At 40.0% G+C, this 255,103-nt stretch overlaps 4 protein-coding genes and 1 pseudogene across 6 annotated transcripts; 4 read left to right on the top strand and 1 right to left on the bottom strand.

Annotated features, from left to right (window-relative positions):
* The first annotated feature begins 21,209 nt into the window (after nt 1-21,209).
* EEF1E1 (eukaryotic translation elongation factor 1 epsilon 1) lies at nt 21,210-28,655 on the top strand. Its single transcript, XM_070747228.1, has 4 exons — nt 21,210-21,431; nt 24,585-24,785; nt 27,059-27,154; nt 27,928-28,655. Exons 1-4 carry the CDS (start codon nt 21,324-21,326, stop codon nt 28,063-28,065), a joined length of 543 nt encoding a protein of 180 aa, XP_070603329.1. The 5' UTR covers nt 21,210-21,323; the 3' UTR covers nt 28,066-28,655.
* Nucleotides 28,656-31,054: 2,399 nt separating this feature from the next.
* On the top strand, nt 31,055-31,138 carry LOC139166105 (U2 spliceosomal RNA; annotated as a pseudogene).
* Nucleotides 31,139-33,831: 2,693 nt separating this feature from the next.
* BLOC1S5 (biogenesis of lysosomal organelles complex 1 subunit 5) lies at nt 33,832-52,784 on the top strand. 2 transcript variants are annotated; one of them, XR_011558693.1, is made up of 6 exons: nt 33,834-34,013; nt 38,185-38,267; nt 39,764-39,893; nt 42,259-42,317; nt 50,439-51,357; nt 51,870-52,562. XR_011558693.1 is itself a non-coding variant. In XM_070747227.1 (5 exons), exons 1-5 carry the CDS (start codon nt 33,893-33,895, stop codon nt 50,613-50,615), a joined length of 570 nt encoding a protein of 189 aa, XP_070603328.1. In that variant the 5' UTR covers nt 33,832-33,892; the 3' UTR covers nt 50,616-52,784. The 2 variants fall into 2 exon arrangements, 1 of the variants encoding a protein (XP_070603328.1); XM_070747227.1 differs by having other exon boundaries at nt 33,832-34,013; nt 50,439-52,784.
* Nucleotides 52,785-97,040: 44,256 nt separating this feature from the next.
* Nucleotides 97,041-133,092, top strand: TXNDC5 (thioredoxin domain containing 5). The gene is made up of 10 exons (XM_070747226.1): nt 97,041-97,413; nt 110,536-110,685; nt 112,561-112,666; nt 114,103-114,199; nt 117,313-117,428; nt 122,255-122,341; nt 123,896-124,012; nt 124,710-124,792; nt 129,780-129,909; nt 131,576-133,092. The coding sequence occupies exons 1-10, from the start codon at nt 97,196-97,198 to the stop codon at nt 131,696-131,698; spliced, it is 1,227 nt and encodes a 408-aa protein (XP_070603327.1). The 5' UTR covers nt 97,041-97,195; the 3' UTR covers nt 131,699-133,092.
* On the bottom strand, nt 132,940-234,274 carry BMP6 (bone morphogenetic protein 6). Of its 2 annotated transcripts, XM_070747224.1 has the most exons (7): nt 232,819-234,274; nt 157,010-157,202; nt 147,262-147,410; nt 145,497-145,694; nt 139,717-139,793; nt 136,152-136,262; nt 132,940-134,399 (listed from the first exon to the last, which is right to left on the bottom strand). In XM_070747224.1, exons 1-7 carry the CDS (start codon nt 233,447-233,449, stop codon nt 134,250-134,252), a joined length of 1,509 nt encoding a protein of 502 aa, XP_070603325.1. In that variant the 5' UTR covers nt 233,450-234,274; the 3' UTR covers nt 132,940-134,249. The 2 variants fall into 2 exon arrangements, with proteins under 2 accessions (XP_070603325.1, XP_070603326.1); XM_070747225.1 differs by lacking the exon at nt 145,497-145,694 and having other exon boundaries at nt 232,819-233,511.
* Between the last annotated feature and the right edge of the window lie 20,829 nt (nt 234,275-255,103).

Below are 255,103 nucleotides of genomic sequence, written 5' to 3'. Positions count from 1 at the left end.
ACTCTGCTCTGAATTCAAATAAAGCATGAGTCATCGCTGCATCCACTCACTCCCATCACCAAACACTTGACTCTTCAAACACTAATTGAAAAAATTGCTCTCATGCAATCCTGGCTGAATCAAAGCCAGCAAAGACCAGAGTGGTATCTTCAATGCTGGCGAGAGGATTTTTGTTACTCCAAGAGCTAAAGCAGCTCAGAGAACAGGACTAGGTTAGAGTGCAGTGCTGCAAGCTACTTCTGCTGAGCACCAGCTGCCAGCAGTTGGCAGATCGAATCTCAGTAGGCTCAAGGTTGACTCAGCCTTCCATCCTTCCAAGGCCGGTAAAATGAGGAGCCAGATTGTTGGGGGCAATATGCTAACTCTCTGTAAACCACTTAGAGACGGCTGTGAAGCGGTATGTAAGTTTAAATGCTATTGCTATTGAGATAGATAGGTAGGTAGGTAGGTAGGTAGGTAGGTAGGTAGGTAGGTAGGTAGAGACAGATAGAAATCAATCAAGATTGAGAGATGTAGATAGAGATGATAGAGATAGAGAAATAGAGTGACTCTTTGTAGCGAAAAATGTTATGATGTATTCTCACCAATTTATCCAGATTTCGTCATATCACTTCTCTATCCAGAGACCATGCACTTATTTAGCTGCTTTCTCTTAGTTTTTATTCAGCTTGAATAGGAAAAAGGGACTCAGAGAGCAACCTTGAGATGATGCGTACCTGCAGCAAGGATCACCCCAATGTTGTAGCAATACTATGATTGACAGGTAACTTCCCCAATGGCTCGTGAGGTGCAGAAGAAAGACAGCTAAACTTAAAGAATCAACTAATCATTTTACTTATCACTTATTATTTATATTGGGGCCACAATGTCATATCACGTACAGTACTAAGTCAAAATAGGCAAGACAGGGATCAGCAGTGTAAACAGCAAATTCCACGCCAGTATGGCATTGTCAGCCTCAGGATGGATGGAAAGCACTTACTGTATATTCTACAATGAAGAAAATACTCTGTCTTAATCTCTTAATCTATCACCCCCTTGTGCTCTTTCTCTCCACTGAATTATTGCTTTAGTTTCCATTATATGTCAGGGGGGGTTTTGGATTATACTTTAAGATTCCATTATTTTGCTAGATACTGTGATTACTATGGAGTACATATAGTATGTATACATAATAATTAGAAAGGTATGATGTATAGCAAATGTATTAATGTAGGAAGTGGTTGGTATCTATCACACTGAGGAGGACTCTATGATGGATTGTGTTATGGATAGGACAATTGGTATGAAAGTTAATCAGTAGGTGTCAAATATAAGATTGAGGTTGATATTTATTGTTATATTGATTACAGGTGGTGTTGATAATGTGATTTCATTATCTAACTGAAAGTAGAGTGGAACTAGGCTGATAAGTAAAGTAATCATTAGAGGTTTTTATACTGACTAGACTAAGGGAATGTTGGATACGGTAGCCATAGTTACAGTAGTTGTAGGAATGCAATAAATTTAAATGAAGGAGTTTGCTAGCCACACATTTCAACTGAATAAGATAATATATCATTCCAGAATTTATGTCATTTGCACAATGAGATCATAAAGCAGATGACACACATATGTGTCAAAGGCACAAATCACTACAGAAATATGGTCCGTTGCATGCAAAGTCCATATTATTGAGTGCTAACTGAGACTTTATTGCAGTTCCTTGTCTTAAGTACAAGTTGACTTCAATAACCGACTAAACCTCTCCACTGCCAATTCCTGGTGGGTTTTTTTCTTTCTTTTTTTAAATAGAGCTATATGTGAACAGATTGCCTACTGGCACAACTTCTGTTCAGGGTTGCTTTCTGAGGTAAATTTGACCTAGGGACATTTTTTGTGGAACACAAAACTGACAGAAATAGCCGAGGGCAGAAGGAAAATGCCAATTTCTATTTCTTTCCCAGTTTAGTTTTTGTTTTAAATAAAATCCTCATTTATTCTGCTAATTCAGATTGTTTTTCCAACAAATATATATATATATATATATATGTGGTTTCACCGTCAATTTGCAGCGTGGAACAATTACGTTGCATTCATTAACTCATCAGCTTTCCCTTAACAGTGTGAATTTGATTGTTTCATAGCCAGTAGGTAAATCTCCATCAAAGTTACAACCGACAGTTAGCCCTCATTTTTATAAACTGAAGTAAAGATTACACTGCTGTTACCGTTTCCTCCAAAAAAAAAGGTACATGTTTATCCCAAAACACTAGAAATAAAAATCCCAGACACTTTTCTGAGAGATGGTACCACAGTGACCCCAGCTGGCCAAAGTAAGGAACAAATAGGAGGAGAAAATCCATTTGACAAGAGACATATACTGTACAGTATTGACACAAGTACTAAATTCTACAAAGAAGCAGGAGTGAGATCAGTGATGGGCTCCTATGGGTAGGTTCAGGTACGCAAAACTGGTAGAAAATTTTTGATTTTTTTTCTTTTTTCCCTTCTGGACTCCCTTTTTCCTATTGCAGTAAATGAGGTTGAATGTGTATAATTTTAGAAGAGCTGTGTGTGCGTGTTTGTGTGTGTACATACACATACAGTTTATATAGTAGATAATGTATATTTTTGTGTGCCTGTGTGTAATATGTTTGGCATATATGGCATATATACATAGAATTAAATAATATATATTTTGGATGTTCAGTAATAATAAATAGATAGGGAAATTGTATCTCTTTGAGGTGAGGAGAGGCCAGGCATCCTAACCCTAACCCAAATCCTTGACAAGAGTGACGTCAAGTTGGCCACCTTTAAGCCAGTCACATGACTTTTAAGCCACCACCCCATCACATGATCATCAAGCCACTCCTACCTGGTCACATGGCTGGCAAGCCACACCCACAAAATAAACCATGCCCACAGTGTGGTAGTAAACATTTTGGCAGCCCTTCAGTGAATGAGATGAAAGGGCAGCCTGCCTCGCCGAATGCTCTCTTGATCTGTTAGACTACAAAGCACATTACCCTGGCCAGTGCTATATCAGATTGAGAAGACTGTGACAAAATACTTTTGGGACTGGAGTAGGTCATTTCTCCCAAAAGCCTTAAAAAAAATGAGCAGGAATTGAGAAACTCCCCAGACATTTCATCTTACAAATTCTGTCCTCTCTACAACTCAATTTCTTACTCATGCACATATACACATATATATTTACAACTGCCCTTGTGAATTCGGGGAAGAAGCCCTAAATTCTAATGGAATTTTTTTTCACTTTTTCAATTCCCAAGCTTATCACAGAGGAAGGCAGGAAGATTTCTGGATTGTGCTATCTATGAGAAGCCTCCACATTTATGTCTAGGGATCCTCTTGATCCAGCTTAGAAATCTATGTGATTGTCTCCCATGAAGATAGTCCAAGCTGGGGAGGGGGGGAATCATGAATGCAAATATAAATACGTAGTCTTCAACTGCAACCATAATTGAGTATGGAATTAGGGTCGTAAATCATTGCGATCATAAGGTCATATAACTGCACTTGATTTTGTGATAATCTGTTTACAATAATTGTAAAGCAAACTCTGTGGTCTTTAAGAGCCGGGGTGGCGCAGCAGGTAGAGTGCTATACTGCAGGCCACTGCAGCTGACTGTAGATCTGTAGGTCAGCGGTTCAAATCTCATCACCGGCTCAAGGTTGACTCAGCCTTCCATTCAGGTGGGTAAAATGAGGACCCGGATGGTGGGGGCAATATGCTGGCTTGGTTAAAAAGTGCTATTGCTAACATGTTGTAAGCCACCCTGAGTCTAAGGAGAAGGGCGGCATAAAAATTGAATAAATAAATAAAATAAATAAATTTTGCCACAAGTGTTGCTTTTTGCCAGGAACAGGAAGTCAACAGCAGAAACCAACAAAAAACATTGCAAATAGCGGTCACATGACCACAAGACACTGCAAATGGCCATAAAGAGTGGTAGGTTGCCCTGTGCCCAAAATGTGATCACATGATCTATTGGGGAATGCCCAATGTAACTTCAAAAGGGGGTTGCAAGAGGCTTCTACAGAGATCTGTCCCAATTTTGAATGGTTATTATGCAACCCCTCAAATGTTGAGGATAACTACCTAAAGCAGTATTTCCCAACCTTGGCAACTTGAAGCTATTTGGACTTCAATTCCCAGAATTCCCCAGCCAGCATTTGCTTGCTGGGGAATTCTGGGAGTTGAAGTCCAAATAGCTTCAAGTTGCCAAGGTTGGGAAACACTGACTTAAAGTACTATTATAAAGTTATAGTACCTTGAATCTTGCCAATCTGAATGCACTTATCCCTCTGCCTGCCTTTACGTAAAATAAGGAAGAACCTTTTCTCAAATTACATTCCATCCTTGGACTCAGATTTTTTAAAATCTGACCTTTGTTTTGGTTGTGATTCTTCCTCCAGTTCCTTCAGGTTATTCTTACAGCCCATTATTCTTCTTTAGTTCAGATGAAAGGGAAGGAGGACAGCTGAACCGTGTGCCATTGTGCCACTAATGTGATACAGTGAACCTTGATTTACCAAACTGCAATAATACAAGGGACTCACACCACATTCAGACTGATATCATCACTTCACCATGCAAATGATTTTTAAAATGGTATGATTAGTATAATGACATAAACTTCCTGTGTTGATCTATTTTCCTTTGGAGGAGAGGCTGAGAATAGCAGTTACCCCTTCTCCTTTAAGACCTTTAAAGCAGGCAGCGTACAATCTTTATTTATTTACTTATTTATTTATTTATTTATTTATTCATTTATTCATTTGTTCAATACACAAATACATAGGAAGAAAATTAGACATGTGGTAAAATATATAAGGGTAAAAGTGAACTTAGAGGAGAGGATATATGAAAGGAAGAGAATATATAAGTGAGAGAAAGGAAAGACAATTGGACAGGGGATGAAAGGCACACCAGTGCACTTATGTACGCCCCTTACTGGCCTCTTAGGAACCTGGAGAGGTCAATCTTGGAGAGTCTAAGGGAGAAATGTTGGGGGTTAAGGGTCGACACAATTGAGTCCGGTAATGAGTTCCACGCTTCGATAACTCGATTGTTGAAATCATATTTTTTACAGTCAGGTTTGAAGCGGTTCGTATTAAGTTTGAATCTGTTGCGTACTCTTGTGTTGTTGTGGTTGAAGCTGAAGTAGTCATTGACCGGTAGGACGTTGCAGCATATGATCTTGTGGGCAATACTCAAATCGTGTTTTAGGCGCCGTAGTTCTAGGCTTTCTAGGCCCAGGATTGATAGTCTATTTTCGTAGGATATTCTGTTTCGAGTGGAGTAGTGAAGGGCTCTTCTGGTGAAGTATCTTTGGACATTTTCAAGGGTGTTGATGTCTGAGATGTGGTATGGGTTCCAGACAGATGAGCAGTAGTCTAGGATGGGTCTGGCAAAAGTTTTGTAGGCTCTGGTGAGTAGAGTGAGATTGCCTGAGCAGAAGCTGCGTAGGATCAGGTTAACAACTTTAGAAGCTTTTTTGGCGATATTGTTGCAGTGGGCTTTAGCACTTAGGTCATTCGATATTAGTATTCCAAGGTCTTTTACTGAGTGTGGGCTAGCAGTGAGAGATTGTTTATTCAGTTCGTATGTGCGGTTTGGATTCTTTTTGCCGATGTGGAGGGTAGAGCATTTGTTGGTTGATATTTGAAGTTGCCAGGTGTTAGACCAGTCTGAGACAAAGTCCAGGTCTTTTTGGAGAGTGAGTGTGTTATCAGTGGTGTTGACCTAGACTTTTAAAAACTGTTATAGATTCAGAAAAGTGTGTTCATCCATACACCTTTCCTTACTTATTTTCCCTCCCCCAAAATTCTAGAGTATGGCAAGTAAAAATTCTCCACTAGCTGAAGCTCTGGTTTCAAGCTTTTTTGAGCTCCTTTTGTCTTTGCCCCAACATCTGTGGGATCATTTGAAGAAGAATTTTAGTCCCTAGAAGGTGTCTTGGTCTAGTGATTAAAGCATCACACAAGAAATAAGCCATGACTTAACACTGACTCAAAGGCACATAGATACAGAAGGTTTTCTATCAGGCTCCTTGCTGTGACTTTAACCAATAGTGATTATTTCCAAGCTTGATTCTCACCGAATTCTCCTTTTAAAATCTATAGAGAAGTTTAAGACAGAGTTGTCCCAAAGCTGAAGCTGCTTCTTGGATGAGAAGCGAAACATCCTCAGAGCAAAACCAAAAAGTCCAGTTGCTCTTGAAAAAGCACCTCTGGGGCAACCATGACCGGGATGGCTAAGAATCTCCATAGATATTGTTCTGCCGGCATGTCCCAACCCAAGACAGAGTGACAAGAATTCCAGCCAATTAATTATTTCCAAGTTAGCAGCAGGATCTCTCCATTTACTTTAGGGAAGAAATATCTTCTTCTTTTTTTTCCAGGTTTTTCACCAATAATGGAGAATCTTGCTCATTGGAATTTGCATAACCATCTCATGAATCTTTATTTTGGAACCTGTTAGGACTCTGTCCATAACAGTTAGCTTGGCAATATATAAACCAACAATATGTATTATAACTGAGCTACTGTATGTCTGTTTAGTTGAGGGGTTGCAGACTGCCACAAGAGGGAGCTAGAGTTCACAGTTTATTTCTCTGGAGTGTCTCTTTGTTTCTCTTTGTCTGGCTACTCACTGTTAATTGCTATTCACTGTTAGGTTTGCTCTGCATTTTCTCTGCAATCTCTCTGTATTGTAATTATATATTATAGCTAAAATGTGTTTAGGCTTGATATCTTTGCTGATTATTACAAAGACAACTGGTAAGAAAGACTATGTACTTGGTAATATTTGGATTGTTATTCTGACTTATTATATGTATGAATTTAGACTGTTTATCTGAATATGTTATTTCTCAATGTAAATTTTAATTCAAATTAGTATATCTGTGTGTGGCTGTGTAGTTATTCACAACTGATCTCAATATAAACGTTTCCCTGTGTGTACAATCTTAGTAAACAAGGATTACTCAGCTCATACATTGACAGAACCTAAGACTTCTTTTTTTGAGTACCCGTAATATATTACAATATGTTGCATTTGCAATCTGTGAGGTCAGTCTATTCAATACACACACACGCACATACAACCTGGGAGAAACCCCTCTTAGCAGTAGCGACTGCGAAAGAGACCTCGGAGTCTTGGTGGACAATCAACTAAACATGAGCCAACAATGTGCAGCAGCAGCTAAAAAAGCCAAAACAATCCTAAGCTGCAGCAACAGGGGAATACACTCCAAGACCAGGGAAGTCTTAATACCACTCTACTACGCCCTGGTCCGACCACACCTGGAGTACTGTATTCAGTTCTGGTCACCACATTTCAAAAGAGACATTGAAACTCTGGAGAAGGTGCAAAAAAGAGCAACCAAGATGATTAAGGGATTGGAAACCAAGACTTACGAAGAGAGACTGAGGGAACTGGGCATGGATAGCCTAGAGAAAAGGAGGGCCAGAGAGGACATGATAGCAGTCTACAAGGATACGAGGGGATGTCACAGAGAGGAGGGGATCACTTTATTCTTCAGGGCACCAGAGGGCCAGACGAGGAACAAATCTGACCAAGGAGAGATTCAACCTGGAGATAAGGAGGAACTTCCTGACGGCCAGAGCGATCAACCAATGGAACAACCTACCAGCGGACATTGTGAACTCCAACACTCTGGACATTTTTAACAGAAGATTGAACTGCCACTTGACTGGTGTACTATAGGGTTCCTGCTTGGGCAGGGGGTTGAACTCGATGGCCTTCATGGCCCCTTTCAACTCTAACAAACAAACACACACACACACACACACACACATACATACATAGATATTCCCGAATGGATGAATGTACAAGTCAACTAAATTTGGGGCATGTTCCAATGTGCCACTGCCAGAACAGAAGTGACAATCTGAAGGTGTCTCTCCAGAGACAAATAAAGTGGTTTCTCCCAGCCACCCTTATGTAGTAGACTTCAGCATCAGAACAGTTGTTACCCAAAGGGTTTAGGCTATTTGCTAGATATTTGAAGCATTCCTTTTTTATAAGATCACTCACTTATTCTCGATAGAGCTGGAAGAATGTGGCACTGAGGTGTTCAACACCACCAGTGGCATCACATCTCCTCCAAAACCTTCTGAAGAGAATTTTCCTTAACCAGATCTTTATTTGTGGGTGAAGGTGGATAGATGACAGAGTGCGCCGTTTACGGGAGGTGAGTCTAAATCGTTCGCTCACGCGGGGCTTTTGAAAGTAGGCCAAGTGCCACATGAAATTAGGCCACAGCTTGCCAGTGGCCCTACAGCCACAGGTTCCCAAGCCCTAGAATTAAACAACAGAAACAGCCCTGCTTTTGCTCTCCTTCACAGAGCATTGTCTTGAAGCTCTGTGGCAAGAATGACATCCCGAATCGCAACTTTCATTTTCTTATACCAGCTTTGTAGCATCAGACGCCATGTAGCCATAAATTTTCTGTCTGCCAAACCCGGCTCTGAAGTATTTAATTTCACAGTACGATGAGCAAGTCATATGCATGATTTTATGTGCACACACTTTTAAAAAAATCATTTGGAAGCTGACTTTTGTTTTACCATTCTTGTATTTGCATTGTCTGGAGAACTGGAGACAATTTAGAGGTAAATCCCACCCCTCCGCACTATGCAAAACAGGTATTTTTCATTCTCCTTACAGCCTGCAGTCAATTCAATTCAATGCACCGTAATCTGTTTTTGACTAAGCCAGTGCCATCCACATTATTCTTTCTTTTTGCCATAAAAATATTCATCGGGATTATTAGTTAGGGAGCTGTATGTAACTAACTGCATTGGAATTAAAACAGTAGAAGTAATAGTGCCGTATTTTCATTGCTAAATTATTTTTTCCCCCTTCTACTTTGAGGTACAGAATCTCAGTCACTGGGTAGTATTACTTCAAGCTTGATAAACCTATATCATGAGGATTGTCACAGCTGAAAGCAAAGCTAAACTGTTGTCAGATAGGAGGCTGCCATAAGGAAGCCTGATCTTCAACACCCCAAACAAGTATCAAAAGCTGCTTCAGTTCTTTTTCTTCGCTGCCCAGTCCTGTTATATAGCCACACGCCCATTGAGAATGATCAGGTTGGACTTCTTGTACATTCATATAAAAGCATTCATGTTTCTGCTAGCTAGCTGAAAGAATAGTAGAACAATGAAATATTTTTATTTATTGAAATATATAAACTTTGCTTTTCAATTGAAACACCTTGAGCAGAGAACCATCCTTGGGTTCTGCTATGAAGTCATGGGCAGAATTTCAGATTTAAGAAATATAGAAGAATATTTAAAACACTGCCTAACCATGATGTGACTCACTGGGGAATTTTAGACCAAAAGGATTGGTCTAAAGATCAGACATGACTGATATTTTCCCTTAACCTGATCTCCCATTCAGGATTATTATTGAAATAAAATGATAAAAGTCATTTGTGCATCATGCTTAACTTCTTAAAGGAAAGGTAAAGAGATAAGTGTGTTGTAAATTAATTAAAATATCTGTTTTACATAGCTAAATTCACATAGGTGAATTCTATCAACTTAATTTATATTCAAGTGTACAATGAATGTCCTTTCTAAGAACAGCTAAATTCAAAAGGGCTTGATTCTCAAGGAATACTAGACTGTACAGTTATTCATAGTTAAATCAATTGGTATCAGTGGGAAAACAAAGTACATTCCATTTGAAATTAAAAGTATTAAAAAAGTTACTATTTTTGTTTGGATTTTTCTTCCTCCAACTTAATACTAACATGACTGATATTTAAAGGAACAAATGATGTTTTTCTGATATAATCAGTTACTGTATTTTTGGGGAGAGTAAGACGCACTTTAGTTTTTGGAGAGGAAAATAAAGGGGGGGGGATCTGCCTCTGCCTACCAGCATCCATCAGTATTCATCTGACTAGCGTCCTTAGACCTGGTCAGCTTCAGCACATTAGTCCGATTCACCGCAAGCAGCTGCCTGGTGGGTGGATCGGCCTCCCAGAATACTCCCAGAATACTCCCAATCAGCTACTCCCAGAGGTGAACTTAAGCAACAGGTTTGCTGGTTGTGAGCGCACGCACTTGGAAACTAGCTATGCTTGCATATGCCTCATTGGGACCAGATGTCCAGCCTGGTGCAGCAGTTGCAGCCCTATCTGGACCAGGAGTCACTACTCACAGTCACTCATGCCCTCATCACCTCGAGGTTCAACTACTATAATGCTCTCTACATGGGGCTACCTTTGAAGAGTGTTCGGAAACTTCAGATCGTGCAGAATGCAGCTGCGAGAGCAATCATGGGCTTCCCTAGGAATGCCCATGTTACACCAACACTCCGCAGTCTGCATTGGTTGCCGATCAGTTTCCGGTCACAATTCAAAGTGTTGGTTATGACCTATAAAGCCCTTCATGGCATCGAACCAGAATATCTCAGGGACCGCCTTCTGCCGCACGAATCCCAACGACCAGTTAGGTCCCACAGAGTTGGCCTTCTCCGGGTCCCGTCGACTAAACAATGTCGTCTGGCGGGACCCAGGGGAAGAGCCTTCTCTGTGGCAGCCCCGACTCTCTGGAACCAGCTCCCCCTGGAGATTATGATTGCCCCCACCCTCCTTGCCTTTCATGAACTTCTTAAATACAACCTCTGCCGTCAGGCATGGGGGAACTGAGATATCTTCCCCAGGCCTATATAGTTTTTGTATGGTATGTTGTGTACAGTATATGTTTTTTAAATTATTGGTTTTTAGTTTTTTAAATATTAGATTTGTATTGCACATTGTTGTCTACTATTGTTGTGAGCCGCCCTGAGTCTACGGAGAGGGGCGGCATACACATTTAATAAATAATAATAATAATAATAATAATAATAATAATAATAATACTCTGAAAAATACAGTATTTGTACCAATTTATATTAATGAGCAGACCATCATCCTCAGTGCTGATTTGGGACATTCTTTCTGTTTTCTGGATCATTATACTGCCATTGTCATATTGTAGATATTCTACTTTCTAAGAGACGCTAGAATAAGGACACACACCCCCAACAGAGGTAATCTATTTAGAGACAGCTGACTTAAGACAGAGATAGCAGAGATGAAAATGTCTTGATATTTTTATGACTCATCATTTCTGCCATTTAATATATATATATATAGAGAGAGAGAGAAAATCCTATTTTCCACTGATTGATTATTTTAATGAATAAATGTAATGTACTCTCGGTGATTTGGTGGGTCAAGTGGATTAAAGCCCTATGCTGGCAGAAAATGGATTTGCATGAAAAGGATTTTAAGGCAGATTCATTTTCAAGACAAGATCCGTCCAAATTTCAAATTGCTTGAATTTGATTTCTAAATAATTAATGCTTTCTGAATCTGGCACAACAGATAACATACTTATAATAGAATAGTGGAATAGAATTCTTTATCGGCCAAGTGTGATTGGACACGTAAGGAATTTGTCTTTGGTGCATATGCTCTCAGTGTACATAAAAGAAAATATACATTTGTCAAGAATCATATTTATTTAAATATTTATTAACTCAACGGCCTTTTCTTTCTACAAATGCTACACATAGCCATTCAGACATTAGGATTAGTCTACATACAGTGGTACCTCGACATACGAGTTTAATTCGTTCCAGACCCAAGCTCAATCAACTCGCATCTCAAATGAATGCCTTTAGACTTTGTTTTTCACGCCGAGATAACTGGAAGCAAGGAGATTCTTGCACCACCTAGCGGAAGCTCGGCTCGTATCTCGAATTTGAGCTTGGGTGTTGAACAGAAATTTTTCTTGCGTCGCGGCTCGTAACTTGGAATACTCGCATGTGGAGCAGCTCGTATCTAGAGGTACTACTGTATTACTAAAAGCCTGGTTCCTGTAACTAGGCACAATGGTGCATCATAGGGAAGCAATTTTTGAACCAAGGTACCTCAAATAGGCTAACTTACAAAATGTGTCCTAAATCTGGGACCCACAATTCCAGTGGAATTTAAATTCGGCAAATTTTATAAAACATTTCCTGTTTGACTCTGCTATATATCTTCGGGACCGCCTCCTGCCGCACGAATCCCAGCGACCGGTTAGGTCCCACAGAGTCAGCCTTCTTCGGGTCCCGTCGACTAAACAATGTCGTCTGGCGGGACCCAGGGGAAGAGCCTTCTCTGTGGGGGCCCCGACCCTCTGGAACCAGCTCCCCCCTGAGATTAGGATTGCCTCCACCCTCCCTGCCTTTCGTAAACTCCTTAAGACCCACCTCTGCCATCAGGCATGGGGGAACTAAAACACCTCCCCCTTGCCCATGTTGTTTTGTTGATTGATTGACTGTGTGCCTGTTTTTTATATATATTGGGATTGTTTTAGGAAATTACTAATTTTAAATTGTAATTAGATTGGTGGGCATTGGATTTTTATTATGTACTGTTTCTTATTATTGTTGTGAGCCGCCCCGAGTTTGCGGAGAGGGGCGGCATATAAATCCAATAAATCTAATCTAATCTAATCTATATAGACCTGATATACTGTATGTCTCTGAATGCATTCTAACTTTTCTAGAAGTTAGCGGATTGGAAATTCTGTCAAAGTATTGACAGAGGCGCGATATTACGGAAATATATTTGAAAAGAAGATTCAATAAGTCACAGGTTGTCTAAAGCTGTATTGGAGGCACGTTCCTTCTTAGGCATAGAATTCCAAATCACTATGCTATAATTCAAAGCACACTCACTTCACAATAAATGTAAATTTTCCAGAATGTCAACCTTGACCCCAGGACTATGTCTATATTGTTTTCCTCACAGCAATATGGAAGTTGCTTTATTCTAGGATGTCCATGGAGACCGAATGTATCTGCCCTCATGTGGAAGGGATTGTCACTCTCCGATTGGCCTTTTAACCACACTAGATGCTGTCTTAGGAACTCTTTCTAGAGCACAATACCATAATCTTTTGAGACTGAAGGTTGCCAATGCAATGGAGATATTCAGTCATCCTGGTCATGGTTTCTCAAAGGTGCTTTTTACTCTAGGATGTTCCCCCACCCCCAGTTTCTAGTTTCGTCCCAACCTGAGGTTTTCTGGGTGTCTCTCATCCATGACCTAATCAATTCCAACTCTATTTAGCTTTTCTGAACTCCCTGCTACAGATGATCATACTTATTCTTTGCGATTACGACAGGATTTTTTTTCTTAATCCAGGAGCATGGAAACTAAGGTGGGAATTCAGAGCAAGGTACTGTACCTTTTTTTCTTAAACAAATGAAGAGCAGGAAAGAAAAATAATAAAGATGTTTCCTTTTAATAAGCCAGTACTAGATAATTTGCAAATTAGTTTTAGTTTAAATGGTTTTATTGTGGCCTGAGATTGCTTTAGTTTCATCGCTGAGAAAACTTTTCCAAGTTATTGGAAAGCCCTTCATGGCATCGGACCAGAATACCTCCGGGACCGCCTTCTGCCGCACAAATGTCAGCGACTGGTTAGGTCCCACAGAGTTGGCCTTCTCCGGGTCCCGTCGATGAAACAATGTCATCTGGCGGGACTCAGGGGAAGAGCCTTCTCTGTGGCGGCCCCGACCCTCTGGAATCAACTCCCCCCGGAGATTTGGATTGCCCCCATCCTCCTTGCCTTTCGCAAACTCCTTAAAACCCACCTCGGCCGTCAGGCATGGGGAAATTGATTTCCCTGGGCCGTTTCCGTTTTATGTATGGTTTGTTTGAGATGTATGACTGTTTTTTATATTAAGGGGTTTTAAATTGTTTTTAACTATTGGATTTGTACTGTTTTGTTGTTGTGAGCCGCTCTGAGTCTTCAGAGTGGGGAGGGATACAAATTTAATAAATATATATATAAATATTGCCTATCTGACCTGTGGTGACAGAGAAGCCAGCATTTTGACAAGATGGAGTAAGTCAAGGAGGGATAATAGGACTACCTCCTTTAGATGTTACTGGATTAAAAGTGACACTAACTATGTCCATTGCCAGATTAGCTGTAGATAATAGGAGTTGGATAAAACAACATCTGGAGACTCACAGATCGGTTTCCCAAATCTGGTGCTCCCAGGTTCAAAAATCCCAACAACTGTTATAAAAATAAGGACCAGCACATTGAATTGGACTTAGAAATTTAGGCATTGTTGTTGTAATGCTTCCTGTTAATTATGACATGAACAAGGGGAAAACTAATGCAAGTTGAAAACTTGATCATATGCACTAAAACTGCCTGCTTATATTTCAAAACACAACTCATAAACAACGCCTAGCCATAACACTAGATTACAATGTGGTTTGCTTTTGGTTTAGTATAATCCATTCCTTATGACTCAGCATTGTGTGTAAATCAACCCTACTTATCCAGATAGGTTAGTGGATAGATAGGTAAAACAGCTGACAGAATAAAAATGGTGTCTGCCTTTTGCCCCCTTCTAGACATCTAACTAAATCTTTGAGTTTAAAGGCAGCGTTGAAGTCATATTGCTTTCTGGGGTAAATTCAGAATATCAGGAAAATGTTACAAACATTTCATGACAAGCTGCCATCACTTCACATGGGGCAAATTCAAGAGCTTACTGCTGAAAATGTGCCAATAGAACCAGCCCCAGGTGCTAACAACACTTTCTTAACACATTCACTTGTCTTACAGAAGTCTTATTCACAGCAGCTGCTACCAATCAAGCCACTACTGATCAGATAGATACTTTCTCTCTCTCTCTCTCTCTCTCACACACACACACACACACACAATCACAATAATAAATTCTCCTCACTAAAAGGCAAAAAATGAAGTGTTAGGAAGTGATAAAGCCCCTGGTTTTCTTCATGATTTGCTATGAAATCCAAAAAGACCAAAGTGATATTCATGAGGGGGGGAAATGAAGGATCCATTATAATTTGACAAATCTTTTTTTAAAATAAATTAGATTGGATTGGATTGGATTAGATTAGATTAGATTCTGACTTTGGATAGTGGAGTTCAAATTGAAGGCAACTGACCCTTTATTTTATAAATAATTGCTCTTAATATTCAACGCATATTTTAATAGTATCACAAGTATTTTTCAAAATACAGGGGGTTTTTTAGTAACAGTCAAACTAAAATATTTTTAAATATTGGACTTTTAAACTGTAATTTTAAATTTAATTAGATTTGCCTTTGTGTTGTATTGTTATATTATATGCTGTGAGCCGCCCCGAGTCCTCGGAGAAGGGCGACATACAAAAATAAATAAATGAATGAATGAATGAATGAATGAATGAATGAATGAAAAAATATTATATAAATTTCTAAATAAAATGTCAACAAATACATTTGTGTTCTAGAATAGGCTACTCAACTACCCAGAACATAGTGACAATTAAATTCCTAGCCATTGATATTTCATGTCTTTATTATAACAAGGGTATATTATATGAAAGCAATCTACTATACTATATCATACCCTATTCAAAGACTTTCCAGTGCATTGCAACAGGTTGGAAGTTGAATGGAATAACTTCCAGGAAAAAGAGAAAATCGAGTAAATCCCGGATTTTTAAAATCTTATTTGCATTTTGCCCTTTAAAAATAAAAGTTATACAATTGATTTGTTTATCTTTATTTAAAAATATAAAACTTAATTTTATTTATGTTTTGTAACATAAGGATTTCAAAGGTGGGAAGGGAAGGCTATAGGAACAGAAAATTATGCTATAGAATTGATTTCACTTTTTCTTCACATTATTCTTTTCCAGAAAGGCAATATAAGCTATGGGAGCTCTATTTTTCACATGCCAGGGTTATATAGAGGTAACTATCAGGAATATAGATTGTGGCAGCATGCACTACCAAGCTACATACCAAGGCAGATGGTAGTATTTGAGCATGTCCAAAGCACTTGTATGTAATTTAAAGAAGGGAGATTTCAGGCCTCCTACATTTCATCCAGAAGTTGTAACTTTGCCACTACAATACCTTTAAGTAGAGTTGCTTTACCATATTACATTGAACTTCTTTTCTTATATTTGCCATATACTAAAGGAAATAGTTGCACTGTTCATGTACACCTAAGGATATTGTAATGCAGAGAGGAGTCTAAAATCTTAATTATTAAGTAATTGTAACAAAAAAAGATGAGGGTTTCAGCTTCCTTAAAAAATTAAAGTTCAAACATCTTATTAATGGAGGAGAGGATTTATCCTGATATATTTGTCCTCCAAGACTTTTTTCTGTATGCAAACAACTTGGTATCCTCTGTTTATAATTAAAACTCCATTCCAAACAGAAAGGGCATGCAGACCCTTTCTCATTATATTATTTAGTTTTGGTTTTAACTAGCTAAAGATACTGCCATTTTTAAACTCTGCATTTTTACATTATTTGGTGTTTGATTACTTTTCTGGGGTGTGGGGGAGATGGGATAAGAAGTGGAGAAATATTGGACATTACAAAGGGAAGATGCCATTTCCATCACTTTTCCAAGAAATACCATCAGTAAGACAATAACTGTACAATAAAAATATTGTCTAGAAGCAACCAAAACAGCAAAGAGATAACATTATGGTGCTCCTAAGAGAAATATGATGCATTCAAATTCTTTGGCATGCAAAGCTCATTTTAACTGATCCTAAAATGACATCCATAAAGCTGTCAGGCTTCCTCCAAAGGACAGCCGTTCGCTTCATATTTCAAGCACCAAATTAATTGTTTCTGACATTTAACTTATAACCTAAGGAATTTTCCAGTTAAAACTTGACTATGATAACAGTAGATTAGAACTGGGTGCCTTTTGACAGAATAGATTTTTCAACTTCTTTTCACTGACAGTTCTTGACAAGGACTTCATATGTGTGTGTATCTGTCTCGAGCACGCTTATAGATTACATACCTTTCAGCAAAGTACAACCACACCATCAGCCTTCTCATCCATGCCTTCTTGACTTTGAACAGTTTTATACCATATTTGGAAAGGGGAATAAACTGGATCAAGCATGAAGCGCCATCTATTGGAATATCCCAGAAAACGGACTCTGGAAAACACCTGAACAATAAATAAATGAGAGAACCACCACTAATATTTTACAATGACTTTACTACTATGAATTCACAGATTGGGGAAATTGAGAAAGATGGAAGTTGTATGTAGGGACAAAACCACAGTGTTCTGCTTTGGATTCTTTACAGGCAACCAATTTTGTTTCAGCTTAAGACCCAACCCTGTTTATCTCTTCACAAATTTCCTTATTTCCCTATTTGCCTCCCCCACCCCCATGAAGTCTTTTACAATTTGGGGGCATTTATATGGAAATGTCTCCTTCAAACCCCAACTTAGCCCCCACAGTGATGGACTCTCCCACTGTAACGTGAAGCAATGTTTTATTTATTTATTTATTATTTATTTTGTCCAATACACAATGAGGGTTTTAGTGGGTATATATATCTACATACACATAGTAAAATACATGATGAAGGTTATAGAGGAGATACTCATAGTAAAATATATCTAAGAAAGAATAGAAAAGAAGATATAGTAATAGAACATATCAATGAAAGAATAGAAGAAGAGTTATAGGAATAGAAGAAAGGTGTAGGAGATATAGGAGAGCAATAGGACAGGGGATGGAAGGCACTCTACTGCACTTGTACTCGCCCCTTACTGACCTCTTAGGAATCTGGATAGGTCAACCGTAGATAATCTAAGGGTAAAGTGTTGTGGGTTTGGTCAAACTAATCATAAAGGTTATTGAGAGTCTCAACTTCTTTAAAGTAAGGCAAGTTTTCAGAAACTACAATATTCCTGGGAAATATTTCTTCCAGCTAGTGCTATAAAGTCTGGTGAAAACCATTTCAAATTAAACAGACCACTGGAGAGGACCATCCCCAGGAAGGGGTAGTGCTTGTGATGTGATGGCACAACACCCAACACTGTTAACACTACGTTGATGAAACCTTTGATCCTGGAAATAACTGTGCAGCCATTCCGGCCCAAAGCTTCTGAGCATGTTGGAATGTCCCAAAGATTTTGGAAAGACAAGAAGGTAGTCATACAGTTAAAGGACGAAACTGTCCTATTACAGGGGGGGGGGGGGGAATCTTGTGTCAAATTAATGTTGCAGTTACTTTGGAGATTTTATTACATTGCCCTATTAGTAATAAAGACCTCTCCAGAAAACCAAGTGGTTCCGATTCCCTGAACTTGCCAGCCTCACAGGACTTGATGCCCAGTGCCAACAGTCAGTATCAATAATAAAAGAAAGATGCCATTTATCAGTTTTTGAGTAGCACAAGGCTGGCTGTTCTCATTTAGAATAAGGACGCTGGGAATGGATTAAGGACTAACCCGACATTCATCACACCAATCTCTCTTTGTGAAATAACAAAGATCAGCCAGCGATGCATAGCTTTTTCAACGGAAGCATGTATGTACACATGGGCATTTTATAATAGAGTCCAGTGGAAACTTACTTCCACAATATATCCCTGTTTGTAATATGTTAAATATTTGGGGTAAAAATACCATGCTATGCAAAGATTAAAATGCTTACATAAGGCAATTTTATCAGAATAAAAGCATTTCTTAAATGTATCATATTTTGCAGTCAGATCTCTTTTATTTATTTAACGGCAGTGATTATTTAGCTTAGTTCTGAATACAAATGCATTTGCTCCACCTTTCCAAGACTGGTGGGCCTAGTTCTGCTTCATTCTCATTAAACAAAAAGTGGAAAAGCTTGAAGTGGCAGTCAAGAAAATTAAGCATATATTATATATATTTTATTGATATGTTTACTTTTCTGTATTGATCTTAACTATAATTAGGGTTTTTTTCTGTATTAAGAAGACTTCTATGCTGAGCGGAGCAATTGTAGCTCCTTTTTGTGTTAAATGTTGTACATCTTGTTATGTCTTTTATTCTGAAATATTAATAAAAAATATTTTTTTTAAAAAAGAAAAGAAAATTAGGCATGTTTCTTGTTCTTTGGGGATTTTCGTGGACATTTGATAAAGTACAGGTAGTCCTCCACTTATAACCGTTCATTTAGTTACTATTCAGAATTACAACGGCACTGGAAAATGTAAGTTATAACTATTTTTCAATTGAACAGTTAATTGAAAACTAATTCGGACACTTGGCAACTGACTCATACTGTATTTGTGACAGTTGCAGTGCCCCGGGATCATGCGATCCCCTTTTGCAACTATCTCTCAAGCAAAGTCAATGGAGAAGCCAGGTTCATTTAATTCCCGGGTTACTAACTTATCAACAGCAGTGATTCAATTCACAACTGTGGCCAGCAGTCATAACATGGGGCAAAACTCACTTAATAAACGCCTCACTAACCAACAAAAATTTGGGGCTCAATCATGGTCCTTAAGTTGAGGGCTATTAGCAATGATATGTGAGAATGACCTTGGGTAACCTAACAGGAATCAGCAATGTAAAAGAAACCTACAGAAGAGGGCAGAAGAGGGGAAACCTTTCAGGAGAGACCCTCCCTAGTTTTCCAGAGTTAAAAAAAAAAAAGCATATGAGAAATATGTTCATTGTTAAAAGATTCTGTTAAAAGACAAAAATAGTATTACCAGTAAGAGCTTCTTGTCCAGACCAGCACCCAAAGCTAACTCGGATTTTTAAAAAAACAGAAATTCCTTTGCCCAGATTCCATTTTTGCAGCCAGGTCTAAGGATCATTTACCAATATTAAGCAACTTGTTCAGTTTCTTTTTTCTAAAGATATAATTTTTGCAAGACTTATCGTACTAATTTCAACTTTGATGCTCCCAAGCCAGGCGGGCCAGCCTAACTCACTGGCAACCTCCTCCCCGTCTATGGTTGGAGAAAACTGACAGTTGCACATGTTTATTTTTCCTCCCAAACACCATCACCTTGCTAAACAAATAATTCCCTCCCCACTGTTAAACTATTCACTAGGGCTGCATTACTATTGGTTTTTCTCATAATTCCTATCACCCATCTCCTCCCACTTATGAGTGTATGACTGCAATTTCTTGCTTGTATCCTTATGATTTAGATTAATATTAATCATCTTGGCCTGTGGCCTAGAGGTAGAGCTCTTGCCTCACAATCAGGTTATGAGTTTGATCCTAAGTAGAGGCAGATTTAGGGTCTCCTGCATGGGCAAGGGGTTGGACTAGATGACCTGGAAGGTCCCTTCCAACTCTGTTAATCTGTAATTAATTAATTAATTTTGTTTCCTGATTGCTTATTTGAACCCTATGACAATCATTAAGTATTGTATCTCATGATTCTTGACAAATGTATCTTTTATGTACACTGAGAGCATATGCACCAAAGACAAATTCCTTGCATGTCCAATCACACTTGGCCAATTAAAAATTCTATTTTTATTCTATTTTTTTTCCCATTTTGAACATATTTATTTCTAGATAGCTCCAGAGTGGAACCATAGATGCAAAACTGCATTAGAAACAACAGATTTACAGTAGATTCTATTCTATGTTAAGCGTGGAATTTAGAAAACTGAACATCAACAGGTTGGAATTCTGATTTTAAATATTCCACAATATTCAGTTCCAAATACCTAGTTACCAGGTACTGTGTGATACAGTTGTTTAATTGGGTAACTTCAGAGACTTAACCATAACATTTGCAAAACTAATTTCCCACTGACTCCCTTTTTGTCCACCAGCACAAATTCCTGCCATAAACTACCAAAATATTATTGTTGTTGTTGTTATTATTATTATTATTATTATTATTGTTATTAATTAGATTTGTATGCCGCCCCTCTCCGAGGACTCGGAGCGGCTCACAATTGTTGTTTTGTTATTGTTATTGTTAGTATTATTATTAATACGTGTCAAGCCACGGATAGAATAGAATAGAATTACATATTTAATAATATTTAATATTATATACTACTACTATATAATATTAAATATTATTAAATATGTAATTCTATTCTATTCTTTCCTATCCTATTTCATCCGTCGCTTAGCACGCAGCGAAGTCGGACGGCATTTAACGTCCGAACACCGCTCAGACGAAAAAGCCCGAAACGGGCTAAAAGCCCGACGAAAACGCTTCGTTTCCAAACAACCTCCATACGCTTCCCCTCAACCCAGCACGCGCCAAAACCAACGTGGGGGAAGAAACGCCTCCGATTGGCCAATGCCACTCACCCCGCCCCTTCTTTCCAAGGCAGCCCCGCCTACCAACGGCGAGAGAGAGGGCGGGACTTGAGGCGTGTCGCCCTTCTTCCAATCACCGCGGTATTTGTGGAGTGTTTTCAAACGAGTTTTTTCCTCAGCCTCTTTTCCTCGCCGCCGAAAATGGCGGCCGCGGTAGGCCCCGGCCTGGGCGTGGAGGAGCTGAGCTTGCTGGAGAAGTCGCTGGGCTTGAAGAAGGGTAACAAGTACAGCAGTCACGGCGAGCGGAAGGTAAAAAAAAAAGCCCTGGGGAAAAAGGAGGCGGGAGGCGAGGACTGGAGCCGGCAATGGGTGGCGACGTGGGACTCGCCCCTGGACCACGTTGCTGACAACTCAAGGATGTTAACCCGAAGTCTTTAGGAGCTCTGAACCGCGATTCCTTCGAGGGTTGAACTAAACTGGGTATCGAGAACCTCCTCGTCAGCAGCCGCAACGTGAAGCGCCGCAGCCATAGTTCCCTCTAAGCTGAGCAGTGAGCAATCGCTCACTTAAAAATCATCATCAACTCAGAGTTTTCCAAACCTGCCCAGAAGCCGAGAGGGAAATTTTATTATTATTTCTGTGTCGCCCAGTCCCAAAGGGACTGTCGCTCAGACACTATACTTTTCCGCCCACCCAAAAAAAAATTTAGAGAGAACACTGGCCGCAGCCGTTCAAAAATAAATCTTAAAAGCTTTTTTGCATAACGTGTAAATGCAAAAAAGAAAAAACGTGATGCTTGCATTTTCGGTATATCCTCAAACGGGTGCATACGGGAACGTTTTTAAGTCGCACCAGAGGCTCTTGTCTTGTCCAAGAATCGGATGATTTGAAAAAAGCTTCTCTCTTTCTTCGCTTTAAAAGAAAAAAAGCTTCTCTTTTTTTTTTTTAAAAAAAAGGAGAAATAAAACCTTTAATAAAATTATTTAGAAAGTTGGTGTTATAAATACCAACTGCTACAGCATTATTGTCCCACCCCAAAACCTGGAAATTTTAATAGTCCACTTTATAATATTGAATAGATTATAAATATGTAGTGTTTTTGTTATTATCATCCAAAGCAATGTAATTATGAAATGGGAGGGTGGGGGGAAACTTGTATGAAGTTTGATGGACATGATAAATAGCCTGTCCAGTAGATTAAAAAGTTGAAATTGAAAGTTGAAAAGTTGGATTGTTTTAAACAAAGAAAGAAGCTTCTCGTGGTGGCAAAACCTGGATTCTTGGCCAAGAGCCTCCTATGCAACTTAAAACGCAGATTTAGCCACCACACCCTCTGTAATGCTAGCAGTTGTTAATAGAATTCTTTATTGGTGAAGTGTGATTGGACACACAAGGAATTTGTCTTTGGTGCATATGCTCTCAGTGTACATAAAAGAAAAAGATACATTTATCAAGAATCCTGAAGTACAACACTTAATTATTGTCATAGTTGCTTGTATCCTAACAATACATAAGTTGCTGTAAAACACACCTGCTCCTTTTACTTTTAGTACAAAGCATAAAAGCTCTTTCTTTTTGCTTCAAAAAAAAAGAGAGTATGGTTTAGGGTAACTTAACAGTTGCTAGCATTTAAGAGGATTTGATGGCTAAATCTGCATTCCCACCTGCAAACATGCAGGTTGCAGATGGAGAGCCCCTGGGATATTAAATGTTGCAGCAAGGGAAGCTGTGCAATGCATTTCAAAAAGGCTGCAGCAAGTGTTATTCAAAATCTGCTTTAAGGCTCTGCAGTCTTTGGGAGCTGTCCCTGAAAGTCATGACAATTACAGCAGAAGTACTGCCCTTTTGGATGCTTTCTGTGTCCCTGATATTTTCTTAGTATCTAAGAAAAAAAATGTGTTCTTCTCTCAGGTATGCGGGTTGGGGTTTTTTTCTAGTGGAACATTTCAAACTTGCAGATGGGACAACCTGTTAAAAAACAAACACAAAAAGGCACAGGTTACGGTTAGTCCTTAACTTACAACCACGATTGAGCCCAGGATTTAATGTTGCCAAGTGAGAAATGGGATGAGCTTTGCCCTACTTTTCTTCCTACATTTGTTAAGTGATGGCTGCAGTTGTTAAATGAGTAACATGGTTGTCAAGTAAAATTGGGTTTCCCCGTTGACTTTGTTTGTGAGAAGATTGCAAAAGATGGGATCACACAACCCTAGGACGCTGCAACTGTCATAAATATGAACCAGTTCTCAAGCATTCGAATGTAAATTGTATGACCGTGGGGATGCAGCCATGGTCACAAGGGTGAAAAATAGTCATAAGTCACATTTTTAGTGCCGTTGTAACTTTGAGAGGTCACTAAATGAACTGTTGTAAGTCAAGGACTACCTATATTTTAAAACAATAAGTCACTCTGTTGAAAAAAAAAGATTCTTGCTTGGGAAAGGTATCTGCTCAAATTCTCTTGTGTTCAGAGAAGGGGATGCCATATATCTGACTGTCTATCTGACTGTCAATTTACCTTTATGTAATCTCTGGAAAGTAGGGATAGTACTTAAATACAAAACCTAAATAGAAAACCTCGACTTGTGAGAACCAACAAGGTATACTCGTTAAGGTGCTTGGCTATGAGCAGAAAATATTCCGGTTCTAGTCCAGTGATGGCAAACCTATGGCACGGGTGCTCCAGATGGCACATGGAGCCACATCTGAGGGCACACAAGGCATTCCCCTATGTCAATTCCAGAGTGCATGTGCACACTAGTGAACTGATTTTTGACCTTTTCGGACTTTTTCACACTGCTCAGAGTTCAGAAAAGCCTCCTGAACCCTGGGGATGGTGAAAAACAGTCCAACGGGTCTACTGGAAGTCCGGAGGCTTCAGTGAAGCTTGTGCACATGCATGGAGGGGCAGTGTGGGATCTTTTGCGCATGCACAGGGAGAGGGCATTGCATAATGGATATGGGCACACACACAATCACATATGTGCACAACCTTTTGGCACCTGAGCCAAAAAAAGGTTTACCATCACTATTCTAGTCCTTCCGTAGGCATAAAAGCCAGCTGGATGACCTGGGATAGTCAAAACAAAAATCTGGAATGCATTTGCTATGAGAATTAAGTGACGACAGTGTAGAATAAGCAGACCCTGCAACTAAGAGGGACAAATGCTAGGAACAACTACTGTACTCTGAAAGTTTTTGTTGAAACCTATCAAAGAATTGTGATATACTTGGTAGGAATCAAAATTGAAAGTTAAAATTCCTTGGTGGGGCAACTTGGATTTAATATATTTGAGAAGCAAGGCTGCCATCCTAGCTTTGTGAGCAATTTGAATTCTTTCATTTTTAAAATAGTATTAGATCTTTAAAAACAATAACATATTTAATAAAATAAAATTTGCTAAACTGTTTGTGGTAGAACTTTAAATCTTATTTCATTAAATCATTTTGAATTTATTCTAGACTCCTGTGCTTCAGGAAAACAATGCCCCTAGTCTGACAGGCCTCACCAGTATAGCTATCCATCTAGTCAGGCAAGCAAAGAAGGAACAGCTGCTTGGAATCACAGCCGAAGAAAAAGCCGTAGTACAACAATGGTTAGAATACAGAGTGGCACAAATAGATAAACAATCAACTAAAGAAGAAATCAGAACAAATCTGAAGGTAAGCATAATTAACATGGTTTATTTTGGAATATTATTGCACTAGTTTCCAGGGGTGCGATGGCTCAGGTGTTAAAGACGCTGAGCTTTCAGCTGAAAAGTGACAGCCTGGAGTTTAGATCTAAGCTCCTATTACTTGCTCCTGTTACTTGTCCCAGCTCCTGCTCACCTAGCAGTTCACAACAGGGGTGGGTTCCGGATTCTGCTACCGTCGGTTCACTCGAATGTGCCACATGCATGTGCAGTACTAAAAAAAAGTTTCTGCATAGAAGCAAAAAAGAAGATGGCGCCTAGGGCACTGTCGAGAGAACCAGCTCGGAGGCATGGTAGGCCTGGGTCACTGTTCATTCCAGCGACCCAGGTCACCAAGTTACTAACGGTTCTATATAACTGGTCTGATCTGGTAGGAACCAACTTCTGTAAATGTGAGTAGATAATGCTGGTTCCCTCGACTAAAAAATAGATGAGCACCATCTCCTAGAGTCAGACACAACCGTACAGGGTAAATTTTTACCTTTATTATTGGAACTATTATTAGCAGCCATTATTGACTCCGCAATATGGTTTGGGCTTTTTTTCCTGATGATTTGCATAGCGTTTTTCATCACTATTAGGATTTATAAGAAGTAAATGGATTTCTGGCCTGATTGAAAAAATAACTTATTCTGTTCTTAATGGGTTGTGTTGCTTGGAAAAGTATTTATTTTCAATTTTAGCCAGGGGGCGGGTTACTTTTAAGATTTGTTTTACTTTTAAGATTTGTTCGACCTTTAACTTGTACAGTGGTGTTGGCAGTTATTGGGGCCTTAAGGGTGGCCCATGCAATACCATTGCTTCACTGGGTGCTGGTTTGCTTCCAAGTACCATTCAAGGTGTTGGTAATCATGGCATGGATCCAGATTATTTACAGTATCACTGGGATTGCCCACCACACCCCTGCCGACAGAGGGGCCATACTGGAGATCCCATCAACCAGGGTATTCTGCTGGGCCTTCTCTGCTATTGTGCCTGCTCTCCGGAACATCTTGTCTCCCCAGGATAAGGTCCAGTCCAACCCTCCTGACTTTCTGCAAGAGTCTAAAGACCTGGTTCTGCCAGCTGGTTTGGAGGCTTCATATGGAAGTGGTTGATAGATTAATATCAGATTCTAACACACACATTGCTTCGCTGATCCTATTCCCTCCCTCCCCATCTTTTAGCTATTGTCTTTTATATTATATTGAAGTATTTTATTTACATAGTTTCATGTTTTTATATTGTAAGCAACCCAGAGTTACTCTATGGCAGTGTTTCTCAAATAGTGAAGTTGTCCCCCCTGGGAAGACGTGGAGCGATGCTGGGAGATGGCGCATGATGCTGGGAAGCATGCTTTTTTTGCCACAGAATTAGGGGGGGGGGTTGCACAAACAATAGCACATAGCACAGAATAGGAGATATGAACTGCACATAATATACCCTTAAGAGACACCATGGAAAAATATTTAACAGGGATGAAAAAGGAGGAGAGAGACGGAGATAATGAGACAAACTCATTCATTGTGACTACAGTGGGAGGCAAGGAAAGACCGGTATGTTTACTGTAAAAATGTTGGCAGTGGATAGCATGAAGCCAAATAAATTAAGGTGTCACTTAAACACATTACACCCCAATCACAGTGATAAGCCACTTGAGTTTTTTCAGCAAAAACATGCTGAATATTGCAAAAAATCAACCCAGCAGAGAGTTGTGGGGGAGGGGTGTAACAGAAAATGGTAAGATGGGGAATAAATAAATAAAATTACTATCAGGAATGAAGACAAATCTTCATGTCCCAGGATAATGTGGCAGGATCCAATCTGGGTCAATTTAGTCTTCCAAGCTTTTAGATTCATGCTAGAACCCATGTCCAGGGAATTTCTCTCGAACAGTGTATGTTCCTTGGGCTGTTTTTTGCGTGGTATTCATATGGTGCCTGTGGTGTGTAGTTTCCTTCGGCTTTGCAGCATAGAAATGGGCATTTTGTTTCCCCTAATAGCTTCCTGCACATTGTTGAAGACTTCGTACTGCATAGACTGTGCAGGAAGATACCTGTATTAGGGGAAATAAAATGCCATTTTTACCTCTCTATTACTCACCTGCTAAGTCACTTTCTCACGTGTAAACTTCGGTACTGTCCCACATTGAATAAACAGGCTTGGAAGACCCATACCTCTGGTGGGTTGCCTGTAAGCATTTTGATATGACAGGAAGAAATCTATAAACGGATAATGTTTGCTTTCTTCTGCTTCTTCCAGGACCTCAATTTATACCTTGAAGATAAAGTTTACATTACAGGAAACAATTTTACATTACCTGATATTTTACTATACTATGGACTGCACCAGATCATAGTGAGTACAAACCTATTACAACAGAAATATATACAGTATACATATTTAAAATGTCTTTTCCATGTGTATGTTACTTTAATTTGAAAATCCTTAATGCAGGTGCTCATAGTTTAACTAGGATAATTGGGATTGGCAATTCCGTCACTAAATGACACCGTTGTAAAGGACAATGTCATGTGACCAGACGGATGCACAAGACCAGTTTCAGTGCATGATCCCTCACTCGTGATCCCCATTTACAACCTGCTGGCTTAACAATTGACTGCTTGTCAGAAGTCTTGTCGGATTGCAACTGTTAAAAGTGTGAACTGATTGCAAATCACAAATTGCAATCTTGTGATGCAATGGCTGCAACTCTGAGGAACAGTTGTCAGTTTTCCTTGTTCATCAATGTGATTACTTCAAACAGTTGTTGAATGGTAATTCACTGATGACTACCTATAAAATAGTCATAGCTAGAACAAGATAGGAAAATTGTCACATTCATGATTATTTTTTTCATAATAGAAATTAATTTTTATGTTTCAAACATTTAGCTTAGGACGGGGAGGGGGGCTAAAAACAAGGAATTAGAAGCAGGTAAATGTTCCCCTTTTCGTAAAGGTTTTATTAAGCTTTAAGCAAGCAAAGCAGTGAATATCGTATGGGAAGAGAAATGGATCATGTGAAAAAATGGCATGTAATTTTCTTATTTAAGACGAAATATTTTTGTACTTGAAAATAGTTGTATTATATTGAAATGTTTACACATATCTTTTTCTTCCATTCTTTAGGCTGACCTTACAGTGCAGGAAAAGGAGAAATATCTTAATGTGTCTCGTTGGTTCAATCATATTCAGCACTATCCGGGTATCCGGCAGCATCTGTCTAGCATAGTTTTCATGAAAAACAGGCTCTACAAAACCCATTAAGCACTGTTAGGAAATCCAGAGAAATGAAAATAATTTTTTAAACCTTTAATGTGCAAGCATGGATTTTTGTCATTTCCATATGTGAAGTTGAACAGTTGGTGCCTAAAGTAATAAAGTTGCATCTAGTAGCTATTTAGAAATACAGATAAAATTAAAACAATAGTTTGGTCTATTTCAACCAAACAAAATGTCAAACCTCTTCAATTAGAACATAATATCATACAGATCCATAGCTTAACTTATATGGTGTGAAAGACGAAGACCTTAACTGCCACAATGTCATCTATGCTCATTTCCTTAATTGTATCATGCATAGTATGCTGTTGTATTTTTATTTTATGGATAATCACATTGGTTTTGTAAATATGAAAAATTTATTGTGCCAAGTATTTTGAAAGAGATCAGTGAAAATATATGGAAAGCAAATACTATTTAGTGTACAGATTATGTTAAATCTCATACTTAGATTATGTTTACTTCCTTTGTGGAAAATTTAAATTGTTATAAAATTGCATAACCCAGAAAAGTATTTATTGAAAATAGGATAAAAAACATTGCTTTATTTAAAATAAAATTCTCAGCCTCTCAAATGACCAAATTTGCTGTCTTTTTTTAAACTTTTCTTATATCCATTGTATTCTTTTTTTTTAATTGTCCTTTTTTTTCCAATACATAAGTGAGAGAAATCCGCAATTTAGAAACATTCCTGGATGATATACTTAATGACTTCAATTTATTTTTGTACACACTTCATTAGTTTATCCATCAAGTAAACCTTGTCTGTGTGTGTGTGTGTGTGTGTGTGTGTGTGTTGCCATGTACTCAAAAGCCCAATTGGGCTTATCAGGAGATGTCTTATTTTGTGGGAAACAGTACACACACATATATGCACACACATATTTGCACACACATACAAGCTTTATGGGGATGGTAACTTTAATTTTCCAGCAGGACGTGGCAACTGCCCAAAGCATCAAAACCGCTACAATGACCGTGAGATTACTGTCCTTGATTGGCCTGCAGACTCACCTGACCTGAACCCCATAGAGAATCTATGGGGCATTGCCAAGAGAAAGATGAGAGACATGACACGGAACAATGCAGAAGAGCTGAAGGCCGCTATTAAAGCAATCTAGTCTTCCATAACACATTAGCAGTGCCACAGGTTGAGAGCATCCATGCCACATCATGTTGAGGCAGCAATTGCTGCAAAGGGGCCCCAAATGAACAGCCATCCCTAAGCAAGCCAGTCCTTAAGTGAGCTGTATTATACAAGTCTGACGGCAGAAAAAGACCTCATGGTCCATCTAGTCTGCCCTTATACTATTTTCTGTATTTTATCTTAGGATGGATATATGTTTATCCCAGGCATGTTTAAATTCAGTTACTGTGGATTTACCAACCACGTCTGCTGGAAGTTTGTTCCAAGCATCTACTACTATTTCAGTAAAATAATATTGGGATCATCTGATCACCTTTTATATCCTGAGGGGGAATGTCAATGGAGAAGTCAGATTCACTTCCCAACCAGGTTACTAATTTATCAACTGCAGTGGTTCACTTAACCACCGAGGCCAAGAAAAGTCATAAAATGGGGGAAAACTCACTTAATATTTTACTTAACAACAGAAATTTTGGTCTCAATAAGTCAAGGACTACCTGTACTCGTTATATTTGTGAACCCACCTTCCTGCAAAGGTAATAACGGCAAACATTGCAGCTGCTATTTGGATCATAATCTTCCTTGCCAACGCAAAGAAGGGAAGATGGTATTTTAATAAGCATTACATCTTAAGGATATCCTTTTCCCCCCTTCTGATGTTAGCTTGGCTCCCTTTAAGAAGATTTGGAACCATTAAACTTTTCCTTTTATTGGAAGAACTAAATCACTCCACTTTCTTCAGCCTCCTGATCTAATGTGACAGCTCCTGGGCTACATCTATTCTACTTCAAAGAGGCAGGTAGCCTAAGGCCAGAGCTGGATTGCAGATTCCTCAGATTTGGCTTGCTGTTCCTGCTGGGTGTCATTTGTCTTCTTAGTCTTGCAGTGGGTAATTTCTGTCCTCCCCTAACATCATCTGTCTGAGCAGTTTCTGCCTGCCAGGCCTGTCTGTCCAGGTTGAGCATCAAATACCATAACCATATGATTAATCTGATAAGGCAACTACTCTGAAACCCTTCGGCCCCAGGCTTGCTTTAACCAGGATCAGCAACATAGCCCTGCAAACTTTTAACAATCGTGACCATGATCTTAGTTTTCCACAGATGCTGCCCACGGACGTATTACGCTTTTGCAAAGTATTCTCCTCTGCCCCACAACTCCCCTCTTAAAAGAATGTCATTCTGATTGCTTCTGTTGTCTGAAAAGTCTGCCGCAACAGGTTTGGGTTTCCCTGCCCGCCGTCAGCGTTCAAGTCGCGCACCGCCATTTGAATGAAACAATCTTTTAGTGGAGTATCATCGCTAGACAGCCTGTGGGAAAAACTGCAGGACTTTTCATCTTAATCTGAAACTTCTACAGTACAAAATGCCCCTAGCCCTAATTGCAGATGGCAAGATAATCCCCCAAACAGAACATGGCTTCGATTGCAAGGCAAAAAGTGACACAATTTGTTTAGTAAATCTTCCCCAAGACTCTACATGATGACTACATATGTTGATTTTCAGACTCGGAGCTCACCATTCCCAAGTTTTATGATGTGATTATTTTATCTTACAAAAAAAAAAAAGACTTTGTTTTTAATATTTTTCCTAGCCCATATTTATTTAGGGAAGACATATATTTTTTCTTACAAATGTTCAAGAAAGTAAAGGAGTATAATATTAATACAAATGTAAGTTTATAGAATATAGAAGAACAGATAACAAAGATAATAGTAGTTGAAAAGGCCAACTTAATGGTAAAATAAGGACAGATAGTCACTAATTCTCAGATAAACCATCAGAATACTATGAAAGGTTTCATAATCAATATGTAGTTATAACTTATCTATCTTCTCGGCCTTTTGGCTAAGATCAAGTGTAGTAACTATAACTTATCTATTAAACATTAAAAATATTTGGTTAACTCATTAGAATTAGCAAAAGGAAACTGTAAATGATGAACAATATATTAAGAACATAAAAGAATTAGCATGTAGACCAAATGTCAAATTTAAATATACAATCTCTAAAGTTCGTATTTCAGCTATGGTACAATTCTGTGTTTTAAGCTGTAATCTAAAAAAAATCTTTGCTTGGCTTTCTGTTTCATAAAAAAACCCAGTTCTCTCAGAAGTAAAGAAAAATTAAATATTTTACTAGCTATGTTGTTAAGAACATTTCAAAGGGTAGATTGGTCTGGAGATATTCTTCTATAAATACAGTGGTACCTCAAGATACGAACCCCTCGCCTTACGAACAACTCGTGATACGAACCCGGGGTTCAGAAAAATTTTGCCTCTTCTTACGAACTTTTTTCGAGTTACGAACCGGCGTTCAGAGACTGCTGGGAAGCCGCGCGGCTGTTTTAAAAGGTGACAGCCGGGCGGCGGGGCTTCCCAGCAGCCTCCCGAACGCCGGTTCATAACTCGAAAAAAGTTCATAAGAAGAGGCAAAATTTTTCTGAACCCCGGGTTCGGTTCGGGAGGTTGCTGGGAAGCCCCCCAGCCCGGCTGTCACCTTTTAAAACAGCTGCGCGGCTTCCCAGCAGTCGCCGAAGGCTGAACACGGAAGTTCGGGTTTGGCGTTCGGCTTCGGGAAGCTGCTGGGAAGCCGCGCGGCTGTTTTAAAAGGTGACAGCCGGCCTGGGGGGCTTCCCAGCAACCTCCCGAACCCCGAACTTTTGCCGAACTTCCGGGTTCGGGAGGTTGCTGGGAAGCCCCCCAGCCCGGCTGTCACCTTTTAAAATAGCCGCGCAGCTTCCCAGCAGTCGCCGAACGCCGGTTTTTTGCGGGGGGGTTTTTTGGTTGCACGGATTAATTGACTTTACATTGTTTCCTATGGGAAACAATGTTTCGTCTTACGAACCTTTCGTCTTACGAACCTCCCCCTGGAACCAATTAGGTTCGTAAGACGAGGTATGACTGTACTTCATTTTCTCAACTGTTCAATCTAGGATGGTCTATTGTATTTTTATTCTTTGTCCAAAGCTAGACTTTTTCTCCCCTTGAAAATCAATTAAAGTATCTGGAGGAGCATCTGATAGAACCTCAATTATACACCCACTTTTGAAGGTGGGGTTTTTTTCAGTACCAAAATTGCTTCTTTAATTTGTGAGATATGCAAATTTTACAAATATCGCTTCTCGGCCTTTTGGCTAAGATCAAGCGTAGTAATTTTACAAATACATATTGCAGAAGCTATTTTTCCCATGCTTTCCATCAACTCCCCAAATTTCCAGATTCATCCATTGATGATTAAGGTAGACTTTTAAGTAAAGTGAAATAATTGAAAGAAAATATACTGTAGATCTCTTTGTATGCCTTCCTTAACCTCATTCTTCTGACATGCATCTGAATTTCAGTTTGCTTCTCATCATTCCTATCATCCTTTTCCTCCCATTTAGGAGTGTATGACTTGTTGCTTGTATCCTAAGATTTTTATTAATACTGATTGTTTCTTCATTGCTTATTTGACCTCTATGACAATCATTAAGTGTTGTACCACATGATTCTTGACAAATGTATCTTTTTCTTTTATGTACGCTGAGAGCATCTGCACCAAGACAAAATCCTTGTGTGTCCAATCACACATGGCCAATAAAATTCTATTCTATTCTATTCTAAACATATAGCCAACTATGCAACCGACCATAAATAAACAAAAATTCAATTATTGTTCTTCTTGTTTTATACAGGGTGCGTTCCAAAAGTAATGCAATTTTTTTAAAAAAGTAATGTATTGAACAAGATTTACACTTAAAATTCCTCAAAGTACAGTACTGTCCTTGGGCCTCTACACATCTTTTCCAGTGACTCTGCCATGACCGGCACCCGCCCTGGAAGGTGTCTCGCAAGGTCTTAGTCACAGCTGATTGGATCTCTTCTATGGACAAAAAACGTGTCTTGTCACAAGACACTACGAGTCTGCGAGTTCCTGACCAAACACCAGGTGCCAACACTACCCTGCCCCCCCCCTATAGTCTTGACCTCGCCCCAGGAGACTTCTTTTTGTTCCCAGCCCTGAAAGGAACCTGTTTTTCATCATGCCTATCGTCCCTGTCCTAGTGTCCTATTGTCCAAATTTACCTATACCTACTTGATTTTGTTTATGTTTATACCAAACTTATTATCTTGTACATGTTTTGACAAATGAATGAATGAATGAATAATTAAAGAAAGAAAGAAACAAACAAACAAACAAACAAACAAACAAATAAATCTGTTTTTCTTCGTTTAAAATGTACTGTTCCTGGTGAAATATGTGTTGCACTGTACAGGAACTGCAAGTTAGGAAGGGGGATATATTTTTTAATAGATGGAAATACTCTCCACCAATCTATCAGTAGATCTGTAGACCTCTCTAGATTTCTTCCAATAGCTTGCTGGTCAATTCACATTCACAATGCACGCCGATCAAAAAAATCTTCCCTCTTAGCTCCCGATCTCTTACGTCGATCCTAACTATTTAGAACCATTTCGCGACTCTTTCAATGAGACGTCAATTGTTGACGTCACACAGGGCGATTTCTCCCACCGGTTGTTTTGGAAACCGGCTTCACAAAGCTCATGCGCAGTACTCGCATCTAGCCCCAGCCAGAGCCTTATGACAGTCGCGCATGCGCTTTCGTAAGGAGGAACTCCAAAGTCGTCTCGCCTGCGGTCCTCCTCGGGAGGCTTTGGGTGTAATGAGTAGCGGGGCTGCCGGGACCTTAAACGTCAATAAAACTGCGGAGTCTCCGGTTTCTGGAAGCGGTAATAAAAGGAGGGATTCACTGGGGTCCGCGACCTCGTGTCCTATTTTTAAAGGTAGGAAACACTGGTCTTTCCTTTTGCTTCCCTCCGTTAAAGTTTCTGTTCTCTTGCATGCTCTTGCACGTAATTGCAAACATATTTCGCAGTAGTATCGCTAGAGTAGCCAGCGAGTAAGTTTGCTTTGGAAGTAGAGCGGGCATGGGAAGGGTGGTTGGCGGTGAACCGCCTTCCTCGCGATCTATATTGCCCAATAAATGAGACACATGAGAAGGAAGCAGAAGAAACGAAGGTCCTGAAAACAGCAAAGGACGAAATTCCGCGCAAGCTATTTTAACCCTTTTATGTATAAAACACCAGTGAATTCTGAAAGGAAACAGAAAGGATAAAAATAATAAATTGCCTATATCCTAGAGTCTGGAATGCCCCCCACCCCGGAAGAAAGACCAACTATGCATGATCTGTCAAACAATGGAAATAATAATAATAATAATAATAATAATAATAATAATAATAATAATAATAATAATAATAATAATAACGATGACAACAATAATAATTTTTTATTATTATTATTATTTTATTATTATTATTATTATTTCCATTTGTTTGACAGATCATGCAGTTGGTCTTTATATAAGACCAATATATAATATTATATAATAATAATAATGGTAATAATAATAATAATATAAACAACGATGACAATAATTTATTATTATTATTATTTTATTATTATTATTATTACTATTATTATTTTTATTATTATTATTATTATCAACAATACACCACAGCAAACGAGATCACTATGCTGGATTTCATATTTCATCATCAGTCCGGTGCTTCCCAAGCACCTAGGACTGCATGATGTATTATAATAATCATCATCATCATCATCATAAAAATAATAATAAAAATAAAAAATAAAAATAGAGTTGCAACGACTCTGGCATAAGCCAGTGAAAGTGGTCCCAGTGGTCAGTGTTCCCTCTAATTTTTTGGGGGGGTGGGCAGAAAAGTATAGTGTCTTAGCGGCAGTCCCTTCGGGACTGGGCGGCACAGAAATAATAAACAAACAAACAAACAAACAAACAAACAAATAAAAAACCCACCCTGTTTTGCCTCAGAGAATTTGTGTGTCTATAACAGTGAGCTCATAATAGGGCAACTCTATCAATATCAAAATGCCACTTAAATAGTTGAGCTAGTTTCAAACTAGATTTTGATTTTCTTTCTCTCTTCCTTACTCCCATTCTTTTTTTTTTCTTTCTCTTTTCCTTCCTCTCTTTTTTCTATCTGTTTCTCTCTCTTCCTCTCTTCCTCTCTCTCTCCTTCCCTCTCACTCTTTCCCTCTCGGCTTCTGGGCAGGTTTGAAAAACTCTGAGATGATGATGATTTTTAAGTGAGCCATAGCTCACTGCTCAGCTTAGAGGGAACTATGCCAGTGGTACTTTGGCACGCTGGGCGCAGTACCAGAGGATCTCAGCGGACATTTGAAAACCATCGAATTGACAAAATCTCCATCTGTCAATTGCAAAAGGCCACTTTACTGGGATCGGCAAACATAATTCGCCGCTACATCATGCAGTCCTAGGTGCTTGGGAAGCGCCCGACTGGTGATGAAATACGAAATCCAGCATAGTGATCTCGTTTGCTGTGTTGTACTGACATAATAATAATAATAATAATAATAATAATAATAATAATAATAATAATTTTATTAGATTTGTATGCCGCCCTCTCTAAATAATATTAATAATAAATAATAATAATAATAAATAATAATAATAAACAACAACAACGATGGCAACAACAACAGTGTTGGAATGGATCTTGGAGATCTTCTAGTGTAACCCGCTGCTTAGCCAGGAAACCCTACCCTACAGTTGTCAGTGTTAGGCTCATTCAGTTGAACATGGTTGGAGTTGGCTTATTGGAAGGGTGGCTTAAGAAGGCTTTTATTGTCTTTGTTAAGGAGTGTGCAGAGTTATCTCTGAGTGGTTAAAGATACATGTACATAGAAGAAACTGGATGTCTTGCAGATATCCAGCTGAAAGCCCAGAGATACAAGTAATAATTCATTAATACAATCCAGATGCATTAAATGTATAAAATATTATTTACTTTAGCAAATATCTTAGTCAAGAACAGTCCTAGTCATATAGTTAAATTAGTCAATGCATCTCAATATATATAAAATACTAAGCTTACTTGTCCAGTTTACAAATACATAAACCATCATTTGAACACACAGTTCTTACTACAGCATACTCACAAAGACAAAACAGAAATAGCAGAGAATAGCCAAGATCACGCTTCTGGTTTCCTCTTATGGCAAACCATACACTAGCTCTTAAAGCAATAGTGTTCTAATACATATAAGCATACATTGTAGGTTTATTCTATATATTGCCAAACCCAACTAATTATAGTAAGTACATAGTACTAACAATCTGAAGCATACTTCTTGCCATTTTTTGTCTGTTCTTGCTAGAACCTTTATTTTTGGTGTTGTTCTGCGATTTACATTATTTTGTTTGATTGTCCTGTAGATGTTTTATTTAAAATTACTGATTGCAACCTGCCAAGCCTGTACAGTGGTGAGTTTTAAAAAAAAAAGTTAGGGATAGGCTGTCATGAAGGAAATCAAAGGGGTGGCCTTGAGTCTAAAATGATTTGATGGCACGTAATTAGTCAATCAATGACTTAAACATGTCCAGAGTCAACAAATCTTTTGCATTCCAATGCATCTTTTTTCTTTAAATCCAGAGATTGCACGGCACTGAGAAATATTTTTTATCTAAAGTAGTATATTTCAGAAAATCATTGAGATCTATCTAAAAATGGTACCTCTCTGGATAGTTTTGTTTCTTCTTAATTTTTCTCTACTTGAGCCCATGCATACATAAAAATAAAAGAAAATGTTTTTCCAGTGGGTAGCGAAGATGGCATCTTAATGACCTGGTTGAGCTGTGCAACTCAAGAGGATGTCATGGAATTGGGGTTTTTGGCACACATCAAAACAATTGACAAGAGTAGAATTAGCATTTCTTTTATTTTTAAAATGTTCTATTTACCTGTTTTATCAAACTTCACCCCAAATAGAACCGTAAAATGTATAGGTTTCATATTCATAAAAGTATCTGTTCTCAGTAAATCAGCAAGGAGTTTTGACAAAGGTACTCTATAAAATGGTCTGTCTGTAGACATACAGTAATTCTGTGTACAGTGATACCTTGTCTTAAGAACTTAATTGGTTCCGGGACGAGGTTTGTAAGGTGAAAAGAAACGATGTTTCCCATAGGAATCAATGGAAAAGCTATTAATGCGTGCAAGCCCCAAACTCACCCCTTTCGCCAGCCGAAGCGCCCGTTTTTGCACTGCTGGGATTCCCCTGCAGCATCGCAAAACCACGGAAGTCCAGAGGTGGTGTTTCCCATGGAGGGAAGCCTCAGGGGAATCCCAGCAGCGCAAAAACGGGTGTTTCGCTGGCAACAGAAGTCCGGAGGTGGGGCATCCCATTGGCGGCGGCTTGGGCTTGTAAGATGAAAATAGTTTGGAAGAAGAGGCAAAAAAATCTTAAACCCCTGGTTTGTATCTCGAAAGGTTTGTATGACCAGAGGTATCACTGTATTTGCTTTAAGGTGTAAAGCAATTTTGTTGAATATACTGTAAGTCTTTTTATAGTCAAAAGCTCAACAAATGTTTGAGTGCCTGTTGATAGAAGAGAGGCTACCTTCACATCTCCTAAAACTTATGAAATAAAAATGGCTTTTGTAATGGCAGTATAACCCTGGACACTGATTTGTCTCTAAAAGAACATTTAAAAAACCAATAGGAATAGCACCTAGACTTATATACCACTTAATAGTGCTTTACAACCATCTCTAAGCGGTTTATAGAGTCAGCATATTGCACCAAAAATCTGATCCTCATTTTACTGTCCTTGGAAGGATGAAGGGCTGAGGCAACCTTGAATTGGTGAGAATTGAACTGCTGAACTGCAGGCAGCTGGCAGTCAGCAGAATTAGCCTGTAGTACTGCATTCTAACCACTATACTTTGAAGGAATTTTCCTCCCTGTAGGTGTGGGTAAACCATAAGTAAGAAAAACTACTATAAAAGAGGAAAGTGGACTACAGAGGAAAAGAAAAAAACTCGACCTACCCAGGTTTTTATATATCCCTAGTAATATATAAATAGGTTATAATTCATCATTTTTCTTGTAGATGTTGGTGAAATATATTCCAGACTTTTGGACCACAGACCAGTTATTCAAGGAGAAATTCGTTATTTCATCAAAGAATTTGAAGTATGTTACATATTGTTTTGAAATGAAGTATCATGGATTTGTGGAAAAAGGTGCTTTTGAATTAAAAAGCAAGGATGCACAAACATACGATGTAAATTATAGGAGAGAATGACTTTTCATTTTTTAAAAAAATATGCAAAATATGCAGAAAAATGCTTTTTAAATATTAAACTTTCAAGGTATTTAAATATTGAGTGCCCTTTCAAGGAGGGCATTTAAATATTTAAAGCCCAAATTCAGACATAATATTGAACATAATTGCCACAAGATGGCAGCAAAACTTTAATAAGAATAAGAAGATATGTATGAAATTCTGTTAGCTTTCTATCTGTCATGGTGATTTTCTTTCAAGAGTGGATGATAAAATTAACAACATAAAAATAATTGTAAAAATGTTTATAATTTAAACATGTGGTGTTTAAATAAAGAATAGTGTGGATGTATTAACATATGATTTATTGATTTATGTATTTATTTTGTCCAATACACAATAATACACAATGAAGGTTATAGAGGAAGTAAAATATATCAAAGAAAGAATAGAAGAAAAAATATAGGAATAAAATATATCAATGAGAGAATAGAAGAAAAGATATAGGGATAGATGAGAAGATATATGAGATATAGGAGAGACAATAGGACAGGGGATGGAAGGCACGCTAGTGCACTTATACACACTCCTTGCTGACCTCTTAGGAATCTGGAGAGGTCAACCGTGGATAATCTAAGGGTAAAATGTTGGGGGGTTAGGGGAGGACACTACGGAGTCCAGTAATGAGTTCCACGCTTCGACAACTCGATTACTAAAGTCGTATTTTTTACAGCCAAGTTTGGAAATATTAATTGTGCAGTTCAGTAGTGGGTTCCTCTTACCTTTGCTACCGTCTTGAGAAAGGGAGCATGTGAATGCACATGCGTGTTTTGCACATGCACCCTTTTACGCATGCACAGGGAGTTTTTGATGACGTCCGGGTGGGTGGGTGGGTGGGTGGAGCCTGCTGGCACCGCTATCAGTTCATCTGAACAGTGCGAACTGGTAGCAACCCACCACTGGTGCAGTTACTGCATAAGCATATTTAATCAGTCGTAAGTTCCCCTTAGTACTGCTGAAGTATTTCCAAGTAGTTATGTAGTCTACAGTAATCTAAGAATTTAAAAAACCGAGATATTTTAATCTGTTTCACAATGAAAATGTGTCTGATTAGCTGTAAATATCACTGAGTTTGATGAATTTTACTTTCCAGTAAAGGGGTATAGAATTTCAGTTCAGTTCTTTTTTAAGTAAAACTGGATTTATTTTATTTATTTTATTGTTTTGTCAAATACATATTGGTGGTATACAAAGATATAACAATGTTTATATAAATGATATTAGTAAAATAGAAACATTAGGACAGGCACGGTGGTACACTTATGCACACCCCATGATGTTAATAAAATGTCAGCTTTTTTGTAGAATATGTAGAATTATCCCTTTCTCTCTTTTTTTCAAACAGGAAAAAAGGGGTCTCCGAGAATTGCGGGTTCTTGAAAACCTAAACAACACAATATTTGAGGCAAATGACAAGATGTTGCCAAAATGTGAAGAAGTAATGCATGGAAATCTAAATGAAATATTAAAGAGATGTAAGGGGAAATTTATTTTCTGGTGTATTTAAAGAATACTGCCGTTTGTATTTAAAGAACCCTGTCAAAATGTATAGATTCTCAAAACACCAATGAGCTCACCCATTCTTTTGAAATCGGAAAAAAAATGCATTTCCCTAGAGAGTTTTATTGGCTTGCTGTGTAATGACTAACCTGGGCTTAGGGACTTGAGCTGGGACAAGGCCTCCAATGGGAAATATCATGCTGAATTGCAGCAGAGCTTTGCTGGTAGCACTTCACATCAAAGAAAAATAAGCAGACTTCTTTTCATTTGCAAAATAGAAGAGGGAGCAAGATAAACTGCATCAGATATACAATTTCTTTGGCATTATAAGAACTGCCCGCAAGTAACAAAGCTTCCATATGGTTTTTGGTAGTCCCATAAATTGGGCCTGAGTGCTAACAATATAATTTGGCCTTTGTAAAACTATATTTGGCTACAATCTCCACCTGGAAGATACCAAGTTGGGGACCTGCTCCTCTTTAATAGAAGCAGAACTGTAAAACAGTTCCTCCAAATTCTAAGCTACATTGGTGGCCCAAAAGGTTTGTTTGTTTGTTTGATTGATTGATTGTTTGTTTGATTTGATTTGATTTGTATGCCGCCCCTCTCCGGAGACTCGGGGCGGCTAACAACAGTAATACACAGTAATAGACAGCATGTAACAAATCTAATGTTTAAAATAATTAAATTACCTTTCATTTATCTGTACATGTGTGCAGTAGGGTTACAGACAACAGAAAACATCAGTTTAGTAACTTCTGTACAGAAAGACCTCAGCTTGTGTCTACAATTGATCCCAACGTTTCTGTTACTAAGTGAGAATGTTAAGTGAGTTTTGTCCTGTTTTATGACCATAGTTGTTAAGTGAGCCCAGCAGTTCTTCAGTTATAAATGAATCCGACTTCCCCATTGACTTTGTTGTTCAGAAAATTGTAAGAGTTGACCATAGTGCCAAGCACCCAAATTTTGATTACATGACTCTAGGGAAGCTGCAATGATTGTAAGCATGACAAACAGTCATTTTTTTTAATGCTGACATAACTTTGAATGGTCACTAAATGAACTGTTGTTAGTCGAGAAATAACTGTACTGAAAAGTTAAATCAGAAGATGCTGGTTAAACTCTCCCCTGCTGCGTTATGTTCATCTGTTGCTGTGATTGCTGTCTTTAAATGAATTAAATTTGCCCATAAAATAGAGGATTTGATTTCACCAATCTGTTAGACATCTGCCTCTAAAATTAACTATTTTGTTTTCCCATGATGATAAATTCCCATTTGACAAATCTGACTTTTTTCCACCAGATATTGAAACTGATCAGTAACCTATCAATTAAGGACAATTACACTGCTCAAAAAAAATAAAGGGAACACTCAAAGAACACATCCTAAATCTGAATGAATGTAATATTCTCATTGAATACTTTGTTCTGTACAAAGTCAAATGTGCTGATAACATGTGAAATTGTGTTGCTTCCTAAGTGGACAGTGTGATTTCACAGAAGTTTGATTTAATTGGATTTATATTGTGTTGTCTAAGTGTTCCCTTTATTTTTTTGAGCAACATATAATAAATATGGTCTCCTTTGTTTCAGATTTGACATTGTATTTGGATTTGACAACTGTATGACATATCCATGTAATTATTTTTGGCCATAAGTTATACATGGCTTGTTCTCTCTTTCTTCAAGCAGTGGTGGGGAAGGGTGAAATATTTTTCAATTTTTGGGGTCTGAAATCCCTTGATGGCTCATCTCCAAGGACTAATATAGGCCTTGCCAGCTTAGTTATTTAGTTCAAATCAAGTTAGCCAGCTGCTCTTATTATGTTCCTTTAATTATTTCAAAGGTAAAGGCAAAATGCCTTTCAATAGCAATTTCTGGAATGTAAGTTGAGAGAGTACAATTATCCCTGTTTCTGGATGTCTAATTGCCAATCTCTTAAAACAAAATGCTTGGCGCATAGTTTTTTTAAAAAGTGTTGCTCTATTGTTTTTCAACTTAAGACAAAGGTGATAGATGTGTACTGCTTCGGATAATATATTTTCATATTTTCCAGGTTTCCTTTCATAGAGTAAATTAAATGTTCAATTCAATTAATGTTAAAGCTTATTTTCAATGTAAAGTAGCTAACACTTTCTGCTGGGGCTGTATTGTCCTAAGCTATTTTGAAATTGCATTTCAAACAGGCTTAGCAAATCATGGAGATGTTTTTCTTGGAAAGATCTATAATTATATATCACGTTTTGAGTTAAAGTAACGTGAGCAAAGCCAGTTTAGTTCTCACATTAAAAACCGATCCGTCCATTATGATGAGTTGCACAACTATAAACTTTATTTCAGTACAGGTAGCCAACCAGATGTTCCACGCCTTGCAGCAAACGGAACAGGAAGAAAGTCAGGTAAACACTAATATTTTACATCTATAAATTAGCAACATTAACCTTATTAGGAAAAAGGAGGCAAGTGGCTGGGGGAGGTACAAGGGACTTTAAATGGATTGTTTTAGCCACAAAGGGGTATCTAATATTGAAGCGGGGATAGCCCTTTAAGATAGACCAGATTAGGAAGTTTCAAGTTTAATTGGATTTGTACGCCGCCCCTCTCCGAGGACTCGGGGCGGCTCACAGCATATACAGTGGCACCTCGTCTTATGAACTTAATTTGTTCCGTGATGAGGTTTGTAAGTAGAAAAGTAGAAAAGTTCATAAGATGAAATAATGTTTCCCATAGGAATCAATGTAAAAGCGAATAATGTGTGCAATCCCAAAACTCATCCCTTTTGCCTTGCGCCGCTGGGAAACCCCACCTCCGGACTTCCGTTGCCAGCCAAAGTGCCCGTTCTTGCACTGCTGGGATTCCCTGAGGCTCCCCTCACTGGGAAACCCCACCTCCGGACTTCCATTGCCAGCCGAAGCGCCTGTTGTTGCACTGCTGGGATTTCCCTGAGGCTCCCCTCACTGGGAAACCCCACCTCCGGACTTCCATTGCCAGCCAAAGCGCCCGTTCTTGTGCTGCTGGGATTTCCCTGAGGCTCCCCTGCAGTGCAAGAACGGGCGCTTCGGCTGGCAACGGAAATCTGGAGGCGGGGATTCCCAGCGAAAGGAGACTCAGGGGAATCCCAGCGCTTCAGCTGGCAGTGGAAGTCCAGAGGCGGGGCATACCAGCGGTGGTGGCTTGGCTTCGTAAGGTGAAAATAGTTCGAAAGAAGAGGCAAAAAAATCTTAAACACCAGGTTCATTAGAAGAGGCGTTCATAAGACGTACCACTGTATAAAGAAAAACATAACAATACAGTTTATCCAATTAATATACTAAAAAGATCTTTAAAAATTCTAACTTAAAACATTCATTAACATTCATTCAATAATCACACTAAAAAGAAAGGAAAGGAAAAGAAAGTCATGAATGTGAATACTGTGCACTTTTTATTACACTGTTACAATAAGTCTGAATGTGTCCCCCCCTCCCCCTTTATTGTGTGTGACAAGGAGGTGGGGTCCTATCTGAGATACTTTCGCAAATTACACTTCTTCACCAACCTCAGATTATCTCACTGTACAATATTTCTTCCTCCTGTTTCCTCAGGATTATTCCGTCTAGCCATTACACTAGTTCAGCATTTATAAAAGGGTATATTAAACTTGCCACTTCCATTAGGAGCACAGGGAATCGACACTTAACAATGCTAACTAAAGCTAGAAACTCTGTCAGAAAAACCTTGTTTATTGGCAGCAGCCCAGATGCGATCATAAAAATGGCCATGATTTGCAACTTCCTGTTGGCTTCCTCATTGACTTTGCTTGTCCAAAGCTGGCAGGAAAGATCCTAATTCACCAGTCACATGATCCTAGGGGTGTTGGGCCAGCTGTATGTACAAGGAATAGTTGTTAAGTGAGCACTCCCTTTTTTATCAAAGGATAATTGAAAGAGAATTTCTCCATCTTATCTTGAAATTTGAGCAGTGCAATTTGAATGAGAATAGGAATGTTTTACGTTCACAACTAGTTGTCCATCCAGATTACCCTTTTAATACTATGGTATTTTTATTTCACATCCAAGATTCTCTAGGCTTCATTTTGTTTGATATACCTTGTCTTACAAACTTAATTGGTTCCGGGACGAGCTTCTTAAGGTGAAAAGTTTGTAAGACGAAATAATGTTTCCCATAAGAATCAATGGAAAAGCGATTAATGCGTGCAAGCCCAAAATTCACCCCTTTTGCCAGCCAAAGCGCCTGTTCTTGTGCTGCTGGGATTCCCATGAGGCTCCCCTCCATGGGAAACCCCACCTCCGGACTTCTGTGTTTTTGCGATGCTGCAGGGGAATCCCAGCATCGCAAAAATGAGCGCCTCCTGGCAACAGAAGTCCGGAGGTGGGGTTTCCCAGCGAAGGGAACATCAGTGAAATCGCAGCATCGCAAAAACACCAAAGTCCTTGAAACCCCAACTCCGGACCTCTGTGTTTTTGCGATGCTGCGATTTCAAAGAGGCTCCCCTCGCTGGGAAACCCCACCTCCGGACTTCCGTTGCCAGCGAAGTGTTCATTTTTGTGCTGCTGGATTCTCCTGCTGGGATTTCCCTGCAGCATCACAAAAACACGCAAATCCAGAGGTGGGGTTTCCCATGGAGGGGAGCCTCAGGGGAATCCCAGCAGCACAAAAATGGGTGCTTGGCTGGCAACGGAAGTCCGGAGGTGGGGCATCCCAGTGGCGGCAGTGGGTTTGTAAGGTGAAAATAGTTTGTAAGAAGAGGCAAAAAAAATCTTAAACCCCAGGTTTGTATCTCAAAAAGTTTGTATGACGAGGCGTTTTTAAGATGAAGTATCACTGTATTGTTATATATGGGATTGAGTGTTTTTGTTTTTTAAATCTCTGCTGTTAAATTTTTATGCCCCACCATGTCATCTAAGCACTTAAATCAATCAAAGATACTTCAGGCTATACTTAATGTTCAAAGACTGTGTATCTTCAAACTAATTTCCATTTTCTGTCCAGATACATACTATTAAAGCTTTACACTGAAGCAGTGTGTGATTTGGTCACTTAATCTGGTGTGGCCTTTCAAGGGGATTAGTTAGGAATATATCAGTCAAAAGATATACATGTTTAACTTGTAAAATGGACATTTAATTCACATCAAATTAAAAAATGCATGTAAGAATGTGATTTAAATAACTCTGAGATTCACCAATTGTTCTGAAACAAATCTAGATGTTCTTTTGAAGTTCTCAAGAAGATGAAAAGCAGACCGTCTGGATTAGCTAGACCAGATGTTTTTTTTTTTAAATCATAAGTAAACCTGCCGTTTTAATTAGACTTTCATAGCTGCTTTAAAAAATAGCAAACTTTTTACATCTTCTCAGCTTCTGTATGGGTGGAAAGTTTTTCTAAGAATTTCGTTCACAGAGAAAAGGGAAATCCCTGTTTTGCATGGAACAAAAAACACCCAACAGAATGGAAATGTAAATCTTTCCTGGTCAGCCAAAAACACTGAACATATTATGACTACAGCTTTCTGAAATGAAAGCATTTCATACCTGTGGATCTTATTTCATGAAAGGCCAGATTATAAGAACATGCAGCTTGCTAGAACCTCTCAGATGGCGGCACACTATTGGTTTGTAACACATATTCTTAAACCTCAGCATTAGGAAAAACTGTGCAAGAAGTTAATTCTATATTTTTCCTCTGTGCTTCCCTTAATTAGGAGTAGGCAGCCCTTTTTAAAACTTTTTTTCAGCCTTAATAGAGGAGCATTGTAAGCAGCCTGAAGCAAATTTCATATTTCTTAGTTCTGTATACAGTAATGGATAAGGGCAAAATGCTGTCAAATGCAATATCAATAAAAGTTTAAGTTTAAGTTTAATCAGATTTGTATGCCGCCCCTCTCCGCAGACTCGGGGCGGCTCACAGCAACAGCAACACAATGTACAACAAATCCAATATTTAAATTAATTTTAAAAACCCCACAAGTTAAAACCAATCATACACACTAGCATACCATACATAAATTTTATAAGCCTAGGGAGAAGGAACATGTCAATTCCCCCATGCCTGACAACAGAGGTGGGTTTTAAGGAGCTTACGAAAGGCTAGGAGGGTGGGGGCAACTCTGATATCTGGGGGGAGTTGGTTCCAAAGGGTCGGGGCCGCCACAGAGAAGGCTCTTCCCCTAGGCCCCGCCAACCGACATTGTTTAGTTGACGGGACCCGGAGAAGGCCAACTCTGTGGGACCTAACTGGTCGCTGGGATTCGTGCGGCAGAAGGCGGTCCCGGAGATATTCTGGTCCAGTGCCATGAAGGGCTTTATAGGTCATAACCAACACTTTGAATTGTGACCGGAAACTGATCGGCAACCAGTGCAGACTGCGGAGTGTTGTTGTGACATGGGCGAATTTAGGAACGCCCATGATATCTCTCGCAGCTGCATTCTGCATGATCTGAAGTTTCCGAACACTTTTCAAAGGTAGCCCCATGTAGAGAGCATTACAGTAGTCGAGCCTCGAGGTGATGAGGGCATGAGTGACTGTGAGCAGTGACTCCCGGTCCAAATAGGGCCGCAACTGGTGCACCAGGCGAACCTGGGCAAACGCCCCCCTCGCCACAGCTGAAAGATGTTTCTCTAATGTGAGCTATGGATCAAGGAGGACGCCCAAGTTGCGAACCCTCTCTGAGGGGGTTAGTGATTCCCCCCCCAGGGTGATGGACGGACAGATGGAATTGTCCTTGGGAGGCAAAACCCACAGCCACTCCGTCTTATCCGGGTTGAGCTTGAGTCTGTTGACACCCATCCAGACCCCAACAGCCTCCAGGCACTGGCACATCACTTCCACTGCTTCGCCGACTGGACAAGGGGTGGAGATGTAAAGCTGGGTATCATCTGCATACTGATGATACCTCACCCCATGCCCTTGGATGATCTCACCCAGCGGTTTCATGTAGATATTGAATAGTAGGGGGGAGAGGACCGACCCCTGAAACACCCCACAAGGGAGTAACCTAGAGGTCGACCTCTGATCCCCCACTAACACTAAATTTCCTAAACTTGCTAAGAGAGCAAAAGCACACTACAAATTTGTACATCTATTCTCCCCCACAGTCCACATATTTTCCTTCGCTTCTAATTTTGGAACCGAATATCAAAGCGCAACCTTGATCAGCCTGGTTTCTTATAGCTGCGTTGTATACCAACAGGTAAACATTAAGTTAAAATCTATTTGAGGAAAGAGCAGATGTCATAGGAAAGGCTGCTTTTCTTTAACCAAGGCTGAAGATTGGAATGTATTGGAGATTCTTGGTCTTCTTTATGATCACTCAGAAAGCAATAAGGCCTAGTCCCCAGCCTCCTTTGTTGTAGGATACATTCTGTAGATTAAAAGAGTGTCAAAGAGTCCTATGGTAAGTGTTCTGTCTGGCTCTCTGATAGGAGCCTCCCGAAAATTCAAGGATACAAATTTCAGACACACACATGTTTGAAAATTTCAAAACAATGTTCTTTATCACAAAAGTCAAAATAAACTAAGCACTCTTTTTGTATTGCAAAGAGCACTCTTCCCAAAACAGCCCGGTAGTCTGTACAATGTCCCTTAAGCAGTCATTAAGTACTTAGCTAGCAGCTATGGAGAAATTTCACACCCCTTCTTCTTCCAACGAAGGGAGACTCACACACATGCTGCTCTGCTTTGGTTTCAAAGGCGTGAAAAAGCAACAAAGTCCAGCATACAAGATTCCTGACGAAACTGCAACAGATATTCTTCCACAATGGCCAAACCCACATGCTGCTATTTATAGCAGCAGCCCTAATTACTGGAGCCCCACCCAAACACAGGTGGCCTCCCTTATTTCCTGTAATATGTTCTTACTTGGTCTCTTCTACGCATAATTCTGCGCTTGCGTGGGTCCAAAATGTCATCATCTGAAGCAATAGAAGATAAAGAAGATTGACTGCCTTGACTGTGTGCCAAGCCCTCCTCTGCCGAGTCACTCCCACCTTCTTTTTCATCCGAGGAAACTAAACTCTGATCTGATTCTGTGGGCAATAACACAGGCCTGTGACATGTTGAATTTTCCCATACATCCACCTCCCCATTCCCTGGGGCAGGAGCTGGGCCAGAGCCAACCACAACACCAAGTATCCATCCAGTGCAGGTCTTCTAATGCTTTGAGAACTATTTTGGGGTAGAATAGTGTTCCATACCCTCTGTCCATTATTGATTGCTCTCAGTTGTTTTTTCTTTAAGCCTTGGGCAGTTTTATCTCTTTTTAGCTTACTATTAAACCAGGGCTGTCAAACTCGTGGCTCAGAGACTGGATGGATCACATGCTGGCCACGCCCATGCCCGGTTTAGCACAGAGGGGGAAATCGCGATACGTCGTCACGTGATGTGGGTTATTTTATTTATTTATTTTGTCCAATACACAATACATATTGAAGAGGATAGACATGAGGTATTGTATATAAAGAAAAGATATAAAAGTAGAGGAAAAGATATATGAAAGGAAGAAAAGATATATGATATATGGGATAAGGAGAGACAATTGGACAGGGCATGAAAGGCAGGCTAGTGACCCTTACTGACCTCTTAGGAACCTGGAGTGGTCAATCGTGGATAGTCTAAGGGAGAAATGTTGGGGGTTAGGGGTTGACACTACTGAGTCCGGTAATGAGTTCCACGCTTCGACAACTCGGTTGCTAAAGTCATATTTTTTACAGTCAAGCTTGGAGCGATTAATATTAAGTTTGAATCTGTTGCGTGCTCTTGTGTTGTTGCGGTTGAAGCTGAAGTAGTCATTTACAGGCAGGACATTGCAGCATATGATTTTGTGGGCAGTACTTAGATCGTGTTTTAGGCGTCGTAGTTCTAAGCTTTCAAGACCTAGGATTGATAGTCTGCTTTCGTAGGGCATTCTGTTTCGAGTGGAGGAGTGAAGGGCTCTTCTGGTGAAGTATCTTTGGACATTTTCTAGACCATCAGGAAGTTAGACCATCAGGGTTAGACCATCAGGAAGTTACTCATGCCTTAGTCTTCTCTTGATTGGATTTCTGTCATATGGGGCTGCCCTTGAAAACCATCTGGAAGCTGCAGTTGGCCCAAAATGGGACAGCATAGATAACAATGGATGTACCATATATCACATGTCCCCTTAGCATTCTGAAATGCACCAGTTGATTCCCCAGTGCTGAATCCCATCACTGGTTGTAAGCCATTATTTTTCAGCACCGTCATAACTCCAAATAGTGGCTAAACAAATGGCTGTTAGTCAAGGACTACCTGTAATAATCTGGCTCGTGTAGTTCAAAATGTAATTTCAAACATTGAATGATAGGACAACCATTTGATCCAAACAGGTACAATGAGTGAACATGCATGTAAGGAAATGTTTCAGAGACCACTATTCTGAATCTTGTCAAATGGACATATGCGATCGCTTCTCTCTTCATTTTTAATTATGAAATTTTGTTACGTTTTTACTTTGGCCTGGTTGGCTGCACTACTCTCTTTGGGTTTTGGGGGGAGGGGGGCGAGAGGAATATAAAAACATCCCTTTTCAGCACTGCTGATGCCAGTGTGGTAATGTCTGTGTAAAAATCCCTAAGCTATAAGCTCTTTTGTTGTCTTTCTAAGAACGTAAGAACATAAGAAGAACCATGCTGAATCAGGCCAAAGCCCATCAAGTCCAGCATTCTGTGTCACACACTGGTCCACCAATTGGGGACCTTGAGCAGAAAGAGAAGGCAAACCCTCCCTTTCCCCTGACCCCCAACAAATGGTACTCAAGGGAATCCTGCCTGCCTCAACCTACAAAGAGGCGGCACATGGACATCCGTTTCAATAACCACCTAGCCGAGTGTCCAGCATTAGCAACATAAAGACTTGTGGACTTCAACTCCCAGAATTCCCAAGCCAGTCAGAATTGTGCAAGGTGAAGCCCACAGGTTTTAAAGTTTTATTTTATTTATTTATGTATTTATTTTGTCCAATACATAATACGCATTGAAGAGAATAGATATGTAATAATATAAATAAAGAAAAGAATAGAAGAAAAGATATAAAAGTACAGGTGAACATATTTGAAAGGAAGAAAAGGTTGACCATCCCTGCTCTATAGGAATTCAAGGAAGACACCTCCTTGTAAAGGACTACCCTGATCAATAGCATAATATCTGACACTGCTTCTGTCTAATCAGAATCTTGACACATTTGGTGCTATCATGTGTTGTATCCGTCCAACCTACAGCTGATGCTTAGCACGAAGTTTGGTGATTGGCCCTGTTGTTTGTCATACATTATTCTAAACATGTGTTTTATGTAATTTCATTGCATTTTGAAAGATTTTTATAATTGCTGTTCTTTTTATTATATCATTGTGGTCGAAATAACTTCTTTTAAAACATTGCATTTGTCATTGCAATGTAGAACATTTGTCATTGCAATGTACAACATTTATCATTGCAATGTACAACAAACTCTTTTCTCTTCGTTGCTGGAGTCAGCATTTATTATCTACTTTTTCTCCTCAGCTCCGGACTGAGAAACTAAGGGCTGGTGAAGCCCAACGTATAGCTGACTGGGAGGAATTCATGAAGGAGCAGCACCGCCTGAAAACAATGGTCAATGAAGAGCATATAAAAGCTATGGAGCATCTTAAAGAACAATATGCAGCTTTGGAGAAGGATCTCCCAAAGCAGGCACTCTAAGGAACCCTTCCGGCATTTTCCGGCAGTTTTCAAATTTCAGGATTTTCAGCACAGTATTAGAATTTAGATAAAAAATAACAGGAACCAAAACCAAAAGTGCTAAGTTGCAATTGAAATTGGTTCCTTGCACTGAGTAATTGTTTCAGACACACACAGAGAAGGTTTGGTAGCAGTATTATACTTCAACAAGCCAGGTTAAGTGTGCAGTTAAAAATCTATTTACGAAACGAATGATTACGTATGTTTTGTTTGAGTCCTTTGAATGAGCTCTCCTGTTACTTTGCCTGAAGAATTAGCTTCTGTTGGAGGCAGGGTGGGTCATAATTACGTGAAGACATACAGCAATGGCCTGATGTGTAGAGTAATAACTATAAAAGGCCACATAGCTTGGGAGTATAATAGTCTGAAGTCTATGAATGAATTCTTTATGTTATTAAGGCTACCGGGATAAGTTTTAAAAACCTTGAAAAATAAGTCATTATTGCACTGAATTTGTTCTGATTAGAGAGAAATAGAAGGGTATTAGGTTGGCTGCCTTTGAGATATGTATTTATCCTATTAGTATTCCTGTGTTGTCATACAAAAAAAAATACAGTAATACCTCGTCTTACAAAGTTAATTGGTTCCTGGAGGAGGTTCGTAAGGCGAAAAGTTCGTAAGACGAAACAATGTTTCCCATAGGAAACAATGTAAAGTCAATTAATGCGTGCAAGAAACCCACCCACCCACCCCCGCAAAAATGGCACTCCGCTGGGCACCGCCGCCCGGCTGTCGCCTTTTGAAACAGCTGGAGGGCTTCTTGGTGTCCTCCCGAACCCGAACACCAAACCTGAACTTTTGCCGAACTTCCGGGTTCGGCGTTCGGAAGGCTGGCTAGTAGCCTTGCCGCCCGGCTGTCACCTTTTGAAACAGCCGGGGGGCTTCTCGGCTTTCTCCCAAATGCCGAACCCGGACGTTCGGCAAAAGTTTGGGTTCAGCATTCGGGTTCCGGAGGACACTGAGAAGCCCCGCTGCCCAGCTATCAGCTTTGCAAAAGAACTGCGGAGCTATCGGGCTGGTCGGGAGGCTCAAACGGAGGTAAGGAATTCCAATAGGGAATTCCATGGGCGGAGCTTTGACGTCACGAAGACGTCCTTCCTGGACGGCTGAAACGTGGACTCCAGAAACGACGTCTTCATGATGTCAAAGCTCCCCCCATGGAATTCCCTACTGGGATTCTCCACCTCCATTTGAGCCTCCCGACCGGCCCGACAGCTCCGCGGCTCTTTTGCAAAGCTGACAGATGGGCGGCGGGGCTTCTCAGCGTCCTCCTGAACCACCTAATGCGAAACCCGAACTTTTGCCGAACTTCCAGGTTCGGCATTCGAGCGGTGGGTTTGTAAAATGGAAAAAGTTTGGAAGAAGAGGCAAAAAATTTCCGAACCCCAGGTTCGTATCTCGGAAAGTTTGTATGACGAGGGGTTCGTATCATGAGGTACCACTGTACTGCCATGTGTTTAATGGCCTGAAAAACTCTGGAATAGGGTTGTGTAGATTCAAAGACAAAATGCAATGTGTAGTATTGCAGTGATGTACCTATAATGCCTTCAGGATCCTCTCAGACATTTCCAGGATCATCCTGCAGCTGCAAATGACACATGAGTCTTAAGAAAAATCCTTGCTTCTTTAAGATGTTCTTTACAGATGCTACTTGTGGATTCCACACATACTCTGGAGCCTATGTTAGCTTTGCATGCTCTAAAGCCCTTCACTGACAATATTTTATATTGTAGTGTTTGGTGAACAGTGCAAGTGAACAGATAAAATTATGCTTTACAACTCACTAGTATTCTGGGAGCATAATTTCTGGGTGAACTCCATGATTATAATGTATTAAATACTTGCATACTGTGGGCAAAAGTTCATGATTTAGTTCTTTGTCGTTTCATTTGTAAAAGAAAAATAAAAGCAATGAGATGAAAGTTGAGTTAAGTTAGGCAACAGGCAGGAAAATGGAGTGTTATTTTAACAGGCAGTGTATAAAATAGAGAAATGCAAAACAGAATTACCCATTATCCGTGTTGCAATTGCAAGAAGCCAACAATAGGTTGCTTGTGTGAATGTATGGCCTAGTGTCAAGACTCTATCCTGACAGTCTGTTGATAATGTGATTAAAGTGAGCTGAGGAGATGGAGTAAGTATTTGTGATTTCTTTCAATAACACTGAACTTCTGCCAAGCTGCTCTGTTCATTACCGTATGGCTGACAAGCTTCATCAATCATCATCAGGTAGCTAGACTAAAACTCCCATTTGCCAACATTGAGGTATGCCGGAATGTTGTTAACTCTTTTGTGAGTTGAGGGAGGGGAGGGGGGCAATAGATGACTTTAAAATATTTCTCTACTGGAGAAAGAAGTACTAATGAAATCCCTACTCAGGGAAAACAGTTTCTCATATCTCCGTGGCCCCATCTTGCTAGGTGAAAGGGTAAATTAAACAGAGTTCAAGGTTTATTACAAAAAGGTCTTTAAAAGTTCTGGATGCATTTAATCCACAAAGGACACATTGACACTCTTGTTACAATATTTATTTTATTTATTTATTTATTCCTTCATTCCTTCCTTCATTCCTTCCTTCATTTATTTACAGTAGTCCCTCGCTATACCGCGCTTCACCTACTGCGGCTTCACTTCATCGCGGGTTTTCAAGAAATATTAATAAGAAAAATCATTCGCGGATCTTCGCTGGTTCGTGGGTTTCTGAGGAAGTCGATCGGCAGATTTTTAAAAAAAAATATATATAAAATTGTAAATACTGTATTTAAATACTGTATCTAAAATAAATACTGTGTGGGAAGGGTTTATAAACACTTAAAACAATGAAAACTTACCAAACAATTACAATATAAATACTTAAATAATTACTATCAGTCGATAAATTCCCCATCGCGGATTTCACCTATCGCGGCCGGGTCTGGAACGTAACACCAGCGATAGGTGAGGAACTACTGTATTTATTTATTTATTCGATTTTTATGCCGCCCTTCTCCTTAGACTCAGGGCGGCTTACAACATGTTAGCCATAGCACTTTTTTAACCGAGCCAGCCTATTGCCCCCACAATCCGGGTTCTCAGTTTACCCACCTCGGAAGGATGGAAACCTGAGTCAACCTTGAGCCGGTGATGAGATTTGAACCGCTGACCTACAGATCTACAGTCAGCTTCATTGGCCTGCAGTACTGCACTCTTACCTGCTGCGCCACCCCGGCTCAATCAATTTGCCTTAGATATTGAATTTGGTTTTAATAACAATATATTTCATAACAATATAATGAGGGCCCGGATTGTGGGGGAAATATGCTGGCTCTGTTAAAAAGTGCTGTTGCTAACGTTGTAAGCCGCCCTGAGTCTAAGGACAAGGGCGGCATAAAAATCGAATGAATAAACAAACAAACAAATAAATAAATAAACAAATAAATATTAAAGGCATGGTAGCCCCAGAGCACCACTTCCAATTTAGAGCTCTGGAAAAAAAAGGTGGTGGAGAAATGCCTGGTTGTAGAGTGCCTATCAGAACCAAAAATGACATCTTCATTTATCAGGAGACAATGCCAGCTCTCGCTTGTTTGCCATGGCAGAGTTAAGTCTTGCCTTTCCACTCCACGAGTCTTCATATATTTCCCATCTGTTGTTACCTGTTTAGCAATAGTTCTCCGCTTCACCTGAAAATGTCTTATTGAATCTTCACCTTCTTCATCCCTCACCCGCACACTGTACTCCATTCCATATTCCATTTCGTATTCTGACTTTCTTGCTAGGTTTTTTTCCTATTTGTTGTTCCTGTTAAGATTTTTTTATTCGCCTTCTTCCCAATCTTCATTTTCTTCTCTTCCTTATTTCTCTCTGTCTTCATTGTGCGCTTTCATTTTCTTTTACCTACCTTCCTGTTTTAGTTTTTGAAAATAGGGACCAAAAGAAATACTGTAAACATTTCATCACCATCATTCTCTAATAGCCTATCTTGATTTATTTGTTTTATTATTATTATTATTATTATTTATTAGATTTGTATGCCGCCCCTCTCCGTAGACTCGGGGCGGCTCACAATAATAACAAAGACAATGTAAGAACAAATCTAATAATTTAAAAAACACTAAAAGCCCCATTGTTAAAAGCAAGGATACACACAAACATACCATGTATAAACTGTATAGGCCCGGGAGAGATGTCTCAGTTCCCCCATGCCTGACGGCAGAGATGGGTCTTAAGAACTTTATGAAAGGCAAGGAGGGTGGGGGCAGTTCTGATCTCCAGGGGAAGCTGGTTCCTGAGGGTCGGGGCCGCCACAGAGAAGGCTCTTCTCCTGGGTCCCGCCAAACGACATTTTTTAGTCAACGGGACCCAGAGAAGGCCAACTCTGGGACCTAACCGGTCGCTGGGATTCGTGCGACAGAAGGCGGTCCCGGAGATATTCTGGTCCGATGCCATGAAGGGCTTTATAGGTCATAACCAACCCTTTGAATTGTGACCGGAAATTGATCGGCAACCAATGCAGACTGCGGAATGTAGGTGTAACTTGGGCATACCCGGGGAAGCCCATGATTGCTCTCGCAGCTGCATTCTGCATGATCTGAAGTTTCCGAACACTTTTCAAAGGTAGTCCATATAGAGAGCATTACAATAGTCGAACCTCGAGGTGATGAGGGCATGAGTGACTGTGAGAAGTGATTCCCGGTCCAGATAGGGCCGCAACTGGTGCACCTGGTGAACCTGGGCAAACGCCCCCCTCGCCACAGCTGAAAGATGTTTCTCTAATGTGAGCTGTGGATCGAGGAGGACGCCCAAGTTGCTGACCCTCTCTGAGGGGGTCAATAATTCCCCCCCCCAGGGTTGTGGATGGACAGATAGAATTGTCCCTGGGAGGCAGAACCCACAGCCATTCCGTCTTATCTGGGTTGAGTTTGAGTCTGTTTGTTTTTAATTTACTGTCTTTTCACCCATCTCTTGTGTGAAATTCTTCCTTGTTTGATTTTGTAATTATGTTACCCATCCAGTTGGCATAGCATTTTTTGGACATTCTGCTCCCTCTTGAAGATACAGATCTGCCCATTTTTCAGACAATAAGGAGGGGGGAAATCCCTGCTTTTAATGAGGAATTTCAAAGCCATACATATTGCCTAACTATTAAACAGCACCCAGATTTGAATAATTGTTCACACACAGCAAACAAAACTTCAAAGAAATATTTAAAAGTTTAGGAATGAATGCACCAGAGAAGATCACCTTCATGTAATTGCACACTAATGATCTAGTATGAATCTAATTCCGTTTGTTTGTTTATTTATTTATTTACTTATTTATTTACTTATTTATTTACTTATTTATTTATTTATTAGATTTGTATGCCGCCCCTCTCCGAAGACTCGGGGCGGCTAACAACAATAAAGAAAACAATGTAACAAATCTAATATTAAATTTTTTTTATTACTACTGTGTAGGAAAAATTAGCATATTTTGTTTCTTTTTTTTAAATGCCAGTCTCCTCTTCAGTCCAATCCCTCCATTTCCATTATGTGGGCCTTTCTAATCCTATTAAGGAGGTTAATGGCTCTACATATAATAAACAAGGTCTACATTGCAATGGAATAACCATATTCCCATCAGAATTTATAACAGAAATCTTTCCAATCTCTGTTTAAACGCTGATGGGCAGAAGCTATCCAAGCATAGAATTTGAGATTGTGACAAAACCTAACAGCTTCAGTACTAGAATTAACAACTTACTTTTTTTACAAATATCTCGAAATCATTCCTTGCTACTAAGACCATTTCTGGAAGTTTTCCTTCTAGACTTTGAGATCATCCATTTGACTTTTTCATTGTTTCCTGGAATCTTCAAAGAATCACTTTAATATAATTGAATACCAATAAATGCCCAAACCTAGGTCTTAAAAATGTATTTAACAAATATTCACTCTTTTCTCTCCCATCACCCCCCATTATTTATTTTATTCATTTAAATCTTTCCAATCTCATTTAATTTATATAGCTGCCCATCTTACATATGCAGTATATCTCTGAGTGACTCACAATAAAAAAAACAATAAACAAATGCAAATAACAAACATACAAAATACAGTGATACCTTGTCTTACAAACGCCTCATCATACAAACTTTTCGAGATACAAACCCAGGGTTTAAGATTTTTTTTGCCTCTTTTTACAAACTATTTTCACCTTACAAACCCACCGCCGCCGCTGGGATGCCCCGCCTCCGGACTTCCGTTGCCAACGAAGCATCCGGGTTTTGCGCTGCTGGGATTTCCCTGAGGCTCCCCTCTATGGGAAACCCCACATCCAGACTTCCATGTTTTTGTGATATTGCAGGGGAATTCCAGCAGGGGAATCCCAGCAGTGCAAAAACGGGTGCTTCGCTGGCAACGGAAGTCTGGAGGTGGGGTTTCCCAGCGAGGGGAACCTCAGTGAAATCGGAGCATCGCAAAAACACAGTGGTCTGGAGGTGGGGTTTCGAGGACTTCAGTGTTTTTGCAATGCTGCGATTTCACTGATGCTCCCTTCACTGGGAAACCCCACCTCTGGACTTCCGTTGCCAGCGAAGTGCTTGTTTTTGCGATGCTGGGATTCCCCTGCAGTATCACAAAAACATAGAAGTCCGGAGGTGGGGTTTCCCATGGAGGGGAGCCTCAGGAGCATCCCAGCAGTGCAAAAATGGGCGCTTCGGCTGGCAAAATAGGTGAATTTTGGGCTTGCACACATTAATCGCTTTTCCATTGATTCCTATGGGAATGTTTCGTCTTACAAACTTTTCACCTTAAGAACCTTGTCCCAGAACCAATTAAGTTTGTAAGACAAGGTATCACTGTATACTAAAGCCATTATGAAAAGAGAAAAAAGTTGAAAAATTATATGGCAGCCTAATTTGTGTGTGTGTGTGTGTATATACACACAAACAAACCATTCCTATGATGCTTATGTGGGGAACAGAGAACAACCAAATTTAATTATTTATCCATTTAGCATGTTTCAACCTTGTTTGACTGACTTGGTGTTTTATTTTAATCCACCTCTTGAGCTAATAGGTAGGCAAGCTATAATGATGATATGGCTTTTTGTTTGGAGAATTGTTGTTTTGACTCAGAGTGTCATGGGTTGTTGGGGTGGTTTTAATTTTCATAAACTGTCTGGTCACTGCTGTGAGATAGGCAGCTGTACAGACCATGAATACACAATAAAGCTTTTTTATTATCCTAAAACCCTGGGATTTCCCTGAGCATTCCAACTCTTTTCTCATTTCTCAAAAGAAACAACTTGATCAGATTACCAATTTCCTAGCACTCACCAGCTGAGTTAATTATTAGAGGGAAATGAATGCTTCTACTCAGTTGTCAAAATGGCATTCATTGAATATGTAAAACAATTCCTGGTACATTATGGTTTCTTCCACAACTTACAAGAAATAAGAATAGGCCTTCGCTGATCTCAGACGGTTAAGCTGGTCAGCCCTGATTAATTCTTGGAAAATTACCAGGAAATGCCAGGGCTGTAGGCTAGACTGGACTGGGAAAAGATCCTGAAAATAAGGCAGTGTGAAAACCCACTTCCATATTGTAAGGGGGGAGGACACCTCTACATGGGCAACATATAAGAAATTTCCAGCAATTGTGTTTGATCCAAGACGTCGCTTTTATAAGGAAGCAAACCACTGATGGAACTGCTGCAGTTTGTTTTTCACCAACAGGTGGCAGTAGAATAATTTAACAAACTTTCAAAATGAGAGATTACTGCTAGCTGTTTTTCACATCCCTGTCTTCCCATGCTATTTATATATTAATCTGGTTTCCTGCACCATTTTCTTCAAAAATGTTTTTGCGCCAACACATTTTTGGTTACGATCCATCGCAGGACCAAATTGTTTATCATGCTGAAGAAACTGAAGAGAATGCAGAAACCCAGATAGAGAGATCGTAAGAAGGCAAATAGATTTGTTTATTAATTAATTAATTAATTTTTTATTTATTTTATTTATTGGATTTGTATGCCGCCCCTCTCTGGAGACTCGGGGCGGCTAACAGCAATAATAAAACAGCATATAATAATAATCCAATACTAAAAACAGTTAAAAACCCATTATTATAAAAACCAAACATACATACAGGCATACCATGCATAAAATTGTAAAGGCCTAGGGGGAAAGAGTATCTCAATTCCCCCATGCCTGACGGCAGAGGTGGGTTTTAAGCAGCTTACGAAAGACAAGGAGGGTGGGGGCAATTCTAATCTCTGGGGGGAGTTGGTTCCAGAGGGCCAGGGCCGCCACAGAGAAGGCTCTTCCCCTGGGTCCCACCAAGCAACATTGTTTAGTTGACGGGACCCGGAGAAGGCCCACTCTGTGGGACCTAACTGGTCGCTGGGATTCGTGCAGCAGAAGGCGGTCCCAGAGATAATCTGGTCCGGTGCCATGAACGGCTTTATAGGTCATAACCAACACTGCTTTATAGGTCATAACTAATTACTTCAATCAATTACTTCAGAACCAGAAAACCAGCATAAAATTAATTTTCTCTGAATACACAGGACTGCAGTGAAGGAAGTCACTAAGATTAGTTCCATGCATGGTGCAAAAGTGAAATGGGTACAACTTGCCTAACTTTAACAACCCAACTCACTTTCCAAGGAATTGTCTGGTTTCTGTCCATTGTTGGGGAAAGCAGACCAAGACAACATCATTTAGGCCGGACTTTATCTGGCATGATTATCTAGGGTGAATTTAAGATTTTTGCTCCTGATAAATGGAAACAGTCCTTTGTAATATCAGCTTTACGTCTTTATGGGTTACATCACCACTTGCTTTATGGAGGTTACAGAGGCTGGATGAGAGCAGTGGTAAATGTATCCTGGAGGGAGACCACCAGCTTTAAAAGAAGTGGTGATGTACTCTGTTGTTGTTAGCTCTGGCCCAGCTCCTGCCCCAAGGACTGTGGATGTGGGGGAGACATCCACATGCTGCAGGCCTGTTTTGCTTCCGGTGGAATCTGCTGATGAAGGCTCCTCTGACCAAGAAGACATGAGTGACAGGGAGGAGGAGAGTGTGGCAGGCAGCTCAGAAGGAGCTCAATTATCTAGCTCCTCCTTGGATTCAGAACAAGAGTTAATGATACAGCCACGCATGTGGAAAGCGATGCATAGGCAACAACAACTGAGGGATTATTATCAAAGAAAATGAGGCCACCTGTGGTTGGGTGGGGCTGTTTGGCCATTGTGGAGGATTATCTGATCGTTGTGTTTCGTGCCTGCTTCGCTGACTTTGACCTTTGTGTGCTGATTTTTCCCGCTTTGAAACTAAACCAGAGCAAAGTGTGTTTCACTTTGTGAAAGAAGAAGGACTGTGAATTGCCTCACAGCTGCAAGCTAAGTATCACAGAACTGATAAGGGACTTGTACAAATTACCAGTTTGTTTGGAGACAAGTGCTCTTTGCTATACAAAAAGGGGGCTTAGTTTATTTGCATTTTTGGTATAAAGAACATTGTTTTGAATTCCTCACTCCACATGCATGAGCCCCCTCATGCAATTCTGCTCCTGCGCATGCTCAGTAGCTATAATCAGCCCGAAACACAGGGGAGGAGCTGATCGGACAAAGGAATAAAGGTAAGTATAAACCTGGGTGTTAGGTTGGAATTGGAGAATAATGGAGGACCACTTTCTAGTTTCAACTCCGCTTTAAGCTGGAACGTACCTCAATATATAGAATACAGAATACCTGCGAGACCGCCTTCTGCCGCATGAATCCCAGAGACCAGTTAGGTCCCACAGAATCAGCCTTCTCCAGGTTCCGTCAACTAGGCAATGTCATTTGGCGGGACCTAGAGGGAGAGTCTTCTCTGTGGGGGGCCCAGCCCTCTGGAATCAGCTCCCACCAGAGATTCGTACCACCCCTACCCTCCTTGTCTTCCGTAAGAGTCTTAAGACTCATTTATGCCACCAGGTTTGGGGCCATTAGCTTCTTGCCCCATGGCCAATGAATGTGTTGAGAGAATGCTGAGAGAATGGAATGATTGTTTTTTTTATGGTTTTCTGGGTTTTAAATTTTTTAATTAATTAATTGGATCCAAGATATTGTATATTTTTTATTATATGTTGTGAGCTGCCCCGAGTCCTCAGAGAGGGTCAGCATAGAAATTAAACAAACAAACAAACAAACAAGCAAACAAACAAACAAATAAATACAATAGCTATCGTGTTTCCCCGAAAATAAGACACTGTCTTATATTAATTTTTGCTCCAAAAGTTGTGCTATGTCTTATTTTCGGGGGGTGCCTTATATTTCTCAAATGAGACAAATTCACAGGCAGAAAAGCTGACACCCCCAAAGAAAGTGTACCGTACGGTACACTGATTACGGTACGGTACCTGTCAGTATGGCACACACACACACAAACAACGGCACTTATATTGTACAACAGTATACTCCCGCTATTGCAGCTTCCGGCCACCAGAGGAACTACAGTCTACGCACTGTAGTGGAGACTGTAATGGCGGTGAGACAGCAGCAGACTGTGTCTGCTGTAATGGATGGTACAAAGCGATGGAAGGGGCCAGCAGGGGAGGCCACATTATTACGGTACCACTATGAACAGCTTTGAATGGTACCGTATGTTTTTCCACTGTACCGTATGTAAACTTGATTACGCCTTATTTTCAGGGGGTGCCTTATATTAGCAAATTCTGCAAAACCTCTGACATGCCTTACTTTCAGGGTACGTCTTATTTTCGGGGAAACAGGGTAGCATATGTTACAAAAGTAAAAAGTGTCCGCGCGCGGTTTGCAGTCCTTTTAAAAAGTTTTGCCGGCCACGTCTTAGGCAATCTGCAGCCGGCATGCAAATGGGCAGGTACTAGCATACATAACACCAAGGGTGAGCAAGAGGGCTCTTTTTCAAGCAGCATCAGAGGAAAACACTTCAAAACAGTAAAAGAATTGTGAAAAAAAAGTCTGGAAAAAAAATGGCGGTACCCACAGACCGGCACTGACCAAACCGGATCTGTGACCCCCATCATGACATCACTAGTAGGTCACTACCAGTTTGGACGATCTGATCTGAACTGGCAGGAACCCACCCTGATCAATATATAGATTGATATTTTCAACTTTTTAAACCATTTTAATATGTGTTCCAATGATGAAGTCTTTGCCACTTAAAGGTCAGGAGGTAAGTGGTAATGAACATCTTTTTCTATCCCTGGACTGTCAAAGTCATCCAGCATTTTTTTCTTCTTTCTTTTTCACTTGCTTGCTCATATTACATTACACTGAACTGAATAATATCTTTGTTTTATCTGAGCAGCACAGGAATTTCTAAAAAAAAAACAAAAATGTTTTTAATGCTGTAGATAGAAGTGGTGGCTGAATCTATTCTAGAATCATTTGGGTTTCTGAAATACCTGTGGATCGTCCCCACCCACCCAAATACTCTGGCTGATCTTTAGGGTTAGCTTACTTAGCATAAATGGTTGGTGTGCTAAAAAATTATCTAACAAAAACGAGGCAATTAGACTATAAAAAAATCCAGCAGTACTCTTGCAAGTAAATAGAGTTTCCTTGAACTATGTTGGTCAGGGGTGTCAAATTCGTGACGACACGTTGTCACTTGACATATCGCAACTTTTTCCCCCTTCGGTAAAGCAGAGGTGGGCGTGGTCAGCGCGTGACGCATCCGGTCCACAAGCTGCAAGATTTACACCCCTGATCTAGGTTAACAAGATTACTACAAATTTGAATTCTTATAACTGTCCTTCAAATTATTCTTCAATTTCAGAATCTTTTTGATGGTGTTCACATAGAAACAATGTTTTTCTGATTGTAGATAATCTTCCATTACGTAAATAACTTTTTCAATGGATATCATAATAAGTTTTGTTTGGGAGTCCTTCCCCCCCCCCTTTTTTCTTCTCCTGAAAACAGGAAAAAGAAAAAGAATGCCTTCAATCACGTGATCTATTTGTCTGAGCCAAAATTTTATTTACACAAAGTCTGATTCAGCTTTAGGGATTTAGACAAAATGTCCTCATGGTCCTTGTTTCTTTTGAAATCACATATATGTGCTTTGTTTAAAAACAATTTGGGGAATAAATTGAAATTGTTTAAAAACATTGCTGGCTCTGTCTAGGAACAATCCAACACTCACATCATTTCCTTAAAAAATATATTGTTGGAAAGCAATTATCTATTCCTAAGTAAGCCAAAACAACAGTTCCTGATGTTCTTCAGAAATATTTCAACTTCCCCAAGAATCCGGAAAAAATAGTTTCATGAGATGGCGCTATGAATGAAAGTATGACATTTTGATGTGTTCATCAAAGGCTAATAAATTACTATGGATTTGGCATTGGTACAGAAATGTTCAGTTGGATATGGATAAGAAACAGCTAAGTGCACATTCCTTTTAGTACATGGAACAAACTTTGGCATTTGTTTGTACCTTAAGGGGAGCAAAATGGATTGGCCAGGACAATATAAACTATCTTCCATTTTTATCTTAATAATATAAAAGTATCCATTAAAATAATATTATAATCCAGAGAAAAATAGCTAAGGTAAATTCCAAATTAGGAAACAAATGCTTTTATTGTTCTTTTCTAACAATACAATAATACAATCCTCAGTTAATGTTTTTAAAGAATTTATTCCAAAATCCTCTTTTCTAAAAATTTCACATGAAACCCAAGATATATTAGATTTTGGCTTAGCATGGCTCAGTTTGAACCTGGTCTCTATGGTTTATAACCTGTATCTGAGCATTTAAGCTAATGTTTGAACCATGTCATGCTATTCAAATCATGTCTTTATGTGGTGAGTACCCAGGTAACATTGCATGTTGGCTATTAGATTTTTAGAGTGCATCTTTTATCATTTAAGCAAACATTGTCCTCAGTGGTTAATTAATTGAGTAACTGACTGCATGTGCATTTCCATTTAAAGATAAGTGGCAAATGAAGTTCTGAATGAGTTGCTCTGTTTCCCTATTATCAATTTCTTATATCTATTTATAGGGCATTATGTTTACTGAGCTGATCATTTGTTAACAGTAGTTTGGATGAAAAAAATCTTTTTATTGTATTAGCCAATCATCATTTCCCCAATCAAAAGCAATTACATTTTTATTGATTTGCTGTACACATAATATTGGAACAATTTTTTTAAAAGGACTTTGCTGCTCATCACTTTGTGATTGTGTTGTTTCCCAAATGCTTTCAATGTCCTTCAGTTCTTAAATGACTTTTTTTCAAACTAATGAAATATTTTTGTCGTTGTTGACCCAAATAGTTAGGCAATTCAACATTCTAATCTATGAGTAAACACTGGAAACAATACAAACTGTACTTTAAACTAGCGATTTCAAATAAACTAATGACAATGAGCCCTGTTCTTCTAAGAAGCTATGACAGGCACATCTGTCATAGCTTCTTATTCCATGATCATAATATAAAGAAATTATTACAGGGAGAAGAAGGAATGGCTTTTAAAGAATGGGAGGAAGAAGTGCTATAGATAATAGGGGCCTGAGTTTGAGAAAATATCTTAGACAAGCTTCTCCTCAGTTCATGCAAAGATAAGATCAGGGGAAGGAGAAGCACATCAGATTTACAAGATTCTGTTCCTGTAGCGACTACAAATAAATAATTCTGATTTAAATGGTATTGGTTTCTTAATCTGAGCCTACCTTGTTGGTTAATAATTATATTGTGGCAGAAGATTCTAGGAGTCATAACACAGCTAGTCTCCAAAAAGACTTTGACTTTGTGTCTTAATGGCCAAACATCTGGCAACTCCAAATCTCAACCAAAAAATGCTCTGTCCTACACATTGGCAAAAAGAATCAGAAGACCAAATATAAGATGAATAAACAACCCTCACTCCGTAAAAGACCTTGGAATACTCATATCAAATGACCTAATTGCCAAAGCTCATTGCAACAACATCGCCAAAAAGGCTTCAAGAGTTGTTAACCTAATCCTACGTAGCTTCTTCTCTGGTAATTTCACACTACGAATCAGAGCATACAAAACTTTAGCCAGACCAATCCTTGAATACAGCTCATCTGTCTGGAACCCACACCACATTTTGGACATAAACATTCTAGAAAATGTCCAGAGATACTTTACTAGAAGAGCCCTCCACTCCTCCACTTGCAACAGAAAATCCTACGCAACTAGATTTACAATCCTAGGTTTAAAAATCTTAGAACTATGTCATCTGACACACTACCTAAGCATAGCCCATAAGATCATCTGCTACAACATCATTCCTATCAACAACTACTTCAGCTTCAATCACAACAACACTCGACCGCACAACAGATACAAATTTAAAGTAAACTCAACTGCAGGAAATACTACTAAATATTACTAAACCGAGTAGTTGATGCATGGAACTCACTACCTGACTTTGTAGTATCATCACCTAACCCCCAGAACTTTATCTTTAGACTATCCACTGTTGACCTCTCCCAATCCTAAGAGGTCAGTAAGTGCCGTGCATAAGTGCACAAGAGTGCTTTCCATCTCCTGTCCTAATGCTTCTCTTTTACTAGTATCATGTATATAAATATTGTTATATTTATTTATTTATTCATTTATTTTGTCCAATACACGATAATACACAATGAAGGTAACAGAGGACACCTTCAAAGAAATAGAATTAGAGAAAGAATAGAAGAGAGAATATAGGATAAAATAAATCGATGAGAGAATAGAAGAAAGATATAGGGATAGAAGAGAAGATATATGGGATATGTTGTGGTTGGCTCTGGCCCAGCTCCTGCCCCAGGGAATGGGGAAGTGGATGCAGGAGAAAATTCAACATGTCACAGGCCTGTGTTATTGCCGACAGAATCAGTTCAGAGTTTAGTTTCCTCGGACGAAGAAGAAGGCGGGAGTGACTCAGCAGAGGAGGGCTTGGCACACAGCAAAGACAGTCAATCTTCCTTATCTTCTATTGCTTCAGATGATGACATTTTGGACCGACGCAAGCGCAGAATTATGCGTAGAAGAGACCAAGTAAGAACATATTACAGGAAATAAGGGAGGCCACCTGTGTTTGGGTGGGGCTCCAGTAATTAGGGCTGCTGCTATAAATAGCAGCATGTGGATTTGGCCATTGTGGAAGAATATCTGTTCACAGTTTCGTCAGGAATCTTGTGTGCTGGACTTTGTTGCTTTTTCATGCCTTTGAAACCAAAGCAGAGCAATGTGTGTGTGTGTGTCTCAATTTGTTGGAAGAAGAAGGGTGTGAAGTTTCTCCACAGCTGCTGGCTAACTACTTAATGACTGCTTAAGGGAAATTGTACATACTACCCGGTTGTTTTGGGAAGAGTGCTCTTTGCAATTCAAAAAGAGTGCTTAGTTTATTTTGACTTTTGTGATAAAGAACATTGTTTTGAATTTTCAAATGTGTGTGTGTCTGAAATTTGTACCCTTGAATTTTCGGGAGGCTCCTATCAGAGAGCCCGGCAGAACAGGATATAGAAGAGACAATAGGACAGGGGTCAGAAGGCACTCTAGTGCACTTATGTACGCCCCTTACTGACCTCTTAGGAATCTGGATATCTTTGTATATCACCAATACATACTTGATAAAGCAAACAAATAAATAAATAAAAATAGATGCAATTTGTCAGGATACATTTTTGAAGCGCACCCTATTTTCAATAGGATCAAAATCCCTTCTCTCTCATGATTAGCTATGCCATCTGGGCAGGTTGGAAGCTGTATTCCACATCACACACCTGAAGTGGATAAAACATATACTGCTCAAAAAAATAAAGGGAACACTTAAACAACAGAATATAACTCCAAGTAAATCAAACTTCTGTGAAATCTAACTGTCCACTTAGGAAGCAACACTGATTGACAATCAATTTCACATGCTGTTGTGCACATTCAACTTTGTACAGAACAAAGTATCCAATGAGAATATTTCAATTCATTCAGATCTAGGATGTGTTCTTTGAGTGTTCCCTTTATTTTTTTTGAGCAGTGTATTTTAGAGTGTTGCTTATTCATTTGAGCCAGGGAATTTGATCCCCCCATTGCTCATCTTCTTCTTGATGTTAATCCATGTATTCCACAATCTCAAAGGCAGCTTAAAAACCCTACTACAGACCTTGAAGAAGGCTGGGGGGAGGGGGCTGTTTCTCTGAAATTCAATCTTCTCCATTTCTTTTTTTAAAGAATCCAACCATTCAGTCTCATGATTGAGGACATGTTGAAAGAAACTACAGTTTTAAGACCCGGGTCGGGGTAAATAAGGAATGTCAAAATTCAGAAGGCTACGTTGTTTAACCCAAAGGCAGCAGAGAACAGAAATGAATGGAGCAAGGTGAAGGAATGCTTACAGAGAAATGTCTCCCAGGTAAAGACACAAAAGACGGCTGTAATCCTCTGCCGTTTTCTCCATCGTACTACAACCATACTCTCTGGTGAAAGAGGAGGCCAACCGCAGTTGTGAGCCAATAGAGTCCCTAAAGGAAGGTTCATATTCTCAGGGCAAAGGTGGCAACTTATAACCACTGTCAACAGTTTGTTTCAAGAAAAAGAGGGCTGGGGGCTGAGGTAAGAACCAAATGCTTGAAGAACACCCAAGATACCCAAATATAATTAAGCTGGCTCAATTTTGGAGTTTTCTGTTTCCGAGACTCCTTTGAAGGAATGCGTAGGGCAGTGATGGCGAACCTATGTGTTGTGGTTAGCTCTGGCCGTGCTCCTGCCCCAAGGACTGTGGATGTGAAGGAGACATCCACATGCTGCAGGCCTGTTTTGCCTCCCCGGTGGAATCTGATGATGAAGGCTCCTCTGACCAAGAAGACATGAGTGACAGGGAGGAGGAGAGTGTGGCAGACAGCTCAGGAGGAGATCAATTATCTAGCTCCTCCTTGGATTCAGAACAAGAGTTAATGATACAGCCACGCATGTGGAGAGCGATGCATAGGCAACAACAACTGAGAGATTATTATCAAAGAAAATGAGGCTACCTGTAGTTGGGTGGGGCTGTAGTAATTAGTGAGGCTGCTATAAATAGCAGCCTGTGAGTTTGGCCATTGTGGAGGATTATCTGATCGTTGTGTTTCGTGACTGCTTTGCTGCATTTGACCTTTTGTGTGCTGATTTTTCCCCGCTTTAAAACTAACCCAGAGCAAAGTGTGTTTCACTTTGTGAAAGAAGAAGACTGTGAATTGTCTCACAGCTGCAAGCTAAGTATCACAGAACTGATAAGGGACTTGTACAAATTACCAGTTTGTTTGGAGATGAGTGCTCTTTGCTATACAAAAAGAGGGCTTAATTTAAGTGAATTGTCATTATAAAGAACATTGTTTTGAATTTTCAAACGTGTGTGTGTCTGAAATTTGTACCTGTGTGAATTTTCGGGAGAAGCCTACCAGAGAGCCTGACAGAACACTATGGCACAGGTGCCAAAGGTGGCATAAGGAGCCATATCTGCTCGCACGCAAGCCATTGGCCTAGCTCAGCTCCAATGTGCATGTGTGTGCCGGCCAGCTGATTTTTGGCTTGCACAGAGGCCCTGGGAGGGCGTTTTTGGTTCCCAGAGAGCCTCCAGTGGGATGGGCATTTTTACTCTCTCCTAGCTCCAGGGAAGCCTTTGGAACCTGGGGAGGGTGAAACACAAACCTACTAGGCCCACAAGATGGGAAACAGGCCATTTCTGGCCTCCACAGGGCTTCAGGGAGGAAAGCTGTTTTTGCCCTCCCCAGGCATTGAATTATCAGTGTGGGCACTTATACTTGCGCTATAGCGCACGCACACATTCTTTCGGCACCTGAGGGAAAAAACGTTCGCCCTTACTGGCGTCAGGCATACAAGAGTGAACCAAGCCAACCAGGGCTGCTGTCTGCTAATTGAACCAGGCCTTCCCCCATATCTCGCCACCAAATGGCAGATACTACTTTTCAAAACTGCTACCCTCCAAATGATGAACACATATGCCACCTGGAATCTCCACCAGTTAATTTCCAACAGGTTTCCCCCCCCAAAAAAATTAATCACTATTAGTTTAATTTACCATGATAATTATTCTTCCTCTTGTCTTTTTAATTTTAAGCCATCTTTGCTGCTCCATCTTTCTTTATCTTCTAATTTATCATTTGTGTTTTTTTCCTTCTTGCTTTATCTTAGCCAAATAATAATAATAATAATAATTAATAATAATTTATTAGATTTGTATGCCGCCCCTCTTTGAAGACTCGGGGCGGCTCACAACAATAATAAAAAACAATATTATAGCGAAACAAATCTAATATTAAAAAAGAATCATATAAAACCCTATCATATTTAAAAACCAAACAACACATACATACCAAACATAAAATATAAAGAGCCTGGGGAAAAGGTGTCTCAACTCCCCCATGCCTGGTGTTATAGGTGGGTCTTGAGTAGTTTACGAACGACAAGAAGGGTGGGGGCCGTTCTAATCTCCGGGGGGGAGTTGATTCCAGAGGGCAGGGGCCGCCACAGAGAAGGCTCTTCCCCTGGGGCCCGCCAAATGACATTGTTTAGTCGACAGGACTAGGAGAAGGCCAACTCTGTGGGACCTTATCGGTCGCTGGGATTCGTGCGGTAGCAGGTGGTTCCGGAGGTATTCTGGTCCAATGCCATTTAGGGCTTTAAAGGTCATAACCAACACTTTGAATTGTGACCGGAAACTGATCGGCAGCCAATGCAAGTCACGTAGTGTTGTAGAAACGTGGGTGAATCTGGGAAGCCCCACAATGGTTCTCGCGGCCGCGTTCTGCACGATCTGAAGTTTCCGAACACTTTTCAAAGGTAGCCCCATGTAGAGAGTGTTGCAGTAATCGAACCTAGATGTGATGAGGGCATGAGCGACTGTGAGCAATGACTCCCTGTCCAAATAGGGCCACAACTGGTGCACCAGGCGAACCTCCTCGCCACAGCCGAAAGATAATGTTCCAATGCCAGCTGTGGATCGAGGAGGACTCCCAAGTTGCGAACCCTCCCTGAGGGGGTCAGTAGTTTCCCCCCCCCCGGGTGATGGGCGGACAGATGGAATTGTCCTTGGGAGGCAAGACCCACAGCCACTCCATCTTGTCTGGGTTGAGTTTGAGTTTGTTGACACCCATGCAGTCCCCAACAGCCTCCAGGCACCGGCACATCACTTCCACTGCTTCGTTGACTGGACATGGGGTGGAGGGTATCATCGGCATATTGATGATACCTCACCCCATGCCTTGGATGATCTCACCCAGCGGTTGCCTCATATAAAACAATCCTCACATTATTCTCTTAAACTATCCTTTCAAGTATCACACAGAAGCTAGAACATATAATGTAGACAAGCAGTACCCAATCGTTCCAGCTTTGTGGACCGGTGGGGGTGAGGAGAGGACATGGTTCCAGGTGAGCAACAGGTGAGCATGCAGGTCCATTTATGTGAGCGGTAGGCACATGAACCTGCCCCTCACACCAATAGAAGTCCTTGCACGCTCACCAACTGTTCACACAAGTGGAGATGCATGCACTTGCCCACTACTTCTGCGGCCCAAGTTCTGAACATGCCATGGCCTAGTATTGAGCTACAGTGCAGGATTTGAGGATCCCTGATGTACAGTGGATGATAAAACTAGAGGATATGAAGAATAGGTAATCATATATAATTTTATTGCTTGTTGGTTCAGCCCTAAATGGCTCAGGGCCAGACTATTTACGGGACCGCCTCCTCCCTCATACCTCATTGCAGCCAGTAAGGGCCCACAGAGTCGGCCTTCTCCAAGTCCCATCTGCCAAACAATGTTGGTTGGCGAGACCTCGGGGAAGAGCCTTCTCTGTGACCTCTCCGACCCTATGGAATCAACTCCCCCCAGAGATTTGCATTACCTCCTCCCTACCCGTTTTCCAGAAAGCTGTTAAAACCTGATTGTGGCAAGTATGGTTTTATAATACTTGTGATTTTAGTGATGTTTTAATTGGTTTTTTTTACTTATATTGTATTTATACCTGTTGTTAGCCGCTCAGAGTGCGTTTGGAGTAAGCGGCATATACATGCAATAAATAAATAAATAAAATCTCTAATGATAGTCAAAAGAAGAGTCCAATCAAAGATGAAAAGGGCTTATTCAGTTTGGAATAAGTTCAAGTACATTTCAAACTTCCATTGGAAAATGTCGAGGTATCTCCATGTGCCGTAAAGAATTCTTGAATTTGAAAGAGAACCCAGACTAAGGCTTCTCTTATCTTTGTAATATCAAAACATTCAATTTGTTGGCTTTTTAACCCTTCAGCAAAGGAAGAAGATAAAGAAAAACTTCACATGTTCAAGTAAGAAAATATTTTTCCAATTAATAGTTGTTGTAATCTATGTTCTGAATTACCTCAGGCCCAGAACACCGTCTACTTGCAAAATGTCCAGAAATAAATATACCAATATTTATCTCCGAGACCGCCTTCTGCTGCACGAATCCCAGCAACCGATTAGGTCCCACAGAGTCGGCCTTCTCCGGGTCCCGTCAACTAAACAATATCGGTTGGCGGGGCCCAGGGGAAGAGCCTTCTCTGTGGCGGCCCTGACTCTCTGGAACCAGCTCCCCCCAGAGATTAGAACTGCCCCTACCCTCCTTGCCTTTCGTAAACTCCTCAAAACCCACCTTTGTTGTCAGGCATGGGGGAATTGAGATATCTCCCCTGGGCCTATATAATTTATGTATGGTATGTTTGCAGGTATGTCTGCTTAAAAATGGGGTTTTCTTAACTACTTTAAATTTTAAATTGTAAATTATTAGATTTATTATGAATTGTTTTATTATGTTGTGAGCCGCCCCGAGTCTACGGAAAGGGGCGGCATACAAATCTAATAAATAATTAAATAAATGAATGAATAAATAAATAAATAAATAAATACGAGATACTTTCACTTATGTACTTTCCAAGGATTAATTCTGCATGCCATTGCTATATTAAGTCTTGTGGAAATATAATATTTCATGTGTTTGTATGTTTTTAAGTTCAAAAATAGACTACTCTAGTTTCCAAGTACAGTAAAGGATTGGGAAAATCACAAAATAATCTTGTCTCTTTCACAAGTTTTAGGCTGTCTGAAGAAGATGCCATTATAAGCAGCGATCTTTGCAGAGATTGGGGCAGAGGAGAGAATGAATACATCAAAAGGGAGGTGTAATATTAAATATGTTTCATCATTAAGAGAAAAATGCTGGAAAATGTTAAAATAGTCCTTGATTAAATTTAATAAAGCTGTCATCATAGGAAGTTTTAATCTGATATTCATATACATCCATTATGTATTTGAAATATACATAATAATATTACCTCTCTTTACTCATATCTTCATGGACATTTTTGAATAAAGAATACCCTTCATTTAAGTCCAAAATAAAATAAGCTATTTGCTACAAAAAAAGGAAAAAGTGCACAATGAGAGTTACTTCAATGAAGGAGATATGTTTGAAAGAAACAATAAAATGTAGCACAATGTATATTTTTGTCACTGAAAAGTCTCTCTAAAAAGAGGAAAAGAATAAAACATCATCACTAAGCATGCTTTTTACAGAAAACATAGAAACATAGAAGACTGATGGCAGAAAAAGACCTCATGATCCATCTACTCTGCCCTTATACTATTTTCTGTATTTTATCTTAGGATGGATATATGTTTATCCCAGGCATGTTTAAATTCAGTTACTGTGGATTTACCAACCACGTCTGCTGGAAGTTTGTTCCAAGGATCTACTACTCTTTCAGTAAAATAATATTTTCTCATGTTGCTTTTGATCTTTCCCCCAACTAACTTCAGATTGTGTCCCCTTGTTCTTGTCTTCACTTTCCTATTAAAAACACTTCCCTCCTGGACCTTATTTAACCCTTTGACATATTTAAATGTTTCGATCATGTCCCCCCTTTTCCTTCTGTCCTCCAGACTATACAGATTGAGTTCATTAAGTCTTTCCTGATACGTTTTATGCTTTAGACATTCCACCATTCTTGTAGCCCGTCTTTGGACCCGTTCAATTTTGTCAACATCTTTTTGTAGGTGAGGTCTCCAGAACTGAACACAGTATTCCAAATGTGGTCTCACCAGCACTCTATATAGCGGGATCACAATCTCCCTCTTCCTGCTTGTTATACCTCTAGCTATGCAGCCAAGCATCCTACTTGCTTTCCCTACCGCCTGACTGCACTGTTCACCCATTTTGAGACTGTCAGAAATCACTACCCCTAAATCCTTCTCTTTGGATAACACAAATAACATATTTGTTATTTGTGTTTCCCTACATGTGATGGCTGCCTATTATTATGATTGAGGGTCCATCTTTATGATGGCTTTATTGATAATGATATAAACTTTATTATAAAGGTATTAAGCATATGTTAGGCAGTCTTTGGGGGGTCTTCTATAGCTGTAATCTCCTACCCAACACTGTCAAAGCAAGGACAACATACATAGATAACACTAGACTGGATAAGGCTATTAATTAGACTAGGGTTAGGCTTAGACCAATGACTGTGATTAGGCAACAGTAAAGAATAGAAAATGGTCATTTCTGAGCCCAGCGTCTGTGTCAATGAAAATGCTTAAAATATTTTCTGTGCTTATGTAATACCTCAAAACAGAAGCTGGCTACATTTTGATAACCATTGACCTTCCCATTCCTTCATTAGGAAGACTGTGGAGCAAGATAAAAACCATGTCATAATGCTAAGGACAAACATCACAACATCCAATTGACTCTGCTATGTACATATTTTGTCAAGACTGATTCCTATTTCCTTATTTGTTAATGAGTTGACTTATCCAGTTATTCAAGTCAAGTTTCCAACACCAGTGAGCTAGATCTGAATTTCTGCCAAGTAGGGTTGGAGGCAGAGATAACAGTCAGCTATGACAATACCCCTTCCTTCGCCCATTTGCCAAAAACAACTGGCAGAAAACAGTAAAAATCAAACTTATCACTTGGTATGAGAAGAATTCTGAAAGAATACAGCGAACAGTTGCTTATTGGAGATATACTGCAGGATGTGAGAAAGAGTTATGCTTCTCCTAGAGCAGTGCTGGTGAACCTTTTTTCCCTCGGATAACAAAAGAGCATGTGCGTCGCTATCACACATGCGCAAGTGCCCAAACCCATAATTCAATGCCTGGGGAGGGTGAAAACAGCTTCTCCTGTCCCTGGAGGCCTTCTGAAGGCTGGAAACGGCTGTTCCCAACTCTTGATGAGCCCAGTAGCCTCATGCTTTGCCCTCCCCAGGCTCTAAAGGCTTCTCTGGAGCCAAAGAGGGTAAATAAGTCTTCCCCCACCCTCCTGGAGGCTCTCTGGAAGCCAAAAAAGCCCTCCCAGAGCTTCTGTGTGAGCCAAAAATCAGCTGGCTGGCACATACATTGTCAGGCTGAACTCTCTAACTCTAACGCCACATGAAGATCCTACGCAGCTTCTGCTCAGGCAATCTCACGCTACTCACAAGAGCCTGCAAAACCTTTGCCAGACCCATCCTAGACTACTGCTCATCCGTCTGGAACCCATACCACATCTCAGACATCGACACCCTTGAAAATGTCCAAAGTTATTTCACCAGAAGAGCCCTTCACTCCTCCACTCGAAACAGAATATCCTACGAAAATAGACTAACAATCCTGAGCCTAGAAAGCCTTGAACTACAGCGCCTAGAACACGATTTGAGTATTGCCCACAAGATCATATGCTGCAATGTCCTATCGGTCAATGAGTACTTCAGCTTCAACCACAACAACACAAGAGCACGCAACAGATTCAAACTTAATACGAACCACTCCAAACTTGACTGTAAAAAACATGATTTTCAACAATTGAATTATCGAAGCGTGGAACTCATTACCGGTCAACCCCTAACCCCCAACATTTCTCCCTTAGACTCTCCACGATTGACCTCTCCAGGTTCCTAAGAGGCCAGTAAGGGGCGTACATAAGTGCACTGGTGTGCCTTTCGTCCCCTGTCCAATTGTCTTTCCTTTCTCTCACTTATCATATATATTTTCTTTCTTTCATATATCCTCTCCTCTAAGTTCACTTTTACCCTTATATATATTACTACATGTCTATTTTTCTTCCTAGGTATTTGTGCATTGGATAAATAAATAAATGAATGAATGAATGAATGAATGAATGAAGAAAGAAAGAAAGAAAGAAAGAGAGAAAGAAAGAAAGATTCCGAGCTCTGATTGAGAGAATTGGACTGGGAGTTGGTTTATTTCTCAGATGCTATTTGGAACGCTGACACACATGCACATTGGAGCTAAGCTAGGGCAACGGCTCGTGTGCCAGCAGATATGGCTCCACATTCCACCTGTGGCACCTGTGCCATAGGTTCGCCATCAGTGTCCTAGAGACTTCGACCTGACTTGCCATGTTTGTGTATTTTAAAAATTATAACATCGTTGAATCACAGCAACTCTTTTTCTCCACAGTAGGTTACATGTAAGTGCATGGACTGCATTTGAGTGCACAATGGAATGTGTGAATCTTCTTGGGGAAATGGAGGAAGAGATGCTGCCTAGGAAATAACCAGGCAAGAGAGGCAGGAACTCCCAGAAATTTAATGGTTAGAGCAGTGTTTCCCAACCTTGGCAACTTGAAGATATTTGGACTTCAACTCCCAGAATTCCCCAGCCAGCAAATGCTGGCTGGGGAATTCTGGGAGTTGAAGTCCAAATATCTTCAAGTTGCCAAGGTTGGGAAACACTGGGTTAGAGAAAGAAATTTAGGAAGGATCTACCCTAAAGGATCAAGCAGTTAAAAACGACAGTGGGAAGTTTGGCACTTTCAGCCTTGCAAGATTCTCTTAATGTAGCCTTGCCATAAAGTAGATTTAGCTCTTCTATTCACCTTTCCTGCCTGGTTGACCTGGGAGAGCTTCAATTTTGCAAATCTCAAAGAACAAAGCTTCCCACCACCACATTTAACGGCTTTATCCACTGAGGGGAGTCCTTCCTTCCCCTGATTTTTAAGTCACTGGCGTTTCCTGTCTCGCTTGTCTAATAGTTTCCTAGGCAACAATTCCCACCTCCCCTTCCCCAAGGTCATTTCATTACATCTACCGAAGACCTTCTCGTTGACCTAGGAGTGAACAGCTAGGTGGTGGAACCTCAGCCTCACAAAACCCTGAGCAAGCAGGATGAGGCCTACTGATTGGCTGTTCCTCTTCTTACTACAAACATCTCCCTATTTTTGTTGTCCAGATTATTCCAGTTGATTATCAGTTGCTGTTTTTAGCAACAGTACTTAGGTCAGTGATGGCAAACCTTTTTTTTCTTGGGTGCCAAAAGAGCATAGGTGCCCACACCCATAATTCAATGCAGCTTCCCCTGCCCTCTGGTGGCCAGAAATGGACTGTTTCCCAACTTCTGGTGGGCCCAGTAGGCTCGTATTTCGTCCTCCCAAGGCTCCAAAGACTGCTCTGGAGCCAGGGGAGGGTAAAAACGCTGTCTCCCAACCCTCCCAGAGGCTCTCTAGAAGCCAAAAACGCCCTCCCAGAGCCTCTGTTCAAGCCAAAAATCAGCTGGCCAGCACACACATGCACGTTGGAGCTGAGCTAGGGGAATGGCTTGCATGCCAGCAGATATGGCTCCATGTGCCACTTGTGGCATCTGTATCATAGGTTCACCATCACTGACCTAGGTGGTTCGTAGTGCTTTACTGCTCTCTCTAAATGTTTTTCAGAATCGAATTATTGCCCCCAACAATTTGGGTCATTTTACCCACCTTGGAAGGATGGAAGGCTGAGTCAACCTTGAGTCTGGTGAAATCTGAACTGCCGAATTACAGGCAGCCGGCAGGCAGCAGAAGTAGCCTGCAGTACTGCACTCTAACCACTACATTCTAACCACTGCACCACCGTGGCTCATTTTACCTGCTTTTTTAGATTTGTACACTACCCAGAGTCTGTTGAGTTAATAAATACAGATAAAACATACATTTATAAATACAGTACATATAAATAAATAATACACAGGGGTGAAAGCATTAACAGTGCAGTCAGGTGGTAGGGAAAGCAAGTTGGATGCTTGGCTGCATAGCTAGAGGTATAACAAGCAGGAAGAGGGAGATTATGATCCCACTATATAGAATGCTGGTGAGACCACATTTGGAATACTGTGTTCAGTTCTGGAGACCTCACCTACAAAAAGATATTGACAAAATTGAACGGGTCCAAATACGGGCTACAAGAATGGTGGAAGGTCTTAAGCATAAAAGGTATCAGGAAAGACTTAATGAACTCAATCTGTATAGTCTGGAGGACAGAAGGAAAAGGGGGGACATGATCGAAACATTTAAATATATTAAAGGGTTAAATAAGGTCCAGGAGGGAAGTGTTTTTAATAGGAAAGTGAACACAAGAACAAGGGGACACAATCTGAAGTTAGTTGGGGGAAAGATCAAAAGCAACATGAGAAAATATTATTTTACTGAAAGAGTAGTAGATCCTTGGAACAAATTTCCAGCAGACCTGGTAGATAAACCCACAGTAACTGAATTTAAACATGCCTGGGATAAACGTATATCCATCCTAAGATAAAATACAGAAAATAGTATAAGGGCAGACTAAATGGACCATGAGGTCTTTTTCTGCCATCAGACTTCTATGTTTCTATGTAACTCCTTTCTATGCATAGATTGTTTTTGCTCTGTCCCCACCAACCCTATCTTATCCTTGTCCACTGCTTCTTGTTCTTTAAAGATGCTTTTCTCAATCAGAGCAATTCGGTAGTACAGAGACAATTCCTGGCATACACAGAGGTTTTTCCAATGTCATGGCAAGCTTATACAAACAAAGAGGAAGATGAAAGAGTGGTAATTTTCCAGTTGCTTAGGCTGTGTTTTGTTTTCCTTTACATTTTCCTTTCAATTTATTTTTTTAATTTTTTTTTGCTTTACCATAGCAGAGGAATTAAAGGTTTTGGTCCCCGCCCAAGTTTCCCTAATATTCTTCCAAAGGACTTCTGAAAAACCCATACAAGTGAACCTTCAGTAGCACAGGAGATTTCTGCTTATTTGTATTTTTTATTTATTTTTTGGTATTTTTTAGATTTGTATGCTGCCACTCTCCGAAGACTCGGGGCGGCTAACAACAATAAAAAAGACAATGTAAACAAATCTAATATTAAAAATAATCTTTAAAAACCCAATTTAAAGAACCAATCATACATGCAAGCATACCATATATACATTCTATAAGCCTAGGGGGAAGGGAAAATTTCAATTCCCCCATGCCTGACGACAGAGGTGGGTTTTAAGGAGCTTGCGAAAGGCAAGGAGGGTGGGGGCAACTCTGATATCAGGGGGGAGCTGGTTCCAGAGGGTAGGGGCCACCACAGAGAAGGCTCTTCTCCTGGGTCCCGCCAAACAACTTTGTTTAGTTGACGGGACCCGGAGAAGGCCAACTCTGTGGGACCTAACCGGTCGCTGGGATTCGTGCGGCAGAAGGCAGTCCCAGAAGGCTTCTCTTAGCAACCACATAATTTTGATCTTATTGCGACATTTGCTTCTATCAAGGATGAGGACTATCAGGTCCCTGGTCCATATGTGGACTGCATGATTTTTGAATCCAGAAACCATGCCGCTTTTCTTTCTCAGTATTAGTAATAAATCATGCATGCAAAAATTATCCCTTTTCTCTTAGAAATGATAAAAATGTACAAGAAAAACCCACAGGATGGGCAGGACTTGTTTTCCAAAACTTTAGGACAATGATGGCGAACCTGTGGCACGGGTGCCAATGTGGCACGCAGAGCATATCTGCTGGCACGCAAGCTGTTGCCCTAGCTCAGTTCCAACGTGCATGTGTGTGCTGGCCAGCTGATTTTTGGCTCACATAGAGGCTCTGGGAGGGCGTTTTTACCTTCCCCTGGCTCCAGGGAAGCCTTTGGAGCCTGGGGAGGGAGCAATACAAGATTAGATTTTTTAAATTATTTATTTATTTATTTATTTATTTTATTGAATTTGTATGCCGCCCCTCTCCAGAGACGCAGGGCGGCTAACAGCAACATGAAACAGCATATAACAATAATCCAATACTAAAAACATTTAAAAACCCATTATTATAAAAAACCAATCATACATACAGACATACCATGCATAAAATTGTAAAGGCCTAGGGGGAAAGAGTATCTCAATTCCCCCATGCCTGGCAGCAGAGGTGGGTTTTAAGCAGCTTACAAAAGGCAAGGAGGGTGGGGGCAATTCTGATCTCTGGGGGGAGTTGGTTCCAGAGGGCTGGGGCTGCCACAGAGAAGGCTCTTCCCCTGGGTCCTGCCAAGCGACATTGTTTAGTTGATGGGACCTGGAGAAGATTAGATTAGATTAGATTAGATTAGATTAGATTAGATTAGATTAGCCTAATGGGTCTACCAGAATTTGGGAAACAGGATATTTCTGTCCTCCAGAGGGCCTCCAGGGGGCGAGATAAGCTCTTTTTGTCCTCCCCGGCCATTGAATTATGGGTATGTGCACTCACACATGCACAATAGTGCGTGCCCACACTCTTTTGGCACCCAAGGAAAAAGTGTTCACCATCAATGCTATAGGATTTGTTTTCTAAGTGGGGGGGGGGGTGTTTTTGAAATAACATTCCTTTTGCAAACCATTTTGATTTGCCACTTTATGTTAAAAAAGAGATGGCCTATAATTGGAAATGAATTAATTTAGCACTGGCAAAAATGTTGGCGGAACGAGGGGCTACTTGATTTTTAAAGTCCTGCTATGAGTTTTGAAAGCTTTTGAAAAAAGTTGTTGACTTCAGTATGATGTTTTTTAATCTCAGTCCCTGAGGCCTCTAGCTCTATTATTGTCATTTATTTTTGTCTACCTAGCATCCTTTAAATTACAGATTGAAAACATGTTGTCTCCACCTTTATGAATTATATTATAATTCTAAAAGAAACAGGGATAGAAGAAAAAAGCAGTTATGCCTGACATAGCAAATACGTTTCCTGAAAAAAACCTACTGTATCTGTTCGATCAAGCACTGACCACACCAAAAAACCCAATATAGCAAATAATAATATTTTGGTATATGATCTTTAAATTAGCAATCATCAATGCTTATTTATTTGTTCATTTGCAATTTTTAATTTAAATTTAAGTGAAGTTAAGTGTAATCTTGGATTCCCAATTTAAAACTTAATTTATAACCTAAACAAATTTTAAAGTCCATGTTTTGAACAGGTAGGCCTGAGGCAATCATTATAGATGGCCAGCCTGATGACTTAGATATGCCTAATTCACATTTTCACAAGAGACCATAGTGTTGTGGTTAGCTCTGGCCTTGTTCCTGCTCCAAGGATTGTGGGTGTGGGGGAGACATCCACATGCTGCAGGCCTGTTTTTCCCCCAGTGGAATCTGATGATGAAGGCTCCTCTGACCAAGAAAACATGAGTGACAGGGAGGAGGAGAGCCAGGCAGACAGCTCAGAAGGAGATCAATTATCTAGCTCCTCCTTGGATTCAGAACAAGAGTTAATGATACAGCCACGCATGCGGAGAGCGATGCATAGGCAACAACAACTGAGAGATTATTATCAAAGAAAATGAGGCCACCTGTGGTTGGGTGGGGCTGTGGTAATTAGTGAGGCTGCTATAAATAGCAGCCTGTGAGTTTGGCCATTGTGGAGGATTATCTGATCCTTGTGTTTCGTGACTGCTTTACTGACTTTGACTTTTTGTGTGCTGATTTTTCCCCGCTTTGAAACTAAACCAGAGCAAAGTGTGTTTCACTTTGTGAAAGAAGAAGGACTGTGAATTGCCTCACAGCTGCAAGATAAGTATCACAGAACTGATAAGGGACTTGTACAAATTACCAGTTTGTTTGGAGACGAGTGCTCTTTGCTATACCAAAAGAGGGCTTGGTTTAAGTGAATTTTCATTATAAAGAATATTGTTTTGAATTTTCAAACGTGTGTGTGTCTGAAATTTGTACCTGTGAATTTTTGGGAGGATTCTACCAGAAAGTCCAACAGAACACCCAGCCTCTTCATTGGTTAGAAAAAGATCTGGTCCTTTTAAAATAGGGGTCAATAGGGAGTCTGGAATGTGGGGTTTACCATTTCCCCAAATATCCCCCAATAAATTTCTGGAATGTCCAGGAATCTACAGGAAAGTCCAAATAATTTGAAGTAGATGCAATTGTCTATTTCTGAAAACTATTTTTGAACTAATTCGTAACATTCTAGTAAGGAAACTGCACTAGAATTAATGTGTTTTAAGGGGATTATGGTTGAGTATCTTTGTAGATATTTTTTTTTTGCATAGAATCTTTTTTGAGCTCCAATGTATTTTCAGTATCTGTATTCAATACTAGCGCTAAAGATATTTGCATTAACCACAAGGACCTTGTGGTCAGGCAAAACATTAGTTTCTTTTTTATTTTTAAATCAAGCTTCTATTTTTCAATAATCTGAACAGGTTTAAAATTGAATGCACTTAGGTCCCACTTGTTTTTATACATATAATAAACATGTGGTAGATGTAAAAGGGGGCTGGTTTTGTATTGTGTGCTCACGACTGTGAACGTAATTTGTTTTAATACCCGTTCTCCACACACTACTCTCAAAAATATGATTTATACATTTTTTCTGGCCTACTGTCATGTACGAGGTTAGCTGGCTTGCTGAAATTCATTAAAGCTCAGATTGTATTGAATCGGTGCCAAACATGACTACATTTTTGATAATAGAGCCATTTCATTGGGATTAGCATTCTCTAAACCAATCTCTCTTGAAAGGCTAGTTCCTCTCCCCATAATTATAAGTATCTTCCTTGCATCTATAAGGGTTCACATGCCACCATTTTACTTAGCTTCCAATATCTAAAAAGTGAAATAGGAAATTAGCATGCAGACCAGCTTCAAATATAACATTTATTTCCAACAATACTTTGCATGACATATCACCTTATTGGGGAAATGGGTGGTACTGTATATATATATTATTATATATATATATATACACCACCCATATTATACAGACAGATACACCTATCTCAGAGGTATTCTAAGACAAGAACAGTTGCAAGAACTAGGCATGGCTAGTTTAATGAAAAGAAGGACCAGGGGAGACATGATAGCAGTGTTCCAATATCTCAGAGGTTGCCACAAAGAAGGAATCAACCTATTCTCTAAAGCAGAGTTTTCCAACCTTGGCAACTTGAAGATATCTGGATTTCAACTCCCAGAATACCCCAGCCAGCGAATGCTGGCTGGGGAATTCTGGGAGTTGAAGTCCAGATATCTTCAAGTTGCCAAGGTTGGGAAATACTGCTCTAAAGCACTTGAGGGTAGAATAAGAAGCACTGGGTGGAAGCCAGTGAAAGGCTGCACATTTTTTTACTACCATGCTGTGGCCATGGCTTATTTTGTGGGTGTGGCTTGCCAGCCATATGACCAGACAGGAGTGGCTTGATGACCATGTGACTGGGGAGGGTGGCTTAAAGGTCATGTGACTGGCTTAAAGATGGCCAACTTGACGTCACTCATGTCAAGGGTTTGGGTTAGGGTTAGGATGCCTGCCTAACCCTAATTGTATCAGAGATTTCCCTTACTATTACTGAACATCCAAAATATACTATTTAATTCCATGTATGTATACCATGTGTATATACATATTACACACAGGTACACAAAAATATACATTATCTACTATATAGACTGTATGTGTATGTACACACACACATGCACAGCTCTTCTAAAATTATACACATTCAACCTCATTTATTGCGATAGGAAAACATACCCAGAACCCAGAAGGGGGAAAAAGAAAAAGATTTAAAATTTTTCTACCACTTCTTTGTACCTGACCGTACCTTTAGGAGCCCATCACTGCTAGGAGCTGAACAAGGAGAGAAGCAACTTAGAACCTAAGGAGAAATTTCCTGACAGTTAGAACACTTAATCAGTGGAACAGCTTGTCTCCAAGAGTTGTGAATCTCCAACACTGGAAGTTTTAAAGAAGATGTTGGATAACCATTTGTCTGAAATAGTGTAGGGTTTCCTGGCTAAGCAAGGGGTTGGGCTATAAGACCTCCAAGGTCCCTTCCAACTCTGTTGTTGTTATTATTATTACATTAAAATGGGAAATAGCAATAGCTCTTAAACTTATATACTGCTTCACAGTGCTTTACAGCCCTAAGCAGTTTATTGTCGGTATTGCTGCCAACAATTTGGGTCCTCATTTTACCAACCTGAGAAGGATGTAAGGATGAGTTAACCTTGAGCATGGTGACATTTGAACTGCCAAATTGCAGGTAGCCAACAGTCAGCAGGAAGTAGCCTGCAGTACTGCCTTTTAACCACTCCTGCCACCAAAGCTCATGAGTCTTTCAGAAAAAAAAATGTTTAAAAATGGAGAGCATCAGACACTGTTTAGAACAACTATGTCTGTTTTGGTTTTTAATTGTTTTTAGTATTGGATTATTATTATATACTGTCTTATTATTGCTGTTAGCCGCCCCGAGTCTTCGGAGAGGGGCGGCATACAAATCCAATAAATAAATAAATAAATAAATTAAATAAATTAAATAAATTAAATAAATTAAATAAATTAAATAAATTAAATAAACAAACAAACAAACAAACAAACTTTCTAATTTGCCCTTTAATGATTGTTTTTCATCTCACACTTATCCATCATGGTGGCTGCTCATAAATTTGCTTTTGAGATTTCAGTTGCAGTCATTTACTGTATATTCAAAGATGAAGTTTCTCACTTTAAAGTTATTACTCTCAATCTTTTTTGCCACGTGTGTTAAATGAATCACTCATTGTTAAATGAATCACATATTCATTCACTGAATGCTTCCCCTCTGGGAAGATTGCAAATGGTAACCACATGACCCTGAGCCATTGCAATTGTCACAAATATGTTGCCAAGCACCTGAATTTTGATCACATCACTGTGAATGTTGCAACTATCATAGGTGCAAAGGACTGATCCCAAGTCACCTTTTTCAGTGCTGTTGTAACTGAATGATTACTAAATGAATGGTTATTAAGTTGAGGACTGCCCATATTTTAATTGTCCTTTTACACGACTCCATATTTCATGCTATTTTTAGCCCATTATTTTCAGAAAATTAAGACAGATTTTAGTTTTTAACTTATCGCTTCATAAAATTATTCTGTTAAGTTGATTTATGAGCATTTTTGCCTGTTGCGGTCATTATATTTCAATTCATCACTTTAAGGGAGCTGATCCTGAAACTTGCCTCTCACTGCTTATAAGATTTGTGACTCATTGTTCAGATGCCAATCCCATTAAATCAAAGTATGTATGTTTAGAATGACTGCAATTCACAAATGGGTTAAATGTCATCAATATGCATTTCATGTAGTGAAGTGACACTGCATACCCAAAACTTTTTTATTTATAGCTCAAAGTCTTATTCGAAAGATAAATCTCATCAAATGTCAATGCAGATTTAATTTAGTGTTTGGAAGAGACCATTCCTTCCAGTATAACTCCCATTAATTTCAGTAAGGATGAAATGAAAATGTGGTATTTCTTGGCAAGTGTTGCTGGTTTCAAACATTATAGTAAGTCCTCTAGAGAAACAATCACTTACAAGGATTTGTGGTGCTCGGCTGTCTTCTGATGGGAAAAAAGACTGTTATTTATTCCTACGGAGGGTAAATTAAGTGATCTCTTTGTAGATGTTACTATCTTTACCATTTAATGTCCTATTTTAAAATGTAGAATTTGTTCCAGAAAAACTAAAATACAAGTGGTATGTATTTGATAAATTGTCTGGATAAGCCTTAATTACTACTAAACACTATTAAAATGTGCTGACATCCTTTCAATACTTTGTAGATCTTAAAAAATACTTCTTTCTGGCCCTGTTTCCTCCCAGGAGATTCCTAGAGGCCCCACAGAGGCTTCTCCCTGCCTTTTCCTGTTACAGTTTTGGAGGCTCGGGTTTGTAAGTGGAAAATGGTTCTTGAGAAGAGGCAAAAAGATCTTGGACACCTGGTTCTTATCTAGAAAAGTTCGTAAGTAGAGGCGTTTGTAGGTAGAGGTGCCACTGTATAAGATTTTGACTTAATCAAGGAATGAGTCAAATATTAGTGGACATACAGTAGTTCAACTGATTCAATCTACTTGGCTGCTTCTCTAAACAGGAACAAATGAACATGCACACATATGGTATCCCAATACAGACCTCTATTTTATTATGTCTTATAAACGAGACTTAGAACAGTAATTTAGTTTCTTAGAAAAGCTCTGAGGTAGATGTGTGTGTGTGTGTGAGAGAGAATAACAAAATATTTCCCCAAGGTGATTTGTCATGTGAAGTATTGTTGGGGTCTGTAATATGGTAAATGATTTAGCTTTATTAGATAAATGGTCAAAGCAATGGAAACTGCAGTTTAATGTTTCCAAATGTAAAATAATGCACTTGGGGGAAAGGAATCCTCAATCTAAGTATTGCATTGGCAGTTCTGTGTTAGCAAAAACTTCAGAAGAGAAGGATTTAGGGGTAGTGATTTCTGACAGTCTCAAAATGGGTGAGCAGTGTGGTCGGGCAGTAGGAAAAGCAAGTAGGATGCTTTGCTGCATAGCTAGAGATATAACAAGCAGAAAGAGGGAGATTGTGATCCCGCTATATAGAGCGCTGGTGAGACCACATTTGGAATACTGTGTTCAGTTCTGGAGACCTCACCTACAAAAACATATTGACAAAATTGAATGGGTCCAAAGACGGGCTACAAGAATGGTGGAAGGTCTTAAGCATAAAACGTATCAGGAAAGACTTAATGAACTCAATCTGTATAGTCTGGAGGACAGAAGGAAGAGGGGGGACATGATCAAAACATTTAAATATATTAAAGGGTTAAATAAGGTTCAGGAGGGAAGTGTTTTTAATAGGAAAGTGAACACAAGAACAAGGGGACACAATCTGAAGTTCGTTGGGGGAAAGATCAAAAGCAACATGAGAAAATATTATTTCACTGAAAGAATAGTAGATCCTTGGAACAAACTTCCAGCAGACGTGGTTGGTAAATCCACGGTAACTGAATTTAAACATGCCTGGGATAAACATGTATCCATTGTAAGATGAAATACAGGAAATAGTATAAGGGCAGACTAGATGGATCATGAGGTCTTTTTCTGCCGTCAGTCTTCTATGTTTCTGTTTCTAAATGTTATATTTGAAGCTGGTCTGCATGCTAATTTCCAATTTCACTTGAAGAGTAAGTCTAGCAAACTAAATAGCACTCTTTTTTGTGCATAAATATGGCTGTTCAACAATGAACTATAAATGAATAATCTATGATTTTGAAATCAAATGAACCCCTCAATATTACCAAGGATGTGGAAGACATTCCATGCATGAAACAATAACATACAGAAAAGTTGTTTTTGAGCTGATTACACATTTTAATCCTGATGTAGAACAAACCAAAGCTCACTTCTACACACAAGCAAAAATACTTTGTTCCAGTAAGAGAGGAGAGGGAGAAAGAGCAAAAGGCTGAAAGGTTTTTTTGGCTGGCAGGAGGGTTTGGAGGAAGTGTTTCTTTGAGCCAAACCCTGGAAACCAAAATGTTTCAGGCTTTGTTTCTGCCAAACCACAGTGAATTCAAAATAGTTCAGCAGGTGTCATCCATATTCAAGAGGAAACATGTTTTCTATTTTATGCACCCCCTAATCTTAATTAATATGGCTTATTACAAGCCAAATTCCTAACTCAGATATCACGAGAACAAAGTCATGGAAAGGTTTGCAGAATGCACTAAATCTGAGTTCCTTGAATCCTGGATGAATATGCAAATGCAAATTTAAGTTTGAAGGACCATCCCTTCTTAAATTCTGAAAGCAATCCAATGGCACTTTTAGTTATTCTAAAAAAATTGCAGTAGGATGTGATCTTCCTTTACCTCAAAATTTAAAGCTATGAAACCAACAGAACAAAAGTCTAAAAGTGATTCCTTCCAAGAACCAATGGAAGGAAATAATGAATTTGGTTACCAACACAATCAGCTAAGTCCCTGCCACCCTATTACCGAAAGTAGCATTGTAAAAACTGCAGGTGTAGGGCAATATATATTTTATCTACAATACTTTGTTTACTTACCTGAAAGTAACACATATTGGAAAGTAAATAGGCCAAGCCTCATGATGTAACTCATTAGACGCTTTCAATATACCTTCTATCCGTGGCAAACACGTACAATATCTCGACATGCTCCCTTACCTGTCATCCACTGCTTGTCAGGAACAAAATGCCAGGAAAAGCTCTGGACGTTCCTGAAAGCATTTGTGGAATATATGGTTCTTAAGACCTCTGTACAAATACCCATTTATTTGTAGAGCTCACTGGGTGATTTTAGGTCACTCGCTCTCAGGATTGGTGGAGCAACGAGATAATTAGATGACAATTATTTACAGTGATCCCTCGATTTTCGCGATCTCGTTCTTCGCGAAACGCTATATCGCGATTTTTCCACCTGATGACATCACTCTCTTCCTTCCTTTCTCATCTTTCTTTCTCTCTCTCTTTCTCTATCTTGCTTCTTCCTCTCTCACACTCTCTTCCTCCCTCTCTCATCTCTTTCTTTCCTTCTCTCTCTTTCTCTATCTCTCCCCCTCTTGCTGGTGGGTGGCGGGCGGGCGGGCGGCGGGCGGGCGGGCGAGCGGGGGCATCAGCGTTCGGCCGCCCAGCAGCTGATCTGCTCGGTAGCGCAGCAGCAGCGAGGAGCCGAATCGGGTTTTCCCCTTTGCGTGGGCGGCGGGGAAACCCCGATCTTCGTCTGCTCACTGCTGCTGCACTACCGAGCAGATCAGCTGCTGGGCGGCCGCAGCAGCAGCGAGCAGACGAAGATCGGGGTTTCCCCGCCGCCCACGCAAAGAGGAAACTCCGATCTTCGTCTGCTCGCTACTGCTGCGCTACCGAGCAGATCAGCTGCTGGGCGGCCGAAGGAACCTTCCCTGGGTCTTCCCCACCGCCCATGCAAACTCCACCATCTGCGCATGCGCGGCCATGAAAAAAAGGGCACACATGCACAGATGGCGTTTTTACTTCCGCAACCCTACATCGCGAAAAATCGATTATCGTGAGGGGTCTTGGAACGGAACCCTCGCGATAATCGAGGGATCACTGTATATCTCTTTGAGTCATCAAAGAAAGGGTTGGACAATGATGGGGAACCTATGGAAAGAGTGCCATATCTGAGGGCATGCAAGCGCGCATGTGCACCAGCCAGCTGATTTTTGGCCTTCTTTTCCGCTGTTTTTGCTCTCTGAAACCCTGGGGATGGCAAAAAACGGCCCAACCGGAAGATTGTAAATGAACTTCTTGTTGGCCCATTTTTCACCATCCCCAGGCTTCAGGAGGCTTCAGTGAGGCTTGTGTGCATGCGCAGGAGTGGTGGTGCAGTGGGGGACGATAGTTGTACGCATAAGCAGGAGGGGGAAAAATGGGAGAAGGCATGGGTGTGGGTGCAGGCGCGCTCACTTTTGGCACGCGAGTAGTGTTGGGCAAACCAAACTTGCAAAGTTCAGGCTCGTGCCAAACTTTGCAGTGTTCGGCATGCTGAACCTGAACCTTTTTAAAAGTTCGGGTAAAGTTCGGGTTCGGGGTTCGCTCGAACATCGCAAAACGCCGCCGCCCAGGAGGAGAGTGGGGAATCCCATTGTGGGATTTCCCACCTCCTTTTGCTTGCAGCGCCGCAAGCAAAAGGAGGTGGGGAATCCCACGAAGGGATTCTGAGGGCGGGGCTTTGACATCACGGAGACTCCTTCCTCCCCGTTTTGGCCGGCCAGGAAGTAGTCTCCGTGACGTCAAAGCCCCGCCCCTGGAATCCCTTTGTGGGATTCCCCACCTACTTTTGCTTGCAGCGCCGCTGCAGCATCCTTTTCTGTAAAAATAAAAGGAAGCAAAAGGAGGTGGGGAATTATTTTTACAGAAAAGGATGCCACAGCGGCTTGCTGCTGCTTAGGTGCAGGTTCGGCGAACTCACCCGAACTCCACGGCCAAGTTCAGGTGAGTTCGCCAAACCCAAACTTCGTTGGGTTCACCCAACACTACACGTGAGCCAAAAAAGTTTCGTCATCACTGGGATAGGACATAAACACTATAAGGAAAATATTACCATTGTATTAACATTTGAAATTTGGCTTTGGGGGAAAAAGCAGTAGAGTGATCCCTCGTTTATCGCGGGGGTTACATTCCAGGACCACCCGCGATAAACGAAAATCTGCGTCCACTTACAGGTCTTTCAGCAGCCCAGGATGCACTGAAGCTGTGAAATGTGAACCACGAAGTGGCGAGGGACCACTGTATTCCATGGACAGCCAAGAAAACGAGCAAAAAGGGTGATTCACTAACATGGCAAAATGGTGATAAAATCAGGCTCAACTTACTTAACAGCCTCGCTTAGCAGTGGAATTTTGGCTGTATGTTAAGGAATTGTGGTTATAAATTAAGGAATAACCATACATTCAACTTTCTAGCTCCCATTTTTTGAGAGTGGTTTATAGAATAAAAAAAAGATATTCTGAAGCACCAGTATAAAAATATGCTACAGACAAGGAAAAGATATAAGGTTTTTAAAAGCCTGAAAATCCAGAAAACAGTTCTCAATGTTCTTCGTTTGTGTAATGGTAACAATGATGGATGTTTTAGAGGCCCCAATAACACTATCATCTCTCACAGCCAGTACTCATCCTCACAGGAGAATTGGACCAAAGGAGTTAAAGAAGGGCCCTCAGCTTAAATTTGCAGGGGCCTATGAACAATTATTGCATAAAAACAGAAGGGAAACATGATTTGGACAGAAATACACTATGAAAAAATTAGATAGCAGTCACTAAATATACAAAGCATAGTTCAATTGCAGAAGAGACCTGAGAAATAAGACATACCCCGAGAATAAGCCCAATCGAGCTTTTGAGTACATGGCAATAAGGCCAAGCGCTTATTTCAGGGTTCAAAAAAATATTAAGAAAGTGTCTCATTTTCGGGGAAACACGGTAATATGGACCAAGGTCTATATCAGTGATGGTGAACCTATGGCACGGGTGCCATAGCTGGCACGTGGAGCCGTATCTGCCGGCACACGAGCCGTTGCCCTAGCTTAGCTCCAGCTTAGCTCCAGCACACGTGCATACTGGCCAGTTGATTTTCAGCTCTCAGAGGGCCTCCAGAGGGATGGAGGAGGGCATTTTTGCTCAACCCAGGCTCCAGGGAAGCCTTCTTGGCCTGGGGAGTGTGAAAAATGGGCCTACTGGGCCCACCAGAAGTTGAAAAATGGGCTGATTCTGGCTTCCAGAGGGCCTGGGGGGCGGCGGCAGGGGAGGCAATTTTCACTCTCCCCAGGCATTGGATTATGGGTGTGGGCACTCGCTCAGGCATGGTAGTAACACATGCTTTGGGCACCCAAGGGAAAAAAGGTTCGCCATCACTGGTCTAGATACTTCAAAATGAAATTTAATACAGGGTAAATAAAATTTGTTGTATGTTCTCTTCAGCTCTAGGAACTGACATAAAGCAACACAAAATCCAGAGGGCCAGAATATCCCGGTCCTGCTGGGGAGAGGTAGATATGGCGGGAGTCACGGGGCTAGCCGTTCTGGAGGAAAAAGAGATCGCTGCTTAATAGCGATCCCTTGTTCCGGTCCCGTGAGCTCAGACCGGAGCCCTGGTGACGAGTGTAATCCGGGCCCTGGGCTCAAGCTGCTGCTACTCAATGCCAGATCGGTCGTGAATAAAGCTCTCCTCATCCGGGATCTGATCCTGGATGAGGAGGCCGATCTGGCATGTATTACTGAAACCTGGCTAGGCCCAGAGGGAGGGGTGCCTCTCTCGGAAATATGTCCAGCCGGGTTTCAGATATGGCACCAGCCTCGACCCCAGGGAAGGGGGGGAGGAGTGGCTATTGTAGCCAGGGAGAACCTCCATCTGCGTAGACTCGTTGCTCCTGAGATCTCGGGTTGTGAGTCACTCCTTGTGAAGTTGGACTTAGGGGTTCAGGTGGGCTTGTTACTCACGTACCTGCCTCCCAGCTGCGTGTCAACAGCCCTGCCTGTGCTGCTCAAAGAGGTGGCCGGGCTGGCGGTGGAGTTCCCCGGACTCATTGTCCTGGGGGACTTCAATCTGCCATCGCTCGGCGGTTCCTCAGGATTAGCACAGGAGTTCATGGCCACCATGACAGCCATGGACCTGACTCAAGTAGTTCAGGGTCCGACTCACGAGGGTGGACACACACCCGACATGGTATTCCTCTCGGAGCAATTGAATAGTGGTCTGAGACTAAGGGGCTTAGAAGCATTGCCTTTGTCATGGTCAGACCATTTTCTACTGCGGCTCAACTTCCTGGCTCCAATCCTCCCCCGCAGGAAGGCGGAACCGATTAGGAGGTTCCGCCCCAGACGCCTGATGGACCCTGAGGGCTTTCAGAAGGCGCTTGGGGTTTTACCAGATTCGCTCGTCCACAGCTCGGCAGAGTCTCTTGCTGAGGCCTGGAACAAGGCTGCAGCGGAGACTCTTGACCGAATTGCGCCACTGCGACCTCTCTGTGGCACTAGACCCCGTAGAGCTCCATGGTTCAACGAGGAGCTCCGGGAGTTGAAACGCCAGAAGAGACGTCTAGAGAAGCGATGGAGGAAGAGTAAGTCCGAATCCGACCGAACACTTGTAAGAGCTTTTATTAAGACTTACAAAGTGGCGCTCAAGGCGGCAGGATGCGCGTACCATGCCGCCTTGATTGCATCAGCGGAATCCCGCCCGGCTGCCCTGTTTAGGATGACCCGCTCCCTTCTAAATCAGGGGGGAGTTGGGGAAACCTTGCAGGGCAGTGCTGAGGAATTTAACTCGTTTTTCGCTGATAAAGTCGCTCGGATCCGAGCGGAACTCGACTCCAATTGCATAGCAGTATCGGCTGACAATGAGTCAGTCGAGGTGACTGGGGCTAAACGTCTTTGTCCATCTGTCTGGGAGGAGTTTGACTTGATGACACCTGATGAAGTGGACAAGGCCATTGGAGCTGTGAGTTCTGCCACCTGCTTACTGGATCCGTGTCCCTCTTGGTTGGTTTCGGCCAGTCGAGAGGTGACACGGAGCTGGGTCCAGGAGATTGTCACCGCCTCCTTGGGGAGGGGGTCCTTCCCGGCTCCTTATAAGGAGGCACTTGTGCGCCCCCTCCTCAAGAAGCCTTCCCTGGATCCAGCCGTGCTTAATAACTACCGTCCAGTCTCCAACCTTCCCTTTATGGGAAGGTTGTTGAGAAGGTGGTGGCGCTCCAACTCCAGTGGTCCTTGGAAGAAGCCGATTATCTAGGGCCCCAACAGTCGGGCTTCAGGCCCGGTTACAGCATGGAAACTGCTTTGGTCGCGTTGATGGATGATCTCTGGCGGGCCCGGGCCAGGGGCTTGTCCTCTGTCCTGGTGCTTCTTGACCTCTCAGCGGCTTTCGATACCATCGACCATGGTATCCTTCTGCGCCGACTGGAGGGGTTGGGAGTGGGAGGCACTGTTCTCCAGTGGTTCTCCTCCTACCTCTCCGGTCGGTCGCAGTCGGTGTTAGTGGGGGGTCAGAGGTTGACCTCTAGGTTTCTGCCTTGTGGGGTGCCTCAGGGGTCGGTCCTCTCCCCCCTGCTATTTAATATCTACATGAAACCGCTGTGTGAGATCATCCAAGGGCATGGGGTGAGGTATCATCAATATGCGGATGATACCCAGTTGTACATCTCCACCCCATGTCCAGTCAGCGAAGCAGTGGAAGTGATGTGCCGGTGCCTGGAGGCTGTTGGGGACTGGATGGGTGTCAACAAACTCAAACTCAATCCAGACAAGACGGAGTGGCTGTGGGTGTTGCCTCCCAAGGACAATTCTATCTGTCCGTCCATTACCCTGGGGGGGGGAACTACTGACCCCCTCAGAGAGGGTGCGCAACTTGGGCGTCCTCCTCGACCCACAGCTGACATTGGAACATCATCTTTCGGCTGTGGCGAGGAGGGCGTTTGCCCAGGTTCGCCTGGTGCACCAGTTGCGGCCCTATTTGGACAGGGAGTCATTGCTCACAGTCGCTCATGCCCTCATCACCTCGAGGTTCGATTACTGCAACGCTCTCTACATGGGGCTACCTCTGAAAAGTGTTCAGAAACTTCAGATCGTGCAGAACGCAGCTGCGAGAGCCATCGTGGGGCTTCCCAGATTCGCCCACGTTTCTACAACACTCCGTGGCCTGCATTGGCTGCCGATCAGTTTCCGGTCACAATTCAAAGTGTTGGTCATGACCTTTAAAGCCCTACATGGCATTGGACCAGAATACCCCCGGAACCGCCTACTACCGCACGAATCCCAGCGGCCGATAAGGTCCCACAGAGTTGGCCTTCTCCGGGTCCCATCGACTAAACAATGTCGTCTGGCGGGCCCCAGGGAAAGAGCCTTCTCTGTGGCGGCCCCGGCCCTCTGGAATCAACTCCCTCCGGAGATTAGAACTGCTCCCACCCTCCTTGTCTTTCGTAAACTACTTAAGACCCATTTATACCACCAGGCATGGGGGATTTGAGACACCTTTCCCCCAGGCTTATTATAATTTATGTTTGTTATGTATGTGCTGTTTGGTTTTTTAAATTGATAGGGTTTTTAGTTTTTTCTTAATATTAGATTTGTGCCTGTACAATATTGTTTTATCGCTTGTTGTGAGCCGCCCCGAGTCTTCGGAGAGGGGCGGCATACAAATCTAATAAATTATTATTAATTATTATTATTTTTGGCAACTACTAAATCTGATGTGAACTCATTCTTCAGTTTATACTTCCCAAATTTATATTCTTTTTGCATAGGATCAACTACGCAAGATCTTTGTGGGGGATTTTTTTTAAGCCTCTTGCACCATTCAACTGAAATCCAAAGAATAGCTTAATAAAATTCACTTCAGTTTTATTTATAGTTTTTAAATGTGGTGAAAAGATTAGACTGTTTTTTTAGTGGCACCAGATCAGAACTCAGGGGTATCACTTTTTTAGTCATATGCTTCAAAGGTTCCTAGGCTGAGCTCTTGTTCAAGCACGCCATGTTTGGTTGCTGTCAACCTCCATATTAATATGGATTTAAGGCACCTCCATCCCAAGAGAAATAATTATGAAAAGTCTCTCTTGAAATCTGCAGATGGTTTTAGTCCCAAGTGGCTCCTTATGCATTTGATCAACACTTCACCTGGGAAACAACCTTCTACAACTGGAAAAGAGCAAACACAATGGTTAAGAGACTAGGAAGAGCCACCCAAGAGGGAAAGGCCATAACTGAGCATTTTGAATTTAAATCAAAAGCAAAAGGAGACATAAAGCAAAGATTTCAACTCATAAATCATGTGAACAATGTGAATAGACAGACATTTGTCTTTCTCACAGACATGTTTACATTTAAAAAATCTCACTGAAATTAATTGTAAGATTTAGGATAATTATTTATGCAATGCATAATTAACTTGGGTTAATAAACTTGGGATTTGCTGCCATCAAGATGAAAGGGTGAGCATCAATTTAGATACCGTATTTTTCGGAGTATAAGACGCACCTCCCCCCCCCCCTCTAAAAGAGGGTGGAAATCTCATTGCATCTTATATACCAAAAGCCAAAACACACAGAAATCTTGTGAGACGATGTGCGCGCACATGAGATTTTGGCACTTTTTTGGTTCTGCAAATGCGCAGAAGCAAAAATTTGCCAAAATCATGCACACAGGTCCCCTCACATTTTGCTTCTGTGCATGAAGCAAAAAATATGAAAAATTGAAGAGATGACGGCGCCCTTAGGACTGCCCACAGGAGCGGTCGCGCGCAAGTGGTGCAGTTTGACGGCCTCTACCGGTGTGCAGTCGCCTACCACAATGGTAGCAACTCACTACTGGAAATATCCACAAATTGCCCTAGTCATGTTCAACACATACCAATAGCTCTCAAGTGAGGTCTGGCAAAAATATTTTTCTTGCAACTCTATAGCACTACCGTAAAAACATAAGATTTAACTAGCTTGATCAATTAATTAAATTTGAATGTACTGTATATACCAGTGATGGTGAACCTTTTTTTCATCATGTGCCAAAAGAGCGTGGGCGTGTGTTGTCATGCATGCACAAGTGCCCATACCCATTATTCAATGCCTGGGGAGGGCGAAAACAGCTTCCCCTGGCCCCCGGAGGCTGGAAACGGCCTGTTTCCCAAATTCTGGTGGGCCCTGTAACGCTGTAAAAGTTGGTTTCTGTGAGTTATTGAACTAAGATAGCTGTAGCAAGGTACTAGTAAGACACTAGTTTATTGTATTTATAGTAGACAGCAGTAGTAGTATACAGTATAGAAGTAAATATATTTTTCCACAATTTCCTACTGCTGCTGTGTTTCATTGAAGACTTCAAGTCCATTTCTACTGGTCTGTGGCTGGCTGGCTGGTTGGGTTGGTGGACTGGTTTGCTGCTTGGGCACGAACAGGCTAGCTGCTTGGGCACGAACAGGCTAGCTTCCACAAATGCAAGCTCTGATATATACCATCTCTTCAATCATAGGCAGCATATTTTAAATGCCATAATTAAATGCTGGGCAACAGGAAAAAAGAGTACTCCCCCAGATTTCTTAATGATACCTGCTTGACAACTTCAGGTTTATACACTTTTAATGAGGGGGTGGTCTATTTTGAGCAATTAACCATTGCGTTAATAATTTACTCAAAGCAATTAATGAAACTTCAGCATACTTTGCACAATCCTATGCAAATGTGCTCAAAACTGAATCTGATTATACTATAAGCTTAGGTGACATGCAATCTTATACTCAGGCTCCATGGATTTGTTAATTTATTCATAATATACGTATCTTGAGAACTGCAGGCAGGCAAGATGATAATTCTCTCTACAATTGATTCTCCAAACCAGGGGTGAAATCCAGCAGTTTCTGGAGAACCGGTAGCGGAAACTTTGAGTAGTTCAGTGAACCAGTAGTTGAAAATTTTGAGTAATTTGGAGAACCGGCAAATACCATCTCTGGCTGGCTCCAGAGTGGGGAGGGAATGGAGATTTTCCAATATCCTTCTCCCTGGAGTGGGGTGGGAATGGAGATTTTGCACTATCCTTCCCCTGCCACACCCAGAGAACCAGTAGTAAAAAATAATAATGGATTTCACCATTGCTCCAAACTCTTTTGCGATAGGTTTTGAAGAGTGGAATCAATGGCCCAAGTTCACCCAATGAATTTTTATGGAAAGGAGGATTTTGTAGAATCTCTGTGATTCAACCACCCTGTTAGGATTTCCAGAAGCAGCTGCAAAAATGGATTCTTCTGCTCATCTGGGGATACTAATACATAAATTCATTTGTAAGTTCTTTTCCAGGCCCCAAAATTCAAATAATAATAATAATAATAATAATAATAATAATAATAATAATAATAATAATAATAAACCAAAAACAGTAATAGACAGTAAACAAGATTTATATGCTGGATTTTGTATCACAATATCACAGGTTGAACACTTCCCAGCATCTAATACCTGTTTTTGTGAATAATAATAATAATAATAATAATAATAATAATAATAATAATAATATCATGATACGCATCATACAAAAATACAACTAATAGTTCTAGACGTTTGGGAAATGTTTGACTTGTGATGTTGTGGTCTGAAATCCAGCATATAAATCTCATTTGCTGTATATTACTATTTTTTGCAATAACAACAATATCATATGCATCATACAAAAATACATCACACAGTCCTAGACACTTGGGAAATGTTTGATTTGTGATATTGTGATACAAAATCCAGCATATAAATCTCATTTGCTCCACAAGGATGATGATGATGATGATAATAACAACAACACATCACACAATCCAATATGTTTGGGAAGTGTTCAACTTGTGATACGAAATCTAGCATATCTATCTTGTTTACTGTTTTTGTGAATAAAATCATCATCCTTGTGGATTTGTTCTGTCTCCTTCTGAGACAACGCCACGCAAATAAATACTATGTTCTCTTTCACATGGCACATAACCCAACTCCTTTATTACAAAGCTACAAGTAATGGAATTAGACAGGCACTCTCGCCCAGACTTCTCGGCAATGAATTAAAGCACTTCAAAATCTTGGCTCTCGGAAGAAAGAAACCGGGTTTGTGCAGGCGGAGACTGCGACCCGACCCCGCGTATTTGGGGAGGCTTGTGCCCATTGTGACTTTGTGTGGTAACTTCCTATCCGACCTAAAACTCCGGAGCCCCCTCCCCGGTTCTTGAAAAACATAACGAGGCGCGCTTCGTCTTCCGAGCCCTCTTCGGCCACGGCGGGGAGAAAGAGCAAGCCGAGACTCGCCTCCTCGTCTTGGCCGGCCCTTTCTTTCCAGCCACACCCCTGCTCGCCCTTTGACTCTCCGTCGAGGCGGGCTAAGGGCGGGAGCTGGCGCTGGAGGGGAGGACGGGGCGGGCGGAAGACGGGGCGACGTTGCCCGGGCCGGTGTCTTTTTCTTTCTTTCTTTCTTACTCCCTGACTGAGCCCTTTTGTAAAAGCCAGCGCGCCGTCATGGTGTCGGCTCTCTGCCCCGGCGCCTCCTCTTCCCCCGCCGCCTGCCTCCTGCTGCTGCTCGTCTGCCTCGCCTTGCGCGGGGCTTCCGCGTGGTCGGGGCAGATGGAGGAGGAGGAGGACGAAGAAGATCCCATCAGCCAGCACCTCTACAACGCCCAGATGCTGCGCCATGGCGTCGAGAGCGCACCGCACTTCGTCATGTTCTTCGCCCCGTGGTGAGCAGCGGCGGCGGCGGCGGCGGCCTGTACCAGGGAGGAAAGGGCACGCCGCGCTCCTCTTCCCGGCTATCGCTACAGGGGCAGCTGGAGGAAGAGGAGCCGGTGAGGGCGGGTTTGGGAAAGGAGCCCCCGGGCAAATCCGAGACGGGAGGAAGAGGGGGGCCTCACTTTTCCCTCCGCGCCCCGCCTGGATCAGCTTTCCCCCCAAATCCTGTGCCCGCCCATTCCCCTCCCCCCGCTTCAGACCTTACTAGGATTTGCTGAGAGTTTCTTTCCACGCAAACAAATCCTTTAAATCTCTCCTTGGCACAAGAGCTTAGTGTGCTCAAGTCACTGTCTTTCTCCCAAAAGGCATTAAGCGGATATTTAGTTAGTTAGTCAGTCAGTCAGTCAGTCACTCATTCATTGGTAGTATACAAAGATATAACAATGTTTATATACAGTACTACTATATAAACTAGTAAGTATATACTAATTTATTTATTGATTTATTCACTCACTCACTCACTCACTCACTCACTCACTCACATATTGGTAGTATACAAAGATATAAGAATGTTTATATACTACTATATAAACTAGTAAGTATATACTAATTTATTTATTGATTTATTCACTCACTCACTCACTCACTCACTCACTCACTCACATATTGGTAGTATACAAAGATATAACAATGTTTATATACTACTATATTACCTAGTAAGTACTGTATATACTTATTTATTTATTCACTCACTCACATATTGGTAGTATACAAAGATCTAACATTGTTTATATACTACTATATAAACTAGTAAGTATATACTAATTTATTGATTTATTCACTCACTCACATATTGGTAGTATACAAAGATATAACAATGTTTATATACCACTATCTAAACTAGTAAGTATATACTAATAAGATATATTTGTTTTCGTAGAGATAGTATATACACTGCTCAAAAAAAATAAAGGGAACATTTAAACAACACAATATAACTCTAAGCAAATCAAACTTCTGTGAAATCAAACCATCCACTTAGGAAGCAACACTGATTGACAACCGATTTTACATGCTGTTGTGCACATTCAATTTTGTATGTAACAAAGTATTCATTGAGAATATTTCATTCATTCAGATCTAGGATGTGTTGTTTAAGTGTTCCCTTTATTTTTTTGAGCAGTGTGTATAGATAGTATATAGATATGTATAATAATAGTATATACTAGTAAGAGAGAAACATTAGGATAGAGGACCAGTAGGCACGCAGGTGCACTTATGCACCTTCGTCCAGGGTCGTTTGGCGTGAAGGGTTGAAAACTGGAGAAACATGCACAAAGTATTCCCATTGGGTACATAAACATTTTAAATTTGTATGCCCCGAGTCCTCGGAGAGGGGTGGCATACAAATCTAATAAATTGTTATTATTAAATTATTTTAAAGGGGTTTTAGGGGGTGCTTGTGATGTTTGCAATCGCAGAAGCCCTTTTTTCTGACCTTGCCTTGTTTGCAAGCTTCTCTCCCGTCCCCTTGGGAGAGAAATGTGGATGTGGGTTGCTGTATGGATGGGTGGGGTAGGGGGGCCCAGGAGAAAAGGAAGGATGCAACGAAGGAAATCCATCCGAGAAGCGGTTTGTCAATTTCAGGTGGCATCTATGGCTGCATTTACCTTGTCCCTTGTACGTGTGCAATATTAGCTCTCGCAAAGCTGAACCGAGCGTTGTCAACCCACGCCTTCTGCAGATGGCATAGAAAGCTCAGCAGCTTTTAAACAGGTGAAGCAGAGACAGCCAGGATTGCGAAAGCTACTTTAAAATAGCAACGTCAGTTTCCAAAGGCAAATAGGTGCTGAACTGGCAAAGCTTATTTATTTATTTGTTTGTTTATTTGTAAAAAATTATATGCCTCCCAACTCCAATTGGATTCTGGGCGGTTTACAATAATAGCAACAGTAAAAAAGCAAATGTAGAAATACCGCTTACAATAATAATAGTTAAAAACAATATACAAATACATTTTTAAAAAATCCATGCATATTCTCAGTCATTCGTGGTCGAATCAAGATGATAACTTAATGGCCCCACGCCTGCTGGAAAAACTAGGTCTTAACAGCTTTCCCGAAGACCACTAGGGTGGGGATAATGCAGATCTCCGGGGGCAGTTGGTTCCAGAGCATCGGAGCCACCACAGAGAAGACCATTCTCTGTAACCCTGCCAACCAGCATTGTTTGGTGACGGGACCTGGAGAAGGTCAACTCTGTTGGCCCTTATTGGCCACAAGGAGGTATAAGTTAAGTGTCTAGCGCTGCCGATTGATATTCATAGAACAACACACACACACACAAATACCCCAGGGCAAAGTAATGATGGTAATGGTGTTTGTGTATCCATGTATGCACACTCCTTAAGTCAGTTTTTGGCTCATGGCAACTGCCTGGATTAGGTCCTGCAGTTTTCTTAGCAAGTTTTTTTCCATTGTCTTATTTCTAAGGCTGAAGAGAAAATGATTGGCAAAAGTCACCCACCTGGTTGATTGTATAAGGCAGGACTAGAACTCAAGGTCTCTTCATCCCAAAGTTAAATTATGGCATTCTTAGAGCTGAAATCATGAATGTTGATTTCCATCCTAGACTGTAGTAAAGATGGGACTTATTTCAACTCAATAACTTGGGCTTAACTGTATGCAGATTGATGTTAAACACTCTTGGCAGGACCACACAAATGTCCTACTGATGACCTAAGTGTGGGATAGTCTATATGGGGCAGGTAATGCTGGAGCTTAGACCTAAACAAGTAAGCATACACAAGTGTAAATATGTTTCACCTGAGGTTGATGGTGCCAAATGGCATGATGAAAGCTTTGACTCAGGGTGTGACTGTTGTGAAGTAGGCAGATTTATATTGATGAACGTTATTTGGAAAGTTCTCCAAAGTAAAACTGGAAGAACCTTATTCAGTTCTGCTCACACTCAGAAATGATACAGAGCTGCAAAAATGCAAGAAACATTGGACAAAGTGATTGGCAATAGCTATTCTATGAGAAAAAAAGGCTACAATATTGAGTATAATTTTTGTAGAAATAAAATATGCATAAAGAGTTCCTTTGCACAAAACGTTTTATAGTATCTTGCCATAAAATACAATGATCACCACAAACCTCTTGAAGTGGATTAGACCAAAATCTACTAATAATGATTACTGCGTGTTATGCTGAGTATGAAATGCCTGATGGTACAATTTCTGGAAACCATAACCATATTTGTAGACATTTGCTTGGCCGTTTTGAGAACAGAATACTGAAATGATTAAGTGTTGGTTTATCTTGCAGGCTCTTACTTAATTATAGTAATTGAAACCGCCAGCTCTGTTGCTAAGTGACCCAGTCATAAAGCACAACTTCACATGATTGTGCTGACTTACAAGAGAGTGGTGGTAGTCTCAGTTGCCATGGTCAGGCAACTCTTATGTAAATGCAGCATCTCATGGTCATGTGATTGTCATATGTGGCCTCCTGCCTGTTTCCCCATTGATTTTGCTTGAGGGAAGCTGGCAGTGAATGTCACAAATGATGATAACGTGACTATGGGATATTGAGACTTGTTGTAATTTATTATTTATTTATTTATTTATTTATTTATTTATTTATTTATTTATATTTATTTATTTATTTATATTTATTTATTTATTTGATTTGTATGCCGCCCCTCTCCGTAGACTCGGGGCGGCTAACAACAATAATAAAAACAGCATGTAAATCCAATACTATAACAACTAAAAAACCCTTATTTTAAAACCAATCATACCTACAAACAAACATACCATGCATAAATTGTAAAGGTTTTCCCAAAAAAACCTCCAGAATTGGTTATTTATTTATTTATTCTATTTTTTTTAATGCCTTCCTTCTCCTTAGACTCAGGGCGGCTTACAACATGTTAGCAATAGCACTTTTTAACAGGGCCAGCATAATGCCCCCACAATTCGGGTCCTCATTTTACCCACCTTAGAAGGATGGAAGGCTGATTCATCCTAGAGCCGGTGATGAGATTTGAACCGCTGACTTGCGGATCTAGCAGTTAGCTTTAGTGGCCTGCAGTCCTGCACTCTACCCACTGTGCCACCTCTGCTCATTGCAGGATGGTTGCCAAGTATGTGGATCGCAATTAGATGACCACCAAGATACTGCAATGGCCATAATTATGAGGAATGGTCATAATCTCCCCTATTTTGACATCATCGTAACTTGGACTAATTGCTCAATAAATGATTGCTTTTTCCAGAACTGGAATGGTCATAATCTCCCTTGTTCAGGCATCATCATAACTGGGACTAATTGCTGAATAAATAATTACAAGAATTACCCTTAATATTCTTTTCCATTACTTCGAATAGGGGATAGTGCTCTTTGCTGCAGATAACTTTTTAATAATAATAATAATAATAATAATAATAATAATAATAATAATAATAATAGCAACAATAATAATAATAATAATTATTATTATTATTATTGTAGTGCGGTGTAGGCCATATCTAGAGTACTGCATCCAGTTTTGGTCACCGCACTACAAAAATAATAATAATAATAATAATAATAATAATAATAAGCCGCCCCTCTCCGAAGACTCGGGGCGGCTCACAACAGTAATGGATGTATTCCCTGAAAAGTTAAATCTCTCTCACCCCAGTCCCTAAAATCTAGAACCTGTTTTCATGAGTAATGCCTAAGTTTCAGTACACGTGACTATAAGGCTTTCTGCCCCAAGTCTCTGCCTTAAATCTGAGTTGGTATTCAGTAGAACTTTATTTCTAGATCAATATGCAGAATTACTTATGAGGAATTATAACCAAAATGGATGTTTAGTTGCTTGAGAAGCCCTGAACTATTGTATCTCCATGCAACAGTTAGTTGCTAGTTTCTCTGAAGACAGTTGTAACTTTTCCAATAAGGACAGACAACTAATTATGTACCAATAAAGGAGAACTAAAGTCCTTCAAAACATGCTAAGTAAATCAAAAGACCCAGCAACCCCAGGAGAAAAAAATGAGTCATCTACAACAAACAGTGTAAGAACTGCAACAACCACTATGTAAGACAAACTGGCAGAAGACTTGAAGAATGCATCCATGAACACCAACTGGCAGTCAGAAGACATGACGAAAATTCTTTAATTTCAAAACATAGACAAATTTAACTCTAGTTTCAATTGGGAAAATGACAATCTTAGACTAGGCCAAGTCTAAAAATGCCAGGGAATTTCTAGAAGCCTGGCACTCTGACAAGCCATCAATAGACACATAGATATTAACAACATCTGTAAACTATGCAAAAAAGACAATCAACCAGGCAAAGGAAAACAAAAAGACTCCAGCACTTCTCCATCAGTAATCATCACCGATCAACTCCAAGGTTAATTTCAGACCAAGAATCTTAATTGATAGAGGGATACAATCTAGGCAAAGGAGATACTAATACCACTCTATAAAGCCTTAGTTAGGCCATATCTAGAGTACTGCATCCAGTTTTGGTCACCGCACTACAAAAAAGACATTGGAACTCTAGAGAAAATGCAGAGGAGAGCAACCAGGATGATTAGGGGACTGGAGACTATAACATAAAAAGAGAGATTGCAAGAACTGGGCATGGCCAGTCTGGTGAAGAGAAGGCCCAGGGGAGACATGATAGCAGTGTTCCAATACTTTAGGGGCTCCCACAGTGAGGAGGTGGTCAGTCAGTTTTCTAAGGCAGTGTTTCCCAACCTTGGCAACTTGAAGATATCTGGACTTCAACTCACAGAATTCCCCAGCCAGCATTCACTGGCTGGGGAATTCTGGGAGTTGAAGTCCAAATATCTTCAAGTTGCCAAGGTTGGGAAACACTGTTCCAAGGCACCAGAAGGTCAAACAAGGAACAATGGATGGAAACTGACCAAGGAGAGATTCAATCTGGAAATAAGGAGAAACTTTCTGACAATGAGAGCAATCAACCAGTGGAACAGCTTTCCTGCGGAGGTTGTGAGAGCTCCAAGGCTTGAGACTTTGAAGATGACATTGGACTGCCATTTGTCTAAAATGGTGTGGGGCAGGGATAGGCAAAGTTGGCTCTTCTATGACATATGGACTTCAACTCCCCGAATTCCTGAGCTAGCATGATTGGCTCAGGAATTCTAGGAGTTGAAGTAGAAGAGCCAACTTTGCCTACCCCTGGTGTAGGGGACTCGTGCTTGAGCCGGGGTGGGCGGATTGGACTAGATGACCTACAAGGTGCCTTCCAACTCTAGTAATCTAATCAAATAAAGTAAACAGTACACCAACCAAGAAACTGCCAAAGAGCCATCAGTAAACAGCCCAACCAAAGAATCTCTTAAGACCATCTAGACAGGGCTAGGGTTAGGGTTAGACACCAGAATGTAAACTGTCAGCAAAAAGCACTCCCTACTAGCACTGATGGTTATAGTTATAGTTTATTAGATTTGTATGCCGCCCCTCTCCGAAGACCTACTGTTACCTAGTTAGGGTAACGAAACATCGACAAGAAAAAAAAGCAAGTTTAGCATCAAGGACCCTCAACTAATTGTGTGTTCATATCTCTTCTTAGATTTTGTCTCAGCAAGAATGACAATGCAATATACAGTATACAGAACTGCGATCATAATTTAAATGTTATCTAGGTAGCAGGTTTTCTAGGATCCGATTTCCAGTAGCCATAATTGATTTTTATAACCTGCTTAATGAGAATTGTTTACAAGTTCTGAATTATTTTGTTCACTTAAATGGATTTTATATGATATTATTATTATTTATTTATTGGATTTGTATGCCGCCCCTCTCCGCAGATATTCTCTTATGTTTCCACTTCAAAGTTAATTTAAAGATGCAAAAAACAGGTGGAAAGTCTTACTGACTAATGTGTGCAGCCAGTCCTAAATTCATCAGTTTGACCTTGGCTAACCTTGGCTGCTTTTTCTGACTTCTAAGGGAAACAAAACAGACTACGTGGTCCATAGACAGAATCGACCATATTTTTCAGCTTTGCCTCCTGTTTGTAGGTGGAGTCAACAGACGTGACTCAGAGCACACTGGTCATTTGCTTGTTTTTATTTCCAAGGGCTGCTGGGGAAATAGGTGACATGGAGATGCAGTTTATTAAGGCACCTGGTAAATATTTGTGAATGGGGCTTTGGGGACATTATGGGTAACCATAATGTGAGCTCTGCTTTATCCAAAATTGCTCTGAGGTGAACAAAAGAAACTTGGGAAGGAAAGAGTCAATAGTATATAAATAATGCTATTTGAGTAGCACAGTATTTATTAGTTTGGAAGTGAGTCAGGCCACACTAAAATAAGGGGGGAAACCAACTATGTTGAAATAATATCAGTTTGTCAACTGAAATATTTCTCTAAATGGTGGAAAAATAAGAGTCTAAAAGGATATTTTCTTGATGATTTCCGGGACCTGCAAAATACTGAAGGCATAAATTGAAAAAATGAAAGTAGAACAGACTGAATGAATTGATCGGCTTGTACTGATGATATTACCTAGTTAGGTAACAAAATGCAAGCAAATAACCAGGCCCAGCGAGGACCAAGGGCACTCGCCCCTCCACACAGTTCAACCAGAGCTACAGATATTGCTATTGGCAATCATTACAATTTATAGGGGTGCAAACTTTATAGAAACTCCCTTATAAAAACCCTGGATAAGAGATTGAGATTTGAACCACAGATTTTTGTGGATTTTTTTTTTTTGGCGGGGGTGGGAGTACAACCCTCACAATATTTCCCTCATAATACTGGATTTCAGAAGTGAGAAACACAGAAGGACATAGAAAGTTTGGGATGGAGGGGAAAAAATTGAAACTTTTTGCTTATAGGATTATCCAGTTTACAAATTTATGTTCTATCATCGCTGGTTGCTCTAAGTTAATACAAGCTTATTAACTGGGTGGCTACAATTTTATTTTGAAAAGTATTGATAACACCCACAAGAATCCCTAAAAACACAGTTTTCTAATAATAATAATAATTAATAATAATTTATTAGATTTGTATGCCGCCCCTCTCCGAAGACTCGGGGCGGCTCACAACAACGATAAAAACAATATTATAATGGCACAAATCTAATATTAAAAAACTAAAAACCCTATCATAATTAAAAACCAAACAGCACATACATACCAAACATAAATTATAATAAGCCTGGGGGAAAGATGTCTCAAATCCCCCATGCCTGGCATTCTGTTTGCCATTTTGTTAGGGTTTCATAGCTGAGATAGGAAAATGGATAGAAATGGCTCTAGAAATATTTATTTGTAATGTCATTGATACAGACACAAATGGGAATTCAAATCCTGGTCTAAAGAATTTTGGCATATGCGACATAACATTTCAGTGACAGCCTTTCCCATAACCGTCTAATTGCTACTCTTAAAATAGCATCCTAAGTTTCCTTCTTGAGAAAAGTCATTCTAATGACAAGGGCAGCTCTGTGAGATCTACACTTTGCAATAATAAGTTATAATGGTACAGGAATGGCATGTATACATTTGATTTGTTCGTATTTCTGCTTGGTTCTCAGCGCTGATGACTCTATAGTCATAGTGCAATCTAAAAATCAACAATGTCTTTGGGGAAATGAGAATGGTGACTCAAATAATTCAAAGCTTGGGATGTGTAAATCGAAACCATTTTTAGCTTCTATCAAAGAAATACATCCGGAATACATCCGGAACCGCCTTCTACCGCACAAATTCCAGCGGCCGATAAGGTCCCACAGAGTTGGCCTTCTCTGGGTCCCGTCGTTTGGCGGGCCCCAGTGGAAGAGCCTTCTCTGTGGCAGCCCCGGCCCTCTGGAATCAACTCCCCCCCCAGAGATTAGAATGGCCCCCACCCTCCTTGTCTTTTGCAAATTACTCAAGACCTACCTTTATCGCCAGGCATGGGGGAGTTAAGATATTCCTTCCCCCTAGGCCATTACAAGTTATGCATAGTATGTTTGTGTGTATGTTTGGTTTTTATAATAAGGTTTTTAGTTGTTTTATTAATTGGATTGTTACATGCTGTTTTTATTATTGTTTTTAGCCGCCCCGCGTCTGCGGAGAGGGGCAGCATACAGATCCAATTAATAATAATAATAATAATAATAATAATAATAATAGTCTGTTCAGGACATGATAAAATTTCCATATCAATAAAATGAGGAAATGGGGATAGGGTAAAATAGAATGAGGGATAGGGTAGAATAGAATAGAATAGAATTCTTCATTGGCCAAGTGTGATTGGACATGCAAGGAATTTGTCTTTGGTGCATATGCTTTCAGTGTAAATAAAAGAAAAGGTACATTTGTCAAGAATCATGAGGTATAACACTTTATGATTGTCATGGGGTACAAATCAGCAATCAGTAAAGACCAGGGCAAGTGTGTATGTGTGCATTTAATTGTAATTGCATGATGCGTATTCCTACAAAGGAGAAATTGCTGCCCTAGAGCAGGGGTCCCCAACCGCCGGTCCGCGGACCAGTACCGGGCCGCAAGGCATGTTGCACCAGTCCGCGGAGTCAGCAGCTGCTGTGGAGCCGGCGAGTGCCAAGCTGTTTCCTGTCTCCTTCCCCTCACGTACACTTGGGACCGCCATTTGCCTCGGGCTGAGAAAACCTTTGCTTGCTTGCTTTCTTCCTTTCCTGTCTTTCTTCTCTCGTCAAAAGTGGTCTATTTCCTCCTTGCGAAGCCCTTGCAAAGCCCTCGCTCTGCCTGCAGCTCAAACGAAAAGGCTTTGGCATTGTGCAGCTCTTTTTTTGCTAGGCTCCCCCACCCTATTCCCGGGGTCATGGGTGGGAGCGAAGCCAGGGGTGTGTGTGTGACCATGAAACCCCCACCACCAGCTCTGGTAATTTTCTTTTGGAAGGATTCCTTGCTGCAAGAAAATTACCAGACCTGGCACTGGTGGGCGCTCCAAGCAGGCAGCGATCGCAAAGGAAGGTGACTGTGTCCATGGAGGCACCTCCCCCTGTTCTGGGATTCCTTGCTGCAATCCCAGCCGGAACGGGGGGGGGTGTCCTCTGGAACTGCTGAAAGGCAAACGGCGGTCCCGAGTGAACAGGAGGGGAAAGAGACAGGAAACCGCCCCCTCCTACCCTTCCTCCCTCTGTCACCTCAACTCCCCCGCAAAATTAAAAAAGGGGGGGGGGAGACAATGGAACGATAAGCTAAACCCCCTTTCCGCCCCCACTGGGCCATAGAAAAATTGTCTTGCTGAAACTGGTCCCTGGTGGAAAAAAGGTTGGGGACCACTGCCCTAGAGGCTATATTCCATTTTGCGCAAACAGCAAAACTTTCCTTTGCTTTTGTACCTCCTGCAACCCCTTCTCCATGACTTCAAAATCTACTGTGAAAATTGGGAGGCCTCTTTATGGCAGATTTTGGAACTCATGGCAGGTCGTAGTGGAAGTGGAACCATTGTCTCCCCTGCAATTTTACCAATAGAAATTGCTTCCACTGAATGAAGACAGTATATTATTGCTTTATACCTTGCTCTGCCAAATTTTACTTTTTCCCATGTGAAATCCCAGCCATTTTGTATTAAACGTGAAGTTTGGCTTTGAATCTGTAACTTGGTTGCTATTAAAACTGTTTTTTTCAAACAAATGCGACACTTTGTAATGTAATGGGAGGATTTAATCTTCCCAGTTCCTTTTTGAAAGTAATGTTTGCAAACACTTTAGGGGATTTTGATATCTTCTGTGGACAATTTTCTCTTTCATGCTTGTGAAGAAGGTACAACAACAGAGTTTTTGTTTCTTTGTAATTTGCTTGTAATCAGTAAAGAAGTCTTGGCTAGTGATGTAGAAAGCAGTGTTTCCCAACTTTTGCAACTTGAAGATATTTGGACTTCAACTCCCAAAATTCCCCAGCCAGCAAATGCTGGCTGGGGAATTCTGGGAGTTGAAGTCCAGATATCTCCAAGTTGCCAAGGTTGGGAAACACTGGTATAAAGTATCTGAGGAGAAAATAAGTCATGCTAGAATTCCTGATTTCATCTAAACCTGGATATACTCAAGCATACAGCCTAGACTTTTTAGAAGGTAGATTTTATTAAACTTCAATTTTTGATAAGCAGAATTATAAGAGATCATTCGTGGAATAGAAGCTCTCAACATTGGCCAGTGTTTCTTTTTAAAAAGATGAGGTGGGGATGGGGAAAACATACTATAAGCATAAGCATAAATACAGAAAGTTCCAATGAGAAGAAATGAAAGCTCACAACAATCTGGGGTCCTTGAGGAAGATAAGATGAGGTCTTCTGATGTCTTATATATTTATTTTATTCGATTTATTTATTCAATTTTTATGCCACCCTTCTCTTTAGACTCAGGGCAGCTTACAACATGTTAGCAATAGCACTTTTTAACAGAGCCAGCATATTGTCCCACAATCTGGGTCCTCATTTTACCCACCTCGGAAGGATGGAAGGCTGAGTCAACCTTGAGCCGGTGATGAGGTTTGAACCGCTGACCTGCAGAACGAGCAGTCAGCTTCAGTGGCCTGCAGTACTGCACTCAACCTGCTGCGCCACCCGGGCTCTATGTGGTCACATCCCTTCAAAATATTCCTTAGAGCAGTGTTTCCCAACCTTGGCAACTTGAAGATATCTGGACTTCAACTCCCAGAATTCCCCAGCCAGCATTTGCTGGCTGGGGAATTCCGGGAGTTGAAGTCCAAATATCTTCAAGTTGCCAAGGTTGGAAAACACTGCCTTAGAGAAATGTGAAAAAGTAAATTTAGCAGAAATCAATAGAGAAAGTGGATCTTTCCAGTGTTGTAATTCTGTGAAATACTAATGCTATTCTTCAATAGAGTTGTACCAGAGTACATCCTACTAAATTCAGTGAGACTTGCTATGATAAAGTTGTACCAACTATATTTCATAGTTTTCATTGTAATAATGGCTACTACTTCATTTCTTAAAATATTGATTTTTCAATTTTATATTTTTAAAAATTTATATCAAAGACTGTGATGACTATATTTACTTTCAAGTAATTAGCATCATGTTTATCAACCATGTTTGTTTTTGTAAGATTTTCTGTCTTCATTACTGCTATCATTCTTTAGTTCTGTTCCAGAATAATTAATGTTATGAAATCTTTTTTTCTCTCTTTTTGATCTCCATGTCCTCCCCCCCATGATTTATAAGATTTATTTCTTTATGTTAGTTCACTATGAAATGCATAGATTGACTCAAAATAAAAAGGGCAAGCCTGTTTTATGTAATTTATAAAGAACACAGCAAGTTCATGATAACATACTACAGTATTTATTATATTTAACTATTAAATAAAAAGATAAAGTTCTAGGAGCTTTAAAGAATGGTGATGGACCTGTGGTCTTTAATAGTATATGCGGCTCAGTATTTCTTAAAGTTCTGTCAGACTTGCAGAATTTCAGAACTATTCCTAAATTTTCACTGGTTTAACAGGAATGCCATATTGAACCAGAATAGCTATTGTTACTGGTGCCCAAAATATGGAGGTTTTTTGCAAGTGGAAAAAGAACTGCCAATTCTTTCTTATCTGTCTCTATGCAAATCACACTTTTAAACATTTTGTGGGTTCTTGACCTATGTTGGTTAAAACAATAACTGCCTGAAAATAAAATACAACGGGCCCAAATTTGATGCAAGGGGATGTATATATTTGATGTACCGGTATATACATTCAATCAATGCAAAGTACTATAAAAATGTATATTGTATTTATCCCAGTAGTAGATATAAAAGAAACAATATCACTTTTATTCTAATAAACTGGGTTGTCACATCTAATTTATCAACTAATGTAACATTATCAATAAAAGAAAAACTAATATTTATTGTCCTCATATTAAAACAATTCTGCCAAAATTCAAAGGAACCAAATAATAATAATAAAAAAAAAACAGTTTCAGAAAGCACACTGAAAATGAACTTGGGCAAGAACCTACTTTCTATATCTTAGGTAAAATCCAATGAATGGGAGTGAAAATATAAGATACATATACTGTATGTAGAATATCACTAATCTCAATAAAATAGAATAGTTACATTCAGAATTATTAACAACTTTTTCACCAGAATATTTTTTTTTAACTTGCAGGTGTGGGCAATGTCACAATTTCCTGCCAATTTGGAACAAACTTGCAAAGAAATACAACAACATGGATAATCCCCAGGTCTATGTTGTAAAAGTGGACTGCACTGTAGATACAGCATTGTGTTCTGAATATGGCGTCAGGGGATATCCAACGTATGTGTAAAAAAAATATAATACTTTATGCATTTTCTTTCAACTCTTAAGGGTTTAAGAGAGCTTCTGAATGTTTGTTTTGTAAATACATGACATTCTATATTTGTATTAATTCCTTTCCCTGCTTTGAATATACCATGTGAATAGCAATAACTTATGCAACTTTAAAACCAGAGTACGTGCAAAAATCTCTTAATATCTATTGCTTTAATTATTTCACCCATGGTAGTAAAAGCAGTGTGGTGATACAAGATGAGCATGCAATATTTTCATTACTGACTGTTTGCAGTCTATTGTAAACAAATGTTTTTCTACCTGGTAGGCACAGCTGTGCAAATATGCCACAAGAGTTTTCTAACTAGCAGAAGGTAGATGAATTGCCTAATAGACTAGAACACAAAAAGTGTTAACCATTTTCTTACATTAAGAAACTATTAGTTGCTAAATCAAGATAAAACAGTAGGGAGTCAGGAAGTTTAGGGTGTAATTCCAAAGCTCTAAGGTTCTTAGCACGGGCTATAGAGTCAGCAGAAATATTCCTTTCAAAAGAATCCCCTCTCTTTTGCAGAAGTTTTATGAATTCATCCTGGCCAAACTGCATTTGGTGACATCGTGTTCTCCATTTTGCATTTATAGTAAATTATCCACTACTTTATTAGCAAACCACAGATAGAAGAATTTGACATGTATTGACAGATCACACTTAGTTCTTGAGGCCTGTTTTAAGTAATCTCTTATTTTTATAATTACTAATATATGAGTGATGGGATATAATTTACTAATTGTAGCAGTAGTGTGTTTTCATCTAGAGAGTTAACAGCTTAACTTCCAGTTTGGCTACCTTGCAAGCCAAATAAATACCAGAGCAGATCTGGTTTATCTCTGCCTTATTTTTTCAGGCATTCTGTTCCCATTTTTTAACATTTTCTAAGAAAGATATAAAGACTTTAAGGAAAAATGCATAATGGATCCAAAGTTTGAAGGGAAAAAAGGGAATATAGATACTTTAATAAAATCATAACCATAATTTCCCCTGTAAACTAAAAATCTGAATAATTGGTTCATTTAATATCTTCAGAACTGAAGGATATATACTGTTTTTAGGGACAAATAAAGTTTATTGATAGAGTGTTCATGGGAGTTAACTTGGCTTTTGTCTTTGCTTTAAAAGAGCTTTTGAAAATCTACAGAACAATGGTAGTTTATATTTGGAAAGTCTATGGTTATGCTATTGAAATTAACGGAAATGTTAGAATTAATATTAATAAACCATTGTGTGGAATGTTGTTAAGGATCCAATATGACATGATGGTTGTTTTTAAAAATGTTTCAAGTTTAAATGACTATGAGCCTATAGAAACATAGAAGTCTGACGGCAGAAAAAGACCTCCTGGTCCATCTAGTCTGCCCTTATACTATTTTCGGTATTTTATCTTAGGATGGATATATGTTTATCCCAGGCATGTTTAAATTCAGTTACTGTGGATTTATCTACCACGTCTGCTGGAAGTTTGTTCCAAGGATCTACTACTCTTTCAGTAAAATAATATTTTCTCATGTTGCTTTTGATCTTTCCCCCAACTAACTTCAGATTGTGTCCCCTTGTTCTTGTGTTCACTTTCCTTTTAAAAACACTTCCCTCCTGGACCTTATTTAACCCTTTAATATATTTAAATGTTTCGATCATGTCCCCCCTTTTCCTTCTGTCCTCCAGACTATACAGATTGAGTTCATTAAGTCTTTCCTGATACGTTTTATGCTTAAGACCTTCCACCATTCTTGTAGCCCGTCTTTGGACCCGTTCAATTTTGTCAATATCTTTTTGTAGGTGAGGTCTCCAGAACTATATTGCTTATTGTTTTCTTAAATTTGCAGTCTAAAATTACTGAGACGACACCAAGAAGATGCAAAATATCAGGGAGCTAGAGAACCAGAATTACTAGAGAACTGGATGTTGAAGAAATTAAAAGAGGGATATGATGTAAGTAATCAGAAACAGTTGTTATTCAAGAGACAGTATGTAGTTGAACTATTAAAGGATGCCAATAGAATAGTGTGTACATTTCTGAAACATAATTTTATGAGCTCAGAAATCTTATCGTTAAGGACATGTGAGAAGAATATTGCAAGAAAAATTTGTTTGGCTAAATTTCTGGTGAACTCTTTTTTTGTTGTTGTTTGTTTTTGCACATACATAACACAATACAAACAACATACAACAGTGCTCTGTGCATGTGTCCCATCACCCGACTAAACATACATTTCCCACCACCAATTGGGGGGGGGGAGGTGTTCAATTATTTACGAGTACTGTATATATTTCTGGTGACACAGGATTTGATGTCTTCATGACAATAGGAGGAGGGCATTTAGGAATTTACATAAATAAAACATGGCCCATTGTTTTCTTTATTGGACCAAAGACAATTTACTTTTATTTATGCAAGAAGAGCACTTTCCAGAGGACCTGCTTCTGCTGTCAGTCTTTTTTTGTTGTTGTTGTTATTTTTCTTGGAATATGGTAATTTCTGGATTTTAACTTCAGGATGTCCCCATTCTCACTCCTTATAGTACACTGATAGCATATGCACTAAAGACAAATTTCTTGTGTGTCCCATCACATTTGGCCAATAAAGAATTATATTCTATTCCATTCCATTCCATTCTATTCTATTCTATTGCTATGCTTGTCTGAGTTGGACGGAATTTTGGGTGATGTGGTTCCAGGACATCCATTTGTGAAAAAAATGCTGTAAAGAAAGAGGATATCTTCATTTATAATCATGCCAAAGTTTTGTGTTTTTGTTAGGGAGATATTTTCTCTCTTTTCTTTTTCTTCTCTCCCCTCTCTCTCTCTCTCAAACACACACACACTCAAACAAACCAGACATCCACACACACATACACAAATTATAATATTTATTGTTCACATGGTAAATTATAGTTTTATTATGTACACACCAATATAATGACAGGTAGTCTTTGACCTACAGCCACAACAGAACTTGGAATTGTGCTTGTAAGTCAAGGCAGGGTGTGATTGGATGTGGATTTTACAACTATTCTTACAATAATTGTTAAGTGAATTATATGATTTTTAAGCAAATTCTTTATTCCAAATGGTCAAAGTGACAAAATAAGTTGCAAACCATGATTATGAGAGTGTGGCATCTGCATCCAGTTGTAAATCTGAACTGGTTGCCAAGTGTCCAAAATGTGACTATATGACTGGGGGCAGAAGGCAGCAGTTGTAAGGTCGGATATTTCAAGGATGGACATAAGTGCTTTTTTTTTTAGTCCTTTGTAACTTTGAATAGTTGTTTAAACAACTATTGTAAATCTAGGGCTACCTGTAATTGGTATCTTTTTGAAATTTAAGCATGGTGTTTTCTATGTTTTCTTGTTGCTAATTATAAGGAGGAAGAGCCTAATTCGAAGACATCAAAAGCACCTGACACAAAGCATGGTCTTTATGAGCTCACAGCAGCTAATTTCAAGCAACATGTAATCAAAGGTAATTTTATTGATTGATTGACTGATAAAATTAAGGATATTTGTGGCTCGGGGTTGAAATGAAGGGTTCTTGGGTCCTTGAGCTTGGTTGTTTTCTTGCAGATATTTCATTATATAAACTAGGTAACATTATGAGTGCTAGTAAATAATAGGGTTCCCTCTTAGTTTATGTTCTAGTGGATTGCCCTAGTGGGAGTGGTCTTGGAGATTCCTTGGTTGGGTCGTTCACTGTTGGTTAGTTTGTTTGACAGTTCCTTGATTGTGGTATTGTTTACTTCTTGATTGTTGGTCTAATGTTGATCCCACAGGTGTACCTTTAATTTGTTGACTAGTTTGTCTGTTGAATTGAAAATATATCAAAGCTGAGGTTGATAAGATCACCACTTTCAAGACTCCTAGTGGAGGTTGTAATATAATATTTAGGATCAATAACAGACCCACAAATATAACATAAATATGGATCAGATATGTAGTTCAGAGGTGGATTCTTCCCGGTTCTATAGAACTGGTAGCAAACCATTGGTGACGTCACGGAACCGGTTCTGTCAGTGCTGGCCCATGGACACTGCAATATTTTTGTTTGTTCGTTTGTTTACATTGTATCCTGTGAGCTGCCCTGAGTCTTTGGAGAAGGGTGGCATACAAATCTGATAAATAATAATAATAATAAATAATAATAATTTTGAGGGAATTTTTTACTGAATTTTTCTTCCAAGCTTCTAGCACTGCGCATACATCGCTGTCTTGTTTTTAACTTTTCTTTTGAAATTTTTTTCACATTTTCGGCCCTGTATGCGTGCACAAATTACACATTTGGCCACTTAGCATGGGAAGAAGCTAACTGGTGGCAAGCTAAGTTAGAACCCACCCCGATGTAGTTGAATACAGGAAGTGATCACCTTGGCATCCTTAGCAACCTGCCGGTGACGTCAAAGCTCCGCCCCCGGAATCTCTTCGTGGGAGGGATTCCCCGTTCGGGTTCGGCCGAATTTTGCATAAAGTTCGTCCAAACCTGCCGAACCCGAACACCGTAGGGTTCGCCCATCACTAGTTATGAGATACTATAAATTAAATATTCTTTAAAATGAAACATTAAAAATATTGTTCAGTATCAATGATCACTGTATAAATTTGATAAATGAGGATTGTTGGTACTCTCTGAGCTTAAATGTTAATGTTAAACAATGTAACATTTTGACTGTGATGGCAAACCTATGGTACATGTGCCATAGCTGGCATGCAGAGCCCTCTCTGCGGGCACATGATCCATTGCCCAGCTCAGCTCAGCTTCACTATGGCGCATGCAGGAGACACACGCAGCGCATTCCCCATGGCCCATTTTTGCCTGCAGGGAGGACTACTAGACCCAAAACGGGGCATGGAGGGTGGCATGTGCATGCATGGGGAGTAGTGGGGGGGAGTGTGTTTGTGCATGCACATGGGGCAGGGAAAGTGGGGGGGTCGTCACGCATTCACGGGGCAGCCCACATTGCATTATGGATGCTATTGCATGTGCTCTTGCTTTTGGCAAACAATGACAAAAAGATAAGCTATCACTGTTCTACGTGTTGTGCTGACCTGTGGTCTCGCTTGAACCCATAGTGGTGATTAATCCTACTCATTTCTCACTTTAAGGCTGGAGTGGGAGCAACGGCTGGCTATTCTGTGGTGTGAATGGCAGTTCAGTTCGGAATGATGTTCTGAATGGCTTTTCTTCTTTATTAAATTTATGCCACCCAATAAATTATTGCAACACAGTTGGAAAAGATTTTATTTCCACTGAGATTTCACCAGCAATTGCTGCTTGTCATCCACTCAAGCAGATCTATAAAATTTAAAGCAGAATATCAATTGGAAGCTAAATGAAAAGTTTTAGCATTAAGCTACCTCAGCGTTAATTTCTGCTATTTGAAGAAACTTGACTGAGAACTTCGAAAAGATACATATTTATAAGGCAGCGGTCCTTGGGTCACGGCTGCAGAAATGGTGGGCAAGTTGCTAGTGATTGTGTAGCGCACTCCATTTGCACAAATGGGTACGTGTCCATGCTGCTTGTGCAAATGGAGCTGCATGGATACTTGCTTGCTGCTCACATAGAAGCATCCCCTTTGTTCCTGCCCCACCCCCACCCCCGGGGGGCTGGGGCACAAAGCCAGAAAAGTTGGGGAACTCTGTTACAAGTTGCAGATCTGGAAAGCTGACTTCCAAACAAATACTCTGCTTTTAGTGAATTATTAGGATGGAGAAATCCAGAGTAAATCATTAAGAGTATTAAGTATAAATATCCCAGCGGCCAGTTACGTCGCACAGAGTCGGCCTTCTCCAGGTCCCGTCCGCCAGACAATGTTGACTTCCTAGGGGAAGAGCCTTCTCTGTGGCGGCCTCAACCCTCTGGAACCAAATACCTCTGGAGATACATACTCCCCCGGTCTTTCGTAAAGCTTTAAAAACCTACCTCTGCCGGTGGGCATGGGGGCCATGAGTGATGAGACTGTCTCCAGCCGATACTTGATTTGATTGGACTGGATGAATGGTGTGATTGTACAAGGGTCTTTTAAAAATGTTTTTTTTAGTAAATTTCCATAATCTTTTATAGTTATTTAGATTTCTTATATATTATTGTATTCAATGTTGTACGCCATCCTGAGTCGCTCGAGAAGGGCGGCAGAGAAATCAAATTATTCTTTTTATTGTAAGGTTTGAACAAAACACTTCTTTTCATTCAAATTAGTATGTTGATTTAAGGTATTAATAGTGTATTCTTTTTCTGTAAAAAAATAGACTTCTAAGATAAGAGGGGAAACTGCAGCCCCAACTATATGTTAAATGTTTGTATGTATGTCTGTCAATTTTTATGAAAAATTAATAAAGTTTATTTAAAAAAAAGAAATCTAATTAATAAATAAATGATAAATAAATAAAACTAGAAGATCAGTGTGTAATGCAGGAAATCAAAGGTGCTTCTTTGGGAATGGGAATCTAAATATGGTATAAGCCAAAGCCTTGCCTCGCCTCTTCTTGAAGCTTTACTGCATGAAGAGAGATACGTAATAACTCAATGAATGAATAAACTCTGTTTTGTGTGAGTACTGCAACCCTTCTTTTCTTTTAAAGGCGATCACTTCATCAAATTCTATGCCCCTTGGTGTGGTCACTGCAAGGCATTGGCACCTATTTGGGAACAGTTGTCTCTGTACCCTGGACGGTCAAAGTTTGTCACGATTGGAAAGGTAAGTTTGATTGGCAAGGCAGTTCAGTCTTCTTAAGTTGAAAATGAATTACTTTGGGAGTAACCCTGGCCAAAAAAGAAGAAGAAGAAGAAGAACAGCAACACTGTTTGCTTCGTAGACTACAATGAACGTTATCAATTCCCATTTTGGAATCTTTCATGCAAGCTATTTACCCACCATAATCAATTCCCTTTTGGAATCTTTCATGCAAGCTATTTACCCACCATAATCAATTCCCATTTTGGAATTGGAGTTATCAATTCCCATTTTGGAATTGGAGTTATCAATTCCCATTTTGGAATTTTTCATGCAAGCTATTTACCCACCATAATCAATTCCCTTTTTGGAATCTTTCATGCAAGCTATTTGCCCACCATAATCAATTCCCATTTGGAATTGGAGTTATCAATTCCCATTTTGGAATCTTTCATGCAAGCTATTTACCCACCATAATCAATTCCCATTTTGGAATCTTTCATGCAAGCTATTTACCCACCATAATCAATTCCCATTTTGGAATTGGAGTTATCAATTCCCATTTTGGAATTTTTCATGCAAGCTATTTACCCACCATAATCAATTCCCTTTTTGGAATCTTTCATGCAAGCTATTTACCCACCATAATTCTTGACCTTACTGGGGCCTTGTGTATTAGTCAAAACACATTTGCTTGAGATTCATTGATTGAGTCCTGGGCTTCCTGAGAAGTAGCTTTAGCAAACAGCTTATCCTGGAGGACTTCCTACTCTTTGTAAGAAATCTCGTGAGTAGTTAACACTGAGAAAGGACTACCATAGGCATTGTTATTTTAAAGAAGAAAAAGGGCCAGTCCTGCAGGCTTACTTTCATGGCAGAGCTCTTGTTTTCATTGTAGGCATTTGCTTGTAGGTATTGGAACAACTGTACATTTATATTGTTGGCTTTCTGATGATGGTGATGGTGGTGGGGAACCTGCTGGTAACCTGAGTATTCAATGGGGTGCACTGTTAAAGCTGAGAAAAAAATCCCAGCCATATATAAGAAAGCCCCCTTAAAAAAATGTTTACCTTTTTAAAAAATTGCAGTTTGGGGCTGGTGATTTTTTAACCTTTTCTCTGCTAACTTCTTTTTCTTGCTTTATGTTGCCCCTCACCTATTTTCTTTCTTGCTGAGTCACTGTTTGAGCCATATGGTTTAGGATTTATAGTCCCCAAGGACTAGGAAAACTGCTTTAAAATTTATTGAAATCTAAAGTATGTAATTTTGTCTATTTCCACTGAGTTCAATGGGCTTAAAAGTATTATATATTTGCTTGATCTCATTTTATCAAAGCATTAGGCAACAGAAAAATGATTGCCTTTAAAGTAAATTAATTAATTTCTTCCTGTTTTGGTCAGATAGAAACTGTAATTTCTGTGCTTAATAAATTTAGATACTCAGAGTTAATTAGATTTGGACAGCATCCCAATTTAAATGCATACATACATGCATTCATACATACATACATACATACCCTATTTCCCCCCAAAATAAGACAATGCCTGATAATAATGCCAATCAGGCTTTTAAGCGCATGGCAATAAGGCCAAGTTCTTATTTCAGGGTTCAAAAAAATATAAGGCAGGGTCTTATTTTCGGGGAAACACGGTACATACATACATATGTATACTGCAGCTGATAATTCAACAACTCTGCTTCTAATGTTCTCAAGGATTAGGGTGCTCCTGCTATGAAAAATGGGGTGACTCGTTTTATTTTTATGTAAGTTTTTAGTTACTTATTTCCCCTTCTCCATTTTTTAAATTTCATTTTAGTTCATAAATTGCTACTATTTCTTTTTCCTGTCCATTTTCTGATTTATCTTTCTCCACTTCTAGCTCTTATTCTTAATTATTTCCCCACATATGATTCTCTACTTAACATTTTCCTTGCCTTCAAGATTTGCTCTCATCCCTTTCTTATTGTGATAAATTCTACTAATTACATTTTAAATCATATTGTTTTGTAGTTCATACCTTAACCTTGATTGTTCTGCTACCAACTTTTCTCTTCGGTTCCCATCCCTACTTTTGTTGGGGTGCCATTAATGCTGAAGGATGCCAACAGACTATACAATAGCCAAGTCACCTTCCCTCTCTACTCTTGCCCCTCATCACTCGTTTATAAGGAGAGTTGATTCTCTTTGGACTTCGTTCGCAGTTTTTTATATTCTGTTTGCAGAAAACTACCATCTCAGTTTGAGCAGTGCTCTTAAACCCTGTCTGAAAATATTTGCTGGTATAAAGTACAGCAATTACAGAAATAACAAGAACTAGGTATAAGGATCAAATCATCCCAATATTTCACAATGTCTCAGTTCATTTTGGGATCCATTTTAGGTAGAAACCTGTTAAGTCTTTCATGATTTGGGATCACAGTATCTTATTTTGTATATTCCACCAAGTCCTGGGAGCGTGTTTTCTGTATGCCCTCCACCCACCCAGATTGAGGTGTAGGGTGCAGCTGCTAAGAATATTGTACACAGATTCCCAGAAAGGCATACCTTTTTTCTTACTTTCTAGCCCCAAGAAAAACTCTGTTTTATTTCCCAAAGCCCTATAACTTTAAATTAAACACTTAACGTTTACCTAATCTTCTAGATAATCTTACTTTTTATGTTTCAGTTTGAACCATTAGTTTAATTTTTTTCTTTAATAATTTTAAGTTGTTCTTAAATATTTAGACTCCAGGTTTCTTATCATTTTTATGTATTGATTGTAACTTGCCTTGAGGGAGATTTTACTCTGTTTGATATCTCTAATTATATTAACTGTGTCACATCAGAATAATTACTATCAACTCTTATTCTCCTTGATTATTTCTTACCCTTTGATATAGCTTTTCATTCTTTATTCCTTTGCTTCATTTTCTGGATTTCATTGACATTTTCTTGGTTTCCCTCCTATCATTTTTTAAACAAACACTATATTTCTTTTAATGGGCTTTAGCTTCCGCTCAGGGTCCTTGAATGTTTATCTTAGTTGGTTTTTAAACTTACTGTATATTTGCTTTTGATAATCCTATTTCCTCATTAGTCCTTACCTGCTTATCATTAGACAGTGTTTTCCAGGTATATTTTATCCCAGATTCTGTATTACAAAAAACAACCATACATATCTGCTGAATCTAGCTACATTTTCTTTAAAAACAATTAAACTTCTGTATGAAGGCAAATATCCCCAAGTATGATATTTAGTGATACGCTGCCTCGAAACACAAAAGTTTGTGTAAGATTTTCCGTTAAATTAGGCCTGTTTCTGCTCTGGAGGTTGTTCACTCATTTGTGTCAAACTTACAAGACAGGATTTGTTTCCCCTTAAATTGTCACTTTCATCTTCTTTTTCTCTTTCAGTCCCAACTTCATTCTTCAGTCTTCTCTGCAAGTTGAGTTTTGGGCATATTCTCTCTGATTCTTCTTTGCCCTGCTTGGCTCACATTTCTACTCTAGCTGAGGTCTGTCTATTATCTTTATAATGCTTGAAAATGTGCTGTTTTCTTTTTAAAACAACACTCTTCATGCCATGCTATTGCGCTGTTGTTTGTCTTCCAGGCTGCTTGATTCTCCGCTTCAATTCATTATAGCTTTCTTAACTCATTTAATGTTTCTGTTGGTGTGTTTAAATGTTACGTGTAACCTTGTTTCTCTTTAGTAGCTTTTTCTTTTTTACCATATTTAGGTTTTAAAAAGATCTATCAGTAGTCACAATGTTTGTTTGAAAAGTGTAAAGAATATAAACAAGATTTAGACGACTCCATCTTTACATCTCTATCATTTTATTTTCAACCTTACTCATCTTTTACTTGTTTCCCCTATTCCATTCCATTCAATAAATATCAAACGTCTAAATTTCTACTATCATTTGCTCTTTTCATCTTCTTCGTGTTTTTTCTTCCTTTCCTGGCTTTCTGTGCATGAAACTCTTTTTGCTTAGGTTTTGACAAGCTTTTTATGGAGCTTTACAAAAATTGTTTTAAAAGTTACTCATATTTTTTGCTTTTTTAAAAAACATTGAATCTCATGTTTGTTCTTTGATTTTATTATCAATTTAGTTTTTGTATTGAGTTTACATATCTCCTTTTTCCCCCCACTCTAGTCTTAGCCGGCAATTTTTCTATTTCCTCTTTTGTGGTTTGAAATTGGAAGCGTATAAGTGTAGAAATATGTACTTTATTCCAACCCCATTTCTAATAAGTTTAGTTCCATTCAACATCCACTTTCATTTACGGTACATCAATTCAATAGTTGTTACTTGTACAGTTGAATGTATGGATTTAAATATTTTAAAACGGATAATAAGGATATACAGTGTTCTCTCGATTTCCGCGGGGGATGCGTTCCGAGACCGCCCGCGAAAGTTGAATTTCTGCGAAGTAGGGATGCAGAAGTAAATACACCATTTTTGGCTATGGACAAGCCATCCCTTAACACTTTAAACCCCTAAATTACCATTTCCCATTCCCTTAACAACCATTTACTCACCATTATTACTGGTAGTCACCATTGAATAAGACACTTAGTGATCCTGATATTTATAAACATAATTATTTATTAACAATAATTATTTTTTTGTTATTTATTTGCAAAAATTATTAGTTTGGCGATGACATATGATGTCATTGGGTGGGGAAAACCGTGGTATAGGAAAAAAACCACGAAGTATTTTTTAATTAATATTTTTTGAAAAAACGTGGTATAGGCTATTCGCGAAGTTCGAACCCACGAAAATCGAGGGAACACTGTACTTAATGTATAAATTTACACTATAATATTGGGCTTTGTGGATTAAAGAAAAATCTTGAATCCCTAGGTGGACTGCACACAGCATACTTCAATCTGCTCACAATATAAGGTGCGGGGTTATCCAACTCTGCTTTGGTTCAGAGATGGAGAAAAGGTAAGAAAATTGCAAATTGGGCTTATTATAGATTTACTTGTACACGATTGCTTGGAGTAGATTATCTTCCAGCCTATCTCAAATGTGATTATGAAAACCTTGCCACTCTAGTTGTTGAAGTTAAATCTTTATATTATTGAATCATAACACATACGCATGTTACACAAAGATAAACTTTGTTGTAAGAGTTCCAATCTTATTTATGCTGAATTTACAAAAGCAATCTTTTCTGAACTCTGGATTTCACTAGGAAGATAAAACATGGTAATGATAGCCTTTAGGCAAGATGTAAATTGCTGTGGTTAGCTGTGGCCCAGCTCCTGCCCCAAGGACTGTGGATGTGGGGAAGACATCCACATGCTGCAGGCCTGTTTTGCCCCCCCCCCCCCGGTGGAATCTGCTGATGAAGGCTCCTCCGATCAAGAAGACATGAGTGACAGGGAGGAGGAGAGTGTGGCAGCCAGCTCAGAAGGAGATCAATTATCTAGCTCCTCCTTGGATTCAGAACAAGAGTTAATGATACAGCCACGCATGCGGAGAGCGATGCATAGGCAATAACAACTGAAAGATTATTATCAAAGAAAATGAGGCCACCTGTGGTTGGGTGGGGCTGTGGTAATTAGTGAGGCTGCTATAAATAGCAGCCTCTGGGTTTGGCCATTGAGGAGGATTATCTGATCATTGTATTTCGTGCCTGCTTTGCTGCGTTTGACCTTTTGTGTGCTGATTTTCCCCCGCTTTGAAACTAAACCAGAGCAAAGTGTGTTTCACTTTGTGAAAGAAGAAGGACTGTGAATTGCCTCACAGCTGCAAGCTAAGTATCACAGGACTGATAAGGGACTTGTACCAATTACCAGTTTGTTGGGAGACGAGTGCTCTTTGCTATACCAAAAGAGGGCTTAGTTTAAGTGAATTTTCATTATAACGAACATTGTTTTGAATCTTCAAACGTGTGTGTGTCTGAAATATGTACCTGTGAATTTTCGTGAGGAGTCTACCAGAGAGCCCGACAGAACATAAATGAAGAGGTCTCATTGAAATAATGAGATCTTAGCTCTTTTCCTCAAAAAGGCCTAATAGTACGATTGTTCTACCTGTTGAATGTATTCTTTAGTTTAAGCCAGTTTCTTTATATTCTGGCACTATTTTCTCCTTCTGCCATTTCAGATTCCTTTTCCTTGGAGCAAAGAAAAAAACCAAACCTCTTCCTTTTGCCCATGTACAACTGTAGTCAAAATATTGGGTCTCATCCCCCGCCCATAAAAACTCCAGTCTTGATTTTCCTAATATCTGTTTAGACCCAATTAAACCAAACTCTGATTTCAGTATGACTCCCTCAAGGGTTGTTCAGCAAAGAATCGTTCTAAATACATTCAGATTTTCAAGGTTTTTATAAAAATAATTAAGCTAAAAATCCAGCTAAATCAAAGCCATTGGTAAAATAATATATTTATCGGCTATTGTATCCTGCAATAACTATTTAACATAATCATATTCTAATGGGATATTAAAAAGTGTTTGCTAAGCTAGTAATAATTGTGGTTTGATTTTCAGCTTGATCAATACAAAGGAAAGAGAGATTTTGACTCTTTGAAAGAGTATATTGAAATGTGGGTAAAAGATCCCACAAAGGAATCCACGAATGATGTTGAATCAGAAATAAATTCTGAGGTAGGTCTTTGGAGGTTCTGGCATTAACAAGATTTTTTTTTCTTTCGCTAAAATTACTTTCTAAACTAGGGTTCTAACCCAATTCCAAATATATGTCTATAGTTCCCCATCCACTCTCTGTTTAAGCTACTCATATACTGTATGTATATTTAAATGTAGTATGTTTACTTCCTGTTGGATGGTAACAAATTGTCACTGCTTTTTTAAAAAAAAAAACTGGGTCATTATCCTTGTGACATCATATTCTGTTGCCAGGTTGAGGTACTCAGAAATATTTTCTGCCTTAGTATGTGACCCAGCAAGGTAACAGGGTATATACAAATGGACAGGTCAGAGGGGAACGGGATCACAATAAACAAGACTATCCGAAAAGAAGAACAATGGGAAAACAGAGAGATCATTGGACCAAAAACAGTAAAAAGTTTATTAGCATTTCCATAATTGTCAATTCATCATCTGTTTAGCTATCACACAGTTTTAACAACAGTGGGTATAAAACAGGAAAATATTGCATCACTTTGACTTTTAAAAATTTGCCAGTGTGGGATCAGAATGTTCCAGAGAATTCTAGAACATTCTATTTCCCTTTGCATTATACTGTTCCTGGAGCTACTAATGTTGCATATCCACAATAAAGGGCTTATAATTAGGATCCTGGGTAAGGCAATTTGATTGTAACTTTCATTTCTTTTGATAGGGCAAAGTTATTTCCCTGTCTGAAGAAGATTTTGATAAAGAAGTGGCTAATGGGATCACTTTCATCAAGTTTTATGCTCCATGGTAAGTTTTCAGAGAAGAACTATATTACAAGTATTTAACTTCTGTTTCTCTTTTTGTTGTGGAGCATATTCTACAAACGAAGCTACCCATTTCATCCTCTGGAATTGGAAAATATAGCATAGAATAAATGATTAGTTTTATGTATAGTTAATTGTTTCTGTTCTTGTGATGTCAGTGGGATCCTTGCGATGAACTGAAATTACCCATAGTTAACTTTTGATAGCTATGAATATTTGTGGTTGCAGTTTAGTATTAGGTATTATGTTTAATTTTATTAAAAGGGCAGTGTAGTCTTCTCTGTACTCACCCCACTGTAATGTTTTAATGTGGTCCTCAGGTAGTACTCCTTTCCTCATTTATTTTGTTAGCAGTTTTAATACAGTCTACTCAAATAATTCTGTGTCACTTCCACTCATAAATTTCAGTGTTGAAATGTTTACTTCTTGAGGGTTGACATACTGTGTGAACCTCAAGATTGCCTGTAACATACTTTAGCTGAAGGAGAATTAAGAATGGGGTTGTTTTTTCCTGTTATCCAGCTGCATATAACTCAGAGAATTGTTTGTTCCCTTGCAAGTATAGGATTTAATTTAGTCTATATCCATGTCAGAAAGTATAGGGCTATATGAGCATTTAGAAGGCTAATTCACATGCACATTTATAAAGATTCATTGCATGATAATGAATACAGATAGTTTAACTTTGCTAAAAGTAATTGATTGAATCAAGACTTAGTCTTATAATAATAGTAGGAGTTAATTAAGGATGACACTGATTTCATTGGGTTGCTTCTGATTACATTGGATTCAATGCATTACTTTGATAAACTTTAACTTTGTTGGTATTTTTGTAATAACAACCTATACTTGAATGATCAAGTGATTTCAGTATGAATCTGTAAACTGGTCTAAGATTTGCTCAGGATTTAGTGACTGCATGCCTGGTTATAATGAGATCTAAATTTGTATCTGTTCAAATGGCTTGAATCATCCTCTAATTCAGAATAGACCATTTTGTGCACATACGTAACATTTGTTCTCATATTCATATCGTCTGAAGGTTCCAATGTGACCCATCCTAAACAATACAAGTTATAATAGGTGAAGAAATACTGAACTTTGGAGAATTGGTGTGTGTATCTTTCACTTAGAAAGTTATGATGGCATGAAATTGGGCCACATTCTTCCCTGTTCCTAATGAACTATTACATGTTTAAGTAGCCAAGAGTGTATGGAGGTTACTTTTGCTGTTTATTTTAACTAAATATTTACATTAAGCTGAGTAAGAAGAAGTTCATCTTATCTTAGTAGCTTTCAATATATACATGCCCGTAATGAGATGATAGGGAACAGATGGAACAGTGAAATAAATTCTTTTCAAGCTAGATGTCATGAGCGTTTAATAATTTACATGTTAAAATCAGTTTCTAACTGCTAGTTTGTAAAAATTGTTTTGTAAGACGAATATTATTTTTTTAATACTTATTCCAGTGCTTTTTATTGTAGATGTGATCACTCCAGAATTTATATAGTTTAGATTTTGGATGTAGCTCAGAGTTCATAAAACTGTTTTAAGATTTCCTGGAGTGTAGCCATAATGCAACAGTTCAAATGAGGAAATTTATAGAAAATAAATCAGATTTTCAAGTGCCACTCTCAATAAACTATTTGCAAAAAAAATTAGAATTTATATAGCATTGATTGAGGTATTTCTGATAAAGTTTAGTCCTAACTGTAACTATACTCTTTAAACTTTAACTATTAAACTTTAACTATTTAACTAGTTTGATCTTATTTATAAATGTATTTTTTTATCAAGCTAGTAAATGGCAGCTAGCAGCTTAAAAGAGAATAATCTTCACAATAAATCTAAATTTACAAAATATCAAGCATATACAGAACACAGTGGTATTAAAAATTTGTGAACCTTTTGAATGTTTGCACTATTATGACCTAAAATGTGATATGTTCTTCACCCAAGCCCTAAAACTAGAGGTAGAGAACCCAGCAAAACAAGAGTCAAAAGCAGTATATTTGTTCATTTATTTTTGAGGAAAATGATCCACAACTATATATTTAGCTTGGTTCACCAACTTTTAAGCATAGAAACACTCATTTTTAATTGCTGTTGAGCGACTGAGAAGTTATACAGTATATTGTAACTTTTAATCATGCACTTGGCATATGCACTGTTTTGTATATAGATGTACAGATGCTTTATTTCTGCCTGTTATAATTTAGTGTTATGCTAGAGCAGTCATGGTAAATGTTTGGGCTGTGTGTGTCAAAAATTCAGAAAATTAATTTTATTTATTTTGTTGAATTTATAGGCCGCCCAACTCCTGATGGACTCTGAGCGGCGAATGCCTAATTTGACTCTACTAGAAGTTGGCTCTTCTATGACTTGTGGACTTCAACTCCCAGAATTCTTGATCCACTCATACTAGCTCAGGAATTCCGGGAGTTGAAGTCCACATGTCATCGAAGAGCCAACTTTGCCTACCCCTGTATTAAGCTATCAACCCCCTTCCCGCAACAAGAAAAACAATAAATCCCCCCCCCCCCATCTAGGCTGCTCAGTAGTAGCACTGAAGCTGCATCTGAGGTAAAGGTCGGAACTTCAACTTCAGCCATTGTGCCATTGCGGCTCTTCAAAAAGGCTGCCTCACACTGTCTCCCAGGACCCAGAAGCCTTAGGAAACATCACGATTGCCCCCATAGCCCAGTGCTACCCAGGATCTGACATGTGCCGCTTACCTTTGGGCAGGGTTGTCTTTGTGTTGATGAGCATGAAGCCCCTCTTCTTGAAGTATCTTCATAGAAGGCTCTTTCACAGTTTCTGCAGCCACCCAAAACTGCATGCACACCCCATTCTCATCCAATTTTCAGAAGGCCACACAGAGCACACTCCATTCTTGTGAACTTCCAAATGTAGCGTGAAAATAGGCTGCATGCTTTTGAGAATAATTGTCAGGAGGTGGTGAACGTTGCCATGTTCCTCAAAACATTATGGCATATCACCTTTCACACCTGTATCATAGGTTCGTCATCACTGTGCTAGAATCATGGCACCGGACCAGGATATCTCCGGGACCGCCTTCTGCCGCACAAATCCCAGCGACCAGTTAGGTCCCACAGAGTTGGCCTTCTCCGGGTCCCGTCAACTAAACAATGTCGTTTGGCGGGACCCAGGGAAAGAGCCTTCTCTGTGGCGGCCCCGACCCTTTGGAACCAACTCCCCCCGGATATCAGAGTTGCCCCCACCCTCCTAGCCTTTCGTAAGCTCCTTAGAACCCACCTCTCTCGTCAGGCATGGGGGAATTGATACTTTCCCTCCCCCTAGGCTTATAAAATTTATGCATGGTATGCTAGCATGTATGATTGGTTTTTAAATTGGGGTTTTAAATTAACTTAAACTTAAATATTAGATTTGTTTGCTTTGTACTATTACTGCTGTGAGCCGCCCTGAGTCTGCGGAGAGGGGCGGCATACAAATCTGATTAATAAATAAATAAATAAATAAATAAATCAGCGGTAAGAGAAAGGCCTTTGTCATCCCATTCAACGAAATTTAAGTTCTTTTAAAGTACAGTGGTACCTTGGTTTTCGACCACAATTTGTTCCAGAAGTGTGGCCGAGAACCGATTTGGTCGAGTACCGAATTAATTTATCCCATAGGAAATAATGGAAATGGATTTAATTGGTTCCCAGCCCCTATTTCCTTTATTTCCTATGGGATAAAGATCTGGGGAGCTCTATAATCTAAGCACTCCAAGCTATAGGAACGGTGGGGGGTGGCTGCAATACCAGCAGTTTCGGGGGGGCTCCTTTCCTCAGTGGTTCACCTTGTACCTGTAGGCAGCTGCACCAACTTTCTCCTTCCCAGTGGTGGCGGCGGCTTTCCTTCAAGCAGCAGCAGTGCCGGGAACGTCACATGAGGAAGGGAAGCTGCTGACGTTCCTGGTGCCGCTGCTGCTCGATGGAAAGCCGCCACCGCCGCCGGGAAGGAGAAAGTTGGTGCAGCTGCCTACAGGTAACAAGATGAACCACTGAGGAAAGGAGCCCCCTGAAGCTGCTGGTATTGCAGCCGTCCCCACCCTTCCTACAGCTTGGAACGCTTAGACTAGAGACTGGGAGGCTGTTAAATGGGCAGCCAGGATGGGCGTGTCGGATTCCGACTCCCATTCCGTCTCATCCCGTCCCCTCAGATCTTGTAGCATTTCGGATAATAAACAAAATTTTCTGTGGCTGTTCAGTATCTGAATTTTTGTTCAGATACCGAAGCAAATTTTTGCTGAAAATTTTGTTCGGTATCTGAATTGTACGAGAACCAAGGGGTTCGAGAACCGAGGTACCACTGTACCTTAGAAAAAGGGGTTTTTTAAACGATACATTATTTCCATATTTAAAGGTTGGACAGTCCTTAACTCAGATATTATATGATAGCATCTGAAATAACATAAAAGCTGTTAAAGTAGTTTACTTTTACATTGCAAGACAAAATGATGAAATACAAGTTTCCAAACAGTTTGGCTTTTTATTGATCCTCTCCCTCCCCAAACATGAAGGTCTTGTGTTTCAGAAACATTTTCAAACTCTCCAAACTTCCATTTTATAAGAAACATTGCAAAATTAGGACAATTGTATCATATTAATCCTTCATAATGAACTTGTCACATTCAAAGGGAGTGGTTGAATATTTATGAACCTTTGGTAGAATGATACATATCTGTAGTCATGAATAATGAGTGGTGATTCTTTTAAGTCTAATGAAGTAAATGTGATTTAAGTTAATGTTCTATCATCAGATATGATTGTATGAAAGGCTTCATATTTATATCTGTATTTAATCTTCTTGTGTGACTACTAACAGATTGTTTTGTTATATGTCCAAACTTGGTTTTCTTTCAGTTTTCTTACTTCTTTTTTAAAAAGCTATTTCTTACATTAACCATCAAAACCGAAATAAAATTTACTCATTATTTCAGGTGTGGACATTGTAAAAACCTGGCTCCCGTATGGGAGAACCTCTCAAAAAGGAACTTTCCAGGACCAGTGGATGTGAAGATAGCAGAAGTAGACTGCACTTCTGAACGCAATGTCTGCAAAAGATTTTCTGTAAGCATAAGGCTAGATAGTATTCCAGAATTTATACTAAACATTGAAATTGTTAATGGCTATTAGTTTAGTCCAGGAGTGGGGAACTATCGCCCATTTTTTTTAAAAAAAATTATTATTATTATTGTTATTGTTATTATTGTTATTATTAGATTTGCATGCTGCCCCTCTCCGAAGACTCGGGGCGGCTCACAACAGTAATAAAAACAATATAGTAGTAGAACAAATCTAATATTAAAAAACATATAAAACCCTATCATTATTTTTTTTTTAAACCAAACAGCACATTCATACCAAACATAAAACAAAGTATAAAAAAAGCCTGGGGGAAAGGTGTCTCAACTCCCCCTTGCCTGGTGGTATAAGTGAGTCTTGAGTAGTTTACGAAAGACAGGGTGGGTGGGGGCAGTTCTAATCTCCGGGGGGAGTTTGTTCCAGAGGGCTGGGGCCGCCACAGAGAAGGCTCTTCCCCTGGGGCCCACCAAACGACATTGTTTAGTCGACGGGACCCGGAGAAGGCCAACTCTGTGGGACTTTATCGGTCGCTGGGATTCGTGTGGTAGCAGGCGGTTCCAGAGGTACTCTGGTCCAATGCCATGTAGGGCTTTAAAGGTCATGACCAACACTTTGAATTGTGACCGGAAACTGATCGGCAGCCAGTGCAGGCCACGGAGTGTTGAAGAAACGTGGGCGAATCTTGGAAGCCCCACGATGGATCTCGCGGCTGCATTCTGCACGATCTGAAGTTTCCGAACACTTTTCAAAGGTAGCCCCATGTAGAGAGTGTTGCAGTAATCGAACCTCAAGGTGATGAGGGCATGAGTGACTGTGAGCAATGACTCCCTGTCCAAATAGGGCCGCAACTGGTGCACCAGGCGAACCTGGACAAACGCCCTCCTTGCCACAGTCGAAAGATGATGTTCCAATGTCAGCTGTGGATCGAGGAGGACGCCCAAGTTGCGAACCCTCTCTGAGGGGGTCAGTAGTCTCCCTCCCCCCAGGGTAATGGACAGACAGATGGAATTGTCCTTGGGAGGCAAGACCCACAGCCACTTCGTCTTGTCTGGGTTGAGTTTGAGTTTGTTGAAACCCATCCAGGCCCCAACAGCCTCCAGGCACCGGCACATCACTTCCACTGCTTTGTTGACTGGACTTTTATGACTTTTGGACTTCAAGTCCCAGAATTCCTGAGCCAGCTGGCTCAGGAATTTTGAGAGTTGAAGTCCACAAGTCATCCAGGGGCCACAGCTACCCATCTCTGTTTTAATGAGTCTTACTGCTTTATTGTCAAAGGCATACACTGGGATTTCAGGGGTTTCCTCACACCTCTTCTACAAGGTCAATATGTTGGAGAACTCGAATAGCCTAAAAAAGGGCAGGCCTAGTTAGTACTTGGATGGGAGACTTCTGGGCAATTCCTAGGACTATAGCATTAAGTACTTAAAACAAAGGGCAGAAGATGTTCAAGACAAACAACATCTATTACTGCTGAAGAAAGCAACAGTGATTTAGGTTGACTTAAATATGCCTTAGATATGTACTAAATCGCATTTAATGCAACTGGAATAATTGGGATGGATGGGTGTTGCTAATGAACAGATGCTGAACAAAGGGATAAGGTTAAAATGATGGTGTTTTCTGTTTTCTTTTTTTTCTCTTTCTGAAGGTCAATGGCTACCCAACACTCTTGCTTTTCCGTAGTGGTGAGAAAATAAGTGAACACACAGGAGCCAGAGATCTTGAATCACTACACAACTTTGTTCTGGGACAATCCAAGGATGAACTGTAAAAATGTACCTGCTTAGTTACTGCTTCTTTAGCTGGGTCCAGTAAACTTGGAAGTTGAATCATGGTAATGTTATTGGATTTCCAATAGTAGTCATGCAGGGAACTGGATATTCTAAAGCGTGGCATCATCTTTTCATATGTTTGTATTTCCTATTATCTACTCTGCTAAACTTGAGGGAAGGTTACAACAAACAGTAACTGTTCAAATTGGGAACTAGTATTTATGGTACTGGTTACATTAATGAATTTCCACTTGTCCTATGATGAAAAAAAATGTGTTTTGAACAAAAATTAAGAGGGAAAAAAAAGCTAACATCAGAACACATTAGTTTCACTGCAGATAACGCATTAGTACAATATCAGTTTGCATCAAATTTGCAAAGTTTAATCTTCTTCGGAAACCAAATCAGAAGAGATTCTAAAGAAAAGCACACAGAAGCACAAACACTTATGAAGTTATCAGTGGCTATTTGCTTTCTGTTATCTCCTCTCATGAGGAAGTGCAATTAACATTAACGGTACTGCCTAGGTCTGAATATTGGACGATGCTACCTCTCAGCTAAGCCCAACACTCCATTTAACTAAATTACGTGACTTGGCTGTCTTCACATAGATTTGATGTTAATTTCAATTCCAAACATAAATGAGTCCGCGATGAGAAGGGCGGCCTATAAATCTAATTAATTAAATCAAATTGTACTGGGTGAGGATTATCACTCTATTTCCAACTTGTCAAATTCGGATTAGCGAGGATCCATATTTACATATGAACAAGAACAACTTTAGAAGTCTATGAAAAACACTCTTTTCCCAGGTCCACAATAACAAAGAAATCAAACTTGCTCATCAATTTTTTCTAGATGATTTGTAGGTTTATGTATTCTACAGCCCCATTCAATCCTGTTTCCAATTTAATATGCCCTAAGAGGGAGAATTAAAGCCAAAGACTTTCTTGTGCAAGTAGTGATACAAGATCAAACTATAGCAACTAAATCTTGATCTATTTTGCATATGGATTATTGCCATCTTTCTGGGGCAGAGTTACGGGTCATTATTTGCAGGTCTATACAGAAGATATACGATATTCATAGCCATGTCTAGATGCTCTGTGTTTGTACTTGTTTGTCCTTCATTTTTTGAAGGCTAGAAAATTTTTCCAGAACAAAGCTGGAAAAAATTCCTTGCGAATTGTGGAAGTTAACTGAAAGGGCTAATCACATATGGCAGAGAAATCAACACATGTTTCTGCCTTAAAAGGAGCCTTTATTCATTTTAAAAACCTAAAGAAGCACAATCTTACGAGCGGGCTAAGTTGTAACTCATGAGTTTCTGGTACAAAATCAAGTGGTACAATTGTTTACACAATTTCTGAATAAAAGTTTTTTAAAAAAAAAATCATGGTCTTACTAAATGATACATCAAACTTAATATGACTGCAATAAATTATATCTTTAGTTATTTACAAAAATATTCTTAAAATGCAAAGTAGTCAAAGGGAAGTGCACTTTGTTGAAATTTTGCCTGGGCATTTATCTGGAATCTGACATTAGAAAAAAGTTCATATACCATTGAGATGTATTTTTTCTCAAATTAAGAATATGCCCCATTATTACTGGTAAATATAAAGCAGTTCCACTGCACCTTTGCCTTATTTCCACTTTGTCAACTTACATTATTCTGAAGAGCAATCAGGTAAGTGTCTCTTCTTTAGTAAACTTAGTACGATTCATTTTCTTTCCCATTTCAGGAAAACTGTTTTTTTTTTCAAAAACCCAAAACATGTAGTTAGAAATTCCTCAATTCCTCCATATGTTCAGTAGAGTTGCATGTTTTTGTTTAAGAATAGACTGTGGGTTCATGTTCGCGCTTGGTTATGGTGATGCCACGACACTAAGAAAGTCAGAATTCAGCAATAGAATGTAACTGTAGAAAATGCCTTTGAAAATAACACAGATGCATCTTCCTATCTGTCTGATAATTTTGACTGTAAAATACACCCTTCTTCCCAAAATGGTAGCTTAACCAAGAGGCATGTCTTATTTCAAAGGACAATGTATAAAAGCTGTCTTTAGCTTCTAAGGGAAGCAATTTGAGTGAAACAGTTCATCAAAACAGAAGACATTTTCTTGCAGTAGTTTCCAGGACCTCACATATTTGGTTTCTATGCCTTAAGGGTAAGCAAAGATAGTTTTGTTAACTTCTATCTGGTTGTAATTTAAACTTAAAATTGTGCTTTTTTATTTCTTAGACAGATTCCTGTTTTCTTCTTGAGATATTATCCAAAATGTGAAGGATGCTCACTGAGTAAGGCTGAAATGTAGTTCAAACATTAGGTTACTTTTGTCACATCTCTCTTTGTATTCACGGGATCCATATTTTATAACTTGTTCTGACCTACTTAAAACTATCAGATCAAAAAGCAATGAGTGTGAAAATACTTAACAAGTAGTAACAGAATTATTTCCTTTTCGTTATTCTTTCTTAAGGCACAAATGCTGTTGTTCCAGAAGCATTGGATGTTCTTTTTTGCTGCGTCTTGTAAGGATACTTTGTCAGTGACACCCACAAGCTCTTACCACCATATTCCTGTATTTTTTCAAAATGACGTTGGAATTGTCATCAAAGTAAAGGACTGAAATTGCATTAAGTTTTGTAGGAGCACAACATGGTTTAGGAACGTTCTCTGGATTCATTAGGTGAACCTGTTTAAAGAAATGGATAATATTAATCCTCATAATATTTTCTCATTATCTTCTCCAGCGGCTGTTTACCATATCTAACCATTCCACTAAGATCTCTTAAAGCTAATATGCATGATTTTTCTTTCCTCTTCTTGAAATATCTTGCCATTTGTTTCATTGATTTAGTCCCTCAACTCATTATTTTTTATCTCATTGTCATTCTCACCTTATTCCATTGGATCTCATCAAACAATTTCAATTGTTTCCTTTTCATTTTCAATAGGATATTCCGTTCTGTATTCTTGGTTATTCTCAATTGCTCTTGTATCAAATCTATCTCCCTTATCTTACTCTCCCTTTCTCTACCCCACCTCTTTCAACTTCCACCTCTACTTCCATACATGTACATTGTCCCTCATGTAAGCCTTGCATGCATCCCAAACAGTTGATTGTTGTATATCACTTACATCATTAATTCTAAAGTATTCTCTTAACTCTATCTGCAGTTTATCTTTATCTTGTTCATTGGAGGTTAACACCGGATTATATCTCCAGATTCTTTGATTGCATTCCTGACCCATTTCCAATTCTGCCAATAGTGGGGCAAGATCTGACAGCCAAATACTTTTAATATCTACTTTTTTAACTTGTACATTGCCCATTAATATTCATTAATATATAATCAATGCAGCTAAATGTATGATGTCTTGCTGAATAGTAAGTACAGTGGTACCTCATCATACGAACTTAATTGGTTCCAGGAGGAGGTTCGTAAGGTGAAAAGTTCGTAAGATGAAACAATGTTTCCCATAGGAATCAATGTAAAAGCAAATAATGTGTGCAAATCCTTCAAGAAAATCCCAAACTTTAGAAGGAAGGCGAACAGAGGGCAGGGAGGAGCAGCTAAAGGGGGCGGGTGGAAGAAGCAAGGCTAGGCTAAAGGGTGAGCGGGAAGGAAGAAAGGCAAGGGGGGCGCCCCTCCCTTTTCTTTCTTAAAAAGACACCGTTTCAGTGTCTTTGCAAGCATGCAAAATCTTTACTCCTCCAAGCTGCCCCTCCCTTTTCTTTCTTAAAAAGACACCGTTTCAGTGCCTTTGCAAGCATGCAAAATCTTTACTCCTCCAAGCTGCCCCTCCCTTTTCTTTCTTCAAAAAAAGGGGGGGGAAAGAACCCCTTCATCCCAGCAGCAGCTGCTTGGGTTTGTAAGGTGAAAATAGTTAGGAAGAAGAGGCAAAAAAATCTTAAACACCGGGTTCGTATCTTGAAAAGTTCCTTAGAAGAGGCGTTCGTAAGATGAGGTACCACTGTACTTCTATTTACCTGTAATTTCATCTTGGTCCTTCTTAAACTGTAGTTTTATCTGAGCCATCTGAGATTGGGGCATGTTTATCAAGTTGATCTCTATGTCTATATAGCTACTCTATGCTCTTTACTTAATTTTGCAAGCCTGTACTATTATTTTTAGCTACTTAAAGTGAAGTGCAGTTGTACATTTTCATACAAAGTTAATGAAATCTGAACTTGCCCGTCTGGGGTATCCCTCTGTTTTCTATAATCGTGCTAGCATTCCCACCACTAACGTTAATGAATTAATTAATCAAAATTACCTTTCTATTTCCACGTGAGTTTAAGTCTTAATTAACTCTCAGTCCAGACATGCTGGAGAAATCAGTTATATAACAACTTCAGGGGGAAAGACACATGTTTAAATCCTTCCAAATAATTACAGTTTTGAGCCTTATAATATATATATTTATATACATGCACACTCACCAAAGTTTGCACAATGGCATGATTTGTGGCATTCATATGAGCATTGAGAGGGAAAGAGCATTCTCCATCACAGTAGTTTGCTGCATAACCCTTTGGTGCAATTATCCAATCCTTAATAAAGAATATTATATGGATTAGAACTCAAGTTAATACATACAACAGGGATACCAAAATCAGTGTTGCTCTGAATTCGCAGGATGTTATTTCATGCATGACTCAGCCTTCCACCCTTCCAAGGTCGATAAAATGAGAACCCAAATTGTTGAGGGCAATATGCTGACTATGTAAACCATTTAGGGCTGAAAAGCACTCTGAAGTGGTATACAGTGTTCCCTCTATTTTCGCGGGTTCGAACTTCACGAAAAGTCTATACCACGGTTTTTCAAAAATATTAATTAAAAAATACTTTGCAGGTTTTTTTCCCTATACCACAGTTTTTCCCACCCGATGACATCATATGTCATCGCCAAACTTTCGTCTGCCTTTAATAGATATTTTTTTAATAACTAATAAATAAACATGGTGAGTAATAATCTGAATGGTTGCTAAGGGAATGGAAAATTGCAATTTAGGGGTTTAAAGTGTTAAGGGAAGGCTTGTGATACTGTTCATAGCCAAAAATAGTGTATTTACTTCCGCATCTCTACTTTGCGGAAATTCGACTTTCACGGGCGGTCTCGGAATGCATCCCCCGCGAAAAGTGAGGGAACACTATAAGTCTAAGTGCTATTGCTATTATTAAAGTAATGCTGAATCCTCTCTGCCTATCCTATGGTATGAAGGGTATACTCATACACAGGTAATCCCCATTTAGCAAGCACAACTGGAACCAGTAACTTGGTTGTTAAGCGAAGTTGCCACTAAGTGAAATCACAACTGTGCTTATGATCTTACTTAGCTTTCCTTTGCTTTAGAGATATACAGTGGTACATCTACCTAAGAACGCCTCTACTTATGAAATTTTCTAGATAAGAACCGGGTGCTCAAGATTTTTTTGCCTCTTCTCAAGAACCATTTTCCACTTACAAAAACCCAAGCCTCTGAAACTGTAACAAGAAAAGGCAGGGAGAAGCCTCCATGGGACCTCTCTAAGAATCTCCTGGGAGGAAACAGGGTCGGAAAAGGCGGGGAGAAGCCTCTGTGGGGCCTCTAGAAATCTCCTGGGAGGAAATAGGGTCAGAAAAGGTGGGGAGAAACCTCTGTGGGGCCTCTAGGAATATCCTGGGAGGAAATAGGGCCAGAAAAAGCAGGGAGAAGCCTCCGTGGGGCCTCTCTAGGAATCTGGGAGGAAACAAGGCCGCCACCTTTCCTGTGGTTTCCCCAATCGCACTCATTATTAGCTTTTACATTGATTCCTATTGGATAAATTGCTGCTGCTTCTTACAAACCTTTCTACTTAAGAACCTGGTCACTGAACGAATTAAGTTCATAAGTAGAGGTACCACTGTACAAAAGTTGTAAATGAAAAATTGGTCACGTAGACATGGTGAGTGTCTACAGTATAGTTGCACAGGTTCTATCATCTCAGCTTTATGTGCCATGTCAAAAATGGGCCAAGGGTATAGTGAGTTCTGGAAGAGGGTTTCAGGATTTTTAAGGGATTAAAAAATGATCAAAAGAATTTCTGCTTGGAATTAGTTGCAAATGATTTCAACCCCTCTAAGATTTAAGTTCTCATTTTACACTTGCATGCCCAGTATATGCAAATAAAAAACCCCTCACCTACTCACAGTAGGATCTACCTACTGTGAGTGTAGGTAGATCCTTATATTTCTTGCACCCCTAATGTCTAATTGGAGAATGCAGTTGTTTCTATAACTATAATGCATGTGCACGCAGCCTTCACATAGATACATTCTTAAATGGAAGCACCTACAGCTAAAAACAAAGGCTTCCTTGCCTTGAAATATTTTACTTCACACTATTGAATGCACCAACAAGGCAAGAGACAATTATAGAGAGAGGATTTAATCCAAAAGGAAAGAAGCCATTTTAGCAAGATCTATACAAGATCTTAAAGACACTTGGAACCTACATTCAGAGGGCTTTGCAAACAAATGGATAGCTTATAATAAATGTAAAATTTTAAAAACTGGCAAACCAAATGACAGTTTTGCTGATCCTGTCCAAAATCCAACAGGAATGGATAGGACTATCTGTATTTTTCGGAGTAAAAGACGCACCATAAAAGAGGCTGAACATTTGGGTGCGTCTTACACCCTAGCTTTTGGGAAGCTTTTTTTCCCCAGCCCTAACTAGGTGCTAACAATTTTCCCAGCTTCCTATTCCCTCCAAATAAGGTTTTATCCAGCCCTTCCTACTCCCTCTGAAAAATGACTTTTCAGCCCTAAACATAATTATAGAATAATGTGCTGAAACTAAATAGACTAAGGACACTAGCCAGATGAATACTTGGTGTTGTGGTTAGCTCTGGCTTAGCTCCTGCCTCAAGGAATGTGCAGGTGGATGTGGGGGAGACATCCACATGCCGCAGGCCTGTTTTGCTCCCGATGGAATCAGCCGATGGAGCCTCCTCTGACCAAGGCAGCATGAGTGACACGGAGCAAGGGAGTTTGGCAGACAGCCCAGGAGGAGATCAATCATCTGTATCATCCCTGGATTCTGAACAAGAATGAATGACACATCCACACTTGCGTAGAGTGATGCATAGGAGACAACAACTAAAGGATTATTACAAGAGAAAATGAGGCCACCTGTGGTTGAGTGGGGCTCCAGTAATTAGGGCTCCTGCCATAAATAGCATGTGAAATCGTGTGTTGCTGTTTTCTGGACTTTGTTGATTTTTTTCACACCTTTGAAACCAAATCAGAGCAACGTGTGTGTGTGTGTGTCTCACTTCGTTGGAAGAAGTAGGGGTGTGAAGTTTCTTCACAGCTGCTAGCTAAGTACTTAATGATTGCTTAAGGGAAATTGTACAGACTACCCGGTTGTTTTGGGACAAGTGCTCTTTCCAATACAAAAAGAGTTCTTAGTTTATTTTGAATTTTGTGATAAAGAACATTGTTTTGAATTTTCAAACGTGTGTATGTCTGAAATTTGTACCCTTGAATTTTCGGGAGGCTCCTACCAGAGAGACTTGGTGTGTAGATTTTTTTTTGCCTAAACCCCCCCCCCCCCCCAAAAAAAGTAAGATGTGTATTATACTCTGAAAAATACAGTATATTATAAAGTAAACAAAATAGTATTAGATATTGGTGCACTTATATGCAAGGGGTGTGCATAAGTACACCAGCGTGCCTTCCGTCCCGTCCTAATGTTTCTCTCTTACTAGTATCATGTATATAAACATTGTTATATCTTTGTATACTGCCAATAGGTACTTGACAAAACATATACAATAAATACATATCTTCTAGAAAACACTTGCAGTCTATAACTAAAATTTGCTCTTCAATCCAAATGAGGTATATGACAAATATATTAGTGAGCAGGATATTCAAGGAGATTGCCTTTCTCCCTGCACATCCTTCTGTAGAACTTGCACAAATCTTCAATATCCCAGATAGCATGTTAAGACCACATTTAAGGCAGAAATACCACATACCTGCCATCCCAAGTCTTGGAAGCTAACATAAAGTTCATGCTTTCGGCAAGCTGTTTTTAGGTCGCTGCTGTTGTAATCTGTATTTTTAAAAAATAAATTCTTGAAAAGTTGATAGGAAGATAATAATAATAATAATAATAATAATAACAACAACAACAATAGCAACAACAACAACACAGAGTTGGAAGGGACCTTGGAGGTCTTCTAGTCCAACCCCCTGCTTAAGCAGGAAACCCTACACTACTTCAGACAGATGGCTATCCAACATCTGCTTAAAAACTTCCAGTGTTGGGGCATTCACAGCTTAAAGCAAGGGTGGGCATTTTTTAATAGGCAAAGGTGCAGACAGCACACGGAAGACAAAAACCATAACAAATACTACATAAAAGGGGCATTGCCACACACACTATTTTCTTGCAGGGATTTTTAAGAATTTAAAAAACCCACTGTTTTTAAACTCTCGGAAAGCAGTTTTAAAAACCACAGTCTCAGCATTGATCAGTTTCCTCAGGATGTAATACAGGTAATCCTCGACTTATAACCAAGATTGAGCCCAAAATTGATGTTGCTAAGCTCTATATTTGTTAAGTGTGAATTGTTTATAAATTGTTAGTATAATGGGGCTTTTATTACTTTTATCATTTATATTTGACTTTTCACATTGTATGTTATTGCTTTTGTAACCCGCCCTGAGTCCCATTGGGATTGGGCAGCTTAGAAATCAGATGTGAGTGAGTGAGTTTGCCCGATTTTATGATCTTTCTTGCCTCAGTTGTTGAATCACTGCAGTTGTTTAGTTGGTAACACGTTTATTAAATGAATCTGGCTTCCCTGTTGACTTTGCCAGGATCACGATCCTGGAACAATGCAACCGTCATAAATATGAGTCAACTGCCAATTGTCTGAATTTTGATCATATGACTATGGGGATGCTACAGTGGTTGTAAGTGTGAAAAATAATCGAGTCGCTTTTTCAGCAATGTAATACTAAATAAACAGTTGCAAATCGAGGGCTACCTGTAGAGAGCTGACTTTCAGCACTCAAAATGGCAAAATTCAACGTTGTAAACCAAGAGAGGCTGCTTGAATCACAGACTATTCATCCCAACTTTAAAACACCATAAATTGTCTAGGTTGTTGATTGCAATTATCTGAAAGCATAATTTCAGCACCTGACACAGGACCTGTTATGGATTTTGGAAATCCAAAATCATTTTTTAAATTCTTGTGCTATTGGGCAGGAGATTAAAATTATTTCAAGAAATACTAGGCTAGCATAGGTTTCGGTTATTTTTTTTTTTAAGTGAAGGTTGCTTAGTCCTGTTAAATATGTGTAAAGATATTCTTATTAGCAATCTTACTAATTAATAATATTTTTTTTGAAAACCCAGAGATAATAGGCCATCAGAGAAATACTGATGCGTTATGATAAGCAGTCCCTTTTTTCTTGCCCTATTTATTTTATTTATTTTATTTTATTTATTTATTCATTTGTCCAATACACAAATACATAGGAAGAAAAATAGACATGTGGTAATATATATAAGGGTAAAAGTGAACTTAGAGGAGAGGATATATGAAAGGAAGAGAATATATAGGATAGTTGGAAGAAAGGAAAGACAATTGGACAGGGGACGAAAGGCACACCAGTGCACTTATGTACGCCCCTTACTGGCCTCTTAGGAACCTGGAGAGATCAATCATGGAGAGTCTAAGGGAGAAATGTTGGGGGTTAGGGGTTGACATAATTGAGTCCGGTAATGAGTTCCACGCTTCGATAATTCGATTGTTGAAATCATATTTTTTACAGTCAAGTTTGGAGCGGTTCGTATTAAGTTTGAATCTGTTGCATGCTCTTGTGTTGTTGCGGTTGAAGCTGAAGTAGTCATTGACCGGTAGGACGTTGCAGCATATGATCTTGTGGGCAATACTCAAATCGTGTTTTAGGTGCCATAGTTCTATCCTGTACTCCCATCAGCAAATCTTGAATGCTTTGTTGTTCTATTATTCTATCTGAATGAAAGGATTTGCTTTTCATCACTGAGTTCTGGTAGGTGACCTGGCGATACTAGACTTCACTCAGATCAATCCTAAATAATCGACATAGCACCACCACAGGTTAAAAGGGAGAAGCTTTTATAATCTGACTCTCTCCATTGTAGGATGAAAACTGGGTACAGGTAGTCCTCAACTTACAACAGTTCATTTAGTGGCCATTCGAAGTTACAACGGCACTGAGCAAAGTGACTTATGACCATTGTTCATGCTTATGACTGTTGGAACAATCTCACAGTCAGATGATTGACAACTCTCTCATATTTATGACAATTGCAGTGTCCTGGGGTAATGTGATCACCTTTTGCAACTTCTGACAAAGAATGGGGAAACTAGATTCATTTAACAACTATGTTACTAACTTAAAAAAACGTGGCGATTCACTTAACAACTGTGGCAAGAAAGGACATAAAATGAGGCAAAATCCACTGACTAAATGTCTCACTTAGCAACAAAAATTTTGGGCTCAACAGTAAGTTGAGGAATACCTATATTCTATGATCATTAAAAACCAGGGGCCTATAGTACCTTTACCTTTCAATCAATTTTATTAAAAGTCATGAGCATTTGTAAAGTACTCTCCCTTCTAAATCGGTCTCCGATTTCCTCTATCACTAGGAAATTTTGCCCAGGTTCGGCTGGTGCACCAGTTGCGGCCCTATCTGGACCGGGACTCATTGCTCACAGTCACTCATGCCCTCATCACCTCGAGGTTCGACTACTGTAATGCTCTCTACATGGGGCTACCTCTGAAAAGTGTTCGGAAACTTCAGATCGTGCAGAATGCAGCTGCGAGAGCAGTCATGGGCTTACCTAGGTATGCCCATATTTCACCATCACTCCGCAGTCTGCATTGGCTGCCGATCAGTTTCCGGTCACAATTCAAAGTGTTGGTTATGACCTTTAAAGCCCTTCATGGCATTGGACCAGAATATCTCCGAGACCGCCTCCTGCCGCACGAATCCCAGCGACCGATTAGGTCCCACAGAGTGGGCCTTCTCCGGGTCCCGTCAACTAAACAATGTCGGTTGGCGGGCCCCAGGGGAAGAGCCTTCTCTGTGGCGGCCCTGGCCCTCTGGAACCAGCTCCCCCCGGAGATTAGAACTGCCTCTACTCTTCCTGCCTTCCGTAAACTCCTTAAAACCCACCTTTGCCGTCAGGCATGGGGGAACTGAAACATCTCCCCCTGTGCATGTTTCATTTATACATGGTATGCTTGTGTGCATGTCTGTTAGTGTATGGGGTTTTTTTTGTTTTTTTTTAAATCTTCAAATATTTTAAATTTAGTCGGATTATTTATGATTTGTTCCACTTGTTGTGAGCCGCCCTGAGTCTTTGGAGAGGGGCGGCATACAAATCCAAATAATAAATAAATAAAATAAATAAATGTAGGTGTTTAGGAGTATTTCTGCTTGGAGTTGTTGGTGTTCTGCTGTCCAAATCTCTTCCCTGTTTGTTTTATCCCAGAGAGCCTTTCCGTTAGTTCAGACAAATGGCTTATGGAAAAAGCAAGATAATTTAAGGAGGAGAGTTTATTACTTTATTGACTACAGCAAAGCCTTTGTGTGGATCAGAACAGAATGTGGAATGCATTAAAGCTAATAAATTTGCCAGAAAGCTTGATCATTGTTATGAGGAATTTTTAAAATGAACAAGAAGCTACTGTAAGACATGAATGTGGGAGGAACAAAGTGGTCCTGAATGGGGAAAGAAGTAAGACAAAGCTATTTTGTCTCCATACCTTTTTAATATATTTTAAGAATGACACAGGTGATAGCTGAAATCAAAACTGGAAACTGAAAAACTGACAATTTGAGATGTATACCTGGCATTAATTCTTTAACTGAATGTTAAGAAACTTAGACGACCTCATTATGACAGTAAAAAATGAGAAATCTTGGATTATGTGAAATGTTGAGATGACACAGATAATGCCATTATACTTTGTGAATTCTGAACTGACCAGGAAAATATGAAGATGGTATTTAATTTTATTGGGCTCAATAATTAATAATGGAGAGAATGTTGTATGAAATAAGGATTAATACACTAGAGATGAAAGTATGAGAAATTTATATAAGTTCATGAAGAAAAAGGATATACTGTATAACAACACAGATCGCAACAGCCATGGTATTTTTTCCCTCAGTAGTAAAATAAAAATATGAAAAGTGATCATTAAGACCAAGAGAAAGAAAATTGGCTTCTCCAAATTAAGGATTTTGAGACAATTAAGATTACCATAAGATACAACTATGAAATGAATGAAGACAAGTTTGACTGCTCCTTTGAGATAATTATGAGGAATCAGTCACTCTGAATTCTTTAGAAAGGGATACAAGGCTAGAAAAAAATGAATGTACTTGGCAAGATTGGGAATAATAGTTGTTATGTTGTTCTGATATGTTGTTAGCCGCCACGAGTCCTTGGAGAGGGGCGGCATACAAATCCAATGAATGAATGAATGAATGAATGAAAGAAAGAAAGAAAGAAAGAAAGAAAGAAAGAAAGAAAGAAAATGAGGTCTGAGTGTTGTGGTTAGCTCTGGCCCAGCTCCTGCCCCAAGAAGGAATGTGCAGGTGGATGTGGGGGAGACATCCACATGCCGCAGGCCTGTTTTGCTTCCGATGGAATCTGCCGATGAAGCCTCCTCTGGCCAAGGAAGCATGAGTGACAGGGAAGAGGGGAGTTTGGCAGACAGCCCAGGAGGAGATCAATCATCTGTATCATCCTTGGATTATGAACAAGAATTAATGACACATCCACGCATGCGTAGAGTGATGCATAGGAGACAACAACTGAAGGATTATTACAAGAGAAAATGAGGCCACCTGTGGTTGGGTGGGGCTCCAGTAATTAGGGCTGCTGCTATAAATAGCAGCGTGTGGGTTTGGCCGTTGTGGAAGAGTATCTGATCGCAGTTCTTCAGGAATCGTATGTTGCTGTTTTCTGGACTTTGATGATTTTTCACGCCTTTGAAACCAAAGCAGAGCAACCTATGTGTGTGTGTCTCCCTTCGTTGGAAGAAGAAGGGATGTGAAGTTTCTTCACAGCTGCTAGCTAAGTACTTAATGACTGCTTAAGGGAAATTGTACAGACTACCTGGTTGTTTTGGGACGAGTGCTCTTTGCAATACAAAATGAGTGCTTAGTTTATTTTGAATTTTGTGATAAAGAACATTGTTTTGAATTTTCAAACGTGTGTGTGTCTGAAATTTGTACCCTGCCTTGAATTTTCGGGAGGCTCCTACCAGAGAGCCCGGCAGAACACTGAGACAGTTTGAGATCTCAGCATTTATAGATAAAATCAATAGCGGGACTGAATGGAAGATATATAACAAACAGTAACTGGAAGAAAATAACCCAGATTCTAAATAAGATTTAATCTAAAATTCTTTAAAAGTGCACACAATAATCTAGTTCTTGTTTTGTTTTGTTTTTAAAACCCAATATATTGTAATAGTGAAGGTGCTAAAACACGAAACAGAGAGACCTGGATTCTGGACATCACTTAAGCATAGAGGCTTAGGTTATTCTGATTCAGTCACTCATTTAGAGTCCTAGAATGGGGAGGCCCATTAAAACGTTTGAGCTATTTTTTATTGAACATAAATAAATGCAAAAGAGAAAGAAAAAATAGATATGAATTAAAAAAAACATTTCATAAAGTGCTGAAAAATGACATGTAATGAATAAACATAGCCCAGCAGGTATGTAAGAGGTTACCTGTGATACTGGATGTCCTGGAAATATCTTGTGGTTGTGTGGAGCGGTTTCTGCTCTGGTCCCTGCGTCTGCTGGGTGCTGACCTAACAGTCCGAACATGAACTTCACTCACTTTAAAAAAAGCCACCATGAAAGGCTGTTTATCGTAAGGACCATCTCGACCTATTAGTCCTGCTTCTCTAGGATTTATACTGAGACCTACAAATTAAACCAAAAAAAAGGTAGTATGTCATATAAAGAGCACAGTGTTTCGGAATAGTTCTTGAGCCAAGCAGATGTTTTCATAACGTGCAACATCTCACTGATCCTCCTTAAGTTTCCCTTGCTTGTTCTTCCTATTCAGTAGCTATTATCATTGACATGGAATCTCTAAGATCTGGGAAGGCACGGGCTGCAGAAAGTGAGGAGAAAGCCTGTGAGTGTGACACAAAAATCAGCTCGCTTGCAGAAGGCACACCCACATGCGCGGTGGAGCTGAGATGAGCTGGTCAACGGCTCACGTGACTGCAGATAGCTCACGTGCCTGTGACATGCATTTATTTATTTATTGGATTTATATGCCGCCCCTCTCCGAAGACTCGGGGTGGCTAACAGCAATCATAAAACAGCGTACAATAATAATCCAATACTAAATTACCCCTTAATATAAAAAACCAAACATACATACAGACATACAATGCATAAAATTGTAAAGGCCTAGGGGGAAAGGGAATCTTAATTCCCCCATGCATGGCGGCAGAGGTGGGTTTTAAGTAGCTTACAAAATGCAAGGAGGGTGGGGGCAATTCTAATCTCTGGGGGGAGTTGGTTCCAGAGGGCCGGGGCCGCCACAGAGAAGGCTCTTCCCCTGGGTCCTGCCAAGCGGCATTGTTTAGTTGATGGGATTTGGAGAAGACCCACTCTGTGGGACCTAACTGGTCGCTGGGATTCGTGCAGCAGAAGGCGGTCCTTGAGATAATCTGGTCCGGTGCCATGAAGGGCTTTATAGGTCATAAATGCCATAGGTTTACCATCAAGGTCCTAGGCCAGTGACAGCGAACCTTTTTTTCCTCGGGTGCCGAAAGAGCATGGGCGTGCACTATTGCACATGTGTGAGTGCCCACACCCATAATTCAATGCCTGGCAAGGGCAAAAACAGCTTCCCCCCATTCCCGAGGCCCTCTGGAGACTGGAAACGGCCTGTTTCCCAACTTCTGGTGTACCCAGTAGGCTTGTGTTTCACCCTTCCCAGGCTCCACAGCCTTTCCTGGAGCTGAGGAAGAGTAAAAATGCCCTTCCCCATCCCCCCGGAGGCTCCCTGGAAGCCAAAAACGCCCTTCCAGAGCTTCTGTGCGAGCCAAAAATCAGCTGGCCAGCGCACACTTGCATGTTGGAGCTGTGCTAGGGCAACGGTTTGCGTGCCAGCACATATAGCTCTGCGTGCCACCTGTGGCACCTATGCCATAGGTTCTCCATCACTGTCCTAGGCAATGGTTCGATTACCATATAGTAATCATTTCTAGAAAAATGTACTTTCAGAGTGTTTTTCAACAACCACCAACAATATTCACAAGCCAGGAATTCTCAGCATTTCATAACTACAAACATAGGATAAAATAATCAAGAAGCTTTCAATCTGTGCTGTTGGATTCAGAGCCCAGTTATCATATCACAGCTGTGAGCCTGCGTGAGCCAGATACATCATAGCTTAATGCTATAAACATAGCTTCCATTTAATGATAAGGTCATTGGCCAGATGTTTAAAATATGTTAGGCTAATACCTACCATCTCTAGTCACCACGCTCATCTGGAGTCCCAGATTATGGTGAGGGTTTATCACCCACATGTTGCTAGTAGCAGTGATGTCAAATTCTAACCATCCTTCTTCTGAGGCCCATACTATTCGGGTGTCCAGCATAAACAAGTTTGAATTTCTGCAGGAAGAAAACAAAGGGGTGGGGATAGTTTAAGAGTACAAAAAGGACTGCATTAAACACTGAAATCATTAAAATAATTGGGAAAGATACTTCCATTGTGTATCACTGTTATTTTATCAGGCCCTTTGATACTCCTTTTATAAGGATGGAACCATTATCATATCTAGATTGAAATGATAAAACGTATCAGGAAAGACTTAATGAACTCAATCTGTATAGTCTGGAGGACAGAAGGAAAAGGGGGGACATGATCGAAACATATAAATATGTCAAAGGGTTAAATAAGGTTCAGGAGGGAAGTGTTTTTAATAGGAAAGTGAACACAAGAACAAAGGGACACAATTTGAAGTTAGTTGGGGAAAAGATCAAAAGCAACATGAGAAAATATTATTTTACTGAAAGAGTAGTAGATCCTTGGAACAAACTTCCAGCAGATGTGGTTGGTAAATCCACAGTAACTGAATTTAAACATGCCTGGAATAAACATATATCCATCCTAACATAGATGGATAGACTAGATGGATCATGAGGTCTTTTTCTGCCATCAGTCTTCTATGTTTCTATGATTCAGAAGACTAATAATGTAGATCAGGGGTGTCAATCTCACATCTACACAGCAGCATCACATGACATATCAAGACTTTTTTCCTCCTTTGCTAAACCGGGCTTGGGTATGGCCAGCACATGATACATCCAGCCTATGCACCAGGAGTTTGACAGTATTGATTCAGATATAAGCTCAAATTGTTTTCTGACATCTAGTGGTCAACCAGAATTTACAACTCATATATGGCAGCCTAAATTATGTTTAATGTCCTTTCCCAACTGAGTCTCTACTTAATCTTTAGGATTATAATTATTTTAATTATTTAAATTTATTGGTTATATTATTAGATTATATTATCTCTAACTCAGTATTAGTATAGTACAGGGGTAGCCAAACCTGGCTATTCTATGACATGTGGACTTCAACTCCCAGAATTCCTGAGCTAGCATGATTGGCTCAGGAATTCTGGGAGTTCAAGTCCACAAGTCATAGAATAGCCAACTTTGCCTACCCTTCGTATAGTACAACACACCAGATTAGAAGACATGTAATTAGCTTTTGCAAATTAAAGGGATGGTAACAATGTATGAAGTAAATCTACAGACCTGGGACAAGACATGGTTACTTTCATGATTCAAAAAGAAATGTTTTGGATGTTCTGTTGCATGTTGCAATGCATATCCTTCAAACAAATTGCACAACTCAACCAATTAATAGATCCAGCTTCTCACATTCTTATATACTAAGTGTGGGACATATTCTTCCCACATTTTATGGGAAATGTTGAAATATCTGAAACTCATATCCTTATTCTGGAGAGGTACAGTCTATAATTCTATTACCAACTCATCACATGTCATGAAATGGCTTCTCAGTCTTGGCAACTTATAGTCATGTGGACTTCAATTTCCCAAATTTCCCAGCCAGTGCTCTCTATTTTTTTTTAAAGTATCTTTATTGTTTTCCAGAAATAAAAAAGAAGAAAAGAAAAAAGAAAAAAAAGTAAAAGAATAAGGAGTAAAAGCAGTATTTCTCACATGTTTTGTTCTAGTTTAACAGATCTTAATCCATTTCTATGACCTTTCTGATACATTTCTTTATATTTTGTATATTTACATATAATTATCATAAGTAAATTTTACTAATTAATATAGAAAGAGATACATTGAGAAGAAAAAGAGTAATAAAAGTCATACTTCCTAAGGTAATTATTATCCTTCTTTTGTATACTGATGCTTTGTATTGTTACATTTTCAGCCTTTGTTTCGAATCCATTCGTGCCATTTTCCCCAAATTCGTTTAGATTTTTTACTTTCAATCCCCTTAATTGAAATTGTCATTTCATCCATCTCAATACATTTATATATTTTATCAATAATTAAGCTCTCTGATGGAGTTTGTTCATTTTTCCATGTTTGTGCCAATGAGATTCTGACTGCAGTGCTTATATGTGTTATGAGGAAGAGTGTTTGTTTGGTATAAGATCTTTTCCAAATTCCTAAGAATAAACCTTCTGGTGTGTATTCTATCTTCTCTTTTATAATTTCGGTGAGCCAATTATGAGTTGTTTTCCATATTCTTTGAATTTTGGGGCAGGACCACCACATATGAAAAAAGGAACCTTTTTGTTTTTTACATTTCCAACAGGTGTCTTGTAATGTCGGATATATTTTCGCTAATCTTGATGGTGGCATATACCATATACCAGTGCTCTCTAAACTTTATTCTAAGAGGGTCCTTCAAGGTGGCAGCATGCTGCATGATTTCATTCCTAATTCTGACCTTGCTTAATATTCACAGTCACAGTTGAGAAATAATGCTTTATATAGGAGCGAATACTTGTCCTATTATAAATTGCAGCACTGAAAATCTAAATCGATTGTTCATACTCTTTTGAGGATCAATTACTGGCAGCAGTTTTGTTATTTACGTGTTGAATTCTATGCACCATCTTTTACTTTTCACAACATAAGGCAGCATTAATAATGCTCCCTGCTCCTAATCACCCTATTAGGTTGGCTGGGTTAAACAAATAACTGGCCTGAAGTTCTTGAGCTAGCTTCCATGTTATAAGGGGAGCAAAGACCTAATTCTTCCGTTTTTAGTCCAGCACATTAACTTCTACATCAAATGGGCACTCACTGTTTATTAGCAGCCGAGTCTGTAAATAAAGTCAACATGATATTAAAGTGATAATGCACCATGATATCATTGTGCAAATAACACTAATCAATGATATCACAATATAGTGAATGTCTGATGATATCATGATACACATCATCTTTCCCTATATCCTGCAACCTTCTAGGGAGCATCTATACTTTTGAATAGAAAACAGAAACTTTAGAAATTGTTTGGATTGAAGTAGCCATTTCCTGCTATTCATTAAAGTAGCATCAACTTTTAGGATTCCATGTGAATCAGAAAAAGACTGGCTGCTTTTAAGGAATTAACTATACCCCTTGTATTTGGAGGGGGGGAGAGACTCAAATTGAGTCTTGAAAAGAGAATTATCTGATTAATAGTAAAGAGGTGCTGTGCTTAAATAAGATTCAAAACATATTTTCACAAAACATTTTCCATGAGTACATAGCCTATTACAGTGATACCTCATCTTACAAACACCTCGTCATACAAACTTTTCGAGATACAAACCCAGGGTTTAAGATTTTTTTGCCTCTTCTTACAAACTATTTTCACCTTACAAACCCACCGCAGCCGCTGGGATGCCCCCCCCTCTGGACTTCCGTTGCCAGCGAAGCACCCGTTTTTGCACTGCTGTGATTACCCTGAGGCTCCCCTCCATGGGAAACCCCACCTCCGGACTTCCATGTTTTTGTGATGCTGCAGGGGAATCCCAGCAGGGGAATCCCAGTAGTGCAAAAAAGGGCGCTTCACTGGCAATGGAAGTTCGGAGGTGAGGTTTCCCAGCGAGAGGAGCCTCAGTGAAATCGCAGCATCACAAAAACACAGAAGTCCGGAGGTGGGATTTCCCATGGAGGGGAGCCTCAGCAGAATCCCAGCAGCGCAAAAACGGGCGCTTCGGCTGGCAAAAGGGGTGAATTTTGGGCTTGCACGCATTAATCGCTTTTCCATTGATTCCTATGGGAAACATTGTTTCGTCTTACAAACTTTTCACCTTAAGAACCTCATCCCAGAACCAATTAAGTTTGTAAGACAAGGTATCACTGTACTTATGTTTTCATTGTGTCATTCTATTGATTGTGACTGAAAATTACTTTAATATCCACTTACATAGAAAAAAATAATCATTTATTAGGATTTGATTGGTTCTCTTCAGTGCTGCCATTTGAACTACACACAATGCACACTTAAAATATCGCCAAATGCAGTCTTCAGGTAGCTAGAAAAGTCAAGGGTTCTATACATTTCTTCCCCCCCTTTTTTTTCTTTTTGCCCTACAAGGTGGTTTTGTGTGTGTGAGTATGTGTGTGTTTGCATGTCTGTAAACACAATTTTTACTGCAGTAAACCTCTGTAAGAGTAAATAAGGTCAGCAAACAGATGATCTAGAAAAAAACAGTGCCCAGTCTACCTAAGCAAGATAGATGTGCTGCTAACACAGAAATCATTTATTTCTGGAATTTCCATCCCACATTTCTAGACCACAAAGCTCTCAAGAAAGGAAAAATTAGCTCCAGCTTTGAAAGAAGAGTGTTCATTTGCTTTTTTATAAATATCAACCCTACTTACTATTTTTAACCAATGTATCCTGACTTTATATTTACAGCATTCACGAGACAAGTACTTTGCAACTGATTACAGTATTTTCAACACAATCTGAAATTTCTTTTTCTAAAATTCTATTTAAGGTTGTTGGAAAGAATCCTCAAGCTGCTTTATTTTTCTAGCACTGACTGTAATAACATTTTATGTAATTAGTAAAACAGTTGGTTTAATAAGTACACTGTCAGATAAAAATAATTTTCCTCCTTCTCACAGACATACATCACATCAAGCAATAAAAAAGTTTTAGGTATACCCTCAGAAAACTTTTTTTTTCTTAACAGTTACTATCCAACTCCTTGGTTGGTTTTTTCCAACCACTCAGATATATTTCTTTAAATTCAAGGAGAATAAACAGACCTTTTTTTCCCCCAATCTCTTGAGTTTCAAACAGAGACCTTCTTATTTTAATTACCTTTTAAGAACTGCAAGTTTTGGCCTGTCTTCAAAGGTCACCGTTACCCAGGTGCTTAACAGGACCATTACACATCAACAGCAATTTATGGAGCTATTAATTATCCTTACTCAATAAAATTTTCCTCATGCTCCATTTTTTTTGGATGTTTACTATTCTTCAATGACACATTGACATAACAGTCTAGACTCTGCATATTGGTAACCTCAGGCTTCTTTTTTAAAAATAAAATCCCTGCAGCTGTGACAGTTATATATGTGTGTATCTTTCCTAATGTGGTAAAATTTGATGAGTTGATTAATTCTGTAGATATTTTGCTCCATACGTCACTGATATTTTCCCCTCAATCCAATGCTATTTTATGAGTAACCTTTCATTTCAAGCAGGCCTCTTGATGATTCAGTGAAATGAAACTATCCTCAAATAATACATTTTCAGAGTAGGACATTTACTTCCATCTTCTACTTCTGAGCTATTTCTGAGTTAGGATCACTGGAAATTGCCTTCTCAAGTTGAGCAGTGATTCAGATATGAAGGCAAAAAGGTTCTTTGACTCAGGAACATGTTCTGTCGGGCTCTCTGGTAGACTTCTCCCAAAAATTCATAGGTACAAATTTCAGACACAAACACGTTTGAAAATTCAAAACAATGTTCTTTATAATGAAAAGTCACTTAAACTAAGCCCTCTTTTGGTATAGCAAAGAGCACTTGTCTCCAAACAAACTGATAATTTGTATAAGTCCCTTATAAGTTCTGTGATACTTAGCTTGCAGCTGTGAGGCAATTCACAGTCCTTCTTCTTTCACAAGGTGAAACACACTTTGCTCTGGTTTAGTTTCAAAGCAGGGAAAAATCAGCACACAAAAGGTCAAAGACAGTAAAGCAGTCACGAAACACAAGGATCAGATAATCCTCCACAATGGCCAAACCCACAGGCTGCTATTTATAGCAGCCTCACTAATTACCACAGCCCCACCCAACCACAGGTGGCCTCATTTTCTTTTATAATAATCTCTCAGTTGTTGTTGCCTATGCATGGCTCTCCGCATGTGTGGCTGTATCATTAACTCTTGTTCTGAATCCAAGGAGGAGCTAGATAATTGATCTCCTTCTGAGCTGTCTGCCATACTCTCCTCCTCCCTGTCACTCATGTCTTCTTGGTCAGAGGAGCCTTCATCAGCAGATTCCACCGGGGGGGGGGCAAAACAGGCCTGCAGCATGTGGATGTCTCCCCCACATCCACAGTCCTTGGGGCAGGAGCTGGGCCAGAGCTAACCACAACAGGAACATAAACACAGAATCTGTCTGTAACCTATGAAATCAACGGTGTCTTTTTTGGAGATTGCGTAGCTTTCTTTTGAAGTTGCTATTTCCTATCAGTTAACTGAAACGCTCAATATTAATATCAGTAATAAAATCGGTGGATAGTATAACTTTTTGAGCTTTGCATACTGATGCAAACTATGAAAGTGTAGTTTGCAAATGTCTTTTAAACATTTAATTATTTGAAAGGCAGAGTTAAACATTGGTGTGGCAATCAATGAAACAAAACTAAATAAATGCACCTGCATCACCAGTGGTTCTCAACCTTTCTAAAGCCGCAACCCCTTAACACAGTTCCTCATGTTGTGGCGACCTCTAACCATAAATCTAGCGCCAATTCTCCCAACAGAGCTTTAAGCTAATTGGCAGGAAGGTCAGAGGGATACCCCCACTGTAAACGCCTGATTGGTCGGATTGTAAGGCACCAGAATAGAAACTTTAGATCCTAACACCATGGGAAATTTGTCTTTTCCCATAGTCTTAGGTGAAGCTAGTCCTCAGTTTATGCCAGTTCGTAATGTTATTCAAAGTTACAACAGAAAATCAGAAAAGAATAATTACGCCCTACACTCGCACTTATAATTGTTACACCACCAGGTGGGTTCCAACTTATCTCACTGCTGGTTCGCTTCCTCCTGCGCTATGTAGCTATGCAGCGTGGCACACATGCTCAAGTACAGTCCAAAAAACCCCAATTTTTTTTTAAAAAGCCAAAACCAAAACTTGGCTTCTGTGCATACGCAGAAAAAAAATTGGGAAAAAGTCATTTTAAAAAAACCCCGACACGGACCGACACCAACAGATCCAGTTCAGTGATGTCATTGTGACATCATCAGTGGGTCGCTACTGGATTGGGCGAACCAGTCCAAACCGGGAAGAACCATCCCGGTGCCACCTTCGTAGTCATCTGATCGTACTTGGAAGTACTTGGAAGCCAGCTCAGGTTTATGAACAGTTGCAGTGTCTCATAGTGTCATGATTATGATTTGCAATACATTTAGCAAAATTATGGCAGCAAAGGTCCATTGGGGAAGCTGGATTTGCTTAACCACCACAAAATTCACTTAATATTTGTGGTGATTCACTTAACAACTGCAGTAAGAATTGTCATAAAATTGGGTCAGACTTGACTTATGACTTATGAAAGAAATTCTGGTTCTAATTGTGGTCATAAGTTGAGGGTAGTCAGGGTAGATATAATCTAGTATTAACAATAGCAATAATATAGAAGTATTGCTTGTGCTGAAAGTCCCTTACAGTGCACTCTCTCTTAAATTATCATAACAAACCTGGGTGGGATTTGGAGTGGAATCCATTCCAACTAGAAGATACCTCAATGGCAATAATTATTCATGGCGTAGTTTTTGTTTAGTGGGTGCATGGAAAGCCGCTGTGCTTGCTTACAATATGAGCGTGAACAACAAAAGCAATGTATAATATTTTGAATGAAGGAGAAATATAAGCTATCTGAACAGAGATGTGTTTGCTGTCTTCTATAGCAAAGTTCTGAGTTTCAAAGGCTGCTCCAATTTCAGTTTGTTTTCTTTTCCAGGTTCCTTAATGGAACACAAGGCTCTGCATAAACAAGGCTGTATACACAATAAGCTGAATGACTACCCAGTCAACTGACTCATTCTAAACTGAAATATCTTTCCTGTTGGAGGCAACTCTCGTCCTTATAAACTCTCAAGATGCCTTCTATTTGTTTGACCTTTTCCTTCACTTTGTTTTCCCCTTTTCATTCCCTTTTTCTTACATGCTACTTGGGAGAGACACAGCCATAGTTGCAGGGGTGAAATTCAAAATTTGTCCTGCAGTTCTGTGGGCATGGCTTGGCGGGCATAGCAGGGGAAGGTCACTGCAAAATCTCCACCACCACTACAACTTCTCCTGAGAGAAGGATATTGCAAAATCTCCATTCTCACCCACTGTGGGGCTAGCCAGAGGTGGTATTTGCCAATTCTTCAAACTACTCAAAAGTTCTCCAGAATCTGTCACAATCTCCTGAATTTCACCCCTGCATAGTTGCCATACTAAGCCAAGCTTGAAACTTCTGCCAGGTTATGGTTTGTGATTACAGCTGCCTTTACAACTGATAATGTGTTTGAACATGGTGGTTTTGTGCCCTTTGGTTGTAACAGTAAAGTGGACTTGAAGCAGGCGGAGTTTGTTACTCCCAGTGTGCTGCACACACAGCTCCACAGCTCCGGCGAGTGCATGCGTCCAAAAGAGATTTTGCTTCAGCGCATGTGCAGGAAGCAAAAATCTTGCAAGGGAATGTGCACGTGCACAATATTTTGGCAATTTTTTTTGCTTCTGTAGATGTGCAGAAGCAAAAAACCGCCAAAATCTCACACGTGCGTCCTCTCGCGAGATTTTGCTTCCTGCGCATGCGCAGAAGCAAAATCACACTCAGATGCATGCACACGCATGCCAGAGACACGGAGCTGTGCATGCAGCTCAATTTTTGCTACCGTGCGATGGCGTCGACGTTACCAGTAAGAACCCGCTACTGACTTGAAGGTACTTTTGGACTTGCAAAATTGATGGCAGTCTTCAGAGGCACTCTCTTGCTACCCTGTTTCCCCGAAAATAAGACGTACCCCGAAAGTAAGGCATGTCAGAGGTTTTGCAGAATTTGCTAATATAAGGCACCCCCCGAAAATAAGGCGTAGTCAAGTTTACATACGGTACGGTGGAAAAACATACGGTACCATTCAAAGCTGTTCATAGCGGTACCGTAATAATGTGGCGTCCCCTGCTGGCCCCTTCCATCGCTTTGTACCATCCAGTACAGCAGACACAGTCTGCTGCTGTCTCACCACCATTACAGTCTCCACTACAGTGGGTAGACTGTAGTTCCTCTGGCGGCCGGAAGCTGCAATAGCAGGAGTATACTGTTGTACCATATAAGTGCTTTCGTTTGTGTGTGGGGGTGCCATACTGACAGGTACTGTACCGTAATCAGTGTACTGTACGGTACACTTTCTTTGGGGGTGTCAGCTTTTCTGCCTGTGAATTTGTCTTATTTGAGAAATATACGGCACCCCCCGAAAATAAGACGTAGCACAACTTTTGGAGCAAAAATTAATATAAGACAGTGTCTTATTTTCGGGGAAACACGGTATATCTTTAAGTTGCATTTGCAAGTCTGAAAGTACATTTCTCTCCCCTTAGTTATTTACCAAATTCCATTCCTTCTGTAATTTCAGCTGCAATGACTATTCCCTAGCCTGCATCTCTTCCTCCCATCTCACAACACATAGACATTCAACTACCCCACCCATTCCCCTCTACCAGGTCCTCACAGACCTTAGGCCTGTTCCCCTGGGTGCTCCCGGGCTTGAGCCTTCTCCCCACCATCCATCAAGCATTTATTTTTTGAAGACCTCCAGAGTTCCAAACCTAAGTCTTTTTCTATGTATAAAATTCAGCGTGAATAGAAATAAAGATAAACAGCTTCAATTCCACGGAATTAAAACAAAATGGTTCAAGAAGTAGGAGATGATAGAATCTGAATGTTTATGCCTATGTTGGTTTCACGGTTTTAGCAGTAAGGACAAACCTGTTCTGATATTCTTGCAATACTTGATAGATGCTAATCAAAAAGGTTTGATTTTTAAAGCCTCCAAAAACACAGTCCTTGTAGATTCGGAACTCAGCAGCAGTAACAGCTTCTCCTTCTGGAATCTGAGACAGATTAAATTTGAACTCTTTGTGATGATGCTGATAAGGCATGAATTCCTTGTCATATTCAACTGTATAAAAAAACAAGAAGATGACAATTATAATTTAACCGTAAATTCTTTCCCAGAAATAAATTGCATTTCTTGCCTTCTGTAAGAGTCTTAAGACTCACTTACACCTCCAGGCTTGGGGCGATTAGATCTTGCCCCCTGGCTGACGAAATGTTATGTATGGTTGCTACTCAAATGGGTATGATTGATTTTTTAATATATCTAATGATTTTAGAGTAGTTTGTTTAATTTTAATTAATTAGATTTAGCATATTGTATTGTATTGTTCTTTTTTTATATATTGTAAGCTGCCCCGAGTCTCCGGAGAGGGACGGCATATAAATCCAATAAATAGCTAGATAGCTAGATAGCTAGATAGCTAGATAGCTAGATAGCTAGATAGCTAGCTAGCTAGCTAGCTAGATAGATAGATAGATAGATAGATAGATAGATAGATAGATAGATAGATAGATAGATAGATAGATAGATAGATAGATAAAATAAATAAAATTTTGTTTGTTTTTAATGACAAATTTGCCTTAAAAAAGCTAAAATAAGACAGCAGAGAAATCTAAGAAAATAATATTTCATGAAAATAAATAATCAGAAGTGGTCAATTTCACTTCAGCCAAAATGGAAACAATGTTTGTTCCATTTGGTTTTTGGCTTTTCTCCAAAATAATCACATTTGGTATATACAGATCTATTGGCCCAATTGCCCCAGGCCTCCTATATCCCTTTTCCCACTCTAATCCTGTTTTCCCATCACCATCAAATCCCTGCAGCCCTTCCCACCAGAGAACCACAGGCCTTTCTGCCTCCCCAGAGGGCCCTGCAGGCCTTGGACCTCCTTCCTCCTCCACAGCGTTGCATAGAAGGCGTTATGGAAGCATAATGGATTGTTCCATTTAACACTATGAACATTCTAACGCCTTCCACATCTTTTAGTACAATACAGTATCACTCACCCAAAATCACACGAGTTATTATTATTATTATTATTTATAATTCTGTCACTAACATGATGAATATTATGATTTTTTTTTAAATCTAGTGACCAAATCTAGTAACTGCAGGAAGTCACTCTGTTTTTTCTGTTACCTATATACTAAACTGCTACTAAGTGTTTACCTGGCATGAAGAGCAACTTAGACATTGCCACTGAAATTTTTGATCAAGGTATTACTAGAAATTGCTAATTTCTATTACTTGAAGCTGGAATTCCACATGCATTAAAGGCTTCTTATGCTCTGGGATTCATTCATATAATGAAACTGAAATGAATATATAAAATAAGTACAGTGATACCTCGTCTTACAAACGCCTCGTCATACAAACTTTTCGAGATACAAACCTGGGGTTTAAGATTTTTTTGTCTCTTCTTACAAACTATTTTCACCTTACAAACCCACCGCTGCCGCTGGGATGCCCCGCCTCCGGACTTCTGTTGCTAGCAAAGCACAGTTTTTGCACTTCTGGGATTCCCCTGAGGCTCCCCTCCATGGTAAACCCCACCTCTGGACTTCCGTGTTTTTGTGATGCTGCAGGGGAATCCCAGCAGGGGAATCCCAGGGGAGCAAAAATGGGCACTTCGCTGGCAATGGAATTATGGAGGTGGGGTTTCCCAGCGAGGGGAGCCTCAGTGAAATTGCAGCATCGCAAAAACACAGAGGTCTGGAGGTGGGGTTTCGAGGACTTCGGTGTTTTTGTGATGCTACGATTTCACTGATGCTCCCTTCACTGGGAAACCCCACCTCTGGACTTCCGTTGCCAGCGAAGCGCTTGTTTTTGCGATGCTGGGTTTCCCCTGCTGGGATTCCGCTGCAGCATCGCAAAAACACAGAAGTCCGGATGTGGGGTTTCCCATGGAGGGGAGCCTCAGGGGAATCCCAGCAGCACAAAAATGGGTGCTTCGGCTGGCAAAAGGGGTGAATTTTGGGCTTGCACGCATTAATCGCTTTTCCATTGATTCCTATGGGAAACATTGTTTCGTCTTACAAACTTTTCACCTTAAGAACCTCGTCCCGGAACCAATTAAGTTTGTAAGACAAGGTATCACTGTATTAGTTTCTGGTAAGACTTGGATCAATGCATTTGAATATTCTGCTTTAGTATCTCAACTATAGGTTAGCTGAAAAATTGTGAAACTAGATTATTTGATCTTAAAATGCAATTAATACCACATACCTATCAGGTTCCCTCAGTGAACAAATAAGAAATAAAGTTATTTCCAATTAGTTTATGGTTGATGGAAGTTTGAACCATAATTCTTTTGGCTTGGACTTATTATTACTATAGTAACAGGGTGAACTTTATTTTTCCTTGATCACATCCTATACCTTTTTGGGATTTTCTTGTATTTAGCCTTTTTTTCCTGGCTGGATGCCAGTCAAGCTCTCTAAGGAATGCCTTCCTGATACAGCAATTTTCTGTTTTGTTGGCACACTGCCACCATCCATTCTATTTTTGTATTCTTTTCCTCCATATCCCTGTTTCTCATCTAAAACAAGAAATTCTTCTAGCCTTCTGTTAATGTTCAACCTGTAGTATGTTACAAAGTTCCATTGAGTTCTATGGCAGAGGCTGCAGTTGTATGGAACGGATATGTTTAGCCCAACGTGCTCTATGTAAGCTAGGGATAGAATTGTTTTAGTACTGGGCTGATCTTTTTTGCAAAAAAGAAAATTAATGGGTTATTGTACTGGGCGTTAAACACAATGAAATCTGTATACATTTTCATGACAGCATGTCAACCTAAGCTCTAGTGGCTCTAAGCACACATAGGATCTAGTTCTTTTAGTTAATCTGTTAGTCTTATTTTCCTCTCATTTACAAATCATTCTGATTTTTCAGAGTTCTCATTGAAGTAGCAATTTCTCTGGCTGAGGGGATTTATCTACTAGAGACCATACTTTGTAAAGCAGAGCTCAAGAAGAGCTAATGTTCTCATCTACTTTGATGGAATGCAAGTACTGTAACTCTTTCCTGCCTTGTACTTCCTGCCCATTGAACTGATTTTAGTAGCATCTTCCTTTATTTTCTCTATTACCAACCACATTTTCAGAAAATCTAAGATAGCCATTCACTGCTGTTTACTTATATATTTCACATAAATGAAAAAAAGCATAAACAACGCCTAACCCATATCTGGAGATGGTGAACAAATTAGTAGTAGGTTGAGTTAACTAACTTAAAAACTGACAAGTATCCAAATTCATGACACAGAATAAGAATCCTTTATGGGAAATCTTATTACAAAAAACAAAAAAATAATTCAGCTGTGCAAGCAAAAGAAATATGAAACTAGTAAGTTTGTCTTATCACAAATTTATTTACTTACTTACTTACTTACTTACTTACTTACTTACTTACTTACTTACTTACTTACTTACTTACTTACTTACTTATTTATTGGATTTGTATGCCGCCCCTCTCCGTAGACTCGGGGTGGCTAACAACAATAATAAAAACAGCATGTAAATCCAATACTACAACAACTAAAAAACCCTTATTTTAAAACCAATCATACCTACAAGCAAACATACCATGCATAAATTGTAAAGGCCTAGGGGGAAAGAGTATCTCAGTTCCCCCATGCCTGATGGCAGAGGTGGGTTTTAAGGAGCTTACGAAAGGCAAGGAGGGTGGGGACAATTCTAATCTCCGGGGGGAGTTGGTTCCAGAGGGCCGGGGCCGCCACAGAGAAGGCTCTTCCCCTGGGCCCCGCCAAACGACATTGTTTAGTTGACGGGACCCGGAGAAGGCCCACTCGGTGGGACCTAACTGGTCGCTGGGATTCGTGCAGCAGAAGGCTTTTCTAATATTAGCTTTTCTAATATTTTAATCAACTTATGCAGTGAATATACAGTGAACCCTCGATCATCGCGAGGGTTCCGTTCCAGGACCCCAAGCGATGATCGATTTTTCGCAAAGTAGCGGTGCGGAAGTAAAAACACCATCTGCGCGTGCGCAGATGGTGTTTTTACTTCCACTGCCGCCCGCCCTTCGCCCGCCCACCCCGTTGCTCGCGCCTGGGGTGCGCGCGCGCTTGGGGAAACCCTAGCTCCGCTTCCCAGCTGGGAAGCGGAGCTAGGCTGCCCCAAGCTCGCGCGCGCCGCCCGCCCGCCCACGCTGTTGCCGGCTCCGCTTCCCAGCTGGGAAGCGGAGCTAGGCTGCCCCAAGCTCGCGCGCGCCGCCCGCCCGCCCACGCTGTTGCCGGCTCCGCTTCCCAGCTGGGAAGCGGAGCTAGGCTGCCCCAAGCTCGCGCGCGCCGCCCGCCCGCCCACGCTGTTGCCGGCTCCGCTTCCCAGCTGGGAAGCGGAGCTAGGCTGCCCCAAGCTCGCGCGCGCCGCCCGCCCGCCCACGCTGTTGCCGGCTCCGCTTCCCAGCTGGGAAGCGGAGCTAGGCTGCCCCAAGCTCGCGCTCCAGCCCACCGCCGCTGGGGTCTTACCGGGGCAAGAGGGGGAAGACCCAGGGAAGCCTCTGCCCGGCGGGGAAACTCCACCATCTACGCATGCGTGGAAGGGCACGCATGCGCAGATGGTGGAGTTTACTTCCGGGTTGAAAACTAGCAAAATAGCCCTTTCGCGATCCTTGAGGACGCGAAACTCGAGGGTTCACTGTATTATAAAAATGATCACACTGGAAAAGATGATAGCTGGAATGAAAATTGAAAGCCCAAATAGCAGCAGCAGCAGTTAACTAGACACTGTCACTTCATTACCTGAAAGCAATAAAGAGTTTAAAAATACATTTTGAAAATAAAAACAGAAAATATACATTAACATGAAACATAACGATGATAAAAGTAAAATATTAACCTGTACACTCAGTGAACTTATACTGGATGTCAGCAACATAAAAGTAATATCTTTTCTGTTTCTTAGAGTTAAACGCAGCTGAAGATTGATGATATGCTGACAAAGCAAAGTGGCAATTAATTGTAGGGAGGCAGGCAATGACAAACATAAACAAGATAAGGCTATATCTATAACAATAAATATCAGAACACTTAAATCAGGGCTCTTTTCATTGATAATATATGTCTATGAAAGAGATAAGGTAAAAAAAGAGATGGTGGGGTTTAAATTATGGACTAGAAGTAGAACCACTATTAATATTGTAAGAAATAAAGATTGCTTATTTGAGTGAGGGATCCACAAACATAATCTGACATGCCTTGTGCATGTGATGCGAATCAATGATTGGAAACAATTATGCAAAACCTGAAAGCCACTATATCACATATGTATGTGATCCACTAATATCTGCTGCTTTGTTTTATTTCTACATATAAAACTTACATCGACTGTTACTAGTTTAATGATAAGGGCATGGGGTGAGGTATCATCAGTATGCAGATGATACCCAGCTCTACATCTCCACCCCTTGTTCAGTCAGCGAAGCGGTGGAAGTGATGTGCTGGTGCCTGGAGGCTGTTGGGGTCTGGATTGGTGTCAACAGACTCAAGCTCAACCCTGATAAGACAGAGTGGCTGTGGGTTTTGCCTCCCAAGGACAATTCTATCTGTCCATCCATCACCCTGGGGGGGGAGTTATTGACCCCCTCAGAGAGGGTCCACAACTTGGGCGTCCTCCTCGATCCACAGCTCACATTAGAGAAACATCTTTCAGGTGTGGCGAGGGGGGCGTTTGCCCAGGTTCGCCTGGTGCACCAGTTGCGGCCCTATTTGGACTGGGAGTCACTGCTCACAGTCACTCATGCCCTCATCACCTCGAGGTTCAACTACTTTAATGCTCTCTACATGGGGCAACCTTTGAAAAGTGTTCGGAAACTTCAGATCGTGCAGGATGCAGCTGCGAGAGCAGTCATGGGCTTTCCCAAATATGCCCATGTTACACCAACACTCCGCAGTCTGCATTGATTGCCGATCAGTTTCTGGTCACAATTCAAAGTGTTGGTTATGACCTAAAAAGCCCTTCATGGCACCGGACCAGATTATCTCAGGGACCGCCTTCTGCTGCACGAATCCCAGTGACCAGTTAGGTCCCACAGAGTGGGCCTTCTCCGGGTCCCATCAACTAAACAATGTTGTTTGGCAGGACCCAGGGGAAGAGCCTTCTTTGTGGCGGCCCCGGCCCTTTGGAACCAACCACCCCCAGAGATTAGAATTGCCCCCACCCTTCTTGCCTTTCGTAAGCTTCTTAAAACCCACCTCTGCCGTTAGGCATGGGGGAACTGAGATATTCTTTCCCCCTAGGCCTTTACAATTTACGCATGGTATGTTTGTTTGGATGTATGTTTGGTTTTATAATAAGGGTTTTTTTAGTTGTTTAGTATTGGATTGTTAGATGCTGTTTTTTATCACTGTTGTTAGCTGCCCTGAGTCTGCGGAGAGGGGCGGCATACAAATCCAATAAATAAATAAGCTAAATGTAGCTTTAAATCAATATATTAATGCATTAATAATTAAAATTGCTCTTTTCAATAACATTTCTATCTATCATTTAATTGTCTTGTCAGGAAAAAAATAGAATGATTATTTGTATGTAACAATATATTTTGGGAAATATATTTTTTTAAAGGAAGATGGAAACTTCTCATTTATAGTCCTATTTTGGCACAAGTCATTTTAACACAGTCATTACTAACTCTGAAGGTGAAAGTATCAGTCCAATATAAAACATAATACAATGTCATTATAAGGAATATTAAATTTGCTGTTAATTCCATTATTCAGCAGCATAACTAATATCTATTCCAGTAGCAAAATAGTCATGATTTTGCAGATGTGGCATTAACTATGATTATCTGAAAAAAAGATATATAAAAAAAGTTTACAGATTCTCTTTCCACACATAGGGTTTTTAAATTAATATCCCTGATGAGTTAGAACATACTTGAAATGCCTCAGTCCATCTGATAAAGAGATTGGATGCTGCAATCCAGTTCCACATACTCTTACTCTAAAATATGCCGTTAAATTTTCTTCAAGAAATCCACTTCTCTGTAAATTTTAATAGGAGATCACAAAAAGCCAGGAAAAGAATATGTTGTCATTATAAAGCCCAAACTATGGGTAAATATTTTTTCTCATGTGAAAAAAGGAAACAAATACTATTACCCACAAGTAAAAATAGTTTACTTTATTCTGACACTGAAGTACTATTGTGTTGAATATAACAAAAGGAACTGCTTTAGAAAAGCATGGGATATTCATAGTTAACATTATTTAAAAAGCACAAGTTTGCTATGATATACAATTTGTGTCAGTCCTGTTGACTGATTTAAGTAGTCCTTAAATACTGTAGAAGTGAAATATGATTAATACTGGAAAACCATAATATTGTACTGTAGCCTAGGAAAAGTTATCTAAATCATTATTGAATTGTTCCAGAGATTCATGTATGTATGTATGTATGTATGTACATACGTATGTATGTACGTGTGGGTGCATATCTGTATATGTGATATCTCAAGTTCAATGTTTTTCATTCAGGGACAAAATATTCATTCTATGTTTTTATATTCAGATTTATATTCACAATATCTAAAATGAGGAACAAAATTTCCAAATATTCAGTGAGTAGGTGTATTGGCAAACATCTGTTTTTGAACATTCCCTATCTTTGTGGTTTTTAAATACCCAAGGAAAAATCAGCAGAACAAACTAGTCTGGATCATAGATGATGACAATGACAATGACGATGATGGTGGTGATGATGATGATGATGGTTATTATTATTATTATTATTATTATTATTATTATTATTATTATAATTATATATCAATACAACACAGCAAACGAGATCACTATGCTGGATTTCGTATTCCATCACCAGTCGGGCGATTCCCAAGCACCTAGGACTGCGTGATGAAGCGGCGAATTATGTTTGCCGATCCCAGTAAAGCGGCCTTTTATAATTGATAGTTGGAGATTTTGTCAATTCTGATGATTTTCAAATGACCGCTGAGATACTTTGGCACTGCGCCCAGTGTGCCAAGTACCACTGGGACCACTTTCACTGGCTTATGCCAGAGTCGTTGCAGCTTGATTTTTAGATCTTCGTATTTCACTAATTTCTCTAGCTGCTTCTCCTCAATTCTGCTATCCCCTGGGATTGTGATGTGGATGATCCATACTTTCTTTTTCTCCACAATCAGGATGTCTGGTGTGTTATGCTTCAGAATTCGGTCAGTCTGAAGTCAGAAGTCCCACAGTAGTTTTGCTTGCTCATTTTCGACCACTTTTTTGGGCTTATGATCCCACCAGTTCTTTGCCACTGGTAAACGGTAGTTCCGGCACAGGTTCCAGTGGATCATCTGTGCCACAGCATCATGTCTATGCTTGTAGTCAGTCTGTGTGATCTTTTTGCAGCAGCTGAGTAGGTAATTGATGATGATGATGATTATTATTATTATTACTATAACTATTATTATTATCACTATTTTATGCTACTTCATTATAACCAAAATGAATTAATTTCACGTTTAGCTTTAAAGAATAAACCACAAATGTGGTACAGTCTTTTGTATTAATTTTAAATAGAATTTTACAAAAGTGCCTTCCAGAACAGTAATTGCTCTGAAAGAAAATTCTGCTTTCAGAATGCTGGTATATTAATTCCTCCTTGTTATACCCTATTGGTCTAAACCAGGGGTGTCTAACCTTGGCAACTTTAAGACCTGGGGACTTCAACTCCCAGAATTCCCCCACCAGACTCACGTCACTTGTTGTCATGCAGAAATCTATTTCACTTCAGTATTTGATAATAAACAAAGACCAAAAGGAAAGTTGAGCATCAACAATGATGTCTCAAGAAAAGCTGAATTGTGGAAGAAGTAGTAATGTTCTCTGACCAGTGACAGTGAAGCAAAGAAATTTTGACCCATGTTTTGGTGGCGCATCTTTTCATAAGAAGTCATAATAATAATCATCTCCTTGCCATCATCTTTACTTGCCTAAACTTGGGTACTTCAACATGCCTCCAAACAATGGAGATAGTTCACAATACTTATCTTCCTGCCAGAAGTTTCAAATACAGAAAATCAAAAACTATGGTGCAGCCATGAATTCAAACTTGGATTACACTGGAGAAGACATTTCCAGTGGAGGACAACTAAGGGCTTTAACTTACTCCCCTTGGACAAAGACTAAATTGTTTATTATCTATCTGTCTATGAAGATCTTTATTTTTTCTATGGTATGTTAGTGTCTTTCTGGGCTTCTTTCAAGCCAAAACTGTCCCCTATAGAAAGTGAAATTACAGTAAGTATATTGTGCTTCATTTAAAAATAGAAGAGAATGGAGGCATAGAGCCAGAAAGCCTAGACTATAGTAGCTTACCTATAATCTTCTCATAGAGCCAGGCAACTAAACAAAAGATAGGAAAAGCAGATGCTGTCTGAAGTTGGAGTGTGACAATTGTATATCTCAGTCACAAAGCTAATTCTTTCTTGTCTATTGAGTAGGGCCAGGGAATGGGAAGGTTTCACTTTTGTGGGTATGGATGTGATCTAACTAATCTGCTCCTCCATTTCCTCTAAATTTTTAAAATATTTTTCTGATAATTTCCATTAAGCACAAGGTGCAGCTAAGAGAAATCTTATTGAATCTGTAAACCATGCTTCCCCTAGCATACACTGTGTGTATTAGAAATTAAGATATAATGAAAATACGAATAACAGCTATTGTTTCTAGACAGGCTGTGAGAGATTCAGACTTTCCTTGTAGACTCACAAGAAGTGGTTGTATCACACAAAAGCCATATTAAGCCCAAGGAATTAGAACGCGACACAAAGACAAACTCTAATTGCTACTGAAGGTGCATAGAGACCTCTTGGAAAGGAAAGGAAATGGAATGACAATTGCTGAGACAGAAGCAATGAGGCCAAGTAGTGGAATTATATCCCTTTTATGTTGTTTTAAATGGTACAAAAGGAACATTAAGTGCCACAATTATGTTACCTGAGAAATTATAAATTAAGGAGACAGGATTATATTGAAGCTCCGTGAATCTATAAATGCAAAGCAGCAAAGCAGCTACAAGAACATATGACTTAAGTATTCTTGGTACTTTGCAAAGCAGGATGCTCACATGCATGGAGATATTCCACATGGAGGATATTAGCCTTACAATTGTTATTAAAATGTATATGCTATCCATTTGTCAACAAGCAGGTTATGTAATCCTATAATTAGTTACACAAGCGACATTTTGAAAAGGTATATTGGATCATAATGCTTTCTCATTTCCTCAAAAATAAACCTTGGCTATAGCACAGGCCACCCCTACCTTTTGAAGCTAGTTGGAATGGCCACCCAACTAGCTTTCCAGAATATTATGTGCCTTTCCAGCTTATAACTCTTCTCTGGATAGATGGACTTATTCCAAACAGAATCCTTAGCGCAGTGGTTGGTTTTAATTTATTTTATTAACTATTCCCAAGGATTCTGGAATCATTCTTGGAAATAGGCAATCACATTGTCACCGATAGCCACTACATTAAAATCCTAGGCAATACAATGTTCCCCTTGGGAATTATAGGCAATTATAAAATGCCTCCCATCTTCAACAGTAAGATATGTGTTTCATCTATGAACAAGCTCTATGAGAGGCTAAATATATTTGTTAGAGATGCATTCAGCAATAGGGCGAGATGATATATTCAGCAAAGAAGACAATAATGGTGACATGGTTTTGCAATTCTTATAATAACTGGAAATGAACTCTCAAAAAAACCAGTATTTTGAACACGCAGCGTTAGTTTTAAGGAATTTACACTGGCTGTTCAATGTTAAAAATCTCTGACTGTGACTTACAAATCAATATTAACACATTTTAAAGATAAAATTGTTAATAACAACTATTAAAATAAAGAAGAAAAATAATCAAATCACAGATCTGTGGACATCTAGAAACAAAGTTATAACTAATAGCCAATCCAGGTGTTTGTTAAAACAAACAGTGTATGAACGGAGGGGCAATGTTAGACACGCCCCACAGGAAACAGCAGATATTTGGATAAAGCGTTAAAGAGTCATTGTGGGTGCAACATAAAAGAGACCACAAGTCTGCCATCTATCACCATAAGGTGTTCAGGCTAAGTCTCCTGGATAATAAACTCAAGGACATTAGTAACCGAAGCCTTCAAGGGGCCAATGTCTGCCTTCTCATACCACCCAAAAAAGGTCCTCCAGGTAGCGTCGTAAATGCAGGTAGTGGAGGGTCTTCGTGAAGCCTGTACAGTTTTGACGACCCTGGAGGATAGAGAGTCCTCCCTCCAAGCAACCCACTCAAGTGCCAGGTGATCAGTTTGAACCACTGAGAGTCCGGGTGGATCGACGACCCCTGACTGAGGGATACTTTGCTCTGAGGGAACCTCCAGGGTGGAGACAGATTGGCAACCCATGGCCTTCAAGGCCAGTAAGGGGCAATGAAGATGACCTCCACTTTCTCCTCTAGAGTCTTCTTTATTACATGAGGTATGAGTGAAAGTTGTGGAGATGCATATGGTAGGCCTTTGGGCCACAGGATATGGACAGAGTTGGTTCCCACTGCTCCCGGGTTTGTATCTGCTGATTGCAATACCAGTCAAAATTAAAGGAATAAATACACTCACAAATATCACAGAAATCCTAAGTGAGGCTGCAAAGATGGAATAGCAATCAGGAATGACCGAATGTGACAGGAGGAATGGTTGGCACAACTGTCCTCGATGAGCGACTGAGTGAAAAAGCGGTCAAGGATAGCAACAAGGGCAGGACCTAAACAGTTCTGACAGACTCAGTCCAATCAGACAGGAGGTGGAGTTAACCCATTCCTGGATGCTATATTCACCATGAGGGAAAAATAAGGTTTTACACCAAGGCAGCAAAAACCAAAGGTACAAATACAGATTTGGTGAAACCTGGCTCAAAAACTGTAACCGTGAGAGACATTGGAGTCCTAGTGGATGATCACTTAAACCCGAGCCAGCCAAAAAATCTAATACAATTTTTGGTTGTATAGACAGAGTTTATCACTACTTTCTGCTGACATCCTGCCAGATTTAAAACTCTGGCCCACTTTAAGTATTTTATTAAAAGCATGCAGTTCTTCATACCAATAGCCCTCCCAATAGATAACATTCCATCCATTCATACTTATTTTAGATGACTTTGTCTTAATGGAGCTACAGAAAAGTGAATTATGTGTGTGTCATTTTTCACAGAGCACACGAGGAGATTTCTTTTGAAAATAGCCAAGCAGGTGCAAAGACACACATGGAGACAATTTAATACTGAAGCTCATCTGAGACCTTTTTTCCAGATTACTTCTGATGTTTTGGTAGAAATTGCTTCATTTAATCCAACAAGCATTTTTTTAAAAAGAAAACCCATTTTGATGCTGCTTCTCAAATATCTCTAGAAACCAGATGAGAATATCAAAACAGACTCCCACCTGCTATTTTGTCCTGCTAAGAAATGAAGCCAAACTCTTCACCATATATCTGCACATAGAACTCATTCTGATTTCTAGGAGACACCAATACAAAGAAAGAAGTATAATTTATTCCAAAAATATACTTGTTCATGGAAATTTGTTTTAATTAAGATTCACATGGCTATGGACAGGCGTGGTCCTAAGCTACAACTTCACTGCTTGCTGGGGTGCCTTTATTAGATTTTAGTGAGTCAGTCATAAACTATGAAGAAACTGATTTAAATGCAAAAGTTGTCAGAGTTCAAAAAGTGAGAGGAGGGAAAGAAATAATAATAGGATTATTACAATTCTTAGGAAAAAGAGAAAACATTTTTTTCCTCACATACAAAACATTTCCTATTCTTAAATAGAAATTCTTGTCCTTCGGTCACTACTTGTTAATTTATATAACAACAGGACTGACTCCCAGAATATCAAATGTGAATAACAAAAAAATTCTATTATTTAATAAACTTCGAAAGATCTGTGGGGTGCCCCAGTGAAGGGCTACCAAAATTTTTACTATCACACTGTGGGCGTGGCTTATGCAGGACACCCTGCATTTTCTTTCATCTTTTAGTGCAAATTGGGTGCTCTGGGGTGGAGCTCCATTTTTGCTACCCCACTGCGTCCCCCCCCCTGGTCCGGTCAGCAGCCCACCCCTGGGTTGCCCTCTTTTGAAGACACCATCTCTTGACCTGGAAATTTTAGACAACTATCAATCCAAAGTCCTCTTTTTTGGGGGATAATGGAGGCAGAAGAACTTTGAAGGATATAGACAGCAGGGGTGTAACGCTGGCGGCCCCCGGGCTGGATGCGTCATGTGCAGGCCACATCCACTCCAGCTCTATGAATGGGAAAAACGTCACAAAACGTCACAAGATAGCAATGTGATTCCACATGTTTGACACCCATGATATAGAGGAATTGGTACTTTATCATCTTTCCTCCTGGACCATCTGCTTGGTTTAGGAACTAAAAGAACTGTTCTGGATTTATTTGCTCCTTCAATGGGTGGCTTTAGTCAGCAGTTGTGATAGAAGATAATTGGTCAGCTCACCCTGACCTGTATGTACAAAGATCTCTCCTACTTTTAGATGAAGTTTCTGAGACAGTTTTCTGACAGTTCAAGCTATAGTATCATCAGCACCACCTTGGGTAGTAAGAAAGAAACACTGATATCCATATATTTCCAGGAGAAATATTTATATAAAATAGAATATTTGTAGCTCAGTGTTGACATGAGGGGTCTTTGATGCTCTTGGAGTTTCATTGTTTCCTTGCAAACGTTTCATTACTGAAATATACAGTGTACTGATGATGTTACCTAATTTTGGTGATGAAACCTCTGCAAGAAAACAACCAAGCAACAAGGACCTCTCATTTTCAAGTAAACTTTAAAGTGCCATTTTTGACCTATGAAGATCTTTATGCCTTGGTACTAAGTGCTTACAGGACCACTTACTCCAATCTGAAGTGGTTCACCCAGGAAAACACTACTCTTAGTTCCCTACTTCCAGAAGTACAATACATGGCTTTTCAGGGTCAGTACCAGTCCTCTGGAATCATCTCCATGTAGAAAATAAATTAGGACCTTCCCTTGATGGCATTCAGAAGGACACCATCATTCAAACTACTCTAGAGAATGTCATCACTAGCTATGAACATTTTCTCTTTTTAATTTTTTTATCTTACTATTTCTTACTATTATTTTTAATCCTTGCTCACTTGGAATTGACAGTTCATTCTAGATTGTTCATATAGTTTAAGATTTATCATGGCTATTTTCATATCTCTATAATGTAAGCCACAATAGTCACTAAGATTGCAACAGGTTATAATTATATGAATAAATTAAGACTCTTGCACGAAACCCAGCGGCCGATAAGGTCCCACAGAGTTGGCCTTCTCCGGGTCACGTCGACTAAACAATGTCGTCTGGCGGGCCCCAGGGGAAGAGCCTTCTCTGTGGCGGCCCCGGCCTTCTGGAATCAACTCCCCACGGAGATTAGAACTGCTCCCACCCTCCTTGTCTTCCGTAAACTATTTAAGACCCACCTATACCGCCAGGCATGGGGGATTTGAGGCATCTTTCCCCCAGGCTTATTATAATTTATGTTTGGTATGTATGTGCTGTTTGGTTTTTAATTATGATAGGGTTTTTAGTTTTTTAATATTAGATTTGTGCCATTATAATATTGTTTTTATCATTGTTGTGAGCCACCCCGAGTCTTCGGAGAGGGGCGGCATACAAATCTAATAAATTATTATTATTATTATTATTATTATTATTATTATTATTATTATTATATGAATAATAATAGGTCAATATATAATTTAAATCTGCCTATCTGAATAAATCATAGAGCAGATAGCAGGAATTTAACCTTTTCGAGTGGGATGGCCCGTGGTTTAATCTGTGGCATGAAGTTAAATTTTCATATCTAATTGCCCATGTGCTATTGTATTGCAATTTCAGTACAGACTTATGGAATTATCTCATTTTGCCTATCCTGAGGAGTATCCAGGATGAACAAATATTTATTATAATAAACTTCTTTTTTCCAATTCCTTCACTGTTCAATTCCATCACAGTCCTGAAATAAAGATCTATGTTACTATGGTAAAACATGCCATTTAATAGTGTATCCCTGAAGTTTATGATTTTAAAGATATTTATGTGGATCATTGATTGTAGTAAATAATACCCTGTTCAGATAGACAACTGCCCAAATGTAGCAGATTAATTGGGTTAAAGTACTAAATTAATGATCAAAAGCCAGATTCATGGTGACACGAGTCGACAGATTTGTAAACAGGTAACTTTTTCCATGGAGATGTCTAAATTTGAAACACTGTGGATTTTTTACAACATTAAATTTTTTCTACTTGAGATTGAACAGAATTGATTAATTTCACAACATTACCAACTTCAAAAATAAATGCAACATTTAAAAGGCCAGGAACAGTGGTTTTCTGGCTGATAAAGATTCAGGAAACTTTTATATATATAACCAGCTGCAAGCCGCTTTGTTGTCAGTGAACAAATTCATCCCCCCATCCCTCCAATTTGAAAGAAAATCGGAAAGTCTATGCTCTAAAGTACGTGTGGCTATTTGTACTGGTTCTAAATAGTTTAGTTGCTGGAATTCATCCATCTCATTTATCTCAATAAATCTTGCTCAAAAGGACACTATGGGAATCATACTTGGAAAAGATTTTATCCTTATTTTTAAACAGCTGTCAAAGATCTTGACAACTATATACTGTAGAACGAAGCACAGATCAACAGAACTGAATTAACGTGTATTGATTAATTAATATAGAAACATTTAAATTAATGCTTTAAGAAGAATTCTCCATGCAACTTCTTGCAACTATGGTGAACTACCACCTAAAAAAATTTCTCTTTAGAAATTCCATTCTAATAATCCATATAATTCTAGCATACCACATTTAGTGACAATTTTTTGATTATTACAATAACATAAACCTCTGGTACACTACTTATATCACCCTACAACAGATAGTATTGGGAACCAAGACACCAGCAGATATAGCCCCTTTTAAATCTGTGTTAGGGCTGAAACAGCCTTTTTCAGAGGGTTTAAGAATGAAACCAAGCCTGCAAGGACTTAGGGCTGGGAAAAACCTTCTTCGGGGGAATAGGAAGCCAGGAAGATTGCTGGCACCTAGTTATGGCTGGGGGGAAAAGCTTTAAAAAAGCTATATTCGGAGTATAAAACACACCCAAATTTTCAGCCTCTTTTAGAGAAGAAAAAGGTGCATCTTATATTCCCAAAAATATGGAGTACTGTATACTTAATGTCAGTCCTTTGACCTAGGCCAGGTCAAACTCTGCTTTATTGATCTGGACTATAACAACACAATCCTGAAAATCTAGCTGTATTTCTCCTTTCCTTTCTCTAATACCCAACGAAAACCAATGTGGGGAACCTTTTAAGGTTTTCCCCCCATGCTGCCTTGTTTCCCTGAACTCACGTTTTGTTAATCTCTGCATATCTTATCTCTGTGTTCCTTTACACTTACTCATCAAAAGTATTTTCATAGGTAATTTTAGCTTCATAAAACACTGGTTATTCTGTAATATTTGAACATTTAGGCAGGGTAGTTTATACATACCGTAGCATTCATGTATAATTAACCCCTGGGGATATGCCTGTGCTAATTACTATTAAAACCTTACACAAAAAGTTACCAAGCTACATATTTAACTTTAATGCAATCCTGGAATAAAAATGTTTGGAAGAAAATCTCCCAAATTAGTATTTAACAAGAGTTAGTGGATTCCAACAGAAATAATATTTCTCTGTTCAGATATGAAGAAAGAGGGAGAAAGAGAGAGAGAGAGACTGGACGTTCTGATATATTCACATTTTCATATTCAATATTCAGATTAATTCTGTTTTGGTTTCAAGCTTATCCAAAAACCCCTCCAAATTGAAGTAAAATTAAATTGTAAGTTTACATATGGTCATATTTTTATAAATTCATTAAAAAGTAAACATTGAGGGCAAAGAGATGAGGTTGTCAACATGGAGAGTTTAGCCAACAGCTGTCCAGCTTGGGAAAAATCCATAAGTAGAATATTAGAAGCATTTTGTTTTCCAAAACAGGACTATGTGTTTCTTTCCTTTTTGTTTGCAATGACTGAATTTCTTTAAAGCTGCCAAAATTAAAAGAAAAAAAATCTACTTCTTAATTGCCATTAAATCAAACATTCCAAGGATTGAGGCATTTGATTATCTTTGCAAGCTGTACAAGTTTGGTCAAACTGTGAAAGTTCAAGAAGTGTTAAGTATTTGGAGCATTGGCTGAATAACAAAACTGAAAGACTGAAATAAACAGACTTCATCTCTTTGAATTACTGTCAATGGAAACAGGTGTTTAACATTTTGTCCCTTTATGCATAATTCATTTTCTTATACTATTACTTAACAGACACATGGCTCTAACTCCCTGAAAGGGAGACTGTTTGCTAAAGAAATTACATGATTACTTGTGATTAGAAGCTAGATGGGTTGAAAGTTAAGATATTTAGAGATTTAGTTTAAGCTGCTTGCAGCTTGCCAATAGATACCTAAAACAAGCATAAAACTTTGTTATCAATGCTAACAGCAGTCCAAGGTCTACCTGCTACCCCTGATGGCATCCCAAAACTGCCATCAGGGACTCTTCTTGTCAGCCCACTGGCACAGAGACTCCGCCTCCTCCATGAGGACACAAAACCTCATCCCCCCCTTGTCTGTTCACATGGGCCATGGAAGTCACATTGTCCATGAGTAAGAGGATGTGGTAACCCAAAACCTCCTCACCAAAGGCTGGGTGTGAGATGGGCCGCCGTGAGTTCCAGCCAGTTGATGTTATGCTAGAGCTCCTGTGGGATCCACTGACCTTGGGCCACTGGGCACCAAGGTAAGCTCCCCAGCCAAATTGACTGGCATCAGACATTATCGTCAGTCTCTCCTGCTCCCTAAAGGGGCAACCCTGTAACATGGCTGAGGACCTCCACCAGTGGAGAGAGTGAAGCACCTAAAAAGGCACGGGAACTCATGTCCGTGATGTACTGTGGCCTGCCCTCTGAAAGGGGAGCAGGAACCACTGAAGTGACCTCACATGAAAGCGAGCCCAGAGCACAATGGGTCAATGCAAGATATTATCTTCCCCAGCAGTCAGGACAGGGAGAGCAATGACATGACTCTGTCACTGAGTACTTGTCCAGACAGAGCCTAAATATTGTCCCACTGCTCCTGGGAAAGGAAGACTTTTATTTTATTATTTTATTTTATTTTATTTTATTTTATTTTATTTTATTTTATTTTATTTTATTTTATTTTATTTTATTTTATTTTATTTTATTTTATTTTATTTTATTTTATTTTATTTTATTTTATTTTATTTTATTTTATTTTATTTTATTTTATTTTATTTTATTTTATTTTATTTTATTTATTTTGTTTGTTTTGTCAAGTATGTATTAGTGGCATATAAAGATATAATAATATTTATATGATACTAGTAATAGAGAAACATGAGGACAGGTGATGGAAGGCACTCTGGTGCACTTATGCACGCCCCTTACTGACCTCTTAGAAATCGGGAGAGGTCAACAGTGAATAGTGTTAAATATGTAAATATGCTAATGTACAAAGGTTGCCTAAAGTTTACATTCGCCCTGTTCAAAGCGGGAAAAAGTAACAACTGTTAAATTGTGCCTATTGCTGGGGGAGAAAGTATAAATAGTTACAGATGCCCGCACTTTCTTCCAGACTTTCGCAACCATTTGCTTAGAGCATTACTGATTAGTACTAGCCGATACTCTGCAGAATAAATGTCTTGAGTTCCAGAGTCAGCCTCCAGTGCATTTATTTCAAATACATGTAGTTTCACTTCTCCACTCGAAACAGAATACCCTACGAGACTAGACTTTCAATCCTGGGCCTAGAAAGTTTAGAACTAAGACGCCTTAAACAAGATCTAAGTATTGCCCACAAGATCATATTCTGCAACATCCTGCCTGTCGGCGACTACTTCAGCTTCAACCACAACAACACAGAGCACACAACAGATTTAAACTTAATATTAACCTCTCCAAACTTGACTGTAAAAAATATGATTTCAGTAACCAAGTTGTCGAAGCGTGGAACTCATTACCGGACTCTATAGTGTCATCCCCAAACCCCCAACACTTTACCCTTAGATTATCTACAGTTGACCTATCCAGATTCCTAAGAGGTCAGTAAGGGGCGAGTACAAGTGCACTAGAGTGCCTTCTGACCCCTGTCCTATTGCTCTCCTATATCTCCTATACCTTTCTTCTATTCCTATATCTCTTCTTCTATTCTTTCATTGATATGTTCTATTACTATTACTATATCTTCTTTTCTATTATTTCTTAGATATATTTTACTATGAGTATCTCCTCTATACATGTCATCATGTATTTTACTATGTGTATATAGATATATACCCACTAAAACCCTCATTGTGTATTGGACAAAATAAATAAATAAATAAAATAAATAAAGTTTTGGGGATTAAATGATGATACTACAGAGTCTGGTAGTGAGTTCCATGCATCAACTACTCGGTTACTAAAGTCGTATTTCCTTCAGTTGAGTTTAGAGCGGTTTACTTTAAGTTTGTATCTTGCAAGCACTGCTGCCAACACATTGTCTTAATGCTCCTGATTCCCCTGAACTACAGGAGGGAGCCAAGGGCTGATGCGGTTGCGGTGTTATGTCCTAGATCCAGCATATCACTTAGAGAATGGTGAATAAACATCTTGCTATGAGCGCTGGCTTCAACGCTAAACAGGCAGTCTTATGCATATCACTGCTGCCACAGCAAACAGGGAGTAGTGGAGCATAGCCAAGTAATGACCAGGGGCTCACTCCCCAGAACCACTCTGGTACTACCAGAGGTGTAAGTGCCAGGTGGCCCGGAGCCAAAGATTGGAATAGGCAGTCTGATACAGAGGCGTAGCTGCCAGGCTCTCTGGCAAGAAGTATATCCTAGCAAGGAATAGGCACTCCAGGAATGTCTAGTGTTCAACAATCAGTGCAGCCCAATATCTCTCTAAACTATGATCTGACAGACAGAGAGTCAAGAGAAGTAACACAAAATGACTGCACAGGCTTGCAAAAAGTCTGAGCAAAATGGCTGCCCCTGCCAAAGAGGCAAGGCCACTAAATGCCAAAAAAGGCTATCAGTCCATTTTGAGGCAAATTATAGTATATACCTGATGAAGTGGACAAGGCCATCGGAGCTGTGAGTTCTGCCACCTGCTTACTGGATCCGTGTCCCTCCTGGTTGGTCTCGGCCAGCAGGGAGGTGACACGGAGCTGGGCCCAGGAGATTACCAACGCTTCCTTGAGGAGGGGAGTTTTTCCATCACTCTATAAAGAAGCGCTTGTGCGCCCCCTCCTCAAGAAGCCCTCCCTGGACCCAGCCGTACTTAACAACTATCGTCCAGTCTCCAACCTTCCCTTTATGGGGAAGGTTGTCGAGAAGGTGGTGGCACTCCAGCTCCAGCGGTCCTTGGAAGAAGGTCCCCAGCAGTCGGGTTTCAGGCCCGGTTACAGCACGGAAACCGCTTTGGTCGCGTTGATGGATGATCTCTGGCGGGCCCGGGACAAGGGTTTATCCTCTGTCCTGGTGCTCCTCGATCTCTCAGCGGCTTTCGATACCATCGACCATGGTATCCTTCTGCGCCGGTTGGAGGGGCTGGGGGTGGGAGGCACTGTTCTTCAGTGGTTCTCCTCCTACCTCTCTGGCCGGTCGCAGTCGGTGTTAGTGGGGGGTCAGAGGTCGGCTCCGAGGTCTCTCCCTTGTGGGGTGCCTCAGGGGTCGGTCCTCTCCCCCTTGCTATTTAACATCTACATGAAACCGCTGGGTGAGATCATCCAAGGACATGGGGTGAGGTATCATCAATATGCCGATGATACCCAGCTTTACATCTCCACCCCATGCCCAGTCAACGAAGCGGTGGAAGTGATGTGCCGGTGCCTGGAGGCTGTTGGGGCCTGGATGGGTGTCAACAGACTCAAACTCAACCCGGATAAGACGGAGTGGCTGTGGGTTTTGCCTCCCAAGGACAATTCCATCTGTCCGTCCATTACCCTGGGGGGGGAATTATTAACCCCCTCAGAGAGGGTCCGCAACTTGGGCGTCCTCCTCGATCCACAGCTCACATTAGAAAACCATCTCTCAGCTGTGGCGAGGGGGGCATTTGCCCAGGTTCGCCTGGTGCACCAGTTGCGGCCCTATCTGGACCGGGACTCATTGCTCACAGTCACTCATGCCCTCATCACCTCGAGGTTCGACTACTGTAATGCTCTCTACATGGGGCTACCTTTGAAAAGTGTTCGGAAACTTCAGATCGTGCAGAATGCAGCTGCGAGAGCAGTCATGGGCTTACCTAGGTACGCCCATGTTTCACCATCACTCCGCAGTCTGCATTGGCTGCCGATCAATTTCCAGTCACAATTCAAAGTGTTGGTTATGACCTTTAAAGCCCTTCATGGCATCGGACCAGAATATCTCCGAGACCGCCTCCTGCCGCACGAATCCCAGCGACCGATTAGGTCCCACAGAGTGGGCCTTCTCCGGGTCCCGTCAACTAAACAATGCCGGTTGGCGGGTCCTAGGGGAAGAGCCTTCTCTGTGGCGGCGCCGGCTCTCTGGAACCAACTCCCCCCGGAGATTAGAACTGCCCCTACTCTTCCTGCCTTCCGAAAATTCCTTAAGACTCACCTTTGCCGTCAGGCATGGGGAAACTAAACATCTCCCCTGGGCATGTTAATTATACATGGTATGCTTGTGTGTGTGTTTGCTATTACATGGGGTTTTCTTAAATCGTTAAATATTTTAATTAATTGGATTGTTGTGACTGTTTTTACTTGTTGTGAGCCGCCCCGAGTCTCCGGAGAGGGGCGGCATACAAGTCCAACTAATAAATAAATAAATAAATAAATAAATAGTCCCAAAATATGTCTGCAGAGGCTGGGAAAATAACAAAAGCCAAAAAAAGATAATTTCGTGTCCAAACAAAATGGCAGCTCCCTCCAAGCTGCCCACCCGGGAGCTGAGGGAAACACGGCAATGGTCTCACCAAACTGTCCAGGTCCTTGTGAGGAAAAGCAGGCTGAAAATCCAACCGATTGGAAAAAAAAGAGACTTGGTTGTGCCTATCCACAAGAAGGGCAGTAGAGAAGAAGCTGGTAACTACAGGCCAGTTAGCTTGACATCAGTTGTAGTTAAAATGATGGAGACTCTACTCAAAAAGAGGATAAATCAGCATCTAAAAAACAATAACTTATTGGACCCAAATCAGCATGGCTTTACTGAAGGCAAATCGTGTCAGACTAATCTCATTGAGTTCTTTGACTATGTCACAAAGGTGTTGGATCAAGGTGGTGCCGTGGATATTGCCTATCTGGACTTCAGCAAAGCCTTTGATACGGTTCCACATAAAGAGCTGATAGATAAATTAGTGAAGATTGGACTTAATCCCTGGATAGTTCAGTGGATTTCAAGCTGGCTGAAGCATAGACATCAGAGAGTTATTGTTAATGGCGAGTATTCTGAGCAGAGACAGGTTACAAGCGGTGTGCCACAAGGGTCTGTTCTGGGTCCTATTCTTTTTAATATGTTTGTGAGTGACATAGGGGAAGGTTTGGTAGGGAAGGTTTGCCTATTTGCCGATGACTCTAAAGTGTGCAATAGGGTTGATATTCCTGGAGGGGTCTGTAATATGGTAAATGATTTAGCGTTACTAGATAAATGGTCAAAGCAATGGAAGCTGCAGTTTAATGTTTCCAAATGTAAAATAATGCACTTGGGGAAAAGGAATCCTAAATCTGAGTATTGCATTGGCAGTTCTGTGTTAGCAAAAACTTCAGAAGAGAAGGATTTAGGGGTAGTGATTTCTGACAGTCTCAAAATGGGTGAGCAGTGTGGTCGGGCAGTAGGAAAGGCAAGTAGGATGCTTGGCTGCATAGCTAGAGGTATAACAAGCAGGAAGAGGGAGATTGTGATCCCCTTATATAGAGCGCTGGTGAGACCACATTTGGAGTACTGTGTTCAGTTCTGGAGACCTCACCTACAAAAAGATATTGACAAAATTGAACGGGTCCAAAGACGGGCTACAAGAATGGTGGAAGGTCTGAAGTATAAAACGTATCAGGAAAGACTTAATGAACTCAATCTGTATAGTCTGGAAGACAGAAGGAAAAGGGGGGACATGATCGAAACATTTAAATATGTTAAAGGGTTAAATAGGGTTCAGGAGGGAAGTGTTTTTAACAGGAAAGTGAACACAAGAACAAGGGGACACAATCTGAAGTTAGTTGGGGGAAAGATCAAAGGCAACATGAGAAAGTATTATTTTACTGAAAGAGTAGTAGATCCTTGGAACAAACTTCCAGCAGACGTGGTTGGTAAATCCACAGTAACCGAATTTAAACATGCCTGGGATAAACATATATCCATTGTAAGATAAAATACAGGAAATAGTAAAAGGGCAGACTAGATGGACCATGGGGTCTTTTTCTGCCGTCAGTCTTCTATGTTTCTATGTTTCTATGTTTCTATGGTTTTCAAAAGGAACACTTTTTTTTCCTTTGCAGCACTCCGATCCAAAATGGTCACCCGTTCCCTCAAAGCTTGATCCACCAGAGTGGAGAGCCAACGAATGCAGCTGGACAGTCAGCACCTCAGCAGGGAGGGTCACTAGCAAGACACCTCAGCTAGCCCTGAGCCCGGTGAGAGATAGCCAGCTTACTCTATCCGCAGCCATAGAGAGCACAGATGAACAGTTGATTAGACAGTTCAGCTCCGAATTAGCAAATTCTGCAGAAAACAGAGCATTTGTCCTTCTCGCTGTTAGTCTTGACCTTAAATATCTCAGGAGAGATCTGAGCATCTGTAAAGCTCAGATTGAGTGAAGAACTGGGGACCAGTGGCAGGGGGGGTGGTCCTCAGAAGTTTCCACTCAGTCAGAGCTGGAGGGCTAGAGCTACCTATTCTGGACTCTCCTGAGAATGCCAGGAAGAATAGAATAGAATAGAATTATTTATTGGCCAAGTGTGATTAGACACACAAGGAATTTGTCTTTGGTGCATATGCTCTCAGTGTACATAAAAGAAAATATATATTTGTCAAGAATCATGAGGTACAACACTTTGTCATAGGGGTCAAATAAGCAATCAGGAAACAATATTAATAGAAATATTAAGGATACAAGCAACAAGTTACAGTCATACAGTCATAAGTGGAAAGAGATGGGTGATAGGAATTAGGAGAAAAAACTCGTATTAATAGTATTGCAGACTTAGTAAATCGTTTGAGAGTGTTGAGGGGATTATTTAATAGTAGTATTATGATCATCACAACTCAGATATTCAGCTACCTACAGATGACATTCTAGAAAGGCAGATTAAGGATACAGTTTCTATTCTGTCACTATGGTATACAGTGTTCCCTCGATTTTCACCGGTTCGAACTTCGCGGAAAGTCTATACCACGGTTTTTCAAAAATATTAATTAAAAAATACTTTGCGGGGTTTTTCCCTTTGCCACGGTTTTTCCCACCCGATGACGTCATACGTCATCGCCAAACTTTCGTCTGCCTTTAATAAATATTTTTTTAATAAACTTTAATAAATAAACATGGTGAGTAATAATCTGAATGGTTGCTAAGGGAATGGAAAATTGCAATTTAGGGGTTTAAAGTGTTAAGGGAAGGCTTGTGATACTGTTCATAGCCAAAAATAGTGTATTTACTTCCGCATCTCTACTTCGCGGAAATTCAACTTTCGCGGGCGGTCTCGGAACGCATCCCCCGCGAAAAGCGAGGGAACACTGTAGTAGTGAGTGTTGCTTGAGACAAAGAAAACTATGGTTCCTGTGTATTTTCAGCCATGCATATACATCAGCACCACACTCTCTCCCAGCCAGACAATCAGCCTGATTTAAAAATTGCCCCAAATTGCTCATGCTTTCAATATTAGGCATCTTCCTTCAAATGGAAGAAAAGAATGTGGTAAAAAGGTTAAAGTGCAAACTGGGAAGTTGTGAGTTCTAGTCAAGGATGACTCAAAGGAACAACAACTCAATATTTAAAAAAAGGCCTCGCAGTTTACCTTTTATTGAGATTCAGCAATATTTTTCATATCAAAGAAAGAATACAAGAAGTTATTTCCAAGGCAGCAATGGTGAATTATAATGAAATAAGAGTTTTGCTATTTCTGATCAGGGAAAATAATCACTACTACTAGTAGTACAGATATTACAGATATTGCCAAGACTGGTAGGCTAAAAAGCATTTAGTGTTCTTTGGAAGGCAACATGCAGTTCATATTGCATTTTAAGTCACCTCCTTGATGATAGACACGCTACAAAGATGCCGGGACTATTATCCCACTTTCATCTTACTCTAAACTAATTGGGCAAACTGATAAGATCCTGGAAAAAACTAAGAACTGGGAGCTTTGAATAGTCCCACAGCTTTTAGGTCACAATTCAGAGCAAGAAAAAAAAATTAGACTGAACACAGCTGGTTTTCTGGAATTCTGAGCAGAAAGCTTTCCTGTTTACTGCATATTCCTACTCAAAAAAAAAAAAGCAAAGTTGTTACGTACCGTGTTGCAAACAATAAATGCAGGCTTCAGAAATAAAATCTCAAAACAATATTTCTTTCTTTCACTGTCACCTAGATTCTACTCTTTCTATCCAGACGCAGTAATAATTGCAAGAGAGCAATCGAGAAAGAAAGAGTACTGAAGTTTCTTGCTTTAATGGCAAGAAATAAAATAATTTAGTGAAAACTTAAAGCAAGATCAATCCACACCTTCATTGGCAGAAAGGGGTTTGTTGTTGTTGTTTTGCTTTGTTTTTTGCTTCTAGGACTGTTTTTTGCTTGTGGGACTTTGGGGCAGAAAAACACTAGAAGTGACAATCTGGTCTATTGTGTAGCCCAATGCATAATCCCTAAGTATTTTCAAGGCAGAGTACTGTTTTTAATAGGAAAGTGAACCCAAGAACAAGGGGGAACAGTCTGAGGTCAGTTGGGGGCAACAGGAGAAAATATTATTTGACTGAAAGAGTAGTAGATGCTTGGAACAAACTTCCAGCAGACGTGGTTGGTCAATCCACATGAACTGAATAGAAACCTGTCTGGGATAAACATAGACCCATCCTAAGATGAAATACAGGAAATAGTATAAGGGCAGACTAGATGGACCAGGAGGTCTTTTTCTGCCGTCAATCTTCTATGTTTCTACTGTTTGAACTGTAGACATGAATATAATAACAGGGCATTTAAATTACATTTGAAAGGGATTTGGTGCTACTACTGATGAAATATAAATACAAGAATCTATTGCATGAATATTTATGCTGATTCTCTATCATCCAGGTCATGGTTGTTTTTCAAAAGGTAACTGGACTTTCTTTATTTTTCTCTGAACACGTTTTACTTCTCATTCAAGAAGCTTCACCAGTTCTGACTGGATGATGGTGGGAATGGAAGGATTCTTATCAGAACTAATCCTTCCATCCCTATCAGCATTCAGTCAGAACTGATGAGGCTTCTTAGAGGATGTTGTGGTTAGCTCTGGCCCAGCTCCTGCCCCAAGGACTGTGGATGTGCAGGAGACATCCACATGCCGCAGGCCTGTTTTGCTCCCGGGGGAACATGCTGATGAAGGCTCCTCTGACCAAGAAGACATGAGTGACAGGGAGGAGGAGAGTGTGGCAGACAACTCAGAAGGAGATCAATTATCTAGCTCCTCCTTGGATTCGGAGCAAGAGTTAATGATACAGCCATGCATGCGGAGAGCGGTGCATAGGCAGCAACAACTGAGAGATTATTATCAAAGAAAATGAGGCTACCTGTGGTTGGGTGGGGCTGTGGTAATTAGTGAGGCTGCTATAAATAGCAGCCTGTGGGTTTGGCCATTGTGGAGGATTATCTGATTGTTGTGTTTCATGCCTGCCTTGCTAACTTTGACTTTTTGTGTGCTGATTTTTCCCCCGCTTTGAAACTAAACCAGAGCCAAGTGTGTTTCACTTTGTGAAAGAAGGACTGTGTATTGCCTCACAGCTGCAAGCTAAGTATCTCAGAACTGATAAGGGCCTTGTACAAATTACCAGTTTGTTTGGAGACGAGTGCTCTTTGCTATACAAAAAGAGTGCTTAGTTTATTTGAATTTTCAAATGTGTGTGTCTGAAATTTGTATCTGTGAATTTTTGGGAGGATTCTACCAGAGAGCTCGACAGAACAGAGGAGAAGCAAGATTTCTTCAAGGGAAAAAAAAGGAAAGTCCTGTTGCCTTTGAGACATGGATGAATAGGACTTCATAAGCTATATTTTCCAATAACAAAACTAAGGTAGCAATATATTGTCACAATAAATCTCAAGCAGGAAATGCTATACTAATATATAAATGAAACAGTGAGAGAATATGTAGTTGAAAGGACTGATATTTACACTATGTTATGGTCTTAAAGAGAATTTTTTAATAAAATGATGTATTGTTGGTACGTGTCACTGGAAAAGCTATCTAGAACATATAAAGGTTCTTCAACGTACGCTGGAAATGCAATCAACAAAAAAGGACATTTTATCATTCTTGGTAAATGTGTAAAAAAGCCCAAAACAAATTGGACTCAATTACATACAATAATACAGGAGATTTAAAAAACATTCATATACAATTGAAACCAGCTATTTTTCTTTTTTGGATTGAAGGATAAGCAAATGGGAAAAAAATATGGAATTTTGTTTTTATATATGACAACTGTAGCAAGATTGTTATATAAATAACATTGACTTTGCCCACAATGGAGGAATAGATGTTGAAGATGATGGAACTCGCTGAGATTACCAAAGCGATTATTTTAATTAAAGATAGGTCATTTCTAAGCTTAATGATGGCTGGAAACCCCTTGTTGCCTTTTTTCAGGAAATAGAAAAAATCAAGTTATGATACATAGTTTTGATGATTGGAAGAAAAATAATAGACTATAGAAAAATGTAAATAGTGCTGTAGACATAACAGTAAGAGTTAAATTATATTTACACTTATAACTGCTCCAAAAGAAAATTGGAAATCTTCAACGTACGCTGGAAATGCAATCAACAAAAAAGGACATTTTATCATTCTTGGTAAATGTGTAAAAAAGCCCAATGTGTAAAAAAGTTTTTTTATTTCTGTACTCTTGTAAATATTTGCTTTGTATCCTTGCTCTTTTCTTCCTTTTATCCCTTATTTCATTCTAAAAATTAGTTCTTGTTAGTTTTTATTCTGTTTTCAAAACACTAATAACATTGACTAAACCATCAGACAATTGTATATGCAATTAAATGACACAGGTACTTAAATATTGTAATTGTATAACTTCAATCCCTTTTTCCATTAGAAGTCACAGAAGCTAATAATAGAAAGTGAGGGGATGAGAGAGGCCCTCTTGTACTGGCCAGAAAAGTGCAGGTGTAAGTAGCTTAAGATTTCCTCCCAGCCAACAAACTGACCACAACTACTACATGGTCTGGCATTACAGACCTGAAGACTGGCGTGGACTTTCATTTCCACCAGCCAGGAAAGCAAGAGGAAAGGAAAGAAGAAATAGCTTTGTTTTATTCAGCCAATTCATAGAAATATGATCTGAGAGCACACCATGAATGATACACCACTTAGAAATCTGGTGTGCTCATTCTTGAATGGCATAATGGAAGCAAAATGAAATATACTTATATAGATTATAGATATAAAAGAGAGTCACTTTAGCCCAGAGTATAGGTACGGAGTTTTAGTTCTGTTTAGATACACATAAATAAAAATTATACAAGTACAGTGGTACCTCTACTTAAAAACACCTCTACTTAAGAACTTTTCTAGATAAGAATTGGGTATTCAGGATTTCTTTGCCTCTTCTTAAGAACCATTTTCTACTTAAGAACCTGAACCCGGAAAAAATTCCCAGGAAATTTGAGAGGGGCATGAAGGCCCGGCCTGTTTCCTGCTATTCCCCCTTTAATCCTGACCATCTGGGGCTTTTCTGGGCTGCCAGAGGAGCCTTTCAGTGGCGCTTAAGGAGGCTTTGGCAGTCCAGAGCGAACAAAGCATTTTCCTTTCTCTGGGCACTTGTAGAGTGAATAAACCTCTGCCAGCGCCCAGAGAAAAGAAACACTCCCTTCACTCTGGGCAGCGTCTGTCCTCCTCCTCTTCTTCCTCATCCTCCTCCCACCCAAATTCCAAGCTTTTATTTCTTTCCTAATGGGTTTGCATGCATTATTTGCTTTTACATTGATTCCTATGGGAAAAATTGCTTCTACTTACAAACGTTTCTACTTAAGAACCTGGTCACGGAACTAATTAAGTTCTTAATTAAGTTCTTAGTACCACTGTACTAAGAATCCTAACAAGAAGAATATAAGTATGTACTTGAGTTCAGCACATTTTATAAGGCCGGTTTTTATAAGCCACAAAGGGTTGAATTCACAAAGTATGCTAACTTTAAACCGCAATTTACAAACCACAATAGCTTAATTAACACAATACATCAATGCAAACTTGTGCCTTTACTATGTTCATCCAAGTATATTTATATTCCATCTGGAAACAAAAGGTGCTTTGCAAATACATGATAAATAATTTTCATTTATTTAAATAATATTAACAAAGATCAGTTTTCAAAAATCTCAATAAAACTTTACCTTAATATTACCTAAGCAAAAATTCAATCTGTATTGCTAAAGGCATTTCTAAGCAGAAAATCTTTCACCTGCCACAAGAAGCCATCACAGAACAGAAATTAGGAAAGGAGTGTCAGAAATGTGGCCCAGACTAATAAAACATGTTCCTAAATCCCTGTTAAACAGATTTTGGTGATATACACACAGAAGGACACATCTATAGATAAATACTCTAGAACAAAACTTGGTATACATATGTTTCTTTTGGCTTAGGTCAACAGAAGAAAAACCAAGGACTTATCTGGCCAATTACAGAAAAAACATAAAGTAGTCCAAAGTTACTCTTTCTAGCCAGCTTGTAGGGAACTTTGAGAATCTACTTCTTTTCTGTGTAAACATACATAAATGTAGCCAAGGTGAGGTTATTAATACGTGAGTAATAAGAGCTATTTAAGATTGGAGGCAGAGGATACACTCCCAATGGGTAAGAAATATAAGAGGATATCTCAGTGTATTCCCATTTCTGTTCTTATTAAGGCATAGGATTCAAATTGCAAGGAGAATAACAATGCCAACAAGGAAACTTAAGATACCAGAAAGAAGGATATTAGAAAAATTCAGGCATACTTCCCAAGCCTTGGAGAAAGGAACTGGAAGTAGTTATTCCTTATCATATATTTATTTAAAAGGAAGGGGGCAAGGCAAACTAGACAAAACCTCTGGTACAGCAAAGGAAGTAACATAGAAAACACTGCTCTATTGTTGCTAAGTCACATATGCACCAAACTCTTGAACAGTGCAAGATTTGGCTTGATTAAGGCTCTTTGAATCAGGCTTTGGGTCAAAACTTTCTTTTCCACTCCATACGAATAATGCCAACCATGTAATGACAGCAAAACACAAACAACAACTTAATGATGATACAAGAGAAAAATTTCAAGAGATGCCAGGAGTATTATTTATTGAGGAATAGCAAGGGTCAGGAATGCATCAATTCTGAACAAAACCTGTCTTTAGTTAGTCCAATCAGTTTACAGTCTTCCTTTTCAAGGGTTGCATAGCTATTTGACTCCAAAACAGGAATTCAACAAAATTCCAGAGAAAGTTCAGCCCAGCAAAACAGCTTTTCTCAGCAACACAGCAATAATGCAATGTCAAAAGACAACCTCCAAAAGCTACTGTCCTCTGTTTATTTTAGATGGATCAAAACAACACAACAATGAAAATGGAACATGTCAAGTAACAAACAAAACTCTTTTTCCTAAATAACATCAGAAAGAAAGGGACACCTTCATTTTAAGCATGAACATGTTTGAATGAAGTCATCTCTCTTTTCCTTCTCTCAAATATTTTTCCTAGTTATAAATTAAACATATTAGGGAACTCAACTGAAATTGATTCCCAATCTGTGAGATAATAGTTGGCACGAGGCCATTGTCATTCAGGAGCCCTAAATTTTTAAAGAGACTAAGTAAATATTATTAGACAACTGCCTTGCTTGCCACCTATTCTGAAGTTTTGGAAACATTTATATTCTTTCCCAAATGTTTAATTAACTATTATATTGACATATTTTTCAACTCAAAAATTATACTCTTGTCCAGACACTCAGTAAGTAAATATTAGTTTTTCATGATCCAATCTTTGGTCACTACAGGAACCAAAGATTCAGACTGGATCCTACAACATTATCTTGGGACAGGTATAAAATTCATACAACACACGATAACTTTGATTAGACCTATCCTTATAGTATTTTATTCTACTTAAGAGATTATGGACAGGATTTGAGTTAGAGGATTGAGATAATTCATTAACTATAACTAACCTTATATCATTCTTTCTTCTGAACATGATAACTCTGGTTTGGATTTTAAGAATAAATTATCTGAATTTTTGTTTATGTGCTTACAAAAACATACATGCTTAGGTGAAAATAAATATCAAGTAAACTCAAGCTCTCTCCAAAGCAAGAAATCCTACATTTATCAGTTTCACCAATTTCCATTCTGAGGCAGAGGGAAAGATTATACCAGAATTTGTGCTTAGGAGTTTAGGAACAGCATTGCTGATGAAATAACCTTATTATTTTCCTGCATTCTGAACAACTACACAGCAAGCGAAGTTAAAAAAATAAACATTTCAGAGAAATCAAACTAAAATGGGATTACAGATGTAATTTAGAATCAAACTTTCAGGAAACAATAAAATAAATCCCCTAATTGAAGCCTTTTAAATTGGTGTCCCTTAGAGGGTTAGGCTTCAGCCTTTGATGAAAAATCCAAAAGCTTTCTCCCCCTTCATATACTGTATTTCCATTTCTGTCTACTTTGTTTTACGGAATGCTAGATATGTCAGGGAGGGATGGCAGCTTTCTTAATCTGATGGAATTTGTGAAATATTCCTGCATATACTTTCTCCTTCTCATACATATGGGTGTACACATTAATCCCTAATATCAACCTGTTAAATCTATAAACCTATTGAGAAACAGGTGCTTCTTATGCAGCATTCTTTCTGTGCAGCTTTCAAATATTTTCACTGAGAAGGCAATTGCCAAAGTTTCAAGCAGACAGACTTCCCATGGGATTTGATAAATAAGGAAAAACAGACTAAAGAAATGCAGCTGTTTGGGAATGAACTATAAAACATCTGTACTGCACTCCTGAGAAACTTTAAAGGAATACAGCTTCAAAGAAAGTTCAGCCTACTGGAAAGCGCACACTCAGACATGAACAAAACTAAAGGAGTGTGTGTGCTCTTGTGGTGTGTTTGTGCTAAATCAAGCTTCAAAATGTATAAATGGAAATGGTTATTAAAAATTCAACTGGAACATTGTAGTGTATTTGTGCAAAGCTGTGGATGTGGCTACACCCAAGTGCATAATCAATGATGGGCTCCTACGGGTATGGTCAATTATGCAGAACCGGTAGAAAAACTTTGGTCAGATACAGAGAATTGGTAGAAAAATTTTGAATTTTTTTTCTTTTTTCCCCTTTTGGGCTCTGGGAATGTTTTTCCTATGTGCAGAACACATTGAGGAGGACAATTAATGAACATACAAAGTGTTAAGTGGCAGCACCAAGACTATAAATCCCGATCTCCTCAATTACATAGAAAATGGAAATTAGTTTTTAAAGTAATTGTTAATGCTGTGTTTTCAAAATCCCAGTGTTGCAGGGTGATTAGGGAAAAACCTCTTACCATTCTTTATAAATAATTATCCCAAAGTGAACTCTCACAAAGGAAGGGGGGGGGAACCCAAAACCCTTGGGTTTCAACAACAAATATGGTTACAACAAATATTACATGGCAAGAAAAAGAAGCATCAGGGAGATAAACTTGCTCCTTTGATTTTGAAAGTTAGATCTACACATAGAAGGGCAGACTGGCATTTGAACATACATAGGAATGCTGTACATGTAGTCTTTAACTGCCTTTGGGATCGGAACTATTAAGTCGGAGACACAGCAGGTAATTAACTGCGGTTTATTGAAGTCGGACATGGAAACAACCGGCACAAGTAATACACAGAACTGAGGAGCCTGAGCTACAAGACAGCTCATTTATACTCCAGCCCATAATAATATAACCAATGAACACGCTACAAAGTTCCCTCCAAGATTTGTCTCTACCCAGTGACAGGAACGCCCAATGGCAGTTCCTTTACTAGTCACTAGGCAGAGACATAACAGGAACTTCCATCATTAAGCGATATGGTTGTTAAGTGAATCACCATGTGACCATCTCAAACGTTATGACCTTTTTTGCCACAGTTGCTAAACAAATATGGCTTCCTTCACTGAGTTGTCGAAGCGTGGAACTCATTACCGGACTCAGTAGTGTCAACCCCTAACCCCCAACATTTTCCCCTTAGACTATCCACGATTGACCTATCCAGGTTCCTTAGAGGTCAGTAAAGGGCGTGCATAAGTGCACCAGTGTGCCTTCCGTCCCCTGTACAATTGTCTCTCCTTATCTCATTTATCTTTTATTCCTTTCAAATATGTTCACCTATACTTTTATATCTTTTCTTCTATTCTTTTATATTATTACATATCTATTCTCTTCAATGTGTATTATGTATTGGACAAAATAAATAAATAAAAATAAATAAATAAATAAAACTTTGTTTGTCAGAAGACAGAAGAGATGGTCACAAATGACAATCACAGAGTCCCAGGAAGTTGCAATTATGATAATAAATACATGCCAGTTGCCAAGCGCCTGAATAGTCATCACGTGATCTTGGAGTTTGGTGGCTGTAAGTATGAGGACCAGTTTTAAGTTACTTTTTCAGCACCATTGTAATTTTAAATGAATGGTCATAAGTTGAGGACCACCAGTAGTGCATTAACACTTATGGGGCAATTGTAATCAAAATTCTTCAGAAATAAATTCATTTGAGTACAATTAAATGTTATAAACTAGAGTCAAATACATGAGTTAACTAAAGATGATATGGTTGCCAAAAAGATTTGACCTGAATATTCATTTAAGCTATAAGATCAATGTTGGGAACAAATTCAGCATGTGTAAATTAATTGAAAGACAGAATTTTGCCTGCTATGGGGGAAAAAAAGATGTGAAAAGTGCACTGAAAAAATGTACCCGAAATTTCAAAGAAGAAATGATTCCAGTCTCTTTTAGTACAAACAATAATTATAGCCAGGAAAAAAACAGCGAATGAACGCTTTAAATAACCCAGAGGACTTATTCTAGCTGAATGAAGACTTATAAAACAAAGATTAGGGAATATATCTCAGAGTGTTATATATAGTATAAGGGAGTTAATGTAAGTCAGATACTGAAGATGACAAATACAATTTAAGAAATACATTTACGATACCTTTCTTACTATTTCAATAGTGGATCATGTCAGAATATAAAATATATTAACTTTTACCAAGTATGATAGAACACATGGTTTTTATTTTAAGGAATCTTTACAATGAAGAAAAAACTATTGTTAAGAATAGTTCTGACTGAGAGATAAAATGTTTATTATCCCTGTGTCTGTTGAAAAAATAGAACCAATATATTATAAGAATGGCAGGATTAAAGAAGAGCTCACCAATGAAAGAGAAAATGAATTAATGTTAAATATTAAGAGAAAAATAAAACTATCCTGCTTATTAAATCACACTTGACAGTGTGAAACAGCAGCTGAGAAGTAGGTTTTATTTCTTCAGGTTCAGAAATAGAAATAGACAGTGGGTTGGGAAAAATAGCATGAATAAGAACATTACTATAACAATGAAGATCAGAACAGCTAAAGCAATGGCTTCTCCTGTTGCAATTCAGCTCCTGCAAAACATTGAGAAAAGTCAGAGAAGGATAGATATTATCACATTATCTGATACAGGTAGCAATAGTACCATACACTAAAAGAAGTAGTAACAAATTATTCCTGACAAAATAGAAACTGATTGCTACCTGAAGTCAACTCACATATTTAAGGCATATAGGAAAGTAAACGATGCACTGAAGAAATTTCTCTGCTTGGCACTATAATGGGTAATAGAAGAAACACATATAAATAATAAATAAGATGAATGGTTGGTATCGAAGAGATCACTAAAACATCTTGGGAACAACTATGGATTATCACCAAGATCAACAAGGTCAACATTTGTTCCTATTGTTGCCAGCGGACAAACTTTTTTGATGGCAACTAACTTTCGCATACCGTGTTTCCCCGAAAGTAAGACAGTGTCTTACTTTCTTTTTATCCCCAAAAGCCCCACTATGTCTTACTTTCGGGGTATGTCTTATATTGTTAAAGGGGCACTGACAGCTAAAAAAACCTGTGTAAAATGTGTTTTTTTAGTGTATATGCATTTTACCTTCTGTGACGGGCGGGGGGGGGGGGGAGGTTTCTTTGGAGTAGGGACGTGCCCGAGTAAATTTGCAGAGGCGGCAGTGACAAGTGCAGGGGACAGCGCGGTGACGTATGGAGAGGGGGACGGCGCAGGCGTGGGCAGGAGGCGGCGCTCATTTGGATCAGACGGAGGCGGCAGACGCAGTGACGTATGGAAGGGGGGACGTGGGCAGGAGGCGGCGCGCAGCTAGATGAGAGGGAGGCGGCAATACCCCCGTGTTTCCCCGAAAGTAAGACATATGTTTTACCTTCTGTGATGGGCGGGGGGGGAGGTTTCTTTGGAGTAGGGACGTGCCCGAGTAAATTTGCAGAGGTGACAGTGACAAGTGCAGGGGACGGCGCGGCGACGTATGGAGAGGGGGACGGTGCGGACGTGGGCAGGAGGCAGCGCGCAGCTAGATGAGAGGGAGGCGGCAATACCCCCCATGTTTCCCCGAAAGTAAGACATATGTAAGTAAGTAAGACATATGTCTTACTTTCGGGGTACGGCTTATATTAGCCGACCCCCCTGAAACCCCCGATACGTCTTACAATCGGGGGTGTCTTACTATCGGGGAAAGGTAGTTTTTCTCCCGCTTGAGTTGGAGGTTGCACTAAAAGAGCTTTCTTTCCAACTCCATTTTTCTGTTATTTCATTTGTTTGTTTGTTTATTTATTTGTTTGATTGATTGATTTTTTAAATGCCGCCCTTCTCCTTAGACTCAGGGCGGCTTACAACATGTTAGCAATAGCACTTTTTAACAGAGCCAGCATGTTGCCCCCACAATCCGGGTCCTCATTTTACCCACCTCGGAAGGATGAAAGGCTGAGTCAACCTTGAGCTAGCGATGAGATTTGAACCGCTGACCTGCAGATCTACAGTCAGCTTTAGTGGCCTGCAGTATTGTACTGTAACTGCTGCACCACCTCGGCTCATATAGCGGTATATCAGGGGTTGGCAAACTTAAAAAGTCAAAGAGATATTTGGACCCATTTCCCAGAGAAAATAAAACAGCTGGAGTCACAAAACCTCACTCCCACTTATTCACGTCACACACACACCCAGCTATGCTTACCCAGGTTTTGTGGGTCTCTTTTCTATGAGAAAAGGGTGTGTGTATGTATGTATGTGTATCTATATAGTGTATGTATCACATATTTTTGCGGAATATTCAAAATTAAGGGAGACTAGGATAGCGTTATTTCGACCTTATTCTGCCCTCATCAGCTAGCCATACCCTTACTGGGATTTGATCCCGGGGCTTCTGCCTTGTAAGTGTATGTATGTATGTATGTATGTATGTATGTATGTATGTATGTACAGTAGACCCCCGCTCGTTGCGAGGGTTCCGTTCCAGGACCCCCCGCAACGAGCGGGTTTTCGCGAAGTAGCGCTGCGGAAGTAAAAACACCATCTGCGCATGTGCAGATGGCGTTTTTACTCCCACAGCGCTAGCGAGGAGCCGAAGATTGGGGGCGGGGCGGCTGTTTGCCGCCGGCATGGAGGGCTTCCTAGCAGCCCCCCAAACCCGGGTTGGGGGTCCGGGGGGCGCTGGCTCTCGGCGCTTTCGAGCTGAGTCCGGGAGCGAATTCGCTTCCGGACTCAGCTCAAAACCGCCGATAGCAAGCGGCAAGGAACGGCTTGTCTCGGCGCTTTCGAGCTGACCGGACTCAGCTCGAAAGCGCCGAGACAAGCCGTTCCTTGCCGCTTGCTATCGGCGGTTTTGAGCTGAGTCCGGAAGCGAATTCGCTTCCGGACTCAGCTCAAAAGCGCCGATAGCAAGCGGCAAGGAACGGCTTGTCTCGGCGCTTTCGAGCTGACCGGACTCAGCTCGAAAGCGCCGAGACAAGCCGTTCCTTGCCGCTTGCTATCGGCGCTTTTGAGCTGAGTCCGGGAGCGAATTCGCTCCCGGACTCAGCTCAAAAGCGGCGAGAATGAACGGCGTGGGCGGGCGAAGGGCGGGCGGCAGCGAGGAGTTTGCGTGGGCGGTGGGGAAACTCCTCGCTGACGCCAGCAAGAGGGGGAAGACCCAGGGAAGCCGCTGCCATCTACGCATGCGTGCCCGGCACGCATGCGTAGATGGTATTTTTGACTTCCGGGTTGAAAAATAGCGAAGTACCCTGTTCGCAATGGTTGGGGACGCAATAAACGGGGGATCACTGTATATACATATGTCAAATGTTTTTTATATATATACATACATATACATATATATATACATATACATACATACATACATACATACATACATACATACATACATACATACATACCTATGCACCTTAGGCATAGGGAAAATAAGGGAAAATAAAAAATTCTCAAAAATAAAAATGAAATAATAAGTTGTAGCTCTTCTCATCTACCTTTGTAGAAAATACAACCTCTCTTAAAATGTTTTTTGATGTTATACTGTCAAAATAATTACCATTCAATAAACATTTGCTTAAAAGCTATGCAAATTTGCACACATAAACACAACTATATTAGTTTTAAAAATGTATGGCGGATAAAGTGAACTTCTGAAGTATCATACCCTTAAATTATAAGATAATAGTATTTTCACTGATAATTCTCTAAAAACATTTTACAAAGGCATATTCTATTTTCAAAAGCACTTTAAAGAGCAGGGATGAAAAACATTTGTATAATGTCCATTTAAAAAGAAGGCAACTTCATATTTATTTATATATTTAAACTGATGTGTAAAAAAATAATAGAGAGTTCCTTGTAGTGTTTAAAATCATTGGCTATAAATCAGGAGACTGGTAGTTCTAGTCCAGCCTTAGGCATGAAACTACCTTGGGAACGTCACACCTTCTCAACCCCAAGATGAAAGCAACGGCAAATCACTTTGAAAACTTTTGCCTCAAAATTGTGGGTTACGTCCATGTTATTTCCAGGAATTAGGATGGCCTTGAAGATAGTCCCCCCCCCCCCCCCCGTCATTCCTCTCCGACACAAACACCCAGACATAAAAGTAGTATTAAAATCCTTAAACATTTTAGAATACAAAAAATAAATTAAAAGCAAGCTATCATCACATTGTGACATAACTTGCATACCATCTCTATGAACTTGGTACATGTATATGCCAAGACATCTGTTTTTTTCCATTGTACTTACTGTGTTATTCTTATCCAGAAAAGAAAAGAAAGAAAAATCTTCCAGCTGCCACTTAATTTAAAAAACAAAACACAATCCTGACATTTTGGAAGTGCAATAAAACCCTGCATATTTTATATTATTGTTTGCTTAAATAAAACCATTATAAGACCTTCTAATACTCAAACTTTAAGAGAACTCTTCCCAAGTTGCCTTATTTCCTGAATTTTATTTCTATAGGTTTGGTAAGACTTTTTTTAATTCTACCAAGTGTAACACCATTCTTTCTCATATCTGCTAGGCCCCTAACATTTAGACTTTTGGAAGGCTTTGAAGACCTAACTTTTCCCCCAAGTACTGAGATTGGGTGAGGTTTGATCCACTAATAATTGTTGTTACCCTTGAGTGTTATTTTAGTATTGGACACTGTTATTTGGATAATTTTTTTCTTATATGTTGTTGTTACTGTGGGCTATAGTAGATGAGATGTGTAGCCAGGGGTAGGATTCAAATAATTTAACATCTGGTTCGCCCAAGGTCAGGTTGGCCGTAGTGGGAGATGTGGTCCATCTCTGTCCTCCAGCTCTCCTGCACATGCAGGACAAGCTCCCAATCCTGGGCGAGTCAGATTGACCATCCACCAACACCTTCCCCCATCCCCCGCTGCCAAAGTGGAGCCTGGGCACAGGGTTGGAAAATGTCAGTTTACATTTCAATTCCAAAGAAAGGCAATGCCAAAGAATCTCCAAACTATTGCACAATCACACTCATTTCACCTGCTAGTAAAGCTATGTTTAAAATCCTACCAGCTAGGCCGCAGCAGTAGGTGGATTGAAAATTACCAGAAGTGCAGGCAAGATTTTGAAGAGGCAGAGGAACTAGAGATCAAATTGTCAACATATGTTGGATAATGGAGAAAGCTAGGGAGTTCCATAAAAACATCTACTTCTGCTGCATTGGGTATGCTAAAGCCTTTGACTGTGTGGATCACAACAAATTGTGGCAAGTTCTTAAAGAGATGGGAGTAAGATTTTAAGCATAACTTTACTAGCATGTGAAATAAGTGCAATGGTACAATAGTTTGAACATTCTTTGGCATTGCCTTTCTTTGGAATTGGAATGTAAACTGACATTTTCCAATCCTGGGTAAAAAAACAATATTTTTCCTTTCAGCATACATTCAAACAATGCAGTATACTATCTAATCCTGTGCCACTGTTGAGTTTTCCAAATTTGCTGGCAAATTGAGTGTAGCACTTTTATTGCATTATCTTTTAAGATTTTTAATAGCTCAGCTGGGATACTGTCACTTCCAATAGCTTTGTTGTTGTTCAGATTTCCTAAGGCCCATTTGACTTCACATTCTAGGACAGTGATCGTCATGTCCCTAGCAACAGCAGGGGGCGATATTCAGCAGAAAAAGTGTACGATCCTGATTGGTTAGCAGGGAAGTATAAATAACCTGTCACTTCTAAGTTGTTGTTCTTCTGTGGTATTGTTCTGTTAATAAAGTTGTGTTATTGCATTGGCTGTCTGTCTCTCTTGAATACATCACAGTGATGGCGAACCTTTTTTTCCTCAGGTGCCAAAAGAACATGGGCCTGTGCTATTGCATGTGCACAAATGCCCACAGCCATAATTCAATGCTGGGGAGGCCTGTTTCCCAACTGCTGGTGGGCCCAGTAGGCTTGTGTTTCACGTTAGCCATGCTGCAAAGGCTTCTCTGGAGCTGGGGGAGGGGTGAAAACACCATCCCCCAAACCCCCCTCCCCAAGGCTCTCTGAAAGCCAAAAACACCCCCCTCCCCGAGCCTCTGTGTGAGCCAAAAATCCCCTGGTTGGCAGACACATGCATGTTAGAGCTGAGCTAGGGCAACGGTTCGTGTGCCAGCAGATATGGCTCCGCATGCCACCTGTGGCACCCATGGCATAGGTTCGCCATCACTGTTCTAGGATGTCTGGCTCGAGGTCAGTGACCACTCCATCGTGGTCGTTAAGCTTGTTCTTGTAAAGTTCTGTGTAGTTTTGCCACCTCTTCTGCCTCTGTTAGGTCCCTGCCATTTTGGTCCTTTATCATGCCCACCTTTGCATGAAATGTTCCCTTTATATTTACAGTTTTCTTGAAGAGATCTCTGATCCTCCTTATTCTATTGTTTTCTTCTGTTTCTTTGCACTGTTCATTTAAAAAGGCATTCTCATTTCCTCTAGCTATTCTCTGGAATTCTGCATTCAATTGAGTGTATCTTTCTCTTTCTCCTTTGCCTTTCGCTTCCCTTCTTTCCTCAGCTATTCGCAAAGCTTCCTCAGACGGCCATTTTGCTTTTTTCCATTTCTTTTTCTTTGGGATAGTTTTAGTGCTACCTCTTGTTGCGAACATCCTTCCATAGTTCGTCAGGCACTCTGTCTATCAGATCTAATTCATTAAATCTGTTTTTTACCTCTACTATATATTCATGAACTATGATTTAGTTCATACCTGAGTGGCCTAGTGCTTTTCCCTACTTTCTTCAATTTAAGCCTAAATTTTGCAACGAGAAGCTCATGATCTGAGCCACAGTCAATTCCTGGTCTTGTTTTTACTGACTGTATAGTGTTTTTTCCATCTTTTGCTGCGGAGCACATAGTCAATCTGATATCTGTGTTGACCGCCTGGTGATGTCCACGTGTAGAGTCATCTCTTGGGTTGTTGGAAAAGAGTGTTTGGTATGACCATCATATTCTCTTGATGAAATTTTTTATCAGCCTCTGCCCTGCTTCATTTTGTCTCCAAGGCTAAACTTGCCTGTTATTCCAATTATCTTTTGGAAGGTGGGGAAAAGGAGGCGCGAATAATGAAGCTCTCCTTTTTCCCGCCTTCCTTCTTTGGGGCCCAGCAGGAGAGCACCGGAAACAGCTGCATCGGGCAGTAGCCGGGGGACAGCTGCGAGTGGGAGTTCCAGGTCCGAGGCACCGGCGGTCCGGCACCGGCAGCGCCCCGCCCAGCTGGAGCTTCCCTAGGCTTCACGGCACACCGGTTGGGAAACGCTGTACTAGCATACCATGCATAAATTTTATAAGCCTCCCGCCTAGGGGGAGGGAAAGTATCAATTCCCCCATGCCTGACGACAGAGATGGGTTTTAAGGAGCTTACAAAAGGCTAGGAGGGTGGGGGCAACTCTGATATCTGGGGGGAGTTGGTTCCAAAGGGTCGGGGCCGCCACAGAGAAGGCTCTTCCCCTGGGTCCCGCCAAACGACATTGTTTAGTTGACGGGACCCGGAGAAGGTCAACTCTGTGGGACCTAACTGGTCGCTGGGATTCTATTTTATTGACTATTAAAAGTATTAATTAAATGTAAATACTATAAATACTATTTTTATATGTAAATTATATGTAAATACTATAAATACTATAAATTTTCCACAGATCATCATTTTTTAGAAGCTCTACATAGCATAGTTGAAGTTCGACTTGCTTGAATTTGTCCATTAGTTTTCCTAATACTCACATAACTTAAGTTATGAATGAGTGCAGCTATTCTTTGTTCTGTAAGACTTTTTGTCCCTCCTACTCATTTTACTCATCTGTTTACTATTTCTGCCAACTCAAACACATAACACACAGAGAGATTTCCCAGTCACCCACCTGGACTCCAGATCCAAATCCCGAACACAATGATCCACTGTCCTTCTTGTCATGCTTTCCCTTGTAGTTAGAGGGGTGAGAGTTACTGCTTGTGTTTTTAAACGCAACATCTGAATGGCAATTTCCTGTGTGGGCAGTTCATCATTGTAGTGTGCAAATGACAGGACAGAAAGCATCTCCGGAAAGGTCAAATCACTGTCCTTCCAGAGTAACTCTGAATTGGCCCAAGGAATCAGGTTGTTTAAAAGGCAAATCTGACCCAGGTTTTCCCTTTTTATTTTATACACAGTACTAGCAAGAATTAAGCAAGAAAACACTGTCCACAGGGTTGCCTGGCAGGCCTCAATAAAATTTATTTGTTTGTTTGTTTGTCTATTTAAATTTATTTATTTATTTGTTTGTTTGTTTAAATTTATTTATTTATTTATTTATTTATTTATTTATTTATTTATTTATTTATTTATTTATTTATTTATTTATTTATTTATTTATTTATTTATTTATTTATTTATTTATTTATTTATTTATTTATTTATTTGCCGCCCTTCTCCTGAGACAGGGTGGCTTACAGTATAAATTACATATTTAACACAGAAATCAGAATTAATCTAAAACAACCCTGTTCTGTCCGAGGAAATTTGCATACTGGCCACTGATTGGATAACAGCATCCATTTGAATGCCGGCCGCTGATTGGATAACAGCGGCCATTTGAATACCAAGCGCTGATTGGATAATAGCAGCTGCTGCCAGTTTTAAACAGCTGTCAAAGCCATACCTATCCTGTTCAACTGTATATAGAGAGTGCCATTATTTTAGGGTGCTTCTTTTGCTACCCAGTCAGTTAGCAATCACTTGCTGCTGTTCCAGTTAATTGTTAATAAAACCAATTTAACCTTGTGTCCAGCCTGGTATACCTGATCCAACAAATAAAAAACTTAAAAACAGTTTACCCAACCACCACATCTCATACATCAATCTATCATATAAATCATTCAATCAATGGTAGGGGCTGGAATAAGATGACCAGTTCAACAGCCCCAGGCCTGTCAGCACAAATGTGTTTTCAAGTTCTTCCGAAAGGCCAGGAAAGTAGGAACCATGCGGATCTCCAGGGGGAGTTGATTCCAGAGGGCGGGGGGCAACCACAGAGAAGGCCCTTCTCCTAGGGCTCGCCAGCCGGCATTGTTTGGCTGACAGGACCTGGAGAAGGCCAACTCTGTGGGCCCTGACTGGTGGCTGGGATATGTGAGGCAAGAATGATATCAATTTCATTTCCTAACTGAGAATAGCAAAGAATTCCCAGATCATATTTGGAATACATTCTCCTGAAAGGAGAGACAACTAGATAAGTGCAATAAAGCCTTATCAGAATTCAGAGTTAAGTGTATGTGATGTATCTACAATCCCCCCAAATGCTGAAACACAAAACTCAAAACCAGAAGCAAGATTTGAAACCATTTTCATGACCATATTCCTTTTTGAAAAAACAAACAAATAGGACATAAAATCCTTCCTCCCCCACACCCTGCATTTTTCTTAGATTTCTATCATTTGGCAGAATTGCAATGTTTCATACTACAGAGAGGAAACCCTAGAAGCAAATAAATGTATAGTACTCCTGGGCAGCAGTATTTTTTCTCAAATTATCAAAGAAGCCAAAGCATTTTTGGCAGATGTTATCAGGAAATCCGTGTTAACAGGATCTAAGATATGCTTTTATGCGACTCTCATTAAATTGGCCCCTAGAATCACCACAAAGAGAATATCTATTATTGCACACCATAAAGTATCTCTCTCTTTTTCTGTCTGAAAATGTACTGCTCTAAACCCAGACAGAACACGCAGGCTTGATTAAGACAAGAAGGTTGTGAATGACATGTGATGAATTATTAGGTTGAGGTAACAAAATAAACACACCAGCAGGAAAAAGAAAACCTATTTTTCAACTGAACAGTTTTGAGATTTGTGTCCTTAAAGATAACTTCACTGGGAGAGGGGGAGAGAAATGTTTTATTACAGCCTTTGTCTAGATTTTGACACTGGGCCATATTCTTTCCAAAACAAAAACAAGGAAACGTCTGTAGATGACATACCTCACATTTTTGTTCATTGTTTGGTCTCATCAGAACCCATTCGCAGCAGTAACCACTAAAAAAATACTCAACTATAATTGTGTGTCCAACAAAATATGTTAAATGCAGCATTTTTACCAGGGTGGATTTGATTTAAATCAAGTGATTTAAATCGTTTATTTATTTATTTATTTATTTATTTATTTATTTATTTATTTATTTAGTTAGTTAGTTAGTTAGTTAGTTAGTTAGTTAGTTAGTTAGTTAGTTAGTTAGTTAGTTAGTTAGTTAGTTAGTCCAATACACAATGAGGGTTTTAGTGGGTATATATATATATATATATATATATATATATATATATATATATATATATATATATATATACACACACACACACACACACACACACACACACACACATACATAGTAAAATACATGATGAAGGTTATAGAGGAGATACTCATAGTAAAATATATCTAAGAAATACAGTAATAGAAAAGAAGGTATAGTAATAGAACATATCAATGAAAGAATAGAAGAAGAGATATAGGAATAGAAGAAAGGTATAGGAGATGTAGGAGAGCAATAGGACAGGGGACGGAAGGCACTCTAGTGCATTTGTACTCACTCGCCCCTTAACTGACCTCTTAGGAATCTGGATAGGTCAACCGTAGATAATCTAAGGGTAAAGTGTTGGGGGTTTGGGGATGATTTAAATCACTGGTAAAAAGGCTTGGTTTAAATCAACTTGATTTAAATCATATTTTTTTTAAAGAGCAACTGTCATCTCTATCCCAGAGCGGCTCCCCCTCTGAGCCGCTGTTGATTCACCAACAATCCAATTCAATTTAATAAGGCAGCTGATGATGTGGCAGTGACACAACAAGCTGAGGGGAGTTGTGAGTAGCAGATGCGTGGATGCCCGCTAATAGGTGCTGACATGATTACTTAAATACCACACTTCACCTTAAACTTTGCCTTAAACTTCGTCCTTAAATACCACACTTCACTTCCTACTTTGTTACAGGGGCCCAGACTACAACATCACACATGTAGACAAATTAACCCCACTGCTAACATGGGCAGCCTCTCGCCCATACCCCCTTATCTTTCTTGGAAACCTCAATCTACCTCTCATTAAATTGACCCTAAATGAATGCACAACTGAATCCATCCATACAACCCTATACAACGCTGTTACCAATACAGCATTCAACCAACTAGTAATGAATAATACTAGACTCAACAACCGCCTTGACATCATATTCTGCATCACAAAAGCGCAATTTATGGATTACAAATAAAAGAATCCTTTTCCAACAGCAATCACAGCATGATAGTATTCAGCCTCAATCTACACCATGCAAGAATCACCTTAATAATGGGACACCCAAGTACAACTTTTAAAAAGCCAACTATGAACTCATAGATGCCGACCTCTCAACTCTTGACTGGCAAATTCTATTCCCTGGCTGGAACACTGCATAGCATCTATAACATCTTTTTGCTCGAAGTCAAAAAATCTATCAGACTATATATACCATAATAACCAACATAACCAAGAAAAACAAACTACCCATATCAATAAGGAAGCTACAATCCAAAAAATCCCTCTGGTGAAAAAACAAAGCAGGCTACGTAGCTAACTTCAAAGACCACTACAAAAATGTATGCCACCAAATAAAGACAGAATGCTCCAACTATCACAGCAAACAATAGGAAAACTTTCTGCTCACAAAATCAAACCACGCCTTCTACAACTTTGTAAATAACAAACTCAAGGACCATTAAAAGGACCCACCAACAAAGAATGCTATGATGAAACAGTCAAAGCTAACCTCTTCAACATATTATTTGGCTCAGTCTTTGTAAATAGCAATGGCTCATGCCCCAAATCCCTAGACATACCGCAAATACTCACAATGATTTAACACAAATTGATGAAGACTTCACTGAAGACAATGTTGAAAAAGTATTGCATGGCCTAAAACCTTCTCTGTCAATCGGAACTGATGGACTATGTGCATATTTCCTAAAAAAGCTCTCCACAGCCATAAATGAACCACTAAGCATAATCTTTGAACAATCCTACAAGACCAGTTCCCTACCAAAACTATGGTTACTAGCCATGGTCATCTCCATTTTCAAAAAGGGAGATCCCAGCCTAGTAGAAAACTACAGACCAATTTCTCTATGATGAGTCACATGCAAAATCATGGAATCAATCATAAACCAATCCATTACCTCCACCTAGAAACAAACAATTTATTTTCAAACAAGCAATTTGGTTTCAGGAAAAAAATATCCTGCAATCTACAACTACTACACTGCAAAAACATATAGACCTCAAAAACTGACCAGGGCAAAACCATAGACGCAATTTATATAGACTTCTGTAAAGCCTTCAATTCAGTGGTTCATGATAAACTACTTCTGAAACTGAAATCCTATGGCATAAATAAATGATGGATCTGAAATGACAGATGCTCTTTAAATGTAAGGAGTCATTCTTGTTGGTAGTTGGAATCTTTCATATTATTATTTGCAAACAAAATTCCCTATTTAGCTTGCAGAGCTTGAATTCATTGAATGAGTTTACAAAAAATGTAAATATTACAGAATATACATGACCCCTGATCTATAGTATGATAAATCTGATAAGTATGATAAGTAATATTTCACAAATTTCATGTGACAATTGCAATTACATGTTGGCTGGAACCAGTTCTTTGAAATGGTTCTAGTGAAATAGGCTAATTTGTCTTGTATTTTCAAGTCTGGAGCCTATATACCACTGAAGTTCATTAGCAGTTACTTGTTTAGACTCTACAAACTGGCGTCATTCCTAATGCTATCTGCCTTAACATGCAAGAAAAATATGTAGTAAGAAGCATATATATGCTATTTCTAGCCATTTTTCTTCCTGCTTTTGTGAGAAATGCTTTCAGATGAGGATTTTATTGTTTCGTTATTTTTTTATATTTTTGATATACTGTATAATCCACATATAATCTAATCTATATCTATTTCTATAATCTATGTTTCCTTCTCTTTAATGAATTTTCTACAATTATCTTTTGATTATTAACTTTAGGAACCCACTTACATAGAAAGAGTCTGTGTATTACTTGAATCTCTGTGTGGCCTCAGAAAAGGCATGTAGCCAGTAAATACACAGTTCCAACCAGTTGCCCTGACTATCCTGAATTAAGGGATTACAGGTTCCTAAAAAGTAAGTGTACAGTATTACTAGAACCGAGGTTTCCATGCTTTTATTTTTCCAGTGGTATTTATAAAACATATTGTCTTTACTGATTTAAATAGCTGTGGTAGAAGGAAAGAAAGTCTCAATAAGAGATATATTTCTGCCCTTGCTCCTTCTGACTGGAATTTAATCCACTGTATCTCTGCACCAAACAGAGCTATATTATCTGGCTTTGGGAGCTGACAGTCATTTCATTTCTATACCTATAACACAGTGGTTCTCAACCTGGGGGTGGGGACCCCTTTGGGGTCGAACGGCTGTTTCACAGGGGTTGCCTAAGACCATGGGAAAAGACAAATTTCCCACAGTGTTAGGAACTAAAGCTTCTATTCTGGCCCCTTGGAACATATTTTTCAATCCAACCAATCAGGCGTTTACAGTGTGGGTGTCCCTCTGACCTTCCTGCCAATCATCTTAAAGCTCTGTTGGGAGAATTGGCACGAGACTTATGGTTGGGGGTCACCACAACATAAGGAGCTCTATTAAGGGGTTGCGGCATTAGAAAAGTTGAGAACCACTGTTGTAACAACAGATTCTTCTGATCAGTTTCAGTAAGTAAATTCTGCTTCATTTTTGCCTCAGATATAAAAATTCCCAAGGAAAAGTTGCTGCAGATTTTTTCTCCCCTAGCTAAAGCTTCTCGTTTTTATTTTTCTCACAGTAGCTTTTGTATTTTTTTTTCATATACTGTATATCTATACCCCTCAATGATTAGAAATTGATGTCTTACGTATTTTATTTTAAAACAATCATACCGTGGCCTTAACACATTTTAAATGCCATTTTATAACTAATGATACCAGGGATCCATCACTTCTCACTATTCCAAACTTGTCTCCTTCCACTGAGTCTCTCAGAAACAAAGCTACAGTTTCTTTGATGAGAGGACATGCTAATTCTTATATGCTGAAAGAAATCCTTTTTGAAGGCAGAAGACAGGTGTCCACTGTTTCAGTTCAGAAAATATATGCTCCAGATCTGTCAGAAATTTTGCTTAAACCTTATATGTTCACTAAAACATCTTTATCCGTTTATGGTCTTTCCATGTGTTTTGGATTCCAGTTTCATTAGATCTATCTAATAAGGTCAATGGTCAGAGATTACTATAGAAATGGTAGATCAAAAAACTCCAGAGAGACAAAATTTGACAAGACTATAATAAAACTTGGGCTTCACTGCCAATAAAATGTGGGGGGGGGAGGGGAATAAATGGGACACTTATGAAAAATAGTACAAATAACCTTCCTCCTGTACAAAAACATCATTTTACATTTACACAAAGAGAATAAGACATTCGGTTGTTAGCCATGCAGCCAGCCACACCAGTAAAAATTACGAAGTTATTTAAACTATTTCAGATGGGAAAAGCCATATGCTGCAATTGGCTTCTGCAATGAATTTTATAAACTATTCGTGAACATTTGGCACTTTTCTTGGCAGAATTCTTCTATTGGACTGTCTTTTTTCTCAGACTTTAAGCATTCTGCAGAAGGAATGCAAGAAGGCCAGTAAAAAATTTCCCATCAATCTCAGTGGACAAAACAATTTTCTACATTTAATAATTATACAATGTTATTGATTGTTGCTGAAATACATAACAACTATACTGAATAACAAAGCTAGTATTGTCTATGATGTTTTTAGTCTATAGTCATATACACACATTTACTTAAGAGAAAATCCCAATGAATAATTCTAAGTAATTATATACACATTTCTACAGAGTGAAAAACTAAATTATCTGAAAATTCATTTCTTACATTAATTGAAGAATGCCACATAATTTGGCTTATTTGCATTTTTAGACACCTATGCAATCCAAATTATTTTCTGATTTTTCTGATATAAAGCTTCTAATATTAAAATACGTTTGAATATAAGAATATAATTAGCATCACATAAAAAGCTATTTAGAGACCAATGCTCTGACAGACTAGCACAGTTCAAAGCATGCTGACGATGTCTCCTCGAATGGCAATGAAATGTTTGCAACCAAATTACCAAGCTCGAGGCTCAAACCAACACAGGTTCTAATATTTCTTATCTTTGACAGAATTTTAAAACAGATCAATGACATTTGTTTTCAAAGCTATACCAAATAGACAAATAGACTACGCTGAGGCAGGGGTGGGTTCCTCCGGTTCGAACCAGTTCACCTGAACCAGTAGCAATCCACTGGTAATGATGACATCACTGAACCGGATCGGTTTGTGCCTGTCCGTGGGTTCCACCATCTTTTTTCTGATTTTTTTTTAAATTAAAAAATTCTTTTGTGCATGTACAGAAGCGAAGCTTCTGGAACTATGCATGCATTTGCCATTTTGTTTTCAGCCTTTTTTAAAAATTGGTTTTTTGCACTGCACATGCCAACAAGGTGAAACCATATATCGCAGGAGGAAGCGGACCAGCAGTGAAATAAGTTGTAACCCACCCCTGCTCTGAGAATAAGCAGAAAATAACATACTGTATTCTGATTTTAAATGGCAATTCACACCTAGTATAAATGAAGAACTGAGTGAATCAGAGCTCTAGTACATAACATCATAGTTATGCAAAAGAAATAATGTCTTAAAAGTTGTAGAGTTTACTCCTGTCTAGAAAAATAATCACTGTTTACATATAAACCAAGATATAGATATAAGCTATTCTTAACATTCAATCTTCCACAAACAGGTTAGATAATTTTTGTCCATATAGTTTGCTTGGTAACAATATAGAAATTGCTTGCCATTGTCTTTTTTCTTGGTAGAAAATCAACTGTGAACCAATGCAGTGGTTTTTCTTCACTATCCAGTGATCATATCCCAGAGTGTGTCTGAATGAAGCATTCTCAAGATAGAAGTTACTACTTCCTCTTAAGTACTGGTGCCTAAAATATGATTCTTAATATAGTTCTCTGAAAAAGTATCTGGCTCCTTTTGGATATTCCTGAATGTTTGCTTTGGGAAAAGAAAAATGTATGGCCTGACATCTAAGAATCAAGAAACCAATCTGATATCAATTTTTTTTTCAATTATTACAGAAATAACAAGAAACTTTACCTTTTTTTTCCTTAGTTCATCATTCTTACAGGTAATGTAATGAGATCATCCAAGGGCATGGGGTGAGGTATCATCAATATGCCGATGATACCCAGTTGTACATCTCCACCCCATGTCCAGTCAACGAAGCAGTGGAAGTGATGTGCCGGTGCCTGGAGGCTGTTGGGGCCTGGATGGGTGTCAACAAACTCAAACTCAACCCAGACAAGACGGAGTGGCTGTGGGTCTTGCCTCCCAAGGACAATTCTATCTGTCCGTCCATTACCCTGGGGGGGGAATTAGTGACCCCCTCAGAGAGGGTCCGCAACTTGGGCGTCCTCCTCGATCCACAGCTCACATTAGAAAAACACCTTTCAGCTGTGGCGAGGGGGGCGTTTGCCCAGGTTCGCCTGGTGCGCCAGTTGCGGCCCTATTTGGACCGGGAGTCATTGCTCACAGTCACTCATGCCCTCATCACCTCGAGGCTCGACTACTGTAACGCTCTCTACATGGGGCTACCTTTGAAAAGTGTTCGGAAACTTCAGATCGTGCAGAATGCAGCTGCGAGAGCAATTATGGGCTTCTCCAAGTATGCCCATATCACTCCAACACTCCGCAGTCTGCATTGGCTGCCGATCAGTTTCCGGTCACAATTCAAAGTGTTGGTTATGACCTATAAAGCCCTTCATGGCACCGGACCAGAATATCTTCGGGACCGCCTCCTGCCGCACGAATCCCAGCGACCGGTTAGGTCCCACAGAGTTGGCCTTCTCCGGGTCCCGTCGACTAAACAATGTCGTCTGGCGGGACCCAGGGGAAGAGCCTTCTCTGTGGGGGCCCCGACCCTCTGGAACCAGCTCCCCCCTGAGATTAGGATTGCCCCCACCCTCCCTGCCTTTCGTAAACTCCTTAAGACCCACCTTTGCCGTCAGGCATGGGGGAACTAAAACACCTCCCCCTTGCCCATGTTGTTTTGTTGATTGACTGACTGTGTGCCTGTTTTTTATATATACTGTTTTTTTATGAGATTATTAATTTCAATTGGAATCTGGATGGGTGGGCATTGGATTTGGTATTGTGTACTGTACTGTTTTTTATTATTGTTGTGAGCCGCCCCGAGTTTGCGGAGAGGGGCGGCATATAAATCCAATAAACCTAACCTAACCTAACCTAATGTTTCATTGTTTAACATAACAATTTATGTTTAAAACCATACGTGAATTGTCAACTCTTTTATAAATAAATGTTGTTTTACCAAGAAATAAAAATAAAAGACTTAAATTATCTAATATATTTAAAACTTTATATGTATAGTGCAATAAAAATTAATTCTGCTTTCAATTAAACACTGAAATGTGTGTTTACAATTAAACAAGTCTTAGTGGTCTTGTGTTAACTATGAAAATATGGGAACTTTGGTACTTGCATGCAACTGATTTACTCTTCCTTTTTCATGGAGCAAGCAAGGAAGCAACAGTTAACTGTAATTTTTCATGACACTACATCCTTAGTTTAATTTCCCTTTAGCATACATTAAATAAATCTCCTAGATTTGTGTGTGTGTGTGTGTGTGTGTGTGTGTATGTATGTATGTATGTATGTATTTATTTATTTATTTAATCAAACACGTATTAGATACTACATATAAACATGATTTGAATACATGAAATGAATATGAATAAAAATAAAAGGGTACATTAAGACAGGGATGGTAAGCACGCTAGTGCGCTTATGCACGTTCCTTATGTGTTGAACAATGCCCCATTTGTTGTTTAGGATCGCATTTAGTTTGATAAATCTGGTTCACATATGCCGCAGGTGAACAACAGGATTGCAGTCTGAATTATCTTTTCTGAGATCCTGATATTTTTATTGGTCAAGGAGTAAGTTAAGACTGTTCAACTAGTGGCTTAATTTTCCCACTCAACAAATATTTTATGACTGCAAGCATAATAACTACCTCAGGTATGTTTTATTGATTTAATAATGTTTATTTAAATATGTGGCACGGCCACAAATTGTAACTTCTTCATTAAACATACAAAGCTAGTATGGAATTTCATGATGGCACTGATCAACAACTTTCAAATTCTCAAAGTATTTTAAACATCTCAATAATGAGAAAACATGCAAAGTAACTGCTGTAAAACAAGCTAACATTGAAGATGCATAGCTCCAAGGCAGGGGTGGGCTTCTAGCCAGAACGCTAAATTGGGTTCGCCGCCACAGCTCGTGAGTGCTTGCGGGGCAGCACAGTTTTGCTTCTGCGACTGTGGAGGTAGCAAAATCGTGCATGGAGCCGCAGGTGTGCCTATGTTTCGGTGACGTTTTTTTGCTTCTGCACATCCCGAAACATGGATGCCCCTGTGGCTCCGTACGTGATTTTGCTACCTCCACAGGTGCAAAAGCAAAATTGCGCTGCTCCTGCAAGCACTCATGATTCGCGGCGGTAAGCCCAATTTAAGGTTCCGGCTAGAAGCCCCCGCTGCTCCAAGGTCTTCTGTGTAATATATTCTGGATACAGTGTGGTATTACACTGTTGTGGTTCAGCCTGAGTCAGATCAAAGACCAGCTGCGTCTCTGCTGGCTCCATGCCCGGGGGAGGCTGAGAGCGGAGAGGAGAGTTCTTTGCAGTCAGACAGTGCAGACAGCAGTCACAAAAGTGAAGGTGATGCAAGGTCTGGGAGCCCTGGGGAGGGGCTGTCTCGGGCAAGTAGCTGTGATTCCCTGGAGTCCTTGGATGATGACGCACAAGCTATCATTAGTATGAGGCAGAGACGCTTAGCTCAAAGGAGAAATCAGCTGCGTAGATATTATCAGCGTTGAATGAGGAACACCAGGGGGTTGGGTGTGGTCCTCATTAGCAGGGAAGGGTTTATAAGGCATGAGAACCATTCCGGCAGCGTGGAGTGCTATCAAAGTGAAGTTGGTGTTATCTGCATTTTCTCTCAGCGTCTTTGTTCCTGGCTCGTGGCCCAGCAGTCTTGAAGACCCGTGGGAGGTTTGTGTCTGTTATCAACAGCCTCGTTTGGCATTAAGGATCCTGTGTTTCTGTATGAACTATTGCCTTCGTGTATCTATTTGGAGTTCCACTGTTTTCCTGATCTGGAAGGACATTTTCTGTTGGCTTCTTTTATCTTTACCATTATAAAACTGTGTTTGGATTCAACCGGTGTGTCTGGCTTATCTTTTTGGGTTGGTCATAGCTTCCGGAGTGACCCAGACAGAACATGTTTGTTTATGTTTGTTTATGTTTATTTAGATTTGTATGCCGCCCCTCTCCGCAGACTCGGGGCGGCTCACAACAAAGTGCAAAAAATACAATTTATAACAAATCTAAATTTCTACTAAAAACATTAAAAACCCCATTTCTAAACACACATACATACACACATACCATTCATAAATTGTATATGCCCGGGGGAGATGTCTCAGTTCCCCCATGCCTGGTGACACAGGTGGGTCTTAAGGAGCTTGCGAAAGGCAAGGAGAGTAGGGGCAGTTCTAATCTCCGGGGGGAGTTGGTTCCAGAGGGTCGGGGCCGCCACAGAGAAGGCTCTTCCCCTGGGGCCCGCCAACCGACATTGTTTAGTTGACGGGACCCGGAGAAGGCCCACTCTGTGGGACCTAATTGGTCGCTGGGATTCGTGCGGCAGCAGGCGGTCTCGGAGATATTCTGGTCCAGTGCCATGAAGGGCTTTAAAGGTCATAACCATACATAGGGTGGCTTCCTCCCAGTTCAGACCAGACCTCCCAAACCAGTAGCGAACCACTGGTGATGTCACAATGGTGTCTTGGTTCGGTCAATGCGGGTCCATGGGTGCCACCATATTTTTTCAGATTTCCCCTCCTCCAATTTTTTACTATTTGGAAGTTTTTTCCTCTGCTGCTGCTTGAAAAAGGGTCCTCCCGTTTGCCCCCAGGTCTATATTTACCTTTATTCCTTTGCCTGAAGCACAGCTGATCAGCTCCTCAGCTGTGTTTTGGGCTGATTATAACTACTGAGGATGCACGGAAGCAGATTGCACGAGGGAACGTGCATGTGCGGGCAAGTGGAGTGAGCGTGCGCGCGACATTGCAATGTTTGCCAGCGGCAAAGGTAAATGGAACCAACCCCTGGTTATTACCACTACACTGCAGTTAAGTTTAAAGAATCAACCATATCTAGTTATCATAAAGAAATCTTGAATCAATAGCATATTAAGATAGTCTCTTCACTTCCCAAAAGAAAATATGCATCATTTTAGAATCTAAGACCACTTTTCCAATTTTGGTACCATCAACTGAATAGAGTAAATTTCTAACTGCCTTCATACATGACCTGTTCAGAAATGAGAACAACTTACTCATCATAACTGTACCCTATAGTGTCATAAATATGTGGACTATATAAACAGAAAAGACCAATCTCTGTTGAAGATGGTCTTCAGCCTTTACGTAGGACTGTGCATTACATATTTTTCTGAAGTGATCTCACTACAAATTTTTACTATTCTTATTCACTAATTCTACACTCAGCAGCTGTGTTTGTTTAAAGAGCTAGCAACTGACTCAGGATAATGGAGTTCATCCAGCAAATTTTTGTGGCATTTTCCACTACATGTTACAATCTATTGGTCCTCTTAGTCCAATTAAACATTGGTCACTTGTGTTACTCAACTTGAGATCTTGTTTAGGAAAAGCCTTTTTTCCAAATTATACAGGGAAAACTTGGTCCTGAAAGCTGGACCTACCTCATATATATTTTAAAAGGCTGTTGTGACATTTCAACACCAACCAATCCAGTTCAGTAACATCTGTTCTACTGGGCTCTCTGGTAGGAGCCTCCCCAAAATTCAAGGGTACAAATTGCACACACACACACGTTTGAAAATTCAAAACAATGTTCTTTATCACAAAATTCAAAATAAACTAAGCACTCTTTTTGTATTGCAAAGAGCACTCATCCCCAAACAACCGGGTAGTCTGTACAATTTCCCTTAAGCAGTCATTAAGTACTTAGTTAGCAGCTGTGAAGAAATTTCACACCCCTTCTTCTTCCAACGAAGTGAGAAACACACACACACACGTTGCTCTGCTTTGGTTTCAAAGGCGTGAAAAATCAACAAAGTCCAGAAAACAGGAACACACGATTCCAGAAGAACTGCGATCAGATACTCTTTCACAATGGCCAAACCCACATGCTGCTATTTATAGCAGCAGCCCTAATTACTGGAGCCCCGCCCCACCCAACCACAGGTGGCCTCATTTACTTTTGTAATAATCCTTCAGTTGTTGTCTCCTATGAATCACTCTACGCATGCGTGGATGTGTCATTAATTCTTGTTCAGAATCCAAGGATGATACAGATGATTGATCTCCTCCTGAGCTGTCTGCCAAACTCCCCTCTTCCCTGTCACTCATGCTTCCTTGGTCAGAGGAGACTTCATCGGCAGATTCCATCGGGAGCAAAACAGGCCTGCGGCATGTGGATGTCTCCCCCATATTCACCTGCACATTCCTTGGGGCAGAAGCTGGGCCAGAGCTAACCACAACAACATCATTGTGATGTTATCAGCAGGCTGCTACCGGTTCAAGTGAACCGGTCCAAACAGGGAGGAACCCACCTCTGTTCTTAACATGTACAAAGCATAAATATAATTATAGCACAAAACTCTCCAACAACCAATTGTGTTTTTCTTCCAAGAAACTGAACCATGGATAATCATCAAGTAATGCCTGAGACTTCCCAATGTTAACTCATTGACTGCACATAATAGCAGACTAAAACAAAAGGAGCCACTGCCTCATCAAACAGAAGTTCTTGATATGGTAACAACGCCCCTTATAATTGGCTAACATATCTAAAGAAGATCAGAGACAAAATCCAGTCAGCTACTCCTTAATTAAACAGTGGTTATATACAGCTTGATGATATATTTATATATACAGTATATATACAGTGGTACCTTGTGATATGAACACCTCGTCATACGAACTTTTCGAGATACGAACCCGGGGTTTGGAATTTTTTTGCCTATTATTACGAACTGTTTTCGCCTTACAAACCCGCCGCCACCTCTGGACTTTCGTTGCAAACGAAGCACCCGTTTTTGCGATCCTGGGATTCCCCTGAGCCTCCCCTCCATGGGAAATCCCACCTCCTGACTTCCGCGTTTTTTGTGATGTTGTAGGGAAATTCCAGGAGGGGAATCCCAGGATTGCAAAAATGGGTGCTCTGCTGGGCGCCGCCACCCGGCTGTCACCTTCCAAAACAGCCGGGCACTTATCGCTGTTTCCCCAAATGCCGAATCCGAAATGTTCGGCAAAAGTTCCGGTTCAGGTTTGGGAGAACGCTGAGACGCGCCGCCGCCCGGCTGTCACCTTCCCAGAAGAGCCGTGGAGCTGTTCTCCCAAACCCGAATCTGAACTTTTGCCGAACTTCTGGATTTGGTGTTCGGGAGAACGCCGAGAAGTGCCCCAGCTGTTTTGGGAGGTGACAGCCGGGCGGTGGCGCTTCTCAGCGTTCTCCCGAACCCAAACCCGAGCCCGAACTTCTGCTGAACTTTTTGGGTTTGGCGTTTGGGGGAACAGCGATAAGTGCCCGGCTGTTTCGGAAGGTGACAGCCGGGCGGTGGTGCCCAGTGGAGCGCCCGTTTTTGCGATCCCACCAGCACAAAAATGGGCGCTTTGGCTTGGAAAAGGGGTAAATTTTGGGCTTGCACGCATTAATCGGTTTTCCATTGATTTCTATGGGAAACATTGTTTCGTCTTATGAACTTTTCACTTTACGAACCTCCTCCCGGAACCAATTAAGTTCGTAAGACAAGGTATCTCTCTCTCTCTCTCTCTCTCTCTCTCCCTCTCTCTCTCTCTCTCTCTCTCTCTCTCTCTCTCTCTATATATATATATATATATATATATATATATATATATATGTCAAATGTTTTTATACCAGGGTGATCCGACATAAACACACACACACACACACACACACACACACACACACACACATATATATATATATATATATATATATATATGTCACATGTTTAAGCTGAATTTGAAAATTAAGGGAGACTAGGATAGATCTATTTCGGCCTTATTTTGGCCTCATCAGCTAGCCATACCCACTGGGACTTGAACCTGCAACCTTTGCCTTGTAAGGCAGAGAATTATCCTCTAGGCTACAGTATCCAATCCCTTCATATATATATGATTATGAGCTACCACGCACTTTTATAGCAATTATCAATTGCTTGATATTTTGTTTTACTTCATTTATTTAACAGGAAAAGAAGTTTCCTGATAATGAAATTCATGCGTAAAACTAAATATCAGCTCTGTAATCATAGGTAGTGGTGAGATAATGTCCAAAAACCATAAGGCAAATAGAGTAATTTACTGCATTTTTTTTCCTGTGTAGTTATGTTATGTTGGAGCACAACTGTGGAAAGTTAGCATAATCATTAGCAAAGTGGTGAATGTTTTGATTGTCAGACAGGTTGTATATGATGCAAATATATGACTCAGAAATGATTTCACATAAACACTTTACTTAACAGTAATTGACTCATAACCTCCTGCATAGAAAATAACAAATTCCTAAAACATCTGTGCACTACAAGTATGTGAAATTTGTAATAAATTAAATACTGCACAGAAAAATAGGAAGAAAATAGGAAGGGGGGGAAATAAAAAAAGAAGTTTAGAAAAACTCTGTTAACTCAAGTTACAGAGTTGCTAGCAATGTAAGATTTTAAATATTTTTTAAAATTCTTTCAGATAAAGATTTTTTGTGTAAAGTTAGAGACACTCATTTAAGACCAGTTGATGTACTAACAAATCAAAAAGAAACTATGCTATTGTTCCTTATACTAATATATATTGTATCACAATATATACTACTATATATTGGATAACAATCCTGAGGAAGCATCATAACCAGTGATGGGCTCCTACAGGTACAGTCAGGTACGCAGAACCAGTAGAAAAAAATTGAATCCCCCCCCCCTTTTTCCCCCCCTTCTGGGTTCTGGGTATGTTTTTCCTATCACAGTAAATGATTGAATGAATGAATGAATGTGTATACTTTTAGAAGAGCTGTGCATGCGTGTATGTGTATGTGTGTGTACACATGCAGTTTATATAGTAGATAATATATATTTGTGTGTGCCTGTGTGTAATATGTATGTACACATATGGCATATATATACATAGAATTAAATATAATAGTAATAGTAAATAGATAGGGAAATTGTATCTCTTTGAGGCGAGGAGAGGCCAGGCACCCTAATCCTAACCCAAACCCTTGAGGAGAGTGACATCAAGTTGGCCACCTTTAGGCCAGTCACATGACATTTAGGCCACTCCCGGTCACATGATAATCAAGCCATTCATACCTGGTCACATGACTGAGAAGCCACACCCACAAAACAAGCCATGTCCACAGTGTGGTAGTAAATTTTTTTGCGGCCATTCACTGATCATAACCAAAGCATTAGTCAATCAAGGGAAAACATAATCCCATCAATAATTTTCTAACTAAATTTGTAGTGTAGTGACATGATTTAATATTAGGGAAATTGCCTCTCTAAACAGAATTGCGGCCTATCAATATAAATATCTTTTGGCATACTTTCCAAAACTCAGCCTGTACCCAATACTGTACAAAGAATATTTATCACATATATTTGTTTTATTATGTATGATCTAAAAGAATTACCGGTACCTTTTGTAAATGGGGGGTCTTCTTATTAGCCATAAGAGAGGAGGCCAATTGTTTTCAGATTTGGAGTAATGTCTTAGCTCTTAAACAATGCTTTGTATAAATCACAATTAGTCAAGGGGAAATTACATATATATTTTTTAAGAATCCAGCCCCAGAAAACAAGAGTTTCACTTAACATTCCCATATAAAAGCAAATATAGTGTTCTGTTTGATGTGATTAAGAGTATATTTTGTCCATAGAAAGAACAATTGGCTACTTTGGGGTGGGGGAGGGACTAAACACAATAATATGCCAGTTCTAAATTCAATAACACTGGCAATGGCATTGACTGGTTAAAAAAACACAGGAACCACTGTTATATTAAACTATAGCAAACAATGGGAAGACTTAAGATGGCTTTTAAAAAGTCGACACAAGGTGAAACTATTTATGTAATTAACGCTTTCAAAAAATAAACACCAAGCAGGAGAACACGATCCAGACTGGATCCATAAGAAAGCAGGCAAAATCCTTAGGAAAGTTAAGGGGTCTCCTCCCCACCCCTTTGCATAACAACAAGCTATCCCAGTGATGGCTACTGGGCCCAACGTGCCATCACTTGCCAAAAGTGGGGGGGAACACAGGAGGGTCACACATGTGTGTGCCAACACCCATAATTCATTGCATGCACGCATGATCTCCCCACATTCCCCCACTTTTGGCACCCAATGGCACGTTGGGCCCGGTAGTTTTTCATTTTCTAGGAACCTGAGGAGAGAGAAAATGGCCTCCCCCGCCCAGTGGTGAAATCCAATTTTTTTTACTACTGGTTCTGTGGGCATGGTTTAGACATGGTATGGCTTGGTGGGCGTGGCTTGGTGGGCATAGCAGGGGGAAAAAACTGCAAATTTTTTCCATTCTAACTCCACTCTGGGGCCAACCAAAGGTGGTATTTGCCAGTTCTCTGAAGTACTGAAAATTTCTACTACTGGTTCTCCAGAACCTGTCAGAACCTGTTGGATTTCACCCCTGTCCCCATCCCCCCAGAGGCCTTCCAGAGGTCAGAAACACCCTTCCAAAACCTCCACGCAAGCCCTTTATTTACCTCAAAATGGGCCGCTGGAGACTCCTGGGAGGGGAGGGGGCAAGGTCAGCCAATAATCAGCTGGCCAGCATGCACACTGGAGTTGATCTACAACCAGTGGTCCCCAAACTACAGCCCGCTGAGGCAATTTATCTGGCCTGCGGCAGTGCACAAGATTTTATCAATAGATATAATAAACTCCCGAATCTCCTGTCCACTCACTGCGGTCTGCTGCTGAGCGAGGAGGCGGTGCAGAGGCAAGGGGCGGGGAGGAAGGCGGGCCTGCAATTGGCCCCTTTCTTTGCCACCTTTAGAGAGAGAAACTGTTGCTGCCCTAGGGCAGAACAGCAACAGGTTCTCTTCCTAAAGGCGAGAAAGAAAGGGGCCAATTGCAGGCCCGCTTTCCTCCCCACCCCTTGCCTCTGCACCGCCTCCTCACCACCTCCTCCTCCACGGTGAATGGATGGGAGATTCAGGAAGAAAGAAAGGGGGATAGATGGAAAGAGTGAGAGAGAGAGAAAAAAACAGAAATAGAAAAATGAGAAAATGATGGAGAGAAAACGAGGGAGAGGAAAATGAAACAAATGAGAGAGAAGGAAAAAAAGAGAGGGAAGAGAGAAGTGGAGAGGAAGGAGGGAGGGAGGGAAGGAAGGAAGGAGAAATGGAGGGAGTTTGTTGATTTAAGTTTAAATTTACTTGTTAATAAAGAAGTATAAATTACTTTATTACTTAATTACTTAATTACTTCTTTATTTTAAATATTGTATTTGTTCCCATTTTGTTTTTTACTTTAAATAAGATATGTGCAGTGTGCATAGGGATTTGTTCATAGGTTTTTTTAATAGTCCGGCCCTCCAACAGTCTGAGGGACAATGAACTGGCCCCCTGTGTAAAAAGTTTGGGGACCCCGATCTACAACAATGGCTCCTGTGCTGGCAGTTATGGCTACGTATGCCACCATCACAGAGCTATCCCTTACGTGCTGATCTATGTTTTTCTTCCAATGTACCAATCAGATGATAATTCAGTCCATCTAAGACTGAAGGGGGAATAATGGATTTAAACCTTTAATAAAACAAAAATCCAGGTTTTGCGTTACAATTTTAACCCATGCTCCCACTGCTAATTGCATATTAGTGGCATTTTTCTAGTTTAGAAAAAATATTTTGTTTTTATGAATACATTTTATTTTTGCCATTACTATTCATATTTCAAATCGTAAGGCAAACATTTCTAGCTATACATCAAATGTTGGTCTGTACATTAGATAGGAGAGTTACTATGTATATTGCTTAATACACTGGTCCTTAACTACCTGAGTAAATAAGAAATACTGTAAGAACATATTGTACCAAAGCATTTTGTATTACCATGCCAGAAGCAAATTGCTAGGTGTTTCATTTTTGAACTGGCAGCAGTTAAACTATGGCAATTAATTCTAAATTATTAGTGTTACAGTTTATTGGCCAGAAGTCCAGCAATAACTAAATGACAGGTAGGCTAAATTTTTGGAACTGGGCATCTGGTCCTATTAAGAATAATTTACAGCTTTGTAGCTGTCAGTCCATAAGGCCATCATATGCAATTAACAGAAGCAAACAACTTGTTTAAAAATACAGCTTCTGTGTAGAATATAATTTTTGTTTTAAAAGCAGAAACATAGGAAGACTGTAACACGTAAACAAAACTGGTTTTAATTCTGGCTTCCTTGCCTCAGCTGCTAATTTGTTTATGAACCTAATTCAAGATATTCTTATTTACCTTTAAAAGACTAAACTCTCAGAAAAATTCTCCTGTATGTGTGTGTAATTAGTAGCATTAATAAAGCCCCTAAAGTAGTGTGTGTCAACCTTAGCAATTCTTAAGATATATGGGCTTTAAATCTCAGAATTCCCAAGCAGCATGAAGTCCACATATCTTAAAAGTTGCCAAGCTCCTCTCCAATTGCTCTGTGCCACCACGAGACCTTTGGCAGAATCAGGCTGAAGTCTATCAATTAAGAACTTCACTGCCAATGGCTCACAGTTATGTAAGGCAAAAGGGGAATCCCCCCAACGCACCTTACATGGCTTCAGCAGTATCAGGCAAGCCCTTCTCACTGCAATACATAGCTTTGTAGATGTCAGAACCATTGATGCTGTGAATATAACATTCAAGAATGGGAACTCTTTCCACACATCTAGTCACTTAGATCGACTGAGTCAAAAGCTGGAGAAAATAGTGGAGGAGGCATGACTTTAAAGTTGCAGACTCAGTCCAATAAGATCGTAGATGGAATTAACCCATTCCTCGATGCTATCTCCACCCATCATGGAGATATAGTGGGTGTTGAGAACAAAAAAGATTCAGAGAATGGCAATAATACGCACACAAAAAAATCCTAATCACGGAGAGGAAATGAAAGAAAACTCATTTTCTATAACATTCATGAAAAATTGAAACATCCCAATCAAGACATAATTTAGAACAGTCAGAATTCAAGTTAGATTGCTCAACAGAAGCAAGGATCATGAAAAAAATCATGTTTTGAATTTTATCATTTTTTAGGTATTGCCTCAACCTATTCAGTAAGTACTGTACAATAATTATCATAATACTGTATACTCTCACCTTTTTCAGGCTTCAGTCCAGGTCTGAAAACAATAGGCAGGGATAACTTTATTTTAGACTTAGCAAAAACCTGAAAAAAGTTAATGCATAGCACAGAGGTGTTGGACTCATGCAATATCAGAAGCATGTGTTTTAAATCATTTTTGAAGTTTTCAAACCTAAGTAATTATAGCATAATTGTTCTGCACCATTGCAACTTTAAACAAACTGCTTGGTCAGTTTTACCACACTCTGGTTGACCAGAAGGAGCCTTGACTCTTCTTTTAACTTTATTAAAATGTCCAAGAGTGAAGATGATTATACAACCAACTTAAAGTAGGTTAGAAGGAATAGGAATAGGTAGAAGTAGCCTGCTGTTTTTACAGTTTCAACTCCTGTATTCTGCAAACAGGCAAATAAGTTGCTTAGTTAGAAATAGAGGGTGGGGGGAGTACAAGAAAGGTACAAAATTATTGCATCACTTTGTGGGGGTACATGTTCAAAGCAAGCTCTTTACATCCAAGTAAACCATAAGCCTAGAAAAAAGATATTTATTTATTCATTCATTCATTCATTCATTCATTCATTCATTCATTCAATTTTTTATGCCGCCCTTCTCCTTAGACTCAGGGCGGCTTACAACATGTTAGCAATAGCACTTTTTTTAAACAGAGCTAGGCTATTGCCCCACAATCCGGGTCCTCATTTTACCCACCTCGGAAGGATGGAAGGCTGAGTCAACCTTGAGCAGTGATGAGATTAGAACCGCTGACCTTCAGATCTACAAGTCAGCTTCAGTGGCCTGCAGTACAGCACTCTACCTGCTGCGCCACCCCCGGTTTAAAAAACCACAGACATACATTCTCCCTTTTCCCTCCTAATTGATGAAATATTGCCTATGCAGCATGAGTCCCACATACATCATTTTCAGTAAGACATTATTTTACATGTTTAATTATTATGTAGTCATTTTTCTTCATTTATAGTGTTCATACATTCACATCTAAATCTTCCAAGTCCTAGACCAGTGATGGCGAAACTATGGCACAGGTGCCACAGGTGGCACGCGCAGCCATATCTGCTGGCACGCAAGCTGTTGCCCTAGCTCAGCTCCAACATGCATGTGTGTGCTGATCAGCAGACTTTTGGCTCACACAGAGGCTCTGGGAGGGCGTTTATGGCTCCCAGAGAGCCTCTGGGGGGATGTGGGTGGGTGTTTTTACCCTCCCCCGGCTTCAGGGGAGCCTTTGGAATCTGGGGAGGGCGAAACACAAGCCTACTGGGCTCACCAGAAGTTGGAAAACAGGCCATTTCCGGCCCTCCAGAGGGCAAGGGAAGCTGTTTTCGCCCTCCCAAGGCATGAAATTATGGATGTGGGCACTCACACCTGCGTGATAGCACCCACCCACGCTTTTTTGGCACCCGAGGAAAAAAATGTTCGCCATCACTGTCCTAGACCTTTATTCCAGGGGTGAAATATGTAATTTTTCCCTACAGGTTCTGTGGGTGTGGCTTATTTTGTAGGTGTGGCTTGGAGGTCAGGTGGGTGTTGCTTCAGGTGGGTGTGACCAGGTTGTCATGTGACTGGGTGGGCATGGCCAGGTTGTCATGTGACTGGGTGAGTGCGGCCAATTTAGCAGTCCATTTTGCCAGGGAACAAGGGGTAGACTAGATGATCTCATGGCGCTCCAATCATGCTGTTTTGCAATCTAAGCCCATGATAGCAAACCTATGGCATGCATGTCATAGGTGACACACGGAGCTATATCAGAGGGCAGGTGAGGCGTTGCAGTATGTCATCTCCAGTGCGCATGTGCGTGCTAGCCAGCTGATTTTTGGCCTTGGGGAAGGCCTTTTCACCTTCTGGAGGCTTCAGGGAAGCTTCCCTGAAGTCCCGGAATGGAAAAAACAGTCCAACAGGGAAACTAGAAGACCATTTTTTCTGAACTTCCAGTTTGCCTGTTTAGCCATTTTTCACCATCCCAGGCTTCGGTGAGGGCTATGCGCGTACACAGGGATGGAGAGGGGGGAATTATCTGCATACTCAGGGGCAGGATGGGTGTGCATGGATGCGTGGAAGGAGGTAATGGGTGTGGGCACATATGTGTGTGCTAGCACATGCACACACGCCGTTTTGGACGCAAACCAAAAAAAGTTCACCAACACTAATCTAAGCCGTCCAAAACTGTGCAATGGCACTAGGCTTTAGGTGAAGACTCTGTACAAGCATGTAATCAAAGCCACAATTTTTACAGGCGTCAATCAGGGAGAAACCATTTTCATAGCCCGAATTCCTCTGATTCCATCAGATTACCACTTTGAGTTCAAACATCTACAATTTCCCGTTAAGGTTTGCTACGCCATCACCATCAATAAGGCCCAGGGACAGACTTTGAAAGTGACTGGTGTGCATGTCACAAGTGACTGTTTCTCCCATGGCCAGTTCTATGTGGCATGCTCCAAAGTCAGTTCACCTGACAGCCTGGTCGTCCTCCAGCCAGACAGAAAAACCAGGAATATTGTTTACAGAGAGATCCTCAGGAATTCATCTGAGGATGAATTGAAAGTCTATGCTAGGCAACTTATTAGCCTGTCTATATAGACAGAACAGCCATGATTGCTGCTGGAATTAAAGGCCTTAAGCCTATCTATTTCATTGTTGTTACGCTTACAGTAATATGTTCATCTGTAGCAGAAACTTAGTTTAAAGTCTCTAACAAAATAATAGTTACTTTTTAAACTTTCATTAATTTTCAAGCTGTCCTTTTATCAAGCCAGATCAAATAGTTCCAAAGAAGAGTATGGGAATTTAGCTAATTCTAAATACTTTCCCACATTAGCACTTGTTAAGAGAGTTTCACAGCTTTTTCAAGTCATGGAACTTAAAAAAAAAGACTGATCCATAAAAAAAAGAGACTTTGATCCATAAAAAGGTGGTTTGTTTTTCATGGAAGAACAAGTGAAACTTCATTACAAATTATTATTATTATTATTATTAATTATTATTATTATTATTATTATTATTATTATTTATTAGATTTGTATGCCTTGACTGAATTCAAATGAACTTTGTTCTTCCCTTAGTGTGTTGCGTGGAACTCCACTAAGTTCTTGTGCAGATTAGACTAGTTTGAAAAAATCTCCTCTATATAATCCGGAGACCATGGCTTAGCTAGGGGTATGAATTTTAGACACTAGTAATTGCTACTTAAGCATGATGGAGCTGTGTCTTCTGTGCTTATTTAATTCTCATGTTAAAATACAAATATCCAAAGCAAATCAGAATCCTTTCTCCTTATTCACTTAAAACTTGGCTAGTGGAAGATGGATCTTTGTTTGAAGAGACATGATGTCACTCTCTTACGCCCTTGTGTAAATACAGCATTTAACCTTTCTAAAACTAGGAAGATAAGTAGTTTTGCATGTGCACCTGTCTGAGAAATTTGCTACAAACTTCAGCTTAAATTATATTTTGCAAATATATTGCAAATGCTTTGCAAGTAGAAAATTGCTATTCATGCAGTTCTAATAATGTTTACAGAATTCACAAAACTATTTCCATAGTCATTTTAATCTTATAAACAATTAGTGAAATATAATACTAATTTTATCAGTTTAGTTCGACATTATACAATTTGCATTAAAGTCTTCCTGGCTGGTTCATTTTGACTTAATGAATATATTTCTTACACAATCTTAGCACCCTAGAACTAATTCCCTATTAAAAGTACACTGATGACAAATATGGCTGTGAAATTCCAAAATCCTAAACATTGTAAAATATTTGTATATGGAGATAAATACCAGGAAAAACTGGAAGTCAACCAGTAAATGGATTTTTTTTTAAATGATGTTGGTAAAATAAGTGGTCAACAACCATTTGGAATTAAACAACAGAGTTTCTTAAATAGAACCAAATACATGTTTATCCACTGGGTCCATGTATCCATTGGCTCAGAAGAAAGAGAGAAAGAGAGAAAGAGAAAGAAGGGGAAAGGGAGAGAGGGAGGAAGGGAGAAAGAGAAAAAGAGGGAGTCATATAATAATGTTGCTCTGTCAATATTTCGGAAGTTTGTTGTATATTTTTTGCATGTTAGTAGCATTCTAGAGATTGTTTTAAAAATACAAACATGATCATAGAGAAAATAGAAATGAAAAGAATGCCACACTTCTTGCTAGAACAATCTTAGTTAGCTATTTTCAAAGTTAGTAACCTGGATGATACTGGGAAGATTCTGTTTCTGAAGTTTGAAATGCCCATGTATTTTTTCAGACCATTTGCAGACAGCAAACTTGCATGAGATTACAAAGGGGGGGAAATTGAATTTTTTCCAAGGTGGTGGAGGTGTGTATGTAAGGGGAAGGTTTGGTCAAGAACCAGTTCTTAAAATCATACACGATTGGCTTCACTTACGAATGCTAGAAACACACATGCAGACATGTTTCATGTTTATTCCTATTCTTGCTATGTCCTCCCTATTCAAACTGCTTCTTTCCAAGTTAAATTTTCATTTTCTCCAGTATCACCGTGTAAAATCCCCACTACAACTAAGAAATCAAGGTGGGTAGTAGGGAAGAAGTTGCATCAAAAGATCAAAGTATATACAGTGTTCCCTCGATTTCCGTGGGGGATGCGTTCCGAGACCACCCGCAAAAGTCGAATTTCTGTGAAGTAGAGATGCGGAAGTAAATACACCATTTTTTGCTATGGACAGTATCACAAGCCTTCCCTTAACACTTTAAACCCCTAAATTACCATTTCCCATTCCCTTAACAACCATTTACTCACCATTATTACTGGTACTCACCATTGAATAAGACACTTAGTGATCCTGATATTTATAAACATAATTATTTATTAATAATTTTTTTTTTGTTATTTACTTGCAAAAATTATTAGTTTGGCGATGACATATGATGTCATTGGGTGGGAAAAACCATGGTATAGGAAAAAAACCGTGAAGTATTTTTTAATTAATATTTTTTTAAAAACCGTGGTATAGGCCATTGTTTTTCAACCAGTGTGCCGTGGCACACTAGTGTGCCGCGAGACATGATCAGGTGTGCCGCGAAGCTCAGAGAGAGAAAGAAAGCAAGAGAGAGAGAAAGAAAGAAAGAGAGAAAGAAAGGAAGGAAGAGAGAGAGAGAAAGCAAGAAAGAGAGAAAGCAAGAGAGAGAAAGAGAGAGAGAGAGAAAGAAAGAGGGAAGGAGAGAGAGAGAGAAAGACAGAGGGAGGGAGGGAGAGAGAAAGAGAGCAAAAGAGAGAGGAAGGAAGAGAAAGAAAGAGGGATGGAGAGAGAGAGAAAGAAAGAGGGAGGGAGAGAGAAATAAAGCAAAAGGGAGGAAGAGAGAGAGAGAGAATTTTTTGTCCAAACTTTTTTTTAGCCCCCCCCCCCCCGCTCAATGTTCCCCAGGGTTTCGAAAATGTAAAAAATGTGCCGCGGCTCAAAAAAGGTTGAAAATCACTGGTATAGGCTATTCGTGAAGTTTGAACCCGCGAAAATCGAGGGAACACTGTACTTTGTCTTTTTAAAGAATATGGCAAAACTGATCCAATCAACAACTGCATATTACATGAATGAACAGCAAAGAAAAGTTTATTTCATTGGTGGTAAAGTTTTAAGATGTGAAGGTTTAAACTAAATAAACCACATCTTAGGCCACGTGCATAAAAATCCTAAGAGAAAAAGAAGCGCACGCTGCTATTTTGCAGTTTAATCCTAGATATACAGTATTAAGAAATGAAATGTCCTGCTTATTGAATTCTGAAGTGATAACTGAGAAAGAGTTTGCTTAGTACACGGAAAACACTAGGACGTGAATTTAATGCAATCCTGGCACTGGTATTCTATTCTTCCCCATAGCAAAATGCTATAAGCATCGCAGTTCCTAGGCTTTTTTTGAAAATAAATTTACTACACAAGTTAATGAAACTAATTAACAGTCATCTTTAAACATGTCTTAACACAACAGTCCTTCTGCTATTTTGGCTGCCAGGTAAAATGTGTTTTGTTCATTGCTACAATTATAACATTGCATCGTATTTGAAAGAATGGAGAATATTCACAGAGTATTTCATCAATCATTAAACTATTTCCTAAATAGCTATCATTTTTATTGAAATGTAATATCAGTGATATTAGTGTATCAAAATATCACTTTAAAAAAGATCCTTTAATTTATCAATGAAATAAATTTTAGTTATTTTGCTTCTTCTCGAGCAGCACAAATTACTCTTCAGCTACATTGATTTTTTTCTAATTCAACATTCTAAGCAGGTTGTATTAGCACATTTAACATTTGTCTTTCTAGATTTTCTAGTGGTCATTCATTGTTGTTAGTTTTGAGTTAAGTATCACAAATGGTGAGTTCTTTTACCCAGATTTAGCACATTTTCTATGTACTGAAATCTTTAATGAACATACAGATCAAGCCAGGTAAATATTCATTGCATCTATATGACATGGCATGGCATGGCATGGCATTCTTTTATTGGCCAAGTGTGATTGGACACACAAGGAATTTGTCTTTAGTGCATATGCTCTCAATGTACATAGATGCATTTGTCAAGACTCATGAGGTACAACACATAATGATTGTCATAGGATACAAATAAGCAATCAGAAAACAATCAATTTTAATATAAATCATAAGGATACAAGCAACAAGTTAGTCATACAGTCATAAGTGGGAGGAGATGGGTGATAGGAATGATGAGAAGACTAATAGTAATGGTAATGCAGCGTTAGTGAATAGTTTGACAGTAGTGAGAGAAATATTTGTTTAGCAGAGTGATGGCATTTGGGGGAAAATGTTCTATTATATCATAATATACTGGATTATACCAATGTTTCCCTTGCCCTGCACATAAATAAATATAGGGATAGCATGCTCAGTTTCTATTATTTGAGATGTCTGGACAAATATCTATATACCAAGAACACAAATACAGTGTTCCCTCGATTTTCGCGGGTTCAAACTTCGCGAAAAGTCTATACCACGGTTTTTCAAAAATATTAATAAAAAAATATTTTGCGGGTTTTTCCCCTATACCACGTTTTTTCCCACCCGATGACGTCATATGTCATTGCCAAACTTTTGTCTGCTTTTAATAAATATTTTTTTTAATAAATAAACATGGTGAGTAATAATCTAAATGGTTGCTAAGGGAATGGAAAATTGCAGTTTAGGGGCTTAAAGTGTTAAGGGAAGGCTTGTGATACTGTTCATAGCCAAAAATAGTGTATTTACTTCCGCATCTCTACTTCGCGGAAATTCGACTTTTGCGGGCGGTCTCGGAACGCATCCCCCGCAAAAAGCGAGGGAACACTGTATTCAACTTGTAATTTGGGTCTTCTGAAATTACTATAACAATGTTCACCATCATCAAAATTTCTCTCCAACTAATCTCGAAAGCTTACCAGTTGAATCTATTGTAATATTTGTCTTCAAAAATAATGTACATCTCTAGGTTTTGTTACTATGTTACTTATATCATGTTATTTTACATAACTGTAATAATACTTGGAGGTGGCAAAATAAATACAGGCAAATACAGGCAAATATCTATGGAGATTTTCAGTCATCCAGGTTGTCCCAAAGGTGCTTTTTCAAGAGGCAACTGGACTTTCTGGTTTTTCTTTGAGGAAGCGAAACGTCTTCAAAGAAAAACCAGAAAGTCTAGTTACCTCTTGAAAAAGCGCCTTTGGCTCAAATATGCAGTACATATCCTCGACCTATGACAGTAATTGAGCCTGTAATTTTGGTTGCAAGTCATGAAAGTCATAAAGCAGTTCATCACATGGCCACATCCAATTTTATGACCAGCGGTCCTTACGCAAATGTCATGGTTGTTAAATACTGCAGTGGTTAAACAAACATATTATTCACTAAGGCATTTTTTAAAGTAAATGTTAGTTTCCAGAAAAAAATATAAATTGAGCCCCATGACCACAGCATATTTAAATGGCTGTAAATATTGGTCTGTCTACTGAATACCCCAAATGCTCTTGTATGACTAGTGGAGGCAGATATCAAAATCTGGTACATGTCTCTTTTTCAGAGTCCATCATAGCATACATTTAATTTGCTTAATTCCCATTTTTTTAAAAACACACAATTGCAAGAAGTTTTCCACATTGGGAAAGCTGTGGAGGAAGTTACCAAGTTACTTTCCTGAATCAGGAAAGACCAGTTTTAGTTTCCCAGAGAGTGAGCCAGTACTTAACTGCACAGGGCATTCTCTGACATTTTAAATACTTTTTAACAGTAAAGAGAATGTAAGGCACAATGCATTCTGGAACGTAGCGGGATGTATGACAGGGAAGAAAGGATGTCTAACACAAGATCATAGTTTAGTAGTATTTTACATTCGGAAACTTTAGATATAGTCCGTGGTAATACATGCTTCAATTAGTAGATCTCAGAAAAAAATTACTTGAGACCTAGGACAGTAACCTTCAATAGGATAAATAATAACTCTAGATCGTGCAGAATGTGGCCGTGAGAGCAATCATAGGCTTCCCTAGGTATGCCCATGTTTTATCAACACTCCGCGGCCTGTACTGGCTGCCGATCAGTTTCCGGTCACATTTCAAAGTGTTGGTAATGATCTATAAAGCTCTAGATGGCATTGGACAAGACTACCTACGAGACCGCCTTCTGCCGTACAAATCCCAGTGGCCGATTAGGTCCCACAGAGTTGGCCTTCTTCGGGTCCTGTCGACTAAACAATGTCAGTTGGCAGGATCCAGGGGAAAAGCCTTCTCTGTGGTGGCTCCGGCCCTCTGGAATCAACTCCCTCCACTCCAGAGATGAGAACATCCCCCACCCTCCTTGCCTTCTATAAAATGTTGAAGTCTCACCTCTGTCGCCATGCGTGGGGATTACCCCCCCTGCTGTTTTTCTGACCTCTGTAGTACAATAAATTGGGTTGAGTGTGTATGATTGCGTAATTGATGATTTTATGATACTGATTATGTTATATTAATATTTTTAATTAACTTTTTATATTTTAATATTAGATTTGTAATGTATTGTACTATTGCTATGTTGTGAGCTGCCCCGAGTCTTTGGAGAAGGGGTGGCATACAAATCTAATAAATTGTTATTGTTATTGTCATTGTTACTGTTATTGTTATTATTATTATTAGACAAGTTAGAGCAATAATTTCACACTACTTCAAAAGAACAGGTGATCCCCAGTTTAAGTAGGAGGTCTATTTCCAAGAGGTTTGTTTTCTGTTGTCTTCATCAAATTTGTTTGTAAACTAGAGCAACATTATTGTATAACACTGTATAAGTGGTATTGTATAATAACTTTGAATTATTGTGTGTTTAATTAGAATCATCAAATTTTGTTAAGATAGACTCTGATCTCAACTATGCGTTGCCCTTAAGCCAGGGCATTCTTAAACCCAGTGACTTGCTCAAGTATCAAATACTTTTCACCCTGAAAAAACACAGATAGTGACCATTGCTTATAATAATAATAATAATAATAATAATAATAATAATAATAATAGTAATAATAATAATAATAATAATAATAATAATAATAATAATAATTTATTAGAATTGTATACTGCCCCTCTCCGAAGACTTGGGGCGGCTCACAACAATAATAATAACAATGTTACAGTGTAAACAAATCTAATATTAAAAAACATCTTAAAAAACCCCATCATTTAAAAACCATGCAACACACACATACCATACATAAAAATATAAAAGCCTGGGGGAGGTGTCTCAATTCCCCCTTGCCTGGCGATACAGGTGGGTCTTAAGTAATTTGCGAAAGACTAGGAGAGTGGGGGCAGTTCTAATCTCTAGGGGGAGTTGATTCCAGAGGGCCGGGACCACCACAGAGAAGGCTCTTCCCCTGGGGCCCGCCAAACGACATTGTTTAGTCGACGGGACCTGGAGAAGGCCAACTCTGTGGGACCTTATCGCCGCTGGGATTCGTGCGGTAGAAGGCAGTTCCGGAGGATAATATTGCAGGATAATAAAGCAATCCTATTACATGTTTACTCAGAAGTAAGTCGCACAGTATACAACGGCTACTTTCTCCAAGTTAGTTATATACTGGTTCATTACTGTACAGATGGAGAACAAACCCTTCTTTGAATTGTACCTGTATTTTTTTTTGTTTGCACAACTAAACAATTAGCACAAGACCTGTTGAGGAAAACAGCATCCACATCCAATCCTCTTACCAGCATTCTTAAACCAGTTATTCTAAATCTGCCTAAAGCAGCACCAAAACAGTACCATGGTCAGTACCACAGAAGGAATGTCAGCTATCTGTAATACAGAAAGGTAACATATGTGTAATGGCTACAAAATTATGCAGAGAATTTAATGATACTCAGAATCAGTAAGAATGGAACCCTAAATTAACTAAATCATCCATTTTCCCTGGATGACAAAATCAACTTTAATCCCAAAGATATGGTTTCATATAAAGCCAACACATGGCAAAACAAACCTTTATTTCTCATCATCTACTTCAATAAGTTCTACCATCCACCATTTAAAATCAACAGCTTGCTGATCTAACAGGCACTAGGAACTGAATTTAGGATACCATGCATGCACAGTGTATCAAAGTTTTAAGAAATACTGAATGTATCTCTCATGATTATTTATTAAATTTATAAGCCACCCATCTTGCCAAGTGTATCTATTAATCAAATTGATATAGCCATCCATTTCACTTGAAGCAACTTTGGGCCGCAAACAATAATAAGATAAAACTGAAACAGCAGTGTAAATTCAATTTTAAGCATATGATAAAATCTTGAACTACAAACTCGATGAGCAAGGATAAAAATGATCATCTCACTAGTGAAGCCATTCAAAGCAGCCTCTGGTTGCTTGGTAGCTGCAGGCTTGAGAACACTAACTGGTCTAAAGGGCTTTTTGGAATATCAAAATGTAAAAATGAAATATAATAAAGATGAAAGAGAAAGAAGAACCAAAGGCCCTTTCTATGTCTGATAATAACAGTCTATCAAGAGCAATTAGAGGCTGTTTAGCTTGAATACAGGTTAGTTTAAGAATGAGGTCCATTCCCAAGGCCTCGCCTTGTCCTAAATTTCTATGTGAACCAAAAATGTTATATCAAATTTCTAGTCTGTGTGAACCAGAACAGTATTATTGTATAATACTGTATACTGTAAGTAAGATGGTGTAATAAACTTGAACCATGAACTTTAATCATTATGCATTTAATTCAAATTTTGCTACAGTAGGCTTAACTATGATTCATCCTTAAATTGGGTGTTCTTAGTGGGTCTTGCTGTATAGTAATATTTTGTGAGGCACTAGCCCAAATAATGGATATCGCATAAACTTTGAAACAAGAGATGTGTCTTCATTCAGCAGGATCCCTATCAAGCCCAGATACATAATTTTCTGTTTGCTTGGTTCCAGGCCAACTTCATAACATAATATGCAGTTATACTAAGGAATGCAGTTTGACTATATAATTTAGATCTTTATTTCTGCGTTGTGAACTGGAGGCCATTAGCATGAGCTAGAGAGAGGGGGGGTCATTGCAAGTAGTTTTGGCAACTGGGAGGAGGGGAATGAGGAGGGCCATTGGAGGAAAAGATAAAAGAAAAGTTTACAGCCAGATAGCTGTTAGTCTCCTGTAGAACAAGAGCATATACAGCAATGAATAACAGAGTTTAGAGTTCCTCAACACACGTCTACAGGTTTTAATGGTGCAGATAGTCCTCAACTTACAACCGTTTCTTTTAGTGATCTGTGCAAAATTACAACCACACTTTAAAAAGTGACAGAGGACCATTTTTCACACTTTGACACCATTGCTGCATCCCCATGGGATGAAAATTCAGATGCTTGGCAAGTAGTTCATACTTATGACCATCACTGCGTCCCATGTGATTCCCTTTTTGTAAATTTCTGACGAGGAAAGTCAACGGGGGAAACCCAAATGGACTTAACAACCAGGCTACTAATCCACGGCAGTCAGTCACTTAACCACGGCAAGCAAGGTCACCCAACGGGACCAAACCCGCTTAGCAAATGTTACACTTAAACAGCGGAAACATAGGGCTCAACTGTGATTGTAAGTTGAGGACTACCTGTATTGGCTAAGACAGTGGTTCTCAACCTTTCTAATACCACAACCCCTTAATACAGTTCCTCGTGTTGTGGTGACCCCCAACCATAATTCTAGCGCCAATTCTCCCAACAGAGCTTTAAGCTGATTGGCAGGAAGGTCAGAGGGACACGCCTGATTGGTCAGATTGTAAAAATATGTTCCAAGGCGCCAGAATAGAAGCTTTAGTTCCAAACACCATGGGAAATTTGTCTTTTCAATTAGTCTTAGGCGACCCCTGTGAAACGATCATTCAACTCCCAAAGGGGTCCCGACCCCCAGGTTAAGAACCACTGGCCTAAGAGATCTCCAAGCCTGGCAACTTTAAGACTTGTGGACTTCAACATAGCTGGCTGGAGAATTCTGGGAGTTGAAGTCCACAAGTCTTAAAGTTGCCAAGTTTGAAGACCCCTGCCCTCCTAATAACTCAAATCTGGATTTATTTATTTTTTTACAATTGCCTGTCTTAAACAAGAACCACTCCCGGGGCCACTCGCAGGTGACGGGCGCTGCCAACCCTCCCCACTTTCCCACACACCCCTCCACCTGTCACTCACCCAGGTTGACGAAGCTCATGATCATGTCGGCCTCGTTGAGAAAAGCGCTGTCCTGCGAGCTGGGCAGGCCGGTGGAACCCAGGTTGTGGGTCAGGAGAGTTTTGCGCTGCAGGGGCGGCACAGTGGAGAGACGCCCGGCGCCGCGATGCTCAGGCTCCGTCGCTTCAACCTCCTCCTCGTCCTCCTCGTCGGACAGCGTGTTGTAGAGGTCCAACATGAAGAGCGGCGCGGAGTTCAGCCTGCCAAGCGGGGGCGCTGACTGCTGCCGCCGGCGTTGCTGGGGGAGAGGAACTTGGGGCTCCCCCGGCTGCCGCCGAAGCCCGTGCGAGGGCCGGGGCCGGTGAGGCAAGCCCAGCACTGACAGGATTTCCTTCTGCATCTCCCGCTTCTCGTGGGACTTGAGGCGACGGTAGAGGAAGCCCGCCGGGGAGGAGGACGAGGCGTCGGCGGGCGCCTGAGGCTGCTGAGCCCTACCACCCCCGGGGCCGAAGCCCGCGGCGCTTCCGCCGCCCAAGAAGAGCCCCCCAGCGGCGGGCAGGAGAGGCAACCCCGGCAGGGCGCAGCACCACCACCACCAATAGCCACCCCACACCGCCGCCCACCACCAAAACCAGCGCAGCCTCAACGGCATCACTTATTTTTTTCTCCCCCGCCGCGCTTCTGCTTCTCCGCCCTGATAATTTAAGAACTACGAAGTCTCCGCCGAGGAAGCCGCCTTCGCCCGGCTGCCCCTCCGGGAGGTGGCGGCAGCGGCGCTAATTCACGGGAGGGGAGGAAGATGAGCGCACGGAGCTTCTCCCCTCCTTCTCAACCACCCCATCCCCCGCTTCCATCCAGGGCTTTCCCCCCCCTCACACACTTTGACCGCCTCAAAGGCGTCTCTCACCTCCTGGCCCCTTGTGGCAAGTTCAGGTGCAAACGCTCCGGATCCCGCGCGCCCAGGTTACATCTCCCGCTATTCCTCCCTCGCGGGACGTTAGAGACCGCTCAAGCCAAGTTTCAGCTGTCTAATTCCCGAGTTCTCTCTCCTTCCCCCCACTGAACCTTTTTTTTTGCGCCAAAAAAAAAAGGCCACAGCAGCTCGCGCGGCCCCCTTTTTCCCCTCACGGGAGCGAAGTTCTTGGGCTGAGGTGGCGATAAAAAGGGTGACCAACGGAGACCGAGCTGGGAGAAGGCAAAACGGAACAAAATCCTCAACTCCGAATCATCCAACTCCTCCTTTTCTCTACCCCCCCCCCCCCTCGTGAACTCCGCAGATGGTTTCTCTGCTCCCCCGCAGAGGTTTTGCGCCAAAACTGAGGGAGCTTCCGAAGACCCGATCCTTAACGGCGCGCGCGCTCTCTCCTGGCGTCTTTTTTGGAGACTAGTCCGCTTCTGCGAGTGTGGCTTTGCCGAGCCTCGCAGGTACCGTGCCACCCTCCCGCTGGCCAGGAGCGGCCCGCCTCTTTTTTCCTCCTTGGACGGGCGGCGGAGGAGGCAACTTTATTAAAAGCGGCTCCCGGTCCCCAACCGTCACTGCTTGGAACCTCTCCGCCCCCCCCCCCCCCCCCATATAAAGAGGCGTTGCCTCCCGCGGACGCTTGTCCGCTTGCCCCTCTGTTTAGGGACCAGCTCGGCAAAGGGGCCAAGACTAGGCGGGTAGAGTTCAAACCGCCGATGAGAGGGGCTTTCACAAGTGTGAATGAGGGCGGGGTCCCTTCTGACAAGCAGGTGCTGGATAACTTGGTTTGTTCGGGTTTTGAACGCTGAGAAGTGGGGAGATTCTTCGCTTTTCTATCTCACTATTGTATGCATTTGATGTATAATCTCACTTTTTTTGTTACTTCCTAGAGCAATATGATAAAAGTTTGGGGGAAGACACTGGGTTTCTCAGGAAGGACTCTGTTGCTGAATTAAAAGCCAATGAACAATCGTGCAGTCCTCCAGGTTTCACAAAACGTGTAAGGAATGGGAGGGAAGGAGGAAGGAAGAAGGAAGGAAAGGGAGGGAAGGAAGGAAAGGGGAGGGGAGGGAAGGGAAGGAGGGTAGGAAGGGGCAGAAAGGGAGGGAGGGTAGGAAGGGAGAGAAAGAAAGGGAAGGGAAGGAGGGAAAGAAGGGGAGGGAGAGCGGGAAGGAAGGAAAGAAGGGGCAGAAAGGATGGGAGGATAGGAAGGGAGAGAAGGAAGGAAGGAAGGAAGGAAGGAATATAGTTAAAGACTATAAAAACAACAATCTATAAAGAACATGTTTTCCCCTACCTACCAAAGTGTAAAGAAAGAAAATGCTTTTAAGTAGTATAAAACTACATATCCCTACAAACATCCTTAGCAGTACCAAAATTTGGCAGCATAAACTTAAAGGGATTTCTTAGTTTCAACTTACCCCTTACCCTGTGTAACATTCAAGTTTCAGAAAAAGTGGAATCAAAAATTATTTGCACCACATGATTTAGGATTGGAAATTCTAGCCCCAGTAACTATTAACTAAGCCTAAGGAGTACCTGCATTTCAGTGCAATTTGGACTGAGCTAGTCAGAATACACCTTTAGAGCAGGGGACTCATTGATAAATTCCCCTATTAAATAGTCCAGTAATCAGGTGTAACAGTCAAGAAAGGTCTACCTGTAATCAGTGATGGGCTCCTACGGGTACGGTCAGGTACGCAGAACTGGTAGAAAAAAAATGCTTTTTTTTTCCTTTCCCTCCTGAGAAAAAAAGAGTATGTTTTTCCTATCGCAGTAAATGAGGTTAAATGTGTACAGTTTTAGAAGAGATGTGCATGTGTGTGTGTGTGTGTGTGTGTGTGTACATACACATACACTTGATATAGTAGATAATGCATATTTTTGTGTGCCTGTGTGTAATATGTATGTACACATATGGCATATACACATGGAATTAAGTAGTATATTTTGGATGTTCAGTAACAGCAAATAGATAAGGAAATTGTATCTCTTTGAGGAGAGGCCAGGTACCCTAACCTTAACCCAAACCCTCGAGGTGAGTGACATCAAGTTGGCCACCTTTAAGCCAATCACATGACCTTTAAGCCTCCCCTGGTCACATGATTGTCAAGCCACTCCCACCTGGCCACATGGCCAGCAAGCCACACCCACAAAATAAGCCAGGCCCACAGTATGGTACTAAATTTTTTTGCCGCAATGCAATATGGAAGCAAGAACTAAACAGGTGCAGGCTGCTTACACAGAACTTGCTAAACTATGACCCTTGTCATCACTATAAGTCACATCCTAACTTTTTATGGACTTGTATAGCTCTTTAGAAGGTCACAAAAAACTCAGCCAGGTCAAGTCTGGTTAGCATTCGGATGGCAGAACACCAGAGAATATTATAAGTGCTGGAGACTAGTCTGAGAAATAACACAAATGAATAGAAAGCAATTCCATCCTGTTGCCAAGAAAATTACATGGACATGCCCATTAAATTAGCAGAATCGAGCTTGACTGAAATGTGGCTTTAAAAAATGGCAATCCTATTTGGGGGGGGGGGGGAATTCAAAAGAGCAGATATACAATAGGAAAAAAAAATCCCTAGACAAATGATTAGATCAAAATATTATGCAAATGTGTGTTTCCTTCTATTCTTCAATTGACTTATGGAGGCTCTCATACTAAAAACAATGTATCTTATTTCACAAGTGGAGTGGTTAACAGGAAGCCTAATAGCTTGTAAATAATTTAAACAGGAAGTCCATGAACTCAGAACAGTTTTTTTAAAATAAACTAAGTAATAAATCTTTGTTCATTCCAAAAGATTCCTCAAGATAACAGGCATATTTTCCTTTGGCTGACAAATAAACCAAATGCAGACGGCAGAGTAATTTAACTGTTATTAAAACAGTACATCTAAAGTGTCAAAAAATGTAATATATTCCATAACCATGTGGCTCCTGTGAAACATTGGCTGTTTTTCTCCATTGTGCTAACCTATGATCTGCTTAGCTTTGATTTCATAAGCCACAATTGGTTGGGATCACCCAGCAAACTAAACAAGAACAATTCAAATCACTTTATAGATTGATTTAGTGTTTAAACTTAATCCCAGATTTGTTGTATGACAAACTGGGACAAAAAATTACCCTCCTCTCACATACTTTTTTTCCTATAAGCAGGCAGCTGTGATCTGAGTTCAAACTTAGGATTCAAAGTGCATGCATTATACCAGTGATTTTCAACCTTTTTTGAGCCGCGGCACACTTTTTACATTTACAAAATCCTGGGGCACACCACCAACCAAAATGACACAAAAAGACAGTAAATATTATTTATTTATTTATTCAATTTTTATGCCCACTTCTCCTTAGACTCAGGGCGGCTTACAACATGTTAGCAATAGCATTTTTTAACAGAGCCAGTATATTGCCCCCACAATCTGGGTCCTCATTTTACCCACCTCGGAAGGATGGAAGGCTGAGTCAACCTGGAGCTGGGGATGAGATTTTAACTGCTGACCTTCAGATTTACAGTATTTCTACATGTATTTATACATAGAACATACAATCCCATGTAACATCCCCTTATAAATACAGTCAATCATCAATCATCCCTCCTCAAATTTATACTACTGTCTCATTTCTGTCTCTCCCCCCGCCCCTTATATGTCTGTGTGTACTCAAACCATTTCCAAAACCAGGTGAGGGCTGGGGTTTTATTCTCTTTTATTCTTTTCAAAAACAGGTGAGGGCTGGGGTTTTTTTCTTATTATTTGGGTGCTTTTTACCATATGCTTCAAGAATCACCTCTCTCTCTCTTTTGTTTCTCCTCTCATTCTCTGCCTCAATCATTTTCTCATTCCTCCTCCCCTTTTTGTTCTCATTTCTCTCTCTCTCTCCTTTCCTCTTCCTATCTGTCTCTCTTGCCTTTCTTTTTTTTTTCTCTCTCTCTCTTTCTTGCTTTCTTTCAGTATCTCTTGCTATCTCTTTTTTTCTCTCTTGCTTTTCTTCTCTCGTGCTTTTTCTTGTTCTTTCTCTCTCTCTGTTGCTCTCTCTCATTCTCTTATTTTCTCTCTCTCTCTTTTCTTTCTCTCTCTCTGTTGCTCTCTCTCATTCTCTTATTTTCTCTCTCTCTCTCTTTTCTTTCTCTGTCATGCTTTCTCTCTCTTGTTCTTTCTCACTCTCTCTCTCTCTGTTGCTATTAGCACTCCGGATCGGGCAGGCAGAGACATCGACGAGAAGCCATGGGCGCGAGGGGGCTCCAGAGAAGGAAGGATCGGGCGGGGGGGGGGGGGTTCCTGCAAGTGGAAGCCTCAGCCCTGGAGCCCCCTCGTGCCCATGGCTTCTCGTCGATGTCTCTGCCTGCCCGATCCGCGGGAGTGCTAATAGCGGCGGCGGGCAGAGACATCGACGAGAAGCCATGGGCGCAAGGGGGCTCCAGGGCTGAGGCTTCCACTTGCAGGAGCCCCCCCCTATTCCCGCCGCCGTCGCCGCCGCTATTAGCACTCCCACGGGCGAGGGGGCTCCAGGGCTGAGGCTTCCACTTGCAGGAGCCCCCCCCCGCTATTCCCGCCGCCGCCTCTATTACCACTCCCGATGCCACAAGTGAAAGCCTCAGCCGCTACTATTGCCATCCCGCCGAGTCCCAAGCTGACCTGCAGCAAAGAAGGAAGGCACGAAGAAGAAAGGCGCAAAAATGAAGGTGTGAAGAAGCAAGCCGGGACACTCAACTTCCGGTTTGGAAGCGGAACTTTGCGGCACACCTGACCTTGTCTCGCGGCACACTACTGTGCCGCGGCACAGCGGTTGGGAAACGCTGCATTATACAGTTTATATCAATAAAGATACAGAGATGATAAAATGTTTGTAAAATGTATTAAAGCAGGAAGGTTCTAATGATCAGCTATCTCCAGATGAGCAGAAATAAACATTTTGTCTATAACATTGTCAATATTATTATTATTGAAAAGTGTTTACAGAATTACAAATAGGCTTCTATTAAAAAATCATATGCGGGAATGAGTGGCAGAGCAAAATTTGCTATTTGCCCTGTCTTCCTTATGCTGACTTTTATCTCAGCCAAAATGTTTTGGTTCTGGGACATCTTAGATCAGTGATGGCAAACCTATGGCATATTTAAATGTTTCAATCATGTCTTCTCTTTCCCCTTTCCCCTCCAGACTATACAGATTGAGTTCATTAAGTCTTTCCTGATAGGTTTTATGCTTAAGACCTTCCACCATTTTTGTAGCCTGTCTTTGGACCCGTTCAATTTTATCAGTGCCTACAAAAAGATATTGACAAAATTGAACGGGTCTAAAGACGGACTTCAAAAATGGTGGAAGGTCTTAAGCATAAAATGTATCAGGAAAGACTTAATGAACTCAATCTGTATAGTCTGGAGGACAGAAGGAAAATGGGGGACATGATCGAAACATTTAAATATGTTAAAGGGTTAAATAAGGTTCAGGAGGGAAGTGTTTTAATAGGAAAGTGAACACAAGAACAAGGGGGCACAATCTGAGGTTAGTTGGAGGAAAGATCAGAAGCAATGTGAGAAAATATTATTTTACTGAAAGGGTAGTAGATGCTTGGAACAAATTTCCAGCAGACGTGGTTGGTAAATCCACAGTAACTGAATTTAAACATGCCTGGGATAAACATATATCCATCCTAAGATAAAATACAGGAAATAGTATAAGGGCAGACTAGATGGACTATGAGGTCTTTTTCTGCCGTCAATCTTCTATGTTTCTATGTTTCTATATAGGCATATAGAAGGGCACTAATAATGGGCTCTAGGGTATGATCAGGTACGCAGAACCAGTAGAAAAATTTGGATTTTTTTTTCTTTCTTTTTTACTTCTGAGCTCAGGGTATGTTTTTCCCATCGCAATAAATGAGGTAGAATGTGTATAATTTTAGAAGAGCTGTGCGTACGTGTATTATATAGTAGATAATATATATTTTTGTGTGCCTCTGTGTAATATGTATGTACAAATATGACATATATACATAGAATTAAATAGTATATTTTGGATGTTCAAAAATAGTAAATAGATAGGGAAATTGTGTCTCTGAGGCGAGGAGTGGCCAGGCACCCTAACCGAAACCCTTGACGTGAGTGACATCAAGTTGGCCACCTTCAAGCCAGTCACATGGCCTTTAAGCCAACTCCAGTCACATAATCATCAAGCCACTCCCACAAAATAAGCCACACCCACAGTGCAGTAATAAACATTTTTGCAGCCCTTCACTGGAGGGCACGTGAGGCATTGCCCTATGTCAGGTCCAGGGCCCATGCGCATGCTGGCCAACTGATTTTCAGCTTTCTTTTCAGTTGTTTTTGCTCTCTTCAGGCTTCCTGAAGTCTGAGGAGGGCAAAAAATGGCCCAACAGCCCAGCTGGAAGTTCCTGTTGGGCCACTTTTTACCTTCCCCAGATTTCAGGAGGGTGAATCCTGGTAATAAGTCGGATGAAGCATGCACGCAGACTAACAACGGTAAGAGTTGTTTATTTGAACTAGCTGGTAGAACAGAACAGAACGACAGGCGAATGACAGGTTATTTATACTAACAACCCACTGACAGAACAGTCAATCAAGTAACAGTAATGAGCCCGCCAAAACTAGGCTTCCCGGTAACTAGCAACAATCAATAAGAGAGGGGAAAAGGTTCAGCCAATCGGCTTAGAATACATAACACCTGGGAAGAATGAAAAACAGCCCAAGAGGCCTATTGGAAGCCCGGAGGCTTCAGTCATGCCTGTGTGCCTGTGGGGGGGGCAGCATGGGGGTTTGCACATGCACGGGGGAGGACATTGTATTATGGGTGTATATTGAATTGAACTGTATTTATATTAGAAACTTAGAAACATAGAAGACTGACGACAGAAAAATACCTCATGATCCATCTAGTCTGCCCTTATATTATTTTTTGTATTTTATCTTAGGATGGATATATGTTTATCCCAGGCATGTTAAAATTCGGTTACTGTGGATTTACCAACCATGTCTACTGGAGGTTTGTTCCAAGGATCTACTACTCTTTCAGTAAAATAATATTTTCTCATGTTGCTTTTGATCTTTCCCCCAACTAACTTCAGATTGTGCACCTTTGTTCTTGTGTTCACTTTCCTATTAAAAACACTTCCCTCCTGAACCTTGTTTAACCTTTGACATATTTAAATGTTTCGATCATGAACATTCTGAAGTTTCTGTACTGTTACAAAAAGTGTTTTCATTTATATTGGGCTTAATTTATTTATTTTTTAATTGGATGTTCTTCGCATTGCTCAATAATTGTTTAAAAAAAGGGACTGTGGCCTTATTATAGCTTTTCATACAAAATTAAAGTTTTTGTTTGTTTTAAATGTTTATATTGAAATATCAACAATATTTTAAAACCTATTCTCAAAAAAGGCTGACATATTTCCCTGGTGATTGAAAGACAAAGGCATTTTGTGAGGTGTTTAAGGATACACAATCACACATTAATACTATTAAAAGAATGTTTCACCTCCTAATGTTTGCTCTCTCTCTTTCTCAAACTTTCCTTTCAGTCCTCCATTTTTAAAAATGTTATGAATTCAGAATTGCTTTAGAAAATTAATATTTTCCTACTCAGGGATGACATCTGGTGGTGAACCAAAATCAGCTTTTAAAAATGATCCTGTAAAAGAAGTTTGCTTCTTGGATTAGTTTCTTTAAATTCTTGCCTCAGACTAAGATATAGTCTATCGTAACATGCTTATTGTATATCAGCTCTTTGTGGTGAAATAATGTATTTAATTAATACATTAAACTATGAGTGCATCTTCTGTTATCATCAGGAAAGCCTAAAACATAAACATATTTATAAAAAAAGAAAAGCATGCTCCATTCTTTTGGCACCTATGATGTAGGTCAGACTGCAGCAGCATTTTCTTGTTTTACTAGGATGTATCTAATGTTCAACCTCTTTTATCTGAACATTTTAATACTGAGATCAAAATCATCTAAAATATTATTCCTCCTTCCCTAATGCAAAAAGATTTCAATGTTAAAAATTATATCCACTCAAATCAGGATATAAAGATGTAAGATTCTAAGGCAACCAGAATTCTGGAGGCTTCAAATTCATTCCAGAGAAATTGTATGTACATTTCAGATGCATCCCATGTTCAGGGGGTGGGTGGGAATTCCAGAGAGAAGAAAATATCTCCAAAATGCAACTGAACAAGAAATGAGAAAGCCCCTTGGCATGTATACTTATTCATTTATTTTGAGCCATATATACAGGAACAAAACAAGAGCTCACCATTGAAAAATTAAAAATTCATCAAAGAGGATGTATAGGATTGTTCATCCTGAACCACAAATCATCTCTCTCTTTTCTCTTCCACAACCCCTAAACCTAGGAAATTATGTACACAATTTCAATATTTACTGGGTGTAGGCATAAACCATTTACTTTGGCGAATAATAATCCCATTTGGTTTTAGTTACTGCCAGAGGATAGGAGATCTTTTCTGTTTACCTCCATCTTCCTGACAAATGTCTAAAATGTGCTACCCATTTTCACAATGCAGTAATGCAACCAAGGAAGTAGATTTCAGTTTCAGACAACTTTTAGGTTTTCTCTTCAAACTCTTTCCAAGAACATCCATGGGGCCTGGGTCTTTGATGACATATTGTTCCACTTTGATTGAGGTTGGGTTGTGGGCCACTCCTTCAAATCATAAACAGGGCAGAAATTGCCTTCTGCAAAAAATACCACAAAGGACTGAGGGGAAAATGTTAGATTACAGAAAGAGAGTTTGGTGTCAGTTCAGCTACTCTTTTTTAAGACTGTAAAATCTGAGCTATTACAGATGTCTTTAAAAAAAGGTGCCTTTTTTAAAATACTGAAATATGCTCCCCCCCCCACACACACACAACTCTAAAGAACTAGCTTATAGCTATTGACAGTGTACAATATATTCCATAAATATTCAGAGGAAATGTACCCCTGAATGCTGAGGACAAAGATGGAGACTTATTACCATCAAACCTAATTTAGGAACTAAGGGACCAAAAAGAATCAGAATATTATGAGACATGGTAACAGTGGCACAAATAGATTGAACTAAGGAAAAAAAATAAGATCGTGGGTAACTCTCAAAATTAGCAAAAATGTAAGATGCAAATATGTAAATAGAAAGGTATAATTATATGTATACTGCTCAAAAAAAATAAAGGGAACACTCAAATAACACATCCTAGATCTGAATGAAAAATAAAGGGAGCACTTAAACAACACAATATAATTCCAAGCAAATCAAACTTCTGTGAAATCAAACTGTCCACTTAGGAAACAACACTGATTGACAATCAATTTCACATGTTGTTGTGCATATTCAACTTTGTACAGAACAAAGTATTCAATGAGAATATTTCATTCATTCAGATATAGGATGTGTTATTTGAGTGTTCCCTTTATTTTTTTGAGTGCAGTGATCTCTCGATTATCGTGAGGGTTCCGTTCCAAGACCCCTCGCGATAATTGATTTTTTGCGATGTAGGGTTGCGGAAGTAAAAACACCATCTGTGCATGCGCGCCCTTTTTTTCATGGCCTCGCATGTGCAGATGGTGGAGTTTGCGTGGGCGGCGGGGAAGACCCAGGGAAGGTTCCTTCGGCCGCCCAGCAGCTGATCTGCTCGGCAGCGCAGCAGCAGCGAGCAGACGAAGATCGGGGTTTCCCCTTTGCGTGGGCGGCGGGGAAACCCCGATTCGGCTCCTCGCTGCCGCCGCGCTGCCAAGCAGATCAGCTGCTGGGCGGCCGAAGGAACCTTCCCTGGGTCTTCCCCACCGCCCACGCAAAGGGGAAGACCCAGGGAAGGTTCCTTCGGCCGCCCAGCAGCTGATCTGCTCGGCAGCGCAGCAGCAGCGAGCAGACGAAGATCGGGGTTTCCCCGCCGCCCACGCAAAGGGGAAACCCCGATTCGGCTCCTCGCTGCTGCGGCGCTGCCGAGCAGATCAGCTGCTGGGCAGCCGAAGGAACCTTCCCTGGGTCTTCCTCGCTGATGCCCCCGCTCGCCCGCCCGCCCGCCGCCCGCCAGCAAGAGGGGGAGAGATAGAGAAAGAGAGAGAGGGAAAGAAAGAGATGAGAGAGGGAGAAAGAGAGTGTGAGAGAGGAAGAAGCAAGATAGAGAAAGAGAGAAAGAAAGATGAGAAAGGAAGGAAGAGAGTGACGTCATCGGGTGGGAAAAATCACGATATAGCGTTTCGCGAAGAACGAGATCGCGAAAATCGAGGGATCACTGTAGTATATTTCTCAGTCACCTTTGCAGCCAAGAATTTCTTCAAAATGCATTACAAAGTAACGCTCTCAAAAGCATCATCTTCTGAACATCTCTTGCCTACTGTACTTTCCCCTGACAGTACTTTCTACTTCATTTGAACCAAGATTGTAATATCTTTTGCTCTTATTTTTCTTCTGTTTTTACCATTATTGAGCTCTATAGGAGCTTCCAAGCAGATCAGCTCTAGTATCACCAATAGAAAACATTTTGCATCTCCTTAAAGATTTCCAAGTTACGAAAATGTGATGGGACAGAAGAATGGGAAGATATTTATTTATTTATTGGATTTGGGAGAATTACAAGCGGGAAACAATAGAGCAAGGAAGCCTTGTCTGAATGTCTTCTCTGAATGGGGAAAAGCACCTGCATACAGTTGTTTAGTATTTTGCCCCATTAATTTTTCCAATGCTTTCCAGCCCACTGCATTTTTGCACAAAAGCTGTCATACATTTGAAGTGGCAGCTTTCAATTGCTTTATGACAAGGTTAGGGAACTATGGCCCTTTTAAAATCTGTGGACTTCAAATCCCAGAATTCCTGAGACAGCATGGCTAGTTCAGGAATTCTGGGAGTTGGAAGTCCACAAGTCACACAGGGGCCATAGTTCCCCACCTCTGGTTTGTGATGTCTGAGAGGTGCTTTTCAACTCAAAACCAATGCAAAATGGCCAAGGCTATGCAAAGCATTTGAAAGAGAAGCTTCACAAAGCATATCCAGTACCAGCAAAGCACCTCTTTTCAAAGTATTAATACAGCTACAATATTGGCAAAGGATGAAGGCTATTCTTGCCTGTCTGAACGTGTGTTTAGTGCAGCCTGCTTCACTGGAGTTCCAATGTTTTCTATCCCATTCTATAGGGTACATTCTGTACGTACATAACTAGCTGCCCAACCAATGGCAGATCCAAAGGATTAGAGTGCTTTAAGGCTTTTGGAAGGAAGCTTGTGCTAATATCATTTCGAAGTGCCATTGTCAAAGGCCATTTGCCCAGCCTTTAAATTTAACAAACAGGCAATGCAAATTTTGCTACTGATGCATCACTGCATGTATGGTGAATTAAAAAACAAGCCAGGTGTTTGTAGAAATATCCACCTGGTTTAGTTCCAAGCCAGGCGAAAGGCACTGGAGACAAAATGATTTCTTTTTAATTTCCCTTTTAGGGGAAATATTTTATCCTTCCTTTTTAAAAATATTCCTCAAAATGATTCAGATTAACAGAGTTGGAAGGGACCTTTCAGGTCATTAAATCCAACCCACTGCCCAAGCAGGAGACCCTACATCTGCCTCTACCTAGGATCGAACTCACAACCTGCATTGGCTGCCGATTGGTTTCCGGACACAATTCAAAGTGTTGGTGACATGGCAACGGACCAGATTACTTACGGGACCGACTTCTGCCGCACAAATCCCAGTGACCGACTAGGTCCCACAGAGTTGGCCTTCTCCAGGTCCCGTCGACTAAACAATGTCGTCTGGTGGGACCTAGGGGAAGAGCCTTCTCTGTGGCGGCCCCGTCCCTCTGGAATCATCTCCCTCCAGAGATTCATACTGCCCCCACCCTCCTTGCCTTTCACAATATTCTTAAGACCCATCTATGTCGCTAGGCATGGGGCAGTTAGATCATGCCCCCCCTCTGACCATTAAATGTTATGTGTGGATGTGATTGAGATAATTGACTGCTTTTTAATGTAATGGGATTTTAACTTATAGTTTTAACTATTAGATTTGTACACATATTGTTTTTGTATTGTATTCTGTGAGCCGCCCTGAGTTTTCGGAGAAGGGCGGCATACAAATCTAATAAATAATAATAATAATAATAATAATAACCCCTGATTGTGAGGCAAGACCTCCATTTCTAGGCCACAGCAGCTGAATATTTCATTCTTCAAGGAAGGGTCACCGCACCTCAAGAAGGATATAATGGAACTGGAAAAGGTGCAAAAAAGGGCAACAAGAATGATCAAGGGAATGGAGCATCTTCCTTATGAAACCAGGTTGCAACGCCTTGGTCTCTTCATCCTTGAAAGACGGCGTTTAAGGGGTGACTTGATCGAAGTGTATAAAGTCATGCATGGGATAGAAAAGGTGGATAGAGAAAAAAAATTTCTCTATCACACAATACTAGGACAAGGGGGCAATCCCTAAAGCTCATAGGTAAGAAAGTGAGGACAAATCAAGGGAGATATTCCTTCACCCAGAGGGTCGTTGGTTTATGGAATTCACTTCCAGAAGAGGTAATGACAGCTGTCAGCCTTGATAGCTTCAAGGCAGGATTAGACAGATTCATGGATGCCAAGTGTATCGGTGGTTATTGAAAAAGATGTCCATGTGCCTTTCTATGTTGATTGTGGTAGGTAGGATTCCCTTGAGTACCATTTGTTGGGTGTCAGGGGAAAGGGAGGGTCTTGCCTTCTCTTTCTACTCAAGATCCCCATGGGCCATTGTATGACACAGAATGCTGGACTCAATGGGCTTTGGCCTGATTCAGCATGGCTCTTCTTAGGTTCTTATGAAGCGAGGGAGTGGCTTTCCACACAGGTTATGCATTTATTCAAATCCAAGCACAAACATCTCTTAGGGTAGTAGCAGATATCATTTATTTTTGTTCCTCAGATGTGCAGCCCAATATTTACACAGAAAATTAAGACTACAGTACTCCCTCATTTATTTTTCCCTCTTTCTTCAGAGTGGTTCAGACGTATGGGAGCGATTCTCTGAAAGACACACAGTAAGGGCAAACTTGAAAAACTTGAAGTTTTTCCATTTTATCAAGTTTAAAAAAAAAGAAATTGGTACATGGAAAAATGCAGTCCAACTGACCCTTTTAGAACACCATTTCAATTATCTCTGATACAAATGCCCAATAAGAGCAAACGATTCCTTTCGAGTATTTCAGCCACATCCAACAATTTCATTCCCAACAGTATGTGCCTGAACCAACATATCCTCCACATATCCTTCTTATCACCACAGCCCATGTCTCTTTCCTCCTCCACTACAGATGTAGCTAATTCCAGCCTTTTCTATTGTGGCAGAGGAATCATAAATTCTGTATGTACTGGAAGCAGAAAAAAGAACTGCTTGGGCTGCACCACCATGATGAAAATCAAAACGCCGATGCCCACATCATTTACTTTAATAGCCAGCTCTGCAATTCTGTATTGAGTTTATTCGCTGATTCCAATGTATCAAAGGCCACTAAGCCGGCATCAGCCAGATATGGTTTTAAGAGACAGGATCTCCATTCCAGCCTTCAGCCTCAATGCTGTAATTTTCAATCAAATCAGCGTTCCATAAATAACCTTATGTATATACATCCTTAAAGGAGGGGGGGGGGGGGAAACATAATGAATAAATATACATACATCTTTTTGTGTGCGCTGTTTCCACTTGTAATCACAATCTTTTGTATGCAGCTGTTTTTGATTTCAAACGAATACTGTTCTTAGTCTCCATGTAAATATAGACAATTATAAAGCAGACCATCAATTGATGAGAGGAATGGGGGGGAGAGAGATCCAGCTTTGTTTATTTGCTTTCCCAAAAGTTCTGTTATGTTCCCATTGTTAATAACTGTGATTGCAATGATCATATTGCTTAAAATACGGAACTTAATCGGAACCCAGATACCACTGAACTGTGATATTTCTATCATGCTCAAGTTATAGCAGGTTATTTTTTACATCAGTCCATTTTTGCAACCCCTCTGTCTGTTTTTATGACAAGGCAGATTGATCATGGTTTATAGATTGATGCCTGTTACCTGGGCCTAGGAAGAAGCACTCGTCAGAGATAATATAAAGTCCCCATTGAATCAAACTTCATTCTTGGTGACTTCAGGGACATTTCGTATATAGTTCTTGCTTAGGACCGCAGTTGGGACTAGTCGGTAAGTGACAAAATTGTCACTTAGTGGCCCTGCACTTCTGGTGAAACATGACCTGACTGCAATAGGCTACAACTTTATTTTAAGGGTTGTTAAGCAAATCACTATATTGTATTGTATTTATTAGATTTGTATGCTGCCCTTCTCCGAAGACTCGGGGTGGCTAACAACAATAAAAAAGACAATGTGAACAAATCTAATATTAAAAATAATCTTAAAAAACCCCAATTTAAAGAACCACTCATACATACAAGCATACCATGTATAAATTCTATAAGCCTAGGGGGAAGAGAAATTTCAATTCCCCCATGCCTGACGACAGAGGTGGGTTTTAAGGAGCTTGCAAAAGGCAAGGAGGGTGGGGGCAACTCTGATATCTGGGGGGAGCTGGTTCCAGAGGGTCGGGGCTGCCACAGAGAAGGCTCTTCTCCTGGGTCCTGCCAAACGACATTGTTTAGTCGATGGGACCCGGAGAAGGCCAACTCTGTGGGACCTAACTGGTCGCTGGGATTCGTACGGCAGAAGGCGGTCCCGGGGTCCTGTGGATCGTTCAGCAAGACATAAAACTGCAGCTTGTAATCTTCAGTGCCAGCTCCTCCTTTGACCCTTCTCATTGGAAGCAAGTATAAAGCATGTAAATATTCATCATATGTCCACAGGATATATGCCAACTATTTGTGAAGTGCCAGGGTGCTGACCATGGCGATATGACAGCTGTAAGTGCGAGGACTAGTCATAAAATGACCTTTTCAGCACTGTTATTTCAAATGATTTCTAAACAGGGAGTCCTTCGGCAAGGTTGAACTGTACTTTCTTCAGCATCGCTAGACTGTGCTTTCTTAATGGTGTCCCATTCACATTTTAACCAAGTCAAATCTAGTCCACACAAGATCGACCACATGCTGTTTACAGCAGAAAACCTAAAAATGATATTTTATATGTAGCTCAATAGGGGGGAGGGGGGAGGATAAATATAAGGCAATAGGAACAGAGAGAGAGAAAGAGTGGTTTGACATAATGTTTTTTTTAAAAAAATAGGACAAATATACAGTTTATTGTAAGCAACCAAACTCTCCACTTTCATAATGGTTATTATTCTGTAGCTTTGGGAAATGGCTTCTTTTATACATCACACTGGGTATATTGTACCAGTTGTATGCATTCTTGAACAAGACATATATACTCCTTGTTGTGTTATATTACAATCAAGCAACAAGTCAGTACTAGTCCTCAGTTGTGGGAAAAGGAAAGGAAGAAGGAAGCTGTTGAAGGTTCTGCTTCTCCATGGCTTCTCCAGCCTTTCCCTCTGTCACTAACATCACAGTCATTCAGGAACTCTTTGAGAATTCCATAATTCTGAATAAATCCATTCCTTTTCTACAATGTTCCTGAGTTCATTCAGCGAACATTTAAAATTTGATGTCCAACTGGAAAAAATGTCTATTGGTAACCGCTTGCCAGTGGCACAACAATGCTACCAGGGTAAACAAATACAATACTCTGGCACTGCACAAGGGCTTTCAGGAGCAATTTTCTTTCGGCATGTGGATACAATTATATTCCTTTTATAAGTGAATTTCACCACACTTTTCATATACATTTTGACTTTATGAAATGTTCATCCCTCTAGGATACATGGGAGTTTTTCCTATGTTCAACCAACATTTTTTCCCTCTTTAATGTTTTTTTCAAATGCAGGCCTACTTTCTCAGATAACTCAGGTGTTGACCCATTGGTTACAACAGGAACTGAGTCACCAAAACCTGACTTCATGGCTGAGAAAGAACAACTGTCTTAAAGTCATCCAGCAGGGTCCATCTAGTCTGCCCTTATACTATTTCCTGTATTTTATCTTAGGATGGGTATATGTTTATCCCAAGCATGTTTAAATTCAGTTACTGTGGATTTACCAACCACGTCTGCTGGAAGTTTGTTCCAAGCATCTACTACTCTTTCAGTAAAATAATATTTGTTCATGTTGCTTCTGATCTTTCCAAGTAATCTCAGATTGTTCTTGTGTTCACTTTGCTATTAAAAACACTTCCCCCTTGAACCTTATTTAACCCTTTAACATATTTAAATGTTTCGATCATGTCCCCCCTTTCCCTTCTGTCCTCCAGACTATACAGATTGAGTTCATTAAGTCTTTCCTGATTTTATGCTTAAGACCTTCCACCAAAAAAATATCTTTTTTTAAAGCAAAACCCCCCACAAAAAACAGCCACGTGGGTCAGTTTGCACACACATTGGGCAATACAAGAGCATCTTTACCCAGACCAGCAGAGTGTCCGAAGCAAACAGAAACGCAAGGAGCCTTTTCTCAAGTAGGGTCAGAGGGAAAACAGCCAGCAGAGCAAGGCTCCTCTCAACTGATGCTGGCGCTGTTTTCCAAAGATACACGGGAGCTCTTAGCTCCGACGAAGCAATGCCCTTTGCAGCGCCTACCTGAAATTTTCTAGTACCCAATTTTGGGAAAATGATTAACAGGACTCCAAGGAAGTATTCAATTCGTCCGCGCCTACTCTTGCTACTGCGGCTGCGCCAAGCTGAATGCTCTCTTATTGACGGAAGCGGCGGGCGAGCTCTCCCGCGGAGTGCGGACTCCCCCTTCAGTATGCCAAGAGAATTGCGACTTTCTGTGGCTGTTGCGATCAATTTTTACTTCTCGTTTCTATAACTTGATATGACTAATAATTAACTGATATAAAATTCTGGTGTAAATAAACCTTTTGGACTTGTAGATCAAAGAGCTAGTTTCATAGATCAGCCACCTGGATCTACTCCAGCATGGCTTTGTTTTTTCTGATCCATACAAAATAAACTGAGGATTGTTTGTTTGTTTGTTTGTTTGTTTGTTTGTTTGTTTGTTTGTTTGTTTGTTTGTTTGTTTGTTTATTTATTGGATTTGTATGCCGCCCCTCTCTGCAGACTCGGGGCGGCTAACAACAGTAATAAAACAATGTATAACAATAATCCAATACTAAATGCATCGCGCACAGCCCAAGTAGCACCAGCCTCATCCTTAGTCCCATCAAATATTTTATTAATTTATTTAATTTATTTAATTTGACTTATGTGCAGCCCAATCCCACAGGATTCATTTTAAAGTATTTCTGAAGTAAAACAAATAATCAACAAGGCTATGTAGTGATAATATGTCAGAAGACAAAAAAAGAGGAAAGTTGATAGTGATGAGATGCTGGAAGAAATATGACTCAAGCTAATATAGAAACTGCACGTAGAATGATACCATTAATACCTGTCCAGCTGCCAATCGAATTTGATAAATATATATGTATATGTATTGAAGTGTGTGCATGTACGTGCGTGCATTGGATTTAGAATTTATCAAATTCCATTTGAAGAATATAAAATAATTCAGTACAGTATTTCCTAAAAACCTGTCATACCAATAGAAAACTTCCAATATTTAGAAATATTAAACTTCAGACAACAGACTTGAAGTACATTCTGCTTCTATCAAGTACAAGATTTAATTTCTGACATCTAAATACCAATCATATGACACTATGTCTGTTATACACCATAAGACAAGATTTCCATTATGGTTATTTAAAATAAGAACAATTTCAGAGTATTTATATATTGTTTGTGACAACACAAAAACATATAATCATAAGGAATTTCCAAGTTATCATTAGACTGATAATTCTTTTCTCTCCATTCTAATGATGTTTAATTTTTCCTGATTTCTCCAACCAATAAATACAGAATATGCTTATATTTTAATTATAAATGTATTTATTTTTTGGATTTATATGGAAATCCAACTCAAAAAGAAATGTATATGACCCGGGTGGCATACCAATAATAAAATATGAAATTGTACTTTTTTTAGAGTGATTTATCTTTTTGAAGATGAGCATGACTTTCTTCTGATATACTAATCCAGCCCCCAAATATTTTTATGATGCCTACTCATAAAAGGTCAATTCTTTTTTAGGGATGGCCTAATCTACTGTATGGAACTTCTGTGCTGAACAGAGCAGACAATACAGAACTAAAAAAAGTCTTAGCAACTGATATAAATGAAGTTAATTGTAAAGCTGTGATCAAGAGAATTTAAAATAAATATCCATCATAATTTGAGAATACTTGGGCATTTTAAGGTATGAGTCAATATTTCTGAAAAGTTCTTAAGAATCAAATGTTCACATATTCCTAAGTGGTTTACATTCTTCAAAACTAGTTCCCAGCACTTCATCGTATCAATTCCTCTCTACCTCTTCACATACATTGCAAAATTAATGAAGAGATGCACTCTATGTTTAAAGAATGGTAAACATATTCTTATCCCAGGTTAACCAAGTGATGCTGAAGGGATTTTTTCCCTAGAGTCTAAAGGCTGTAGTGGTCTGATTGGAGAAGAGATTTCAGTTCAACCCTAGCAAGTGGCTTTGGGTTTTAGAGATCCGCAGATGTATTTTTTTTTTCCTATTGTGTAGCATTGCCCCAGATAGAATCAGTACATAATGTAGGAGTCTTCTGAGCTCTTATCTCTTTTTTGAAGAATGTTTGGCAGTATAACCATGGCTTTTTCACTGATCCATCTTGCATGTCAATTGTTCTTTCCTAAGCCAGGCAACATCATTCGTGCTTTGATGGCCTCCCCAATGGAGTCTTATTTATTTATTTATTTAATTTGTTTGTTTGTTTGTTTGTTTGTTTGTTTGTTTATTGGATTTGTATGCCGCCCCTCTACGTGGACTCCCTTGAAGTTTATCCAAAAGATGCCATTGATCCAGAATGTGGCAGCACAATAAGTTATGTGGGCACTTCAATACACCCAGGGGTGGGTAGCAGGCAGGACAGGGTGGAACGCAGTTCATTGGTGGAAATGAAGCTGTGTGCCCAGCTCCAGCTGACTATCGGGGGAGATAGTCTCATCCTCATCCTCCTCAGAAAGCAGCAGGGAGACCAGCACCAGCAGGTGTTGCAGGGGGCCTGTTTCCTGCCCCCTTTTTTCTCAACACCTGATCGGCACCCATTCACTTAGTTACCCAGCCTGAGGCAGGGGGCAACCCAGGAAGGAGAGTGCAGGAAACACAAATTGTCACCCCAGAGAGCGACACTGGTGAGGTTGTAAGTCGAGAATTTAACAGTTCACTTGAACGATGATCGTTCAAGCCACTCCCACCTGGTCACATGGCTAACAAGCCACTTCTATCTAGTCACATGACCATCAAGCCGCACCCACAAAATAAGCCACACCCACAATGTGACAGTAAAAATTTCGGCTGCCCATTACTGAATAGACCCATGTCATACCACTGCCTTTATGGGCTGTGCTGTCTTCCAACAGGTTTCCAGGTGCATGCTACAATCAAGGTACTAGCTACTATCCCTAAACCCTTTCATACAGTGATAATAAATTTATTGTTATTGTCAAAACAACAAATTGTCATTGGCAACAAAAGTTGTGTGACGTGATGGCCTGCTACCGAAACCGTAAGGTGCTATGTTCCGGTAGCAATTTTTGAGATGCATGCGCAGCTGTGCACCCTGATGCGAGCATGCATGTCATCATGCAAAATTTAGCTTCTGCACCTGCACAAGCAAAATCTTGGTTGAAGATGCTCATGCAAGTGAGATTTCGGCAATTTTCAACCGATTTTTTGGTTCTGCGCATGCGCAGAAGCAAAAATATTGGTGAAAATCCACCAAAATGTCGCTCGCACAAGCATCTTCACACAATATTTTGCTTCCTGCACATACACAAAAGCTCATGCCACCGGGCGTGCACGGGCCCACAACAGGCACAGAGGGCGCATCATGGCAAGGGCAAAGATTGTTCGTCAGATTGCCTCTCTCAAATTGTTTCTGCTCATTCCCATAAGGGTGCTATTAAACAGAAGCACCATTTAATACATGAAATGTATGGTGTGATTGGACCATATGATTTTGTATTACATTAGGGTTTTTAGTTTTTTTTAAAAATTATTAGATTTGTGCTACATGTTTATGTCTATATCTATTCTGTGAGCCGCCCAGAGTCTTCAGAGGGGTGGCAAACAAATCTAATAAATAATAATAATAATAATAATAATAATAATAATAATAATAATAATAATAATTTAGTAAAATGTAAAAAACATCCTTGGTCTGACATGAAGCATATCCTCTGAAATACTATACCCTTACAATCCTTATGACTCCACACTGAAAGTTCACATAGGAACACTCTTATGTTCCCTCAGGCATTGGACCGAGATGGTTTGAGGCCATCGATCTAATTGGGTTTTGTTTGAGTTGGGTTTGTTCTCGGGCTTCATTTATATGTAAACTAGGAGCATATAAACTATAAAATGGGTTTTAAAGAGCTCATTATAGTGCTACATGTTTATTACACTGCATGTTTATACATCTTCATTATTGCACATTCAAAAATGTTGGAAATAGAAACCCATCCTCATCATCTTCCCCTAGTTTAGGGGTGTCAGACTCGTGTCATGTTGTCATATGATGTACTGTGTTCCCCCCCCCCAAATAAAACAGGGTCTTATTTTCTTTGGACCCCCAAAATATGGCCTTGGCCAGAAATGAGTGATGATTCAGAACAAATGAGAATGCAGAGGGAGGGAAAGAGGGAGGAAGGAAAGGGAAAAACAAAACAGGGATGAAAAGGGAAGGAAGGAAGGAAGGAAGAGGGAGGGAGAGAAACAGAAAACAGAGGACAGGTGCCCATGGCATCTCGTCTGATCTGTTTAGTTCGTTACAGCTGCAGCCACCACCATAGAGCGGGAAACGCATTCACAGAGCAGCTGCTGCCCTGGCTGGAGTTTGGAAGTTGCAGAGCCGGAGTTTGGGGGATAAAAAAAAAAAGATTTCTGCTTTTGGCTACATGCAAGGAAAGCAACAGAAGTCTTTCTTTCATTACCAAAGTATAACTAATGTTGCTTGGATGCCAACACTTTTTGCCCCCTATACAGCTGCAGGTTCCTTGCCTTCTGGTCCTTCAGCCCTCACTCATGGCCATTTCTGCTTAGACAGTAGGAGAAAATAGAAACCTGGCTTCTGCAGAAGACTCTGCCCACATACCATCTGGTCTAAAGCATTCCTTTTCTGGGCTTTTAATACAAATGGTTGTTACACAAACGTCAGTTTAAGCCATGAAAGTAAGATTCT

This window comes from Erythrolamprus reginae, chromosome 3, assembly GCF_031021105.1.
Source record: "Erythrolamprus reginae isolate rEryReg1 chromosome 3, rEryReg1.hap1, whole genome shotgun sequence".
In the NCBI taxonomy this organism is placed as follows: domain Eukaryota; kingdom Metazoa; phylum Chordata; class Lepidosauria; order Squamata; family Dipsadidae; genus Erythrolamprus; species Erythrolamprus reginae.
The sequence above is the reverse complement of the archived record's forward strand: the minus strand, read 5'-3'. Positions and strand labels throughout refer to the sequence as shown.

What these genes read in the sequence shown, in the direction of transcription:
- TXNDC5 (XM_070747226.1), top strand. Translation starts at nt 97,196, where the DNA reads ATGGTGTCGGCTCTCTGCCCCGGCGCCTCCTCTTCCCCCGCCGCCTGC. An exon ending in CAAGCAACATGTAATCAAAG is followed by an intron (nt 114,200 to 117,312) that starts GTAATTTTATTG and finishes TTTCTTTTAAAG; the next exon opens with GCGATCACTTCATCAAATTC. An exon ending in ATCAAGTTTTATGCTCCATG is followed by an intron (nt 124,793 to 129,779) that starts GTAAGTTTTCAG and finishes TCATTATTTCAG; the next exon opens with GTGTGGACATTGTAAAAACC.
- EEF1E1 (XM_070747228.1), top strand. Translation starts at nt 21,324, where the DNA reads ATGGCGGCCGCGGTAGGCCCCGGCCTGGGCGTGGAGGAGCTGAGCTTG. An exon ending in AAATCAGAACAAATCTGAAG is followed by an intron (nt 24,786 to 27,058) that starts GTAAGCATAATT and finishes TGCTTCTTCCAG; the next exon opens with GACCTCAATTTATACCTTGA. An exon ending in ATGGACTGCACCAGATCATA is followed by an intron (nt 27,155 to 27,927) that starts GTGAGTACAAAC and finishes TCCATTCTTTAG; the next exon opens with GCTGACCTTACAGTGCAGGA.
- BMP6 (XM_070747224.1), bottom strand. Translation starts at nt 233,449, where the DNA reads ATGCCGTTGAGGCTGCGCTGGTTTTGGTGGTGGGCGGCGGTGTGGGGT. An exon ending in CATGAGCTTCGTCAACCTGG is followed by an intron (nt 157,203 to 232,818) that starts GTGAGTGACAGG and finishes TTTTTTATACAG; the next exon opens with TTGAATATGACAAGGAATTC. An exon ending in TTGCAAGAATATCAGAACAG is followed by an intron (nt 147,411 to 157,009) that starts GTTTGTCCTTAC and finishes TTCTTCCTGCAG; the next exon opens with AAATTCAAACTTGTTTATGC.
- BLOC1S5 (XM_070747227.1), top strand. Translation starts at nt 33,893, where the DNA reads ATGAGTAGCGGGGCTGCCGGGACCTTAAACGTCAATAAAACTGCGGAG. An exon ending in AAATGAAATATTAAAGAGAT is followed by an intron (nt 39,894 to 42,258) that starts GTAAGGGGAAAT and finishes ACTTTATTTCAG; the next exon opens with TACAGGTAGCCAACCAGATG. An exon ending in CGGAACAGGAAGAAAGTCAG is followed by an intron (nt 42,318 to 50,438) that starts GTAAACACTAAT and finishes TTTTCTCCTCAG; the next exon opens with CTCCGGACTGAGAAACTAAG.